The sequence below is a fragment of the Schistocerca gregaria genome, chromosome 1 (genome assembly GCF_023897955.1).
Source record: "Schistocerca gregaria isolate iqSchGreg1 chromosome 1, iqSchGreg1.2, whole genome shotgun sequence".
Lineage (NCBI taxonomy): Eukaryota > Metazoa > Arthropoda > Insecta > Orthoptera > Acrididae > Schistocerca > Schistocerca gregaria.
In genome coordinates, this window is record NC_064920.1 from 732,626,058 (window position 1) to 732,914,415 (window position 288,358).

Genomic DNA, 288,358 nt, shown 5'->3' on the forward strand with positions numbered 1-288,358 from the left:
GAGACGTGTCGTCTTCAGCGATGAGAGTCGCTTCTGCCTTGGTGCCAATGATGGTCGTATGCGTGTTTGACGCCGTGCAGGTGAGCGCCACAATCAGGACTGCATACGACCGAGGCATACAGGGCAAACACCCGGCATCATGGAGTTGGGAGCGATCTCCTACACTGGCCGTACACCTCTGGTGATCGTCGAGGGGACACTGAATAGTGCACGGTACATCCAAACCGTCATCGAACCCATCGTTCTACCATTCCTAGACCGGCAAGGGAACTTGCTGTTCCAACAGGACAATGCACGTCCGCATGTATCCCTTGCCACCCAACGTGCTCTAGAAGGTGTAAGTCAACTACCCTGGCCAGCAAAATCTCCGGATCTGTCCCCCATTGAGCATGTTTGGGACTGGATGAAGCGTCGTCTCACGCGGTCTGCATGTCCAGCACGAACGCTGGTCCAACTGAGGCGGCAGGTGGAAATGGCATGGCAAGCCGTTCCACAGGACTACATCCAGCATCTCTACGATCGTCTCCATGGGAGAATAGCAGCCTGCATTGCTGCGAAAGGTGGATATACACTGTACTAGTGCCCACATTGTGCATGCTCTGTTGCCTTTGTCTATATGCCTGTGGTTCTGTCAGTGTGATCATGTGATGTATCTGACCCCAGGAATGTGTCAATAAAGTTTCCCTTCCTGGGACAATGAATTCACGGTGTTCTTATTTCAATTTCCAGGAGTGTATGTAAGTTAAGCAGTGAATGTTAATAGCTATATCAAATGCCTGTAGTAACTTATCGATTTTAGTTTAATGAACAGAAATCCTAAATTATATTCTCGAAACGGAAGTCGGCTGACATGGTTCCATACGCTGCAGCAATAATCTTTCGATAGGAATTCAATATCGTAAGTTTCATTCCTATTATAAATTGGCGTGTATATTGCACAATAAATTTCAAAGAATCACATTAATTTATATGTTCTTAGTTCTGCACAAGAAAAGTAGCGCTGACTATGTTGACGCAGACGAATTCCGTTGAAACAGAGAAATATCTTAAGTATGTAAATACTTACATAATAATATTACTGTTATTTTATATTTGTACCTGTTTCATGTAAAAATATCGTACGTAAGTGTGTGTGGAATTAAATGATTCGTTAGATGCAAGAGCAGAAGTGAAGCTAACATCACGTAGTTTAGGCGAAAGTATATGTCTAGATCTGAATTATTTGGCGAAACTTTGGCAGGTAAAGAGGTAGCATTTCGTCTAGTGGTATTCAAGCGTTCAGCAGTAGCATCACAGAAGTATTCCAGTGTTATTCTGGTAGTCAATCAGACATATTAAACAATTAAAACCGTTATATGTTTACATTATAAATGGGTTTGTTTCGTCATAGTACTAGTGCTATCCATTGGCTTCTCATGATTAAACTTCTGCAGTAATAATCACGTTTTTGTACCGTCTGCTAGTTAGCCACTACCTTTGCGAATTAGTTCAGGGTAGACGGAAATGGAAAGGCACTCCAAGACAAAAAAAAAAAAAAAAGGCGCACCACGAAGAAATTATCAGAATGGGAAAGAAGTCGTTAGATGTGATGTGTATGTACAGATAGACAAACGGTTACAATTCCAGAAAAATTGGGTGATCTATTCAAGAGCAAGAGTTTCTCAAACTGAGCAAGTCAGTAACACGTTGATCCACATCTGGCCCATATGCAAGCAGTTGTTTGACTTGGTATTGCCTGTCTCCTGAGAGGTATCGTGTCACATATGTCCAACTGGCATGTTAGACCGTCAAAATCCAGAGCTCGTTGGAGAACTCTGCCCATAATACTGAAAACGTTCTCAATTGGGGAGATATCTGGCAACATTGTTGGCTAATAAAAGGTGTGGCAAGCTCGACGGTAAGTCGTAGAAGCTCTCGCGGTTTGTGGGCGGGAATTATCTTGCTTCAATGTAAGCCCAGGACAGCTGGCCACGAATGGGAATCAAACGGGTCGTAGAATACCCTCGACATAGCGCTGTGCCTGCCATACCGTACCTTGGCCAGCAGTGTCGACGGTTCTCTCCCTATGTGGTGGTGGTGGTTAGTGTTTAACGTCCCGTCGACGACGAGGTCATTAGAGACGGAGCGCAAGCTTGGATTAGGGAAGGATTCGGAAGGAAATCGGCCGTGCCCTTTCAAGGGAACCATCCCGGCATTTGCCTGAAACGATTTAGGGAAATCACGGAAAACCGAAATCAGGATGGTCGGAGACGGGATTGAACCGTCGTCCTCCCGAATGCGAGTCCAGTGTGCTAACCACTGCGCCACTTCGCTCGGTTCTCTCCCTAGTTGAGAACGTTTGAATACTTGTGGGAAAGTCCCTCCAATCAGCTCAGGATTTTGGCGATCTAATGCGCCGTTTCGACAGAATTTGGCACGTTATCCCTCAAGAGGGCATCCTACACCTCTACCAATCAAAGCTAAGCCGAATAACTGCTTGCATAAGGGCCAGACGTGGACCAACGCGTTATGGACTTATTCAGTTTGAGAAGTTCTTGCTCTTGAATAAATAATTCAATTTTTTTAGAAATTGTACTCATTTGCTTGTCTCTACATATACATCACATCTATCGCTTTCCGTCCCATTCCAATAATTTCATCGTGGTATGTCTTTTCTTTGGGCTAAGAGTGTATTTAAGAGGGCAGTTATCAGTATATATTGCAAGAAGCAGAGATAAGGTTATGTAGATAAATGAAATTTTCTCACTGGATAGACAAACAATTTTAGTATGAATTTTCTCTGTCTCTATTTGCTTCGATGGACCATTTTTTTCCAAGTTCAGAGTAAATCAATGCTTATAATGTATTTACGCCTCCCGACATGTCTCTGTGTTGGAGATTCGACGTTTTCAATGTGAGTCTGTTAAAGACCCCGTCCTGCCTTAATGTGCTACACTGTTACCGTCTGCATAAAATGGCTGCAGGTGAAGGCATAATTGTGCGTCCTTGCAGGAGACGCTGCTGCGGCGATGACGTCGACAAAAACGCGAGGCAGGCGGGCCGGAGGAGATATCCGCGGAATTCAGCCGATACAGCGCGCCGGGGGGCGCCGGAACATCCATCAGGATATTGGGAGAGCCGCGGCCCCGCCCACTCGATCAATAGACAGCCCCACCCCTGCGTTTTCCGCACAATAAAAGTTTGTCGCGCTAAAATATAGACATCCGGCCGGCCGGCCGGCGACGGGCGCGGGCACTCCCAGACTACTGCGGCCGCGCGGCGCCGGATGTGCAGACCGGGTTCAGAAAACTTGCCAGCTCTGCTGTTGCAAGTAGAGGGGCGGAAACAGCCGTTACATGTGAGAGATAGACATCCAGCGAGTCTACGACGAGTACAGCGGCTTACCATCTACCCTCGTCCGCTCCGGCGCCTAAGTTCCCTTTCGTTTCGCGAACCCATTTGTTCGGACCAATTGATCACCCAAAAGAGCTACAAGGCAGCACAACGCAAAGATGTACAGATGCTTAGAGACGAAGGCGGTCAAGGAGTGTGTATCTGATTTCTCTTTTTTTTTTGGATTATAGGTTTAGGACGCAAAACTGCTACGGTCATAAGCGCCAATTCTGTGGCTTAGTGAGGGGTAAAAAGGCGAAACGTAGATGGAGATTAGCATCAATGGGAGCTATACTCCGGAATCAAGAAGGAGGACACTAAAAACCGGAAGAAATCTTAGAAAACTGCTGTTGAAGGGGGATTCTTTTCCCAGAAAAGAGCTTCAAATAACCAATGTCATCTCACTAACACTGATAAACTCAAGGACGCGATCGGCTGAGTGCGTTGGTTCAAATGGTTCAAATGGTTCTGAGCGCTATGGGAGTTAACTTCTGTGGTCATTAGCCCCTAGAACTTAGAACTACTTAAACCTAACTAACCTAAGAACATCACACACATCCATGCCCAAGGCAGGATTCGAACCTGCGACCGTAGCGATCGCGCGGTTCCAGACTGTAGCGCCTAGAACCGCCCGGCCACACCGGCCGCTGAGCGCGTGTCATCTGCTAAAAGGGAAGATATATCAGGCGACAACTGTAAACGGGCGCGTAGCGGATTAAAATAGGGGCACTGAAGTAAAAGATTTCTCACCGTCCACGATTGAAAGTTGTGAAAACAAAGCGGGGGAGGATCACAACTTAAAAGATGTCAATGGCTGAAAAGACAGTGCCCAAGCCGGACTCTAGTTAAAATTAGCTCCTCCCGACGACGAGGCTGGGAGGAAGGGGTCCAAGCACAGGGAAGAGGTTTTATGTCCCGTAATTTACTACCGGGAAGTGCTGACCAATGTGTGTGCCATAAAAGAGCAACACGACAACATAAAATGCTCTATAGATCGGCAAAGGGAACCATGTGAACAGCGGGCCGAGGAAGAGAGACTGCAGCCTTTTCCTCTATATCGGCTGCCTCGTTTCCGCGGATACTGACATGCCCTGGGATCCAGGGGAATGCCACAGAGGTACCCTCCACACCACCCCATCCAAGTGGAGCATGTGGAGGCAGCGGAGCATGAGGAGGCAGTCCGGTGGACCAGAGGGTGGGCAGGGATAAAGAGCTTGGAGGTTGAGAAGAGAGCTGAGCGAATCCGAGCATATAATATACTTTATCTGTTTATGGCGACCGATGTATTGCACAGCCTGGAGAACAGCGCAAGGCTCCGCAGTAAAAACCGAACACTGGTAGGGAAGCCGAAATCTCATAGGGGTGTCGCCAACAATATAGGCACCAAAGTTGGGCTTTGAGCCATCGCTGTACACGTTCAACTCGAGGTGATTCGACGTTACCAGGGCCGAGCAGGGTTTTACAGTGGCAGCAAAGGACAATGTGTCTGGATGTGGCAAGAGCCACAACTTTTAGCTGCCCAGCATTTGAACTCCGCATCTTGCCCATGGCTGCACTTATCAGTAGTGCACGAACACACCAATGCCCATAGGACTCGAACCTCCGACGGCGGGGGAGGGGGGTGGTGGGAGCCACACTGACTGTGGCAAGGCGCCCTAGACCGCTCGGCTATTTTCGTCTGACCAACACATTAGTAAGCCATGTTGTAAAGTGCAGCAATGGTAACCGTATTAATACTATTATATTTTCCTTACAAATTTACAGAAAATTAAACCGTGATCAGGACGACGAAGAAGTGTTTAAAGGATAGAAATTAAGGATAGAAATTATATAGTAATGAGTTTGAATGGGAAGCACTTTATTTGGAAGATATTTTGTCGCTAACAACAGCATTTAATCTTTGTCCGAAACACACATCAGACACTGCATTCAGTCCATTTTGCCACTCCACAACATACTTGTGGATCAACACTCGTGTTGAACGGTCAGTGCATAACATATAAGCTACCATTTAACCACTCATATTGTGGGCCCACTCATTCACGTTAACCGTTAACATGAAACAGGATTTTGATTTCAACATTCTTGGCAACATTCACAGGGCCGCATGTAAACGTTCCAGGTTTGACCAACGCTTTGGTAACCTACACCACCTCGACTGACCCACTAAATCACTCGACATTAGTCCCAAAGAAAGTGTCTAGGAGTATTCGAAATGTAGCACTCAACATTCCTGCAACTTCGTATCTTTATGGTGTAAGGGTGAATCCAGGCTTTTGGTCTGGAAGGTCGGAGGGGGGCTATAGTAATAAAAATATTGTATTGTTGTATCACAGAGATGGATCAAAATTTTTTCGAGTGAACAACGGTCTTTTCTTAACCCTTAAGCTGTCTGTCATGACATGAGTGCTAAGACGTAATTTTTTTGTACCCTACACGCAGGAATGTCATTAAAGTGCCATAGAGCACACTGTATCCAGTTTTCAGAGCTGGAAAAAAAGATATAGCTTACCCATGAAAGTTTGTAATTTATTATCGTATATGCACATCTTTATTCTTCTTCGCTTGAAATGAGGCACCAAATAATAAGTTTCTCTTAAAGAAATATGAATTTCGGTCAATAAAATTCTTCTGGGTTTGAGATCGCATTGCCATCTGTAAAACACCGACGTTTCGGCGACTGTTGGAAGACGCCTTCCTCAGGGTGTGTTGCGACCTCAAACCAAGAAGTATTTTATTGATAGTGACAACTGCCGCTGGAGCCTACGTTTAGAAATATAAATTTGATTTTTCCGTTATACCTTAACACTATAATTTGTAAAATCCTGCTTGTATAGAAAAGGATTACCCCTATCCAGGAAATTAATTAAGAACTGGACGCACATATAAGGCTAAAGGTGATGTTACTGCGTGCGACGGAAAGCCTAATGTGAAGAATGTATGATTCTAACTGTGGATCCTAAAGTGGAGTGTTGCACACTATTAAATGTGACTTTAAGTGAAGGTGTTAACACAAACAAGTTTTAGATGAACACATTAACTTATTCAGTTAAAACACAAACGTGAAACGCTTCTGACTGACAGAACTGATACTAAGAAGTGATACTACAAATCTACCCTGCATGATTAAAAAAAAAAAAAAGACAAAACAACCTGCACACGCAAGTTGGTTCTAATGGCTCTGAGCACTATGGGACTTAACATCTGAGGTCATCAGTCCCCTAGAGCTTAGAACTACTTAAACCTAACTAACCTAAGGACATCATACACATCCATGCCCGAGGCAGGATTCGAACCTGCGACCGTAGCAGTCGCGCGGTTACGGACTGAAGCGCCTAGAACCGCTCGGCCACCTCGGCCGCCCTGCACGCAAGTGAAATTCAAAAAACTGACTCATGAACATCTAATTAAGGGAATACAGTGATTATCGGTCTGACATTCTGACTGAGAAATCCATCTACTAAATCAGTGATGGACCTGTGACAGATAACTGCAATAATATGACTAAATAAAAACCAAAGATTGTCCTACGATGCTTCGTGCTGTTGGTAATTTTCACTGTAAATAATCTATATGAGACACACAGAACACTGTCGTCATACTTGTGTCTCTGAAGTACTGAATGAGACAAAGTGTGGGTCCCAATTGGCTGCTAAGACGCACACCAGATGTGCCTTGATTTCCACCCTTGAAAAAATTTTCAGATGCACCACCATCTTCATATCCAAACGAACTCTAAATTTTCCAGCTGATTCATACGGCTTACTCTTTCCTTCCCATCAAACGATATGTGACCGCCAATCACTGAGAAAGGACATTCAGGCAGCAAATGGCATGATGGCTTCTTCCACAAATATCCCACCAAGTAAAATATGTCATATTCAAACTCCGAAAACTTCCTGATCGACCCTCCTTTGAAACCTTCGCGTCTAATATTGGATGAACGTTTGCTTGCTGACTGAACGCTGCGTCTCTTAAAATCTTTTAACTGCTGCTCTGTCAAGACTACCTGCTGATTATTACGACGAAACATAAAATGTGTTGTCGCCGTGGCCCTCAGTCGTTACCTAAAATTATTAAGACTGATTCTTACCTTTAATTATTTATACTGGATCGCCATCTGACTGCTACAGCAAACTGTGGAATGAATATACTTACTTCTCTTTAACATAATTATAAGCTGCTGGTGGAGTTTCATAATACTTTGTGACTGGAATTCTTTAAGTTGAAGTTAATTTAGATTTGATAAAAGCTGAAGCTCAGTTTAGACTTTTCTTTTAAGATAACAATAAATTCCGTAAAGCATTTACGTGAATGATTTTGGGATAGAAAATTCTTAATGCATTTAATCTGGTAGAAGTTAACTATATTCTGTGAACGATCTTGACAAACAATTACAAGGGGTATAGTTCTTTACAAAAATTCTTAAAAAGTAGCGTTGCGCTACATACCTAATTTTCCATCAAAATTACATAACTATATTCTGAGAACGATCTTGACAAACAATTACAAGGGGCATAGTTCTTTACAAAAATTCTTAAAAACTAGCATTGCGCTACATATAGCGAGTGGCTGGCGAGCACACCGCTTCTTTCAAAGTGTTAATTCATACCTCGCTTACAGCGACCTCCTCTCATGTCTCGCTAGCTACGACTGCCTCGTCTCACATCTTACTCGCAACTGCTCGCTTCCAACGCTCAATGCTACAAAAGTGCGGTCTCGCCGCCAACAATGGTTTTTGGTGCAGACAATCCCTGCTACCATTACAGATGTATTACTGCGCGCTGTTTCCCGCTCTTTCTCAAAATGTATCTATGCGCGGTTTCCCGCTCTTTCTCAATAATACACAATGCAATTTAATTAACAAAACAATTTAAATAAGAAACAGTTCAGATAATTACATGCTAAAACAGTTTAAATACGCCTATTACATAATTACACCTTCCTCAAAAAACTACTGCGTTTGCACCAACTTAGGAGACACCACAAGCATGTTTAACACCCAATAGTTAGCATCGGTTCAGAGAGTCTCAGAAAGTAGAAAAAACTGTATTCAAGGCTAGACTCTTATATTTTGACATGCTGTGTTTCTTCAGGAATGAGTAAGATTGTCACCTACTGAAGGCACTCTTCAGACTACAGGAGAGTGCTGGCCACTCGCTGAGGAAGCTCCTCTCTCACCACTCGTCTGCTGCCAGGTTTGAGGCGAGTCGTAAGTGCACACTAGCACCAGGCTCCTGGAGCACACCCGGTGAGGCTACTTTCGTGCTGGAGACCACACCTGATGCTGCCTCGCTTTGCGAATGTCAGCGGCCCTTCTGGTTGCTTGCCACCACATTTTTGTTACGACGGAGAGCGTCTCTTTTCTGTCCCAGATGCAATGTATTCATTGTTCCCACGCACTTTCAGAAAGTGGAGAGAAAGGAAGACGATCACCATGATGAAGTTAGAAGTGAATATGTCACTGTAGTCCAATTCATATTTATAAAAAAATGTTATCATATTTTTCAACTTGTTATCCTCTGAGTAGTGTGTGAATCTCATACGGAATGAAAATATACGTACCAAATGGCTTCCTACTTTTCAACTTAAGGAAGGATCACTAATGTCCACAAATTCTACATAAATTTCTGAGTAAAATGACATAAAAATATAATTATTAATAGTATTATTATTATTCTGATGGAACTGCATTTTCCTGGATGGAGACATATGAGTCTGAACTTTACTTTCGATAAGGATAGAAGCTGACGTAATCAATTAAAACTTGTATGAAGGTGGGGTTTTCAACCCAGGTCTCCTGCTAGCTAGGCAGATTGGTTGGTTGGTTAATTTGATGGATGGGACCAAACAGCGAGCTCATCGGTCCCGTATGATCAGGAAGGAAACCGGCTGTGCCCTTTCAAAGGAAACCATCCCAGCGATTGCCTGAAGCGATTAAGGGAAATAACGGAAAAACCTACATCAGGGTGCCCGGACTTGAGGTTGAACCGTCGTCCTCCTGGATGTGCGCTAATGACAGCCACCTCGCTCAACTACGCATATGTGCTAACCGCAGCACTGCGGTGAGCTTGTGGTTCAGACAGCTGCAAGGACTGCCCTGGTCCAGTGCCCTCCCTAACATCAGAATAACGGTTCACCTATTCCTGAGGTACAGGTAGGATTTCTCCATTACGTGCAAAGCTGGGTTGCTATTCAGATATCGGAGTGCTTCGGCAATACTGACGATTTAAGAAGGGGAAAATGAGTTGGAGGCGTGAAATGTGGTTTGCGTTAGGGAGGGAAATGGACTAAGCTAGTCTGCACAAGTGTGTGAGACAAAATGCCGCGTTGGTGCAGTGGTTAGCACATCTTCCTAGGAAGCAGGAGACCTGGGCTCAAAGTTCTGGCCTTGGCGCAAAGATTAATTCATTACTTAACTTGCGTCCTTATCGAAAACAATTATTGTTACTTTTCGGAGAGGTAAAGAACATAATGTCTGGGGAGTACGTTACGGACAGTCCCAAGTATGCACTTCCGTGTACGAATATACACTGAATAGCCAAAGAAACCGGTACGCCTGCCTAATATCGTGTAGAGCCCTCGCGAGCACACAGAAGTGCAGCAACACAACGTGGCATGGACTTGATTAATTTTTCAAGTAGTGCTTTAGGCAACTGACAACACGAGTCCTGCAGGGATGCCCGTAAATCCGTAAGAATACGAGGGGGTGGAGAACTCTGATGAAGAGCACGTTGCAAGACATCCCAGATACACTCAATAATGTTCATGTCTGGGGAATTTGGTGGCCAGCGGAAGTGTTTACACTGAGTAGAGTGTTCCTGGAGCCGCTTTACATCAATTTTGGGGATGTAGGGTGTCGCATTGTCCTGCTGGAATTACCCTGGTCCGTGGAAATGCGCAATGGACTTGAACGGATGCAGGTGATCAGACAGGATGCTCACGTATGCGTCACCTCTCAGAGTCGTATCAACACGTATCAGGCGTCCCATATCATTCCAGTTGCATACTCGCCACACCATTACAGAGCCTCGGCTAATTTCAACAGTCCCCTACTGACGTGCAGGACCCATGAATTCTCAGGTGGTCTCCATACCCGTACGTGCCCATTCGCTTGAAACAATTTGAAACGAGACTCGTGCGACCAGCAAACATGCTCCCAGTCATCAACAGTATAATGTCGGTGTTGACGGGTCCAGGGGAGGCGTGAAGGTTTGAGTCGTGCAGTCATCAAGGGTACACGAGTGCACGTTCGGCTCTGAAAGCCCATATCGACGATGTTTCGTTGAACGGTTCGCTGGCTGACACTTGTTGATGTCCCAGCATTAAAATCTGAAGCAATTTGCTGAAGGTTTGCACTTTTGCCACGTTGAACGATTCTATCGAATCATCGTCGGTCTCGTTTTAGCAGGATCTTTTTCCGGCTGCAGCTATGTGGGAGATTTGAGTTTTACCAGGTTCCTGATATTCACGGTACACTCGTGAAATAGTCGTACCGGAAAATCTCCACTTCATCGCTACCTCGGAGATGTTGTGTCCCATCGCTCGTGCGCCGATTATGACACCACTTTCAAACTCACGTATTTCTTGATAACGAGCCATTGTAGCAACAGTAACCGATCTAAGAACTGCGCCAGGCTCTTGTTGTTTTAGGCAAGCCGTATTCTGGTTGTTTATATATCTCTGCCTGTACCAGTTTCTTTGGCGCTACAGTTCATAACAACAGCATGTACACAGTGAGTGCACATTAATTTTTTTCACCCTTGAGAAATGTATTTCTAGGGGACGGTGTTAGAGTCCTGCCGTCCCCCTCCCCCCTCCTCTCCCCTCCTTCTGAATACGCCACTGCTGCTGCGCGGGATTAGCCGAGCGGTCTCAGGCGCTGCAGCCATGGACTGTGCGGCTGGTTCCGGCGGAGGTTCGAGTCCTCCCTCGCGCATGGGTGTGCGTGTTTTGTAACACTTCTGCTACCAAATGTAACTGGGTTTTCTCTTTTGATGCTAGTCAGTTGTCAGGATAAGCCTTACTGCAATGGGCCTTTAATTCTAAGGCATTATGTCAGGGCGAGAATACTAAATAAATTAATTTTTCTCTCTTAACAACATGTGGGCAGGGTGGGTTCTTCCTTGGCTCGGGTATGAGGTAGAATGAAACAGCATTTTTACATAAGATAAATTTTATTGGAAGTTTTGTACAACTGTTTCCTTACTGGATGTTCTAGCTCGGAGAGCGGCAGCTGTGTCGTTTGCGAAGCCTTCTGCTGCGGCAGCGGCGGCATCTGATTACGAGAGACGGTGTGTATCTCGTGTCGCCGTCTCGCCCAGTTGACTGGAGACGCGCATCGTGCTGTGGCCCGTTTAATTATTGAGAACGAAGTCGTGCATCGGATGGTGATACCTTGGATGTGGCGTCCCAGTGTTTCTCTTCTCTAAGCGGCCGCGTGTGTCAATGTTGTGCGTCGGCCAGCGGATCGGCGCGGCGGGGGAAGGCCAGTGTCCCGGACTCGAACAACGGACTCCCGCTTGCCAGTCTTCGGCTGTCAGATCTTCATCCCAGCTCACAGGTGACTGCTGATGTGAGGCCGTCTCCTCCCCGTCCTCACGAGTCACACGTAAAAATCAGCCTTCAAATACCTTTTAACTTCTGTCTTCTGCCGCCGAGGCTGCTGCTTGCTATTCGATTACAGCGGCGGACTTGGTGCGTCTGTGTATGATGTGGTCTCTTCTTGCATGACGGTCTTCAGCACCGAAACTGACTGAAAACTACTGCTACTCTTGTCAGGCGCACTGCATCTCGTGTATTTATTCGCTTCATTTCACTGGAGGTGAACGACTTCACGGTCATTGCCTCTTCTGTCACGTTGAAAAGCTTCTCGACGAATTTTATTAACGTCGGTCATTGGCTCTTGGAATGTAGGCGAGGGCCTTTGATCACATGTGACAATTGAGAAACACGTGAGCAGGTCGGGCGATGCCCTGACGGCTGAGTCGACAGCTTCCGCTAATGTTCAAATGGCTCTGAGCACTATGGGACTCAACTGCTGTGGTCATTAGTCCCCTAGAACTTAGAACTACTTAAACCTAACTAACCTAAGGACATCACACACATCCATGCCCGAGGCAGGATTCGAACCTGCAACCGCAGCAGTCGCACGGTTCCGGACTGCGCGCCTAGAACCGCGAGACCACGGCGGCCGGCTTCCGCTAATGTGGGGATGGCGATGGCTTCTCCATGGGTTCTCCAGAACGTGCTGACTTCTTGGTAATTGGCCCTTTTGTCAGTGCTGCTCTGCCCGTTGTTTGCCTGTGTGTAACTCTTCTAATCTAAACTAAGTTTTTCATTTATTTTCTTATTTCTACTTCACTTCACATTGATTTCACTAATTTATTCATTTATCTTAAGTACCACACAGCAGTTCGTTCTTAGGAAAATTTAGGTTAAGTAGCGTGTAAGCTTAGGGACTGATGGACTTCGCAGGTAAGTCCCATAAGATTTCAAACACATTTGAACATTTTTGAACGCCACTGCTGCGGGATCTCATCCCGAATGAGCATCTTCAGCTGGACATGGCGTACCTGAAGAAATGTGTGGATTCTCTTCGAGGCCGAATTGGGTCCATATCAAAGTTGGAGGCATTGTTACACGGTATGTTGTTACACGGTATTAGCGTGATGTCTGTTGGATATCAGTAATTTGTTATGCGACGTGCTTGGAGCTGCACTTTATAAGCCTAACACACATGACTGGGTAGCTTGTAGGCAGCAAGAATCAGTCCGTAAGTTACGCTTGTTGACTGGAGGGTTGAGAGTCCAGCGGCGACACGCTGCTACTGGCCGCAGCCGTGCGCCGGCTGCTGCCGGGAGACGCCGTTTCCCGGCGCCGGCGCCCTGAGCGGCGGCGCGCGTGCGTCAGACGCCGGATATTAACGGGCGCGGCTCGGCGGAGGCGTGCCACCGCTCAGGGCGCCTGTGTGGGCGTGCTGCCTGCCTGGCTGCGGCCCCCGGCGGCCCGCGTGCCAAGCGCGGCCGCGCACTTTATCCCGGCCTGCCGCCGACGGCCGCACAATGAATGAAGTTCTGCTCGATTAGCCGCAGCGCCACGCCGCGCCGCGCCGCGCCTCGCCACGCCGGCTGTTTTTCGGCGCCTCCCGTGCTGCAACTGACGCGACCGCTGCTAACGACCCGGGACAGACCGGCCGACCATCCTTCACGATCGCAGCAGGCGTTTCTGTCTACTCCTTTCTTTCAGCAGCAGTAGGCCTGCCTTTGTCGCTGCGAGGCTCTGGTTGTCCATTTGAAATGCTGAAGCACCGCAACATCACAGCTACGACTCAGACAACGATAAAACATTGTATTGCTGACGAAGTAGAAACCAACATCATATCTACATTTACATGACTATTCTGCAATTCACATTTAAGTGCTTGGCAGGGGGTTCATCGAACCACAATCATACTATCTCTCTACTATTCCACTCCCGAACAGCGAGCGGGAAAAACGAACACCTAAACCTTTCTGTTCGAGCTCTGATTTCTCTTATTTTATTTTGATAATCATTCCTACCTATGTAGGTTGGGCTCAACAAAATATTTTCGCATTCGGAAGAGAAAGTTGGTGACTGAAATTTCGTAAAAAGGTCTCGCCGCGACGAAAAACGTCTATGCTTTAATGACTTCCATCCCAACTCGTGTATCATATCTGCCACACTCTCTCCCCTATAACGTGATAATACAAAACGAGCTGCCCTTTTTTGCACCCTTTCGATGTCCTCCGTCAATCCCACCTGGTAAGGATCCCACACCGCGCAGCAATATTCTAACAGAGGACGAACGAGTGTAGTGTAAGCTGTCTCTTTAGTGGACTTGTTGCATCTTCTAAGTGTCCTGCCAATGAAACGCAACCTTTGGCTCGCCTTCCCCACAATATTATCTGTGTGGTCTTTCCAACTGAAGTTGTTCGTAATTTTAACACCCAGGTACTTAGTTGAATTGACAGCCTTGAGAATTGTACTATTTATCGAGTAATCGAATTCCAACGGATTTCTTTTGGAACTCATGTGGATCATCTCACACTTTTCGTTATTTAGCGTCAACTGCCACCTGACACACCATACAGCAATCTTTTCTAAATCGCTTTGCAACTGATACTGGTCTTCGGATGACCTTACTAGACGGTAAATTACAGCATCATCTGCGAACAGTCTAAGAGAACTGCTCAGATTGTCACCCAAGTCATTTATATAGATCAGGAACAGTAGAGGTCCCAGGACGCTTCCCTGGGGAACACCTGATATCACTTCAGTTTTACTCGATGATTTGCTGTCTATTACTACGAACTGCGACCTTCCTGATAGGAAATCACGAATCCAGTCGCACAACTGAGACGATACCCCATAGCTCCGCAGCTTGATTAGAAGTCGCTTATGAGGAACGGTGTCAGAAGCTTTCCGGAAATCTAGAAATACGGAATCAACTTGAGATCCCTTGTCGATAGCGGCCATTACTTCGTGCGAATAAAGAGCTAGCTGCGTTGCACAAGAACGATGTTTTCTGAAGCCATGCTGATTACGTGTCAATAGATCGTTCCCTTCGAGGTGATTCATACTGTTTGAATACAGTATATGCTCCAAAACCCTACTGCAAACCGACGTCAATGATATAGGTCTGTAGTTAAATGGATTACTCCTACTACCCTTCTTGAACACTGGTGCGACCTGCGCAATTTTCCAATCTGTAGGTACAGATCTATCGGTGAGCGAGCGACTGTATATGAGTGCTAAGTAGGGAGCTATAGTTTCAGCGTAATCTGAAAGGAACCTCATCGGTATACAATCTGGACCTGAAGACTTACCCGTATTAAGCGATGTGAGTTGCTTCGCAACCCCTAAGGTATCTACTTCTAAGAAACTAGCAGATGTGCGTGTTTCAAATTCTGGAATATTCCATTCGTCTTCCCAGGTGAAGGAATTTCGGAAAACTGCGTTCAATAACTCCGCTTTAGCGGCACAGTTGTCGATAACAGTACCATCGGCACTGCACAGCGAAGGTATTGACTGCGTCTTGCCGCTTGTGTACTTTACATACGACCAGAATTTCTTCGGATTTTCTACCAAATTTCGAGACAATGTTTCGTTATGGAACCTATTAAAGCATCTCGCATCGAAGTACGTGCCAAATTTCGCGCGTCTGTAAATTTTAGCCCATCTTCGGGATTTCGCGTTCTTCTGAACATCGCATGCTTTTTCCGTTGCCTCTGCAACAGCGTTCGGACCTTTTTTGTGTACCACGGGGGATCCGTTCCATCTCTTATCAATTTATGACGAGTACCTGAACTTCTCTGTATATAAAAATGCAATGTCTTGACTGACTGACTCATCATCGTCAAGGCGAAACCGCTAAGGACAGAAACCTGAAATTTGGAAAGGATGTTGCTCTTTTACTGCAGCCATTCTTTAAGAAAACGGTTTTCCAAAATTCTAACACAGGATGTTTTTTTGAAAATGTGTCGCTATTAAAGCAATTTAAGCTAGAACTACGAAAGTTGCTCTTTGGTTTCTAGGTCAAAAATTAAGAAATCCTTATTTTAGCACTTCTGGAAATTCGACTACTAACGGAGGCAAAATAGTGCGTAAATCCTTTTTGTCAAAATAATTAATTAAAGGAGCTGATAAAGCATTTTAAAGCTACATTTACGAAAACTGGTATTTGACTTCTCGGTTAGAAATAAAAAAAGTATATGTTATAGTGTTTTTTGAAATTCAATCCCCTGAGGGAGTGAATTAGGGGATGAAAAACTCTATCAATTTATTTCATTATGAAAGAATTTTCAAAGGTAAATCTACTAAAAATTGTATTTGGCTTCTCCGTTAGAAATTAAAAAGTTCGGGTTTCACTGAGTTTGTAAATTCAACCCCCCATGTCTGTAGCCTATTATGTTAATTTTAACTGAATGAGAAAGTCTCCTAGGGTACTGAGCACAGGTGATTTTGGTATGAAGAGGAGACGTTGTTGGTTTCGTAGGAAGTGCATAAGAGTGCAGACACTTCAGGATTGAATTTAAGATCAGTTAACTTCCCAGTAGTTCAGCCACATTCGGAGAGGTGCCTTACAGTGCGTTTGTACCTTCACAAGTCACACAAAACACGTTATAACTATATAACTACACTAATGGCCATTAAAATTGCTTCGTCAAGAAGAAATGCAGATGATAAACGGCTATTCATTGGACAAATGTATTATACTAGAACTGACATGTGATTACATTTTCACGAAATTTGGGTTCATAGATACTGAGAAATCAGTACCCAGAACAACCACCTCTGCCCGTAATAAGGGCCTTGATGCACACTTGGATGGCGTGTACAGGTACAGCTGCCCATGCAGCTTCAACACGATACCTCAGTTCATAAGAGTAGTGACTGGTGTACGGTGACGAGCCAGTTGCTCGGCTACATGACGTTTTCAGTTGGTGAGAAATCTGAAGAATGTGCTGGCCAGGGCAGCAGTCGAACATTTTCTGTATCCAGAAAGGCCCGTACAGGACCTGCAACATGCGGCCGCGTGCGTTATCCTGCTAAAATGTAGGGTATCGCATGGATCGAATTGAGGGTAGAGCCACGGGACGTAACACATCTGAAATGTAACGTCCACTGTTCAAAGTGCCGTCAATGCGAACAACAGGTGACCGAGGCGTGTAACCAATGGCACCCAATACCATCACGCCAGGTGATACGCCAGTATGGCAATGACGAATACACGCTTCCAATGTGCGTTCACCACGATGTCGCCAAACACGGATGCGACCATCATGATGCTGTAAACAGAACCTGGATTCATCCGAAAAAATGACATTTTTCCATTCGTGCACCCAGGTTCGTCGTTGAGGAGAGCATCGCAGGCGCTCCTGTTTGTAATGCAGCGTCAAGGGTAACTGCAGCCATGGTCTCCGAGCTGATAGTCCATGCTGCTGCAAACGTCGTCAAACTGTTCGTGCAGATGGTTGTTGTCTTGCAAACGTCCCCATCTGTTGACTCAGGGATCGAGACGTGGCTGCACGATCCGTTACAGCCATGCGGATAAGATGCATGTCATCTCGACTGCTGGTGATACAAGGCCGTTGGGATCCAGCACGGCGTTCCGCATTACCCTCCTGAACCCACCGATTCCATATTCTGCTAACAGTCATTGGATCTCGACCAACGCGAGGAGTAATGGCGCGATACGATAAACCGCAATCGCGATAAGCTAGAATCCTACCTTTATCCAAGTCGGAAACGTGATGGTACGCATATCTCCTCCTTACACGAGGCATCACAACAACGTTTCACCAGGCAACGCCTGTCAACTGCTGTTTGTGTATGAGAAATCGGTTGGAAACTTTCCTCATGTCAGCACGTTGTAGATGTCCAACCTTGTGTGAATGCTCTGAAAAGCTAATCATTTGCATATCACAGTATCTTCTTCCTGTCGGTTAAATTTCGCGTCTGTAGCACGTTATCTTCGTGGTGCACCAATTTTAATGGCCAGTAGTGTATATTAGTAATTTCTAGCAACTCCCTGTTCCTGAGTTCTACTTTTCGCTGTCAGGGGCTGCGCTCTGCCTGCAACTCGTTCTCAAAATATACAGTGACATACTTTAACCACAATTGGAGATAAGTGCGAGACAATGCTTGCTCCTCTTTATATTCTGCCACGCAGAAAATGTCAACCATTATCACCTGCTGCTACTATACTCTAACTGTACCGTGCTTTTTCGTTGCTAACGGGCAGAAAAGTCAAGACAATAACTGTTGTTGTTCACTTATTGGAAACTCAGTTGCCCTTCTTAGAATGTGTACGAACTTTAGTTTTTACTGCATCAGCTTTAATGGGTCACTCTATATTGACTGCTCCCAATGACTCTGTTCCAGTACTGCTCCTAGAAGCTTCCTCGAAACTGCTGTCTTGACCTCCTGCACTGGCCATTTTTTTCACGGACTTTTGTAAGAGTTTCTTCGTAGACATAGTCTATCTGATTCTTCCGATTATTTCAGAACCTTTCAGAAGATTCTCGAATATTCTACATGTGTGCAGCATCTAGTCACGTTGGTGCCCAGAATGTTGCCCTCATCTAGCCATTAGAGCATCGCTGCTTCCTCGGCAAGTTATCATCAAGTCTGACTTCACATAGAGCACTGGCCCACTTTCTGATGCCCGCCTCACACGCCAACTTGTGCGTTGTCTTAAGTATTACTGCTAATAAAGATTGTCTTCTTTCCTCGCAACTATGGCACTTCTTACATCAATAAAATCCAATAGCCATGACAAAGTGGAAAATGGGCAATTCAGAGAGGAAGAGAACAGAAGCTTTTTAAATGTGATCGTATAGAAGAATGTTGAAGATTAGAAGGGTGGGTTAAATAACAAATGAAGAGGTACTGAATCGAACTGGTTCAAAAAGAAATTTATGGCACATGGCTGGATTAGCATGGAGTGCTGCATCAAAGCATTCTTTGGACTGAATACCACAGCAAGAACAGAAACTTTAATACTGGACGAAACAGTCGTCTGATAGGAGGCTACATCAAGAAACTTACGTTAAACCTCTCAATTTGGAATTAGGCTGTCAACTTCTTTTGGGAAAAAGGTCACTGCCGCAATAGAGAAGGAACAGTAGACATGCTAGCCAAAGCCGCCGCTTACGATGAAGAAAGATCCTCTAAACGTTTTCGTTCTATTAATCAGAGGACACCTGCACCCAAGAATGCATTAGTTATCCAAATACAATGACGGAAAATATCGCAACACAAAAACGTAGAGTAATGAAATTTCGGAAATACATTTGTCTTGTCAACGTATTTAAGTGATTAATAGTTATGGAATATTCCGTCGGTTCTTAGAAGAACAGACATATTAATAACTTGAATACACAATAATATTTATTTGATAGTTCGTTATGAACCGGCTTTCGGTACAATAATATTTATTTAATAGTTAGTTACGATCCGGCTTTCGGCTTATTATGCTATCGGCAGGTAAGTTATCTGACGACGACCTGAGAAGCCGAATGCCGCTTCATAACGCACTATTAAATAAATATTATTATCAACTATTAATACTGTGTTTTCAAGTTATCAATAATTAAGAGATTAACATTGCAAGATGACAGGTTAATGAAAGCGCGAGGTAAGCCTTTGCAAATGTGAAATGCCGGTACTTCAATAACCGGTGTAACCGACAAAATTTTGAGTGTAAGCGTACAATCGTGCATGTATTGTGTTGCACAGGTACTGGATGTCAGTTCGTGGGATGGAGTTCCATGCCTGTTGCACTTGGTCAGTCAGTCAATACAATGACTGTTAATGATGTTTTTAGATGACGCTGGAGTTGTCGTTCGATGATATCCCATCTGCGCGTGATTGAAGACAGATCTGGTGATCGAACAGGCCAAGGCAACATGTCGACACTCTGCAGAGCATGTTGGGTTACAACAGCGGTATGTCGGCGAGCGTTATCCTGCTGGAAGACACCCCGTGGAATGCTGTTCATGAATGGCACCACAACAGATCGAGCCACATGACTGAGGTACAAGTTTGTAGTAAGAGTAGGTGAGATAACAACTAGAGTGCTCCTGCTGTCATATGAAATCGCATCCCAGACCACAGTCCCAGGTGTAGGTCGAGTGTATTTAGCACGCAGACACGTTGATTGGTGAATGAGATTTTCACTCTGCAGCGGAGTGTGCGCTGATATGAAACTTCCTGGCAGATTAAAACTGTGTGCCGGACAGAGACTCGAACTCGGGACCTTTGCCTTTCGCGGGCAAGAGCTCTACCAACTGAGCTACCCAGGCACGACTCACGCCCCGTCCTCACAGCTTTACTTCTGCCAATACCTCGCCTGCTACCTTCCAAACTTTACAGAAGCTCTCCTGCGAACCTTGCAGAAGCTGTGAGGACAGGGCGTGAGTCGTGCTTGGGTAGATCTGTTGGTAGAGGACTTGCCCGCGAAAGGCAAAGGTCCCGAGTTCGAGTCTTGGTCCAGCACGCAGTTTTAATTTGCCAGGAAGTTTCACGTTGGTTGGAGGTTGTCAGCTGGCCTCCTTCTAATCAATACACGGTCATCACAGGCACCGAGTCAGAACCAACTTTCATCAGAAAACAAAACAGAGTTCCATCTTGCCCTCCAATGAGCTCTCACTGGACACAGCTGAATTCGCAAATGGCGGTGGTTTTGGGTCAGTGGAATGCATGTTATAGGCCATCTGGCTCGGAGCACTCATTGAAGTAACCCATTTGTAACAGTTCGTTGTGTCACTGTTGTGCCAACTGGCGCTCAGTTTCATGCTGAAGGTGCAGAACGATGCATCAGACCCATACTCCGAACACAATGGTCTTCCCTCTCTGCAGCGCCAGGTGGCCCTCCAGAGTCCAGACATCTTGCTTTGTACATTTTCTTGACCACGGCTGCCAGCAATCATATACAGTGGCTACATTCCTGCCAAGTCTTTCTGCAATATCACAGGAGGAACATTCAACTTTCGTATTCCTATTACAAGATCTCGTTAAAACTTACTTAGGCGTTGATAATGGCGTCCTTGGCATCTTAAAGGTATTCTTGACAAAAATCAACTCACCAAAGGTACGTAATTCTCACGACCGTTACGGCGTATGTTTGAAGCAAATCTAGTAGCGTTACTAGCGCCGTTCTTATACGACTGTACAGACATAATATCTCAGATTTAGAAACACGCCTACCAACGCCTACCAACTTTCGTTTATATCGCACTCCTTCTCGATGTTGAGATTTTTTTTTTATCCGTCAGTGTATAAAGAAAGAGATTACACGAAAATCAAGCCCTAAGCTGGTGACTACCAACTGGCTGTCCGAACAGATAAGGTGCTACAAATCAATTACAACTACGTCAGTTCTACAATAGTTGCCGTTGCAGCCTCTGTAGCAGTACACCACCTATTATGCAGACAAGCTCCGGATTCATCATACTGTAGCGACAAGAGGACAGACAGAAGCGGTCGATGCCGTGAAGTAGGACACTGATGGCCATGACCCATCGTTGCGCCACAGCACTCAACGGGAGTCGTGCCTGGACGATTACAGAAACCAGGGACACTTTGGCACGCGGCATACGTGACTCGTTAGGCCACGACGCAACAAACCAGTTTTGGTGCGAATAAATACTGTCCGTCCCGCAGGCTGGGCATCCGTCGAGGCGGAAAGACACCGAACACTCCAGCGGCTTAGTGCCGCGGTGCGCCGTGAGACCACCGTCACTCTCCCATAGACCTGACGTTAGTGATGGCACAACCGAGTGGGTTTGACAACCGATTGGTCAATCGATTGCTTTTATTGCAGTTTAATGAAACTAGACTCTTCAGGCGCATCAGTTATGTGAATGTTTTCACTCACGCCCCGGGTTTGAATGAGTTCGCTTAATGTGAGACAACCGACTGACACAAGTCGCTGGTGGTTACATCCGTTATATGAGTTTCCACTCTGCCTCCAGGTAGGAGTATTTTCACATATGTACTTTTCAGCGTTTTCCGCTAGGGTAAAGTGGGACGAAACCGGGTACCTTAAATTACTTTCAGTTATCAATATGTTTTCAAATTAAGGTAACTCAGACCTGCTATAGGCTATATTCAACATGATTCTATTCCAGATTCAGTTTAAAATAAACCATCTCACAACAAAAATAATAACCTCATTAACTGTAAAATACCCAGATTTGCTTTACACGTGGGGTAAAATGGGGTACCCACTTAATATAAATGAAAAAACTTGACAAAAGCTTTATTCTACACCAAAAATATATGAAAACATCTAGTAGTCCTTGAAAATACTTCCAAGGGATACCGTGAATTTGTTTTAGGTACCAAAACTGGTTTCTGTCAAAGAACTTTAAATTTTGAAAATATTACAGTAATATGGGCAAAGTACCCAATAAATGGTCCTAATAAAAAAACAGTAACACACAAGATTAAGAACAGGAATCGCATACGATATTTTCCTCAACACTGGGACATTGTTCATAAGCACATGCACGACAAGATAGACACTCGATCCGTCCATCCCTCAATAATGAATCTCAACATAGATATTACAAAATATACATGCTTCGCTGGGTATTACTCCCCTGATGAGATAGAAGAATCTCATTTTTCCACCCTATTGTCGTTTCCCGCTTTTTCGCCTTCTTTACGGCTTAACCGCTCGTCGTTATTCCCTATAAAAAGTTTTCTTTTTGAGTTTTCCTTTTCTTCTTCTCTTTCCTGTTTTTTCTTTAGCTTCCAAATTATTTTTGTATAGAGAGGAGCCCATACTACTGTTTTGCCGCTTTGCTATGGGTGATTTTCGTTGCCCTTGCTGCCAAACAACCTCTGAAGGAGGTATTGGAAACTTCGGTGACTCAGAGAATGACGATAGCGTCGTGGAAGTTCCAAGAACTACAAACAACGTACACGATGTCACTTCCGAAGTCCCATCTTGTGATTCTTAGAATTTTTGAGTTGTAGGAGATTGAGAAACTTTGCCTTGGAGCACTTTGGCTTGAGGGACGTCGTCTCGAAATGTCTCAGCTACTGATACTTTCCATTGTCGAGATTTTGCTTGTGCTTCTCTCCCTTTTTTCTTTAAAGTGTGGCCAGAACCAGGTTGGAGCGGTTATGCCCCACCTGGTGTACCCGGGTTACCCCACAACGCAAAATTGTGAAATTTGATGTTGGAAAGTTTTCGTTAGATTACATTCATTATATAAACTTTGAAATACAAGAAACACGTGCTTAATTGAATTAATTACTCCCCTATTCGTATCAGGTAATGTTTCTATTCAGATTATCGGCAACTCCACTAAATGGTGGCTCCTGGAAGTACCTAGCTTCATCAGCCCACTGGCAGCTCTAGTCACATAGGTCTGGAGATAGCCAGTTTATCCCACATACCCAGTTTTACCCTAGTCTTCTCTACATATGAGTCATTACTAGGGCTGCCTACATTTTTAGAGGCAGATAGCGTGTCTCATTTTAAGGTGAGGTCAATAAAAGATATATTTCCAAAAACAAATTATTTTGAAAATTTAATTATTCATTTACTCAAATATTAATTTTTTGTTGATTTTAAAAGATCAATATCTGGCGCTACACTGTAAATTAACCCTTAAATAAATGAACGATTACTATTTAAATTCATTTAACAACTGTCTGGCTCTTTTCGCAGGTTTGCACCGACCACTGACCATTCTCTTTCGTTAAATGCTGAGGTGACGTGAACAGAGAGCTTTAAGGTTAGCACTGTTTTTACTTGTTTGGCGACTTAATAACTTACTTTGTAAGCATATAGTGCTACATTTTGGAAGTATTTGTTCGCGAGAAATATTTAGGGTTCGTTACTTTTTTTAGGCATTCGTCGAGTGTGATGAAACTGCCTAAAAATGTCACTCAGATTGGTCAGGAAAACCGAAAAAAAGACTTCAGCCTGGTCTCACATGAAAACACAAAAGCCCACTCATACAGACCAGTATCTGTTAGCTACTGGTTGCCACCATCCGGCATAAACGATGGGCGTTCTAAAGACCTTAATCCGCCGATCTCATACCATCTCGGTTGCAGATAATCTTCAAACGGAACTGGACCGACTGCGAACTGTGTTCCGGAACAACGGATATTCGTCCCAGCAGTTACAGAGAACGCTACAGGCGTACAATCGACAAGACAGGTAGGATGATGAAGTCTTCAAAACGACAGAGTATTTACCATATACTGGAAATACTTCATCCAAAATAGCATATTATTCAGAAGACATAAAGTTACAGCAGTTTTACGTCCTCTTTCTAAAATCTCATCACTAGTGGGATCTGTTTAAGACAACTTAGATTTGCACAAGGCAGGTGTTTAAGAATTCCCTACGAATGCGGCAAATCTTACATTGGACACACGACGCACGCAGTGCTGGAACGCATCGTAGAACGTCAGCGGCACACTCGCCTCCTCCAAGCCAATATGTTCGCTATCGCCGAACGTTGTATTTCTGCTGGTCACTTGAGAAATACAACCTTGCGTGAGTCCGTTATTAATGGAGACGGCCGTTTCCATTTAAATTCTACATGGAATCCCGTCATAGAAAAACTTCGTGCTCTACGTAGCCGGCGTCGTTTGGCATGCGAAGATAGGCGATCTGATATCGATGGAGCCAGCTTTCACCACGGAGGGAGCGTGACACAGATCACAGGCTTGCAAAGAGCGCATGCGCAATGCGAACGGTACACACCACAGATGTGCCGGTGGGGTCTTAAATACGTGAGCTGCATGCCTTTCCTGTAAGTATTCACCTGAAGAGGGCCAGAAGATTGTCCGGCGAAGTATCGAGGCAGCAAGTTGCAGACATTCGGCAGTTCGCCCTAAATTTTATGAAATAGTCTGTAGGCCATGTAAGTTGTCAATATCACTACAATGAATAATTCAGTGAACGTACCGTATCGATCATTTCCATTCGGTTCTCCTACAGACGAGTTTCATTCGAAAGAAATCAATGAATAGTAATCCAACCGATTCTCTAAGAAAATTAGTTAAGGAAAGCCAAACCTACGCTTATAGCATTTGTAGATGCAGTGAAACATTTTTATTATGTTGGCTGAAATACACTCTTTGAAACTCTGAAGGTAGCGATGGTAGAATACATAAAAGGTTATTTACAATTTGTACAGTAACCAGACGGCAACTATAAGAGTCGAGGATCAGGAAAGGGAACAAGTGACTGAGACGGAATGAGACTGGGTTGTAACCTACCCCCGATGTTTCTCAATCTGTACATTTGGCAAGCTGTAAAGGAGACAAAAGAGCAATTTTCAGAAGGACAGAAAGTTCTGGAAGAAGGAATAAAACTTTCGGGTTTGTCAATAGCATAGTAATTCCGACAGAGGCAGTAAAGGACTTGGAAGAGCACTTGAACGGAATATCCATTGCCTTGTAAGGAGCATATAAGATGAACTTCAGCAAAAGCAAAGTAATAGAATGTCGACGAATTAGTTTGATTAGGAAAAAAGACATTAATTAGTAAATACGTTTTTACATTGGAGCAGTAAAATAACTGATGACAACCGTACTAGAGAGGATATAAAATTTAGGCACCACAATGGCAAGGAAAGTGTTCCTTAAGAACAGATATTATATGACAATGAATATAACTTTAAGTATCAAGAAGCCTTTATGAAGGCATTCTATAGAATGTAACCTTGTATGGAAGTGAAACATAGACAGTTAACAGTTCAGATTGGAACTGAATAGAAGCTTTTGAAATGTGGTGGTACAGAAATATGCTGTAGGTCATGCAGCTAGTCAGGAGGTACGGTATAGAATTGAGAAGAAAAAAATACTGTAGCACAGCTTGACTAAAAGAAGGGTTCGGTTGATAGGACATATTCACTTCAGATGGTTCAAATGGCTCTGAGCACTATGGGACTCAACTGCTGTGGTCATCAGTCCCCGAGAACTTAGAACTAATTAAACCTAACTAACCTAAGGACATCACACAGATCTATGCCCGAGGCAGGATTCGAACCTGCGACCGTAGCAGCAGCGCGGCTCCGGACTGGAGCGCCTAGAACCGCACGACCACCGCGGCCGGCACATATTCGGTGGCATCAAGGAATCATCAGCTTAGTACTGGAGGGAAGGGTGGTGGTAAAGACTGATGTAAGCTGTAATTGCTATTCAGAGTGAAGAGTAACATGGAAAGCTACGTAAAACCAGTCTTCGGTGGATGAATTCCAATCCCTGTCAGTCTTTACCCAATCTTTTTTTTACCCTGTACAGCTCTCTGTTGTACCATGGAAGTTATTCCCCACTGTCATAGCAGATATTCTATCATCTTGTCCCTTTTTATTATCAGTTCCATATACTCTTTTCCTCACAGATTCTGCGGAGAACCTCCTCATTCCTTACCTTAGCAGTCCACCTAATTTTCAACATTCGTCTGTAGCACCACATCTCAAATGGTTTGATTCTGTTGCGTTTTTCTCACAGTCCATGTTTCACTATCATAGAATACTGTGCTGCAAATGCCCATTCTCGGAAATTTCTTCTTCAATTTGAGGCCTATGTTTCTCACTAGTAGACTTCTATTGGACTGTAGACCACAGAAACAACAACACACTTAAAATACAATGCAGTGAACAGATTGTCATAATGTTGTTCCCACTGGCCGGTTTCATTTAAGGACATGATGAATTAATTACACTTTTAGGCAAAACTACAACCAGATGAATCGAATGTTATCCGTCGATTATTTTCCTTCTGTTGTTCCCATATCACCTGATCTAACCATCTACTAGGGATGTCCAGACGCCCCTCGAGAGGCTGAGTGTCGAACTGAGGCCCTCTAGCCTCTATGGCACTCGCCAGCACCAGCCAACGCCTGCCAGACAGTAGACTTTGGCGGCACCCCTGCACCGCACTGCCGAGCGAGGTGGCGCAGTGGTTAGCACACTGGACTCGCATTCGGGAGGACGACGGTTGAATCCCGTCTCCAGCCATCCTGATTTAGGTTTTCTGTGATTTCCCTAAATCGTTTCAGGCAAATGCCGGGATGGTTCCTTTGAAAGGGCACGGCCGCTCTCCTTCCCAATTCTTCCCTAACCCGAACTTGCGCTCCGTCTCTAATGACCTCGTTGTCGATAGGACGTTGAACCACCACCACCACCACCACCACCTGCACCGCATTGAGCTGTCCTACCACAACACTTCGCTGCCACAGGTTCTATGGGTAAAGCCTCACCTTGCAGCCGCCACCAAATGAGGGCTCGAGCTTGTGTTCAACAAAAGGATTTTGTCACCTTCAAATGACTTCTGACTTACCCCAAACCATCACCCTCCACCAGAGCATACTACTAAACTGGTAATACTGTGTAACAACGGCTCTAGCCTTCATCTTATGGTCTGAGTTTGGCGAGGAAAAGTATCCATAAGTCCTTCAGGTATGCCATATCGAGTTGAAGCCACTCATTGATGACTGAATCCCAAAGAGCTAACAATGTGCTTGGACGTTGATTAGTATCTTCCACGCACCGTTTCAGATAGTCCCTGACCAAAGAAAGGGCATCACGTGGTCGCCAAGAATGTTAAAATAAAGATTCTAGTTCATGTTAGCAGCAACCTATACGAGTGGCTCCAAGTCATGCTACGAAAAAGACTCCCCAAACATCATCGAACCACTTCCAGTCTGAACTACACCCTACACACACTACGGGTTAAATGTCTCATTCGGTCGTCGGTGCACTCTAAGACTTGCATCATCTGAAAAGATGCAGAACTGCAACTTTTCGGACCACGGTACAGGCCTTCAGTGGCGGTGGTATAGTTTTTATGTTGTTTGGTCCAAAACCACGATCCGGTATTTTACCTTTTATGTTGACGCTGATGAACATTGTGTAATGCGCGTTTACGGATGTGTGTGTGTGTGTGTGTGTGTGTGTGAGAGAGAGAGAGAGAGAGAGAGAGAGAGAGAGAGAGAGAGAGACAGAGAGAGAGAGAGAGAGAGAGAGAGAACCCAGATTACTGAGCTCAACATCAACTGTTCAATTGTAGGAAGAAAATTAGCCAAGGCGTTTTGAAGAAACTACTCCGATATTCGTCTGACTTAGGAAAATTGGACAACCTAATCCAAAATGGCCCAACGAAAATATGTACCTATTGTACTTCAATAACGTTGCAGCATCTCCATAGATACTGATGAAGAGCTGAAGTCGTAACTTACTGACTGAATCGACAGTAATATTAAATATTTTTAGTTACTATTTTAGCTTTGCTACGTTTTGTTTTTAGCCCAAAGTGTATAGACAGGAACTTCGGCTGCACGACATGGCTTCCTACCAGTAACGAAGTGTTGTTTTTCTGACAGGAAACCACGAATCAGTTGCACAGATGAGGCAGTGCTCCATATGAATCAATGGTGTGTGACTAGGGCCTCCTGTCGGGTAGACCGTTTGCCGGGTACAAGTCTTTCGATTTGACGCCACTTCGGCGACTTGCGCATCGATGGGGATGAAATGATGATGATTAGGACAACACAACACCCAGTCCCTGAGCGGGGAAAATCTCTTACCCAGCCGAGAATCGAACCTGGGCCCTTAGGAATGACATTCTGTCGCGCTGACCACTCAGCTACCGGGGACGGACGATGCTTCATAGAAAAGTAGTTTCCCCAGACGCCGCTTGTGACGAACGATGCCAAAAGCTTTTTGGAAATCTAGAAATTACAAATCAACTTGAGATCCCCTGTCGATAGACCTCATTACTTGGTGCGAATGAAAAGCTAATTGTGTTTTAAAACAAAGATTTTTTCTACGAGATGTTTCATAGTGTTCTAACATACACTCCTGGAAATGGAAAAAAGAACACATTGACAGCGGTGTGTCAGACCCACCATACTTGCTCCGGACACTGAGAGAGGGCTGTACAAGCAATGATCACACGCACGGCACAGTGGACGCACCAGGAACCGCGGTGTTGGCCGTCGAATGGCGTTAGCTGCGCAGCATTTGTGCACCGCCGCCGTCAGTGTCAGCCAGTTTGCCGTGGCATACGGAGCTCCATCGCACTCTTTAACACTGGTAGCATGCCGCGACAGCGTGGACGTGAACCGTATGTGCAGTTGACGGACTTTGAGCGAGGGCGTATAGTGGGCATGCGGGAGGCCGGGTGGACGTACCGCCGAATTGCTCAACACGTGGGGCGTGAGGTCTCCACAGTACATCGATGTTGTCGCCGGTGGTCGGCGGAAGGTGCACGTGCCCGTCGACCTGGGACCGGACCGTTGCGACCGTAGGATCCTACGCAGTGCCGTAGGGGACCGCACCGCCACTTCCCAGCAAATTAGGTACACTGTTGCTCCTGGGGTATCGGCGAGGACCATTCGCAACCGTCTCCATGAAGCTGGGCTACGGTCCCGCACACCGTTAGGCCGTCTTCCGCTCACGCCCCAACATCGCGCAGCCCGCCTCCAGTGGTGTCGCGACAGGCGTGAATGGAGGGACGAATGGAGACGTGTCGTCTTCAGCGATGAGAGTCGCTTCTGCCTTGGTGCCTATGATGGTCGTATGCGTGTTTGGCGCCGTGCAGGGGAGCGCCACAATCAGGACTGCATACGACCGAGGCACACAGGGCCAACACCCGGCATCATGGTGTGGGCAGTGATCTCCTACACTGGCCGTACACCTCTGGTGATCGTCGAGGGGACACTGAATAGTGCACGGTACATCTAAACCGTCATCAAACCCATCGTTCTACCATTCCTAGACTGGCAAGGGAACTTGCTGTTCCAACAGGACAATGCACGTCCGCATGTATCCCATGCCACCCAACGTGCTTTAGAAGGTGTAAGTGAACTACCCTGGCCAGCAAGATCTCCGGATCTGTCCCCCATTGAGCATGTTTGGGACTGGATGAAGCGTCGTCTCACGCGGTCTGCACGTCCAGCACGAACGCTGGTCCAACTGAGGCGCCAGGTGGAAATGGCATGGGAAGCCGTTCCACAGGACTACATCCAGCATCTCTACGATCGTCTCCATGGGAGAATAGCAGCCTGCATTGCTGCGAAAGGTGGATATACACTGTACTAGTGCCGACATTGTGCATGCTCTGTTGCCTGTGTCTATGTGCCTGTGGTTCTGTCAGTGTGATCATGTGATGTATCTGACCCCAGGAATGTGTCAATAAAGTTTCCCCTTCCTGGGACAATGAATTCACGGTGTTCTTATTTCAATTTCCAGGAGTGTAGTATACGTTCCAAAATACTACTGCAAATCTATGTCAAAGATACGAGTTCATAATTCAGCGGACTGCTTTTATTCCCTTTTTGTGCACTGCTGTAAAGGGATAATCGGACATTGTGGTAGAACTGATAACGTGTAATGGGGTTAGGGCTGGGTGCATGATCACGTTGTAAAGCGTGAAGGGCAAGTCCCGGCACTGTCTGTTGCCGAAGAGTAGGTTGGGGCGGTGCTGACAAGGGAACCTCCCCATCGCACCCCTCTCAGATTTAATTATAAGTTGGCACAGTGGATAGGCCTTGTAAAACTGAACACAGATCAATCGAGAAAACAGGAAGAAGTTGTGTGGAACTATGAAAAAAATAAGCAAAATATACAAACTGAGTATTCCATGTGCAAGATAGGCAACATCAAGGATACCGTGAGATTAGGAGCGTCGTGGTCGCGTGGTTAGCGTGAGCAGCTGCCGAACAAGAGGTTTTTGGTTCAAGTCTTCCCTCGAGTGAAGAGTTTATTTTTTTATTTTCAGACAATTATTATCTGTCCGTCCGTCCGTCCGATGCGAGGTAACTGCGCCGTAGCATGAGGATGCTACACCTAAACAAACATCGAAACACACGACGTCAGTCGACAATAGCGCACGGAAGAGAGAGTATTCCTGCTAACGAGGCTCTCTGGCTGGCAGTTGATTGTTCGCTAGTTTGGACGGGAGTGCATTAAATACGTGAGATGTATTCCGTGGCCAATATGAATCCAGCAAAAATAGCTCGCGACTTCAAGAAGAAGGTCAATGAATATTTTCCGAGCTGTAAGTTTGCGGTGCGGTCTAAAAACATAGACGCTAAACTTATTACAGTGAACAGAGACGTCAACGAACGAACGGACAGATCATAGCTTTGGGAAAATAAAGGAAGAAAATTTTTCACGCGAGGGAACACTTGAACCAAGGACCTCTCGCTCCGCAGTTGCTGGGCGCTGATGCCTACGCTGTTTAGCGCCCGTAAACCTCAAACACACACACCTCCGCAGTTGCTCACGCTAACCACGGGACTACGGCGCTTGTACCTTCATATTATCCTTGATGTTTCCTATCTTGCACATGGACTACTCAGTTTGTATAATTCGCTTATTTTTTTCATAGTTCCACACAAATTCTTCCTGTTTTCTCGAATGATCTGTTTTCAGTTTTTCAAGGCCAATACACTGTGCCAACTTATAACTAAATCTGAGGGGGGGGGGGGGGGGTGAGATGGGGAGGTTCCGCTGTGAGTCAGAGGCGGTGGCCACTGGCGCAGGCGCCGGTGCCGCTGCGCTGACAGCGCGTGAAGCCTTGGGGTGGGCGCCGGGACCGCCCCCGCGGTCTGCTCCCAGTCGTCTCCATCACTCACCGGCGACCCGCGCGCATCCCGACACACACACAACCACTCGATCAACACACATGCAGCACCCCTCGCTTCGCTGCTCACTTCTCGCCGGAGCCTAGCATGAGAGAGCAACGTAAGGCTAGAATCTCTGTGTCTGTGTTTCGTATTCATACTGCATACTTACACATTTTCAGCTAGCACCTCATTAACAACCAAATAACAGATGACATATGTTCTTCGAGAAGGCTACTACTGATGTACGCAGGGAGCAAGGAACAAGACTACATTTATTAATTATATGAACATATGGTGTCTCTTTTTTCGGACATGTATGAAAGAACAGGCCCGACGCATTCATATAACTGATTCGCCTCGATGGGCAATTAATTCACGACCTTCCGTGTGGAAGCACATTTACGTTCGACCTCCAGTTGGACTCTATAAATTATCGAGCATGGAGGACATGGACGGGCCTGCAGATAAGTGGTGCTAGATTGGATTGTGGGTCATCCGGGGAGAGTACTGAGATAGTCCGCACATTTGGGATAAACTCTGTTTCAGGGTAGCTCAGTGATTAACACAACTGCCCAGTAAACAGGAGATCCCGGGTTCGACTCCTGGTCTGACACGCATTTTTACTTGTCGCCGCTGATTCCGTATAAAGTACCGATGCAGCTAATATTATTTGTTCCTTTCCTTTCCTTTGCCCTCCTTCCGCCTTCCGTTGCATAAAAGCTTCCTTAAAGTTGCACAGGGATGTTATTAAACAAACGAAGTCCGTGAAAGAACGATAGGCCGCTTGTATATGGATTGTAGATAGTCCAGCAGAACGGTGAGCTTGTGGACGGTGAAGCTGAAATCAAGTGAAGCAGAGAGCTAGAGGACGGGTTGAGCAGACATCCAGTAAGGCGGTTGCTCGGGGACGGCTGGAGTCCGTGGAAGCTGCTGTGAGCTGCTCCTCGTTGGATAGTCATGGTGAATCCGATAGATGAGTTGCTAGGTGCAGCCGGCATAATCCGGAAGAGTGCACTGTTTGCAAAACTATCGGTTGGCGACCTAAATACTCGCCTGGCGAAATAATACCGGCCGAGGTACGTGACTCGCAGCAGTGAGGCACCGATGGTTACCCCTCTGTTGACGAGGTTGGCTTCGCACGGTACAATGACAGTTGCTGGAGGTTTGGTTCAGAACAGCAGGGCGTCTTTCCGTCGATGGAGACTGTTTCTGTCCGCTCGTCGGAGGAAGTGTTGTTAGCGGGTGACAGCTGTGGAAACCTGCAATACACGGCTGTGTGGCTGGTGGCTGTGTCTCAGGCGGTAGTCTCGGGTACAGCACTTGCCGCGCTGAACTATCGAAATATTCCTTCATCCTGCCCTGAAAAACGGCCTGGAGTCCCCTTTTATTCAATAGCAACCGCCGCTGGAACCCTCGCAAAAGATGTTAACTGAGCAAAAAAATTACAGGACATAATACACCACACATTAACAACGAACAATTTTTTCGATGCAGTCAGATCAGTTTCCTGCACTGCTAAACTTTCAAAGTCGTCGTATTAAGAATTGAAGGCTGATCTCGATTCTGGAATCAAATGGATGCTACTGTTCAGATTGAAAGTTGTCTAAAAGGAAACCTAAATGTTAGATAACCTACCTTAAGTATGTGAAAAGCCTCTTTGAACTTTAATCAAGGCTTTAACTCAATGCCTTTAATTTAGGCCCTACCCTGACATGTACTGAAGATCTTCTGTTCCAGTCACCTTATTCCTAAAAAGGACGCTTAACTTTGACATGAACTTGAGAACTGTGAAGTATATCCTGAAACTGAGACCACTAGCACGCTTCGCATGTGATAATACGTGCAACACAAATTCTCTGTGCGCGTACTCCACGTCTTTCGGACACGTACACCGACGAACGTGTGTTATGTGCTGAAGTAAAAAAAATTCGTGTACCTGCATGTGCACTGTACGCAGCTTAAAACGTTAAAAACACGTGAGACCGTGACCTTCTTCCTGACAGGGAGCCAATTACCAAATTATGCTCTCGTTGTACGGAAACACTACCAGCTTTGAATCTGCATTCTGTAGAACCTTTCCAACATGCTCTAGTACTGATTTTACGTGATCGTCCCATTTCGTATTGCTTTTTAGTATTACCCCTAAATACACTCTGTAACGTGCTCGGGACGTCCACCACTAATCTTGCAACCAGACACTATATCGTTATATCTGTGTTACAGGATTCATAGGTTTTATATTTATCGCGTTTAAGGAAAACTGCCATTTATTGCACTAAAGGGAAATGCTGTCTGAGTCTTACTGCAATTCGTGTAGAGTAGTGCACAGTCAGCGAACAATCCTAAGCTGCTGATCCTGGCAGGTAAATCATTTATTTACAGGATGAACCGAAACTCCACCGACAAACTCTTAGAGGGTGTAGTATGAACCAAAACAAGGAAAAAGTGTCTAGTAAACATGGACTCTAAATGCATACTTTCATAGCTGTGAGCACTTGTTCAGTAGAAGAGACGTGTCTCAAGTGGCGAGGATGAACACTAGCTTGTAGCTCTTGAGGTATGTTCTTACGGGCCATGTTTACTCGGCATTTTTTTTGTTTCAATCTACGCTACCACATGCGAAAGTTAGTTTATGGACTTCTAGTTCACCCTATACAAGCGACGTTCAATAAGTAATGCAACACATTTTTTCCTCTGTCTGTTTTGCTTGAAAAAATGCGGAATTTTTTGTGGAACATAATTCCTGCCCTATATTTTTCTGAAGTTTCTATAGCTGGCGGCGATATATGTAGCCTTGAAAATGGCGTCTGTAAAGAAGACGCGATCCAAGCAGAGAGCTGTCATTGAGTTTCTTTTGGCAAAAACATAGAGCGTCGCAGATATTTATAGGTGTTTGCAGAATGGCTACGGAGACCTGGCAGTGACCAAAAGCACGGTGAGTCGTTGAACGAGGCGTCCGTCATCATCGGAACCATGTCGCATGAACCTGTCCAATCTCCGCCCATCCGAGAGGAGCTCACAAAACTTCGTTGAACTTTTTTTCCTCTTCCACAATAAACCGTAGATCTCGTACCTTTCGACTTCCATCTATTTGGCAGAATGAAGAAAGCACCAGTACGTGGACGATGGGAATGTAACTGATGCAGCAAGATGTTGGCACCGACATCGACCAGTAGAGTGGTACCATGCTGGCATACAGGTCGTCACAGTAAGGTGGTGTAAGGCCATTGCATTGAACGCAGATTATGTTGAAAACTATAGTTTTTTAGCCAAAAGAGTGGGGAATAATATGGTGCTTTGGAACCCTGAATAAAATCAACTTACTTTCAGAGATGAAAGAAACGTGTTGCATTACTTACTGAACGACACGCGTATAGTGTAAACTTTAGAGTTCCTTTTGTTATTTCTTGGAGCTCATCCGATGTTACCTTCGTTTTTGTAGAATATTTGTGGCATTTGTGGCTAGTATAACGTCATGGATTCTGTTGGTCAAATATTTCTCGAGCCTTTCACATAACTGCGAAAGGTCTCCTTATGGTGGTATCTTGGTTAGGCTCGAGACTGTGGTACAGCGTCGAGCGTGTTACGGAAATCTAGGAAGACGCACTCTACCTGCTCCCTGCACACATTGTTTGTAATACGTCGTTACAAATAAAGCAAGTCCAGTTTCACACGAGTGCTTTTTTTCTAAATCCGTGCAGATTCTTTACGCCCACAAGGCATTTGGGAGGTATGGCACTCAGCATCAGGGGCCTACAGTGTCCCGTCCACAGCTCCCAACCAACGACCAGCGCTCCACCCTGCAGGCTGTCGGACAGTGCCGGTAGCCAGCAGCAAGCAACTGGTTTCAGCCGGCGCCGCTCGCCCGTCTAAGCTGCGACTGTTAATCTCCTAATGGATCCCGGCTCCGCCGAGTCCTGGCGCAGCGTTAGCTTTGATTTACTAAGAAATTAGACTGTGTTAAGGAGTTTAAAATTAAAATCCCTTGTATCCCGGCGAAATGCACTTTATATTAAAATAGCCCGCAGCGCAGAAGTAACACGCCGGCAGTCGTAAATAATAAGCTAATAAGGAGATTAAAGCGGGCCGTGTGTCGGCGGCCCTGCGACAGTGCAATAAGCGAGAAATATGCCCGACCCGCCCCCGGGCCGCCGCTGTAGCCGACAATGCCGCCGCCTTTATTGCCACTACAGTTTTTATGGCAATTTCAAATCGCAATTTGTTGCCAAGTGCTCCGCGATTCTGTCCCCCGTTCGCCCGCGAGCGACGTACTCTGGGCACCCAGTACGCTGCGAAATTTTATCGCGACTTCGTCTAGATTTGTCCCACTGAAATCTCGTGTGCCTGTTGCCAGCGTTTCCACCGTTCGTTTCAACATAATTAACAAATTAATTTGGTTCTGCCTTTGCGCAGAAAGGACGGCTGCTTTTATGATTGATTTTAGCAAAGGAAATTCAGACTCTAGACGCCACTTGTCCTTTCTGAGGAAAGTAAAACGGACACGTGTGTGAAACAAGTGCTATTAAATTAAAATCCTGAGAGCGTGTAAGCGACCTGTGTTTTGTTTAAGCTCAGAGTGCATATACCAGGGGCGTTCAATAATTAATGCAAGATAGCGTTTCTCTGAAAGCAGGTTTGTTTTAATCACTATTTCAGTACATCATTTTGTTATTCACTCCTTTGGCTACAAAACCGTATTTTTCAACATAACCTCCGTTCTACATCTACATTCACACTCCGCAAGCCACCCAACGGTGTGTGGCGGAGGGCACTTTACGTGCCACTGTCATTAACTCCCTTTCCTGTTCCAGTCGCATATGGTTCGCGGGAAGAACAACTGCCGGAAAGCCCCCGTGCGCGCTCGAATCTCTTTATTTTACATTCGTGATCTCCTAGGGAGGTATAAGTAAGGGGAAGCAATATATTCGATACCTCATCTAGAAACGCCCCCTCTCGAAACCTGGACAGCAAGCTACACCGCCATGCAGAGCGCCTCTTTTGCAGAGTCTGCCACTTGAATTTGCTTAACATCTCCGTAACGCTATCACGCTTACCAAATAACCCTGTGACGAAACGCGCCGCTCTTCTTTGAATCTTCTCTATTTCCTCTGTCAACCCGCCCTGGTACGGATCCCACACTGATGAGCAATACTCAAGTATAGGTCGAACGAATGTTTTGTAAGCCACCTCCTTTGTTGATAGACTACATTTACTAAGGACTCTCCCAATGAATCTCAACCTGGCACCCGCGTTACCAACAATTAATTTTATATAATCATTCCACTTCAAATCGTTCGTACACATATTCCCAGATATTTTACAGTAGTAACTGCTACCAGGGTTTGTTCCACTATCATATAATCATACAATAAAGGATCCTTTTTTCTATGTATTCGCAATACATTACATTTGACTATGTTAAGGGTCAGTTGCCAGTCCCTGCACCAAGTGCCTATCAGCTGCAGATCTTCCTGCATTTCGCTGCAATTTTCTAATGCTGCAACTTCTCTGTATACTACAGCATCATTCGCGAAAAGCCGCATGGAACTTCCGACACTATCTACTAGGTCATTTATATATATATTGTGAAAATCAATGGTCCCATAACACTCCCGTGTGGCACTTAGTACGTCTGCCTTATACCATCTTAATGGGAGGGCCTACATTCCCCTTGCGGCACAACAGGCGTCGCTGCCTTGTGCGGCCGGCAGGCACGCTGGACATCGGACAGGTTTGCGCGACCTGGTTGTGCGGATGACTGACTCAGCGCCAAACGACTCGGCCGTACATTTTCTCACTGCCAGTTCTCCGTAGACATTCTGCTAGCGCCTGTGAATATCGGTGGTGCTCTGGTTTTCTGCCCAATGAAACTCAATGACAGCTCTCTTCTTCAAACGAACTTCCGTTACAGGCGCCATTTTGAAAGCTGCATTTAGCTCCGCCACATATCGGAATTTTGCGAAACTATAGGGATTGAAGCGCGAATATTCCACAAAGTCCCACTATAAATTCTTAACTGACCAAGAAAAAAGTGTATTGCGTTAGTTATCGATTTCCCGTCGAATTATTGTAATGAGATCTGACCTCTTCACGTAAAAGTTAACACACAAACAGCTTATTTCGCGCAGCGGTTAATTTGAGGGTAAACAATGTGTAATTTAATTATAATAATCGAGTTTCCCACTAGCAAAACTATTTATGAAATATTCAATGTGCTCCGTCTTATAGGCAGAGTATGAGCATGAAGCATAATTAGGTCGTAATTGTAATTTAAACGCTTTTTTACAAGGTTTGAGACCACGGTTGAGCATTTAGCATACCTTCGAGACGCTAACAAGATCTGAACCTGCTGGAGACCTGTACAGTGAACAGACCGCTCCCCATAACGTCCTGCAAAATGTTGTGACAAAGACTCACACCAGAAACTAATGAACGTCGGAATTCGAACAGGGGTGACCCAACTAAACATGATACTTGCGTATCATGACTCACGTAGATATAACAAGAAATTGTTTCAACAAACTTTGGAATGAAACTATGGTCACAATAAAAATGTGCTTATTACTAAGATTTCTCGATTCAAATCATTGAATAGGTAGTATAAGCAATCAGAAAGTGCACAAAGGTTCAAATGAATCACGACACAAGAATAGTACCTTAGCACATATGAGTGGAGCTAGAAATGAAATAATACAATTAGCTAAGTCCACGTAAACTGCCAATGATCTCTGTTATTCACTAGATTAAAGAAATGGCCCAGGAAAGTACAAATAAGCCCATGTTGAGTTCATATAGCTGACTGCCTGAATTAATTTAGAAAAGCAAAACTCTAACCCGAAACAAGGACTTCCCGGTCCCCTCGTCACGGCGTGCGCAAATGCGGATCACGCTTACCATTGCCCTAAAACTCAGCTGCAGAGAGTTACTGCAGTGGTAGATAAGCTCAACCCCGACATCTCCTAATTAATTCTAAGGCGAAGACATCTCTGCCTCTGCTCTCCTTCCCAAAATCTCTCTGGTTCTGGGAAAAACACTCCGATGACAAAAGGAACTGAATCATTGAATAATACAAAGACACTGCATTAAACTTGATTTACGTATATGGAACTGTGCTAGTAAGATCTCGACGAAAACTTACGTTCTGGAACGTGAAAGAATCGTACTAAATACACTTTTAACAGTCTTATGTTAGCTGAATGCGTGCAGCACGTTGAAAGCAGTTGTCACTTAATAATTCTCTGTCGAAGGTAAATAATCACAAATACTTCCTCATTACTCAATAATTTATAAATTCATGACCACAAGGCTCTTTCAAAAGAAGCGTTAGAGAAATTGTCTTTGTTTAATTGTGGAAGGGTGGGTAAATAAATGTACAAAGATTTGGTATCACTTGTTAGTTATTGTAACCCAAAAATGTAATAATTTTACACATTTTAAGGCCGATATGAAGAACATCGTTAAAGTCACACGAACCACGTGGCATCTATACCACAGCAAAACAAAGACTTTCTCAAAAAGTATTCATAAAAGCAACAAAAATAAAAGGAGTGATTAATGAATTCAGAATGGATCTATACAGAATAGAATTGAGGAAAAGAATTCTGGGGCGTATTAACTCAAACTGGATGTCCCAAAGTATCGCCCATAATGACTCAGTACAGACGTAAATACCTTGCGTCAACATGGCACGTCAAATAGCGATTTGCATCACATATTCCCTTATTACTCGTCGCCGGTGAACAGAGATAGCAGATCGCAATTCTCATTATAATATTGCGCATATTAACTCCAGTTTTAATCACCAATCAATTTATTTCTCTGTATGTACGAGATTAGCCAATCTTCCACCTTGCTTCGAACACACCACAGAACAGAGTAGATCAGAACCTTCTTTTGTTCCCTATATAGATTTATGTATCAGGAAGTCGTTTCTGAAAGTATTTGTTTGGAGTGTAGCCATGTATGGAAGTGAAACATGGACGATAACTAGTTTGGACAAGAAGAGAATAGAAGCTTTCGAAACGTGGTGCTACAGAAGAATGCTGAACATTAGATGGATAGATCACGTAACTAATGAGGAGGTATTGAATAGGATTGGGGAGAAGAGAAGTTTGTGGCACAACTTGACTAGAAGAAGGGATCGGTTGGTAGGACATGTTTTGAGGCATCAAGGGATCACAAATTTAGCATTGGAGGGCAGCGTGGAGGGTAAAAATCGTAGAGGGAGACCAAGAGATGAATACACTAAGCAGATTCAGAAGGATGTAGGTTGCAGTAGGTACTGGGAGATGAAGAAGCTTGCACAGGATAGAGTAGCATGGAGAGCTGCATCAAACCAGTCTCAGGACTGAAGACAACAACAACAATAACATTCAAACACAGGTCATACTGCTCCCCCACTGGCTGCGTTGAATACCTACTGGCCACGGCTTGCTACTCACCAAAAAGCATCGTTGAGACCGTAACTGAGCAACAGTTGCTTACACTACTAATATCGTCTAGTCGGCACAGATTATCATTGCAAAACTGCTTGCGAGTTAGAAGCAAACAGAGCCGTAGTAGGAAGGGAGGCCGGATTCCCAGGATATTTATTTATACCAGTGAACGAGACTGAACTATTTGGAGCCACTCAAAGCGAAATTTTGTAATTTATTTTTATACATTTAGAAAGTGTTGCTGATGGAGAAAGAGGAAAGGATCATAATCAAAAAGTTTTACGTTGATGAAAATGTAGTAACTACGGAACAAATTTAAGAAAGAAAGTGTTTTTGACACTAACAATGAGAGCTTTGTAGGTAAAATAGATATGTGTGCGTGTGAAACGCATACTGTTCCATGCTATGAAAATGTGGACGCATGTGCGCAAAGCACACGAGGAGCAGTAAGAGTTGTGTAGTACAGTGCTCGGTATCATTTAGTAGAAAACGATTTTAAAAACAGGATTATCCACTTTGGGTCGATTTAGTTCTTATGAGAATGTGATACTAATTAAGATAATTATAGCTCATGGTTGTGATAACCTGATTGAGTCAGCCCAAGTCATGGTACAGACGAAAATCTCAGAACGTCACAGAACCGGCTCAGGCCTTTCACACCCTGCGGGGTGGACGTCTTATTGGACTATCAGTGCTCTCCATGTCATGCATCACTTGAAAAGAGTCGAAATCGCCTCTCGTGGGAAAACGCACTACATACGAGTACCTCCAGTCAGCTGCTGTCCAGTTTCTGCGTTGTTTGACTTGTTGAAGACGTACAGCGTTACGGTGCTGCTCTAAGCAGATACCTTTTGCGGTGCGATGTACACGACTCGACTCGCCACTGCGTGTGCGTCTCCCTTCCCAATGTGAACCTGGAAACTGGTTGGCATGGAGCTCATTCACTGGCAGTAGTAGCAGCTGTTGGAGCTGAATCTGATTGTCACTTATAAGACGTCACACTCGTCTGTGGTTTTTGTCAGGCTTTTTGCACGATCACGTTCACCGTGCTGTTTGGCCTCGAGTGGTACACGTTATTCAAGGTAGGATCACACATTAGTACGGATTTCTTCTGACCGTGATCGTTGTTACCAGATTCATCTCTGGAATCTCTGAGCTTACAATTCACATTATGTGGAAGATACGTAGATGAATAGTAGTGGCTCTGTCTGTTTTCCCCTATGTACATCAGACTTTATATGTGTCTGTCAAATTCTCTCCAGTTTCCGTTCTACCAGTTAAAAAATGGCCAAAAAATCGTAAATGGGCCATATGCACTTCTTGTCTTTACAAGCTATTAGAAAGGTAAGATTCATCCAATCTACATGATTGTGCTGAGAATTCGTACTAACATAGCAATCTAACAATGCAAGGACGACAGAGGTGACCTTTCGGATGAAATAAACAGCGTACTTAGTACAGAATGTAGATTATGGATAAACAAAGTAAAGACAAAAGTAACGTAGAGCGGTATAAAGGGGAATAACGATTTCCTTATCAGCAAAAGTGGGAACGACACACTAGTAGAACAAGTGGAACAACTCCTCTGACTGCGGAGGGCTATTACTCTGGACTGCCAAAACAAGCAAGATGTCGGGAGTAGACTGGCACAGGTGTAGAAAACTGTTTTCAGTAAAAGAGCTCTGCTGTTGTTAGCCGTTGATACAGGAATGACGAAGAAGTTGAGCGCCTTGAGCATAGCATAGGATGGAAATGAAATGCAGACCGTAGAAAAACCACAGAAGAAGGACCTGGAAGTGCTGTCGAATAATGTTGAAAACGATGTGGAGAGATAAATTAATAAATAAAGAAATGTGCCGTATACAGGGTGAGGAAAAAAGTCTGCACTAATGTTGCTTCAAGATCCGACAACATTAGAATAATTGTTATCAAAGAACATGACCTCATAAAAAACGAACTCATACGTGAGAAGTTGTTAACTGAAATTAATACTGACTGTTAAGTCATTAATATAGAATATGACGGGATGTATCCCATTCCCAGAAATTATTTCATTGTCTGCTGATTACCCTCGAACTAAGATTGCGAGCTGCGTTCAGCCAGCAAAGTTGTTTCATTCAATCATTACATTACCGAACGAACTTGATACAAGGGACACTGAACCTTCTCGCTGTGTACCGTCGCTAGTGACGCTGTCGTCCACCGACTTATTTTCTTTCTCCCTTTTTTGCGACGTCGAGCTACTAAAACGTTTCTCTTCATTCACACTACAAAAGCTTCTTGCTAATCATTTAGACTATATTCACTCGTCACACGCGTCATAGGACTGAACATACACCAAGACTACTGCTCAGCACAGCATAGCATTCACAACTAAAGAGTCGTGCAACAGTTGCATCGTGACAGGTCGTTTTGTGTTTGCAGTTGTTTGGTTATGGAAACCTGTGAAAACTAAATTTTTCGCTTCTTAGCCTATGATGCACAATTTGCGCCAACGAACGCTTTCTGTATATTCCACGAGAAGCAGATGTCACGGACACAGAATACTCGATGGCATTTGTGCTCGACGCACAATTATTCTCTACAATCTTAGCTTAATCATTTATAATTCTCAGTTGTCTGGACGTATTACTACGATTTCAATAAACTACAGATTTCGCACAAGAATGCTCATAAGACAGAATTGCAGCACACCACGACAGTTACTTATTGCTTTCCGTGGCTAGAGTTTAAAGAAATTTAGAACGCACCAGCGTACGTTTTCATGTCCTGTGAAGCATGTGATAATTTCGTCAGGATCGCGAACATTTACTGTTACACAGTTCTGATCCTTTCTTATTTGCTACCCAATAATTTTACACGTGAGTACCTCGGAACAAATTGTTGACGAGGAGAACAGGAGGACTGCCAGAACTCGATTTGCCAGGAAGTTCACTCAGTGGAAGAGAATTCAAAATAAGCGACCACTTGTCTTAGATTTTACACAGATACTCGACCGTTTCTGAGAAAACGACGGTTAAAGTTTCCGATGTACATCATGTGGCTCTTAGGGTGTAAATAATACATTAGAATCGGAGGCAGAATGGCTAGCGTCGTGGCTTCACTGTTCTGCGCCCCATGTTCAAAACCGATTATTGTTTTTATTTTTGTTTTTCATGTATCTACCCATGTCCGTAGAAGATTACTGCATTAATGTTTTACAGTGTATATTGAAATGACGTTGTCCTTATTCATCTAATAATTGTATGTCTGATGAACGAATTAAAAAAAAAGAACGAATGGGAAAATTATTTGAAATTGATTCCTGTAGTGTATCTTCATTGTTATTCATCTGCAAGCGCCAGTTTCGGTAAAGTGCTTGTCAACGACGTTTCTCTCCCGAGTGAGACTCACACGAAGGAATGACGCTGTGGCAAACTTGTCCTCGCGCGATTTTCGTGGTGTTCAGAATTTCTATGTTTCGAATGTTTCTGCATTCGGTATCATCCAAGGGAATGCACCAAAACTTCCTAAAGAATAAACATAAAAATAAAATATAAGATTTAATATAAGAATTGATAGAAGAATGAGATATAAGAATTTAAAATGTTTGGAAACCCTGAAAATACGTACATTTTTAATATTACTAGCCAGTTGTAATATTATAATTAATGTAACCCCATTGTATCCCCTAACCTGATAAGAAACATACTTGCAGTAACATTCTGCGGAAATGGTCAGATAAAAGAAAATAAATAAATAAATGAAATACATAGAAAACAATAATCGGGTTTCGAACATGGAGCGCAAAAGTGAGAGAACGAGACGTCAGTCACTGTGCCACCATTTCGGCTGAGAGTATGACGCGCTGAAATGCATCTAAATCCAGTTCAAAACTTTGGCCGTTGTTTTCTAAGAAACGGTCTAATATCTACGGATAAGCTTATTATGACTCTTCTTCAACGAAGTTTCTTTGAAATCGGGTTATGGCACTTGCTGCATTCTCCGCGTGTGCTGTTTTTTAACTGAGGTGCCACCAAACTGATGGTACATCGGAAAATATTAAGTAAGTGATCCAAAATAAGAAAAAATAAAGAAAATGTTACACTGAATATGCAGACACACGTGGCGATCGGTTACAGCATACAGCGAAGACGTTCCTTTGGTACCTGTGTTCGTAACACCGTCGATAAAGAATCACTCATACCCATCACAAACACAAGTACAATTTTTAGAACTGAAGTAATCCACGTAATTACACTTTTATTATGACAGAAAATTATTTGCTTTTCTCGCTGTTAATTGTATAAATGCATTGTACGGTGAAAAAACAGCGTAATTAAATACTGAACCTAAAAAAGTTTGCTATTTTCAAAATACTGTTACGCGTTACGTGTCGAACATATTTCTTTTGTACTTATCATTACTTCATATATTTTGGGGCATCTTTGTGGATTAATGTATATCAGCATCCGACGGATAAGGAAGACAGTCACGAAAAGAGACGTTTCACTCAGAATAAGGTATTATATACGACATTGTGAAGGAAATTTATGTTTTCTTCCCCTCTTGTGTGTTACATCAAGTTTGGTCACTTATTTATGAACTAATTAGTTATAATGTTGCATCATCGATGATCTCAAATCCAAGTTCACCTGATAGTTTTTTATATTGAGATAGAAATTCTGTTTCTTCTTGAACAAAATTAACACAAACAATGTTGCGGTGCATATATGTAAGTATATACGGAGTACAATTTCTGCTCTTCTGTATCGTGACTGCTGCTCACTGGCTGTGAAGTATAACATGTTTCAAATCTCTGCCGACGCTGTCGTTCCATATATTGTGCAAGCACATGTATAAAATTCAATGTGTCTGTTAAATTGGCCATAAACTTCTAGGATTACAAGTGCTAAGGTGCAACCATTTTCTGCATCAAGTATCGAAGAAATTGACACTGTAGATCGATTACTGACATTTCCTTCCGAAGTGTGAATTACGTTTTTCTTCCTAGAAGTAAATGGAACGTCTGTTTCAACATAGCATTCCCTGTAACAAATTCTTTCAAACTCATGGACAAAATAATGTAACTGTAAACGAGATAAATGGAATCTGAAATACGGGAAAAAATTCATGAGACTGGCGCTGCTTACCAGAAGCACATATATTTTGTTAACAACTAAAAACAGGGATATTTTCTGTTACGTACTGATTTTTTAAAGCGACATTTTACTTATTTATTCGTTCTAGAGAAAAGAGCTGAAGGAATTGTCACAATGGGATTAAATAAAGCCTAGTGTTCCGCATTAAGAAATTATATGAAAACATTTCAAAAATTAGTTTTCCACTCGCAAACTATGTAGGCAGAATATTATTAATCTTATACACTGGGGTTTCATCTACTTTTTATGGGCCTCTTCGTTGGGTCCTCCAGTAACAGCATATATTCGTGAACATTTGTCTGCACATCTTTTACATTCTCTCATGAGGGTATTTATTTAAATACTAGACAGCGTAACATACTCATGGACGATTAATTGATGCCAAAATCACACAGAATTTACAAAGAAATGACTGATATTAACTTTGTGAGTGATAATAATCATTCCGAAAGCTTTTTGTGGCTAAAAAACAGGTATAATCACAGCACTTTTTACGTAAATGCACCACCCTTCTCGGAATGAAATTATCGTACTGTAAAGATACGCTGAAGAATGCGAATTGGATACAATTGCTCAAGGACAGAAAGGAAAAGAAAGCACGGTACAGTAAAGAGAAAATATAATGATAATCAGAGATCGCATCAAAGCAATTCGTTTCACTTGTTTCGAGTTAAATATAAGTCGAGTGAAATATATGATTTTCACACAGTCACGCAACGGGCACTCTTTACGTGGTTGAGGAGTCGTATAACTCTTCCTCCTTTTATGCCAGTAAGAGACTGTTTTCACATGAATGGATCTCCGGCACTTGCTGCTGAAATGTTGCAGCCTGTGTCGTCCTCGCGCGAGCTGATGAAGCGCCCTGCAGCCAGCCGATGCTCGAGGATGCAATAACCGTGGCAGCTGCCTTTTCCACAGTGGCAACGGGGCAGCGGGGCTGGGGGCTTCTCGGAACCGCCGCCAGATAGCGCCGGCGGCGCGTTTTCCGGGCGGCGGGGCGCGCTGCATGCCGGGAGGCGGTGGGAGGGGCCTGTCGCCGGCCACGCCCACACGCCGCGCCTCGCCGGGCCGCGCCGCGCCTTGCCTGGACGGGATTACGTGGCGCGAGCCGCTTGTAGCGCGTCGCCGCGCGCTCTGCTACCACCTGGTATTAACAGCGCGGGAATTAGCGCTATTAGCTGCTGCAGCCCGCCCGCCTGGCTAGCTTATTGCCTGAGCTGGTTCCAGCAAGTGCGCCCAGGCTCTTCTTGTGAGATAGCGCTGCACGATAAAGCTTCTCTACTGTGAATTTCGCACCGTTTACAACAAGCGTCCTCGTAAATGCTTTTTATTTTCTGACTTCGTTGAGCTAATAGAAATATAAAATAAGCAAACCTGTCTTTTTGTAGAAAATAACAGGTAAGATGTTCCAGATACATTAAAACATCGTTCTCCCACAAAACGAACAAAAACATTACACAGAACAGATGAACAACAGAAAAAAAGGAGCGAATAAAATCTGTTTTCCATTACATATTGCCCGACAATCGAATTCGATCTGGTTTTCAGCTCCCTAGCGTTTACACTGCTTGGTATGAGGTCCGCGTTTCCGGATTTGGCAAACTTTCTTCTCTTGGGTTGGTACATAATTTATAGAGTTTTTCCATAACGTTAAAAATGCAGTATACACATAACAGACACTCTAGTTATATTCTCCTTCACTATTTACAACAGTCTGCCAACACTGGCTACTTTTGCGATTCCGCGACTGTAGAAATCACAGTGTTTAGAGGCGAAGATTTTGTCAAGCCAGGTTTGTAGCGCTTTTTTATCCGGAAATGAAGTTACTTGAAGGTTGTTAGATAGAGAGCGGGAAAATCAAAACCTCAGAGTGCAAAATCAGCTGAATAAGGTGGGTGCGGCATGATTTCCGAACCAAACTCCTGTATAGTGTTTTGTGTCAGTCTATCAGAATTCGGGGATTGTGTTATCTTGGAGCAGTGTCACTTCACGCATTCTTTTGGTTATTGCTCCTGGACTGCGTTTGTAGGACGTCTCAGCTATTGATAACTAATGTCAGCATTGATGGTTATACCTCGTCTGTGCAGTTCGTAGTACACCACAACATCGCTTATCCACTAGATGCATAACTTCGTGGAAGCTACCATGTCTTTGTACGGAGCGTTGTTGCTTTCTTTGGGTTCAAAGATTCCTAATTTTTCAATATGTTAATATAAAAACACAATTTGCCGTCACTAACAGCGATACTGGATAGGAATGATCGATGTTGTTCACGAGCCAATTGATGACGAGAAAGCAGAGATACACGTATTGCAACCAGCTGTTTTTTGTGATTTTGGCTTAGAGCATACGGTACCCATGCACCCAATTTTTGAACTCTATGGAAATGTCTCACGATGATGGAACGATCACAGTTCATAAAATTTGGCAGTTCTCGAGAACAATGGCCTGGATCACTGTGGATTAATCGGTAAACGATCTCCATCAAACCTCGAAGGTCTCCTGAACGTGGAAAGTCACTAATGTCAAAATGATCCTCCTTACAACGAAGAAACTATTTCATTGCCGTGCTCTGTCAACTGGCGTTATTGCCATTCATAGTGCAAATGTTTCTGGCTGCCTCTCTTGAGCTCAAACAGAAGAATACAGTTACGTCGGAAATGTTCCGACTTTTCCACTTGTGTGATGGCCTTAGGTCCGTTAGGTTTAAGTAGTTCTAAGTTGTAGGGGACTGATGACCATAGATGTTAAGTCCAATAGTGCTCAGAGCCATTTGAACCATTTTTCCACCTGGCACTCCATTTTCTAGCGTTCACAGCTCCACTCAGTATCTCCAAACGACAAAATGACAATCTGTGAACTCCAATAGAAACAGTGAACTAGAAATAAAAAATGGCAATCGATACATAAACTCGTAGCAGACGGAATATCAACCTGCACAATAAAAACGCTACGAACGTATGCACCAACCTAATATTACTTGAATTTGTGGCCAGATGCTCTTTCTGACGCTACGGTCGCCAGGGTAAGCCAAGAGAGGGAATTCTTGTGCACCATCTATCTGTGAATCAAGTAAACTTTCGATCTGTTGTGAATCATGTAAACTTTTGTTTTGTCTGTGTGGGAAACCGCCTAAAAACCACACTCTCGCTGGCAGGTGTACCACTCTGCGGTCGTTAATCTGCCTCGCGGATTTAACTTGGATCTGGCTCACTCCCCTGTCTCACAAACTAGAGCGCTCCGCATTACGCTATACGAGTAGGTCTGTCATTGGAGAACAGCAAGTAATAGTATTACGTGCAATGACTTTGAATTTATCCATTAACGGATTTTTGTTCGCGTCTGCGCACAACTTTAAATGTAGGTTCAGTCGCATGTAATACAGATCCCTTAACTTAAAGTGTCTCGGGAAGCACATACCTCTAGCTTTAGGTATATGTACACACAAGATTGTTCATTGCATCTTTCACATTCAGAGACCTTCACCCAGCAAAGTCCTCAAGGTATTATCAATGACGTATAGTGCAAAAAAGACAGAAAAACGTGGAAGTGGATAAAGCAAATTTCATGATCACTTTCCTGGTAATCGCGCCCAATACTTGTAAAGTGGGCCGTCGACATCTGCAATTGACCAAAAATAACCCAGTATAGGCGGAGCATGTGTGTTGGTAGTGACGTAGTGACGCATTCGTGTGGATGGCCGCTCCTTTACCAAGAAAACAAGTCCGAACGTCTACACATAAGTCTCACGACTGAGTAACTCCAGTACGTTATCGAGGAAGCAAAGACATTCTCATCAGGCATCACAAGTGCCACACATCCACTATGGAAATGACCTCACGCGACAGGTACTTAGGGCACCCACGTCACTAACATAACAAACATTTAATATCGCTAGACACATGAAGTTAAAATTATAACATTCGACAGAATTTTTAAAAGTGCTGTTCGCGTAACCTAAGACATGTTCGTTTAAAAATTCCATTTTTCGCGCTATGCTCGTTAATTTAGAATTGTCTCAGCAGGTCCAATTCTCCACGTTTATTTTGCACGTGCAAGATTTGATACATTTAAAAAAAAAAAAACTTCTGAACATAGGGTGGTGCCCCTTCTGCTACATTTGTTCCTTGTCTTGTGGGTCTCTTCTCTCTCCCTCCCTCCCCCCTCTCTCTCTCACCATTTCTCTCTCTCCCTCTAGATGCATCTCTAGAGAGAGAGGGAGAGAGAGAGAGAGAGAGAGAGAGAGAGAGAGAGAGAGAGAGCAGGAGAGCAATAGGTATCGAGTAACTGCATTTAACTGTTGTAGAAGAGTGTCCCAATTTAACCATTTATTGTTAATATCAGCGCTCTCTTCTGTAATTAAACGTCACAAAAACGTATACGCCACTCCACGGGAATGCAGGCTTTCTCGCAGAATTTCGATGATGAAGTTTTCTCGGGCTATCAGCCGAATCAAGGTGGCGTTCTGCGGTACGTTTCGACAAATTTCCAACTCGCCATCTTCCGGCAAAGTGCTGATTAGCCGAAAAGACTTCGTCATAGTATGTACCTCTCGACCATTTCGCACGACCAACGAACTTAAACTTACTGTTTCAAAAAACTTTATCACCCACAAGGCCGAAGTCTCACGAACGATTCGTACAATCACCGAAATGCACCCTTGTGTTTGCTATATCTCGTTTTGAGCAACTTCCCAATTTGATAGATATAATTCGCACCATAATTTTTACGCTGAATTTTGTCATAGTTGTCCACGTAATGTTTTAAAGTTGTGCCTCAATTTAAAACGTTAGCTATTTTCGCGATAAATTACCAAAATATCGATTCACGACTTTGGGTATGGCATTCCGATGTAGTTTCGAGTGCTTTTTCTTTCGTATTAATTTTATGACCGTATTTTCTTGGTATGAATTAAGGCACAACTTGAAACATTTTTTTCGTTACTGTTTTGTGTGTTACATTGTTGAAAAACGAAATGTTAAATAAAGCCGCATGTATCTCACATACTGCAGGTATTCGAATAAACACGGTGCGAATATGTGTTCTACTGTACAACCAACGATGCCTGTTCCATCGACTTCTCTGTTGCATGCTGCTCAGTACTTCGTATCAGAGATCAATCCCTGTTACTTAAATCGCTACACAGAAACTCACTTCTCTGGTATCCTAACTGTGGCCACCCAGAAAACAAAAACATTCGCAAGTTACTCCTCTGTCGCTACTGTCCGCTTCTTGAGCAAGCTACCCTACACTCTGCGCTCAATCCAATGCCAGCTGCGCTTAGGAAAAACATTGAAGCACTTCGTTCTGTCAGTCTCGTAATTTTGCCTAAAAAAGCTAGAGAATGTAGTCAGTTACTCTCTGTCAAACACTAGAGCAAATTCTTCCATCTTGTCTCAATTATGGTTCTTTTCTATCAGGTCACGCCACGCTCTTTCCCATCTCTTCATCACCTTCGCTCCATCGCCTTCCTCTTTCTCATGTTATTGCTATTTCTGAGTCTTGTATCCCACATTAAATGTAAGTCTTCTTGCTACATAAATGTCGTTATGAATATTATGTAAAAATGGGAGAATGCCTGCTTAGATGTAAGAAAACCCGATGACAGCAATGTGACAGAATAAATAATCAATAAATAAAATAAAAATAAATAAAAATTTTGATTCCTCGCTCAAAGTCATACGCAACTCCACTTCTTTATAATTGCATTGTGAAAATATGACAAGTTAAAAAATTGTGTGGTGGCTAGAACTTAAACTGAGGCACTTGCGAATCGTTGATAGTGGTTAACATATTTTCTACAGCGTTACATTTTTGCATTTCAGTCTCTAAGGCTTACATAGTTCTTTGTGGATGCTATGCTAGCACAAAAATGCAATTGGAGCTAAATAACGAGGCAAACTTTTATAGGAGAATGTAGTTTATTTACCATAAAAATTTATTATGAAACATTTGTACGGTCTGTAATGAAGTGTGGATCAAGCGCGTGAAATCCATACCATGTTAAAAATCAAACGTATACGAAGAATGAATGCACGAGTGGTCAATATGATTCGGCGGAGAGAGAGAGAGAGAGAGAGAGAGAGAGAGAGAGAGAAAGAGAGAGATAGAGAGAGAGAGAGAGAGAGAGAAAGAAATGATAGATAGACTGATTTAGCTGCCCCCGTCGTTTAACGCAAACTGCAACGTACGAGTAATAGTTGGTCTCCGTAAAACACGTACGAGACTTTCATATTCTCTCTCTCGCTACGCGCAGATATTAGTACTTTATAAAAGAAACGAACCAGACCTTTGTGGGAAATCTAATGTAAAATTTTGCACTGGACTACTTTTTCGTTGGAAAGCAGGGCTTCGGAGTTAGACAAGGGAAACGTACAAAAGTGACCTAGAAACGCTCCCCCAACCCACTGTTATTGCTAACCACTCAGGATTCCTAGTATGTTGTTTGTGATACGCTACCCCGCCACTGCACAAAAATTTCCTACTACACCAACTATTCCCGATATTCGACCTTTCTCTGCCTCTATTAATAGGGCTGTTACGCCATCATCATAGTCAGCTACTTCGTTAACATAATCACGAGCGAAAAACGACTTTTGTAAATGTTACGCTAAAACTAATGACGTTAACAATTCGATCCAAACTTAACCGTTACAAGCACAGTCGTTTCGTAGTCAAAAGGTCGGCCGAATACAACGATATAATATTTATTTTATGTTGCTATAAGTCACAAAATTGGAAGCTAAAATTTACACAGACATCAGTTTCACAGTTTTTAAGTGTTCGACTAAGCCGACGGCGTAATAAGGCCAGTCAATGAAGACAAAGAATGTGGAAAACAATTCGTGCTGTCACAAATATTTGTACGGTGTTAGGAGGGAGTGCCATGAATAACATACTAGAAATCCTGACCAGTGAGGACTGAGTGTGGGAGTCGGGCTGCATTTGAAGGTCATTTTTGTACGTTTTACTTGAAGAACTCAAAAACTACTACCTCTAGTGGAATCGTATACCAGTATAAAATTAAACTACATTGAATTCCCTATAAAAAGCTCCGTTTCATTTTTTTTCTGTAAGGCCAATATGAAAATTACGCGCGTATTTTATGAAGGCTAGTTAAAACATTGCGGACTGTATAAAACGACAGCGATAGGGGCAGCTGAATAACCCTGTGTAATCTGAATTGGCAAACATGTTATGAACTTCATTACTCTCACGCTCTCTACGTGTTAGACCGTTTAGCATATCGCACAACGTAACTGCCTGTGGAAAGTGCGATACAACGGCAACAATCGAATCAGGAAGGGGTATACTTTACGTTAACTTTAAAAGTAAAGTTGTAAGTCGAAAGAAAAAAAAAAGTTATGGTAGTCGTCAAACGAGAGAGTACGGAAATCTTCAGGAATGACTAATTGCTAACCATGACGAAAGTCCGAGCATTCCGACCACGAATCAAAATAGGTTATTAGTTTCAGGCTATCAGCTCTTCCATATTACGTACTGTTTGAAGTAGTCTGTGACTCGAGCTCAGACGCTTGCAATGAAAACTTTTTGGGTGAGCAGTCGAGTAACAGAGTCATCGCATATAAAAGGAGTTTTGGTGGACCCAAAATTTAACCTTTTGAGAGTTTACTCATGGTTACTCCTCACACGCTAAAAGTTTCCTTCCTTCCAAAATTGTCTGAATTATTATGTACCACATCCTGCTTTCTTTTAATAGGATGCAAACCAGTTGCTTGTAACAGTATTAATTTCAGAAAATGCAAACTTTTCTAAAAGAGTACCTTACTTAAACACAGTCAAATTCTTTGGATAGATCGCGAGAACATTTTGGAAAAAATGAAGATAAAGCGACGGTCATTATTTAAATCTTTCCTGTCACCCTTGAAGTAAGTACAGCTTAGATAGTCATATTTATTATATTTCTGTAAAAAGAATTTCCCTGCCTTAGTGATATCTTACATAGATCACTAAGACATGACTTGTTAATTTGGAACAACTCTTAAGGAGTCTGTTTGTAAACTCATCAACACCATGTGAGATTTTAGTTTTGAGCACTTCAAGAAATTTATCAATTTCAGTAACCGGTGCCAGTGGTACATCGAGTTTGTTTAATTTTAAGAGAATGAAATTTTCGACCCAATAGCCTTGTTTCTTCGGCCGTTCGCTGTGGTCGAACGGTCGTAGGTGCTTCAGTCCGGAACTGCGCTGCTGCTACGGTCGCAGGTTCCAATCCAGCCTAGGGCATGAATTTGTGTGATGTCCTTTGGTTAGTTGGGTTTAAGTAGTTCTAAGTCTAGGGGACTGATGACCTCAGATGTTAAGTCCCATAGTGCTTTGAGCCATTTGAACCTTTTGAACGTTGCTTCCTCAACGCAACAATTCGATCCTATTTCTATTGCGGTGTGCATATTTATACCTTTTAATAATTCTTCTAAGCCTACTGCAATAATTATTCAAGAATACAATTCAAAATGTTCAAATGTGTGTGGAATCATATGGGACTTAAATGCTAAGGTCATCAGTCCCTAAGCTTACACACTACGTAACCTAAATTATCCTAAGGACAAACACACACACCCATGCCCGAGGGATGACTCGAACCTCCGCCGGGACCGAATACAATTAATGCATGATTTTTACTCACTCTTGCAATTATGAGTGTCCTTCTGTTACACCTACAAAACATATTAATTTTAATATTTGTATGTGATTTTTGTTTATATACAGCATCTCCCTTCTGATAGTTGTCACACACATTTATCTGCCGTTTCAGTGGGTATTTACAATTTTCCTTTTACAACATGTAGCTCGAGTCAGCCCAGACAAGTACTGACCATGGTGGCTTTCATGCGACGACCAGTGCCTACGGAAAGCGTCGGTTTTTGTACTGTTACAAACAAAATGGATTTTAAAAACGGAATTTATGTGCCCATTCGATAAAGGGGCCCGAAATTAGTCTACTACGATATCTGCTTTATCGTTATGTATTAAAAGGGAGAGTTAAACAAGAAGAATAACCCGCACTGCAGCAGCGGCGCTAACGCCATGCAGCAGCGCTGCTCAGTCGCTGCTGGACTACCGGCTGTGACACAAAATTCGATTCTACAATCAGTTAGCTTAACAATGAGTCGCATTTATCAAATCACAATACAGAACTCCAGATACCGATTACAAGAAGTTAATTATAACGGAAACACTTCACCAGCACATGGAATAATGTAATTCTCGGTACAGAGATACGTCTTCAATGTATTTTCACATCGCGTTCGTAACGAGAGAAGACTTAATAGAACTGGAAAAAAAAATGCTACGTGTGTCCTGATCAATATTTCGAGGTCAGTTCTGGAAGCTATATCTGTCACTCATCACTTCTTTCACCTCTGGCAATTTTTTGTTGATGTGAAAACACCGAATTGGAGCGTGGTTCGGAGTGCACGTCACCCTGTGACTGGCTGGCTCAGTCAGTTCACAGATCGGAGGACGGCCACTTCCAACAGGACAGTGCCTAGTGAAGCACCTTAGAGTTGATGACGGCTTTATCTTGTGAATAGATGTACCACTGAGATCTTGTTTTATGCTGTGCTTTCCATGTCGGTACGAAGGGAATACTTCCCACATGATCGACAGAGCAGCAGGATTCATCACAGCAAGACAACTTCAAGGACTATTAAAAGCTGGAGAATTTCAGTTGTTATTTGCTCTGCTACGACGTGCTTTAGTTACAGTATTGGTCCTACTTATTTTACATTTTCTAGGAAAGACGTACGATAATAAGGTTCACTGCAGCACAGACAGACTGCAATACTTCCTCATTAATGTTTGAGGCAGTTTCAATGCAGTCACTCCCTTAAAACAGATTTGCTGGACGTTCAGTTTTCTTCGTTGCTACAGATCCAATACTTAAACCACACAAAACTGAGTTCAGCAGTTGATATCTGGAAGGACAGAACCGGCTGTAAGATCGCCCAAACTCAAATAAACATGCCGAATCCTCAGAGCAAGAAGAAACGCAAAGGAAGAAGAAGAACTGAGTTCAGCAGTTATGTGACACAAATAATCGGTTTCCCTTTTTCTTGTAATGCCTCATCCGTTCCGAGTGATGGCACTCATCATGACAACGTGGTCCTTGTGTGTTGTTGCCTCGAAAACATCATGAAAGTGGCAAGATTGGGCTGAGCAAATGTTGTGCGCTTATAACCGCGCAGTTGAGCGCCCCGCAAACCAAACATCAGCATCATCGAAAACATCAGACGGTATTTACACATTCAGTTTAGGCCTACTCAGACTGGTTGAAAGAACACTATTCTTCTTTCACGGCTTTCGTCCTTTCACTTTTATTGGATCTTTATCAGGAGAAGGTTCAAAAAATGGCTCTGAGCACTATGGGACTTCACTGCTGAGGTCATCAGTCCCCTAGAACTTAGAACTACTTAAATCAAACGAACCTAAGGACATCACAAACATCCATGCCCGAGGCAGGATTCGAACCTGCGACCGTAGCGGTCGCGCGGTTCCAGACTTGTGCGCCTAGAACCGCACGGCCACCACGGACGGCTCAGGAGGGGGAAATAATCGGCGTGCAGTTTCATAGCATTGTCAGAATATTTAAGTTTCTTGGATAGAATAAACCTATGTTACCACTTGATCGCTTTCATAGCCTCTCTGTTTCACACACAACCGATCCATGCCATAAACAGCTTCGTAGTCTTGGCTTTTCTTTTCCCAGATAAGTGTCAAGCCCGCCTCTTCTGCTCCATATACAGGGCCGGTTTAAGAGCTGAGCGACACAAGCTGCTGCCTGGAGCGCCAAGTCCAGAGGAGTGCCAGACGCGACACAGCTGTAAGATTTCTGTGCAGAGCGTATCATAATTACTAGCGGCAGCTTGGGGCGGCAAGCTTAGAGAGGCGCCAGCGGCTGCTTACTGCAACACTTGTACAAAGCACGAGAGAAGATGGAGGGAGGATAATTTGATTGTTTAGAAAAAAAGATCTAAAACCGGCCCTGTCCATATGGAAGGACTGCAACGGATTTAGAATCCAAATCCATCTCGCCATTTGCGGCACGCGCCCCACAAGTCTGCTGGTTTCATTCTGCCATAAATGACTGTGGTACAGTGGACACGAAGCTAAATATCTTGCGAGTAATGCAATCAACATGCTGGGATGTCCCCGTGTTTTTTTAAGGGATGGTCGTTGCGTTGATGGAGTAAAGATGCTTAGCACGTCGCCGTGAACGTGTTGTCTCTTTGGTGTTTAGAACCAGCCCATGGCTCTTATTTGGGCTGGAGAGACGCTTAATACGCTTCCGTAGGCCTTGTAGTGTGCCTGTCAACAGAATAGTGCTACCTGATTGCGGGATACTGCCATCGCGGTTTCGCCGGCCGTAATACCTTACCTCACTGAAGGCAGTCAGCGTAGGGTACTTCCAAAAGGATATTTTGAATACAGATCGAAGAGTGTTGCTGTGTGTACAGTCGTGCTTCAAGTTTTGTTCGGAATGAAGTCATTCAGATGGATCCCCTACAATCCACACTACTACTTTCTTTTCTCAGAAACGATTTTGTGAAAGAAGTATTTCTTCCAACGAAGCATGTTGTTTGTGATATTAACATCGTTTCGTCACCCTTTAAAAATTTTATTGTAGCCCCTGAAGCGATACGTCTTCTACACTCTTAGACTATAAGTGAAGCGAATGGTGGTTCTTAGGTCCCAAGCTTGTTTCAGAAGCCGTATGATGCTTCGTGAAATAACTTTTAGGTATAGTATCTAAATATCTCCTGTGGTTCACCTCTCGTTTATTGTATTTTACTTGTGGTTACACGTTCGATAGTTGTTAACAGCGCACTGAACGAACTAGTGTAGTAACAGAAACTGTAAATAACCGATCAAAATTAGTGATATTAATACTGATATTGCAGTATTTTCCTCTACTAGATGTACAGACAACAGTTACCGATAGAGAAATTCTTATCATAATTTACGCTACTATATACTCGTTAGAGAGACGGGTTCAAAAGGACTCAGTAGCCAATGGACATTATTGTCGTAATTCATCTGCGTTTTTATGGTACGTTTTTCTCGGGATATTGATATTGGTATTGAAACTGATAGACGTGTTGCGCTATTGTATATTCAAAGTTATGATACTGTCTGCGCATAAACTACAGTATAATGAACTAGTGAATCGTACTTGCACATTCATTTATGAGTTTAGTCAATTCACCAAACCAAAGCAAAGGAAGGATTGTAAAGCTAACTTGAAACATAGGAAATCAGTGAATCTCAATTTTTCTTCTTTCATGCACATAGAGAAACAACCGTTTGGCTGAATTTGTTTTTAAGTAAAGTTCCGGGTTAACTGCAGTAAATTGATGAAAACTGTTGCATATGATAGAAACGTACCATGTGGGAGGACAGTAAATATAATCCATGGCCTCTGGAAAGTGAGCTTGGTCAAAGTAAATAACGCAGCCTTAAACTTAGAAACATCGGTTGACGATCGAAAACGTGATGACCGACTTTTTTGTTTTAGCTTGTAATTGTGTATAAATACACATTGTTATTTCAATTATCGACTTGCTGTATTAGGAACATTGAAATTTTCTTTACGTGAAGTAACACGTTGCCGTGTTGCACAGGTCGGTTGTTTTATGCGCAAATGTCCGAAAACCTTTATGCCCTTGACAAAGTCGCTTACGAATAACAGCAAGAGTGACAGGTGACGCGGACAAAAAACAATTATCATGTTAGAAACTCGGTCCCAACCGTATAATTCAATTTTTTTCCCAAATAATTGCAGAAAAAGTCATGACTGATCCTTATAACAGATTGGTCCACTGACTATGCTGTTTTTTTTAACCCCCTTTAAGTGCAACTTAAAAAATTTGTTTATGGCTGTACGTTATTGAAAGCACGTGAAAACCAAAACATTTATTGCGCCCTGTACGTGTATTCCGTTTTAAAGGCAGCACAGTGTTGTACGGGAACCCACAATAGTGTGGAGAGCGCAGTCTTGGGACCGAGCACCACAACAGCCCAGAAGATATCCAACGTGGTAGGAGCTATAGACTGTAGACTGGTGAGTAATACTCAAGACTCGATGGAAGGAAATTTGGTAAGCTATCTCTTTCGTGGGTGCATTTAAGTTCCTTTCAAGGAATCTAAGTCTGGCATGTCAGTTTCGTACATTTTTCATTTTACTGATTTATTTTTTGGTCTTCCAATTTCAAGTCGCACTGCCACATTTCCCTCGATATTTTACAACTAAATTGTAGGGAAAGGAATAGGAAGCAAAGCTACAGGAGAATACATACTCTGTAGCATGAATTAGTGAGTTCCGAAATAAATTTCAGCTAGTAATATAAAATAGAAAGTTCAAAGCGCAAATGAAAAAGGTAGACTTGGAAATGACCAGGGTACACCAATTGGATGACATCATCGTGAGACGCGGTTTATTGAGGATTAGCCAGGACCAGATATAGACTCAAATCTAATTTAGCAATAATGATGTAACGAAAAAAATGGTTCAAATGGCTCTGAGCACTGTGGGACTTAACTTCTGAGGTCATCAGTCCCATAGAACGTAGAACTACTTAAACCTAACTAACCTAAGGACATCACACCCATCCATGTCCGACGCAGGATTCGAACCTGCGACCGTAGCGGTCGCGCGGTTCTAGACTGAAGCTCGGCCACAGCGGCCGGCCGATGTAACGAAGAGCGGGTTGAACATAAAGGGGTAACACCATTGTAAAGGCCTAAGAAAAGTGTTTCTTGACGCTTTTTTTCTACAGGGGAAAGGTGGTAGAGAAATAATACTTAGGTTAGTTGTTGAGCGTATATTAAAATAAATTACAAAAAAAGTCGGGAAATTTAAAATGGCGACTGAGCAGCAATTCTCCCGAGGCACGCTGAATTTGACACGATCTTTGGCACCCACTATATCTGCAAATCTGAATCTTAAAAAAAAAAGATCTATGTAATCTATATGTGGGTAGCTAGTGAACCACATAGGAATTTTAGAAATATTGATTTTTTATCGAATGTTTGAATGAAGTCGTTAAGTTTTCACAAAAAGGGGCACTCATTTGTTAATGAGTATAGCTTAAATTAACAAATCAAAAATCCCCTAGGTGGCTCACTTTGAAATATTATTTCAAAATTGTGGTTAAATTTTCAAATGCAAAGATTGAAAGTTGTTGGAGTTACGCTGCTTGCCGTTTTGGTAAATCGTATTCCGAGAAAAACGCATTTGAAATTTAGAAATGAGCTACAGCCGGGAACAAATGAAACAATTCTACTTTTGGAAAACTCTTACCATTAATCTACTAACCCAGGACAGCCATTTCGTACTGTTGCTGTTGTGAATGAAATTATATCCACTAGTTTATCACAAAACGACTGAAATGTCGGTCCTGGCAGTGCAACGAACGCACAAAACTTTACAATTCCGATTCGCTCTGCTCCAAGAAGGCGATTTCTAGGACGATTGGACGGTTGACTTCATACACGTTTCATATAAACCTACTGTTCGGTATAACAACTTCTGGTCAGCTTGAACAAGCAGTAATTATTCTGAAGCCTAAGCGTCGACGACTTCATTCTTGCAGCGTTGTGTCTGCATTACACGTACTACTTTTCACGTTTTGAGAAATAACAGAGAAAACGACAAGAAACTTATAATCCTACGGCTCAATCCGTAATTTCCGTGAAAATACTGGTCATAGTCTTTCAATTTCTTACCAGAGGCACTGACTCCTTCCGAACTGCTGTCAGCCTCATATCTATTCTTTGGACGTTTTGATGACATACTGCCGCGATGCGGCGTTGAATACAATGTTTTCGTACATTTTCAGTCCTGAGTACACTTTCTTACCACTCATTCTTACTTGAAAGACAAAACTGTATACTATAAGATTACAAATAAAGTGTCAAATGTCACTACTGCACACAAAAATGAAGATTCGAAGCGAAAGAATTGTCTTTTTCGTACGCTTGCTGACGCCAAACTAACGTATTATTGTTTTGAAATGCTTCTAACTATACCCAGACGCTACAGTTTGAGGCGAAGCAAGCACTGTACCATTGTAAGAGGTGCAGAGGCGAGCGTGTGCCGAGACTTACCCCAATTCATTACTACTAGCTTCACGTCACCATAACGTACCTGTGCTTAACATGCAAAAGATTGCACCGTAATTTAAGAGTGAAATTAAAGATTAAAATAATTTTTCCAAATTTCGTCAGTGTATGCAGAAGTTGTTGTTGTTGTTGTCTTCAGTCCTGAGACTGGTTTGATGCAGCTCTCCATGCTACTCTATCCTGTGCAAGCTGCCTCATCTCCCAGTACCTACTGCAACCTACATCCTTCTGAATCTGCTTAGTGTACTCATCTCTCGGTCTCCCTCTACGATTTTTACCCTCCACGCTGCCCTCCAATGCTAAATTTGTGATCCCTTGATGCCTCAAAACATGTAATACCAACCGATCCCTTCCCTTTGTGCCACAAACTTCTCTTCTCCCCAATCCTATTCAATACCTCCTCATTAGTTACGTGCTCTATCCACCTTATCTTCAGTATTCTTCTGTAGCACCACATTTCGAAAGCTTCTATTCTCTTCTTGTCCAAACTAGTTATCGTCCATGTTTCACTTCCATACATGGCTACACTCCAAACAAATACTTTCAGAAACGACTTCCTGATGCATAAATCTATATTCGATGTTAACAAATTTCTCTTCTTCAGAAACGCTTTCCTTGCCATTGCCAGTCTACATTTTATATCCTCTCTACTTCGACCATCATCAGTTATTTTACTTCCTAAATAGCAAAACTCCTTTACTACTTTAAGTGTCTCATTTCCTAGTCTAATTCCTTCAGCATCACCCGATTTAATTTGACTACATTCCATTATCCTCGTTTTGCTTTTGTTAATGTTCATCTTATATCCTCCTTTCAAGACACTGTCCATTCCGTTCGACTGCTCTTCCAAGTTCTTTGCCGTCTCTGACAGAATTACAATGTCATCGGCGAACCTCAAAGTTTTTACTTCGTTTCCATGAATTTTAATACCTACTCCAAATTTTTCTTTTGTTTCCTTTACTGCTTGCTCAATATACAGATTGAATAACATCGGGGAGAGGCTACAACCCTGTCTCACTCCTTTCCCAACCACTGCTTCCCTTTCATGCCCCTCGACTCTTATGACTGCCATCTGGTTTCTGTACAAATTATAAATAGCCTTTCGCTCCCTGTATTTTACCCCTGCCACCTTTAGAAATTGAAAAAGAGTATTCCAGTCAACATTGTCAAAAGCTTTCTCTAAGTCTACAAATGCTAGAAACGTAGGTTTGCCTTTTCTTAATCTTTCTTCTAAGATAAGTCGTAAGGTCAGTATTGCCTCACGTGTTCCAACATTTCGACGGAATCCAAACTGATCCTCCCCGAGGTCTGCATCTACCAGTTTTTCCATTCGTCTGTAAAGAATTCGCGTCAGTATTTTGCAGCCGTGGCTTATTAAACTGATAGTTCGGTAATTTTCACATTTGTCAGCACCTGCTTTCTTTGGGATTGGAATTATTATATTCTTCTTGAAGTCTGAGGGTATTTCACCTGTCTCATACATCTTGCTCACCAGCTGGTAGAATTTTGTCAGGACTGGTTGTCCTAAGGCCGTCAGTAGTTCTAATGGAATGTTGTCTACTCCGGGGGCCTTGTTTCGACTCAGGTCTTTCAGTGCTCTGTCAAACTCTTCACGCAGTATCGTATCTCCCATTTCGTCTTCATCTACATCCTCTTCCATTTCCATAATATTGTCCTCAAGTACATCGCCCTTGTATAAACCTTCTATATACTCCTTCCACCTTTCTGCCTTCCCTTCTTTTCTTAGAACTGGGCTGCCATCTGAGCTCTTGATATTCATACACGTGGTTCTCCTTTCTCCAAAGGTCTCTTTAATTTTCCTGTAGGCAGTATCTATCTTACCCCTAGTGAGATAAGCTTCTACATCCTTACATTTGTCCTCTAGCCATCCCTGTTTAGCCATTTTGCACTTCCTGTCGATCTCATTTTTGAGACGTTTGTATTCCTTTTTGCCTGCTTCATTTACTGCATTTTTATATTTTCTCCTTTCATCAATTAAATTCAATATTTCTTCTGTTACCCAAGGATTTCTAGCAGCCCTCGTCTTTGTACCTACTTTATCCTCTGCTGCCTTCACTACTACATCCCTCAGAGCTACCCATTCTTCTTCTACTGTATTTCTTTCCCCTATTCCTGTCAATTGTTCCCTTATGCTCTCCCTGAAACTCTGTACAACCTCTGGTTCTTTCAGTTTATCCAGGTCCCATCTCCTTAATTTCCCACATTTTTGCAGTTTCTTCAGTTTTAATCTACAGGTCATAACCAATAGATTGTGGTCAGAGTCCACATCTGCCCCTGGAAATGTCTTACAATTTAAAACCTGGTTCCTAAATCTCTGTCTTACCATTATATAATCTATCTGATACCTTTTAGTATCTCCAGGGTTCTTCCACGTATACAACCTTCTTTCATGATTCTTAAACCAAGTGTTAGCTATGATTAAGTTGTGCTCTGTGCAAAATTCTACTAGGCGGCTTCCTCTTTCATTTCTTAGCCCCAATCCATATTCACCTATTTTGTTTCCTTCTCTCCCTTTTCCTACACTCGAATTCCAGTCACCCATTACTATTAAATTTTCGTCTCCCTTCACTATCTGAATAATTTCTTTTATTTCATCGTACATTTCTTCAATTTCTTCATCATCTGCAGAGCTAGTTGGCATATAAACTTGTACTACTGTAGTAGGTGTGGGCTTCGTATCTATCTTGGCCACAATAATGCGTTCACTATGCTGTTTGTAGTAGCTTACACGCATTCCTATTTTCCTATTCATTATTAAACCTACTCCTGCATTACCCCTATTTGATTTTGTGTTTATAACCCTGTAGTCACCTGACCAGAAGTCTTGTTCCTCCTGCCACCGAACTTCACTAATTCCCACTATATCTAACTTTAACCTATCCATTTCCCTTTTTAAATTTTCTAACCTACCTGCCCGATTATGGGATCTGACATTCCACGCTCCGATCCGTAGAATGCCAGTTTTCTTTCTCCTGATGACGACATCCTCCTGAGTAGTCCCCGCCCGGAGATCCGAATGGGGGACTATTTTACCTCCGGAATATTTTACCCAAGAGGATGCCATCATCATTTAATCATACAGTAAAGCTGCATGTCCTCGGGAAAAATTACGGCTGTAGTTTCCCCTTGCTTTCAGCCGTTCGCAGTACCAGCACAGCAAGGCCGTTTTGGTTAATGTTGCAAGGCCAGATCAGTCAATCATCCAGACTGTTGCCCCTGCAACTACTGAAAAGGCTGCTGCCCCTCTTCAGGAACCACACGTTTGTCTGGCCTCTCAACAGATACCCCTCCGTTGTGGTTACACCTACGGTACGGCCATCTGTATCGCTGAGGCACGCAAGCCTCCCCACCAACGGCAAGGTCCATGGTGCATGGGGGGAGGATGCAGAAGTGTATTAATGTTAATATTGTAAAGTCTCAGAATCTTCGCATATGTTAGGTCAAATATACCATCTTAAGAAAGAAAAAAATGTCACTGAATAATAAAACTAGAAAGCTAAAACTGGTCAAAATATGTAAATGTTTATCACAATTAAAAGTTACAAGTCTCATGTTTGATCAGAGCAATATTTTTTTAAAGTTAAAATCGGAGTTTTTAAAAAAACTGAAGTCACAAAATCTTAGCCTAAGAAGGCTGAAAACTTGTACGTAGCCTCAATTTTACGTAAAAACATTAAATGTGTGACACCAATAACCTAATTCTATAGTTATTAACTAAAATCTAAATCTGGAACCAAAATGTCCTTAGATTAAGTACCATTTGTATTTGTATTAGAAATTTCAAATTAGAGCACCCGATTACATTCATGAGATAGTAAAGTTCTGCCAAGTTTCAAGAATGTATTGCAAATAACAATGGTTACAAGGAATCTGAAAGAAGCAGTTCAGAGGTCATGTTCTAATGTCAGTTCGTTCTAAAAATTTTAACCAGCAATGTTTAAACGCAGTTGTCCTAAGACTTTTTCAGCAACTGAAGCAAACTTAACTCTATTTATATAAAAATTAAGAAGAGAGTTAATCGTTAAATGACAGAGTTATTAATTAATATGTGTTCGAGAAAGAGGCCATTTGCCTGTGCCTATGGCGGTTTATGGCAGATGTTCCGTTTGGCGTCCCGCTGTTTCCCTTTATAAATACAGCCAAAGAGGCAGTGGAAGGGCACACTTCGCACCTTGATATCAAACTGTCCACATTAGTCAAACGCCTGCGTGCGTTGTGCCTCGGACGACGTCAGAGCTGGGCAGACTAAAATGCGTTTTTGGTAAAAGTGGAAAGTGAACTCGTGAAGACTCTACATCGCTCTGGATCACTTAGATTTCACGGAAGTAACTGTTTGTGTGCCGCCCGTAATGTTGACAAAACCGCGTGACAAATGGCAGGATTATTTTCCACTTTTCAGGCGTGGAATTAACTTTTGGTGACGAGAAGTCAGGGCGATAGACGATTTTACTTGGAACTTGCCGTAGAGTGGCCTCTGAAATGTTAACAGCGCTGTTTCCGATAAGAATATTAGTTACAATACTAGGACTTATGTTTTGAGCATGTGAACTTTTGCAGACTATATCGATCAGTTAAAACACAAAACTTTTATTTATAGTCATAGTTCCTGATACCGCTGAGTAAATAGCAAGTAGGAACATTTACTTTCAGTGAACATGAATTGTAATATGGACTTTCAGACTGGAAATTATCGTCAATATGTTCTCCATCGTTTTCAGGCTCTTATATACGGCGAAGGTCGGTGGAAAGCGCGCACAGACAATTTAAGTGTCTGTTCATAACGACAGAATAAAGTAATGGCCATTTGATCATTACCCGTCTCCTCACAAAGGAATATAGAGTTGGCGCTTGTAGGTCGCTTCGGGTCATCTGAGGCGCTGAAGGAGGAGATCTATAACTCTATAGCACAAATTCTGTTTCTGGGATTAGACTTTTTGCATGTTTCCGAAGGTTCAAAGCATCTTTTAAGCAAGTAAAGAAAAACCGACTTTTTGTTTATTGATCTTACCCATCAAGAAGATCATTAGGAAACATCAACGTAGGAGATAGAGGGATACCTACGTACAGAGGAACAATAACGTGTGCTCGATGTTCTCTGAATTTACAGAGGCCACAATAACGAAAACCACAGTACATAGTTCAATTAAATAGGAATGCGAAATGCGAATGCGAAGAGTTTCTGCGAAACAGAAGAAATACTTAAACTGACCGACGAAAGAAGAAATAAAAACATCTTCAGGGAAAGAAACACACACTACAGCTACGTAAGTCACTTAGGAATTAAATCAGTAAGATACGCAAGCAAGCTAAGGTCGAGTAGCTGCAAGGGAAACGTGAAACTTCGAAAAAGAAGTAGTCGTTAGAAGCACCACTTCAGTATAAAGAAAAGTTAATATTGCTTCCAGAGAATTTTGAAACAGAGATATCAACACAAGGAGTGCAAGAGGAATTCCACTGTCAATGCAGAGGAGTGTGCTGGTAAGAGAAAAGAGTTGTCTGAGGACCTCTTCAAGGGGGATGAAATGTCCACTGACGTGATACGAGGGTAAAATGGTCTCTGTTAGGACATGAAAGATCCGGCATTTCAGTCAGAATTTGATGGAGCTCTATAAGACTTGCGTATCTAAATTCCTAAGGGACCAAACTGCTGTGGTCATCGGTACCTAGGCTTACATACTACTTAAACTGACTTATTCTAAGAACAATACACACACCCATGCCCGAGTGAGGTCTCAAACCGCAATCCGTGACATGGCACCTCTAACCTCGCGGCCACTCCGAGCGGCTATAAGACTTGCCTTCAGAACAGGCAGAAAGGAGAAATTACGAAAAACACTGGGGTAATGGCAATCAACCTATTATCCGAGCTTTGAGGAGTTTTCGAAAAGCAAGTTGCACATTATTAATGCAGGCCAGGTAACTTTTATTGAATGCACTTCAAAGCGTCATAGATACATGACACTGTTTTTCAGTATTGTTAACAAGTCTCTGGAAAAATGGTTTTAACATTCTAAAATTGTTCAATTCCTCTTGGGTCACGAAGCCATTACATAACTGCTGTCTGTTAGTCGTTATCGATGGAAAATCTGTTTTCCCTCAGAGATCCTTTCAGCTTAGCGAAAATATGGCAATCTCATAATGCAACATCTGGACTTCGGATCGGATGATCCACTTTTGTGCAGCATTTATCAAATTATTTGCACCATTTTAGTACCGCTAGACGTGACAATGCATCTGGTCCATACACCATCAGAATTTCACGGTGAATCTGTATGGAATTTAGAGGTTTTGCCCACATGAATCCTTCTGCACCACGTACATATCTCTGGAGTATGTTTAAAGTTGCCGCTCCATTTCAGTCAAATATAGTGATACGCCTGTTGTCTGTACCGCAACAGAATTCTGTCAGCAGAAAACCCGACAAATATAGTCGGTTCTGACAATGTGCCATTCTTTTGCACTGTGATCTTAGCGTGGGAGACATGTAAATTACTTCTGAAGTCTCTGCTGCGTCTACAAAATCTGTGAGATTATAGACACATACCTTCTGTTGAGTGGTACTTAAGATAGGTAAATAAATTAGTGAAACCAATGTGAAGTGAAGTAGAAATTAGAATATAAATGGAAAACTTAGTTTAGTTGAGAAGAATTACACACTGGCAAACAGCGGGCAGAGCAGCAGTGACAGAAGAGCCAATGACTATGAAGTCAGCACATTCTGCAGAAGCCATCACCCTCCCCACATAAGCGGAAGCTGTCGATTCAGCCGTCAGGGCATCGCCCGACCGACTCACGTGATTCTCAATTGTCACATGTGATCAAAGGCCCCCGCCTACATTCCAAGAGCCAATGACCGACGTTAAGAAGATTCTTCGAGAAGTTTTCAACGTGACGGAAGAGGCAATGGCCGTGAAGCCGTTCACCTCCAGTGAACTGAAGTGAATAAATACACGAGATGCAGTGGGCCCGACTAGAGTTGCAGTAGTTTTCAGTCAGTTTCGGTGCTTAAGACCGTCATGCAAGAAGGGACTACATCATACACAGACGCACCAAGTCCGTCGCTGTAATGGAATAGCAAGCAGCGGCCTCGGCACCAGAAGACAGAAGTTAAAAGGTATTTGAAGGCTAATTTTTACGTGTGACTCGTGAGGACGGTAGGGAGACGGCCTCTCACATCAGCTGTCACCTGTGAGCTGGGATGAGAATCTGACAGCCGAATACTGGCAAGCGGGAGTTCGTTGTTCGAGTCCGGCACTGGCCTTGCCCCGCCGCGCTATCCGCTGGCCGACGCACAACACACGCGGCCGCGTAGAGAAGAGAAACACTGGGACGCCACATCCAAGGTATCACCATCCGATGCACGACTTCGTTCTCAATAATTAAACGGGCCACAGCACGATGCGCGTCTCCAGTCAACTGGGCGAGACGGCGACACGAGATACACACCGTCTCTCGTAATCAGATGCCGCCGCTGCCGCAGCAGAAGGCTTCGCAAACGACACAGCTGCCGCTCTCCGAGCTAGAACATCCAGTAAGGAAACAGTTGTACAAAACTTCCAATAAAATTTATCTTATGTAAAAATGCTGTTTCATTCTACCTCATACCTGAGCGAAGGAAGAACCCACCCTGCCCATATGTTGTTAAGAGAGAAAAAATTAAATTATTTAATATTTTCACCCTGACATAATGCTTTAGAATCAAATGCCCATTGCAGTAATGCTCATCCTGACAATTAAGTAGCATCAAAAGAGAAAACCCTGTTACATTTAGTGTCAGAAGTGTTACACTTCAGACTTTCGGAATTCACACAATCCCGAATATAGCAAGGGCAGCCGAATGCGGGGACCATCATACAATTAATTGACAGCTCGTGTATTCAAGTTGCTAACCAGAGTGGCATATGAAAGAATGACAAGCCAGCCGGGCGACGTAAGCGGTTCTAGGCGCTACAGTGTGGAACCGCTCGACCGCTACGGTCGCAGGTTCGAATCCTACCTCGGGCATGGATGTGTGTGATGTCCTTAGGTTAGTTAGGTTTCAGTAGTTCTAAGTTCTAGGGGACTGATGACCTTAGAAGTTAAGTCCCATATTGCTCAGAGCCATTTGAACCAAAGAATGAAAAATAAATTTTTTTACTTTACGACCAGTTTGGCATTAGGAGAGGTAAAAGTGCGAGAGTGTTGGTTCTGATGTTTATAACGGAAGCAAAACTTAAGCAAAACCTGTAGTACACTTACACAGAATTTGTAGACCGAGAAAAAGAGTTCAACAATGTAACTCGTGCAAACTGACCGAAATCCCCTCAGAAACAGGTATACTATGTAAGGATGGACTGATAATGTACAATATGCACAAGAACCAAGAGGAAATGATAAAGATGGAAGAAGCCTTTTCTATGTTTCAACTCATAGAAGGAAGAGCCAAAGAAGAAAATAAAGAAAACTTCAGATGTGTGTTAAAGTTCACGGGGGGAAGGATATGAATGGTACGATTCGTTGACGACATTAGTGCCCTTTGTAGAAGTGAGGAAGATTTACAATACCAACTGAACGGAATTTCACCGACCACAGAGTACGAACTGAGGGATTGAGAGTAAACGGAAGAAAGACGAAAACACTGAGCAGGATCAGAACTAAGATTAAGGAAGAACATCACTAATATGGATATGAAGGTAGTCTAAATGAAGGATTTTCACTACCTTGGAAGAAAACTAACCAGGGCAATCTCCGTCAAATGAAGTCCTCTACTATCACACACTGCCTCCATTTTGGAGTCTGGGAATGCACGTCTGGAGCACAGAATAGTAAAGAAGTAAATCGTGGAATGTAGGAATACCGGAAAAAAGAAAATGGAATAATTTGACACAAAGCATTACAAAAGGATGTGACGTTAGTGGACTGATAAGATAAGGAACAAGGAGATTCTTCGCTGAATTGCCGAGGAAAGTAATATGCGGAAAACACCGAACAGGGGAAGGGACAAATGACAGAACATCGCGGAATAACTTTCATTGTACTATAGGTGACAAAAAATGTAGTGGATGACGAAGATTGGGACATAATATCCAACTGTCTTGTCACGGACGTCAAGGAACATGAAGTCTTCTTCGACACGGTTATTTACTATCTTCTGGATCTTAAGTACGGTGACAACGAGTTTTCAAGAGGGCAATTTTCGTTAAATGCTTGTCGATCCCTGCGGAGCAATTTTTATGACTTTAAACCTGTTTCAGCTCATTACTTAACTCACTTCCAGATGTTTTCACCATAATAGGAACAATTATTTAAACTAAGAATCCGTAGTGGAGCAGAGTACCAAATGTTAAAATATCCATGCATCAGGTAGACGAAGAAGAGCTTATCATTTGGACCAAATTTTAAATAAAATGCCGAGAAGTTGATTCTCAGTGGTTCCTGCACATTTCTACAATTTGTGTAAAAAATTTAATACATATTTCCTCGTATTTCATATTTTGTTACGAGTAATGTGACGTATTAAAAGACTCTCGAGTAGTGGTGGCCTCAGGCTGCGATTTACTGCGAACACTGGCGCCAGATTTGTGAGTGGCGCCAGCCCGGCGGCAACGTACCCGTAAAAAGCCAGCTCCGGCCCGTACGCCCCGCTTCATCCTGTCGGCTCGCATGTTTGCCTCGCACTCGAGTTTGATTCAGAATATTTACTCACGCACGTATATAGCCCCCAAGTGCACTTACATCCCGTGCTCCGCGCCTGCCAAAGCTCACCCCTGCGCTCGAATCGAACCTGTCTGGCGCAAGTAAACCAGAGTTCAGAGACCTGTTTATCGAGAGAGCTCCGAGGCGGGGTAGTTTTATCGGGGAAGCCCTCGCTTTTCCTGTTTCCTGTCGTTGCATACTTATTCCGCAAAACATAAAAAATCAGGTTAAGACTTCCGAGTTGATATGCCGTGATTGATATATAAAACTATTCACTGACGTTCCGTCTCCATCTGCGGGAGACATCGTCAGAGATAAACCGACAACATCGCATTTGGACCCACGCAGCAAGTTAGCGATTTATCACACACTGAAGTATTTTCAAAGACGAAACACTTCCATTTTTACTTTCTGGTGTAATACATTTAATATTCTTTCTCTAAAATACTTATCGCAAATAGCCATTCTCCACGTCAGAGGTATTAGCACAACAGTTTGCTGTATTTCGAAACTCTCAAAATGTGTTTACTGACAGCACACGCCCACATAGCGAATTTATCTAGTACTTGTCTAAAAAAAAATATGACCACAATGTCACATATGATAATAACTCTTTGTTACACTGTAGCTCAATATTTCTTAACATGTAAGGGGCCTCTTGTAAAGTCATCAGATGATCCAAACGAATTACAAAATGATTTAGATAAGATATCTGTATGGTGCGAAAAGTGGCAATTGGCTCCGAATAAAGAAAAGTGTGAAGTTATTCACGTTTGTACTTAAAGGAATCCGCTAAATTTCGATTACGCAGCAAGTCATACAAATCTGAAGGCTGTAATTTCAATTAAACACTTAGGGATTATAATTGCAAATAACCTAAATTGTAACGATCACATAGATAACAGAGCAAACCAAAGACTACGATTCATTGGCAGAACACTTAGAAGGAGCAACAGGTCTACTGAAGAGACTGCTTACACCACGTTTTTCCGCCTTATTCTGGAGTATTGCTGTGCGGTTTGGGATCCGTATGAGGTGGTACTGACGGATGACATCGAAAAATCACAAAGAAGGGCAGCTCGTTTTGTATTATCGCGATATAGGGAAGATAGTGCCACAGACATCATACGTGAATTGGAGTGGCAATCATTAAAACAAAGGCGTTTTTCGTTGTGACGGGATCTTCTCATGAAATTTCAGTCACCAGTTTTGTCCTCCGATTGCGAAAACATTCTGTTGGCGCCCAGTTACATAGGAAGAAATGATCATCACGATTAAATAAGAGAAATCAGGGCTCACAAAGAAAAATTTAAGTGCTCGTTTTCCCGAACGCCGTTAACAGTGGAACTGTAGAGAGACAGGTTGAAGGTGGTTCACTGAAACCTTGGCTATAACTAGGCCTTTGTATTACCTATCTATGAAAAGTAACTTTTCTCCTTTGCCATGCTTCGATTCGCGTCCTAAAAATCAACAATTATTTACCATCGATGTTATTAACAAACGAATGCTAATAAACGAGGCATATTAGTGCCGTATTAGCTTTTCATCTTCAGCGCAAATTGTAAGTAACCGGCGCTACAGAGAAGTGAGATGATGATTCAGGTTTGATATTCGTGACATCTGCAGATATTCCCAAAATATGGTTCACGTTAGGGAGGTCAACAAGAGATGGAGACATGTTAAAAAGTAAACAGCAACCCTATTGGTGTCCTACAATCCAGCATAATCATTTCATCAAGCAATAGATGAGAAAAGTACGAGACGGTGTGTTCTTTGTAGAAGAAATTAGTGTTGAATCAAAAACACAAGTGTCATGAAACGAATAGAAGATAATTTCTTTTGGTTATTAACAAGCGGGTGAGTACAAATTATTGTAAATCGAATGTGAGAGTGAGTGTTTGTAATTCAGATTGACTTTCTTGCTCTAAAGAAGTACACAGAAAAAGTTATAAAATTTCAGGTTGATTGTACTTCAGTATGTGAGTTTCTTTAAAATAGGCAGAAAAATTGCTACTCACATCGTGAAGTTGAACTATTTTTTGATTTACAAGACAGCAAAATTCATTGTCTGAAGAAGATTTAAGCACAGCAGAGGTACATTTCTGCTAATGGAACAGGCTGCCGATTTACATTGTTGGACAGCACTATGACAATCAAACAGGCAACATTTGTGCGAGGAAGGCGCTGATCAGAGAAGATAAGAACGTTGATCTTCTGTTGTCTACGCAAAATCATCACACTTACTGTAAATCAAAAACAACGAACAGAGAAGTAAAAATAGAGAACTGAGTTGTCTTTAATGATTCAGAAGCTTACTGAAGGCTTGCGATAGAGCTTAACTTAAACTATGGGGAGTATTTGCTGTGCAGATACGTATATAAAATAAGTTAATTTCTTCATTTTTGGATCCACAGTCTCGACGTAATATCTGAATACTATTTAAAACTATTCTGAATATTCACTGTAGGCAGTCAAATTCCTTATGCAGAAGAACATTGTAGCATCATGTATTACTTTAATATCTGCGCAAACTAAGTTGACACTCGGCGCGTTGTCTGATGAGAACGACTGTATATGGGAAATGCGTTTGCAGTCGCGTCCAGCTGCCAAGCTTAACAGGTGTCCTGACATCCTGTCCCTTCTTATTGTCAGTGTTTTCCATACACTCTTTTCCTCGCAATTCTCCGGAGAACCTCCTCAGTTATTACCGTATCAGTCAACTTAATTTTTAACATTCTTCTGCAGCACGACATCTCAGTTGCTTCGATTCTATGCTTTTAACATTTTAGCACACCCCATATATCACTACCATAGACTGCTGCGTTCCAAACATACATTCTTCCTCATATTAAAGCAAGTATTTGGTATTAGGAGACTTCTGTTGGCCAGTAATGCCCTTTCTGCCAGCGGTAGTCTGCATTTTATGTTCTTCTTGTTAAGTCCATCATGAGTTATTTTGCTGCACGGGCATCAGCACTTTTTAACTTCATCTACTTCATCATCACCAAATCTAATATCAAGTTTATCGTTGTTCTCATTTCTTTTATTACTCATTACTTTCGGCTTTCTTCGATTTAGTCTCAGTACGTATTCTGTACTCATTAGACTCTTCATTCCATTCAGAAAATCCTATAATTCTGTTTCACTTCCACTGAGGATAGGAATTTCATTAGCGAACCTTATCACTAATATCCTTTCACCTTGAATTTTAGTTCCAAACTTGATCCATTCTTTTGCTTCCGTCATCGTTTCTTCGACGTGTATATTGAACGGTAGGGGCGAAAGACTACATCCTTGTCTTACACCCTTTTTAATCGGAGCACTTCATTCTTGGTCTTCCACCCTTATTGTTCCCTCTTGGCTCTCTTGTACATATTGCATATCACCCATCTTTCCCTATAGTTTACATCTATTTTTCTCTTGCACCATCTCATAATTTCGCTTTTTCCGTAGATTACTCCTCTCAAAAAGCACGCAGTGGTAGTCGAACGTTCCTGTGCGACGGACAAATCACTATCACCAGTGTCACATTCACTCACACCATGAGAGTCCGTGGAGAGGTTTGGAATTTATTCTAGGACATTGGCGCTAAGTCTGTTGTTCAGGAAGTTAACGCTATCACATTTCCTCCTTTTTTTTCAGCCAAATACTGTTTCTTTCAGCATCGGCTACCTCCAAATCGAGCGCCACTGCCCAGGAATATGTTGCGAGAACAGGTTTTTTACCTGACTAATCAGACCGATAAAGTTACGTACACAGATCATTCCTCAGGAGTCAGTGCTGATTAAGTTATGCAACGGAACTGAATAACGTGATCAGTTATGGGACCATAAGCACTACATCCTGATTAGGTTTCAGCTGACTCTCTGTTACTCCTCCCCATGGACATGAGATTCATTAAGTACGAAAGGAAAATGAGTGACTCAAACACATTTACAATTCATTCCACAATGTCGTATGAAATCTTGAGCGGATTAAACTTTCACTACCAGTGGCTTCGATGTAAGTAGCACAGATGTTCACATTAATGACAGTAACTAATTGTTGGTAGGGCTCACTATCACTGTTATTATTTCGTGAAGTTAGATTACAAGTATCCAGTGATTCTAAGGCGTGAGGATGACAGCAAGTGAAGACAGTCATATTACTAGGGCAGAGTGACCAATAGACTGTTCGCCGCTACCCTAAAAGTTGACAATTTAGCGCGCCTATTTGTCCCTGTCATGCGGTTGCTGCAACCTCTTCTTACCGTAAGCAGCACTGGTCGGCTTCGAACCGTAGCGGCATAACTCGAGGGGGCCCTCCGTCTCCGCCAATCTGGTGTGTGCTCCACTGAGCCCGTCCGCCTACTAATCTAGTTCACGGATCTCCACTCCAAATGTCCGTCTACGAAGCTCTGTACCTCATTGTCCCCAGTGTGTACCCAACGTTTGCCTTCCACTTATTTTAACCTCTTCCAGTCCTAGCGACGGTTTTGTGTGTGCCTCAAATTTCCAAACAATCACCAGATTTTTCGCCAACAGTGGCCAATAATATACTTTTATAATATCTTTTACGGTCCTTTCAGCAGGTCTGTAATATCCTTCTCTCAATCAACCTACGTGCCACTTCTCCCAGTCTAAAAGATAATGCCCAGGACCAACGTCACAGGCCGTCTAGCAATGCTGGAGCGTGCTTTTCCTGCCAGGGCGTTTTCACCATCATGGGAAAACAAAAAAGGAAAAAACGGCCATGCTCTCCTTACATCAGCTGGACGAGTCACCAGTCATGCAATAAAGTCACAGTCGATGGTATTTTGGTGTGTGTGTGTGTGTGTGTGTGTGTGTGTGTGTGTGTGTGTGTGTGGTCTTCAGTCCAGAGACTGATTTGATGCAGCTCTCCATGCTACTCTATCCTGCGCAAGCTTCTTCATCTCCCAGTACCTACTGCAACCTACATCCTTCTGAATCTGTTTAGTGTATTCATCTCTTGGTCTCCCTCTACGATTTTTACCCTCCACGCTGCCCTCCAATACTAAATTGGTGATCCCTTGATGCCTCAGAACATGTCCTACCAACTGATCCCTTCCCCTCTAGTCAATTGTGCCACAAAATTTTCTTCTCTCCAATTCTATTCAGTACCTCCTCATTAGTTATGTGATCTACCCATCTAATCTTCAGCATTCTTCTGTAGCACCACATTTCGAAAGCTTCTGTCTCTTCTTGTCTAAACTATTTAGCGTCCACGTTTCACTTCCATATGTGGCTACACTCCATACAAATACTTTCAGAAACGACTTCCTGACACTTAAATCTATACTCGAAATTAACAAATTTTTCTTCTTCAGAAACGCTTTTCTACCCACTGTCAGCCTACATTTTATATCCTCTCTACTTTGACCATCACCAGTTATTTTGCTCCCCAAATAGGAAAACTTCTTTACTACTTGAAGTGTCTCATTTCCTAATCTAATTCCCTTAGCATCGCCCGACTTAATTCGACTACATTCCATTATCCTCGTTTTGCGTTTGTTGATGTTCATCTTATATCCTTCTTTCAAGACACTGTCCATTCCGTTCAGCTGTTCTCCCAGGTCCTTTGCTGTCTCTGACAGAATTACAATGTCATCAGCGAACCTCAAAGTTTTTATTTCTTCTCCATGGATTTTAATTCTTACTCCGAATTTTTCTCATTTTTCCTTTACTGCTTGCTCAATATACAGATTGAATAACATCGGGGAGAGGCTACCACCCTGTCTCACTCCCTTCCCAACTATTGGTTGCCTTTCATGCCCCTCCACTCTTATAACTGCCATCTGGTTTCTGTACAAATTGTAAATAGCCTTTCGCTCCCTGTATTTTACCCCTGCCACCTTCAGAATTTGAAAGAGAGTCTTCCAGTCAACATTGTCAGAAGCTTTCTCTAAGTCTACAAATGCTAGAAACGTAGGTTTCCCTTTGCTTAATTTATTTTCTAAGATAGGTCGTAGGGTAAGTATTGCCACACGTGTTCCAACATTTCTACGGAATCCAAACTGATCTTCCCCGAGGTTGAGTTCTAACAGTTTTTCCATTCGTCTGTATAGAATTCGTGTTAGTATTTTGTAGCCGTGTCTTATTAAACTGATAGTTCGGTAATTTTCACATCTGCCAACATCTGTTTTTTTTGGGATTTGAATTATTATATTTTTCTTGAAGTCTGAGGGTATTTCGCCTGTCTCATACATCTTTCTCACTAGATGGTAGAGTTTTGTTAGGCCTGGCTCTCCCAAGGCGGTCAGGAGTTGTAATGGAATGTTGTCTTCTCCCGGGGCCTTGTTTCGACTAAGGTCTTTCAGTGCTCTGTCAAACTATTCACACAGTGTCATATCTCCTATTTCATCTTCATCTACATTATCTTCCATTTCTATGATATTGTCCTCAAGAACATCGCTCTTGTATAGACCCTCCATATACTCCTTCCACCTTTCTGCTTTCCCTTCTTTGCTTAGTACTGGGTTTCCATCTGAGCTCTTGATATTCATGCAAGTGGTTCTCTTTTCTCCAAAGGTCTCTTTAATTCTCCTGTAGGCAGTATCTATCTTACCCTTAATGATATGCGCCTCTAGAACCTTACATTTGTCCTCTAGCCATCCCTGCTTAGCCATTTTGCACTTCCTGTCGATCTCATTTTTGAGACGTTTGTATTCCTTTTTGCCTGCTTCACTTCCTGCATTTTCATATATTCTCCTTTCATCAATTAAATTCAATATCTCTTTTGTTACCCAAGGATTTCTATTAGCCCTCGCCTTTTTATCTACTTGATCCTCTGCTACCTTCATTCTCAAAGCTACCTATTCATCTTCTACTGTATTTCTTTTCCCCATTCTTGTCAATCGTTCCCTAATGCTCTCCCTGAAGCGGTGTACAACCTCTGGTTCTTTCAATTTTTCCCTGTCCCATCTCCTCAAATTCCCACCTTTTTGCAGTTTTTTCGGTTTTAATATACAGTTAATAACCAATAGATTGTGGTCATAGTCCACATCTGCCCCTGGGAATGTCTTACTATTTAAAACCTGGTTCCTGAATCTGTGTCTTACCATTATATAATCTATCTGAGGCCTTCCAGCATCTCCAGGCTTCTTCATTTGTATATAACCTTTTTTATGATTCTTGAACCAAGTGTTAGCTATGATTAAGTTATGCTATGTGCGAAATTCTACCAGGCGGCTTCCTCTTTCATTCCTTAACCCAATTGCATATTCACCTACTACCTTTCCTTCTCTTCATTTTCCTACTATCGAGTTCCAGTCACCCATGACTATTAAATTTTCGTCTCCCTTCACTATATGAGTAATTTCTTTTATCTCGTCATACATTTCATCAATCTCTTCGTCATCTGCGGAGCTAGTTGGGATATAAATTTGTTCTACTGAGGTAAGAGTGGGCTTCGTATCTATCTTGGCGACAATAATGCGTTCACTATGCTGTTTGTAGTAGCTTACCCGCACTCCTATTTTTTTTATTCATTATTAATATTACTCCTGCATTACTCCTATTTGGTTTTGTATTTATAACCCTGTATTCACCTGACCAGAAATCTTGTTCCTCCTGCCACCGAACGTCACTAATTCCCACTATATCTAAATTTAACCTATCCATTTCCCTTTTTAAATTTTCTAACCTACCTGCCCGATTAAGGGATCTGACATTTCACGCTCCGATCTGTAGGACGCCGGTTTTCTTTCTCGTGATAACAACATCCTCCTGAGTAGTCCCCTCCCGGAGATCCGAATGGGGGACTATTTTACCTCCGGAAATTTTACCCAAGAGGACGTCACCATTATTAAACCATACAATAAAGCTGCATGCCCTCGGGAAAAATACGGCCTTAGTTTCCCCTTGCTTTCAGCCGTTCACAGTACCAGCACAGCAAGGCCGTTTTTGTTAGCGTTACAAGGCCAGATCAGTCAATCATCCAGACTGTTGCCCCTGCAACTACTGAAAAGGCTGAAGCCCCTCTTCAGCAACCACACGTTTGTCTGGCCTCTCAAGAGATACCTCTCCATTGTGGTTGTACCTACGGTGCGGCTATCTGTATCGCTGGGGCACGCTAGCCTCCCCACCAACGGCAAGGTCCATGGTTCATGGGGGAAGGGTATTTTGGTACGCTTTCTAAAGGTGTTATTTGCGGTCAGAGCCTATGCTTTTGCACAACCAGAGAAGCCGATAGCGTTGTTTTTTAAATCCCCCACAGCGCCGTGAAATTTTTTTTCGATGCCTCAAGGGTTAGACGGTTGGAGGAGAGAGGGGTTACGCTTTTAGCTCAGCGAATGGATCTCATTGTATTTTCACTGGCTCTGGAAGTCCACGGATCGGTGCCAGCACGGCGACTGCCGGCCAATGATGCACTGTCCAGCTTTTGAAGGACACCGCTTCTTACGTCCCAGTGGAACGACCCATGTTGTGGCTTCCCCTAGAGTTCTCTCATCCTTGACGGTTCATGCCTGCTTCTACACACCATTATACAGCTATGAATAAATCCCATCAAAATATAAAAGCACAGAGAGTTTGTACTGTTTCTGCAACGACTGTTTTCCCTCCTTAAAGTTCTGAGTGAGACTGACCCATTTAGTTGCTATTAACAAAGTAACCCATCCCATTATCGCTTACATGGATGAGATGTGGCTAGCTAGCCTAAACGGTTAGCCGCCTCTCAGTGTTACCGGATAAATGGGTAGTTTCAGGAAAACTGTCACGTACAGAGATTTGTTATTATGGTAAGGACTCCTATGACCTGTACAGTCTATAATCAGTAGTCGCACTAACCTCGTCATTCATGTCTTTCAGGATTTTTTCTTTCTATGACATTGCTTTAGGTTTTGTTTCGGTCCTTTTGAGTCATGACAAATGTGAGTGGAGTTTGTAAGTGGAGAATGACGACGCTGTGACACTAAGTCAGCGAAAATTAATCCATTAACAATAATGAACGCATCGTGTCTATCCGTATTTCAAATTTTCTTTACTTAATTACATGAATTATAAGCCGTTTACTAAAAAATTACTGTGCCGTATTGGATGGTATGGATACCACTCCTTACACTAGCATATCCATATACCAATTCTCTTGCAGTTTATGCAACACGTATGCTGAACAAAGCTTAAATATGCATGAAATTTTGTTGTGCTCGATAATGCTATAAAGTAATAATCAACAAATAATTAATGCATGTATACACAAACTAAGTCAGGTGCTATTATACAGTTACTTTCTCTGAAATTGTAAGTTCGTATCGCTTCGGAACATGAATAATGGAACATGGAACTAACTAGCGGAAGACATGAAATTGACATACAACTGACATAACTCGCAGCATCCAAACACAAAATAAGCTTTGTGACGAGGCCCTGAAGATTACGCCATGATGACTGGCCGACAAGTCATCCTGTGCCGTAGTGTCACTTGGATGAAGTACTGATAGGGGAGGGGTGGGGAGTATGGCGACTGGGCGGGGGGGGGGGGGGGAGGGTTGGCGGCGTGCGCCGATGGCATTAGGATTTCACACCTCTCGCACAAGCCACTGTCAGCTTTCCAGAACTTGGAGCCAGTACTCCACATTCATGTCTCCCAGTCGCTTCTTAATCGGCTCCACGAAACTAAGTGCAGCTTTAGCAGTCTTCTGACCAAGGAAAAGAACGCAAAACCCGCAATACTGGCAAAGTTTTACAGAAGCTTAAAATGTAGCGCGAACTTCACTGCTTTTAATACTTTCCACAACGATACCCTGTCTCTAAACCTGGTAGAAAATCCAAAGTATACCAGCAGGGAGACACAATCAGTACCGCAACTGCTAGTTAACAATGTTGACGTTACTAACGACAATGCCGTCACAGTAGGGTTACTAAACATAGTTTTCCGGAATTCCTTCACCAAAGAAGACGAAGAAAATATGTCAGAATTCGAACCAAGAACAACTGCCAACATGGATAACTTAGAAGTAGATATCTTCGATGTAAGAAAACAGCTTAAATACACTCCTGGAAATTGAAATAAGAACACTGTGAATTCATTGTCCCAAGAAGGGGAAACTTTATTGACACATTCCTGGGGTCAGATACATCACATGATCACACTGACAGAACCACAGGCACATAGACACAGGCAACAGAGCATGCACAATGTCGGCACTAGTACAGTGTATATCCACCTTTCGCAGCAATGCAGGCTGCTATTCTCCCATGGAGACGATCGTAGAGATGCTGGATGTAGTAATGTGGAACGGCTTGCCATGCCATTTCCACCTGGCGCCTCAGTTGGACCAGCGTTCGTGCTGGACGTGCAGACCGCGTGAGACGATGCTTCATCCAGTCCCAAACATGCTCAATGGGGGACAGATCCGGAGATCTTGCTGGCCAGGGTAGTTGACTTACACCTTCTAGAGCACGTTGGGTGGCACGGGATACATGCGGACGTGCATTGTCCTGTTGGAACAGCAAGTTCCCTTGCCGGTCTAGAAATGGTAGAACGATGGGTTCGATGACGGTTTGGATGTACCGTGCACTATTCAGTGTCCCCTCGACGATCACCAGAGGTGTACGGCCAGTGTAGGAGATTGCTCCCCACACCATGATGCCGGGTGTTGGCCCTGTGTGGCTCGGTCGTATGCAGTCCTGATTGTGGCGCTCACCTGTACGGCGCCAAACACGCATACGACCATCATTGGCACCAAGGCAGAAGCGACTCTCATCGCTGAAGACGACACGTCTCCATTCGTCCCTCCATTCACGCCTGTCGCGACACCACTGGAGGCGGGCTGCACGATGTTGGGGCGTGAGCGGAAGACGGCCTAACAGTGTGCGGGACCGTAGCCCAGCTTCATGGAGACGGTTGCGAGTGGTCATCGCCGATACCCCAGGAGCAACAGTGTCCCTAATTTGCTGGGAAGTGGTGGTGCGGTCCCCTACGGCACTGCGTAGGATCCTACGGTCTTGGCGTGCATCCGTGCGTCGCTGCGGTCCGGTCCCAGGTCGACGGGCACGTGCACCTTCCGCCGACCACTGGCGATAACATCGATGTACTGTGGAGGCGGTACGTCCACCCGGCCTCCCGCATGCCCACTATACGCCCTCGCTCAAAGTCCGTCAACTGCACATACGGTTCACGTCCACGCTGTCGCGGAATGCTACCAGTGTTAAAGACTGCGATGGAGCTCCGTATGCCACGGCAAACTGGCTGACACTGACGGCGGCGGTGCACAAATGCTGCGCAGCTAGCGCCATTCGACGGCCAACACCGCGGTTCCTGGTGTGTCCGCTGTGCCGTGCGTGTGATCATTGCTTGTACAGCCCTCTCGCAGTGTCCGGAGCAAGTATGGTGGGTCTGACACACCGGTGTCAATGTGTTCTTTTTTCCATTTCCAGGAGTGTAACTTAATAAAGACAAAGCCTACGGACCTGACTGTATACCAGTCAGGTCCTTCTCAGAGTATGCTTATACGATAGCTCTATACTTAGCGTTCATATACGTACAATCGTTCTTTCGAAGAAAGATCGATGCTCAAAGACTTGAAAGTTGCACAAGCCACAACAATACCCAAGAAAGAAAATTCAAGTAATCCACTTAATTATAGACACTTATCACTAACTTCGATATCCAGCTGTCCTCGAACATTGTGGTTCACTCGAAGAAAACGATTTATTGACAAATAGCCTACACTGATTCAGAAAATACTGTTATTGTGAAACACAATTATGTTCTTTCTCCTCACGAAGTAATGAGTGCTGCTGACAGGGGCTGTCAAATTGATTCCACATTTTTATATTTCCACATTTACCGTACCTCACATGTGGCTTGCGTGCCTATGGATTATCGTCTGAGTTGTGCAACTGTATTCGTGGTTTCCTGTCGGAATGGTAACAGTTCGTAGGACCTGACACAAAGTCATCGAGTAAAACTTCCCCAAGTAAGTGTTATGGGCCTTTTGCTTTTCCTCATCTACATAAACGATTTATGAGATAATCTGAATAGCACTTTTAGATTGTTTACAGATGATGCTGTCACTTATCACCTTGTAAAGTCATCAGATAATTAAAAAAATTGCAAAACGATTTCGACAAGATACTCGTATAGTGCAAAAGTGGCAATCGACTCTCAATAATGGAAGTTGTAAAGTCGTCCACGTGAGCACCACAAGGAATCCGCCAGATTTTGAATACACGACAAAACACACAAATATAAAGGCTGTAAATTCAATTAAATACTTTAAATACTTAGGAACTACAACTACGAATAACATAAGTTGGAACCATCACCTAGGTAATGTTGTGCGTAAACCGGACCAAAGAGTACAATTTTGTGCCAGAACACAGAGAAAATACAACAGGTCTGCTAAAGAGACTGCTTACATTACACTTGTAGGTCCTCTTCGGGAGTATTACTGTGCGGTGTGCGGTGTGCGATCCGCATGACAGGATCGACGGAGGATATCGAAAAAGTTCAAAGAAGGGCAGCTCGTTTTGTACTATGGGGAACTAAGGGAGAGAGAGTCACGAATGTTGTTGTTGTTGTTGTTGCGGTATTCAGTCGAGAGACTGATTTGATGCAGCTCTCCACACTACTCTATTCTGTGCAAGCTTCTTCATTTCTGAGTAACTACTGCGACCTACATCCTTCTGAAACTGCTTAGTGTATTCATCTCTTGGTCTATCTCTACGATTTTTACCCTCCATGATACCCTCGGATATACTAAATTGGTGATCACTTGATGCCTTAGAACGTGTCCTACCAGCCGGTCCCTTCTTTTAGTCAGGTTGTGCCACTATTTCCTCTTCTCCCCAATTCTGTTCAGCACCTCCTCGTTACTTACGTGATCTGCCCATCTAATCTTCAGCATTCTTCTGTAACACCACATTTCGAAAGCTTCAATTATTTTCTTGTCTAAACCATTTATCGTCCATGTTTCCTTCCATATATGGCTACACTCCATACAAATACTTGCAGAAAACACTTCCTGACACTTAAATCTATACTCGACGTTAACAAATGTCTCTTCTTCAGAAACGCTTTCCTTGCCATAGCCAGTCTAAGTTTTATATCCTCTCTACTTCGACTATCATCAGTTATTTTTCTCCCCAAATAGCAAAACTCATCTACTACTTTAAGTGTCTCATTTCCTAATCTAATCCCCTCAGAATCACCTGGCTTCATTCTACTACATTCCATTATCCTCATTTCGCTTTTGTTGATGTTCATCCTATACCCTCCTTTCAAGGCACCGTCCATTATGTTCAACTGCTCTTCCATGTCCTTTGCTGTCACTGATGGAATTACAATGTCATCGTCAAACCTCATGAATATGATACGTGAATCGGGGCGGCATTGATTGAAACAAAGGCGTTTTTCGTTGTGACATGGTCTCCTCATGAAATTTCAATCATCATATTGTGAAAATATTTTGTTGGTGCCCACATATACATATCGAGGAATGATCATGATAATAAAATGAGAGCAATCACAGCTCGCACAGAAAAATTTAAGTGTTCGTTTTTGCTGCATGCTGTTCGTTAATGGAACTGTAGAGAAATTATTTGAAGGTGCCAGAATGAGATTTTTCACTCTGCAGCGGAGTGTGCGCTGATATGAAACTTCCTGGCAGATTAAAACCGTGTGCTCGACCGAGACTCGAACTCGGGACCTTTGCCTATCGCGGGCAAGTGCTCTACCATCTGAGCTACCGAAGCACGACTCACGGCCGGTACTCACAGTTCTACTTCTGCCAGTATCTCGTCTCCTACCTTCCAAAATTTACAGAAGCTCTCCTGCGAAACCTTGCAGAACCAGCACTCCTGAAAGAATTCTTTCAACTTGAAGGTGGTTCTATGAAATCTCTGCTAGGCATTTAACTATGAACTTCAGAGTAATATGTGGATGTAGATGGACTCTATGGCAGTACTAGGAATCGAACCCATGTCTTCTTTAGCACTTAGACAAGTTGACCAGTCAGATACGGCCGTTAGTGTTCAAGAGTATTCCTCAAGTTGCTTTAAACAATGTCATTGTCAACCGCAGTTTGTTTGACTATTTTTCTGACGTTTTGTCAGGAGGGGTGGCATTGTCAAAGCTTTACCCTCCAGTCTGCCATTAGCAACAGAGTGTGAAGCTTTGACAATGAAAGCATCTCTTACAGGCGAAAAGTAAAAAATAAATAAATAAATAAATCGTCATACAAACGTCGCCCGAAGAACCAGAGACAGTAGGCAACCTCACTAACTGAATCATTATAAATTGCTTTCTCTAATTTACTGAATGCTATACAGATATTAGCATTGACACTAAGTGTGTGCGGACTTATTTCGTAATTTTAATGCAGGTTATGGGCTTAGCGTTGCAACGGTCTTGCCGCAGTGGATGCATCGGTTCCAATAAGATCACCGAAGTTAAGCCCTGTCGGGCATGGCAGGCACTTGGATGGGTGACCATTTTTGCCGCCATGCGCTGTTGCCATTTTTGGGGTGCACTCAGCCTCGTGATGCCAATTGAGGAGCTACTTAACCGAAGAGTAGCGGCTCCAGTCACAGAAAACCGTCGTAACGGCCGGGAGAGCGGTGTGCTGACCACACGCCCCTCCTATCCTCATCCTCAGCTGAGGACGACACGGAGGTCGGACGGTCCCGATGGACCACTTGTGGCCTGAAGAGGAAGTGCTATAGGATTACTGCTGCTTTGCAAAAGCATATTGTCGCAATTACAAAAGAAAACAAAACTGATCTTAGTGTAACCTATCCTCCGAAAAATAATTCATGCATTTATAGATATGTATTACAAATTACATGTCGAGAACATCTAGCACATACCATATTTCTTTGGTTTCAATTATATTTTCAGTTATGAATGCACGGCCACCCAATGAAGACAATAGATTCATCAGAGGTACGCGGGCGGGTTTCATGATTGAATTGATAGTATCGTTGCAGACAGACATATCATGATTTTTATAGACAGTGAATGCAGATAATCCTGAAGCAGATTTACTTTGGTTTCCATAAATCGTTTCAGGTGGATGCTATTTCCCTCCTCCTTTGTATATCTACTCGGTGAACATAAAACCATCAACATTTTCGAGGTAGTTTAGGGCTATTTTCTGAGCTTTCTGTAAGAGGGACGGGTAGTCTCCGGTGTATCGTTACAGAGAAATAGTATTTAGCATTTTTTCTTATCCACATTTAACTTTTTATCTATACTGAAATAAAAATATTTGTTCAATAATGAAACTGTCGACAATATGCGGCATGTGTCTCGTTTGGAAACAAACTTTTTCTATTCACACACAGTTCTTACTGTTGATACCAGTAACACCGACTTTACTCTTCACATTAAATAGTGCTCTGTTCTGTGTCGGGTTTGATTTTCCGGTTGTACTACTTTTACGTTAATAGAGATACACACCTTCTATATGAGCTCACTGATTGCGATGGCGCTATGCTGAACTGCTCTAGCAGCGGCGGGAGCCACACCGCAGTACATTCACATCGGAGAACTATGGCGTTTCTCTGGGCGATGCCATACTGCAGGATTCTTCACTGTTGCGAAGGTATCTTCAGAAACACAAAAGTAACTAGATAACAAAACTAAGAAGTTATTATATTATTACTCAGCTATGAGCACCAGAGACAACGGTTTCGTTTTACCAAAATACCCAGGAAATTGAATAACTTTCAAAATTCCTTCGATGGTGTTGGGTTGGCAGAAGTGCCAACACCGTGTTACTAGAGGAGGCCGAAATGCACGTGATTTAGCTCACGCAGGCTGGCGTGAGAAGGGAAGGACTATACTGACGTGAGGTCTGGAACATGAAAAGGAATTAGAATTTAGAAAGGGGACGTAGCTAGTGTGATGCTTAACTTTAATCCATTAATGATAAACGTCGCTCTTGACGGTACATGATTCACAATAGTATCTGTTCAGAATACATTCTCATACATAGTAACTGAATATGGCGCCTTGCTAGGTCGTAGCAAATGACGTAGCTGAAGGCTATGCTAAACTGTCGTCTCGACAAATGAGAGCGTATGTAGACAGTGAACCATCGCTAGGAAAGCAGCTGTACAACTGGGGCGAGTGCTAGGGAGTCTCTGTAGACCTGCCGTGTGGCGGCGCTCGGTCTGCAATCACTGATAGCGGCGACACGCGGGTCCGACGTATACTAACGGGCCGATTTAAAGGCTACCACCTAGCAAGTGTGGATTTGTGGATTGTTTCGTATACTGCGGGAGCTACTTCGAGTTATTAGGGTGATAGAGAGCAACTGCGGTACCATCAGCATTTTCTCCTTTCTCTCTCACCCATTTCCAGTTCTGTTCGCGAATGGTGCATGGGCTGATCTACTGTGTACTTGTCCCCGTATGAACTGAAATTGAATTTTTGAAATTGCGGTCGTGATCACGACGGGAGGTGTAAAAAACAAATAAGTACCAGCGTTCTGGTCACAGACTGATCAATAGGGACCGATGGACCTGCGTGTCATCATCTGTCAATGTCGGCATTAGGATGCGGTATGGAGTAGTGGGTAACAGCACACCACGCTTCCGGCCGTTGTCGGGTTAGCAAACCTGGTGCCACTATTATTCGGTTAAGCTGCTCATCAAGTGACATTCCTAGGAAGTATTCCTGGCAGTGGCGGCAATCGAATCTGGGTTCCCCACTGACCGCTCAGAAACTGAGGCTGAACGGGTTCTCGCTTGACTGTTCTCGGAACACACGCTCTCGGAGTTTTAACAACGAATCTGCATATGACGCACAACTCGTCTACTGTTGAGCAAGCCACGAAGTATTATGGACACTCTAGTGCCTTAGTGAACGCTTGAGTTTCCGTGACGCCCTTAATTGGGATGTCATTCTATATATTGGAATTGGGAAGTTAATTCCATTTTTTTAGATTTCCAGAAGGCTTTCGACACTGTTCCTTACAAGCGTCTTCTTACCAAACTGCGTGCCAACGGAGTATCGCCTCACTTGTGGGACTGCAGTTGTGATTTCCTGTCAGAAAAGTCACAGTTTTTAGTAATAGACGGAAAGCTATTGAGTAAAACAGAAGTAATATCTGGCGTTCCCCAAGGAAGAGTTATAGGCCCTCGATTGTTCCTGATCTACAGGGTGTTGCAAAAAGGTACGGCCAAACTTTCAGGAAACATACCTCAAAAACAAATAAAGAAAAGATCTAATGTGGACATGTGACCGGAAACGCTTAATTTCCATGTCAGAGCTCGTTTTAGTTTCGTCGGTATGTACTGTACTTCGTCGATTAACCGCAAGTTGACCCAAATGAAGGCAGGTAATGTTGACTTCGGTGCTTGTGTTTACATGCGACTCATTGCTCTACAGTACTAGCATCAAGCACATCAGTACGTAGCAACAACAGGTTAGTGTTCATCACGAACGTGGTTTTGCAGCCAGTGCAATGTTTACAAATGAAGAGTTGGCAGATGCCCATTTGATGTATGGATTAGAACGGGGCAATAGCCGTGGCGCGGTACGTTTGTATCGAGACAGACTTCCAGAACGAAGATGTCCCGACAGGAGAACGTTCGAAGCAATTGATCGGCGTCTCAGGGAGCACGGAACATTCCAGCCTATGACTCGCGACTGGGGAAGACCTAGAACGACGAGGACACCTGCAATGGACGAGGCAATTCTTCCTGCATTTGACGATAACCCTAGTGTCAGCGTCAGAGAAGTTGCTGCTGTACAAGGTAACGTTGACCACGTCACTGTATGGAGAGTGCTACGGGAGAACCAGTTGTTTCCGTACCATATACAGCGTGTGCAGCCACTATCAGCAGCTGATTGGCCTCGACGGGTACACTTCTGCGAATGGTTCATCCAACAATGTGTCAATCCTCATTTCAGTGCAAATGTTCTCTTTACGGATGAGGCTTCATTCCAACGTGATCAAATTGTAAATTTTCACAATCAACATGTGTGGGCTGACGAGATCCGCACGCAATTGTGCAATCACGTCATCAACACAGATTTTATGTGAACGTTTGGGCAGGCACTGTTGGTGATGTCTCGAATGGGCCCCATGTTCTTCCACCTACGCTCAGTGGAGCACGTTATTATGATTTCATACGGGATACTCTACCTGTGCTGCTAGAACATGAGCCTTTACAAGTACGACACGACATGTGGTTCATGTACGATGGAGCTCCTGCACATTTCAGTCGAAGTGTTCGTACTCATCTCAACAACAGATTCGGTGACCGATGGATTGGTAGAGGCGGACCAATTGCATGGCCTCCACACTCTCCTGACCTCAACCCTCTTGACTTTCATTTATGGGGGCATTTGAAAGCTCTTGTCTACGCAACCCCGGTACCAAATGTAGAGACTCTTCGTGCTCGTATTGTGGACGGCTGTGGTACAATACGCCATTCTCCAGGGCTGCATCAGTCCATCAGGGATTCCATGCGACGGAGGATGGATGCATGTATCCTCGCTAACGGAGGACATTTTGAATATTTCCTGTAACAAAGTGTTTGAAGTCACTCTGGTACGTTCTGTTGCTGTGTGTTTCCATTCCATGATTAATGTGATTTGAAGAGAAGTAATAAAATGAGCTCTAACATGGAAAGTAAGCGTTTCCGGACACATGTCCACATAACATATTTTCTTTCTTTGTGTGTGAGGAATGTTTCCTGAAAGTTTGGCAGTACCTTTTTGTAACACCATGTATATTAACGACGTAGGAGACAGTCTGAATAGCCGTCTTAGATTGTTTGCAGATGATGCTGTCATTTACCGTCTTTAAAGACGTCAGATGGCCAAAGCGACTTGCAAATTGGTTTAGGTAAGAAACCTGTATGGTGCGAAAGGTGGTAATTGACTCTGAATAAAGGAAAGTGTGAAGTTATTCACATGAGTACTAAAAGAAATGAGCTAAATTTCGATTACGCGATAAGTCACACAAATCTGAATGGTGGAAATTCAACTAATTACGTACGGATTACAATTACAAATAACCTAAATTGGAACGATCACATAGATAATATAGTGGGTGGAGGAAACCAAAGACTGCGATTCATTGGTAGAACGCTTAGAAAGTGCAACAGGTCTACTAAAGAGACTGCTTACACCCCGCTTGTCCGCCCTATTTTGGAGCGTTGCTGTGCGGTGTGGGATCCGCATCAGGTGGGACTGACGATGACATCGAAAAAGTACAAAGAAGGGCAGCTCATTTTGTATTATCGCGAAGTAGGGGGGATGGTGTCATAGACATGATACATGAATTAGAGTGGTAATCATTAAAACAAACCCGTTTTTTGTTGCAACGGGATCTTGTCATAAAATTTCAGTCACCAGTTTTTTCTTCCGATTGTGAAAAATTCTGTTGTCACACAGCTATATAGGGGGGAATGATCATCACGATAAAATAAGAGAAATCAGGGCTCGCACAGAAAAATTTAAGTACTCGTTTTTCTCGTGTGCCGTTCGAGAGTGGAACGGTAGAGAGATAGCTTGAAGTTGGTTCATTGAAGAGTCTGCCAGGCACTTTATTGTGAATAGCAGAGTAATCATGTAGATGTAGATGTAGATGGGTCGCTTCGGCCTTCTCTATTAATCGTAAGGTTTGTGCCCTGTCAGCGATATTCTATAACTGAGCTAATGCTTCGTCACGAATGAACTGGAAGTCAAGCTTTCTTCTTTCTGTCCTGAGAGATAGCAACACCGAGCACACCTGAAACAAACGTCGTGAAATTGTCTGCTGTGCTGCTGGAAGCGAGTGAAATATCGAGTCCTGTCTGCGCCGTTACGACGGGGGAAGAAACCGAAGGGCAAAGGTGCGGCGGATCTCACAGATGGAGCCGTCTCGGTTGGCGGCGCGCACACGCGGCCAACAGGAGGCAGACGGAAGGCGGCGGGCGGCGACAGGAGGCCGGGGTTATCGCCAGCACGCCGGGGCAGCAGAGCAGGAGCAGGCGCGGCGCGCAGCTGCCGCCGCCAGTAACGAGGGACGCTCCGGCTAAGTGGCTGCGGCTGATACGGCGCTGCCGTAAATCCGTCAGCGCGCGCCGCGGCGCCCGCACTTGAGGTGGCGCCTCGCTCACCACCAGGATCTGCACACCCGGAAGTCGCCGGTCGCGGAAGGCCTCGCGAGTTTACGATCCTCTCAGCACAAAACTGCCGTGTCCACACAATATTCTCATACTCTACGAGAACAAACAGTTAAATACCAGCCAAAAAATGCCTCTATCGAAGCGCAAAAAAAAACGACTATGTTCCTCTTTATTTAAAAAGCAAATGGTCCCCAACCCAAGGGCTGTCAAAAAAACTTAATTTCACCTGTTCATCACCAATGGAATACAAGATATCAGCACATGAAAATTCCGTTTTTATAAGCGGGTTTTTGAAACATAGGTACGCATAGTATCATGTGCATGCCGATACAAGTGTGTCATTACTAATGGTGAAAATTGGCCCACTTTTATTCACAAATATCTTGATCACATTTGATGTGTTCATTGCAACCGGTTTCGACTATGAGTCATCAACAGAACCAATATCTTGTTACGAAAGTCAGAAGTTGATTGTACTGACCACGACGAGCATTAGATTACGACTTCAGTAACAAGACACTGGTGACTCAGCTGAGGCAAATCCAGTTAACTGTCGTAAATCTATCAAGAAGTTTGTGTATTTCAAGTAGATCATGTGCTGCAGTTTACAAATGTCGTATTTAATGAAACTGACGTGAGTGAAAGTACAGATAATAGAGGAAAAACATTATAGTGCATATGATTCTGCAAATGAGCAGTTCGCAAGGTAATTGAGGAAATGTGGCTACGAGCCATCACTGATTTCAGTTTGAGCTCCTTCGTACCAGAGTTGAGCTCCTTCGTACCAGAGTATTTGAAATGTAAGCTTTTCGACTCCGTCCGTCTAGTTGGGCTCGTATTTCACCAGGGGACATTGTTGTGGGATGTTGTGGATACACCAAGGAACATGGCACATTTTGCTGCTAATGTAAGACGACATCTACAACACCATTATGGCACAAAGCGGATACCTCAAGTAGGACCTTGCCCCCAAGACCGCCTGATGTCAACCTTCTCATCTTCCTGTCTGTGATCATTTCAAAAATAAGACACACTGCACTCTCGTTGACAGAATTAAAAAACTGAAGTAGCAAATTCTACAGATTTAAATTCCTGGAAGTAATACCGTGCAACGAATAGGAATAACCGTTCGGTACGTCGTCAAGTGTAGTAGCCACATAGAAGTAGTTCTAGAAAAAACAGCTGCCATACTGACATTCAGTCGAAGAATCGTAAGGCAATTTGACATTGAGTCACCTCTAGGATTGTTACCACTTATAGTTAATAAAAGAAAATGTAACGAAAAGCAACGAAATAGTTTAAGAAGTACGAAAGCTCTTAAAACCCCAGTCACTCACGTTACAAGGGAGACGCTGTACATCACGGAGAAAATTACAGCGAAAACTCTGGGAGTACAGCTTGGAAGAAGACTCAGGCAACATATTAGTTCCTCAGATACATATCTCGGGAAAGTAACATGACGAGAAAATCAGAGAAATTCGAGCCCATGTGAGAGTTTATCAACAGACGAGCTTCTGAAGCTATATATCTAGAGTGTAGCCTTTACTGAAGTGAGTAGAAGCTTTTGAAATGTAGAATTAGAGAAAAATGCTGCAGATTAGATGGGTACATCGATAAATTAATGATGGCGTCCTGAATCGATCTGGAGAAAAAAAGATATTTATAGCAAAGCTTTACTACTCCATTAAGGACCGGATATGTTGTGAACTTAGTCAATTTTTCGGCTACGTTGTTGAGCACTTCCCTGTATGATAGTAAAACAGCTGCGATAACATCAGATGGTACTTCAAAGGGAAGCCCGAAGACGCGCAGGGAGTGCAGTTCGAGCCCCACATGATCGGAGCTAACCACTCTTATGTGTCCGTTGGTGTGTTTGAACTTGAGACCACTGCAGAATCTGGACGTTATGTCGTGACAGAAAGCGTCTGCTTGTCATTTGGACGTATACGACGCTACTGCTGATAGATGGACGCGTACTACGTCCTCAGGATCGGGATGAACTTCGTTTAGAAGGAAACATTCAAATTCAAAGGCTCTGCGTCGTGCATAGTCCGACTGAAAACTGAACTTGATCGTAGAATTCCAATAAGCGTGAGCCGTGGCGCGTCTAACAATGGTTGTAGCACTAAACGGCGACGAAGATGTAAACAGATTGCGTGCGCTCCTGTACGCTGCCGACGGGATGCAAACAAGACGTACTCGTCGCTACCTTGCCGAAGGGAGACTGTTAACTTGTATATGCATTGCGGCAGGATAGTTGATGAAGCTCTGCTAAAAAAAAAAGCGATCGGTTACTGGGACGTATCCTGAGGTATCAAGTCAGCTTGCTAAAGAAGATACTGAGAACTATGGATGATAAAATTTGTAGAGAGGCCAAGCGTTGACTGTAACTGACAGGTTCAAATTTATGTGCACTGACTAGGAAGAAATCGCAACACATAAAAGGTTAATGCAGAGGAATGAAATTAAAGGAATACGTTTGTGTAGATAACATATTTCAATGATAAACATTGCAAGATCACAGATTAATGTCGGCGCGAGGCAAGCCACTGCAAATGTGAGACGGTGGTACATTAATAACCGGTGTAACCACCAGAACGTTGACTATTGGAAGCATGATAACTTCCGTGCATTCTGTTGTAGAAGTGGCAGATGTCAAGTTCTTAGATGGAGTTCCATACACGTCGTCCAACACAGGGACCGTTACTGCTGTTTGTGGATGGAGTTATTGTCCGATGATGTCCCCATATGTGCTCGACTGGAGACATACCTGGTGAATGAGGAGGCCAAGGCAACATGTCGATACTCAGAGAATGTTGGGTTACAATAGCTATGGGACGATCGTTATCCTGTTGGAAACCGCCTCCTGGCATACTGTTCATGAATGGCAGTACGAGAAGCCGAATAAGCAGACTGACATACAAATTTGCAATCAAGGGGCGTGGGATGACAATGAGAGTGCTCCCGCTGTGAAATCACAACCCGGACCATAGCTGCTGATGTAGGTCCAGTGTGTCTAACAGACATGTTGCTGCAGACCTGCAACTGGCGTCTTCCTAACCAACATACTGCCATCACTGCCATCGAGGCAGAACCAGATTTCATGATAAAATGCAACAGACCCTGTCTGCCCTTCAATGAACTCACGCTTGACACCACTGAGCCGCGCGGAGTGGGCGCGTGGTCTGGTTCAAATTGTTCAAATGGCTCTGAGCGCTATGGGACTTAACATCTGAGGTCTGTCCCTGGACTGAGAACTACGTAAACCTAACTGACCTAAGGACATCACACACATCCATGCCCGAGGCAGGATTCGAACCTGCGACCGTAACAGTGGTGCGGTTCCAGGCTGAAAGGCGTAGAACCGCTCGGCCACAGCGGCCGGCGCGTGGTCTGAGGCGCCATTTCACGGACTGCGCGGCCCCTCCCGCAGGAGGTTCGAGTCCTCCCTCGGGCATGGGTGTGTGTGTTGTTCTTAGTATAAGTTAGTTTACGTAGTGTGTAAGTCTAAGGACCGATGACCTCAGTAGTTTGGTCCCTTAGGAATTCACAGACACACACACACGCACACACACACACACACACACACACACACACACACACGACTGAAGTAGCAAACGGCTGTGGCTTGGGGAACGTACGCTGCTTGACGTCTGTCTCGGAGCTGTCCTTGAAGTATCCGATTTGTAACAGTTCATTACGTCACAGTGGTGCCAGCTGGTGCTCAGACTGCTGCAGCAGATGCAATATGATACGCCAAAGCCATACCTCGAACGTGACGGTCTTCCCTCTCGGTAATATCACGTGACTGTCCGGAATCTGGTCTCCCTTGTTCCGTACATTCTCGTACCACCGTTGCCAGCAGTCATGTACAGTGGCTAAATTCGTACCAAGACTTTCAGCAATATCGCAGAAGGAACTTCCGGCTTCTTGTAGCCCCTTTACAAGATCTCGTTCAAACTCAGTAACGTGTTTCCCGCCTTAAGGACATTCTTGACTAACATCAACTCACCACACGCAGTCTCAGAAGTAAGTAAGCCTCACGACCGTTACAGCGAGTATTTACGACTAACTTAATTTGCATCCTCATAGTGGCGTTACTAGCACCATTCATATGCGACTGGTGTGAAAACTGAGTACATATCATTTTTTGGATATAGAAACATGCCTACCAACTTCCTTTTATGTTTCACAATTCCTTTTTGGTACTGAGATTCTTTTGCGTCATTGTTCAAAAATGTTCAAACGTCTGTGAAATCTTATGGAACTTAGCTGCTAAGGTCATCAACCACTAAGCTTGCACACTACTTATTCTAAATTATTCTAAGGACAAACACACACACCCATCATGCCCGAGTGAGGACTCGAATCTCCGCCGGAACTAGCCGCACTGTCCATGACTGCAGCGCCTAAGACCACTCGGCTAATCCCGCGCGGCTGCGTCATTGTACGCGACAGTGGTTACGCATAAGTGAAGGGGCTTGCACAGGATAGAGTAGCAATGGTGAGCTGCATGCAAGCAGTCTTCAGACTGAAGGAAACTTTAATATTTTTTGTTGGATCTGAAATTTAAAAACCTCTCTCTCACACCGGCCTGGTTTAGCTCACTGATTAGGATACTAAAAAAACATGCGTATATTAAGGGAATTTTCATTGACAAAGCAGGCCTATCACATTCACATAGTTCAATACTGTTCTATCCTGATTAAATTGAGCTTAACTTAAATTCCATAAGGCAGTGAAGTAATTTCGAAGTCTCGGTGCGACGAAAATTGTCAGTCGATCTCCTGAAAACATTTTTAATAATTATAACTTTCGGTGATCACATGGGCAAAACCGGAGATCCGCTGATAAGACCGTGTAAGCCCATTTATTGAAAGTAATGAAATGGATATCTTGAGCGTACAAAACGGCAGGTTCGTCCAGTGTAAATCGGACGTTCCCCACTGATCCCGTGCAACACAGCGTAGTAAGCAGACAATGTCAATAACAGTCAGTTAAATAATACGCGAACACACTTACTTTAGTTTAGTTCATATATTAAATTCCTTCTCATACAGAATCTCATCAAGATGGCGACTAGCTCAACAATACATACATATACATCTTCGTTCTTTCACGGCTAATCGGCAAGATCTCAATCATTCTTTTCATAAGAGAAGATCCACAGGGTTATTTGGTAACCGTGATAGCGTTACGGAGATGTTTAGCAAACTCAAGTGGCAGACTCTGCAAGAGAGGCGCTCTGCATCGCGGTGTAGCTTGCTCGCCAGGTTTCAAGAGGGTGCGTTTCTGGATGAGGTATCGAATATATTGCTTCTCCCCTACTTATACCTCCCAAGGAGATCACGAATGTAAAATTAGAGAGATTAGATCACACACGGGGGCTTTCAGACAGTCGTTCTTCCCACGAACCATACGCGACTGGAACAGGAAAGGGAGGTAATGACGGTGGCACGTAAAGTGCCCTCCGCCACACACCGCTGGGTGGCTTGCGGAGTATAAATGTAGATGTAGATGAAGATGTAGAAAACGTAGATAGGAGAGAAGCTATTCCATGGAGTAAATGCACGCTCCAAGGAATAATAGGGCTTGAAACTATTTTGCATTGATAATCATCGTATATTAAAGTTTAGGAATCGGTAAGAGAAGAAGAGATATTTCGAGATATGTACTGAGTTATATAATGTATAAAATTTTGTGAAAATATCGCGGAGAGACCGCTGCAAGAGACATTACACAACAACACGTAGGCTTCCGCTTTGTTTCCTCGAGCCCTTTGAATCACAGTCCAAACACATTCGCGGATGTGCAGATGGTGCAAAACGTTTTTCGAGGAGTTTGTCTAGTAGTGCTACGGTGAGCGAAGTAGGGGTTTTTCGACGGAGAGTTCGTCAGGCCGTGTAGCGGTCGGCTGGCCCGCGCGACCCGGTGATCGCGGTCCGTGTAGGACAGGGGCGCGCATCGATCGCCTGCCGCTCTCCGCTCTGCGCCTTCTTCTGGACGCCGTCTGCAAACAGCGGCCGCGGCCGCTGCCGCGGCGCCCGCGCTCTGAATTATGCAGCAGGCGGGACGCCGCCCCCGGGCTGTCGGCACACGCACGGACACTCAGCGCGCCGGCCAGCCCTGGCGCCCAACTTCGCACTACACTTTCTCACACGTCCCCCGCCTCAGGCACACGCGCTGCTACATTAACCGCGCTCGTAGGAACACGTCAGAGGCGGATTTCGCGACCAGTCCTTTGACACCGTACTGGTCTGTGATCGGAGTCGCAGTGGGTGCGTGTCTTATTCTGGGGAGTGCAGCTCGCGGTATCGGACGCCATCCGGTCGGCCGCACTTTTAAAACAGGCGCGCCGCCGGTCACGCCGCCGCGTTTCGCACAGTCGCCGACGTGGCATGAGGGCGCTGCGGCGAACGCTTACACCACTTTCATTGATATGCAAGCAGCTCCTCTTTTCCGCCATTTTCATCTCTCGTGCCGCTGTACCAGAGGGGGGGATTTTGCATTTATGTCAGCTGTTATGACCAGTTTTCGTCCCCTCAACGCCGTGGCTACTCTTGTCAAATGATCTAGGTGTTGTTCAGTATTGTCTCCGTACTGAAAGTACATATTTATGAAAGTTGTAATTCCAACGGGAGACTGTATCTCCACGACGTTGCAGTGACTGGTGGAATATTGTGAAAGTGTTGTGACTTGTAGAGGTTGGTTTGTGATAACCATTGCCGCTTTGCAGGCATCCCCACTGCTAGCTATCTGCCATGTAGCGGCTACAAATGATAGTTTCCCAGCTTGAGAGTACTGGTCCTGTAGGCTGAGTACATCAAGCTTCCACTCCTCCAATTCACTTCGAAGCTCCTGCAAGTCTGCTGTTACGTGTATTTAGTTGTCCGACAGTTAGCATCTCGTCTTCAGAGGTAATGTCGCTTCGGAGGAGAAGGCTCGAAGAACTTTTATTCCGTTGCTCCTCCTCCCCAGTGGCATCCTGCATAGTGTTTAAAGTACCGGGTGATCAAAAAGTCAATATTAATTTGAAAACGTAATAAACCACGGAACAATGTAGATAGAGGGGTAAAAATTGACCCACATGCTTGGAATGACATGGCGTTTTATTTGAACAAAAAAAAGTTCACAAAATGTCCGACAGATGGCGCTGGACAGCAAAACGTCAGTGATTGCGCATGACAATAGTGTATAAAAGGAACTGTAATGAGAGAGAAAATCAGATGCGACAGTAGTCGCAGCATGTTTACTTTACCTGAAAAGGCGCTTTTAGTGAAGTTGTATTATCAGATTTGTGAAAGACCTCTTGTGCGCGGCGTTTGGTGATGATCGTGTGCTCAGCCGCCACTTTCGTCATGCTTGGCCTCCCAGATCCCCAGACCTCAGTCCGTGCGATTATTGGCTTTGGGGTTACCTGAAGTCGCAAGTGCATCGTGATCGACCGACATCTCTAGGGATGCTAGGCAACATCCGACACCAATGCCTCATCATAACTCCGGACATGCTTTACAGTGCTGTTCACAACATTATTCCTCGACTACAGCTATTGTTGAGGAATGATGGTGGACATACTGAGCATTTCGTGTAAAGAACATCATCTTTGCTTTGTCTTACTTCCTTACGCTAATTATTGCTATTCTGATCAGATGAAGCGCCATCTGTCGGACATTTTTTTAACTTTTGTATTTTTTGGTTCTAATAAAACCCCATGTCATTCCAAGCATGTGTGTCAATTTGTACCTCTCTATCTACATTATTCCGTGATTTATTCAGTTTTCAAATTTATACTGACTTTTTGATCATCCGGTATTCTGCACACAAGTAGCAATGTATTACTCGTCTTATTGTATGCAGACAGAAGTATTTTCTCTTCTCTATTCAGAGCTATAATCAATGAATTTCATATATCAGAAATGTGTTAAGTTATTTAAGGAATAATGCATTCAAGTAGCAATGAACTATATTCTACTTCAACTAGTAAGCTACAAACATAAGTGTATTTTTCATGTGAAGCTAAAATTCATGTATTCCGTGTATGAAGTGCTCAGTCACCTTTTAATCTGTATAATCTGTGTAAACGTTCATTAGCGCAAACACTTTCAGATGAGAATAGCTCGAAGTTGCACCGAGAACTCATTTGATATAGATAGAAATAGGCCATTAGTAACCAACATGCAACTTAGACTGTATTACTCATCCAAATACAGCACGTAACTTCCCTCTATGTATTACAAATTATTCCTAACCACGCTCATTGTATTATTTATTTTTTATTTTTCTTTGTCAATTACATTGTATAAATTATATTCTCATAAACTAGGTTGTAACAAATTATATGGAACCATTTTAACAGTTGTTACGCATTCAATTCGCTGTAACCTCAGAGAAATCTTTAAGTATTATGTTCTTTATATTATTTAAAAAAAGCATTAACAAATATATACCAACAAGACTGTAACAATGAGAAGTCTTTGCTATCAGATTCAGAAGCATCCGACCCACCTTACATTTCAAGGCGGTGCGTTACTCTGTGCCGTCAATGAAATAAATAAATAAAGAAAGAAAAATCTCTGTAGGTCCAGCAGCGGTGTTTTTCTCTTCAAACATCGATGCAGAGAGCCCATTTTGTGTGTTTGCCATTTTATAACTTTTACAGACTTTAACAGAGGTCAGGGCTCGTCATCTACGGAATAAAGTATGTATTGAAGGCTGACTCAACTGTAAACCTTTGTATCTGTGTATATTTCAACATTCAAATCTACACTCCTGGAAATTGAAATAAGAACACCGTGAATTCATTGTCCCAGGAAGGGGAAACTTTATTGACACATTCCTGGGGTCAGATACATCACATGATCACACTGACAGAACCACAGGCACATAAATACAGGCAACAGAGCATGCACAATGTCGGCACTAGTACAGTGTATATCCACCTTTCGCAGCAATGCAGGCTGCTATTCTCCCATGGAGACGATCGTAGAGATGCTGGATGTAGTCCTGTGGAACGGCTTGCCATGCCATTTCCACCTGGCGCCTCAATTGGACCAGCGTTCGTGCTGGAAGTGCAGACCGCGTGAGACGACGTTTCATCCAGTCCCAAACATGCTCAATGGGGGACAGATCTGGAGATCTTGCTGGCCAGGGTAGTTGACTTACACCTTCTAGAGCACGTTGGGTAGCACGGGATACATGCGGACGTGCATTGTCCTGTTGTGGCGCTCACCTGCACAGAGCCAAACACGCATACGACCATCATTGGCAGCAAGGCAGAAGCGACTCCCATCGCTGAAGACGACACGTCTCCATTCGTCCCTCCATTCACGCCTGTCGCGACACCACTGGAGGCGGGCTGCACGATGTTGGGGCGTGAGCGGAAGACGACCTAACGGTGTGCGGGACCGTAGCCCAGCTTCATGGAGACGGTTGCGAATGGTCCTCGCCGATACCCCAGGAGCAACAGTGTCCCTAATTTGCTGGGAAGTGGCGGTGCGGTCCCCTACGGCACTGCGTAGGATCCTACGGTCGCTGCGGTCCGGTCCCAGGTCGACGGGCACGTGCACCTTCCGCCGACCACTGGCGACAACATCGATGTACTGTGGAGACCTCACGCCCCACGTGTTGAGCAATTCGGCGGTACGTCCACCCGGCCTCCCGCATGCCCACTATACGCCCTCGCTCAAAGTCCGTCAACTGCACATACGGTTCACGTCCATGCTGTCGGGGCATGTTACCAGTGTTAAAGACTGCGATGGAGCTCCGTATGCCACGGCAAACTGGCTGACACTGACGGCGGCGGTGCACAAATGCTGCGCAGCTAGCGCCATTCGACGGCCAACACCGCGGTTCCTGGTGTGTCCGCTGTGCCGTGCGTGTGATCATTGCTTGTACAGCCCTCTCGCAGTGTCCGGAGCAAGTATGGTGGGTCTGACACACCGGTGTCAATGTGTTCTTTTTTCCATTTCCAGGAGTATACATTTGTAAATTGACGCTACCGCTACAGCAAACGAAGTTATGTATTACTTTTACTATTTGGTACTAGATGTAGAATAAACTACTATCTGAGTTCTCTTTGTGCGAATCGCATCTTTTCCTCGCTCTTATAGACACTAAATAATCACAGAGCGTGCAAGGGAATGTACAACAGGTGTGACATTCCGCAACTCCTTTATGGTTTATGCCAGTACGATTAGTTTGAAGAGATCGCAGCCGATTTCCTTATTCACCTTAATTTAATTAATTATTGAAACTTCATAGTCAACTGTGTCAAAGGCTTTACTAAAATCTTAATAAAGCACATGATAGTTGCCTCTTGTGCATCCATGGCAAGCTTCAGACCATCTGTTACCTTTATTAAGGCAGATGTTTTACTGCGATGTTTACGACAGCGTGATTGGTATTCTTCCATTGGGTTGTTTGTTGTTAGGCAGTTTGTTAGGTGGTCGTGGATAGCATATTCAGAGGCCATGGACAGAGCAGGAAGAATGCAGATAGGTCGGTAATCGGAAGGTATTGTGGCAGCGTTCGTTTTAGAAAATGGCTTAACTCGTTCCTCTTCCCAGGTCTCAGGGAAAACACCTGTGGTTAAGGAATGGTAGAAGATATCTGTTATTGTGTGCAGTAATGGTTCAGCAATAAGCTGCATCATTAGAACTGTGATGGCACTGTGTCCAGTAGCAGCTGACATGAGCCGATATCGGACTGTGTGGAACATAACGACATTGGACAAAAATCTCCCAGGAAACATCACGCTAAGACCGCGAACAAAGCTCGTAACTTTATAATGCCCTGAGTTCAATGAGTAAGGAGGTTTCTTGAGGTACACCATGTCTAGTTGAAGCCACACGCTGATTAGAACTATCAAATTGCGGAGATGTTGATTACTAAGTTTCACGCACTGATCCAAAACATTCCAGAAATTTTATGTGTGATTAACATCACATGATTTAGCGGGCACTCGAGATGCGATAGAATGCTTGAGAGTTCACCAAACCAAGAACGTACTGCAGCTTTGTCATCTTGGAAGACAGGCGTACACAAAACGTACTCATCATGTGGAAATTGAAGGAAAGACAAATTTCTTCGCCAAGAATCTTGAAGTAATTTCCCTGGTTCATGTTCGTGGCAATGAATGTTAGTGAACCCAAACCATGCTACGAAAAACAGTCCCAAAACATCATGAAGGTGTCTGTGTATTGGACTACATTCTCTAAACACCGTGAGTTAAATGCCTCATTGGACTGTCGGTTCGATCGACACCGTGCATCTTTTGAAAAGAGACAAACTGGTCAGGACCTCCCAAACGCCTCCAGTAAGCCACTGAACAATTACTGTGTTCTATAGCCCACTGCTGAACAGTTTATGATCAGTCATACAGGCGGTAACGCAGAGACAGGTCGAGCAAACAAGGGGTTCCTGAGGTCGATGACAGCGGAGTTCACGAAGTGAACTGATAACCAAAAACAAGTCCAGAGAGCAGCAGTTACGTCTTAAGCGTATACTCTCATAGCAGGGAGCAACCAGAAACGAAAAACGTACTACAGTCAAGGACAAAATTGTACTGATCAATTGTGAGTACTTAATTCTTCAGTGAACTATTGAGACTGAGAAGTGTCAGGCTTGGTCTTTGCAGGCAGTTTCCACGTGAAGTGAAAGCTTATAGCAGCCAAGAAAATCGGAGATTGTTGAACACTGCCTTGCTAATGACAGCCACATGGAGTACAACATAAAGTTACCGATTTCAGCTTCGCAACATTCGGGTAGTGTTACAAGGCATCCACCCAATTTCAGATCAACAGGAATAGAGAGTTATGTTTTACTTCTGCACGGAGTAATGCTTTTTCTCAAGTGAAACTGCCTATGGATAAAATGAGTATCACTCCTTGGTCCGTTCCCTAACCCGGTGCTGTGATACATCTATGCGGTACTTGTCTCTGGGAGACAGCGACCCTAGTTTCGTCGTGTGTGGTATACCTACATGGCCTCCTATGTGTGTCCACGCCTTACCACTCGACTACAGCTCTAGTTCGTGCCTTGAAAATGAGGATGGGTCGATGTATTTTCTTTTTACGAGCTGTTTCATCCGTGTTATTGAGAAGTCTTCAAACTTCCTTTGTGGAGCTCACTGATCTCTCTTTGTGCCACAAAGTAAATAAGTGGCTTATGCAGTGGATTAAACACCAGTTACGTCGTGCAATAGGGGCGTTTAAAATTAATAGCCCTAACAAATGAGTCCGGGGGATATGGTCCTTACAAAAATCAATAGTAGTAAGGGGTTACGAGTTTCAGCTAGCTACCGAAATGAAAGGTTAGTGTAAACTGACCCGAATTTATTATAACTACAAATGTGAACAAGAACAAACATGTTTTGATAATAGCACAGTATTAATTCCGAACGATCAGAGATAAAAGATAATTAAAATGTAAAATTCGTAAACAGATTCATTTACAAGCGACTGTACTGTGACTAAGGCCGTAAGGTCTGGGGAAGGAAATGATGATAAAGAGTTCACAATTAATTGAAAAATAAAACAGATACAGTATTAAGCTGAGGACATTGCTTTCAATTGCGGCCGGGTGAATGATATCACATGCAAAAACCTCAATGTGCCGAATCTTTACTGAGCCACCAATTATTTAGTGGAATACTTTAACAAAATTCCAATAAGCTATACACGTTCCAGTCTCATTAATGTGATCACCGCCTATGTCCGACGCCAACGTTCAATAACCACTCAGACGGTAGTTAGCAGCTCTAGCAGTGGAGTTAACACTAAGCAAGTCGGGTGGACGTGGACAGTAGTGCAGTCGTTGTCGTAATGCGGAAACGGAGCGGTTTTCCTGACGACTAAAAGGTCACGATTATTGGCTTTCGGCCCTTGGGTGGAAGCATTATCGATATTGCTAAGTTTGTAATCTGTTCGCGTGCCGACGTGGTTAAAATACAACCTGCATGGTAAAATGGCACCATCCGAAACCGACGCCGAGGCAAGTGTGGTGATCCACAGGCCACGGATGACAAGGGGCGAATAGACATGCAATTGTTGAGCAACTGACCGCCCAGATGAACTAAGGAGCTACCAAAAGTATCTCCTCATCGACCGTTCAGGGAACGTTGTCAGGTATAGTATATGTGGTAGATGCCTGGTTCATGTGCACTTGCTAATTGCTGTCCATCAGTGATGAAGGCTGGAATTTGCACACCAATACGCAACTAGACATCCGCTGTGTGATCTTTTCAGGTGTATCACGTTCTATGGTCCGTCAGACAGATGGCGTCACAGTGTGAAACATGTGACAGCACACATCCTACAACAACTGTTAGACGAGTCCAGGTTGGAGGAGGGAGCGTTGTGGTGTGGGAAATGCTTCCATGGTACTTCTCGTTATTCTGGAAGGTGGAATGGATGAACACAGGTATTTATATATCCTTGGGCGTCATGTGTACCCCTACATGTGGTTTGTTTTTCCTCGGCATGATGACATCCTTCAACAGGACTATGCAACGGGTCACCATCTCACAGTGTACGTGCTTGAATCGAATAGCACCAGGATGAATTTACCGTACTCCCCTAGCCATCGAACTTCCCAGATTTAAACCCACTCAAGAATATGTGGGACCACCTAGATAGGGTTGTTTGCACAATGGGTCCTCAACCAAGAAACGTAGCACAGCAGGCCAAGGTAATGGGCACAGTATGGCTCCACATCCCTGTCAGTACCTTCCACAACCTCACTGACACTCGTTCTCGACATCTCTCACCAGTCTGCACTGCAAAAAGTGGATATTCCAGCTTTTGACAGGTGGTCACATTCTAGGCACTTCAGTCCAGAACCACGCGACTGCTACGGTCGCAGGTTCGCATCCTGCGTTGGGCATGGATGTGTGTGATGTCCTTAGGTTAGTTAGGTTTAAGTAGTTCTGAATTCTAGGCGACTGATGACATCAGATGTTAAGTCCCCTAGTGCTCAGAGCCATTTGGTCACATTAGTGTGACTGGACAACATAGAAAAGCGCCTACATTCTCCTAATCCTTAACATATTGTTCTGCTAAAAGGATCCTTATTTTGGATAGACAGGCACATAATCTATTGTTCCACAACCCACTCCCCTCCACCCCTCAGAAAACCACACCTCTCGCTGCTACAGACACACTTTCAGATCTGGAATAGCCCATCTCAGTCTTATCGATTTGATTGACTACTTAATTAAATTGATCAACTAATTAACCAAACGGTGGGAAGTTCAAATGACATCAGGACAATACTACACTTCATGACTACCACCGCTAACCATCGAAAATGTGGGAAAATAGGTCACTTGGACTACCTCTGCTAACCTATGTCATCCAACCGCCACTTCTTCCTAGGAATTGGCTGGTAAAGGACTCAGCCTGTGCTGGATGGGATGGACATAAGTCTTGATTTCCAGTCTTAATTTAAAAAATGAGAGGCAGTACCGCCATCAGATGTGCTCACCATGAGTTCCAGAGTCCAACTGACCTAGTACACAGTTCTGCCACCAGAGGGCGCTATTGCCCCTCCAGTGACATAATCCATTATGGTGGTCTTGAGGGGAAAAAATGCAGGGATAGGAACCAGCCTCTTCTGGGCTGCTGGAGAGGGAAAGGAGTGTACTTTATTTATTTTGGAACAATATATTTAGGACCGGATTTGACATAGCATATTTATTACACTGATACAAAAAACTCGCTCTGATGTACTTGGGGTCAAAATACACAGTTTACAGACCTGCAAACTACTCATAAATAATGCACTACACTGACATACAGACACGCAAACAGCTCGTAAATTACCGAAATAATGCAGTACACAGCATACAGACCTGAAAACTACTCGTAAATCATCGTAATAATGCAGTACACTGATCTATGGACAAGCAAACAACTCGCAAATTACCGAATAGTGCAGTACACAGGATACAGACATGTAAGCAACTCGTAAATTGTCAAAAAACATTTTATGTGTAATGATTTGCAAACATGCTCACAACACTTAAACAATCGAATATACTGCAGTTGACAAACACTCATTGCACATAAAAAAGCTTATGAACTATCATCATCCGCTATGTATCAGAGTCTCCAACTCACGCATGCCTCACCGCTGCCGCAAGCCACCAGCACTGCCATGGCAGCCATCAGGTAAAAGTCGCGTCTGCAGTTAAGAGCTCTCCTAGTGTAATAGTGATGTCATAGAACTCCAACGCTTACACACACTGCCCATCATCCTCTGTCCACTACACCACACAGGATGCTACCACACATGGTCCTAGGAGTAGGGATGCACCTCGGCACCTGTGAAGTGATTATGTGGCCATCAGCAGCCGAGTCATGCACAGGTGTCTGCCGCATCATGCTTGCATTACTTGTATGGACACCTGCATGTGGCTTGGCTGCTGACAGCCACATCGTAACTTTGCGGATGCCGCCAGTGCATCCCGACTCCTGGGAGCATGTGTAGTAGCATCCTGTGTGGTCCAGTGGACAGTGGACGGCAGGTGGTGTATGCCCACATTGGAGTTCTGTGGCACAGTGTAACACTCGATAAGCTCTAACTGTCAACATAACATTCACCTGCGTGCTGCTGTCAGCAGCAGTGGTGGCTCGTGGCTGCGTCCATGAGTGAACGCATTTGAGACTCTGATACATTGTGGTTGATGATAGTTAGAAAGGTTTTTATGTGCAATGAGTGTGTGCACTGAATTAATTTTGGTTGTTTAAGCATTATGTGCATGTTTGCATAGCATTACACATGCGTTATTAGTTGACAATTTAAGAGTTGCTTGCATGTCTATATATGCTGTGTACTGCATTATGTCAGTAATTTACGAGTTGTTTGCCTGTCTGTACATCAGTGTACTGCATTATTTATGAGTAGGTCTGTAAACTGTGTATTATGACCCCAAGCAAATCCGAGTATAATAAATATACTATGTCAAATCTGTCCCTCGATAAATTGTTCCAAAATAAATAAAGTACATCCCTTCCTCTCTGCAGCAGGCCAGAACAGGCTGAGTCCTTTTCCCACCATTTTTCCCCTTCCAACCGCCATATTAGATTATGTCATGGGAGGGGGGATGGCGCCCTCTGGTGACTGTACTGTGTACCAGGTCAGACCTAATGATGAACACACCTGATGGTGGTACTGCCTCTAATTGTTTAAATAAAGACTGAATATGAAGACTTATGTCCATCCTATCCAGCACAGGCTGAGGCCTTTCCAGCTAATTCTTAGGAAGAGGTTATGCTCAGATGTCTTAGGTTAGTGCAGGTAGCTCAATTGAACTATTTTCCCACCATTTTCTTAGTTCAGTGAAGGTAGCCGAGGTGTGTTGCATTATCCTGATAGAATTTGAACTTCCTGCCATTTTCTGGGGGAAGGGAGAGGAGGGGGTTTATTTAATTGATCAATTTAATTAAGTAGTCAATCAAATTGGTAAGAGTGAGAGGGGCTATTCCAATAACTCATACATGAAAGTTTACCTGTAGCACTGAGGGGTGAGGTTTCCTGAGGGGTGGGGAGGGGGAGAGGGGTATGGGAACACAATAGGTTATGTGCCTGTCAATCAAAAGGAATGATACTTTTAGCAGAACTATATGTTAAGGACCTGCCAGTCAAAGTAAAACAATAGGTTAAGTACCTGTCAATCAAAGAAGATCAATAGGTTAATTTACTGTCAATCAAAGGAGAACAATACGTTAAGTACCTGTCAATCAAAAGAGAATAATAGGTTTGCCCCTGAGTGCATATCTGCCACTTATGTAGGCAACCCACACTAACAAAATGTTCCAGAACGCTCTTTGTTCTACTACTCAAGTGTCCTTTTCAAATCCACTCCACTCTCAGTTCTTCACGGAACTCTCACCAAAACACGATTTTCTTGCAATAAAAAAATTTGCTTCCCTCATTGAATGGCGTCTGATCCCACAGTCAAGCTCCTCTTTTTAGGCACTGTCCCAATCATTCTTCTTCCCACAATTTCCTGATGTGTCCAAGTCAATAACTTTGTAGCCTGGTGACAGAGTGTTGGTACACTGGCTTTTACAGAACACTGTCGACATTTCATTTCCAAACATGAGCTATGTACTCTCATGGGTCAAATAAAATCTTATCTACCTTTCTGGCTATCCTCACTTCATTATTTTACGATCAACTTCTGGTCTGCGGCCACCAAACACCAAGCGATACCATTTTAGCTGAATAGTACAGTACGTGAAGAAATGCAGAAGCCTCACACAGTCCCAGCTTTCTCTTTAATGCTCATTGCTAAGGTCTATTGGGCGCCACTCAACTGCTAGATGCATGCCCAGTTTCTCCGTAAAGCCTGCAGGCATCACCACTTTGCAGTGCACACGACAGCACTGCTTACGTGACTAGTCACTCACCAGAGTATTTTCTTGCACCGAGAGGCGAGGCCCTTTAGATCTCACCTTAAATTATCTCCTGGATGCACTTCCCTTGTCTGTGGCCGGCCGTGGTGGCCGTGCGGTTCTAGGCGCTGCAGTCTTGAATCGCGGGACTGTTACGGTCGCAGGTTCGAATCCTGCCTCAGGCATGAATGAGTGTGATGTCCTTAGGTTAGTTAGGTTTAAGTAGTTCTAAGTTCTAGTGGACTGATGACCTAAGATGTTAAGTCCCATAGTGCTCAGAGCCATTTGATTTTGAACCTTGTCTGTGGCTAGCAAGTTGACGTCATGCAGATGGCTCCCAAGATGTGGCCAAATTTTCCTACACAGTACTGTATGCAGTCTAAATTCTCAGAGTTAATCACACTTACTTTATGGAAGGGTGACTTGACTTCTGCAATCATCTGTATCACCATTTTGAAACCAAAATTTGAATTAATCGAGAAAAAGGGAAAATATAACTTTCGCATGATCGATGATTAATTATTGATCATCATAATGAAACAACAGTCCAGCTACAAAGTGGGGCGTTTGTGCACTACTATAGACAAATTATTGAACATAAATCCTTTTATGTCAGCCCTTGTTCGACTGTTCATAGTTGGTTCTCCATTACCTTCTGTAGCGTAGCAATGCTTTAGTATTACTCAAACAAGAGAAAGTAAGGAACAAAATATACTGAATACACTATTTACCGAAGCACTAAAGACCGTAAAGGTACACAGCAACAAAGAATTCTATGCTTCCTTTCAGTGGAGAGCACTGTCAACAGATTTTGTCGGATACAGACTGCAGTCTGAAGATCTGTTTTATGATACAGAGACTTTATGCTGAGAAATCTAAACCGATACAAAGGAACAGTATTCAAGCCATTAAATACGCGCTCTCTTTGACTTTTGGAATTCTTGTGGAATGAGTAAGACAGGCTGCTGAAGAAACGTTTCATACATTGGTGATAGCTAAGTATAAATTTCTTAAACAAATCGAACTGATTATTTAATCAAAATGGATACATATGTAAAAATCGTTACCTACAGCATTATGCAGAGCACTAACAAATAAATCAAACGATGAAATAGCAGGGTTGTCGCCTTCAGTAGTTCTGGAAACAAAAGAGTGGGAAGTCCATTCGCCACCTACTTTAACATTTATACCTGCACTTAGGTAAGCACCGTATGGTGGCATTACAAGGGATATATCTTTAATATACGCAGATGCCTCTCTGAAAAATGCTAATTTTTCGTTTAAACCCATATATCTTTAATTTTATCATAATTGACATTGTATGTGGGACAAAATAAGTTAACCTGTTTTGAGGTATCCAGCATCAGTAGACGCGATACTCGAACCTTTTTGTGGAGCATCTCTAATTCTGTGGCGCTCTCTTGCTCCCTAAAACTCCCGTGATGAAACAGGAAGCTGTTCATTAAATATTTTCAAATATTTTGATAACACAGCTCTCTAACGGTCTTAAATGGTAGCCAATGTTCAAGCGCCAGTAGGAAGAAAGTAGTATACGAATTCTCCTTTGTGAATAACAAAGATAGATTTAGGGTTCTTCCAAATAATTCTATTTAATATTAAGTACAAGACGCAATCAAAGTGAACCAGTTATTAACCCTAAGATTTGTCTGAACACCACAGAGTATTACTGGTTCTGACGTGAGAACTAGCTTGTCTGCCCAGTTATGAGGTATTGTTTGAACATGTTGTTAAATATGCAGCAGTAGCAATACATGACATACAGACAAGATAGGCTATAGTGAACCTCTCGCTCTGATTTTCTGTTAGCGCCATAATGTGAGCTCCAGATTTCATACTGTCAAAGGTAGTTTAGAACTTAAAATAATAATGGAAGATGTTCCCAAGCTGTGATTACGCTTCAGAATTGTACGCCACGCTCATAGAAGGGGTGTTAAAGTAGTACTCAAAGTGAGAGAAATTAATATGCCTGCATTTACACAATATAATTATTATGACTTCTATTATTTTCATATGCCTATAACACTGTACATAAAAATCTTGTAAATGGAAATAGGCAACAGTGTTCAAACTGTGTCTTTTTCTATAGATTCCCCACAATAGTAATAGCTTTTAGCATTCTTTATTTAGCACATGTACAAACATGGATGTTGCTGACACCTTGCGAGTTTTCTCCGAAGAGTTAATCAGACGATTGTAACGAGAACTTCGGTACCAAAACTTACTGACCTCGAAAACGAAATTTAAAACAATGGTACTTCCAGCTTTATAGTTTTGTTGTGAACGTAACTGATAACATTTTAGAGAGCCATTGATCTACATTTATGAGATATTTTTGAAATTTAATTTATCTGTTAAGGAATATAGTAGCCATAATTTCGATTTGTGACCGGTAACGTGACAGATCGTTACTGGAACACTTTTATAATTAAGTACTCTGCAGTGTCTGTACAAACTGTTATAGTTTGCCACTGATTCGTGTTTACATACAAGAGGAAGAAAAAAAGTTCTCGAGACCCCGTCTGACCTCGGACAGAGATCCTTCCCTGTCACATCTCCCAGTTATCATGATATTGCGCCAACAGCCGTTTCTGATGGAACTAGTTAATCGTTTCTCTCAATACATTCCGCGCTCTGTTTATTAGTTATAGTTGAGTAACTGGCTTCCGTATAACAAAAATTAGATTTTATTTCAAAATGACGAGTTCCCTTTTCACGTTACAGTGTTCTCCACTGCAAAGATAAACCGATAGTATGTGTGTCTACTATGAAGTCAAACATCTGTGCTCTGCCTTAATATCCAAGTGTTTGGTTGCTAGTTTTGTAGTCCTTTCGGATTGTTGAAGCTATTCCTCAACTTCACTAGTTCTTGATTCAGATTGAGTATATTTTATTCTTTCCTGATATCTTCAATTATATTCCTATGAACTAACGTGTAAATATTCAGTCTTGTCAGAAAGTAATGAAAGAAAGCAGAACACAAAAGTTACTGCTGAACTACCGGTTGGTTAAAGTTAAACTAACAGTGTTCAGAGTGCTGCGGTGTGGGCTGTATACATTGCAGGAACTAGAAACATCATATGTTATGTTCATTAATGAGTGCTCTCGCGGAGTTCGCTAAAAAAAGTAATACTTCCAATTTCCTGCCACCAGATGAAAATATGGTTCTGTAAGCAGTGACAACTTGGTGTGGTTGAGGGAAAGGGGAGAAACGATCAAACACATGATAATGGTGATTATGGCACGTTTATTGACGTATGGTCACAAGGTACAACATGTATTCAGTGTGGTACCCCGACTCAGAAGCGTGATGTCATGGTCCACAGTTGTTCGCAGCACATCTGGTGCAATCAGAACGATATATGGTAGCATGCTATCCTTCAGATCATGAAGAGTCCAAATAGATCCTTGATAGCACATGGATTTGTGTCGATGGACCAGGAAGGCCAGACATCTTGAATTTGTCAAGAGATGATGTAGTTATTAGCTAGGGTTTCTCGAAGAAAATCTTTCACCTGGCAAGAGACGTGTGGTGTCACTCCTTTCCTGAAAATGGTGCTTTGGAGACAGTTGCGTTCTTGCAAAGCTGGAATCACGTGTTGCTCAACTAAGTTTTTACATCGTGCAGACATCACTGTACAACTAACAGGCCCACGAGGTGTCATGACTTCGAAGAAAAACGGATCGAGAATGAAGAAGCTTGTGACACTACTCCACACAGTGACGTAAGTTGAGTTCAATGGGTATTCTTGCACAAAATGTGGCAGAGCAGAGCTCCATATGCGACAGTTTCGTGCATTCTCGGCACCATGCCGAGTAAAATGTGCCCCCTCTGTCCAAAGAGATTTCCCCGGCCCGATGTTACCAACTTCCATGCGTGACAAATGACGAAGGGCAAAGTCAGAGTTCATTTGGTGCACATTCTGAATTTTGTAGGGATACCGCGTAAAATGTCCTGCAAAATCTTTTGAACTGTTGACCAGGGGAGAGAATTTGAGGCATGTGCTGCATGGTCATCTATAGTTATGTAGCATCAACAACTGCCACGGGGTGGCCACCTTCTTCTCCCGACTGAACAACTTAAATCACCAGCTTTTTTTAATTTTTTGGCCACATTTTTTAGCCCATCTACTGACAATGCGCCCTCTTCGCAGCTGTTTCTGTCGACAATATCCCCGCAATGCAGGGATACTATTGCTGTCGTCCTTGGGAGGGGGGGGGGAGAGGGGGGGAATTAGTAGCAGTGTATGGTCTTTCTTCTCAAGAGCCATTACATTTGAAACGTCCCCTTAGATCAATTATACAAGACTGTGCTTAAACTGACACACAATATTTTTAGCGCAACGGAATCTGACTTTCAAAAATCCCTGCGAAAGAATGGCCCTGACTAACAATAACCTATACGTTTCACAAATCACTTACCTCACAAAAATCTTCGTTACTCAAGCTACTGCAATACAGCGAGCGCCACTACTGCCAGCTAAATAAAAGATTCAAACTACTGAAGGCACTAACTACTGATAGGCATAGTTAGCAAATGAAAGATTTTAATACAGAACAAACAATGTATTTACCTTAATAGTCATAATATACACTCCTGGAAATGGAAAAAGAACACATTGACACCGGTGTGTCAGACCCACCATAGTTGCTCCGGACACTGCGAGAGGGCTGTACAAGCAATGATCACACGCATGGCACAGCGGACACACCAGGAACCGCGGTGTTGGCCGTCGAATGGTGCTAGCTGCGCAGCATTTGTGCACCGCCGCCGTCAGTGTCAGCCAGTTTGCCGTGGCATACGGAGCTCCATCGCAGTCTTTAACACTGGTAGCATGCCGCGACAGCGTGGACGTGAACCGTATGTGCAGCTGACGGACTTTGAGCGAGGGCGTATAGTGGGCATGCGGGAGGCCGGGTGGACGTACCGCCGAATTGCTCAACACGTGGGGCGTGAGGTCTCCACAGTACATCGATGTTGTCGCCAGTGGTCGGCGGAAGGTGCACGTGCCCGTCGACCTGGGACCGGACCGCAGCGACGCATGGATGCACGCCAAGACCGTAGGATCCTACGCAGTGCCGTGGGGGACTGCTCCGCCACTTCCCAGCAAATTAGGGACACTTGCTCCTGGGGTATCGGCGAGGACCATTCGCAACCGTCTCCATGAAGCTGGGCTACGGTCCCGCACACCGTTAGGCCGTCTTCCGCTCACGCCCCAACATCGTGCAGCCCGCCTCCAGTGGTGTCGCGACAGGCGTGAATGGAGGAACGAATGGAGACGTGTCGTCTTCAGCGACGAGAGTCGCTTCTGCCTTGGTGCCAATGATGGTCGTATGCGTGTTTGGCGCCGTGCAGGTGAGCGCCACAATCAGGACTGCATACGACCGAGGCACACAGGGCCAACACCCGGCATCATGGTGTGGGGAGCGATCTCCTACACTGGCCGTACACCTCTGGTGATCGTCGAGGGGACACTGAATAGTGCACGGTACATCCAAACCGTCATCGAACCCATCGTTCTACCATTCCTAGACCGGCAAGGGAACTTGCTGTTCCAACAGGACAATGCACGTCCGCATGTATCCTGTGCCACCCAACGTGCTCTAGAAGGTGTAAGTCAACTACCCTGGCCAGCAAGATCTCCGGATCTGTCCCCCATTGAGCATGTTTGGGGCTGGATGAAGCGTCGTCTCACGCGGTCTGCACGTCCAGCACGAACGCTGGTCCAACTGAGGCGCCAGGTGGAAATGGCATGGCAAGCCGTTCCACAGGACTACATCCAGCGTCTCTACGATCGTCTCCATGGGAGAATAGCAGCCTGCATTGCTGCGAAAGGTGGATATACACTGTACTAGTGCCGACATTGTGCATGCTCTGTTGCCTGTGTGTATGTGCCTGTGGTTCTGTCAGTGTGATCATGTGATGTATCTGACCCCAGGAATGTGTCAATAAAGTTTCCCTTTCCTGAGACAATGAATTTACGGTGTTCTTATTTCAATTTCCAGGAGTGTATATGGTAGTTCATGACATCCAGTCTTACAAATTACAAAACTCCACCATCTCTCTCCCCACGTCCACCACTGCTGGCGGCTCACCTCCAACTGCGCAACGCTTCGCGCTGCTAGCATCCAGCTGCCCAACACTACAATGGCAGACAACAAACCAGCCACAGACTGCACATGGCACAGGCAGTGATTTTGATACAGAGCACTACGTGGCGGCGGCGTTACCAATAAAATAACCTAAACAGCCTACTTACACATTTCATACGAAAAACGTAAATCTTTCTATCCCTTAACACCAACAGTCACTTCACAAAAGAAATCGACTTGCGTCGTCAAGTGAGAAACACCATACTGGCGTCAAAATGGGAAAACAGCTCGCATTCTGACTACCTACAGCGCCATATTTTCACCTGGTAGCAGAAACTGGAACTATGTTTTCAGCATACTTCGTGGACGCACCGATTAATGAGCATACCTGTGGTTTTTCAGCATGCTGCAATGTATATAGCCCGCACTACAGCACTTGGAACACGATTTGTATAATTGTAGCCACGTGGTAGACACCAAAATGAGGAAGGAGGTAGTTCGCTTGGCCAAAGAGAAGTATTTATTTATTGTACCCTTTCAGGAAATTGGATGAAAATAATCAACTTACTGAATTAACAGCAATGAATGCAGCCGCCCCCGACCTCCACTCCCCGCCTTCGCACCCCCCTCCCCCCCCCCCCTCATCCTAGACAACGAAAAGCGGAAAGGTTAGTGTGATTGCATTACTGATCATACGGCTATCTCAGAGCCATACTTTATGAAATTTTAGTGTCCCCAGTTAAGGGTTACATTACGGTGTTCACCATCAATTCGCAGTTTCTCTATCCGACGAGATACATCATGCCCCTGTCTCAAGGAAAGACGATGTCAGACATAAGTGAACGACATGTTCGAAGATGAATTTGCAGCCAAATCGATCAAGAGTGTCTCGATCAAGAGTGGCTCGATGGTTGTAGAGAGTGTCACGCAACCATTCCATTCCTCAGAAAGTTAATCTGCCTCCTCTGGAAGCTGCCAACTGCTGAAAAGCAGAGAAGGCTATCTGTCGACAGTCAGCAGCAGACTCTATAGAGGGATTCCGATACTTCGAAGCAAATATACGTAGCCAGCAGCTATTTTAGTAAATACAAACCTTGTCATGCCTAGACATTCAGCCCGTAACCACGCACATCAGCTACGTGCTCTCCAGTTATTCACAATGACGCCATTATTCCAGTCATGGCAAATTAAAAAAAAAGTAGAAAATGTAATGCCGACTCCCTCCTGGGCGGAAGAGATGCGGCATCAGTTGCAGCTACATTTAGTAGAAAGCCCTAATTAAATGATATTCTGTTCAAATCTGCTTTAAGTTCCACAAGTTTGAAGGAGGTAGTAGCGGTGGATTCATGCGGGAGACATGACACGCATCCCCTCAATCTCACGAGGCCAGACACTTTCCTATTGAACTAGGGTTCAATTTCGGGAAACTTGCAGCCCTATGCAGAAGCTTGTACCAAGTTGAGATTTTCTTTGTTTTCATTAGCAACTGTTAAAACACTTATTATTTTATTTATTGTTGTTTTTATTTTCTGTGCGGTGCTGAACAATGTCAGGATCAGGCATTATTATGAGGAAAATCAGTTCGACGCCACTTTCTTGGCAACGGGAAAGCCGTCCGATCTCAACTTTGACAAAGAAAAATTTAATTTTTGGCCTATTTGTCTTCGTTTACAAGACATCCAAAAACTGCTGCAGCTTTCACTGTAAATAAAAACGTGTTGTGAAGATTGGCAGGGAAGTGTTTGAGAATGATTACAATCTGGAACCACGCGACGGCTACGGTCGCAAGGTCGAATCCTGCGTCCGGCATGGATGTGTGTGATGTCCTTAGGTTAGTTAGGTTTACAAGTTCTAAGTTCTAGGGACTGATGACATCAGAAGTTAAGTCCCATTGTGCTCAGAGCCATTTGAACGATTTGTGAATGTGATACGTCGACATGTTTATGATTATTATCGTAAGAAGTAACATTCACCAAATTGCGGAGCCGTGTGGCCGAGCGGTGAGAGGCAGCCCCTCCCGCCGGAGGTTCGAGTCCTCCCTCGGGCATAGGTGTGTGTGTTGTACTTAGTGTAAGTTAGTTCAAGTAGCGTGTAAGTCTAGGAACCGATGACCTCAGAAGTTTGGTCCCTTAAGAATTCACACACATTTGAACATTCTCACCAAATTATTGGTCACCATGAAGAAGAGAAATCTTTTTGATTGCTCTCACGCATCGTTATTTACGGTTCCACACGGCAGAAGCATTCAGTATGGACATAACCATGGCCGCAAGCTATTGTTAGGTAAGATACAGATGCGTGTCGGCTCAGAATACATGGTAATAGATTAATTACAGTGCTAGCGATCTCCTTCTCGCAGTGAAACCAAACGGCTGACCCCTTAGTTCTTGACGCTCAAGCGAAGCGTTATGCTTCATATTTAACTCAAATTGTATTGTCAGAAATCTCTGACAGATTTCCAGTCTATAGCAACTGAGAACACAATTGAGTGTTAAGCTTTTGTTTACATAAAATGTTGAGTTACCTACAGAAACAAAAACGTTCCCCACCAGTTGAAAACTCATCCTTCATTAGGAAACGCATGGCAACCTATCACTTAAAAAATTTGTTGGCGCAAATGAAATTAAAATGAAAAGATTATGCGAATTGAAGGAGTACGCGCGTGTTTCGTGAAGAATGTTACGTGTCTGCTTCGTGCCACCACGTGCTGCTGTCAAAGTGCCAGTCTTAAAGTAACTTTGAACAGAGTATAGCTAACACGAAGGTGAGTCAAATGAAAACCCTAAAATTTTTTAAAAAATATTGTTTATTGTGCAGAAGTGATACAAAGCTGTATCGATTTTCAACATTATCTCCCCCACGCTCAATGCAAGTCCTCCAGCGCTTTCAAAGTGCATAAATTCCTTTAGAAAAAAACGCAACCACTCATGCACCGTGTGGCGTACCTCTTCATTAGAAGGAAACGTCCTTTCTCCCAGTGCGTCTTTGTGTGGTCCAGACATATGGGAATCACTTGGGGAAAGGTCTGGTGAATATGGTGGATGAAGAAGACACTCAAAATACAGGTAAATGATTATTGCAACTGTTGTACGAGCAGTGTGAGGCCATGCACTGCCATGTTGCAAAAGGACACCTGCTGACAGAAATCCACGTCGCTTTGATTTGATTACAGGCCTTAGATGATTTTTTAAGAGATCTGTGTATGATGCACTGATGACAGTTGTCCCTCTAGGCATGTAATGCTCCATAATGACGCCTTTTTTGTCCCAAAAGAGAGTCAGCATAACCTTCCCTGCTGATGGTTCTGTTCGAAGCTTCTTTGGTTTTGGTGATGAGGAATGGTGCCATTCCTTGTTCGCTCCCTTCGTTACCAATTGGTGGAAGTGAACCCAGGCTTCGTCCCCAGTAATGATTCTTGCAAGGAAGCTGTAACCTTCTCGTTCAAAGCGCCAGGGTAGTTTTTCACAAGCATCAACACGTCGTTCTCTCATTTCAGGAGTCAGCAGCCGTGGCACCCATCTTGAAGACACTTTGTGAAACTGGAGCACATCATGCACAGTGTGGTGTGCTGACTCATGCCTTTTCTGTAAACATGCTGCAATGCCATTCAGTGTCACTTGGCGGTTTTCCTTCACTACGGCTTCAACTGCTGCAATGTTCTGTGGAGTCAGAACTCGTTGTCCATGACCTGGATGAGGAACATCTTCCACTGAAGTTGTAAGTAGGCTGTTAAGGTTTTTTTATTGGTAACGCCACATAGCGCTCTGTATAAAAATCACTGGCTGTGCTGTGTGCAGTCTGTGGCTGGTTTGCATTGTTGTCTGCCATTGTAGTGTTGGGCAGCGGCAGCTGGATGCTAACAGCGCGTAGCGTTGCGCAGTTGGAGGTGAGCCGCCACCAGTGGTGGACGTGGGGAGAGAGATGGCGGAGTTTTGAAATTTGTAAGAATTGGTGTCATGAACTGATATATATATTATGACTATTAAGGTAAATACAATGTTTGTTCTCTATTAAAATCTTTCATTTGCTAACTGTGCCTATCAGTAGTTAGTGACTCCCGTAGTTTGAATCTTTTAGTTAGCTGGCAGTAGTGGCGCTCGCTGTATTGCAGTAGTTCGAGTAACGAAGATTTTTGGTGAGTTAAGTGATTTGTGAAAGGTATAGGTTAATGTTAGTCAGGGCCATTCTTTTGTAGGGATTATTGAAAGTCAGATTGCGTTGCGCTAAAAAGATTGTGTGTCAGTTTAAGCACAGTCTTGTATAATTTTTCTAAGGGGACGTTTCATAAAGTCACACCATTTGCGAACTTCCTACTCCATTAGACATTCTGCTGTGACAAACATGCGTCACCATACTTGAACCTTCATTCGTCGATGAATTTCAGTAGGTTTCACACCTTCACTACTAAGAACGCTGTTCTTCCCTGGTGCAAGTCGCAAGTGGGGCAGCCATCTTTATACTGATACTGCGACGGTATGTGTGCATCTGCACTATGCTGCCACCACCTACAGGCCATTCTGCACGCTGTTTGTAGCACGCTTACCAACTTACAGGATAACGACGGGAAATTCCGATTTGTTATTACAAATTTAAGGTTTTCATTTGACTCACCCTCGTAGTATTTTCTCAAAAGCTTTATTCGCTCGCGTTCTGTTCGGTCAGCTACTAAAATCATGCAATGGGTTAATTTAAAAATACGGGTGATGTACGCAGAGTTCTGTACAGTATTAAGATTTGGTGCTATAAATTCAGTATTGCGTGATGCTAGAGACGCGGTCCACAGCGAGGTGAACTCTTAGCCCTCCGCTGGCTCCCCCGCCGCTCTCGGGCTTATCGGCAGGCTGGCCAGCTAACATGCCGTCCACGATACAAGCGCGCGTTCACTCGGAGAATGAGGAACTAGCCGCGGGAAGAGCGACGCCCGTGGCCGATCCCAGGCTCGTGTACCAGATAAAGCGCAAAGTGAGACATAATTAACACGCGCGGTTCCCAGCGGGACAAACATTTCTGGCCGCTCCTCTTTTTGTCACTGACACCTCAGATTCTAGGGCTTCCTATCCAGCCTCTCAGGACTGGCCGTCGTTTTACGGACATACATTGTCTGATGAAGAGTATCCGGACACCTTTTAGTAGACATGAATACAGACCGAGCGTGGTGGCGCAGTGTCTAGCACATTGACCTCGAATTCGGGATGACGCTGGTGCTAACCCGCGTCCGGCCATTCTGATGTATGTTTTCTGTGATTTTCCTGAATCGCTTCAGGCAAATTCCGGTATGGTTCTTTTGAAAGGGCCCGGCCGACTTCCTTCCCCATCTTTCCCCAATCCGATGAGACCAATGACCCAACTGTTTGGTCCCCTCCCTTAAATCATCCAACCGACCTTGAATATGGAGTGTGTCCAATTTTCGCCTTGATGACAGCTTGAAGTCTGCTCAGGACACTTTCCGTGGAGTGTCTGAATGTCTGTGGAGGAACGGCAGACCATTTTTCCTCGAGAGTCAAAACTAGAGAAGATAGTGATGGTGCACGCCGGGCTCTGGAGCGAATTCAACGTCCTAACTCATCCCATATGTGTTCCATTGGATTGAAGTGGGGCTCTGAACAGGCAGGTCCATTTTAGAAACGTTATTGTCCACAAGCCGCTGCCTGATAGGTGGTGTTTCTTGGCAGGATGCATTGTCGTGCTGATAAAGTCATCGCCTCCAAACTGCTCCTTTACTGGAATGAGATTTTCACTCTACAGCGGAGTGTGCGCTGATATGAAACTTCCTGGCAGATTAAAACTGTGTGCCAGACCGAGACTCCAACTCGGGACCTTTGCCTTTCGCGAGCAAGTTCTCTACCATCTGAGCTATCCAAGCACGACTCTCACGTTCTCACAGCCTCTCTTCTGCCAGTACCTCGTCTCCTACCTTTCAAACTTTTCAGAAGCTCTCTTGCAAACCTAGCAGGACTAGCACTCCTGAAAGAAAGGATATTGCAGAGACATGGCTTAGCCATAGCCTGGGTGATGTTTGCAGAATGAAATTTTCATTCTGCAGCGGAGTGTGCGCTGATATGAAACTTTCTGGCAGATTAAACTTATGCCGGACCGAGACTTGAAGTCGGGACCTTTGCCGTTTGCAAGTAAGTGCTATACCATCTGAGCCACCCAAGCACGACTCACGCCCCCTCCACACAGCCTCACGCCTGCCATTACCTTGTCTCCTACCTTCCAAACTTTACAGAAGCTCTCCTGCGAAACTAGCAGGACTAGCGCTCCTAAAAGAAAGGATATTGCGGAGAAGTTTCATATCAGCGCACACTCCACTGCAGAGTGAAATTCTCATTCTGGGAACATCCCCCAGGCTGTGGCTAAGCCATGTCTCCGCAATATCCTTTCTTACAGGAGTGCTAGTTCTACTACGTTTGCAAGAGAGCTTCTGTAAAGTTTGGGAGGTAGGTGACGAGGTATTGGCAGAAGTGAGACTGTGAGGACGGGGCGTGAGTCGTGCTTGGGTGGCTCAGATGGTACAGCGCTTGCCAGCGAAAGGCAAGGGTCCGGAGTTGGAGTCTCGGCCTGGCACACAGTTTTAATTTGCCAAGGTGTTCCTCTACTGTGCGCAGCACACTGCAGAAAAATGTCTTCAAATCATTCCGCATTTAGCGTTTTCTTAAGCGCAATAAGGGGAGCACATTTTAAACACGACTGAATCCGCAAAATGGCTAAATCAATTCCTTCGTACTTCACTGCTGTACATGGTCCAGGCACTCGCTAAAGCCAAACCCTTTCAGCAGGTTTACCGTATTTCTCCACTACAGAGCAGTATTTTACAGTCTCCTCCCGCCCAGTGGGGCCGCTGTTTATGTAGCCTCAAGATTTGCTTAGCGTTAATTACAGAAATGTTGGCTTGTGAGCATCTGTCTTGCTACGCACAGTCACTGTGCTAGCTGGTCTGCTGGTAGCACTGTGGAAGTGACGGCTGAGTCTTTCCACTGATTTCATGCTATGTTTAACAACCGCACTCCGCAACGGTCGACAGTACCAGTCCGTCAGCACAAGAGGTCTGCCAGGTCTTGGTTTATCTGCAGTTATTTGTTCGCATCTCCATGTCACAATCACGTCGCCAACAGCGGAATTGGGCTGCTGTAAACGGTGGCTCAAACCTTCTGGATCAAACTGAAACAGTGGATATTGGGTCCACAACCGATTGTTTTGCTATAGGGGACTACCGATCGAACATGCGAATTTATTGTGTTATGGACATACTTAACAGCAACGTAGTTCATAGTAATTCTCTGTATGTCCATCTTTTCAGAGATAGTTGCGCGACTCGGCTGTTCAATACAAGATGTCAAATCAAACGCCTCACACCCGTCTAGATTCCGAACTTATTTTGTTTGACTACCAGTTTCGGCGATTTACTATGCCATCTTCAGTCCTCTGACCGACGCGTAGGAAAATTCCTTCGGTTCTGGTCAATACAGGGGCCACCAATACTGGTATTGGCAGATTTCTGCTTGCTATAGCTATCTATGGCGATCGCTATAGCAAGCAATCTGCTAATACCAGTATTGCTGGCCACTGTTTTGACCAGGTGGAATCTTCCTACACGTCGGTCAGGGGCCTGAATATGGTGTACTAACTCGACGAAAGTGGTAGCCAAATAAAATAGATTTGGAAACTAGTCGGCTGAAAGGTCATACTAACTGTTCAAAGTGACGAGCGCTGTTCTCAGTGCATGCGTGGTAACAGCGCATGAAGTTCCGCCGCACTTCTCAAGGTAGCTGGTGTCCGTTGGCCAAGGAGACAGGCAGTAACACACCTAACCGTGGACACATCACAGGCTATCTCATGAAATGGCACTGACATCAGGGATCGTGGGGCATGGCACAGGTTAATGCACCAGTGCGATGCATGTGGTCATCACACGACACACGTGCTATGCACTAAGTTGTGTACTGTATGCCTGTATAGTGGTCAGGGGTGAACGCTGTTTGTCACTCGCTGCCTCTTCTAGTGTACGACAGACACCTGGGATCTTAGCAAGAATGCGGCAGAATTGCATGCGCCGTTGCAATACTTGCGTTGATACTGGGGGTCATCGTTTTGAACAACTGCTACGAGCTACGTTGTTTTTATGCGATTTATAATGTGAACTCAATAACAAAGTAAGTAATAATAATACACTACTGGCCATTAAAGTTACTACACCAAGAAGACGTGGAGATGATAAACGGGTATTCATAGGACAACTATATTACACTAGAACTGTCATCTGATTACATTTTCACGCTACGTTGTGCGGTTTATAATGTGTATTCAATAACAAAGTAAGTAATAATAACACACTACTGGCCATTAAAGTTACTAAAACAAGAAGAAATGCAGATGATAAATGGGTATTCATTGAACAAATATATGGCACTAGAACTGACATCTAATTACATTTTCACGCAATTTGGGTGCATAGATCCTGAGAAATCGGTACCCAGAACATCCACCTCTGGCAGTAATAACGGCCTTGATACGCCTGGGCATTGAGTCAAACAGAGCTTGGATGGCGTGTACAGGTACAGCTGCCCATGCAGCTTCAACACGATACCAGAATTCATCAAGAGTAGTGACTGGCCAGTTGCTCGGCCACCATTGACCAGACGTTTTCATTTGGTGAGACATCTGGAGAATGTGCTAGCCAGGGCAAAAGTCGAACATTTTCTGTATTCAGAAAGGCCCGTACAGGATCTGTCGTGCATTATCCTGCTGACATGTAGGGTTTCGCAGGGATCGAATGAAGGGTAGAGACACGGGTCTTAACACATCTGAAATGTAAAGTCCACTGTTCAAAGTGCCGTCAATGCGAACAAGAGGTGACCGAGACGTGTAACCAGTACCATCCCATACCATCACGCCTGGTGATACGTCAGTATGACGATGAAGAATACACGCTCCCAATCTGCGTTCATCGCGATGTCGCAAAACACGGATGCTACCATCACGATACTGTAAACAGAACCTGGATTCATCCGAAAAAATGACATTTTGCCATTCGTGCACCCAGGTTTGTCGTTGAGTACACCATCGCAGGCTCTCCTGTCTCTGATGAGCGTCAAGGGTAACCGCAGCCATGGTGTCCGAGCTAATAGTCCATGCTGCTGCAAACGTCGTCCAACTGTTCGTGCAGATGGTTGCTGTCTTGTAAAAGTCCCATCTGTTGACTCAGAGATCGAGACGTTACTGCACAATCCGTTACAGCTATGCGGATAAGGTGCCTGTCATCTCGACTGCTAGTGATACGAGGTCGCTGGGATCGAGCACGGCGTTCCGTATTACCCTCCTGAACCCACCGATTCCATATTCTGCTAAGAGTCATCGGATCTCGACCAATGCGAGCAGCAATGTCGCGATATGATAAACCACAATCGTGATAGGCTACGATCCGACCTTTATCAAAGTTGGAAACGTGATGGTACGCATTTCTCCTCCTTACACGAAAATTCACAACAACGTTTCACCAGGCAACGCCGGTCAAGTGTTGTTTGTGTTTGAGAAATCGGTTGGAAACATTTCTCATGTCAGCACGTTGTAGGTGTCGCCACCGGCGCCAACCTAGTGTGAATACTCTGGAAAGCTAATCATTTGCATATCGCAGCATCTTCTTTCTGTCGGTTAAATTTCGCGGTTGTAGAACATTTTCGTGGTGTAGCAATTTTAATGTCCAGTAGTGCAATAATAATGAATACGAACATTCGTTTCCTATCGAATATAATCGTGGATCCACTATCACCTGTTTCAGTTTGGATCAAAAGGTTTGAGACACCTGAAGAGGTGTTAAAACGTTGCTGATCGATTTGTTACACAGGTAACTAGTCAGGATTTGAAGTCTCTCAGCTCTCTTGAACAGCGCTTTCTGCTGTTACTGTCTACTGGGAGCACAATACTCCCTGCCTCCTTTTATACTGGCAGGTCCACCTCTAGTGTCGTCTGGTGGTCAGCCCGCATACTGCTGATCAGATAATGTAACAGCGTTTACTGAGAGATTTATGGACCCGCGGCTCATTTGCGCTGCGTCCCGTAGCTGCCGTGATACCTACGGTGGAGAGACCGGGCATTGCAATAAATACGGACGCTCCCCCGGGGAGAGGCGGGCGCCGGTGTTATGAGCGGGTTGACACGGCGTCACGGCGCGCCGCACGGCACCCCAGGGCCGGTGCCGGCGCCGCCGCCGACAACTGATTCGACACCGGGACAGGTGTTCGCGCGGCCCACGGCGGCAGTCGATACCGGCCCAGAGGCGCGGTAGCGCGCCGCCGCTGCTTGTACACGCCAACGCGCTCTGTGTAGGCAGAGCCGCCCATTGCTGGGTAATGTGCCGCTGTGACGCCTCGTGCACTGCGACCAGAACTCTAGGCTCTAGAGGACTACATGCCTATACATGTGTATCTACACCGTTTCAGTCTATACCAGTATTTCCACGCCGGTGGAATGTGCTGATTAAAATTTTATCCTCATACTATTTCATCCCTACACTATCTTCAGTATCATCAGCTCAGAGAACGCCCGATCCTAGAGGTGAATAATACGAGTAGGGTGAGCACATGATAGCCACTGAATGTGTTTAACGTTGCTGGAAGGTTTGAGGTGGTTATCGCTGCACAGCATGCGCACGTCCAGCTTGTCAACAACTTGCGAGTTTTGTGAAACGGCCAATCAGTGTCATGGCGGACGTCGAAATATCATACCGACCAATCACACATACAGTAACCTGCTGTGCAGGGACTGCAGAACTAGTGACATATAAACGGACTTTGGACAACAGCGAGGTAAGGAGAGTGGAATCGGGCTCCTCCAGAAAGAGTTCTCCGCTAGATGATCGTAGAATTGTCCGACTGGCTCTGACGGATAGACGGATGGTAACAGGTTAGATATAGAACAGATGTTATAGATAGTGGGTCACCACGAACTGTCGGAGACAGATTCGTGAAAGCTAAATTGAGATCCCCAACTACAAGGGCATGCTGAAAACTAACGCTTCCGATTTTTTTTACTGTAGAAACTATTAAAGTTTTCCAAATAAAACAATCTTAATTAACGTTTTTCATCTTTACTTTTCATGTGTACATATTTGTTTCTCAACATAGTCACTCTGGCGACGAACAGATTTCTCCTAACGAGGTCCGCAGCTCCTGCTCTAGTGGCTAGTGTTGCTGTCGCTGGATCAAGAGGTCCCGGGTTCGATTCCCGGCCGAGTTGGGTGTTTGCTCTGCCCAGGGTCTGTGTGTTTGTGTTATCCTCATCATTTCATGATCGTGATCCTTCGTGACAGTGGCTAGATTGGACCGTGTCAAAACTGCACCTGTAAAAAATTGGGACTCTGTAACGATGCTGATGACCGCGCAGTTGAGAGCCCCACAAACCAAACATCATCACCATCATATCCCAATGAGAGGCCAAGTAATTGATGCCGTCACTGTAGAATCTTTGACTTTGTGGACGGAGCCACAACCGCGGCTACCCATACCGTTTCATCACTATCAAAGTGAAGTCCTCGAAAGTGTTCCTTAAGTTTTGGAAACAGCTGAAAATCGGATGGGTCCAAATGTGGACTGTATGGAGGATGAACGACGACAGCGAGCAGATGTCGCAACGCTCGTGTATGGTCTAGCATTTTGTCATCCTGAAGAAGAGAGTGCTAAGTCTGTGGATGAACTCTTCGAATTTCTGCTTTCAGTTTTCTGGCGGATTACAGCATGCTGTTTTCGGGCACCGACATAGTTACATTACACACCTCCTTGTTACACTGTACGATTCGGAGCCGTCCAGTGGCAGAGGGTTGCACCTTGAGTCAGCAAAGTGGGTAAGTCGATCGATTAACATGCGAGACCTGTAGTGCCTCAACCGATATTGAGAACAGAATAAAAAATTTGGAGATATTACTTTTCTGTACGCCCTCGTCACCATGCGCCTTTTACTGCCGACACCACAACACAGACAACATAGACATACATGATGTAGACCCAGAGCCAAGTGGTACATTAAGTGGCGTTCTAGGACGAGTCTCGCTCCACTTTCTAACAGTTAGATCGACACCAACGTGTCTATAGAAGGCCTGCTGAACTGCCATAGGAAGCAGCGATTTTCTAGAACTATACCTCTCTCCACCAATTCCTGCAATCATGGTGTGGGAAGCCGTTGGCAATAGGGCCGTTTTTGCGTTTATTGAAAGTATGCTAAATGTTAGCCTGTACGTGGCAAGAATGATAAACCGTGTGGTCATACCATTCACGACCATTGAACCAATTGGCATATTCCAGCAGAATCATGCAAGAGTCAACTCCGCAATTCAGGTCTCTTGAGGAATGTACGGAGCCTTGACTGAATTAGCTAGTTCCCTGATTTTTCACCCAAAGAGCATGTATGGGAAGCGATGGGAAGACGCTCACTTTCAAATTAGCTTCCAGCCAACAATTTTCATGCACAGATGCAAAATCTGTTTCACGCCTGACATGAAATCCCTCAAGATGATTTTCGGAGGTTGTCTTCATGCTGCAAAGGATACAAGAGAGTAACCGTGTCCCCGTTATACGATAAATATCTCCACAACATTTGATAAATGTCGGACTGTTGCTGTAACGGTAAACACTTGCAGTTTCCGCCCGGTGTAAGAGGAACTGTCCAGAGTGACTGACTCATCATCGTCCATCCCAAACCATTAAGGATAGAAACTTGAAATTTGGGGAAGGTGTTGATCTTCTACTGTTGGCGTCGATTAAGAAGGAATTTTTCGAAACTACACTCTTAAGGGAGTGAAATAGGGGAGGAAAAGTTTTTTGAATACATATCGCTATTAAGCTTATTCTGAAGCTAGGACTACAAAAATTGATGTTTGGTTTCTCGTTCAGAAATAAAGAAATACTTGTTTCAGCATTTTTGGAACTTTAACCCCTACGGTGGTGAAATGGTGGAAGCTTTTTTAAAAATAAATAATTAAAAAGAACTACTAAAGCATTTTTCAAGCTGTATTGTGACAACTGGTATTGAACTTGTGCTTCAGTGTTTCCGAAAATTTAAATTGGAAAAATTTTATGGAAATATTGTATTACAATACCATTTTTGAAACTAAATCTCTGAAAAGTTGTATTTGGCTTCTTCGTTAGAAATAATACATGTTTCAGCGTCTTTTGGAAATTTAACCCTTAAGGATGTGAAATAGGGGATGCAAATTTATTATGAAAATATTTCATTACATCATAAAAAATTTACAGCTAAATCTTTGATAACTAGTATTTGACTTCTAAAGAAATATATCTTAAGGCATAAAAGTTTTTATAGAAATGTCGCCAAAAGAGCTCAAAATGCAGGATTAACAAAGACCACCGACTCCAGCTACAAGAATCACTTTTTGGTGAAAAGTCCATTCACAAAAGACAACGTTCTATAGTCTTTGCGCAAAAAGTAAAGAAAGATGTGGACATTTATTGAAGAAAAAGAAACATCTGTCATACAGTCTACGCGAGCGAAACAGCAGGCGCTAAGCTAGTAAAGCCGACATTCCTTCAATATATCCGCACCACATTTCCTTCACCATGATAGACAGCAGTCTGCTTATTATTATTGTCCATCGAAATTTCTCAGGTTTGAGATTCTTTCACTCGTGTAATGAGCAGTTAGAGTCTAACGTATTTACCAAGCAAAGTTGGTTCGTCTGCTGAGACAGCAGAGTCACACTCGTTACATCGAGTTCGTACTTTCGTCCGCCGATTCCGAGCTCAAAGCAGATTCTCTCAGCATGGCGATGGCTCGCTTACTGACAACTTCAATGCTGCAACCAGACATGACTAATGAGTTCATTCCCTCAGCCGAAGCCAATGATGATGATGCTTTCACTACCAGTTGCCACATCGACGACAATTCATTCATCCCAGCATGGTCTGTCACGTCCTCGAACACACAGACATCATCAGTCTGTACCTAGCAGTAGCAGCACTCCGCTGTGTTATAGATCTCCAGGTAAATCAGGCAGCCACACAGGACTCTTCTGTGGCTGCCAGCACTTTTTGGATGGGATCTTCGAAGCTCACATTGCTGAAAGCAATGTGCGCTACCAGTATTCAGCCACAGAAAAGTATTGTCAAAATGTCGGAAATGAATCAATTGCAGAATGATTCCTGTACGAACTGCCCAAAAATTGTAGCAATGTGCTTTGTTTTTGTATCAACACCAGTACGTCCAACAGCTCAACATGGTAATGCGGACGCACTTTCACGTCTTCCGATTGGTCGTGACACAGACTTTGACGCTTCTGCTGTCTTGTTGTCACATCGATGCTTAGTCTTCTGAATTGCTTCAGTCTTTTGCGCTGAACTATAAGAAAATTGCACAGGCCACGGAAGCTGATCCAGATGTAGTGCCCCCATACTTCACACGTCAGCATAGCCTTGCTGTACAGAAAAGTGTGATTCTTGTTCAAAATGACAGTAGACAGTCACGTGCTTTGATCTCAAAATTTTTGCAAAAATATATGTTGCAGTTACTTCACCAAGGACACTGTGGGATTGTTCGTACGAAACAGTTAGCGCATCGACACTGTACTTGGCAGGGTATGGACACCCAAATAGAACAGATGTCGCACTGTCGCACCTGTCTGGAAAAACAGTCCGCTTAGCCACAAACATTCCCTCCTTGGCCTAAGTCGAAACCACCAGGGCAACTTGTGCACATAGACTTTGCAGGATCTTTTTTGAACACTCATTGGTTGATTGTGGTTGATTTGTATAGCAAGTTTCCTTTTGCTGAGTTAATGAACTCGAAAACGTCACGAGCATAATTCAGGTGTTGCCATCGATTTTTTTTCAGGTTTACCTGAAGTAATAGTGTCAGACATTCTGTGAAAGCAATGGCATGTAGCACCTAAGTAGTGTACCGTTCCATCCACAGACAAACAGCGAAGCGGAACGTTTTGTCAGAACCTTCAAACAGCAGATGGCCAAACGTCGCTCTGCAGACACCAGAGATCAAGCACTGCAACTGTTTCTCACGTCATGTCGTTCGCACCCATAAGATGGACCATCGCCGACGGAATTGCTTCACGGTCGCCGCCATCGGACGCTGCTCCACCTGTTCCAAGCTTCTCAGGAAGGCGGCAAGTAGCGCTTCGCGCCGCATGATATTGTCTTTTACAAGGTTTTTAGCGGCAGCAAAGGGCGGGCGCGAGGCGAGTTCGTCCGTCGACTTGGCTTCTTATTTCAGGTCCTGGTGGCTTAGAGCGCCTCTTTCATGTCCACGATGATCTATCAATGACTCTTGCCCCAGATTCACGGGTCCAGAGGGCAGTGCGCCCACAACAGACGCCAGAGGGTGTCCTCACAGCTCTGTGGGACGACCAATGGAGCCTTCGCCTACTTCACCTCCTCTCGTCCTACCGATGCAGCTGGACCTGCCCATACCGCAGCAGTCGCCACCTTCTTCATCTGGTTCTTGGTATCAGGAGGTGGTCGCTTTTCTGGGACGTTTCCACCAGAGTGCAGGCCGGATGGCGGGGAACAGCCGGAAGCTTGACGTCCCCTGCAACCATAGCTTCCGGCCTGATATTGTCCCCACACTCCTGCCTCGCCCGGCGCCCGGCATTGTCGCACTCTCTAGACGACGACGATCCGTCGCTTTTGAGGAGGCGGGAGTGTGGGGGGAGGGGTGGGGGGGGGGGGGGAGGAATGTTCCGGCGTATCGACAAGCGCCGGCACGAAGACGAAGATCGCAAGAGCAAAGAAGGCGGTGAGACGTCAGCCAATAGCCCGCTGACAAGGACCGCACCACGAAAGGAGAATGCCCTAGATGAAGAGAATATAAGCACTGCTCGTGCCAGCTTCGGCCGGACAATGTTCGGACAGTACTAGGAGGGCACTACGACAGCAGTCACGTGTGATCCATACCAATTGCTTGTATGGTCGTTGTGTACAGCATAGGACTTTGATTGTTTGCATGTCACCCATCGCTTCAAAGTTAAGTATCTCTGTCTTCTTTATTGTAATAAAAACTATTAATGTGATTTGCTTGAATTGTTGTATAGCATTCCGAGAACGCAGAATCCCTTAGCCACCCTATACGAAATGAGAAGGCAAGCACCTTACAGGTTTCCACTGCCTTCTACAGCCTCATGCTGATCACTGTTGATTCTTCCGCCTTTAGGGGCAGTTTCCTATCCCAAGGACAAGAGAGTGCCCTGAACCTCTGTCCGTTCGTCCGCCCTCTTTAACAAGGCTGTTAGGAGAATGAGCCTGACTTCTTATGCTGGAAGTCTTCATGCGCCAACGCCGACTGTTAATAAAAATGGAAGCAGCGGCGGGTTTCGACCCGGAACCCACGACGTTTTCATTAGTAATCAAAGACGCCGGCCCTTTTTTCCCATTTTGTTCCTTGTTGATCGTTGTGTTTGGTCGTTGCGGACGTCACATGTCATCCGTTAAAGTTCGTTTGTTGGTCCTTCCACTCAGTTTTTTTTTTTACAGAGGCCAACCAGCTCCCTGACCGAACACGCTGTAGACCACGTGTGCACGTTTTATGTGCTGCTACACGACAGTTTTGCAGTAGTGTCTCATCATTTATACGAAGCTCAAGTATCTATAAAGGCATGTGAGTGACCTTGGTAAGAACTGGTAAATGTAGAAATATCTATCGAGAATGAATTTTTTTTAAATTTAAGAACAACCGCCATTAGGAACGCTGTTCTTTCGACGTGTACACTGACTGAGTACTTACTAGCTCCTGTGGTGCATTGTGAAAGTTATCCCATCGTCCCTCACACCACCTTCACTGTATGGAAAGTACCAAATGCAGCGGCGTATCAAGTTGTGTGCTTGTATAACTTTAATCTCAGTCCATTCTAATCATACATCTGGGATAATCCTGCGATCTGGTTGCTCTCTTAGGTCGAAAAACGTGCACGGCGTGTTGATACTACTTACAGTAAAAAAAATTCCCATGACCAAATCGCAAGCGGACAGTTTACCGTCATATTTGCGGGAAGTTACTGGATAGAAAAGTAGAAACTTCACATAGAGACTATTATCATCTAATACGGAAGTTTTGCGGTGCAGATCACAATACATGCAACTTGAAATATCAGCTGCCACGACACATCCGTTTTCTTTCATAATTTGAGCGGGTGTGATGCACACTTCCTTGTAGAGCACTTGGGAGGTTTCGGCTTGCAAGATGATAAGTTTGTGTCATAGCTGACAATGTAAGAAGTTACATCACATGTTTCAAACGTATCACGCCAAAAATAGTGCCCGACTTCGACGTTTCATGCGAACTCTTCTTCAGAAACTTACCGAACAGTGCATCAGCAGGATTTGCATATCACCACAGCCGCATATCCTGATGTCGCAAAGTTTCAGCTTTGGACGAAGAAGGAGTCTTCCTCTTCGAAAACCTGGATCCGAAGGAGAGTCTCGACGGTATCACATTTCCCTACATAACTGGATTTGAAACTTCCTGGCAGATTAAAACTGTGTGCCCGACCGAGACTCGAACTCGGGACCTTTGCCTTTCGCGGGCAAGTGCTCTACCAACTGAGCTACCGAAGCACCCGGTAGCTCAGTTGGTAGAGCACATGCCCGCGAAAGGCAAAGGTCCCGAGTTCGAGTCTAGGTCGGGCACACAGTTTTAATCTGCCAGGAGGTTTCATATCAGTGCACACTCCGCTGCAGAGTGAAAATCTCATTATGGATAACTGGATTTACTAAACTCACATTCACTGCCATAACAGATGCAGGCTATAAACAGGCAGCAATTGCTGGGGAGGAATTTAGCATCCCCGATTTCGAGGAATATTCTACACTGTACATAAACACTGATATACAGCAGCTCGCAGACTTTCATGGAAATATCTGGAGTGTATGCTTGGACACATGTACTCTGGATTCTGCCTTCTATTACGCCGTGCCAGGGCTTTCGTGAGACGCAATGTATAAAAGAGACACGTATTGACATCAAACTGTTGACCAATGTTGGCATGTTTCTCTTTCTCGAATGCGGAGTTCATGGGGGAATTTTTAAGTGTGTTCGCAGGGATACCAAGATGAATAACACGCGAGTGAAGAGGAAAATAGGTCATCTGACAATTTACGTCCTTTACTTGGGCGTCAACAATTTCTTCGGGCACACTATACAACAATCTCTGCTGTTCAGAGAGTTCCGGTGACTGACCAAAAAGGAAACATCCAAGATATGGTTGCGGGTTCTGGTAAAATATATGTCTTTGAAGCAGACCTGGCATATCCTACACATTTGCATGACACCCACAGCGACTTACTGTTACATCCAAAGCGCTTGTCTCGTGCAATGGTTCCATCCTAAAGCTGATTACGACGCTGGGGAAACAGAGGTACATCCCACTCTGCAGAAATCCCCAGAAATATCTCAGTTTGCGGGTGAAACTAATTACAATCACCTGCAGCATCTCCTTCAGGCAGCGTCGCTGGTTGAAGGAGTATATTGGTGTAAATACTGAAAAGAGGACTCTCACAACTTGTTGTTTTAAAAAGGACTTTCATAAATTAGTGAATAATCCTGCTTTCAGTAAAACCATAGAAAAGTTGGAAATAGCCGCAAAATTAATTTACTTTACCACTGGAAGGAGCAAATTTTAAATGGACCGCAATTTTCAATGAAGAACTAGTCTCTGTGAAGATGGCTAAGGTTTCTGCGCAATTAGAGAAGTCTATTTTGTTATGTGTGCTCTGGAGCTCACAAAACATTCCGCTTTCAGTTTGTGGAGCCAAACATCACTTATCTCAAGATATTTTATATGGATAAAGACAGTTTCATCTAGTGGATGAACGCTTGTGACCCATGTGAAGTAATTAGGTACAAATTAGACACATTTGACATGTTTGGATATGTGGCTTATAATCCTGCGCCATAAAGCCTCAGAACAAGAAGATTACAGGCGTGGTGAAAGACGAGGTGAATGGTTCGCAGATTGTGAAGTTTGTGGCTCATATCTAAACGTAAGTGTACTGTATTCATTGAGACGTGGCGGCTCGGCTTGCTCGTCTAACTATACTTGTTGTGACTTACGTTTCGTTTTCCTGGTTGAGGTGTGGAGGCTCAGCATGGGGTCAGTGAGTGGTGAATAGCACATGACAGAAAGTAAAGGACTAGAGCTGTAGTGGCTGGCTGTGGGGTTTCGTTGGGCCGACTTGGCTCTGACAACGCATGTAACCAGCCGGATCGCAGAGCGACTTGTCAAATGTTGGGCAGCCGCTACAGAAGGTGACGAAGGTCGTGCTCTAGAGCTCTGGTGACGGGGACGTCCTTCTGTTACTTGAAAAGGAGTTAAAAGGATAATTGACGGCGGGGAGAGTGCACGGTAACATAGTGCCTATTGATACTCTGGCCCTGTTGTTTTATTGTTTGAAGGAAAATGTGCGCAATGTTATTGCATTTTGTTCAGTGAATAAAATGTATTTGTTTGTTTTGCAGTGTGCCTTGGCTTGAGAGTGGGCAATGATTGTCAGTGCGTCTTCTTTGAAACCACTTGATTCTGTTAACTGGTAAACCGTTTGTGTGCACCCGCTTGCGTTGCGATGTTATGAATTGAAGTGATAACACCGGTCAGTGGCACTGTACCCGGTTGCAATGTCATGATACTGTATCATACATGAAACTGCCGTACAAAGGTGGTTTAAGAATGTGCACCGTGCTTCCTCAACGGCTTTCATTATCGAAGATTAAAAAAAGTCTCTGCTTGACCATATTGGTGGTACTCTACAATCGTTTGTCAAGTAGTCTTTCGCCTGTGACGTCCTAAAGTACGTAGTGCAGTCCAGCTGAGTTTCCTCATTGCATCATGGGGAAAAATGGCTCAGCTGTGCAGATGGGACAGGAACCCTCCCATTCAGACAAAATTCACTTCATGACTGGTTGTCTGGATGTGTATTTGCTTGTATACAGTCGATACGTCCATGTGTGTATATGGAATAGCTGGATGAACCATTTTTCACAGGTGTGTTTAGGTATATGTGTGAATGGTTTCTCGATATGTGCGTATATATATTGCGTGCACTATACACACAAGTACACAACATATGTGCATGAAAAAGTGTGTGTGTGTGTGTGTGTGTGTGTGTGTGTGTGTGTGTGTGTGTGTGTGTGCATGAGTACGTCTATGTGTAGTTTTCCTTCACCTGCTACTGCTGCAATACACGTTTACCAAACATTGTAGATACTACATAAAGAATGAAAAAAAATTGTATATACAAAGAGAAAGAAAAAATGTTGTATAATCATTCAATGAGATATGTTATGTAGATATATTATTAGTTTTAGTGTAAATAAATTATATATAGGTATCTTTGTACCTGAAAATATTTATATATTCATCTATAAAGTGCAAAATGAACTGTATTTACAGAAAAACTGTCATCGGTAGTACATCATACAACAGTATCTCCCCGTGAGGTGCAGAACCAATAATAGAGTATTAAAAGATTACGCGTTTTAAGTGTTTGTGTAGCGTGATATTCTCGATGACTCTCTCGGAATCCAATCATGATGCAGCAGTACCATTTCGTGAAATAAAAAAGCTTTATTGACTCGCAACCTCATTTGCCAGTATCACAAAAGAAAAATCAGTTTCATAGCATCTACCACAGGAATCGCACTGACTAAACGAAAATGTGCACTGAATGTTCTGTTAATATAACCTAGTAAGGGTCCCAGTACGACGATTAATACCTAAAAATTCAGCCAAACAAGCGTTTTACGACCATGGTCTTTCGAGTATCAATTAAACTTCCTCACTTGGTCACTATGGGTCGGACAAGATTGTTACTCTTAGCTAGCTCTTGATTTGTGTTCATAGAGACCAGTTCCCCATATCGACGGGTGAAAAAAAAAGTCAGATTTTAAGATGCAGTATCTTATAGTTAAAATTTACGTTTGTTCACCTTACTGTAATTTTCGTTTTACAACGGATAGTAAATTGGGAAATAATATTTACTTAATTAATAAAACATGTAACAAAAGCTTTTGGTGAAGCTAACTTTTTTACCAGTACAGGTGCTGTATTCACACTTTTAAAATTCCCAGAAAAGCATTAAAATAACGTTTACGGAAGTTCTAATTTCAGAAAGTCTTCTCGGAAGGTCACAGTACAGAAGTACCTTTTTTTTTACGTATCGGATACTGCTCTTAGGTATGATATGATTTTTACTGTTTGCGCAAGTAGTGCAACAGAGAAGTAATGGATTTTTTCCCTTACCTGCATCAATGTCACTGTAGCAATCACCTGCAGATCACTATCTTCTTATAGACAGCCACGTCATCCACGACCTTGTGCAGTAAAGTGATGCACGCTGCAGAACCCCAAACTATCTACAATGTTTGCGTGATCATGATTCCACAGAAGAATAATTGACTGACTAGCAAAGTGTTCCAGCGGCCGATTAGAGAAGCGTTCATCTACCTAACCCACACTTGTACTCCCTTATGTGTGCCATCTTCTTCCTATATTGCTGCGTAAGCGACAGCATTTGCTTACATAATTTACTCGAGCAATGCAATGTGTAATTTGATGTATAACTTACTATGTGTCATAGTCTTCCCTCCATTAAACTACATATGTGATGCTGTCTTCCCCTTATATATATCTGCCACTACTGTATATTAAAGCTCCGAGCTTTCGTTGCAAATTCCAATTATTTATATATATATATATATATATATATATATATATATATATATATATATATATATATATATATATATATATATATCACTTTTCCCACTGTAATAACATTAAAGACATGTGACACATGGTTGTAGGCAGCGAACTGTTACTTACAAATAATAATGGAAACGAATTTTTGATCACGCAATATGCCCTCAACTCAGCAAAGGGTCCACACTAACCAAAAATGGTTGAAACGGTTCTGAGCACTACGGCTTGTCTCTGAGCACTATGGGACTTAACTTCTGACGTCATCAGTCCCCTAGAACATAGAACTACTTAAACCTAACTAACCTAAGGACATCACACACATCCATGCCCGAGGCAGGATTCGAACCTGCAACCGTAGCGGTCTCGCGGTTCCAGACTGAAGCGCCTAGAACCGCTCGGCCACAACGGCCGGCCAACACTAATTAACAGAGTGCACACGTTGCCTTTGACATGCAATTCCCAACATCCTAAGACACGCACGTTAATGAATGGTACAGAAATGTATAATACAGGTCAGTGTTTTCGAAGGAAGAGTTAAAATCATGCCGTAATCATAGTCATCATATTAACTAATGATAACGATGTTTCGTTTGTGGAGCGCTCAACTGCTTGGTCATAGCGTCCGTACGAAGCCCCAATTTTTACACAGTCAAATGTTTAACTCAATCCAGTCTAGCAATTGTCACGAATGATGATGATGAAATGATAAGACAACACAAACACTCAGAGCCCGGGCAGAGAAAATCCCCAACTCGGCAGGGAATAGACCGGCAGCAGTGGCCGAGCGGTTCTAGGCGCTTCTGTCTGGAACCGTGTGACCGCTACGGTCGCAGGTTCGAATCATGCCTTGGGCATGAATGTGTGTGATGTACACTCATGGAAATTGAAATAAGAACACCGTGAATTCATTGTCCCAGGAAGGGGAAACTTTATTGACACATTCCTGAGGTCAGATACATCACATGATCACACTGACAGAACCACAGGCACATAGACACAGGCAACAGAGCATGCACAATGTCGGCACTAGTACAGTGTATATCCACCTTTCGCAGCAATGCAGGCTGCTATTCTCCCATGGAGACGATCGTAGAGATGCTGGATGTAGTCCTGTGGAACGGCTTGCCATGCCATTTCCACCTGGCGCCTCAGTTGGACCAGCGTTCGTGCTGGACGTGCAGACCGCGTGAGACGACGCTTCATCCAGTCCCAAACATGCTCAATGGGGGACAGATCCGGAGATCTTGCTGGCCAGGGTAGTTGACTTACACCTTCTAGAGCACGTTGGGTGGCACGGGATACATGCGGACGTGCATTGTCCTGTTGGAACAGCAAGTTCCCTTGCCGGTCTAGGAATGGTAGAACGATGGGTTCGATGACGGTTTGGATGTACCGTGCACTATTCAGTGTCCCCTCAACGATCACCAGAGGTGTACGGCCAGTGTAGGACATCGCTCCCCACACCATGATGCTGGGTGTTGGCCCTGTGTGCCTCGGTCGTATGCCGTCCTGATTGTGGCGCTCACCTGCACGGCGCCAAACACGCATACGACCATCATTGGCACCAAGGCAGAAGCGAATCTCATCGCTGAAGACGACACGTCTCCATTCGTCCCTCCATTCACGCCTGTCGCGACACCACTGGAGGCGGGCTGCACGATGTTGGGGCGTGAGCGGAAGACGGCCTAACGGTGTGCGGGACCGTAGCCCAGCTTCATGGAGACGGTTGCGAATGGTCCTCGCCGATGCCCTAGGAGCAACAGTGTCCCTAATTTGCTGGGAAGTGGCGGTGCGGTCCCCTACGGCACTGCGTAGGATCCTACGGCCTTGGCGTGCATCCGTGCGTCGCTGCGGTCCGGTCCCAGGTCGACGGGCACGTGCACCTTCCGCCGACCACTGGCGACAACATCGATGTACTGTGGAGACCTCACGCCCCACGTGTTGAGCAATTCGGCGGTACGTCCACCCGGCCTCCCGCATGCCCACTATACGCCCTCGCTCAAAGTCCGTCAACTGCACATACGGTTCACGTCCACGCTGTCGCGGCATGCTACCAGTGTTAAAGACTGCGATGGAGCTCCGTATGCCACGGCAAACTGGCTGACACTGACGGCGGCGGTGCACAAATGCTGCGCAGCTAGCGCCATTCGACGGCCAACACCGCGGTTCGTGGTGTGTCCGCTGTGCCGTGCGTGTGATCATTGCTTGTACAGCCCTCTCGCAGTGTCCGGAGCAAGTATGGTGGGTCTGACACACCGGTGCCAATGTGTTCTTTTTTCCATTTCCAGGAGTGTATTTACGTTAGTTAGGTTTAATTCGTTCAAAGTTCTAGGGGACTGATGACCTCAGATTTTAAGTCCCACAGTGCTCAGAGCCATACTATCATGACATTTTATTATAATAACACTTAGAATAAGGTGTAGGGAATCAACTAAAGATACTACATACACTAAGCTTAACATTGTGCACATACTGATACCGACTACCACCACTGTGGCAATATGAGAGCCATGTGTATTTGTCTACTGCTACAGAAAAATTGAGTTAAAACAGTAGTGATTCATATATGTTCTATACTCGATATTTTTAAACCTCACAAACTGTTACATGGTCGCGAATCGAACAGCGATCTAGAAAGTACAGAATAATTTTTTTTATTTCCGTCTATTCCCAAAATGTTAGTCCTCAGATTACAGGTCTGAGTCGCAGTGACCATCTTCAGATCTGCTTCAGAAACATATCCTAATATAATGGAATCATAGTGCCGTCGTCAAAAGATAAACGAAAATTCAGCTCAGTATCGTTACACGTAAATGAAATACTTATGTAATACTCTCATATTTTGAAGATTGCTATTGGTTTAAACCTGCTCGACACGTGGGTTCTATTTCTTAATACCTGTGGAATAAAGCTGTTCGAAGGAACCAGCCCTAATACGGTAAGAACTCTATATTTGACGGTTATGTGGCAAAAAAAAAATAATTCTGAAGTGAGAAAAAAAGATATTTCTTCTGCTTTGATATAACCCTTACGTATTGATAGCTTTTAACACATTTTGACAGTCCTCCACGGATTCCAACACGAACAATCGACTCTATAATTGGAAATCGTGAAGTGAAAGTATACTACTAGAAATGCTCTTCAATGCCCCCTTGCCAATTTTTGTTTATACTTTTTGCGGCTACAGTATTGCTCCTGTGTAGGAGAGCTTCATCTTGACATCATGGTGCCAGAATCTAATATTTTTCCAATACAATACGTCCCTAATGAGGCATCGAGTTGCTACTAGCTTAGTGGAGTGTAGATATTGCCTCTTGAGTGCTATTTCCACATTGGAAAGCACTTGTTAGCAGATGATGAAGTACCTAGCGATACAGACATTATGGGTGCAGACATCAAATTGTATTTGATACGTAACATCATATTTCTCAGTACAACCTCATGTCGTTAGTATCCGCCTGGATAGCTGCACATGTTAAAGCGACCACTTGCAGGATGGGGAAGTATGCCTGTCCAGGTTCAAAGCAGTTCGGCAGACTAACGAAGAGGGGGTGATATGCAGGCCTGCCTGGTTCGGTTTTTAGGCAGTTTCTCACATGGGCCGTGTACCTCCCCAGATATACCCTGTGCAAACATTTACAACACTTAATCACACCTGACCTTTTCTGTTTGGTCTCCTTGAACACTTCCTTCACATCAGCGTTGAGTCGTTACTAGGTCACTGGTTTAGTGGAACGTACACTCCTGGAAATGGAAAAAAGAACACATTGACACCGGTGTGTCAGACCCACCATACGTGCTCCGGACACTGCGAGAGGGCTGTACAAGCAATGATCACACGCACGGCACAGCGGATACACCAGGAACCGCGGTGTTGGCCGTCGAATGGCGCTAGCTGCGCAGCATTTGTGTACCGCCGCCGTCAGTGTCAGCCAGTTTGCCGTGGCATACGGAGCTCCATCGCAGTCTTTAACACTGGTAGCATGCCGCGACAGCGTGGACATGAACCGTATGTGCAGTTGACGGACTTTGAGCGAGTGCGTATAGTGGGCATGCGGGAGGCCGGGCTACGGTCCCGCACACACCGTTAGGCCGTCTTCCGCTCACGCCCCAACATCGTGCAGCCCGCCTCCAGTGGTGTCGCGACAGGCGTGAATGGAGGGACGAATGGAGACGTGTCGTCTTCAGCGATGAGAGTCGTTTCTGCCTTGGTGCCAATGATGGTCGTATGCGTGTTTGGCGCCGTGCAGGTGAGCGCCACAATCAGGAATGCATACGACCGAGGCACACAGGGCCAACTCCCGACATCATGGTGTGGGGGGTGATCTCCTACACTGGCCGTACACCTCTGGTGATCGTCGAGGGGACACTGAATAGTGCATGGTACATCCAAGCCGTCATCGAACCCATCGTTCTACCATTCCTAGACCGGCAAGGGAACTTGCTGTTCCAACAGGACAATGCACGTCCGCATGTATCCCGTGCCACCCAACGTGCTCTAGAAGGTGTAAGTCAACTACCCTGGCCAGCAAGATCTCCGGATCTGTCCCCCATTGAGCATGTTTGGGACTGGATGAAGCGTCGTCTCATGCGGTCTGCACGTCCAGCACGGACGCTGGCCCAACTGAGGCGCCAGGTGGAAATGGCATGGCAAGCCGTTCCACAGGACTACATACAGCATCTCTACGATCGTCTCCATGGGAGAATAGCAGCCTGCATTGCTGCGAAAGGTGGATATACACTGTACTAGTGCCGACATTGTGCATGCTCTGTTGCCTGTGTCTATGTGCCTGTGGTTCTGTCAGTGTGATCATGTGATGTATCTGACCCCAGGAATGTGTCAATAAAGTTTCCCCTTCCTGGGACAATGAATTCACGGTGTTCTTATTTCAATTTCCAGGAGTGTATAAGCTGCACCCGAAATACACAAGGGAGTGAGAAGTCGGCAGACTCGGTAAGACTATCAACACACAGTTTTTCAGAGAAGACCATTTAGATAATCAGAAAATAACCAGTTCTAAGAGTGGAAAAGGCGTGGATCAGTTCTTCATTGCGGTAATACCCCAACTATGGAGTGGGTTACGAAACACACTACAAAGGAGATTAGAGAAGAACTGTCTGTATTAGGGATTGTGGAGAACTTGAAGAGATATCTGATGAGGATTTGTACAGGTAATTAAGGCCAGAATCTGTCACACCAAGAAGCAGACACCTATCGCCGATCTGCACGTCAGTCGATGCTCGTCCGTGTCCAGAACATTACAGACGACAGACAACGGTGGGTCCGCAAGCTGAAACCCGTGAACGGGTGACCGACATACTTGCTTCCCATTGATTGTAAGGTGCCACGTAGACTGGACGTCAGTGGCAGGATGGGGAGCGCACACTGGCTGTGCTGCTGAAGAAAGCCACTGATCGCCTTCGTGAATCTCAAGCGCATTGGCAATACCACAGTACAGACATAGCTCAGTTTAAGGAAAAATGACGGAAGTAATAGAAGGGCTGTGGGACGTCCGAAAGATGGATGAGGGCTGAGAGAGAATGTGGTGTAAGAGCCTCCAGCAACAGGCTGGTAAGATGCGCTTTGCACAGAGGACCAACCATGACAGGACAGTGATATGCATCACATTGTCGACGACAAACTGTGCATGTGGTCTTGATGAGCTGCTGGCAGGTTAAGTAAGATGGACGGTGTTCAGTTTCCATGGTCCGTGGCCGCGCTACACTCCTAGTGCTGCGGATACTAATGGCACAGATATATCTTTCATGGTGAAAGGAAGCAATAAGACAGACTTCAGAAGCTTGCAGCTTACTCACAAAATCACGGGAGATATAAACACCATCGAGGCGACTAGGAGACTGGATAGTGAAATGTGTAAACCCCAGACGCCCCTGACGACTGCCATCGAGATGTTCCCAAGAGTCGACAAACTTGAGGTGATGGAGAACTGCCCCTAGCGTTGCGCATTGAGAGTGGCACGGTAGATGCTCTTTGGGTGCCTGGATGAAGTTGAAGAGAACAGTAGGGAGATGGGACCATGAGTGCAATTTTGATATCAAATTGATGTGAAAATTAATTAAACTGATCAATTAATTACCCCCAAACCGCGCCAAACCCCATGTGTTTTTGTCAACCAGCATGTGTGTCTCAGGCACATCGCCCTTCCCCACCCTTCCCCCTCCCCTTTTCCCACCTGCCCTGTTGTTTGGAATTTCGAATTTTGGCGGGTATTTCTTTGTCCCAGAGCCGTGCTGACGTCCTGTCCCACCCCCCACCTAGGAACTGACGGGAAATTGAAAGTGGCAGTACCCTTTATAGGACTCAAACTCTGGTTCTCCTGGACGGAAAGCACAAGTGCACGGCTCCCCCTCTCCCTCCCAATACAATTATACCACCACAGACGCTTGTAATTGGCAGGAAATTAAAAATGGAGGTACCCTTTCTTTGACTCGACCCCTCGTCCTTATGGATGGAAAGCCCAAGTGCACTTCCCCCAACACATGAAAACTGCACTGACGCAGGAGAGGATTGTTAGGTTAGCGTATTTTATTTTCGATGGGAATCTGAAGTAAACATCGGCCGTAATTATATAGTTAATCATAAGGATCGGTCCTAATCACGAAACTATATGCTAATCGCCATAAAAGGACTACCTATATAGCTCAAAAATTGACGATTCCATACAAGTGATGGGAAAAAATTTCACAATGCAACTCGAAACTAGTGGCAGGCTACTCCACAGTCCTTCTATAAGCTGGCGGGGAAAGGGTTGCGGTGTAAGGTACTATATTTATTCTTCTTGGTGGGAAATATAATCAAGTTACTAGAAGCTGGTGTTGGACACACAGGAGTTTAATAAGTGTATTACCTCTAAGGATACAGCTAAGGACTGTGTCTATCGTTGTTTGACGTCAAAGTTTGCTGCAGATGACTGCTCGACAATCAAACTGAAGCCCAGGTAATCGAAGACAGTACATTCTACCACAACTGATGGAAAAATGCATCACTGTTATAATTACACATCGAAATCGTCATGCAAACAAAAAAAAAAAAAAACTAGCACTCATTGCACAGAGGGCAGCAGTGGAACGTGCGTTCCCATCGATGTACAATCACAAACTGGAGAAATTCGAGGCCCTCTTACCTCCTCTCATCCTCCCCTCCCTCCCTCCTTCCCTCCCTCCCTCCATCCACCTACGGGGAGAGGCACAGGCTTTTTCAAAAGGTCAACATCTACTTGTAAGCGTCTTTCGGTTTTTCTGCGGCCAACAGCCATCCCCTTACGGTCACTGGCCAGACCCGGCCTTCTGCCATACCCCCACAGTCGCTGGCCGCATCCAGTCTGCCTTGAGGCGATGGTCCTCCGCCAAAGCAAAAGGGAAATTTAGCAGCACCATCTCAGCCCCACAGCTGTGTCGGAAGATCCGACACACACTGGACTGTCCCACACACCGCCGTTCTGCGATGGATAAGAATTGTATTTAACGTCAATACAGCTCTTATAATTGAGCACCTATGAAAAAGGAGAACACAAGCGTGAAGATAATAAATGTCTCCTTTCCACGAAAGTAGACACAGTCCATTTTCTTGTAGTTTTATGAGCAAAATCGGTATAGTTTTTACGCGATACAATTCGACCTACACATGTCCACCTCGCATAAAATAGGGGAGAAACTTAAACTATTGTGCTGCGAAAACTACCGACCACTGCAGAATGTCCTCGTTATTTCGAAACCGTCATCGGAGTAAAGAAAAAACAAGAATGTACACTCCGAAAAAAAACATTTATGTTAAGCAATTTCTTTACGGTTGATGGACAAATTATGCGACCCGAGAGCGTCTCTCTCGCTTTCAAATAAGCGTCTGCAAATAAACTCTCATGCACATGCGTATTACAAACATTTCAGACACGTGAAGTAACATTAGATTATACAATCAATCTTCCAAATGTTTTTTATTCCCGTCTTTGACCACAATATCAGTTCTTTAGACGATGACCGGTTTCAGTCCGTAATGACCATCCTCAGATCTTTTTTACACCAAGTCCTAAAGTGATAAGGCCATAATGGCATCGTCAAAACATATAGATATAATCAGCACAGCATCGTCATATAGATCTAAAGTAAGGTGTAGAATAGGCCACATCGTCCACACAGTGATTATTGCAACTCAATCTTTCACACCATTGGCTAACATGTCGGAAAAAACACAATCATTTTACACTAGACAGCAATATGCTATAATTAAAGAGGTTATTGGTGTTCTTTACACTATGGCAAGTCGCCTTTTACTAATGGAACTCTATATCACACCTCCGTCTACGAAACAAATGGTGAGAGCCTGTCTTGTAATAGAACCTCCTATAAAGATTTTACCGCGTCTCTCTTTCTCTTTCACTACATTGAAACCAATTAGCGTCTGGGTGCTTACATTTGACATTTTCGCTTCACAACTCCCCTCTACCGACATGTCTGTAAAGCTTCTAACCATACAGCAGGTTCTCGCGTTCTAGTTTTGTAAGCAATTTGATCATCACACCCTGACTCATACAGTTAAGAAATGTGGGTCGCTACGCTTTCAGCTAACTAGTTTCAACTACTTTTCAATGTCATCCTGCCACCCAGTTCCCACATTCGAAACACATGCACATAAATCGTTGTATATAGGAAATGTGGAACACTTTAACAATAGCGTCATGGAGAAGATGCTGGGGCCATGGTTTCGCGAGCTCTGCACCACTCTCGAACCCTTGCGTCAGGTCTTACCAACTGCAATTGGAGCTCATCTGACTAGGCTACAGTCTTCCAGCAGTCTATTGTCCAACCGTTATGGTCACGAGTAGAGATGGGCAAACTCGTTAATCCTTGGGAACTAGTTCACTTGTGATCGCTCTTTCTTACTCGTTGACCGTTCATTTGTGCTTGGTATATGGTTCTTATGAGAAATAGAAAATTAGTAGCATAGATGACTAAAGATGGAAGGCGCCAAGAGGGGGCACGTGTCTCCCGCCTGAAGTACAGAGTTTTTATTCATAACGGAAATCTCGCATACTTATAATTTTCGTATTTCTGCAAAACTTCTCGTTTAGCCAACTGTAGCGTTATGTGGCTGATGGCAGTGAAATAATACAAGATGGCGCACGAAAAAACCGGTCCCGAGTACAGACTGCTCGCCAATTACGCACGATTTGTTGATCGCTACGAGCAGAATAATAATTAGGCAGTGAAGAAATAACAAATAAGCAAATGCAAACAACTACTTCGAAACAATAGATGACGATTGGTGGGCGACTGTGAGCAGTCTAGTACTCGGGGCCGATGTTTCGTGCGCCACCCTATACCATTGAAAAAATATTGTAGAAGTTATCACCTTCTCTTCGCAAAATGTGACACCAGACACTCGATTATGCAGCGCGGGCTTCATTCGGTTGTGAAGTCAGTCTGCCTTTCATAACAATGAGCATGCTCTTTAACTTGGATAAAAAAAAAGACGGCAAATGGCCACTCGTGTATGCCGTGCTGACTTCCTTTGCATGTGTAATAAAAAAAAAAATCTTTCTTTTTTACAAGTATTTATTCTGCAGTTTATCGAAATAGTGAAGTAAGCTGATATGCCGTTTTGTTACCTGAAAAGATGTATGTATTACATACAACGTAATTTTTATGTAATTTACGAAATTATAAAATACATTTTAATTACCGGTTATGTACGCTGAATAGAATACGAAAAGAACCAGAAGTTTAGAACTGAAAAAAGGTTTGAGACAGATCTAGAATGGGCGTGGGCAGCGAACGAAACGAACAACTCGATACTGAACTAAACTATGAGCAATTGGCGGTGGAACTGCGACGGGTGGCCACGTGAAGGACGAGTCCACCCAAGCGAGACCGAGACCGAGACAGACGGCAACGGGACCGAGGCTGGAACGAGACCGGCCGACGTGCCATTCGGGGATCGAGACCGACCGTTTCCCGTTCCCGGGAACTGTAAGTAGAAAGCCGCGACCGAAGTGAACTATGGAAGACTGTTCCTTAGAATTCGTTCCTCGGTCGTTCCGTTCACCTTGATGAACCGTTCCTTTGCACCCGTTAGTTCGCGAACGACCCATCTCTAGTCAGAGCTCAGAAGAGGTGCTGCAGATGATGTCGTGCCGTTAGCAAAGGCACTCGCATCGGTCGTCTGCTGCCATAGCCCATTAACGCCAAATTTAGCTGCACTTTCCTGATGGGTAGATTCTTCATACATCGTTGGTTTCTGCGGTTACTTCATGCAGTTTTACTTGTATATAAGCACTGACAACTCTATCCAAACGCCGCTGCTCTCAGTCGTTAAGTGAAGGCCGTTGCTCACTGCGTTTTCCGTGGTGAGAGGTAATGCCTGAAATTTGGTGTTCTCGGCATACTGCTGACACTTTGCATCTAGGAATATTGAATTATCTAAGGATCTCTGAAATAGAATGTACCATGCGTCTAACTCTAATGCACCATTCTGCGTTATAAGTCGGTTAATACCCGTCGTCGGACACCTTTTTACGTGAATCGCATGAGTACAAATGACAGCTCCGCCAATGCACTGCCTTTTATACCCTGTAAACGCGATACTACCACCATATGTATACGTGCATGTCGCTATGCCATGTCTCTTAGCACTTCAGTGAAGATTGTGATAAAAAATGACTGGTTCGAATTTATCGCTTTTTCCCATATAAGTCCGCCCCCGGTAGCTGAGTGGTCAGCGTGACAGACTGTCAATGCTAAGGGCCCGGGTTCGATCCCCGGCTGGGTCGGAGATTTTCTCCGCTCAGGGACTGGGTGTTGTGTTATCCTAATCATCATCATTTCATCCCCATCGACGCGCAGGTCGCCGAAGTGGCGCCAAATCGAAAGACCTGCACCAGGCGAACGGTGTAACCGACGGGAGGTCCTAGCCACACGACATTTCATTTATATATATAGAGGGTGTTTCAAAAATGACCGGTATATTTGAAACGGCAATACAAACTAAACGAGCAGCGATAGAAATACACCGTTTGTTGCAATATGCTTGGGACAACAGTACATTTTCAGGCAGATAAACTTTCGAAATTACAGTAATTACAATTGTCAACAACAGATGGCGCTGCGGTCTGGGAAACTCTATAGTACGATATTTTCCACATATCCACCATGCGTAGCAATAATACGGCGTAGTCTCTGAATGAAATTACCCGAAACCTTTGACAACGTGTCTGGTGGAATGGCTTCACATGCAGATGAGATGTACTGCTTCAGCTGTTCATTTGTTTCTGGATTCTGGCGGTACACCTGGTCTTTCAAGTGTCCCCACAGAAAGAAGTCACAGGTGTTCATGTTTGGCGAATAGGGAGGCCAATCCACGCCACCTCCTGTATGTTTCGGATAGCCCAAAGCAATCACACGATCATCGAAATATTCATTCAGGAAATTAAAGACGTCGGCCGTGCGATGTGGCCGGGCACCATCTTGCATAAACCACGAGGTGTTCGCAGTGTCGTCTAAGGCAGTTTGTACCGCCATAAATTCACGAAGAATGTCCAGATAGCGTGATGCAGTAATTGTTTCGGATCTGAAAAATGGGCCAATGATTCCTTTGGAAGAAATGGCGGCCCAGACCAGTACTTTTTGAGGATGCAGGGACGATGGGACTGCAACATGGGGCTTTTCGGTTCCCCATATGCGCCAGTTCTGTTTATTGACGAAGCCGTCCAGGTAAAGATAAGCTTCGTCAGTAAACCAAATGCTGCCCACATGCATATCGCCGTCATCAATCCTGTGCACTATATCGTTAGCGAATGTCTCTCGTGCAGCAATGGTAGCGGCGCTGAGGGGTTGCCGCGTTTGAATTTCGTATGGATAGAGGTGTAAACTCTGGCGCATGAGACGATATGTGCACGTTGGCGTCATTTGGACCGAAGCTGCAACACAGCGAACGGAAACCTCAGGCCGCTGTTGGATCACCTGCTGCACTAGCTGCGCGTTGCCCTCTGTGGTTGCCGTACGCGGTCGCCCTACCTTTCCAGCACGTTCGTCCGTCACGTTCCCACTCCGTTGAAATTTTTCAAACAGATCCTTTATTGTATCGCTTTTCGGTCCTTTGGTTACATTAAACCTGCGTTGAAAACTTCGTCTTGTTGCAACAACACTGTGTTCTAGGCGGTGGAATTCCAACACCAGAAAAATCCTCTGTTCTAAGGAATAAACCATGTTGTCCACAGCACACTTGCACGTTGTGAACAGCACACGCTTACAGCAGAAAGACGACGTACAGAATGGCGCCCCCACAGACTGCGTTGTCTTCTATATCTTTCACATCACTTGCAGCGCCATCTGTTGTTGAAAATTGTAACTACTGTAATTTCGAAAGTTTGTCCGCCTGAAAATGTACTGTTGTCCCAAGCATCTTGCAACAAACCGTGTATTTCTATCGCTGCTCGTTTAGTTTTTATTGCCGTTTCTAAGATACCGGTCATTTTTGAAACACCCTATATATATATATATATATATATATATATATATATATATATATATATATATATATATATATACTATTTCCTAGTAAAACATGTTGTACACTAAAGCCCACTGTGCTACACCGCTACACAAGTAACAAATTCTTAATGTGTCTGTCTGCCTGCAAAAAGCCGCTAACTCCACAAAAAACTCCACTGTCTGCAGAGACGTCTCCCCGCAGAAGCGTAGCACCGTATAAGTGATATTTCTTTATTTCAAAATTAAAGAACTGTTACCCGATGTTTAAAAACAGGTCGTATACCATAGAGATATCATTTGTCACCTTCCTGTAGTTTTTTGTTTTGTTTTTATCTACTAGATTTGACAAAGGATATTTTCTTAAAATATTGTCTTAAATATTTGCCTTTACCGACTGTGACTGGTGGTGAACACCTCAAAATGGTTTCTTCGACCTGTGACCACCAGTCAAAACAAAAATGTTTAGTTAGCAGTGTAGGAATATTATTTCTAATATTGTGCGTTAACATTAGGTGCTCATCCATATATAACATTAGGTTAGATCGCCAGGACCTTACAGCTGTTTGCTGTTGCATCTCGTCTTCCTCCTCCTCGTCCCCATCCTGCTTCTGTGTAGTGTCACTGTGAGTGTCGCTTTTCACCCTTCGGAGAAGGTTGTTACGTTGCATATAGGCATGTCTGTTACGTTGCGTCCGCAGATGCTCTTCATGTGTTGTTTTTGAAATACTGTTTGTTAAAGCACAGAGTTGTGCCCACTGTTCTTCGTCTCTTATTGCTGTTTAAGTATGTATGTTTCTGTGTAGTCTAAGTACAGTGTATGTCTATTGTTCGCGTACTGCCTGCAGAAGAAGACAGTGTGTTCTGGGGAACTTTCTTTCCCGCTTGTGCATGTAGGTGTCTGCCTCAGACTCATACGGTTTAACTGCGTGAGATAAGGTCCGTGTCCAGTTAATAAATGTACCATATTGCACCTGAGATCGATATGTTCATTCTCTCCGTCTCCATGATCTCACGGAGGAAGTCGTGCAGCCTACATCCCTTATCACTTACATCCTACTCACCTTGCTATGTATCCAAACGCCAACTTCTAAGATGACGTGTCATGTGTATCGGTACAGCAGTTATTGTCTGTACCTTATCTAGTCTCCCAATCTGTGACTAGTATCTTGCAACCTTGTATACGACCGTGATATCTATGGGGCGTGTTCCGGCTACCACACTCAGAACAACCACTGAGGTGGTGCCGACGGCTCCAGATAGCCTAAGTAGGACACTTCTCTGCCCTCGTCTGACTCATGCTTTGTTGGTGACCAGGTTAAACCTGCGTGCCCACGTGCTAGCTGTGAAGCTGAGTACTGCTTCAAAGAGCGCACAGTGGTATGGCTGTATGATTGGTGGAGGTAGTCTGTATTGTTTTGAATTTAACCTAACCAGTTTACGTTCTATTTTTTCTGTTTTGTTTGTTGTTATCTTTCTGTGCTCGTAGAAATTCAATTTCTCATCTATGTGTAGCTCAAGATAGTACATAACATGTGCTCGTTTGATGTTTGTGTCCGCTGCTTTAAGTTAAGGGTTCCTGTGGAGAGAACCTTTCAGTTATGTGTGTGTTGTTTTGTTTTTGTCTATCCTACGTTTGTTGTTGTGGCACAATAGTGCAATTGTTTGAATTTCCACTGGCTTTCTCTTTCAGCTGGGCTCTGTTGTTTGTAGTAACTATAACTAATAGGTCATCTGCATAACCGACAATTACGTCTGACCTGTCATCCCCATCTACAAGTTGCAGAAGGGGTTCGTTTGTTATGTTCCCTGAAGATGAGACCGCAGATAGAATTTTGAGAACAGACTTTCGTAATTAATTTAATTACTTTCCGGCTGTCCATCTGAAATTTAACTACTCGGTCTTTACAGTAGTCTAGAGAACTGTTGTACAGTGACTGCGATACCTCCAGATGTCTTAGCCTTGGAAACATTGTGGGCCACCTGAGGTTGTCAAATGCCCCAGCAGGTCAATCATTGTTGCCATGGCGTATGTCTGAGTTGTAATACTGAATATGTGTAGGGCATGGTTGATGGAACCATCAATGGTTTTGCCGGTTCTGAAGTCGAACTGATGTTGGCTCTTGCCACTGAGAGCTCTGTGGGTTGGCAAGCGCTTACACAACAGCTTCTCCTTTACCTTCGCTAAAGTGTTAATTAGGCGTATTAGCCTGTACGTTGTTGGATCTGAAGGAACCGTCTGCTGATTTCTTAATGACTGCTTTGGAGGATTTTCCATGTTGTAAGTACCCTGCCCAGCCGTAAGGCATCGTTCAGTAATGTTTTTAGGAACGGTGCGATTGCGCTGCTAGTTTTTTCAGTGTTTCCAAGTGGATATCATCTGTTCCAGGTACTTTTGTTTTTTAGTTCTGGGGTTGTTAGCGCAACCTTTTCGTGCGTAAAAGGACAGGTGATAGTTACACTGTTGTGTGGTGTGTGTAGGTCTTCTCTTAGTGGTGTATCATATTGTGTGTCTGTATCGATGACGTCGTCAGGAAGCAGTCATTTGTTCTTGTCTGCTTTGTAGGTGTCTGATGTATGATTTGGTAGTTGTGTTCTGATGTGATAGTGTGTATGTATGTTATGACATTGTGGTCACTATCAGTTATATTGTCGTGTGTGGTCCAGTTTGTTACGTATTTCATTACTGCATTACTTGCTAGCGTAAAGCTGATATTACTAGTCGAAACCTGCGTATGTTGGTATAGTCCCTCAGTCTTCATCACATGGAATTGTGTTTCTCGTATTAGGTCGGTGATTTTGCGCCCTCTGTCATTTTTTCTGTCTGAGTTCCAGAGGGCGGATCTTGAATTAATGTCAGTACTTACCACTAATTTTTTACTTCTACCGTCTTTTGATAGGTCTCTGATGTGGTCTGCGTAAGGTTGTATTTGATTCCTGTAGCGGGTGTACATGGACGCAATCACCCACTTAACGTTCCCATTGGTTATCTCCAGGATAACTACATGTTGACTGAATAACTGTGTTACGTTAGTTACGTTGAAAGTTCTATTTAAAATTGCTATTGCAGCCTTCCAGTCACTGCTGCCTTTTTTTATGGTAGCATATTTTGGTTGACATATTACTTGCCAATTTCTGTTATAAGTTAGTTGTAAGCTCATGGTGTCTGTCTGCAGGTCTTGTGCTATTTTCGGGATCTCCTCGGTAAACGTAGCACTGTTTATTATATTACGTTGTAATGTATTCATTTTTGTGTCTGTGTGTTCTGGGTACTTAAGGTGTACAAAACATGTACTGTCTGTCTGTGAGTAATCAAAATATATTCGTTCATTTGCTTTTACATGACCTGTATGTGTTTTGTCCAAGTCGAATGATTTTCACTTGCGCAAGCAGACTCGGAGCATGAAGTTGAGCAGCGGCTCTACTGATGTAGGGATATTCTCTGTCCTTAAGATGATTCTTTCTTACTGCTCACATACTGGGAAATAGAGAGAACCACCCTCTGGATGGCACAAACTAAGTAGTATCCGCTGCACTCTCTGCAGTATATCTTTTTTTTTTCTAGTCTACTTAAAGGTAGGTTAAATTCGAAATTATCATAATTAAGTGTAGCTGGCTTGTTGTTGGCGGTACTGGATGGTATTAGATGGACTGTAGTTTGTTGTTGGCCGCTGATTGGGAGACATTGGTTGTTTCTAGATGCACAATGACAACGTTGCAAATGTCATATGCGTCTCCCTCCAATTTGTCTTTGTCTAATTTGTCTACTTGTATAAGTCTGGGTTCGGTAGTTTTGTGGCCTCATTGTCTCGGCGTATTTTGATTCAGACTCTATGTAGCTGTCTATTCCTTGTTTCTGTTGTCCTGAGTAGAGAATTCCTCCCGAGACAAAACTGACTATTTTGATGTATTGTTCACATGTACGTGTTTAGTAGGGTTTTCCATGTGACGGTGATTCCGTTTTTTGTGCCTCTTGTGTACGCGTGATGTGATGTTCTCTGGTTCGGAGAAATTGTATGAGTGTCGGTTTTGTTTGTACATTTTTATTGTTTAAAGTGTATGCAAGTTCATTTTCGAACTCATGTATCCTCTGATTTAATGTTATGTGGTAATTTATGTAGTGGGGTAATTGTCTTTTGATTTACTTTGCCATCTCGTAGTGGCTGGGGATTTTCATGTCATTTAGATATCCCATCGTCTTTCGTGATGTCACCACTCAGATTCTGCTCATAAAAGGCTTTCTAGAAATTCCTGACTGGTATGTGTAACGGGCAAGTGATGTACTGCTAGGAGAGGCTTGCGTTTCTGCGGCCCTTCGAAGAATGGCTAAATGGCTAAATGGTTCAAATGGCACTGAGCACTATGGGACTTAATTTCTGAGGCCATTAGTCCCCTAGACTTAGAACTACTTAAACCTAACTAACCTAAGGACATCACACACATCCATGCCCGAGGCAGGATTCGAACCTGCGATCGTAGCGGTCGCGCGGTTCCAGACTGTAGCGCCTAGAACCGCTCGGCCACAAGGGCCTGGCCCTTCGAAGACATTGGTACGCATGTCTTTCGATTTTTCTATTATTTTTTGACAATCATCCTGTGTTGCCGCTTCTACTATAACTGCAGTCTGGCTGGTTCTAATTGACTTGATGTGTACATTCCCTTTCCTGTGATTTATGTTCTTGGTGATAGTCTGTCATGCAGCTTTGGCATCTTGATTCGCTGTCGACCGTTTCGTTTTAATCTATGTACCACCTCCATTCCTTTGGGCTTAAGCGAGACAGTTATTGTGAATGGGGTCGAGAGAGTATGGCATGATTATCCTCGCACGATCAGCTGCGTATTGCCGACAAGAGCCGCGTGGTTGCCTGTCCTGAGATCTGTGTGCGCCTGCCCGTTCCAGTCAGAGCCTGCTTCCTAAAATCATTCCTGCAACCAAGAACTCTGTCGTAAATTACGGACTAAACCGTTGGCCAAATAAAAGAATGCAAGAAGTATTGCAGTCTGCAGATTATCTCTGCTTTCTATAAGTGACGTTTCTGCACTCATCGAAAGGTCACACTCATATCTATGTCGCCAGTATACATAATGTGACCCGCCTCATGAACTACGGACTTAGTTTGTTACACATAGCAAGTAATCGTGACATTGTGACACAGCAGCTGGGAGTTCGATTTCTGTCTGCTACGAGCACCAGAGCGCGATTCTTCGATAATGCTGGCCGCTTTAGTTTGGGCATTGACGGTTAAACTGCGCCCGTAACAGAACCAGACTAACAAGGGATCTTCCTGACTGGATGTCGCCGTGTCCACTGCTGTCGGAGACAAACGACGTCGAAACCGTCGGGGCGAGGCGGGGCGCGGCGCGGCGCGGCGGCTGCAGAGCGGATACCTGCGGCGGCGTGGGGGTGGCTGTCGGCCGGCGGCTAGTGTTCCCGGCGGATAATGTCTGGGGCTAATCAGGCGGGCTGGCTCTCCCAGGCAATTAGAGGATCCCTGGTCCCCGGCCCCCTGGCCGCTAAGTAGAAAGCCGTGTAGCGGCTCCCCGGCTGAGTGATGGGGGCCGCCCCCGCCACCCCCACCGCCCCCGTGTGACCGCGCCCGCCGTCGCCGCCGCCGCCCGTTGCTCGCCACCCCGGCCCCGCGCCGCCCCGCCGACATCAAAAAATAAACCCCCGCTGCTCAATTAAAAATAGCCGACGAAAAAAGAGCGGAACCGAGGAAGAAATAACGCTATTGAACACGACCCGCGTCCGTGGTCCGACCACCCCGCCGCTTTTAGAACGGCCCGCAAGGGGTGGAGAGTGGCACAGGGGTGCGACACGCCCAACCGCCCGCTGGCTTTTCTTCTGCTCGCCGGTCCTCGGCGGCTTTCCGGAGCCCCGTCTGTTCACACTTGCTCTCCCGTGTGTCACGACTTGCGAACTTCACGAATCCGGTGTTTTCCGTGTACACTGACGTGACAGAAGTCATGGCGTATCTCTTAATATCGTCTCGGACCTTCTTTTATCCTGCAAGTGCAGCAACTAGACTTGGTATGGACTCATCAAGTTGATGAAACTCCGCTACAGAAATACTGACCCATGCTGCTCCAATAGCCGTCCATAACTGCAGAATTTTGTGCGCGAACTGACCTCTCGATTTTGTCCCATAAATGATTAATTTATGTTGGGCAATCTGAATGGCCAAATCGTTCGCTCGGAATTCCCAGAAGTTCTTCAAACCAATCGCGTATTGTCATCCATAAAAATTCCATCGCTGTCTGAGAACATGAAATCCAAAAATCACGAAACATAACCATTTTCAGTCAAAGATCGTCTCAGTTGGACCAGAGAACTCAGTCCATTCCTCGTAAACACAGTCCACAGAATTATGGAGCCACCACCTGCTTGCACAGTGACTTTTAAACACAGCCAACAAAATTATGGAGCCAACACCAGTTCGCACAGTGACTTGCTGACAACTTGGGTGCATGACTTAGTGGCCCTGCGCCACACTCGAACGCTACCATCAGCTCTTACCAACTTAAATCTGGACTCATCCGACCAAGCCAGCCATAGACCACTAACGCCAAACTTCGGATCACTGTCCTAACGGATATGTTCATCACACGTCTCATATTGATTTCTGCGGTTATTCCACGAAGTGTTGCATGTCTTTTAGCACAGACAGCTTTGTGCAAACGGGACTGCTCTCGGTCGTTATGTGGAGGTTCAAAAAAGGCTCTGAGCACTATGGGACTTAACATCTGAGGTCATCAGTCCCTTAGAACTTAAAACTTCTTAAACCAAACTAACCTAAGGACATCACACACATCCATGCCCGAGGCAGGATTCGAACCTGCGACCGTAGCGGTCGCGCAGTTCCAGACTGAAGCGCCTAGAACCGCTCGGCCACACCGGCCGTCGTTAAGTGGAGGTAATGCATGAAATTTGATATTCTCGGGACATTCTTGACACTGGGTCTTGGAATATTGATTTCTCTAACGACTTCCAAAATGAAATGCCCCATGCGCCTAGCTTCAAGTACCATTCCACTTTCAAAGTCTGTTAATTCCCGTCGTGTGGCCATAGTCACGACGGAAGCCCATTCGCATGAATCACCTGATTACAAATGACAGCTGCTGATGTTTTCTACACAGTCGTGAACACACTATTAAGTGGATTACATTAGTCAGTATAGACTAACCGTTATGCGTCCAAGTGTCCACGCTTCAACATTTCAGCCGGCCAAGGTGGCCGTGCCGTTCTACGCGCTACAGTCTGGAACCGGGCGCCCACTACAGTCGCAGGTTCGAATCCTGCCTCGGGCATGGATGTGTGTGATGTCCTTAGATTGGTTAGGTTTAAGTAGTTCTAAGTTCTAGGGGACTGATGACCTCGTAAGTTAAGTCTCGTCATGCTAAGAGCCATTTGAACCATTTTTTTCAACATTTTATTCGCTGCCAGAGGAAAATAAGCTCTTAGTCTGTAAGTGACGTAAATACTGATGTAATGCTGTCCAGTACACCGTCCAAGCCACCAATAGAAATATCTGCACTTACAGTTTTTACACCGAGTATTAAGGTACCATGTATCACAATATTTGTAACTATACCCCTAACACTATGTATTATAAAAAGCGTATTTCCACCGCTCGGTGCCTGACATCTATTTGAATATCAAGTATTCATTTACAGTTTACTGTGATGTGCGGCGTGACGGAGCGGTTCTAGGCGCTTCAGTCCCGAACCACGCTGCTGCTACGGTCGCAGGTTCGAATCCTGCCTCGGGCATGGATGCGATGTTTCTGAGGGCAAACACCCGCAACAATCGTCGGAAGGGTCTAAGGCGGAAGGCTTTCCCTGGGTGATCTCGTCATGCTGGAAGGCACACTGGATCAACACAAATATGCATCCGTCCTTGGGGACCATGTCCACCCTTACATTCAGTTTGTTTTTCCTGCGTACTGTGACATCCGCCAGCAGGAAAATGCAACGTGTAACATAGCTTGCAGTTTACGTGCAGTGTTTGAAGAGCACCAGGCTGAGTTTCCTGTCCTCCCCTGCCCAGAAGACTTCCCAGATTTAAACCTAATCGAGAATCTGCGGAACCAGCTCGATCGCGCTGTTTACCATATTGATCCTCAACCGAGAGACTTAATGCTGCTGGCTACGGCTCCACAACCCTGTCGGCACCTTCCAAAACATCACTGACTCTCTTCCTGCACGCAGTCCGAAAAAATGTGTTTATTCATGCTTTTGACAGTTGTTCACAGTATTGTGACTGGACAGTGTACATATTAATTATTTTAGTTTGTATGACATGTTCTACGTGAAAATCTGTGTCATGTAAATTTGCGTTCCGTATTATTTTCGTATGTCATCTACTCACCCGAGAGCCTCTTCAAGTTGAAATCGTAGAGTTATTAGCACATCTATTGGCCTACATAAGCATTTCACTAACTGTAAGTGATCGTGCACGCCACTGTACCTGATGATACACGTAAACGGAGTACTATGGTAGTAAACTCGTTATCATCAAGTATTTCGCGTCGGGAAATTTGTTATAAATCTGAATATTTTGATACAGCCAGGGATGAAGAAGAATGTTAATCAGTAATATGTCTATCGGCTGTTTTTTTATATTGCATATGGGCCTCTAATTTTCTAAATTTTAATCAGAAACTGCATTGCCACAGCCCCAAATAATGATTTATTATCCACTAATTATGCATTCCCTACCATTATGGTACCTAAAGCCAAATAACTGACTTTCATGCTATATTTTCAAGAATACTGAACATTCATATGTGATTATATTATCAATGGTTCAGACAGTGTTCGAAGTTTCAACTGTCGTGTTTGACTGCATCCTCCCCTTTTCTGTTCTAATACCAATACGGATTACAATTACAATTTTTCACCTATAGGGTGATTGAAGAGGTTGTGCACAGATTAAAGGAGTTGATAGAGGAGTCGAAATACAACAACTATGGAACAGACACGTACAGTCTTGGGAGTAGCGCCGAACTAGTGAAAGCTCTGCAATGTCAGCAACAGCAAGGACAATCAACGCACACGGCCGTGAGTTCAGCAATGATAATGTACTGTTTCAGTGTACGTCCAACTGCTCGTCGTGTAAGTACTTTACGTCTGTTATTATGCCGTTAAATTCTTGCGTATCAGTCCCTGAGTAGGTTCATTTCCTTCTCATTCGTGCGTTCTGTGATCTGAAGTGAGGTCCAGTTACTTGGCCACCCGACCACACACACACACCTGATGACGTCTCCTGCTTTTTTTTGGGGGGGGGGGGGGATGGGGAGGGGGGGAGGTTATATCAAGAGCCTATCGTACGTGACACCAGTTCCCTACGAAGAAACGCTTGTCGTCATAATACGTACAGCGTCTCATAAGGCTTGTGCGCTGCCTGGTGTGCTTAGAGTGCGCACAATTTTCCACGAAGATGTTATGTCTGTATTAAATGTGGTGGTTGCCGTCCTGAACATCTTGTGCAATGTACAGGTGTGTTCACTATCTAGTACATTTTTCTTGCTAAACTTGGGACGCGTGTGCGCTTATTGTCCTTGTTGCTCCCGACATTACAGTGTTTCCAAGACCATAAGTCCCTATTTCAAAGTTGTACTTCGATTCCTCTCGGAGCTTCTTCAGTTTGTGAGCAACATTTTGGGTCATTCTTAGAAATCACCTCAACTTGCAAGCTGCTGGAATACATTTTAAGGATACAATCTTAATAAACATGACAGTGATGCTGACAGTATGGGGTACGTCCTTGCAGTCGCTGTGAGAAGAGGTATTCTTTTTTTTTTTTAGTATTAAGTGCACTTTAATGGAACTTGTTCCTCACATACGACGCCAGCGTCAAGGTGCTACGAAGATTTTCAGGTCAGAGAATGCATCTGCTACCTTAGCAAAAGTACAGATTGCAAGCTAACTCCATATAAAGAAACTTCTCATAAATGCGCACAAATTTTGTGTTGAACGTACAGGGCCTACGCTGTCGGTAATAGCGATTGTAAGAATGCGAAGTAAGCGTGCGTACAGTCATGTCTTGACTCAGCTAACCAGTCTTGTTGGACCATTGGTGGGTAGCGAAATTCCTAGCTGTACTGTTGGTCTATTGGTGGGTAGCAATATTATCTGAGTGATGTGCTGCGAAGGTGTGTTTGATATTCAGTGAGCACTAACTAACACTTGCAGTTGATAATCGTAGCAACTTGCATACTGCATTTAGTGTCAGCAGTGTTGGGTCGTTGCCTGTCACCTTCATCAACACCACTGAAACAGAGAATGAATTTGCAAGATGGTAGGCCCTCTGGCCTCTTCACATTCTTATTAAGGGCCATCAAATTGGACTGTTTTGCATGTCTAAAATCTGAAATTGTATACATGCAAATTAACGTCATTTTGCAATCATATTACGCTGTCATGCAAAGTAGGTAATCGGGTACTATGTACCGGCATTTACCTGATCGGAGGCAGGATGCTTGCATGTCGTAATTCTGTCCGTTTCACATAGGAGACGAGCAGGAACTTTTGAGCTCTAAGGAGACCAACTACTCACAATCGCAGGGGTTGGAGTTGGGGGGGGGGGGGGGGGGGGGGAACACGCGGTCCCTGGGAATTTCGGACAGATTCCCGATCCCTCGCTGGCTGGTTTCTCTTTTCACGTTAAAGGTCCCACGATAGCACACACGCAGCTAGTTCCCAAATTCACTGAGCAACGAATATGGAAATTGACCTCGTCATTCCGATTCTTTTAAAGGACAAAAATATGTCTTTCGAAACTGAACTCCTGAACCTAACCATAACACTTACTAGTGTGTTATAGTGGGTATGTTCTACGATGATATGTAACTTTCAGGAATGATGGAGAAGATCAAATGTAACAATTTTAAACCTATATCCGTGGTCTCGAAACGAATAAAAGAAATGCTATAAAAATAGCAATTTGGCCAGTTATGGGGCTATGTAGATACAGTTTGCAGTCTGCTTTGTTGCCACATTTTTGAGGACATCAATGATTATGTTATGCATTGTTGCCAGATTGCTCCACACACTCCTCTACATCTCTCCGATCTTACAGCGGACACTGGCCAATTGCCTTACACATAAAATGGCAGAAACTCAAAAGTTGATAGGAAATTCAGAAATTCAAGTTGTCAGACCTAGCCCAATTGTTCTAAGCACAAATTGTCCTGTTGGTAGGAAAACCAAGGTGGCTGAACTAGGCCTTTCATGATAATTATAGAACACAAATGACAGACCTGTGTTCTTTGGTTTCGAATACAAGACGGCCACTTGCACAAATACTAGACAGCCACTGGATTTTTCCCAGCACTATAATGTCAGAATCCAAGATGATCTAAGATGGCATACTGTAGAATGGGTGTGCATCGTGCATGATTGCCAGGTCACTTTAGCTAAGTACAGAATCCGAGATGGTGCATCTGGGGACAAGGGTACATCCTGCAGCTTGCATGGTTGCCAGATTTTGTGTGTCCTCAGATTATAATCCTGTATTATGTATAAAATGGTGAAAAATTTAAAAAAATTCAAAGATGGAGCATTTGCCCTCAGTTCAGAATTGTGTGGCACAGCTTGTGTGATTAAGCAATATCCTCCATCAAGGTTATCCTAAGTTTAAACGATGTTGATCACTTGTACTTTTTAAACATTTACAATTTGTTTGTTTGTTTGTGTGTGTGTCGTAGGATAGGGTAGGAACACCGACCTCCTTATTTAAAATGCAGGACGCAGCAGAAATGCTCCCCCCCCCCCCCCCCCCCCTTGCTGTCTTTGCTGTCTCCACACTGATGCAGGCTGTGGGCAATAAGACTCAGATTTTGAATTGACGAGACCACTAGTCATAAGTTAAAAATTGTGAGAAATTCAAAATCCAAGATGGTGGAACTAGTGGAGTTGTCCTCCTGATGTTTGTCACTCACTGTATAGGCTCCACCACCCTCGCAGACTGGGCGTCAAGGCTTGCAATCGATCAGTTCCTCTGTGTGTGTTGTAGTATAGGTATGGTTTATTTATTTTTTTAAAAAAGATGAAGACCTTTGCAGGACATGGCAACTTATGCTGAGTGTCACATGGGGTCACAGTGAGTAATGCAAGGCACACAAGCTTTTAACAGCTGAGGCCCAACGCAGGACCTAGTGACATCTGTACGAGTTGGCTTCCCAGACGAGTCTGAGCAGGTCCACACAAGTTTCGGCAGATCTCGCTGATACAGGTTCTATTACTAGCGTTACTCTAGCCGCCACTCGTTCTCGGAGCCAGCAGGGTTGTCTGACTTACTTGACCCATGCAGATTTCTCAGATTTGCTCTTACGACAATCCAAATGCAAGATGATGGAACGGGCAACTTGTCTGAAGTTAAAAATTACGGTCAATTCAAACATCCAAGACAGTAATTTGGATTCCTGCTACTAGATTGCAGTCATCCACTCACTCTTCTGTGGATCACATCCCACTAGCCCCCATTCAGAAGAATGGGAAATTAAAAAGTCTCAGGGGCACATTTTTCCTCAGGGGAGAAACTACGTTATGTCCCTGGAGCTGGAAGGCTAGGGTGCTATGTTTTTAAAAAGGCACCTCAGAAATTTAATATGTGGAAGGCCGACAAACATGCAGTAATCGGCGCAGGTGCATGAAAACTCGAGCTGGCAGCTCTAACACTAGCGATAACTGGCCTCATCAATATCATGCCTCACAGATCCATGGAAACAGTATGTTATATGTATCATGCATGTACCCTCTGCATTTGATAGCTGAATACGTCTATATGAAACGACCAGATGGATTTGCGACCACCAAAAACGATACAAATACAGATGAAGAAACGAACAACCTGCTTGTGCGATGTATACTAACGGAAAAAATCGCTAGAAGGAGATGTAGCAAATTAACAAAAGTTGGTTGGTATGTTTCTAGATCTGAAACATGAAGTCTAGTTAGATTTCACCTAAGAGTGGCGTTAGAAGCGCCGCTATGAGGCCGCGGTGGTCTCGCGGTTCTAGGCGCGCAGTCCGGAACCGTGCGACTGCTACGGTCGCAGGTTCGAATCCTGCCTCGGGCATGGATGTGTGTGATGTCGTTAGGTTAGTTAGGTTTAAGTAGTTCTAAGTTCTAGGGACTGATGATCACAGCAGTTGAGTCCCATAGTGCTCAGAGCCATTTGAACAATTTTTTATCCACTATGAGGATGCAAGTCAGCTTTGCTTTAAATACATGATAAAATGGTTGTGAGCGTTATTTAGCTTTGATACTGGACGCCGTTAGTTGATGTTAGTCAAGAATTCCTTTAAAGCGACAAACTCAGTGAGTTTCAACAAAGTCGTGTAATAGGGCTATGAGAAGCTGGACGTTCCTTCTACGATATTGCAGAAGTATGTGGCCGGAATGTAGCCGTTGTACTCTGCATGACTGCTGGCAGCAGTGGTCGCTAGAATGTGCGGTGCAAGAAGACCAGGCACCAGACGACCATGTGGAACTACTGACAGGGAAGACAATCGTGTTCGGCGTATGGCTCTGGTGCATCGTACTGCATCTGCAGCAGCAATTTGAGCAGCGTTCGGCACCACAGTCAGACAACGAACTGTCACAAACCCTTCATTTTAAGGCGGCTCCGAGCCAGACGCTCTGCAGCGAGCAGTCCACTGATCCTAAACCACCGCCATTTGCGACTTCAGTGGTATCAAGCGAGAGCTCATTTCAGGGCATGGTGGAGCGCTGTTGTGCTTTCTGATGAAATCTGGTTCTGCCGCTGTGCCGGTTAAGGCCGTGTGTTAGAATGGGGCCACCTGAAGGCCTGCGTCCAACCTGTCTGGGTGCTAGACGTACTAGATCCACACGTGGAGTTAGGGTCTGGATGACATCAGGAGCACTCTGACTGGAAATTTGTATGCCAATCTTATGATTCGACCTGATGTGCCGCCACTTATGATCAGCATTCCAGGAGTTGTCTTCCAGCAGGATAACGTTCGCCAGCATACCGCTGTTGTAGCCCAACATGCTCTGCATAGTGCCTGACTCTTTCGCCTTTTGTGACGTTGCGACTTTTGTTTTCGTCAGTGGATTTCGAGAAGGAAAACAGTGAGCAACGGTAGGTGCAACACTTCAACACTCATAGTGGGCGACAGCCACATTATAATGGCTGGCATGGTAGAGTCGCTGTGCGTCTTCTCACACGACAGCGAGTGGCTCGTTCCATAGAACAGCATGCGTGAGCCTTCCCACATAGTGGAGTCTCCATTCTTCACCACACACCGGTCTGATAGGAGGTGCAGCCAGCAGACCCTACCAGGGCCTCCGACCTAACAGCAGCACCTCCATCACACATGGAGGCCGAAAGCATCAAGCCGCGCGGCTGTTGTTTTGGGCCCCATTTCACCGAGGCCGACTGCTGGTGCTGGACTCAATGCGTAGGTCGTTCAGCCCTACCGCAAGGTCTAGCCACAAGCCATGCAATCCCGTAACTATTGTATCCAGCCTAAAACAGTCGCTGAATTGATCCATACAGTTGTTTTTCTAAGAGCACAGTTTGTAACTTGGCAGAAGTCGCTATGCACAGGAAAAATTGAAAAGGAATGTAGTGTTAAAATCGTTTTTTACTGTTTTTCCAATGAAAGTTCTTTGAGAAAAGGACGTAAAGCCACAAAATTTGATTTTGAAGTCAACAGTTTCTACGTCTACTGGCACACACATATAACGCAATGCCAACTGTATTGTATCACCAGACTGGATCAAGAAATGTAACGCAGCTTCCACCTCATACAGTGGAATATTTCCCATGGACGGAGGGTACAAAATCTATGATACACACTGTCTGAATTAGCGAGGTAATGAGACTGAAAACCTGCAGGACGCTTGCAAAGAAAGCTTACCTCGTACACAGTTGCGCGATTTTGGAAGCAGTCGAGGAACCTGGTAAACGTGATCCAAGTGTAAACGTCGAGAGTAGCAGTGCTAATGAATCGAAACATCATAACCACGTGCTCAACATCGTGTTGATGCACCTACTGCTTCCAATACGACAGTGGTTCCGCATGACTCAGATTGGACAAACCCTCGGTAGGTTTCCAGGGATTTGTGGCACCAATGTTTACGAAATTAGCGTAAATTTCGGGTACAGTGTTGACGCTCCATCTGGTACATGTCACGTGAATTTGGCGGGAAAGAAGTCACAGATCTAGAAAGCATAGCTAATGCGAAACTTAACTTTTCATTTTCTCCCATGATATCTTGCGAACATGGATAAACAGGCAGGTTCCATACGGCTAAATATCCGGAAGGCATTAAATGTATTCGCAATTGCGAGTAAAGACAACCGTCAGCTATAGAATTGAATCATGACAATGAAAATTTGTGCCGACCGGGACTCGAACCCGGATTTCAAGCTTATCGCTTGCGGTCGCCTGACCATTTGGCTATCCGTGCAGGACTCAAGGCCAGACCCAAACTTCATATGTTGTCAATCATGCGTCTACGACCTGAACTCGTAAGGGAATATACATGATGGATGTACATGTCAGATGAACTTGAAAGTTGCTTGCCCACTATCGGGAGATAAGTAAGAATTTGCAATGTCTGTGTTATTCTGATGCAAAATTCCTTTGGGCATATATGCATGCTGAAGATTAAATTCAGTTCGTACGTCTATAGGTCCAGACTTAATAATCCCCTTCTGTTTCTAGCAGTCTATTGTGATGATCGTTGGTAGCTCCTTGAATTTCCGTGGGCTGACTAGACACTCTCCCTCTTCTTCTTCAGCACTTTCATAGTAAGAAGCACGAAACTTCGCATACGTGTCATACGTTAGACTTTATATATTTCCATCCCACTGCAGGTGCAAATTGTCAGATGGGTAGAATTCTGAATTCAGGTAGTCACTGGCATTAGTTATCTTGCAGTTGTCGAACACAGTGAAATAATTTGGTATATCCCACACCGTCAACAAAGGTCCGGGCAAGCGGAGTAGGGGACCCAGATATGTGAGTGGCTCACAGACATTTAAAGCAACAGAACCCAGTACGTTGTCCTCGACGGCGAATGTTCATCAGAGACAGGTGTATCGTAAGGAGCGCTCCAGGGAAGTGCAATATGACTAGTCTTCTGCTCTATACAGGGTGATTCTTATTAACGTTTAAAAATCCCCGAAGCGACGTAGATGGGGGTGAGATAAGTAATTTATTACGAGACACATGGGCTGCAGATGTCGGTAAATACCCCAAAAGTGGATGAAAAGTGTAGAAAATACTAGGATACCAGATGACGTATCTTGTCGTACGAGCATGGTTGAACATACCGATCTGTCGCACCTGATCATCGCAACACTAGTCAAGTGTTCAGGCCACGACTTCAGCGCAGGCTCCGAGTTCGGGTCTCGGGGCTGGCAAGCAGAATTTATTTTCATTTCGCCAGACAATTGTGAGTTTACACAGAGGTAATAAAATGGAGATGTCGTGTGGCTAGGGCCTCCCGTCGGGTAGACCGTTCGCCTGGTGCAAGTCTTTCTAGTTGACGCCACTTCGGCGACTTGCTTGTCGATAGGGATGAAAGGATGGTGATAAGGACAACACAACACACAGTCCCTGAGCGGAGAAAATCTCCGATCCAGCGGGGAATCGAACCCGGCCCGTTAGGTATGACATTCCGTCACTCTGACCACTCAGTTACCAGGGGAGGACTGCACTGAGGCAAGATTTATTATTTTATCTGCCGATCTCGCTGTCTTTACTGGTTTATTGCAAAGTACGGTACAACAAAAACCTACCGTATTGCGTCCAAGTAAACAAACGGTGTTAGAAATTTGCACCATTTACTCGAATGCAGGTTTTGGATCGCCTAATCATTGCATCACGCCCAAGCTCAACTGCTGTACTTGCAGCGAGGCGCATCGTCCTGTGGCATCACGTGTTCAATATTTCTCATCCCGTTTTGGCTATCTTCAAATTTGCGGTATTGTGTGCCTTGTATTGAATTAGTGGTCTGAGCGTCATCTACGTCGCTTTTCTGCGCGGGATTAGCCGAGCGTTCTTGGGCGCTGCAGTCATGGACTGTGCGGCTGATCCCGGTGGAGGTTCTAGTCCTCCCTCGGGCATGTTTGTGTGTGTTTGTCCTTAGGTTAATTAAGGTTAAGTAGTGTGTAAGCTTAGGGGCTGATGACCTTAGCAGTTAAGGCCCATAAGATTTCACACACATTTGAACATTTTTTTGAACGTCGCTTCGGAGATTTTTAAACACTGATAAAAATTACTGTGTGCACATAAATGATCTGAGGAACAGGGTAAGTAGCAGTCTGCGGCTGTCTGCTGATAACGCTATGATGTACGGGAAGATATCGTCGCCTAGTCATTGCAGAAGGATTTTGTGTGACAAAAGCAAAAAAAAAAAAAAAAAAAAAAAAAAAAAAAAAAAAAAAAATGTAGGTAACTGCAGATGAGTAGGTAAAACAATTGGAAAGTAGTGTTAGTTTGACACATCACATATTAAATATCTAGTCTTAACGTCGCAAAGCAATGTGAAATGGAAGGATCACGTAAGAATGGTATTAGCAAAGGTGAATGTTCGAAGTCGATTTATTGGGAGAATTTTAGTAAAGTGTAGCTCGTCTATAAGGGCGACCGCTTATAGAATACTAGTGCGACCCATTTTTGAGTGCTGCTCGAGTGTTTGACACCGCATCGAAACAATTCAGAGGCGTACTACTATGTTGATGGTAGGTTCGAAAAACACACGAGAATTACAGAGATGCTTTGTGAAGTCAAATGTGAATTCCCGGTGGGATTTAATGTATTCTGTTGGTAGAAAATGATCCAGTTTGTATCTCTGAACAACTGACTATACGACACGTTTGTTATGGTGGTGTACAGTCATTGATGCCGTTCAGTAGACTAGCACGGAAAATGGTTTCCCCCGCTCGGCCGCAGGAGAGCAGAATTACCGTTTGCTCATCTCCCCCTTATCGCGCGGCCCGTATCGGCCGACAGCCGTGTGTAATTAAGGGAGGCTGCGTCGGCGGTGTCGGCGTCGGCGCCTGTCGTCACCTCCGCCCCCACCCTCGCCCCCACCCGCGTCGTGGCGGCGCTACGTGCGTCCCCGGCGGCCGGCTGGCTTCCGGCGAGTCCTCGTAATGACACCACCGCCAGGATTGGGTTGCCCGCCCGCCAGACCTAATCCCGCGCAATTGCTTTTATTTGCCCTCGAGAATTAAAGTCGGCCGGGTGTCGAAATCGCCAACTTAGCGCTGCAGTCACGTCCGCGTGCCTCCGCGGCTGCGGCGCCGCCGTCGGCATCGGCATCGGGTTTTGCCCGGTCCGCCGCCCCCGCATCCGCCGCCAGACACGCAGGTACCGCCCGCGACACTTGCTGGCGCTGCCTCTCCACTCCTCTGCGTCTCGTGTTTCCCTCCGCGCTCGTTATTTGGCCTGAAATACGACGCGTATCTGGATCCGTGCCTAATGGCTGCGGGCGACTTACTACGCGGGCACCGCTGTGTACACGACTGTTAGTTTTCCGAGGCGAGCTTCGTACTCGAGTCGGAAAGAGACACGTAAGAGCCAGCAAAACTCGAAAGGCGAGAGTCTTCACAATTTCACTAAACTCTTTCTCTGTCTGGAGCCCCTCTTCCACCAGCAAAGCAGCCTACCAAGCTGCTGCACACACGAGCAACTTCGTGTACTTCCGTCAGTTCCCCGTTCCTACTCTGGTAGTGAATGGTGCAAGGGAAAGATCATTTCTGGTAAACGTCTATTCACAAGTTATACATAGGAGGAAGCCAAATGTTATTTGATCTGTGCGCTGCCACTGGCCGTGTCGCAATGGTAACACACGTGAGTTTACCGAAGTGAAGTGTTGTCGTAATTGGGCTGTGCACTGCTTTGTTTAAATTGAATAGCTCGATAATGTCATATCTGCTTTCATGATCAGCACCTAACTCACTGCAAATACATTACTGGCCATTAAAATTGCTACACCAAGAACAAATGCAAAGAATAAACGGGTATTCATTGGTCACATATATTACACTAGAACTAACATGTGATTACATTTTCACGCAATTTGGGTGCATAGATCCTGATAAATCAGTACCCAGAACAACCACCTCTGGCCGTAATAATGGACTTGATACCCCTGGACATTGAGTCAAACAGAGCTTGGATAGAGTGTACAGGTACAGCTGCAAATGCATATTCAACGCGATACCACAGTTCATCAACAGTAGTGACGGGCGCATTTTGACAAGCCAGTTGCTCAGCCACCATTGACCAGACGTTTTCAATTCGTGAAACAATGTGCTACCCAGGGCAGCAGTCGAACATTTTCTGTTTCCAGAAATCCTGAGAAATCAGTACCCTGAACAACCACCTCTGGCCGTAATAATGGACTTGATACCCCTGGACGTTGAGTCAAACAGAGCTTGGATGGAGTATACAGGTACAGCTGCCCATGCAGCTTCAACACGATACCACAGTTCATCAAGAGTAGTGACTGGCGTATTGTAACGAGCCAGTTACTCGGCCACCATTGGCCAGAGATTTCAGTTGCTGACAGACTTGGAGAGTGTACTGGCCAGGGCAGCAGTCGAGCATTTTCTGTATCCAGAAAAGCCCGTACAGGACCTGCAACATGCGGTACTGCATTATCCTGCTGAAATGTAGGATTTCGCAGGGATCGAATGAAGTGTAAATCCACGGGTCGTAACACATCTGTAATGAAACGTCCACTGTTCAAAGTGCCGTCAATGTGAACAAGAGGTGACCGAGACGTGCAACAAATGGCACCCCATACCATGACACCGGGTGATACGGCAGTATGGCGATGACGAATACAAGCTTCCAACGTGCGTTCACCGCGATGTCGCCAAACATGGATGCGGCCATTATGATGCTGTAAACAGAACCTGTATTCATCCGAAAAAATGACGTTTTACCATTCGTGCACCCAAGTTCGTCGTTGAGTACACCATCGCAGGCATCACAACAAAGTTTCACCAGGCAACGCCGGTCAACTGCTGTTTATGTATGAGAAATCGGTTGGAAAATTTCCTCATGCCAGCACGTTGTAGGTTTAGCCACCGGCGGCAACCTTGTGTGAATTCTCTGTAAAGCTAATCATTTGCATATCATAGCATCTTCTTCGTGTCGGTTAAATTTCGCGTCTGTATAACATCATCTTCGTGGTGTAGCAATTTTAATGGCCAGTAGTGTAATACTGTCACCCTGCATCCAAATAGTCTATCCACTGGCTAGAATGCGAATTAAGGAGATGACATTTGTGATTTATGTTGATTGATTTAGTTGACACCAGGGAATTACGTTTGCGATGTTGGCCTGTGATGGCACGTCCAAGTGCGACGTCCATCGTGATTTCTCAACTTGTTGTCCTATCATTCACTGCAGCTATGTTGAACAGAGTTATTTTACTCCCATTTATGGAAGTGGGTAATTCTGCGATTTACAGAATCCGAGGCAATGTGTACCGGTTTTCTGAGTTCAGGCTAGGGGAACGAAGTGGCACAATGGCCTGTCTTTCCATCAGATCCAGGAAATTTGGTACTCATAGCAAGAAATATGTAGCAGGGTATTGCCAATACCAGAATTTGATCTGCAAGCACAAGGAACTTCATGAAAACTTTTATGAAATCGAAGTAATTCGAATCTAATTTCACTTTCCTGCTGGATCAGTTTAAAGAATTTAGTACCTACGCCTATTGTCTATCTTGGTCATTACAGGTATGGGGCCCCCTCAGCACAATTAGCCACAAGGATTATTCAGAATCTAAGAGTTGATTTGAGTTTACGTGGCTAATTATACTCGTGTAGCATAAATTTTTGAATTTCGCCACTAATTTCGTGATAGTCTCATTGACGTATGATAGCAGTAGCAAGAGAACGTTGAACAGCGACCTCTCACATAATGTATATTGAAAAACATGTGTCATTGAAATTGTCCGTCCCCAGCAAAGTGCACCAATTGAAATCAGTGGTGAAGGTATGTGGGGACGTTACAGGAAACGTGAGTAATGACAGGCAATGGTACAGCATCTTAATGAACAGCTTTTCGACAAACTCATTCGTGGAGATCAGCGGACTACGACCAAGCAACTGTGTGCACATGTGAATGTCAGCTATTATGTCTTGGACAAGATGTTACGCAACCTTTGTTACAGGCTTATAGCAAAGCGTGTGCAAAATGGATCCCGTGGGTGCTTTCACGACACAAAAAGTCATCGGATGGAAATTTGTGGGGACTTCTTGGACCAGTACAACACACATCGGATCTGGTGGTCTAGCAGTCAGCCCGGCTTTAGCAGTCGAGCGAAGCAGGTGAACTGTGTGTTTTCGCTTGATACAGGGCCACGCTCGACTTGTTTACTTCTTCTGGCTGGTACCAATGTGACGCCGTAGCGCGACAAGATGACGACGAAAAAAATGGTTCAAATGGCTCTGAGCACTATGGGACTTAACATATGAGGTCATCAGTCCCCTAGAACTTAGAACTACTTAAAACTAACTAACCTAAGGACATCACAGACATCCATGCCCGAGGCAGGATTTGAACCTGCGACCGTAGCGGTCGTGCGAATGACGGCAAATCAATACAGAAAATCAATTTAGAAATTCGCTTTTCGAAACAACTTTGCTAGCACTCAGTGTCGAGCACTTTTTATAGGAGGCGGCCAAGATACCGGCTGCTGACTTCGTCCGCATCCGCTTTTCGATCGTAGATAATACTGTTTGTCTGAAACTTACTAACGATGCTACATGTGACAAGGTTCTTTCAGAGATGAAGCAAGGATTCCTCTTCTGCCACACAAACAGAAATGTTAGCAATGTCGAGACTGATCGTGCTGGACTGGGACTGCAGACTGCATGATTGCATCACTATCCAGATGGTAAAACTTATTATTAACCAACTACTGCCCTCTATAACAGACATTTTCAACGATTCATTAATCACAAGTGTTTTCCCTGAGGCCTGGAAACTGGGACAAATTAAGCCACTGCCTAAAAAGGACATCGTCACAGCACCAATCTGGTTTCCGTAAACATTGAAGCACAACATCCGCACTGATAAGGGTGACAGATGACCTGAAACTTGCCATGGACAGACAAGAAGCGACTATAATTTGCTTCTTAGATTTCAGCAAAGCATTTGATACTGTCGACTTCGACATCTTACTAGCCAAACTTTGCGGTCTAAATTTCTCACCAAGTGCAGTACAATGGTTTCCCTCATACATGACGTCTCGTCAGCAACGCGTCCTATCTGGGGATATAAAATCACAATGGCGGCAGGTAGTGTCAGGCGTTCCCCAAGGCTCAGTATTAGGTCCTATACTCTTCTCCCTGTATGTCAATGATGAGTCATCTGTTCTGACCTATTGCAAATATCATATGTATGCTGATGACCTTCAGTTGTATCTAAGTACGAAACCAAGCAATCTCAAGAAAGCTATTGAAAATTTCAATGCTGACCTCGATGCACTGTCAAAATTGGCACAGGACATAGGTCTAAAACTAAACCCATCTAAAACCCAAGCGGTACTTGTTGGTCACTCTAAGCTCATTAGCCCAAAACATGGGGAATCCGTACCATCTCTTATCCTAAATGGAACAAATATTAACTTCTCTCCCTCTGCAAAGAGTTTGGGGGTAATAATAGATGAAAATCTAAAATGGACAGAGCACGTAACTGCAGTGTGCAAAAAAGCATCAGCACCCCTTCATGTCCTACAAAAATATAAAAAAAACTCTTCCCTTTCGATCTGAAAAAGAAATTAGTACAAACGCTTATACTCCCAATCATTGACTACAGTGATATTATCCTACAAGGCCTCTCTCAGGAAAATTCGCGACTTGTAGAACTGGTCATGAATGTCTGCGTCCGATATATCTGTGACGTTCGAGTTTTTGATCACATTTCACCAGCATATGCAAAATTGTCCTGGCTGCGTGCAGACAAACGCAGAGATTTCCATACACTCTGTGTCATCCACTGCCTTATAAATGTATACTGTCCCTCATATCTCTCCTCGTCCCTAACGCTCATGTCGGAACAACATGACAGAAACACACGTTCCCATTATAATAAAATCCTCTCTGTTCCACTGCATCGCTCACTCACCTTCTCCAAGTCCTTTACAGTAGCAGGGACCCGACTATGGAATAACCTCCCTCGTTATCTTGGAGAACTTAAAAACATGTCCGGCTCCAGAAAACAGTTAATGACGTATCTACTTAAGCAACAGTAATGCCTTCCTCTGTACATGAATGCACTTAACCTCATTACTTCCCACTTTCCCCCTCCTTAAATCTCCCTTCCCCAAAACTCGCTACACTAGTAAACAAATACTTTACACACCAAGATATTAATGTACATCTGCACAAATCTTCATTGCTACTGCCCATTTTTCTAATGTTTATCATTATTATTTGATTTTTTACTGTTCTTATTATTGCTTTTATCATAACCTGTATGTATAGTACCTGTTGTAAAATACAGCCAGGATTCACTTTATTAGGTCTTAGTCATGTTTATCATAATATTTTTTTTTACTGTTATTATTATTGCTATAATCATAGTCTGTATGTATAGCACCTGTTGTAAAAATACTGCCGCATTTACTGTATTATGTCTTTGTCACTACTTTTTATTCATATTGTCACTAGAGTAATCTAATTTTCTCATTTAAACTATTGTCATGATGTTACTTTTATGTATGAAGTGCTGAATGTGTGGAACACTGGTACGATGTAAGAGAGGGCCTGATGGCCCTAATCTGATCAGGTTAAATAAATAAATAAATATACGTATATTCGAACTGTCTTTTAAATTCCCAGCATCAGATGTCGTGGCAGCACTCCGCCTCTATGACGCAGTACAAGAACACGTGGGAGAAAAATGGACCCAATTTCAGAAGTGTACAGTCCTAAATGAAGCACGCTACGAGCACCTCGAACTCCGACGATATGTAGCTTCACACTTCCAGATAATAATAGACTACCAGGCCACAGTTATTTATGACTGTACGCCTAAAATGGGTAACAGATGTGGCAAGGAAGGCCACGTACGATCCGAGTGCCTCCAGCGTCAGATCACATAACTTCTACACCGATGCCGATGATCCTCCCAGTGACTTACATGGTGGCCGTAACAACGTGTGCACCTGTCTAGACAAAATACACTGACATTGCATTAGCGAAGCAACAGTCTCGATGCCTGGCCAACCAATCAGCCTGGCCAGTGGCAGAACCTCATAGAACACCATCGATACCACAAAACACTACAGGCACCACTGACAGCAGGGTGGCAATCGATTTATTTGTCGTACCAAATGGAGCCATTGTGCTGGTCAGTGCCATAATCCGACACAGGAGGCCACACACGAAAACAGCGTTCACCGAAACGTCGAAAGCGATGCCAGAGGACCACGTCGGAACATAGAAAGTTCCACTACTGGAGAAAGAAGAACTGTTCTTGCAGTACGCTGAGGCTGTTACCAGTGCCACTGATTACACCCCCACGGAACCGATGACGGGGTTGGTGGTGTTCTTCTGCCAGCCCTCTGCAGTGAACAACGATCAGCAGGAAGGATCCAGTGTAGGTCGCGAAGCCGCTCGCTCCCTTCCTATCAGCCACTACGAATTTGTCTCTCCACTTGGCTATGATGAATATCAACATGGTTAGATCACTGCCAAAATACCACTCCTGAGAGGAACAAGGGGGGTCTACTTCACATTCCTGCAAGAAGTGCTAATTTTTTTGGTTAAGCAATGTACATGACAGCTGCTGCACCGGCAGGCACCAGCGTGGCTTTTTTAGTGCATGGTGGTATCTCCCCTCCACTCAAGGAGTCATGGTCACAGAACTCGACACCTGATTCATTAATACTTATGCTCTGTCAGGCACTACCAAACGTTGTGACTGGGCCAGGTTCAACTTTGTGGACTTCGACCTCCTTTTTCTAGGGCGGTATGAACACAGCATCCTGGCTGGAAGTTTCAGTTGTGAACTTCATCCCAAGGACCCTACCCTGCACTACATGCCTTGTCCAGAACTGGGTATGTTGCTTCACAATCTTCACATGCGTTACTCATGGGAAAGGTACAGGACGACAACTCTGGACACTCACATCTTACCAGTCATTAGGAAAGCCGAATGGATCTCGTATGTGTGTCACAAGGTCTTACACAGCGAGTCCTGGCCACTGAACTACAGCCTCTGGCCTTCTGCGGTCACAGCTCCTATATCTGCATGATGCACCTTCACCTCCAACAAGTCTGGCATAATAACAGTTTTTGCAAGATGAATGTAAGTCACCTCCAGGACCCAGACTGCCATCAACCACAACATGGGGCAATTATAAATGATGTCACCCCCCATACCCCTCTACTTTGATGTTGTGGTTCCTCTGCGCCAATCCAGCAGTGTGCAAGACACATATACAATTTGGCAAGTATACAGCTGTGTGGCACTGGAAGGCTCTGGACTTTAACTATGCAACTCTCAGGGACCTCGACACTCTAACCTCATTGCTGGACAGACCATAAGAGTGACACTGAATCAAGGCTCACATCCCATGGTGGACAAGCGCCTATTCCGCTTGCGATTGCACGACCGAACAGCCACAGAGATACTTACCACGCACCACGATGTGGCGGATATGTGCCGACATCGCCGACGGTTAATCACACTACTGTACAACCTTCGCAACCATAGTCAGAGCCATGGAGGATCATTTTCGTCACGTTTACCAGGATACAACAGCAGACGATGAGACCACTCTAGAAGCGTTACAACAGGTGATGCGCACTATCGACACAGCAACAGTGATGGCATTAAAGAAGGAAGTATCTCCTAAAGAGGTGGGAGACACCTTGGATGAGGATGTGGTAAAAAATGTCCAGGATCCGATCGATTACCAATCGAGTTTCACTGTACCTTCCATGACTTCACAATGCCCTTTTGGGTTGCAATGTTTCAGAAATTCATGTCTGCAGACTGCGTTGAACAATCTACTTTAGTTGAAGGATTTCTTATACCAGTACATGAGCCAGTGGCAGGGTAACCAGTCAAACTATTGGCCACTTACAAGATTGAACGCTGACTACAAAGTCTTCACCAGGCTTTTGGCAGGCCACATGAAGACAACATTGCCGACAATTCTCACACATGAATACATGTCGCAGTTAGGAGATGTCAACACAAAGAGGCACTGGCGACTGTAGGGACTTAATAGCGAATGTCTCAGTGTGTCTCATGAGAGCGGCAGTGGTCTCCATCGCCTTCGATAGACTGGACAATAACTTCCTCCTACATGTGATAGACCATATGTGACTTCCTCTGAGCCTCACTAATACTCTGTGGCTCTCGTGTCCAGGTTAATGCGTGTAGTGTGCTTCATACCCATTAAGAGGTCTCTATGATTAAGATGTCTCTGAGACAAGATTGCCCTGCCTTTCTCGAGCTACTCTTCAGAGTTCTCGACCAATGGCTATCTAGCATCTTCTCACCAAAGGCTGTCTGGCATCATCCTACAGGACATCACCTCCCACTATAGGGCATGTGCTGATGACCTGCTACTTCCACCGATGAAGTTCTCAGCTGGATTGAGCAGGCATCTTCTGAGCATCAACAAGTCAGTGGAGTTGGATATTTCGAGCGGTCTAAAGCTTAGCACTGATGGCCCCCTCCTACCATTTACGGAAATGAGCTGCTCTGGGACGTGAAACAGGGCAGTGTGTGGAATACCTGAACCTCTACATGGCGCCAAAACTCCATTGCGTGCACAGGTCCTTTCGCTACCGGCAGTACAGATGGCAGAATTCAGGCAACCTTCGGTTATTTCCCGTCCACAGCATACGTGTATAAGGACGTTACGGCACCTGCACCTGCTTGTCTTTGGGCTAGGACTGGTTAACGTCTGGGCTAGGGCAGCTGCGCTCTACATAGGTAATATGTGGAAACCAAAGTCCAGTCAACACACCTCCTTCACGGGTCGTCTACTGGAGGTTCTGATGGCGCTCTCTTACTTCCTGCTGGTGCCGGTGGCACATGTCGTGATACAGCTCTCCAGTGTATTGACACTGATTCTCGAACACAGCTATGTGATCTTGTAACTCCTTGAAACACCCCTCGCCGAAGTCAAAAGATTACTCCACATTCTGACGGTGGTACTGCGTAATGTGGTAGAAACCAAGTACCCAACTGTCCATTGGTCACAAGTGTCGAAAACACGAGCACTTGCTGTCCACCACCGTGCTTACGGCATGGTATCAAGTGACCTACAACAAATATGCGATAAGACGCCGGCTCCACGCTATCGGATGAATGGACCTCCCGACTTTGCTCTGACTTTCGCCCCCCTGGACACTGAAGAATATCCCTCCACGTTCATGTCATCTTTCGGCATTAGGCTAAAGGCACCGAAGATCTTTGCTTGTTATCTCCGCTTAGCACCTGATCTGTCTGAACCTCGGACTCCCTCTGTCCGGATGATTATTACTTTCCCACCGCAAAATATTATGCGCTTACATGGTAGTTAAGTGGAATGACCGTCGACTACGTCTTCCGTGAAAGGGAGAAAGAGAAGCTTTATTACTGTTGGTACCTGCAGAGCGCCTCACAATTGCTAGATACCGTAAGATCTTCACAAATTATTTACGCAGTGTTTTCGTTAACTTCCACCATAGGTGGGGAGTGCCAGGTTCAGTTTGGCGTTCCGCACAGCATCACATTGAAGACAGAATGTCCTGAATTATAAGCAGTGAGAAAGGAAAGAGACTGGCCGATTCATGGAAAGTTGCATTCATTGAGACATACGCAAAGGAGAGTGAGTCTTCTAAATACTTTTACGCGGCACTGTTGGAGATAAGAAACGCCAATGGCGATGGACAAGAAAATTCCAGTTGCGCTATTTCTTGAAGGGAGATTCTTTTAGCTGAAGTAGGAAAAGTAATACACAAATGTTACTATGTTTTATCCATTAGATAACTTTTGTTTGCAACATTATGTTTCACATGATTTTCATTTGTAGACATTTACTGATTATAATCATGTAATAAAATACACTCCTGGAAATTGAAATAATAACACCGTGAATTCATTGTCCCAGGAAGGGGAAACTTTATTGACACATTCCTGGGGTCAGATACATCACATGATCACACTGACAGAGCATGCACAATGTCGGCACTAGTACAGTGTATATCCACCTTTCGCAGCAATGCAGGCTGCTATTCTCCCATGGAGACTATCGTAGAGATGCTGGATGTAGTCCTGTGGAACGGCTTGCCATGCCATTTCCACCTGGCACCTCAATTGTACCAGCGTTCGTGCTGGACGTGCAGACCGCGTGAGACGACGCTTCATCCAGTCCCAAACATGCTCAATGGGGGACAGATCCGGAGATCTTGCTGGCCAAGGTAGTTGACTTACACCTTCTAGAGCACGTTGGGTGGCACGGGATACATGCGGACGTGCATTGTCCTGTTGGAACAGCAAGTTCCCTTGCCGGTCTAGGAATGGTAGAACGATGGGTTCGATGACGGTTTGGATGTACCATGCACTATTCAGTGTCCCCTCGACGATCACCAGAGGTGTACGGCCAGTGTAGGAGATCGCTCCCCACACCATGATGCCGGGTGTTGGCCCTGTGTGCCTCGGTCGTATGCAGCCCTGATTGTGGCGTTCACCTGCTCTTCGCCAAACACGCATACGACCATCATTGGCACCAAAGCAGAAGCGACTCGCATCGCTGAAGACGACACGTCTCCATTCGTCCCTCCATTCACGCCTGTCGCGACACCACTGGAGGCGGGCTGCACGATGTTGGGGCGTGAGCGGAAGACGGCCTAACGGTGTGCGGGACCGTAGCCCAGCTTCATGGAGACGGTTGCGAATGGTCCTCGCCGATACCCCAGGAGCAACAGTGTCCCTAATTTGCTGGGAAGTGGCGGTGCGGTCCCCCACGGCACTACGTAGGATCCTACGGTCTTGGCGTGCATCCGTGCGTCGCTGCGGTCCGGTCCCAGGTCGACAGGCACGTGCACCTTCCGCCGACCACTGGCGACAACATCGATGTACTGTGGAGACCTCACGCCCCACGTGTTGAGCAATTCGGCGGTACGTCCACCCGGCCTCCCGCATGCCCACTATACGCCCTCGCTCAAAGTCCGTCAACTGCACATACAGTTGACGTCCACGCTGTCGCGGCATGCTACCAGTGTTAAAGACTGCGATGGAGCTCCGTATGCCACGGCAAACTGGCTGACACTGACGGCGGCGGTGCACAAACGCTGCGGAGCTAGCGCCATTCGACGGCCAACACCGCGGTTCCTGGTGTGTCAGCTGTGCCGTGCGTGTGATCATTGATTGTACAGCCCTCTCGCAGTGTCCGGAGCAAGTATGGTGCGTCTGACACACCGGTGTCAATGTGTTCTTTTTTCCATTTCCAGGAGTGTATATTCGGACGGCTTTAGCTCAGACAGCTAGGTTTTGTGACGCCGGCGCTACTGGGCTGTATTCTGTCCGAGTCGCTGGTCCCCCCGTAGGAGACAAAAGTTGAGTATTCTCTCTTGCAATTATTTGGAGATTCCCCTCGTTAATGTGTTCGGGCTGTGACAAGGTGCGTCCCCTGTTCCTAGCACTTTGGTCTCTCTTCTGTTAGGGTGGGTCATCCGTTGGGCTGTGCCCGATGTTGCATGGAGCTTCAACTAACTATTAACATAAGTGTCTTTTCTGCCTAAATATTGTTGTTATGCTTGAAAGGGATTTCACGAATGAGTTCAGTGGAATAAGTCACTATACAGGGTGAATCACTAACTATTGACATCTAGAATAACTCTGAAAGTATGATAGGATCTGAAAAGTTTGTGGGACAAATGTTGCATTGGACAATGGGGACCATAATATCACGTTGGTTTTATTTTGTTGCAAGGTGGGGTCGCATCAGAATATGAGAGTCAACTTTGTTTTTTTTTTTTAAATGGGATGCTATAGTTTGGCACTTATTTTCTGATAGTGGCTATCGAGACGAATCCAATGATGTGTAACAGTAAGGTCTTTGAAGGTCAATGAAGGTCAAAAATGTTGCATGGACGTCCATTTACAGAAGGTGTTCCAAGTGATGACCATTGGTATCAATACAGAATTGCAATCTTCTGTCATGGATTGAGTGGTATTCCTTATCACTTCAGCACTTATTAAAGCACATGCTCTGACAATTCTCTCTCGTATATCGCGCAAACAGTAAATATTCGCCGAATACGGAGTATCCATCTAAATTGCCATGGACAAGCAAACACCATTTAACGGTTTCGCAATACAAAAATAATAGGAACAGTAAGACTAGTATCGCCGAATCAAGCGAATGTGAATGATGTAATGCCGGCCGTTGTGGCCGAGTGGTTCGAGGCGCCTCAGTCTGGAACCGCGCTGCTGCTACGGTCGCAGGTTCGAATCCTACCTCGGACGTGGATGTGTGTGATGTCCTTAGGTTAGTTAGGTTTACGTAGTTCTAAGTCTAGGGCACTAATGACCTCAGATGTTAAGTCCCATAGTGCGTAGAGCCATTTGAACCTTTTTTGAATGATTTAACCCTTCGAAGGACAAGACGATATGCTTCTCATTTACGGAGAATGCCAACGAAATTTAGTGAGAGCTAGAGACTTATACACAGAAAGATATCCTCAACGTACTCACCCTACACGTCGTACATTTAAATATGTGTATAATGAATTGAGAACAACTGTATCTTTAACACATCGGAAACATATCCAGCAAAGGAGAGTTACTAGCGAGGAAACGGAAACTGGTACTCTTGCCACTGTGGTTCGAGATCCTAGTTTTAGTTCGCCTCAAATCGCAAGGGAATCTGGTATGAGGCTGGGGTAGTGTTGTTCGTTTTCTACATCGCCGTAAATATCATCCTTACCATATCAGTCTCCACCAAGAATTAATTGGTACGGATTGTACGTATCGCACTGGGTTCTGCCGATGGGTTCAACTTCAGATTCAGTGGGATAACACATTTATTAATTTGATTTTAATTACTGACGAGGCTACATTCACTAAACATCGAAATTTTAATTTGCATAACATGCGTTATTGGCGAACTGAAAATCCATGTTGGCTGTTGCAAATTGCACACCAAAAACCGTGGTCGATGAATGTATGGTGTGGGATTCTGTAGGACAGAATTATAGACCACTACTTCATCGAAGGAAACCTTAATGGTAGGAAGTACACCACATTGCTGCAAGAAATATTAGTTCTGTTATTGTTAGAAATAACTTTAGGAACAAGGAACAGAATGTGGTATCAACACGATGAGTGTCCGACACATTTTCCGCTGATGGCTAGAAATGAATTGCAGAGACAATTCCCAAATCCTTGGATTGGACGCTGTGGAGATGTGTCGTGGGCGGCTCGTTCGCCAGACTTGACGCCTCTGGATTTTTTTCTTGTGGGCATTCTTAAAAGACATTGTTTATAAAAGACGTTCCAACTACACCTGACGACATGCGAGAGAGAACTGTTAGAGCATGTGCTTTGATATGTGCCGACGTGATAAGGAATACCACTCAATCCATGTTAAGAATATTTCAGCATTGCATTGATACCAATGGTCATCACTTCAAACACCTTCTGTAAATTGACGTTCATGCCACATTTGTGACGTTTTGACTTTCAACAAAGTTGACCTTCATATTTCTGAAGCGACCCCACGCACCAACAAAAAACCAACGTCATATTACTGCACCCGTTGTCCCATGCTACTTTTGTCCCACAAACTTTTAGATCTTATCTTACTTTCGGGGTTATTGTTGGTGGCAATAGTTTGTGACTCACCCTGTGTAACTGGTGGAATTTCGTTGGTCTACGATCTGTTTAATGGTTTAAGATCCCATTGGGGATTCTGCTCTTTTATTTAAAAATTTTTATTTGAAATTCTGTAATGTTGCTTGTTTTACCAATGGGGATTTAGTCCCGGTAAATTCCTGCAAAATTTGTGCAAAATTATGCTTGTCCATCTATATTTATCTAGGACTATTTGCTATTTAGTTAAAATGAAAGATCTTTACTTAACTTGTTTCATTCCATGTAATCTTATAAAGACTGTACAAGGTTTTTAATTATATTTGTTACTGGTGGCTATTGTAAGACAGATTTGTAACAGATTTTATAATACTGTTTTTCTTGATATGTGTAATAAATTTCTGTGAACTAAAACCCTGTGTTCGCGTTTTCTTGTGACTCACGTCCCACTGATCACTGTTCGTTCTTCTCTGAACAAAATACAGCCTTCCAATTCCTTGGTATGTCTTTGCTACCCATACCATTACCAATGTAGCACTTTCATGGTTAGCACAAAGCAATAACGACCCATCCTTTCATTGGTTTCGCACCTGATGAGCTGTTGTCTGTCACTCATAATGGAAAATCGGCTTTCATCTGAAATCATCGCAGTACCCTACAACTCTTTTATCCAGTTTACGTGCAGTCTGCCCAATTCGAGCCTCTTTTTCCTCACTGCAGCAGTTAAGAATGGCTTCTTCTTGGGAACTTCAAGATCCATTCGCATTGCACAGAGTCTTTTCCTAACAAATGATGCACCGGAAGGAACAACCGGCGCCTTTTGTCATGGTTTTTCGGTTCAACTGAAGTAACAACTGAGGTTTTCCTGCTTAGTCGAGGAGTATTGTGTCCTACCGGGCGAAGAAGTCCATGTTCGTCCACTTCGTAGTAAAGTTTCCATTTATCTTTTGGCCATCTGGTTCAGCAGCTTTCGACTCACTGATGACCTCAAATACACTATTGGCCAATGGAATTGCTACACCAAGAAGAAATGCAGATGATAAATGGGTATTTATTGGACAAATGTATTATACTAGAACTAACATGTGATTACATTTTCACGCAATTTTGGTGCATAGATCCCGAGAAATCAGTACCCAGAACAACCACCTCTGGCCGTAATAACGGTATTGATACGCCTGGGCATTGAGTCAAACAGAGCTTGGATGGCGTGTACACATACAGCTGCCCATGCAGCTTCAACACGATACCACAGTTCATCAAGAGTAGTGACTGGCGTATTGTGACGAGCCAGCTGCTCGGCCACCATTGACCAGACGTTTTCAATTGGTGAGAGATCTGGAGAATGTACTGGCCAGGGCAGCATTCGAACATTTTCTGTATCTAGAAAAGCCCGTACAGGATCTGTAACATGCAATCGTGCATTCTCCTGCTGAAATGTAGGGTTCCGCAGGGATCGAATGAAGGGTAGAGCCACGGGTCGTAACACATCTGAAATGTAACGTCCACTGTTCAAAGTGCCGTCAATGTGAACAAGAGGTGACCGACACGTGTAACCAATGGCACGACATGCCATCACGCCGGGTGATACGCCAGTATGGAGATGACGAATACACGCTTTCAATATGCGTTTAGCGCGATGTCGCCAAACACGGATGCGACCCTCATACTGCTGTAAACAGAACTTGCATTCATCCGAAAAAATGACATTTTTCCTTCGTGCACCCAGGTTCGTCGTTGAGTACACCATCACAGGCGCTCCTGTCTGTGATGCAGCGTCAAGCGTAACTATGGTCTCCGAGCTGATAGTCCATGCTGTTGCAAACGTTGTCGAACTGTTCGTGCTAACAGTCATTGGATCTCGACCAATGCGAGCAGCAGTGTCGCGATACGATAAACCGCAATTGTCATAGGCTTCAATCCGACCTTCTACATCTACGTCCATACTCCACAAGCCACCTGACGGTGTTTGGCGGAGGGTACCCTAAGTACCTCTATCGGCTTTCCCTTCTATTCCAGTCTCGTATTGTTCGTGGAAAGAAGGATTGTCGGTATGCTTCTGTGTGGGCTCTTATCTCTCTGATTTTATCATCATGGTCTCTTCGCGAGATATACGTAGCAGGGGGTAATATACTGCTTGACTCTTCGGTGAAGGTATGTTCTAGAAACTTTAACAAAAGCCCGAGCTACTAGCGTATCTCCTGCAGAGTCTTCCACTGGAGTTTATCTATCATCTCCGAAACGCTTTCGCGATTACTAAGAGATCCTGTAACGAAGCGCGCTGCTCTCCGTTGGATCTTCTCTATATCTTCTATCAACCCTATCGGGTACGGATCCCACACTGCTCAGCAATATTCAAGCAGTGGGCGAACAAGCGTACTGTAACCTACTTCCTTTGTTTTCGGATTGCATTTCCTTAGAATTCTTCCAATGAATGTCAGTCTGGCATCTGCTTTACCGACGATCAACTTTATATGATCATTCCATTTTAAATCACTCCTAATGCGTACTCCCAGATAATTTATGGAGTTAACTGCTTCTAGTAGCTGACCTGCTATTTTGTAGCTAAATGATAAGGGATCTATATTTCTATGTATTCGCAGCACATTACACTTGTCTACATTAAGATCCAATTGCCATTCCCTGCACCATGCGTCAATTCGCTGCAGATCCTCCTGCATTTCAGTACAATTTTCCATTGTTACAACCTCTCGATATACCACAGCATCATCCACAAAAAGCCTCAGTGAACTTGCGATTTTATCCACAAGGACATTTATGTATATTGTGAATAGCAACGGTGCAACGGCACACCTGAAATCACTCTTACTTCGGAAGACTTCTCTCCATTGAGAACGACATGCTTGAATCGAATCACACAATTGGTCTAATAGTCCATACGCCCTTACTTTGTTCATTAAACGACTGTGGGGAAGTGTATCGAACGCCTTGCGGATGTCAAGAAACACGGCATCTACCTGGAAACCTGTCTCTATGGCCCCCTGAGTCTCGTGGACGAATAGCGTGAGCTGGGTTTCACACGATTGTCTTTTTCGAAACCCATGCTGATTCCTACAGAGTAGATTTCTAGTCACCAGAAAAGTCATTATAATCGAACATAATACGAGTTTCAAAATTCTACAACTGATCGACGTTAGAGATATAGGTCTACGGTCCTGCACATCTGTTCGACGTCCTTTCTTGAAAACGGGGATGGAACTTCTCTATCTCTTCTATCAACCCTATCTAGTAAGGATGCCACACCGGTGAACACTATTCAAGCAGTGGGCGAACAAGTGTACTGTAACCTATTCCCTTTGTTTTTGGATTGCACTTCCTTAGGATTCTTCCAATGAATCTCAGTCTGGCATCTGCTTTACCAGTGATCAACTTTATATGATCATTCCATTTTAAATCACTTCTAATGTCTACTCCCAGATAATTTATGGAATTAACTGTTTCCAGTTGCTGAGCTGCTATACTGTAGCTAAATGATAACAGATCTTTTTTTCTATGTTTTCTCAGTACATTACACTTGTCTACATTGAGATTCAGTTGCCATTCCCTGCACCATGCGTCAATTCACTGCAGATCCTCCTGCATTTCAGTACAATTTTCCATTGTTGCAACCTCTCGATACACCACAGCATCATCTGCAAAAAGCCTCAGTGAAGTTCCGATGTCATCCACCAGGTCATTTATGTATATTGTGAATAGCAACGGTCCTATGACACTCCCCTGCGGCACACCTGACATCACTCTTACTTCGGAAGACTTCTCTCCATTGAGAATGACATGCTGCGTTCTGTTATCTAGGAACTCCTCAATCCAATCACACAATTGATCTGATAGTCCGTATGCTCTTACTTTGTTCATTAAACGACTGTGGGGAACTGTGTCAAACGCCTTGCCGAAGTCAAGAAACACGGCATCTACCTGTGAACCCGTGTCAAAGGCCCTCTGAGTCTCGTGGACGAATAGCGCGAGCTGGGTTTCACACGACCGTCTTTTTCGAAACCCATGCTGATTCCTACAGAGTAGATTTCTAGTCTCCAGAAAAGTCATTATACTCGAACATAAAACGCGTTCCAAAATTCTACAACTGATCGACGTTAGAGATATAGGTCTATAGTTCTGCACATCTGTTCGACGTCCCTTCTTGAAAACGGGGATGACCTGTGCCCTTTTCCAATATCTTGGAACGCTTCGCTCTTCTAGAGACCTACGGTACACCGCTGCAAGAAGGGGGGCAAGTTCCTTCGCGTACTCTGTGTAAAATCGAACTGGTATCGCATCAGGTCCAGTGGCCTTTCCTATTTTGAGCGATTTTGTTTCTTTATCCCTCTGTCGTCTATTTCGATATCTACCATTTTGTCATCTGTGCGACAATCTAGAGAAGGAACTACAGTGCAGTCTTCCTCTGTGAAACAGCTTTGGAAAAAGACATTTAGTATTTCGCCTCTCGCATAGCCCTCCTCACACTACATTTCGCTTCGCGTAATTTTTGTTTGTCTGCAAGGCTTTGGCTATGTTTATGTTTGCTGTGAAGTTCCCTTTGCTTCCGTAGCAGTTTTCTAACTCGGTTGTTGTACCACGGTCGCTCTTTTCCATCTCTTACGATCTTGCTTGGCACATACTCATCTAACGCATATTGTGCGATGGTTTTGAACTTTGTCCACTGATCCTCAACACTATCTGTACTTGAGACAAAACTTTTGTGTTGAGCCGTCAGGTACTCTGTAATCTGCTTTTTGTCACTTTTTCTAAACAGAAAAATCTTCCTACCTTTTTTAATATTGCTATTTACGGCTGAAATCATCGATGCAGTAACCGCTTTATGATCGCTGATTCCCTGTTCTGCATTAACTATTTCAAATAGTTCGGGTCTGTTTGTCACCAGAAGGTCTAATATGTTATCGCCACGAGTCGATTCTTTGTTTAATTGCTCGAGGTAGTTTTCAGATAAAGCACTTTAAAAAATTTCACTGGATTCTTTGTCCCTGCCACCCGTTATTAACGTTTGAGTCTCCCAGTGTATATCCGGCAAATTAAAATCTCCACCTAGATTTATAACATGGTGGGGAAATCTTCTTGTAATATTTGCCAAATTATCCTTCAGGTGCACAGCCACAACAGCTGCTGAGCCCGGGGGCCTATGCAGACATCCAATTACCATGTCTGAGCTTGCTTTAACCGTGACTTTCACCCAAATCATTTCACATTTCTGATCTCCGTCAATTTCCTTCGATACTATTGCACTTCTTATCGCTATAAACACGCCTCCCCCTTCACTGTCCAGCCTGTCTCTGCGGTATACTTTCCAATCTCAGTTTAGGATTTCATTACTGTTTACGTCTGGTTTCAGGCAACTTTCTGTCCCTAGTATTATATGGGCGTTGTGACCGTTTATTAATGAGAGCGGTTCAGGGACCTTTCTATAGAAGCTCCTGCAGTTTACTATTAGCACATTAATACTGTTATTCCCTGTTGCATGATGGTATACATTTCTCCTCTTTACACGAGGGATCACAAGGACGTGTCATCGGGCAACGCCGGTCAACTGCTGTTTGTGTATGAGAAATCGGTTGGAAACTTTCCTCATGCTAGGAAGTTGTAGCTGTCGCTACCGGCGCCAACCTTGTGTGAATGCTCTGAGAAGCTATTCATTTGCATAATACAGCATCTTCTTCCTGTCGGTTAAATGTCGCGTCTGTAGCACGTCATCTTCGTGGTGTAGCAATTTTAATGGCCACTAGTGTAGTTTCATCTCTTCTCAAATTCAGTGTTGTTTAGGCCTCAGCTGTGTAAAACCTCGATGAACTTTTATTTTCTAGGGGTTAATTGTGAATTTTCATCTTGTCGGTATTGCATATATGCACAGTAGGAAGAAAATTAAAAACTTCAATTGTACTTTCAAGCAGAGGTAGTGAACACCAAGCCTCACTTAAACATAGTACGTTGTGAGGGAATAATCGGCATTGTTGCTAGGCATACCCATTTTTGTGTGAAGATGTACAGCTATTAAAAGAGCATCACTGTAATCAAGGGAGTGGAATACTTTAGAAGAAGAATGTGTAAGTGTTCCTTATTACCGATTACAGTACAGAATCCTTTAAAAAAACCACATGTGTAATACGATGTGGATAGCGAGACTTACCGCATGTTACTTGCGGCGAGACTTTCACAGAGTGGTTCTTTTACGCCGGGCGGTTGTGGGTGAATGCGCCGGCTTTTTGCGGCGGCACTTGTTAGCTGGGCTGTGCTCGGCTGGGCGCAGCGCGGCGGCGGTGGAGTGTGGTGCGGTGGAGAGCGGCAGGGCCATGTCAGGCGAGCCAAGGGGAAATTTCCCTTGATTTGCGAGGAAAGAGTAACAACATTTCCCTATACAGCGCGCTGCGCCGCGGCCCCCGGGGCACCGCTGTAAACTCGAACGAACAACGGCGCGCCGCCTGCCGCCTGCCGCCTGCCGCCTCCAACCCGCCCTGCTGGCTGGGGACCGTGTTCCTCGTCCGTATCGACCCCCGAGGCACGGCGACGCGCCGGGCCGCGCCGAAAGTCGCCGCTCAAGATACTCTCGCTGCCCCGCCACGGCCGGCGCTCCAGCACTTTGACAGGACGACGTCCGCGTCTCCGTAGCCATACTCCCCAGTGACTCGTTATCACGTCGAGGATACCAGACTTCAGTGCCTCCACTGCATAATAACGATACATTAAAGGGGCTAGAGGCATCTGCGTACGCCACATAACAAACAAATTACAGGGTGTGTTCCGAGACGACATGGGACAAGTGTCAATCACTTAATAACACGTAACACAAAGGAAAACGTTTACTATGAGTGATATCTTTGTAATAATTTATAACTGTAAGATCTTTAGACTTCACTAAAAAAAAACCTCGTATGTAAAGACATAAAATTGAAACAGTCACTTTTTTGAATTGTTATTTATTATTCCATGAACCGGTTATTGAACCTCTCCAGGTTCACCTTCAGGTGGTTTTCTGGAAGTTACATCACTATTTCTAGCGTAATGCTGGTCGCTGGCTGTGTGACAAGAAGATGGAACACGCTTTAATGTGTCGCCATGACAATTAAACGTTTGTCTGTCGATATGGAAGAAAAATTTGGTTTTTTACTTATTGCGACAGTATGGGCAGCTTTTTTTCGTTAGTGTTCAACTGTCTGCTTTTATTTTTGTAGCCAGTTCGTATATCACTTCACACGCTTTCACACAGCCTATATTCATTTACACTGTGGTATCGAAACTTTGCCAGCATCCGGAGTGTGCTATACAACTGATGAGCGACACAAAGCCTTGATCATTCAAAACGTGTCACCTGGACGGATGAATCACGTTCTTGTTACACCATGTCGACGGTCTATCCTGATACCCGCCATTCAGGCGGACGGCCGCTCGAGACTCGAAGTACTTGGTCTCTTGATAGATAAAACACAGAAGGTAGCTCGCTTCCACCAACATCTGACAACAACTCTGTTTCGACCACATTCTGCGACCTGTAGGCTTCTCGAATGCTTCAGCCTTGTCACGACACTGACTTTCGTAAGGTGTTCCTTGCTGCAGGCAGAACGGGTCACTAACTTTCGCCTAGTCTCTGCGGTTCATCTTGGCGCCGTCCTAGCTGGAGCACAAACGCTGCTGTGCGAACTCTGTGGCAAACGTCTGTCTTCGAAATATTGTATATTCAGCCAGCAAGTAGTATGCGCAAAATATAAAATGTCGCCGGCCGGAGTGGCCATGCGCGCTAAGTGCTTTTTGATTGAAAATGTTTTATTTCTGACAAACTTTTGTGAAATGTACTGCATTTTATCCCATGATAAAACAACTTGGCTGGACGTTCCAACTCACAATGAATGCGTTTTGTAAAAAAAGAAAAATTGAAAGTCTGTCGAAACCGGTTGCCGACAGAGAAATATATTTGAGATCTTGGTAGCAGATTTGTTTTTAACGAAGTAAAACAGATAGCTCCTTCTCATTTCTCAACAAGAGAAAATTCAATTAATCTCAGAAAGCGATAATTTCTGGTTCATCGCGTTCTGCTGTGGGGAGTATCTACAAGAAAGTGGTTGAAAGATGGTAATACCAAGAGTAAGCGACAAGTTGCTGGACGTCGGCCCCTCGTCACAAAACGCTGAAGTCGAAATCCTGTCTGCTCTTATAAAGCAGAGCAGGAGGCCGTCTGTGGCAGACATGACGGCAGAGAACAACGATGACGCGGGACAGCATTCAGTGCGTACTGTTGAACTCGGAGCTCAACATCCGACGACATCGTCCTTTACTATCTAAGTAGACACAAGATAATCGAGACTAAGCCCTGATCATTCGGAACGTGTCACCTGGACGGATGAACCACATTCTTGTTACACCAGGTCGACGGTCTATCCCGATACCCGTCATTCAGGCGGACGGCCGCCCGAGACATTCAGCACGCCACGGACAGAAGCCGGTGGCTGATATACACTCCTGGAAATGGAAAAAAGAACACATTGACACCGGTGTGTCAGACACACCATACTTGCTCCGGACACTGCGAGAGGGCTGTACAAGCAATGATCACACGCACGGCACAGCGGACACACCAGGAACCGCGGTGTTGGCCGTCGAATGGCGCTAGCTGCGCAGCATTTGTGCACCGCCGCCGTCAGTGTCAGCCAGTTTGCCGTGGCATACGGAGCTCCATCGCAGTCTTTAACACTGGTACCATGCCGCGACAGCGTGGACGTGAACCGTATGTGCAGTTGACGGACTTTGAGCGAGGGCGTATAGTGGGCATGCGGGAGGCCGGGTGGACGTACCGCCGAATTGCTCAACACGTGGGGCGTGAGGTCTCACAGTACATCGATGTTGTCGCCAGTGGTCGGCGGAAGGTGCACGTGCCCGTCGACCTGGGACCGGACCGCAGCGACGCACGGATGCACGCCAAGACCGTAGGAGCCTACGCAGTGCCGTAGGGGACCGCACCGCCACTTCCCAGCAAATTAGGGACACTGTGGCTCCTGGGGTATCGGCGAGGACCATTCGCAACCGTCTCCATAAAGCTGGGCTACGGTCCCGCACACCGTTAGGCCGTCTTCCGCTCACGCCCGAACATCGTGCAGCCCGCCTCCGGTGGTGTCGCGACAGGCGTGAATGAAGGGACGAATGGAGACGTGTCGTCTTCAGCGATGAGATTCGCTTCTGCCTTGGTGCCAATGATGGTCGTATGCGTGTTTGGCGCCGTGCAGGTGAGCGCCATAATCAGGACTGCATACGACCGAGGCACACAGGGCCAACACCCGGCATCATGGTGTGGGGAGCGATCTCCTACACTGGCCGTGCACCTCTGGTGATCGTCGAGGGGACACTGAATAGTGCACGGTACATCCAAACCGTCATCGAACCCACCGTTCTACCATTCCTAGACCGGCAAGGGAACTTGCTGTTCCAACAGGACAATGCACGTCCGCATGTATCCCGTGCCACCCCACGTGCTCTAGAAGGTGTAAGTCAACTACCCTGGCCAGCAAGATCTCCGGATCTGTCCCCCATTGAGCATGTTTGGGACTGGATGAAGCGTTGTCTCACGCGGCCTGCACGTCCAGCACGAACGCTGGTCCAACTGAGGCGCCAGGTGGAAATGGCATGGCAAGCCGTTCCACAGGACTACATCCAGCATCTCTACGATCGTCTCCATGGGAGAATAGCAGCCTGCATTGCTGCGAAAGGTGGATATACACTGTACTAGTGCCGACATTGTGCATGCTCTGTTGCCTGTGTCTATGTGCCTGTGGTTCTGTCAGTGTGATCATGTGATGTATCTGACCCCAGGAATGTGTCAATAAAGTTTCCCCTTCCTGGGACAATGAATTCACGGTGTTCTTATTTCAATTTCCAGGAGTGTATTATGCTAAGCGAGACTCTCACCTGCGCATCTGCAGTTCCACTGGACCTGTGGTAGCATTCAAAGGCACCATGACAGTTGTGGATCACCTGATCATTACCGCAGACTACCTGAATCCCCGAGCGGTTCTAGGCGCTTCAGTCGGGAACCGCGCGATGATGTCGTTAGGTTACTTAGCTTTAAGTAATTCTAAGTTCTAGGGGACTGATGACCTCAGAAGTTAAATCCCATAGTGCTCAGAGCCATTTGAACCATTTTGAACCTGAATCCCTTCATGCTTGATGTCTTGCACAACGGTGACAGCATTTTACAGCATGATAACTATAGGTGTCGCAAGGCCAGAATCGTGCTACAGTGGTTTGAGGACCTCGATAGTGAACTGTTGTCAATGTCTTGTCCACCAAATTCACATGATCTGAACTCGATGGCACATATCTGAGATGCTATCCGGGCGCCTGCTTCGTGCTCATTGAATGCACCTTTAATTTACGGAATCTGTGCGTCCACTTGGGGTGCCACATACCTCTGGTAACATACCAATGAACCGTGCCACTCACTACCGCTACTGCATTGCGTTCCAAAGGTGAACTAAGACGCTATTGAGCTTTACACTTGGGAACATCAGTGTATTTTTCTTCCTTGCTCCGTGCATATTTGTGTGCAGACAACTGTACTGCGTGTGATGTGGCGGTAACAAAGCACTTCGCGACTAAACACGTATCGAAGATGTCTAAATAAACTCCTAATTTAAGAGAAAAATACCTTCCTATAGTAACAGCACTGGAAATTTGTTAAAGTGTGCTTGTGATTTAATAGCGCACACAGGGGTCAAAGTGAGTGAACAAAAGAAACTGATGCAACTGTCAAAAAGAAACTTATTCTCATAACAAAATTGTCATTCTGGCGAACAACAAAACATTTCAGAAAATGAGTTTTCTCGTTGGAATTCAGTGTTACAAAGCTTTGTATGCAACTGTTGTAAGTACACTACTAGATATTAAAATTTGCTACACCACGAAGATGATGTGCTACAAAAGCGAAATTTAACCGACAGGAAGAAGATGCCGTGATGTGCAAATAATTAGCTTTTTAGAGCATTCACACAAGGTTGGCGCCGGTGGCGACAACTATAACGTGCTGACACGAGGAAAGTTTCCAACCGATTTCTCATACACAAATAGCAGTTGACTGGCATTGCCTGGTGAAACGTTGTTGTGATGCCTCGTGTAAGGAGGAGAAATGCGTATTATCACGTTTCCGACTTTGATAAAAGTCGAATAGTAGCCTATCGCGATTGCGGTTTATCGTATCACGACATTGCTGCTCGCATTTGTCAAGATCCAATGACTGTTAGCAGAATATGGAATCGGTGGGTTCAGGAGGGTAATACGGGACGACGTGCTGGATCCCAACGGCCTCGTATCACTAGCAGTCGAGATGACAGGCATCTTATCCGCATGGCTGTAACGGATCGTGCAGCCACGTCTCGATCCCTGAGGCAAGAGACGGGGACGTTTGCAAGACAACAACCATTTGCACGAACAGTTCGACGATGTTTGCAGCAGCATGGACTATCAGCTCGGAGACCATGGCTGCGGTTACCGTTGACGCTGCATCACAGACAGGAGCACCTGCGATGGTGTACTCAACGACGAACCTGGGTGTACGAATGGGAAAACGTCATTTTTTCGGATGAACGCAGGTTCTGCTTACAGCATCATGATGGTCGCATCCTTGTTTGGCGACATCGCAGTGAACGCACATTGGAAGCGTGTATGCGTCATCTCCATACTGGCGTATCACCCGGCGTGATGGTATGTGGTGCCATTGGTTACACGTCTCGGTCACCTCTTGTTCGCATTGACGGCACTTTGAACAGTGGACGTTACATTTCAGATGTGTTACGACCCGTGGATTTACACTTCATTCGATCCCTGCGAAACCCTACATTTCAGCAGGATAATGCAATACCGCATGTTGCAGGTCCTGTACGGGTCTTTCTGAATACAGAAAATGTTAGAATGCTGCCCTGGCCAGTACATTCTCCAGATCTCTCACCAATTGAAAACGTCTGGTGAATGGTGGCCGAGCAACTGGCTCGTCACAATACGCCAGTCACTACTCTTGATGAGCTGTGGTATCGTGTTGAGGCTGCATGGGCAACTGTACCTGTACACACCATCCAAGCTCTGTTTGACTCAATGCCCAGGCGTATCAAGGCCGTTATTACGGCCAGAGGTGGTTGTTCTGGGTACTGATTTCTCAGAAACTATGCACGCAAATTGTGTGAAAATGTAGTCACATGTCAGTTCTCGTATAATATACTTGTCCAATAAATACCCGTTTATCATCTGCATTACTTCCTGATGTAGCAATTTTAATGGTGAGTAATGTACTTTTTCTGACTGTGAAAGCATTATCCCGCGACGTCCAATAAAAATTTATAAAATATAACGAATTGACTGTAATGGCAGCATGACTGCCTACAGCTTCTTTGTGCCGTCAAAAAGTACAGATTTTGGAATAGCCTGAACCAATGAACGTTTGAGGGATTCCGGAAAGCGTATGTGAGCCTTGCGTGGCTCGTGTTCGTGCCATTTCTTACTTAACACCCTGTTTTTACCGTACTGCCACCTAGTTATGTTAATTTTCAATTACTAGTGTCACTGAGATGCTGCCTTGCCTGCGCGTGAGCGACAGCAGCAGCGCTTGTGGATATAGGCCCTGCTGCATTATCTTTACTGGATTGGTATTACTTCTCGTTCGTCGTGTGGGGAGTTAGTTCGGACCGGGCAATGAACTCAGTTGGATCGTGCTAGCAGTTAGTTCGGACCTGGCAGTGTTTGAGTTGGCACGCGGGACAAGTTCAGTCGGAGCGCGGCAGCAGTGAGGTCCGGACCGTCATGAGTCGCCCGACGGTTGCCGTCACACATGATTGGAGTGGCGACGACTTTGGTTGGTCGTCGGTCGGTCGTCTTGCCGGACGACGTGTATTTGGCCGGCGATCACTAATGGGTTGGCTATGTGTGCCGATTCGTGATTCGTCCGTGTTATTGTACAATCACTGCCGTTAGCATTGTCTAGTTCTTCGTGCAAGTGTTCGTGAAACTGCGTGTAGCCTGTATGATTTTAATTGAGAAGTTATTTTAAATGTTTTTGGCTGATTGGTTCTGAGGAGTCGATCGATTGGGGAGGAGCAATGAGGAATTCTCGGTGGGGCGTAGTTTGGCCGGAGCCCGCTGGCGGTCTCTACGCGGTGTCGGAGAGTGTGGCGCTGTTCCCACATCTACGAAGTCCGTGGCTCACCGACCCTGGACACGAAAGTTAAGTTTTCATTTAACCTACCAGCAAGTCAAGACTGTTAACATTGTGTCGTTTGGAGTTCGTTGTCAGCTGTTGGGATATTCCCGCGAGCAACAACGTGGTTTTCAAGTTGGAAAATTCTAGCCACCCTCCGGTGGAGGTTCACTGTATTTTGTCATTTGAATTGAAATGCACCATCGGAATCTTCTGTCTTGTAGCCGTCGACTTTCCGGTCACCTGCCATGGGCGTTGACGTAAATTTCAGGTAGTGTAGTTTCCTCATCGTGTTGTTGCTGTACAACACAGTGTGTAGTTTGACAGCTCCATGTATGATTGGTTGTGGGCGCCAATATCTTCTACGTTGTTCGATTGAACTCCCTGTTGTGCCCTGGTCGAGTGAAGTGGAAGTTATCTTGTCGGTGCTTCCGCTGACTGTCGGTCGGTTGGGTTGTCGTCGGATTGTGAATGGTTTGCCTGATTGCCTGTCTCACCTAAGCGAGCGTTTGAATAATAGGCCGACCCTCCAACATCTGGGAGCCCTTGTGTGTACTTCCTTATTTTTTAAAATTAATCTTCGTTGTTGGTACTTATATGGCTTCTAGCCGGTTTGGTGTTTTAAATTCGAGTTGTTTTACTCTTCAGGCATTCAGCCAAGTTTAAAGTAATGTTTCACGTAAGTCTCTTGGCATTTAATTTTTTTTTTTTTGAATTTTTAAGTCTTCGGCCTTCAGCCGATTTCAATTTAAATTGTTTACTTTAACCTACTGAATTTATAAGTCTTCGCCCTTAAGCTGGTTTGAGTTTCAGTTGTTTGTTCTTAACGCTTTCAGCCTAAATTAAAGAACTGTTTCACGTAAGGACTTTGGTATTTAAAAAAAAAATAATGTTTTGGAGTTTTTCAGTGGTCGGCCTTCAGCCGATTTGAATTTCACTTGTTACTTCAGCCTAAGTAATGAACTGTTTTAAGATACGGCTTGCCTCTTAAATTTATGATTATGCTTGCGTTTTAAGTATTGGTCTTCAGACATTTATACATTAAAGTGGCTTTCAGCCGGTAATTAAGTCCCAAAGATTAAGGCTGTGTATTTAAAAAAGTTTTTTGGCTCTTGTAATGTTTGATCAAATAATGAAGTTGTATGTTCCAGTGTAAATGACAGCCCCTTATTTTGGCCCCTTTCCACAATTTATTCTATCTGTGCTGTCCTGCGGGTTAAGCAGGGCGTATCAATATGCATGTATTAAAAATAATGACGAAAGCATTTTATTGTGTCATCACATTAAGTTGTACTCAGAGGTGTTTCGCAGCAGTCGAAACAGTCTTTTAGGTGTTGATACGTGTGTGACAGCTATAGTTGAAACTTGGATAAAATGTCCTAATCTCCGCAAAAGCTCTATGCAAAGGTATTTAAATTGCCACTATTCCCAACAACAATCTATATATCTGTTTTTCATTCAAAGAACAGCTAGCGCTAAAATCTTTGCTACACTTGAAACCTTCCCGTCTCCTCTATATCTCTCTTGTTCCCTTCTACAATAACCTATGAAACTTTCCCTTAGGATTTCTATCTGTTGCTTAATAATAATAAATGAAATCTTCCCTTTGAAATTTATTCTCTTTGTCATTCTTCGCATACAAATTTAATTGCTGCTTATTAAAAGTGATTTTCTGATTATTTCGACGAAAGATGGAATGTGTCGTCGTCGTGGCCCTCAGTCGTTATCAGCAATAACCCAAAACTGTTCCTTACCCTTTTTACTGTTACTGGATCGCCATCTGACTGCTACATCGAACTGCGACATGAATATACTTACTCTGGTTTACAATACTCTATTAACTGCTGGTGGGCTGTCATAATAAGTGGCTGTATTTATTACCAAAGATGACGTTATTCTTTAATAGGAAAGCTGACGTTATTCTTTAATTTATTTGACTGAAGTTGCGTAATTCATAGTTACACTTTTTTTTGACAACAATAAAATTTTTGCGAAGTTTTACGTTGATGGTTTTTGGGATGGTTTATAATCAGTAATGCAATATTGCTGGCAAAAATTAATTATATTCTGAATGAAATGATTTTGCAAACGTTCAAATGGGACTTACTTTCTACAGTAATATTACAACTGGAAAATGCGCAAACATGCCTTCAGTAGTCTTGAGTTTCTCAAAAAATTAATTCAATAATATTAGTTCCTCTTATGATAATAGTTAGCTGATGTCTCTGTACATCCGTTTATAATCCCTTGTAAATCATAGCTGGTGGCTGGCAGGCACACTGCTCCTCTCAACTTCCCTCTTCAGACCTGCTACAAACTCGCTCACATCTCGTTTACTACTGACTTCCTAAGTGCGGCCTCTCTAGCCAACAATGCTTTCTGGTGCAGGCAGTCCCTGCTACCATTACAAAATGTATCAATGCGCGGTCCTTCCCGCTTTTTTCTTAAAATGTATGCATACGCGGTCTCTCCCGCCCTTTTTAAAATTACATCAATGTGCGGTCTCTTGCCAACAATACTTTGGTGCAGACATTCCCTGCTACGACAATTATTTCCAACATGACAAATATTAATTATTATACTTAATCCTATTAATAAAATACAGGGTGTTACAAATAGGTACGGTCAAACTTTGAGGAAACATTCATTACACACAATGAAAGAAAATATGTTATGTGGGCATGTTTCCAGAAACGCCTACTAACCATGTTAGAGCTTATTTTATTACTTCTCTTCAAATCACATTAATCATGGAATGGAAACACGCAGCAACAGAACGTACCAGCGTGACTTCAAACACTTTGTTACAGCAAATGCTCAAAATGTCCTCCGTTAGCGAGGATACATGCATCCACCCTCCGTCTCATGGAATCCCTGATGCGCTCATGCAGCCCTGGAGAATGGCGTATTCTATCACAGCCGTCCACAATACGAGCACGAAGAGACTCTACATTTGGTACCGGGGTTGAATAGACAAGAGCTTTCAAATGCCCCCATAAATGAAAGTCAAGAGAGTTGAGGTCAGGAGAGCGTGGAGGCCATGGAATTTGTTCGCCTCTACCAAACCATCGGTCACCGAATCTGTTGTTGAGAAGCGTACGAACACTTCGACTGAAATGTCCAGGAGCTCCATCGTGCATGAACAACATGTTCTAGCAGCACAGGTAGAGTATGCCGTATGAAATCATGATTATGTGCTCCACTGAGCGTAGGTGGAAGAACATGGGGCCCATTCGAGACATCACCAACAATGCCTGCCCAAACGTTCACAGAAAATCTGTGTTGATGACGTGATTGCACAATTGCGTGCGGATTCTCGTCAGCCCACACATGTTGATTGTCAAAAATTAACAATTTGAACACGTTGGAATGAAGCCGCATCCGTAAAGAGAACATTTGCACTGAAATGAGGATTGACACATTGTTGGATGAACCATTCGCAGAAGTGCACCCGTGAAGGCCGATCAGCTGCTGATAGTGCCTGCACACGCTGTACATGGTACGGAAACAACCGGTTCTCCCGTAACACTCTCCATACAGTGACGTGGTCAACGTTACCTTGTACAGCAGCAACTTCTCTGGAGCTGACATTAGGGTTATCGCCAACTGCACGAAGAATTGCCTCGTCCATTGCAGGTGTCCTCGCCGTTCTAGGTCTTCCCCAGTCGCGAGTCATAGGCTGGAATGTCCCGTGCTCCCAAAGGCGCCGATCAATTGCTTCGAACGTCTTCCTGTCGGGACACGTTCGTTCTGGAAATCTGTCTCGATACAACGTACCGCGCCACGGCTATTGCCCCGTGCTAATCCATAAATCTAATGGGCATCTGCCAACTCAGCATTTCGCCCGCATCTCGTCGTCATGCAGTAGCGTTCTCGCTTCCCACGCCCGGGTTCCCGGGTTCGATTCCCGGCGGGGTCAGGGATTTTCTCTGCCTCGTGATGGCAGGGTGTTGTGTGCTGTCCTTAGGTTAGTTAGGTTTAAGTAGTTCTAAGTTCTAGGGGACTGATGACCATAGATGTTAAGTCCCATAGTGCTCAGAGCCATTTGAACCAACTCCGCATTTGTAAACATTGCACTGACTGCAAAACCAAGTTCGTGATGAACACTAACCTGTTGATGACGCTACGTACTGATGTGGTTGATGCTAGCACTGTAGAGCAATGAGTGGCATGTCAACACAAGCACCGAAGTCAACATTAACTTCCTTCAATTGGGCCAACTAGCGGTGAATCGAGGAAGTACAGTACATACTGACGAAACTAAAATGAGCTCTAACATGGAAATTAAGCGTTTCCGGACATATGTCGACATAACATCTTTTCTTTATTTGTGTGTGAGGAATGTTTCCTGAAAGTTTGGCAACACCTTTTCGTAACCCCCTGTACAAACATAATTTGTGGTTTGACAATAGACAAACAAAATACACACGTGTTACACACTTGCCGGGTCAAATGGAGTGTATTTCTGATATCTGCACTAAATGAGGACCGCAGAGGTGTCGGCCGATGTATTACGGACCGTGCCCGTCGTCGCTGGTGTGTTATTTGCGTAGGCGGCAAAACTCGCGCCCGTAATGAAGTCCGCGGCGCCGGCGGAACAAGCGCGGCCGCGGCAGTGTTTCCGGTGTTGCGGACGGGGCTCGAACCTCGGCGCTGTCGGCTGACCGCAGGCCCCCTGGACTCTGGCTGCGGCCTGCGGTCGCCGCACTACGTCAGCCGCGTCGAATCCTAGATTTGCGGCCGCACTGAGTCCGGCAGGCGGGGCCGCAGCCGCAGCCGCAGCGCCGCCATCTGGCAGCCCCGTAATGCGCCGCCTCGCCGCTCCTAGCTTCTCCGGTGCCAACTGGTCGATATGTTCCCACACCGAAGCAGGAAAGAGATGCCTTTCAGTTCATCATGCACGTTACATATTAGACTGAATGTTCAAAACATCGCTGTGCCGAAGCTTCGTTTGGACGTCACAGTGTTTCAATTGCTGTTGCTCTACTGGAGGCGTATGTCCTTGCTTCCCTTCCCATTGGATGCATCATTACCTAAAAACATACGCCTATGTGATGACCTTGTGGATAATATCGGAGGTTCACACTTCTCAACCTCCACAGTTTCTTCCCGCTCCATCCGTCTTTAGCGATTAATATCCCTCGGCGGTAGTCGATATTTTTTCTCTTCCTTCTTTCCCAAAGTTTGATGCATATACAGGGCGATTCAGCAGCTCTTAAGTAGTTTCGTGCAACCCCATTGCGTCTGTATAGGAACGGTATCGAGACAGGCGGAAAGCATGTAATCGGTATATCTTCCTTCTCAAAACTTTGGGCAACTCAAAGCAAACGGAATTAGTCTGTAAAAAACAGAAATGATGATTGACCATGAGTAACACCGTGCTTTTGGACTGAGATACACTTTACTTCTGCCATAATTATCCCAGTGTCTCCTATCTTTCTTTCTTTTTGTAATTAGCTGTGTAATCACAGAGCTTTTGGACATCTCTTAAGTTTATTCTGTATGTAGTACTTAATATTTCGTAAAAGGTTCTCAAAAGTTATTTTCGCTCATAATGGCTATGGTTGTAAACCGTAACTGTATGGGAAAATTATTTATTTCAAGTTTCTGTTACCAGTCACTTTTTATTTTATGCTTAATCTAACACAATGTAACGCGTTTCGAATATGTTTTGTTCATCTTCAAGCGTTTGTACATACATACATGCATGCATACATACATACATTGAGAAATTTTACTTAAAAATAAACAGTCTTAAACTAGATTAATCTAGAACACTTTGTTTTTTACTGTAGCTGCTGGTGTACCATTTTTAAGTAACATTTCTCGATGTATGTATGTATGTACAAACGCTTGAAGATAAACAAAACATGTTCGAAACGCGTTGCATTGTTAGATTAAGCGTAAAATAAAAAGAGACTGGTAACAGAAACTTGAAATAAATAATTCTCAAAGGATGCCTTATAAAGTTTCTGTCACCGCCAGAAACAACGAAATTTACAGGAGAAATCAAAATGGGAATTGTGGAAGTAATAAGTTTTCGTTATATAACCCAGGGAAAAGATTGATATATGCCGCGCTGCGTTAATCTGATGAAGTAATTTCATAAACAAAATTTGTACAATACGTCTAAATTGTCTTCGTATATTCCACCAGTTATTCTGCGACACTTTGACAATTAACTTCACATTCCCAGACCGAACTGTCCAACATTCTTCTGTCATGATGAGCTGCATAAAAAGATATCGATTGTGGCAGACGAATCCACCTGTGTATAGACGCTATTGTTTTGTTTATAATTTTTTAGCTTTGTTTGTGAGCTTCGTTCCAAATGGACATTTTCAGGTGACACTGAAGCTCAGCAACGGTTTCCGTAAATAATTTGTAATTAGTTTTCGCAAGTAATTTCTCGCAGATATATGTGAGCCGTGATGCGGCTCTCGTTGCTGCTGTTTGTAGGTTTCTGCCCTGTGTTGGAGGCCAGGCGGTATTGTTCGGTTGGCATGGTTGCGGTTGTTTGTCTTCTTCTCGTGTTGACTCGCGCCACTCGGTTTTGCAAGCGTTGCTGTCCGCTATTCGCAGTTGCTGCTCGTAATGTAGCCGAGGCGAAGAGCAGCGAGTGGAGTGCTTGGGGAATTCGGATCTGATAAGCTTTCCTCTTCTACTGCGTTCACTTGTTGAAATTTGTTAAGTTCAACGAGCGGTAATTCTTCCTGCCTCGTGGCCGCTAACGCCCCAGTTACCTGTCCTTGTGGTTAGTGTATGTAATGGCAATGTACATTTGCTCGCCTTGCCGCTGCTGTCCGGTAAGGCGTGTAGTTTTGACAGCTTTCTTGATTGTAGGCCGGTTGGTAATTCTTCTACTCTGGTGATAGTGGTTCCTTTCCCGTTCCGGGCAGCTCTAAACACAGTATTCTGGGCACGTAGTGCATACCGCTGGTTCCAGCTTTGGTGTATTGTTCCATCTTTGCATTTGGTTTGTCGGACGTCAGGTAGCTTAAGCAATATTATCATTAGTCATTCGATAGACTGCCACTAGTCTAAGTTACCATCTTGTGAAGACAATGCAACTCTTGCCTGACTATTTCATCGCTCGCGAAAGTTTTGATTAACGGACGTTCTCAGATGTCGATTCCTGGAGCACCGTCTGGATTAGTTGCTTGTTTTTTTAATTAACATTTGCTGTTGTATTTGCTGTTTTACAGCAGGTTACAATTTTTTTAATATTATTGCCGTTCCTGTCGTGTAAGGCCATCAGCCGTGATAGTGGTTATTTGCATTAAAATTCTATTTGGTATTTGTACACTCCTGGAAATAGAAAAAAAAACACATTGACACCGGTGTGTCAGACCCACCATAGTTGCTCCGGAAACTGCGAGAGGGCTATACAAGCAATGATCACACGCACGGCACAGCGGACACACCAGGAACCGTGGTGTTGGCCGTCGAATGGCGCTAGCTGCGCAGCATTTGTGCACCGCCGCCGTCAGTGTCAGCCAGTTTGCCGTGGCATACGGAGCTCCATCGCAATCTTTAACACTGGTAGCATGCCGCGACAGCGTGGACGTGAACCGTATGTGCAGTTGACGGACTTTGAGAGAGGGCATATAGTGGGCATGTGGGAGGCTGGGTGGACGTACCGCCGAATTGCTCAACACGTGGGGCGTGAGGTCTCCACAGTACATCGATGTTGTCGCCAGTGGTCGGCGGAAGGTGCACGTGCCCGTCGACCTGGGACCGGACCGCAGCGACGCACGGATGCACGCCAAGACCGTAGGATCCTACGCAGTGCCGTAGGGGACCGCACCGCCACTTCCCAGCAAATTAGGGACACTGTTGCTCCTGGGGTATCGGCGAGGACCATTCGCAACCGTCTCCATGAAGCTGGGCTACTGTCCCGCACACCGTTAGGCCGTCTTCCGCTCACGCCCCAACATCGTGCAGCCCGCCTCCAGTGGTGTCGCGACAGGCGTGAATGGAGGGACGAATGGAGACGTGTCGTCTTCAGCGATGAGAGTCGCCTCTGCGTTGGTGCCAATGATGGTCGTATGCGTGTTTGGCGCCGTGCAGGTGAGCGCCACAATCAGGACTGCATACGACCGAGGCACACAGGGCCAACACCCGGCATCATGGTGTGGGGAGCGATCTCCTACACTGTCCGTACACCTCTGGTGATCGTCGAGGGGACACTGAATAGTGCACGGTACATCCAAACCGTCATCGAACCCATCGTTCTACCATTCCTAGACCGGCAAGGGAACTTGCTGTTCCAACAGGACAATGCACGTCTGCATGTATCCCGTGCCACCCAACGTGCTCTAGAAGGTGTAAGTCAACTACCTTGGCCAGCAAGATCTCCGGATCTGTCCCACATTGAGCATGTTTGGGACTGGATGAAGCGTCGTCTCACGCGGTCTGCACGTCCAGCACGAACGCTGGTCCAACTGAGGCGCCAGGTGGAAATGGCATGGCAAGCTGTTCCACAGGACTACATCCAGCATCTCTACGATCGTCTCCATGGGAGAATAGCAGCCTGCACTGCTGCGAAAGGTGGATATAACTGTACTAGTGCCGACATTGTGCATGGTCTGTTGCCTGTGTCTATGTGCCTGTGGTTCTGTCAGTGTGATCATGTGATGTATCTGACCCCAGGAATGTGTCAATAAAGTTTCCCCTTCCTGGGGCAATGAATTCACGGCGTTCTTATTTCAATTTCCAGGAGTGTATTTTAGCAGTAACCCTCAGAACCTCATTTACTGCCATTCCTGGCGTCAGATGACTTCTGCTGTGTTTGTGGCGACTTACCTTAATATTTCAATACCAATAAGTTGTAAATTGCAGTGAGTTCTTAAACAATTCTTAATTTATTGCCATTCCTGGTATGTAAGGCCTCCTGCCCACATCACAGTGGCTTACTTTTAAAACATTTGTAAGGTGTCAGGCAAATCCAACACATTTCATGAAAACCCTGACATGATAAGCAAATCCAGTAGTATGTCACATACTCCGAATAAATCGTGACATTAAATTAACCAAAGTAATACGAGTAACGAGTGAACAAATTGAATATCACAGACTAGCACAAGAATGCCTAAATGCATGTCATACCTTCCCACCGTGAGACAGACGCAATTCTGAGGGGAGAAACGAGAACAGAAGCCGAAAGCAGAACCGTGTTAAGTTACAAGGCCCTACGATAAGGGGCGGACACCCACGTCGCCAGCTAACCGTTAGGACCACCCCCAGCCCATGTTAAAAGCTAGAGCCCTCCAGAAGAGCAGTATGATCTTACGATAACTCAAAAAGGGCCACACCACCCACACGTTTTAGCGTGAGACTTTTTCGCGTCTCTCTTACGTTAGGACCAAACCCCCGCCCATGTTAAAAGATAGAGCCCTCTAGAAGAACAGTATAGATCTTACGATAACGCTAAAAGGACCACACCAGATGCAAGTTTTAGCGTGGGAGTTTTTCGCGTCACTGTTACGTTGCAAACTTTAAAAACATTGCCCCACCACGAAAAGTATAACGTTTATCAATGGTTAGACTGAATTTTTGTAGGCGGAGCATAAAGTTATCATTGACACCCTGATGCGTCAGATGAAAACACAGCCAGATAGTATTTATTTAAACCAACTTCAGTAAATTGTAGTAAGGAGAAGTTAGGAGGAGAGTTGTTTTCGAGACAACTAGGTGACGGAGCTGTGCTGTCCGCCGCCCCCTGACGAACACCGTCAAGGTAATGAACGCACGCGATGCTGTATAACAGCGCATAAAGCTTCACTCAGAAAAGCAGAAATCTCATTTGTTACACCCCCTTTTTGCGTAATACTAGTGTCGATCGTCAATTAAAGCTCATGGTATTCACATTTGCTACGTAAGTTAAAATCTGAAATGCGATGATTTTTCTGTTGTATAATTACTGAGAAGCCACATCAGCCACTGTAATTTACGACAAGTTAAATAAGTAATTAAAGATAATTGAGGGTCACTGTAGACCATTTTGATAGTTTTCTCTTTTGTGAAACTTAATTTAAACCTAGATAATAGATGTGATATGGCATAGGCCATCCTTCGATCCATTATAGAACTTGGAAACCCATTCAGGGAATATTCGTTCACATTTTTGTTGAACGCAGTTGGTTTTTACCATCCTGTATAAAAACATTTCCTTTTACCAATAGTTCAATTTAATGTTTTGTGAGTAGAATAAAATTTCCAATGGTAAACTTAACAGCTTTTCCGATGTTATTTTACCAGTTAACTAAAAATAGGAAAGCCTTGAACCCCTTCCACTAAATTTAGTTAGTATTAAGATTCTTTTACAGGGAGTGCAGTGGAGCTGACGCTGAAATCATTAAGTATTTGGTTATATAATCGCTAGTCTCACTGAACTCTTCTGAATTATGTGTCATGTGTGGTATAGCGTCTCCTTACCAGCAACAGGACCCATGTTCAAACTAGTGAATTCCCTAAAAACACTCAGAGCGTCATTGCGCGAAAGTGGTAGGGAGAGTCTGGCAGAGACAATAGCATAAGTAAGTTATGAATTTTAATATTGTTAGACTTAAGGTTTCTCTCCAATGCAAGCGCGCAGGTGGCGGATACATCGCTGACAAGTTGGTTCTGACCCAACAAGTAAGTGAATGGTTTGTCTAGTCGTGTGAACAAAAAGTTTATGAAACGCGTGAGATCGTATGAGCGCATGTTGACGCGAAGTAGGGCGCGTGAATTGGTTTTAAACTGAAAATAAGGGATTCGGAAAGATTAGCAATGGCAGATCGAGACCTTGACCGAATTGAGGTAGACACCCAGCATGAAAATGAACAGAAAATCGAGGTCAGTACAACAGAGGATGCAGTATCGCAAAAAATGGGACAAATAACGCACCATAACGAGGATAATGTACGTTAAGGCATATAAAACGTAAGTCAGCATACGACAGAGGAGCAGGAAAGTAGAGAGACAGTCGATGAGGATTCTAACTTGCGTCTTGAATACGTAGAACCCATAGTACAAGTAATCAGAGCTCCCTCACCACAGAGTACAAGGAATGCGAGCAGAAACGTGTCAGTTCAATGCAATCGGTTGCGAACCAACACTTGGGCGAAAACACAGAGTGTAGGACGTCGGAAGAAAACGCAATAGGGCCCACCAATCTGGCAGAATTATTACGACAAATTACGGAAACCATGACAAGGCAAAATAAAGACATAGCGAACCAAATTCAAATTCAGAATGCAGAAACCACGAGACAAATGCGTGAGATTAAAGAACAAAAGAAAAAAAAAATCAGTTACACCTACGTTATACTGAAGACAAGACAAAAGAATCTCGAGAAGTGATAGGAAACTTAATAACAGATCACAATCAATTGAGAACAGACATTGACAAGGTACAAACGGACGTAAAAACAATGCGTAATGACATTCAGGACGAGATCAAAACATTACGTAACAACACCCACGGAGAAGTCAAGAAACTAGAGAAACAGATAAACGTAATTACTGGACAAGCAGCAGGTACAGCGCATGAAGTTGTTGAAAACGGTGTGTTACACAAATGTATCACAAAAGCAGCGCTGAAAAGATATGTAAACCGCATAGTCAAAATAGAAGCGCAAACGAAGCGACAATTTCAGAAATTGCGAACAGAGTTGTTGCAAACCATTGAAGAGCGTAGTGAACAGGATCGAACGAGCGCAGCGTCTGCAACCACATCCGTATCTGTAACAGCACCGGAAAAACAAGCAATTAACAAAGATATTACGCATTTGCGATTCCAATAACAGGCGTAAAGTAACATACGTGACAATGGAAAGCCAGGTCACGAAGAGCACAGTGCAATGCATTCAGCTACACGTTCACAACCGATGGAAGAAAATTATTGCGTACCACTCCAACGATGCTACGCAAGTGTAGTCAAAAGTTACAGTGGACAATATCCAATGGATCTACCACAACCAGAAGAAACGACTGGAGAAATGATCAGAAATAAAAGTGGCGAAGAATGGCGAATTTCATATGGAATTATGATGAAGTTTTCTCACAGTCAGAAAATTTCAACACTTTCGAGAAGGAAACTCATTACATCCACGAACTTTTATTGATCAATTCCGAGTAGGATTACCAGAACAGTGGACTCTAGCACACAAATTATACTTTATATGTGCAGACATGTTAGGAACAGTCGCAGAAATCATGCAAAATGTTGCAGCGACATGCCGATCGTACGAAGATTTCAGAGAGAAGTTTCTCTCACGATATTGGTCCAGTGAAGCACAGAACAGAATGAAGTACGAATTATTACAGAACCCATATTTTGAAAATTCAGTAGAGAAGAGTCCCGTGAAAATTTTCGAAATAATGGCAAAGAAAAATCAATGCTTAGATGTACCATACAGTGACGGAGAGTTGATTAAACTATGCGCGATGAAGCTACCATTGAAATACCAGCAATCATTAGTAGGTCGCGGGGCAATGACGTCGAAGTATTTAAAGGTATTCTAAGGCAACTAGAGTTCATATTTTCGGAAGATGACGCAAGAAAAAGACGAAGCGCACGTGAACACAAAAGCAAAAAGCAGTGGAATCCACAAGACACAGTACGATGAAACAATAATTACGAACCATGTGATAACTTCGCACCAAGAAACGACAATAGATTTCAACAAAAAAGAAGAGAATATGGCAAAGAAGAGAATATGGCAATAACTATAATGTTGATGATGTGATTATAGCAGAACCCTCTTGGGAACATCACAACGACACATTAAATCAGTTCTTACAGATCATGAAAGAGCAAGGGGTCACAGTAAATATAACAAAATCCAAATTTGGAAGGCGAGAGGAAAAATTTCTAGGACACACAATTTCAGAGAAAGGGGTAATGCCCGACCCAGAAAAACGAACGGCAATCAAAGAATTCTGTACTCCATATAATAAGAAAACTCTCAGAGGATTTCTAGGTCTCACCGGATTCTATAAAAAATTTATTTGGATCGACTCTCTCGCACCACCAATCTTATGTGCATTGACTGGAAAAACACGCCATGGGTATTGGATCAACAAGCCAAAGAAGAATTTTTAAAAGTGAAAAACGCACTAACAACAGCACCGATTTTAGCACATCCTGATCTAACACAAAATTTTTGTATGGCCACTGATAGCGCGAAAACAGGTTTAGGAGTTGTGTTATTCCAAGAATACGAACAGGCAGGGCTAAGATCATACAGAAAAATTGCATTTGCCAGTCGGGTACTCACAAATAGGGAGAAAAACTATTCAGTCACGGAGCTGGAAGCATTGGCCATTGTATAGGGCTTCCAACGTTTTCGATACTTACTATTCGGAAGAAAAACAAAAGTATACACTGACCACAAAGCATTAGAATTTGAATTTCTGTTATCCGCCAAACTAACTCATGGGAGGTTAGCTAGATGGATGTTAATACTACAAGAATTTGACTTCACTATTACACACATACCAGGACCAGCGAATGTATTAGCAGATGCTTTATAACGATGTCCACAGGGTACATCCAATAACATAGGTCTGGAAGCAGCAGAAGACCAGTTTACAATATACTATATGAAACAAGTACCTTTCGAAAACTACACTACGACAGCATTGAAAAACATAGGCAAAGAAGAGGACAAGGATCCAGAAATACTAGGAATCAAACACAAGTGGAGAAGTAAGGATTTTCCAGAGATTCGACAGCACTATCTCGTAAAAAACAATGTTTTATTTCTTAGACGAAATATTGCAACGAATGAATGGTTCATTTATATCCCAGATGAACTAATTAATAAGTACATATGGTGTACACATTTAAGTGATGGCCACTTTGGACCGAAGAAATGCTTTTTAAAAATAAAACAAACAAGTCATTTTCCTAATGTGGAAAGACGAATTAGAACAGTATTAGTCAAATGCAAAAAATGTATGAGGGCTAAACACGTCACTTTCCAAACCAAACCACCTATGTTTCCAATATCCCTAAAGGATTAAAACAAATAGCTGAAACAGATTTGATGGGGCCCATCCCATGCAAAAAAATGGATATATTTTCATATTTGTCGTTTTGGAACTTACTTCTAAGTATGTTACCTTGACACCATTAAAACAGGCAACAGGTCTTACTATAAGTAAAGCATTTAGACAAGATTTTCTCAGACAAGTAACTCGAGTAGAACGAATAATTTCGGATAATGGCCCATAATACAAATCAGTGCAATGGCAGAACACGTTAAAACAACACAAAATAAAACCCATCTACATGTCTAATTACAAACCTAGCGTAAATCCAGCAGAACGATCTATGAAGGACATAGGCACTTTATGCTGATTATATGCAGGCAAAAGACACACCACTTGGGATATATATCTTAAAGATTTTCAAAAAGTAATAAATGAAATGCCACCTAGCACTATACTACTACCTCCAGTTACTGTACTTAAAAATATTGAACCCCCAAACATAACCAGAGAAAATGTTAGATTTCCTATTGTACCACGTAGACAGCACAAACAAGTCATAGCAACAGCACTCTCCAACATCAGAAAGGCAGCCATTAAAAGAAAAGAAAGAGGAGATGGAACAGCAATTAAAAGAACATTCTCAGTAGGCCAGAAAGTATTTCTAAAAACACACCATCTCTCCAGCAAACAGAAACACAAAATACATAAGTTTTACACTGCATACAAAGGACCTTTCATAATTAGCCGAATTGCTCATGATAATGCTGTGGAACTAATTAACCCAAAAACAGGCAAAACCTTAGGACTTCACCATGTGAGCCATATCAAAAAGTCTGAAGATTAATTTTATTACTGGTAAATAATCAGCACAATATTTCAAGATTATGCTGCAGATAAGGTCGTCAGGAGAAGGAAGAATGAAGAGAGAGGAAGGTGGGAAAAAGAAAGTAGTTTCAATAAAAACAAAAACAAAAATAACACCAATAGTACCATAGACTAAGGTGAAGAGATAAAGCGTAGACAGTCTAACAGCATGAAATACTAAATTGCTACACACGATGACACTACACAAAAATAAAAAACGAATTTGAGGTTTCTTGTATAAGTTAAGACTCAAAATATCTTAGAATTGTAACATGGAAAGGGCGCCGAAATTTGTAAGCTTCTTAAAAAGTCGTAAAACAATGTAGGTACTACACATATGTTAGATGATTATAAGGAAAACTTTTTGTAAGAACCATTGTAAAAACTCCAGCAAGGACGAGATGCAACGACCCACAAGTTGCAACACGAGAAGTATCAAGAAAGAAAAGGATGTAATTAGCAAGACACAATTCCAACAAGGCAGAAGCATCGAGAGAAAGGAAAGGACAGCGAGACCAACAGAAAGCCCTTGTATCGAAAGTGAGCAATAAATTTGCCTGCTACGCGGAACCCTGCTGGGAAGGAATACAAACCGCACAGTGGCAGAGCCCCGCAGACACACGATGGGACGCCGAATGCCGGAAGGGTCTCCGAGTGCCCCGAATGAATGGAGTAAGCAAATAATGGCCCAATGAGAAGACCACTTGGGCAATCCATCACTGCCAAAAAATATGTGTAAAAGTCACACTACTACTATTAAACAGCACGCTGATGCACGAAACTGAAGAAAACTTCCACAAAGTAAAAATGACATGCCCAAACAATTTATCAAACTGTTACTAGGAGGAGAACTTGAAAGCGACTAGTTATCAATAAATATTTCCATACCCTGCCCAGAAAAGAACCAAGAAGAAAGTAAGAAGCAGAGAAAAAGCAGGAAGAACAGAAGTTGAAGATTCGCAAGATTGAGACCAAGAAAGAAGATGGGTGAAGAATAGACGACATACCTTTCCAAATCCCTATCCTATTGTAAACTAGTCGTCTGTGAAGTATTACAACGAAAAACGACCGCTTTCAGTGACACATAACGATGACTTTCACGCATACAAACCCAGTGAACCACGAGATTCTGTACTCACAGCTCCATTCCATTATGGGACCTCCACAACAAAAACATACACTTGCACAGCCAACAAGGAACAACGAACGAAGCTGTACATCAAATACTTTCCCACATCCATCTCACTCAAGTCCATCACCTTTGTGTAAAAACATTCACCAACCTCATGCTTAAACATTCATAGGATTGTGTGAATGTGTGAAATCAAATTATGTAATGTAGGAATTGTGCAAAAGAAACGTGTGAAAAACTGAATAAGTTAAGCACACCAGGCAGCTAATAAACCACGAAATAACAGTCATTGACTATGGACTTAAGAAAAAAATAGACGATCGATAAAAATAAGTCATTAGTTCTGGAATGGACAGTATATAAAGAACAAAAGTAAGGCATAAGAAACACTAAAACTATATGCCACTTATTTTCTCCGCATAAAAATAAAAGAATAACTATATTTTACTTATTTTCTCATTATAAAAACAAAGAATAAAAAATTATTTTGTTGGATGTTTTCTATTTTTTAACATTTGTACCATTTGTTACGATAATATCTCAATACATGTGTATGTGTATTTCTTTGTCAAAGCAATTCTTGGAAATAATTTTTATTTGTTAGTGTAACAATGTTGAAATGAGTGTCTAGAAACACAAACATCTTACTTGTATATGATATTTAGAAAATGTGTTAGGAATAGATTTTACTTAATTACTACATTGATAAAAACAATATTTCTAAGAAAATCGATGTGAAAGACTCCTCACTTTCGATAACAAACTTATTAAAAAACGAACTTCACACTTAAATAAAGAAAGAAAGTAATTAAAAATTAATATTAGCATAAAAATATTCTTCTGTTGTCATTTTTAATTATAATATGGAAGAACATAAAAATATAAATTAGTAATACAATCTAGCACAGAACAGAACAACGTGGCTGAACAGTAGGCAACAAAATTTAGACAACAGAATAATTTTTGACTGACTTAGACAACGATTCAATCATTGCCAAACTTCAGTGCAAAAATTAAGTTCGAAGGGTGGTGGGTGATATGTAAGGTGTCAGGCAAATCCAACATCTTCCATGAAAACCCTGACATGATACGCAAATCCAGTATTATGTCACATAGCTCCGAATAAATCATGACATTAAATTAGTAAATACGAGTAACGAGTAAACAAATGGAATACCACAGACTAGTACAAGAATGCCTAAATGCATGTCATACCTTCCCACCGGGAGACAGACGCAGTTCCGAGAGGAGAAACGAGAACAGAAGCCGTGAGCAGAACCGTGTTAAGTTACATGGCCCTACGATAAAGGATGGACACCCACATCGTCAGCTAACCGTTAGGACCACCCCCAGCCCATGTTAAAAGCTAGAGCCCTCCACAAGAACAGTATGATCTTACGATAACACAAAAAGGGCCACACCACCCACAAGTTTGAGCGTGAGACTTTTTCGCGTCTCTCTTACGTTAGGACCAACCCCCAGCCCATGTTAAAAGATAGAGCCCTCCAGAAGAACAGTATAGATCTTACGATAACGCTAAAAGGACCACACCAAATGCAAGTTCTAACGTGAGACTTTTTTGCGTCTCTGTTACGTTGCAAACTTTAAAAACATTGCCCCACCACGAAAAGTATAACGTTTCTCATTGGATAGACATAATTATTGTAGGCGGAGCTTAAGGTTAACATTGAGACCCTGACTGGTCAGACGAAAGCACAGCCAGATAGTTTTTTTTAAACCGACTTTGGTAAACTGTAGTAAGGAGAAGTTAGGAGGAGAGTTGCTTCCGAGACAGCGAGGTGAGCGGAGCTGTGCTGTCCGCCGCCCCCTGACGAACACCGACAAGGTAATGAACGCACGTGATGTCGCATAACAGCGCATAAAGCTTCACTCAGAAATGCAGAAATCTCATTTGTTACACCCCATTTTTGAGTAATACTAGTGTCGATCGTCAAATAAAGCTCATGGTGTTCACATTTGCCACTTGTAGCAAAAATCTGAAACGCGATGATTTTTCTATTATATAGTTATTGAGAAACCATATCAGCCACTGTAATTTACGACAAGTTAAATAAGTAATTAAAGATAATTGAGCGTCACTGTAGACCATTTTGATAGTTTTCTGCTTTGTGAAACTTAATTTAAACCTAGATTATAGATGTGATATGGCATAGGTCATCCTTCGATCCATTGTAGAACTTGGAAACCCATTCAGGGAATATTCGTTCACATTTTTGTTGAACGCAGTTGGTTTTTACCATCTTGTATCAAAACATTTCCTTTTATCAATAGTGCAATTTATAAACAATGTTTTGTGAGTAGAATAAAATTTCCAATGGTATAATTAACTGCTTTTTCGACGTTATTTTACCAGCTGACTAAAAATAGGAAAGCCTTGAACCCCTTCCACTAAATTTAGTTAGCATTAAGATTCTTTCACAGGGAGTGCAGTGGAGCTGACGCTGAAATCATTAAGTATTTGATTATATAATCGCTAGTCTCACTGAACTCTTCTGAATTCTACATGTCATGTGTGGTATGGCGTCTACTTACCGGCAACAGGACCCATGTTCAAACTAGTCAATTCCCTAAAAAACACGCTCAGAGCGTCGTTGCGCGAAAGTGGTAGGGAAACACGATATAGAACAAACAGACATCACGCAGAATGTTAGACATTATCTGTTGTATCTGAACTTAATAGTGATTTGCTAAATTGTAACTCACTGAAAACACTATCATTTACACAGCTGTTTATTCCTTTATTAATGACGTGTGGTATTTTTTAATTTATTGTTGAGTCTGGAATCATTGGTTTAAAATGAATTGTGTGTAGCTGTAAAAGGAAACCAATAGTAACTGATTATGGCCCCGTCCACAATCGTCAACGAATTCTGCCTTCCCTTGACTACAAGGTGGCCGGCCGCTGTGGCGGAGAGGTTCTAGGTGCTTCAGTCCAGAATCCAGCTGCTGCTAAGGTCCCAGGTTCGAATCCTGTTTCGGGCATTGATGTGTGTGATGTTCTTAGGTTAGTTAGGTTTAAGCAGTACTAAGTCAAGGGGACTGATGACCTCAGATGTTAAGTCCCATAGTGCTAACAGCCATTTTTGATTACCAGGTCACATTATGCTGGTGTCACAACCCAAAAATGTCTAAGTGCCATACATAACACTGAGGCACGTTCTGGAACACGACGAGGACAGTGAAACACTTCTCTGCCACCTGGCACAGCCAAGTGAAGCGTTCCATTGTGCTCAGAATGTGCCTGTTAGTGTTATGTACGGCGATTAGACGTTTTTGAGTCATAATACTGGCACGTTTCCAGCACTTTTGAAATGCTCCTTTCGTGCGTATCTCGGAGCTTTCGACGTGTCACCGCCGCGACGGTAGCATGGATTCGCGTACTCTTCGCTGTGTGCTGCACGAATGATAAATTATGCGGCGAACTTCTCAGTGCTTCTGCGCAACGCGGCTAAAGGGTCACTTTTTCGAAACGCTAAAATTGCCTCCCATTGTGAAACATAAGTCTGACATTTGGATCAGAGGTGCTTACGATCTTCCTCTGTAACGGTGCGAAAGCGTGGCACCGTGCAATGTCACCCTCGGACCCAGCGACGCTTAAAATTTCAAGGAGGGCATGAAAAAGGAAGGTTGAAACGCATAAATATCTTTTACAACTTATGGGTCGCGTTCGAATTTTGCCGAATGGTTTTGAAGGTCCCTATTGGTTCGGCTCTGTATAACAGAACAAAAATTGTGGTTCAGGTACACTTCAAAGCGCTCATGTCGCGTTTAATCGGGCTGCAGGCACAATGTTTTTAGAAACGGATTGAATCGTTTGGGGGTGTCAGCAGCATCAGAGGTTGTCAAGAGCGTCGTCCTGTTGTACATCGCAATGGAAGAGTCGTTTTTGATCGCGGAATCTGTGTAAGAGAATGCCCCAGCGAAAGTGTGCACTGACGCTCTTTATAAACCTTTTCGTGTCAGTTCTGAGCGCAAGGTGTGTCTGATATGTTTCTCTCGGCCAACTATAGGGCGCTTCACTTCAGTGCTGGGAATTGCGGTTCTGAAACCCATTGCAGAGACGTCAAGAGAAGAGGTGAAATGTGGATAAGAGGAAATATGACTACTTTCCCATCATGTAGAGATGAGGGAATGTGACGACCTTCCCATCATGTGACACGTCCACTGCAGTATTGGCCAGCACTGAATTAAAATATGGTGGAAGTGTGCAATCATTAACCCATCTTTGACCTCATGCGAACTTTTTTTCCGAATGTGTCGACACCTTCTTATTTAAAGAGTCGCCAAGACCGATAGTGATATCGCAGGAGTCTCGTTTCTGCAGCATTACAGGAGAAGACTGCAGGCAGCCCTGAGCCAAATTTGAAACGTATGCTTTGCAATGAGATTAGAAAAATTGACCCTTCACTTGTGTTGTGCAGTGTAGTTAGGACCGTTTATTTGCGGACCTGAATTTATTCTCTTTTCTAGTACTCTATAAATTGACTCCAAGTAACAATTGACAACCACACTTTGACACTCGTACAGGGTTGAACTTCACAACTCCAAAGCCAATAAGTAAATGTCTTGTCGCTACCTGAATAATTTCAAGAAAGATGCCGATATCCGACCACTGGACTGGAACAACTCACCGCTAACGTTTCAGGGCGCGCCTCCAGATGGACACGCCCCTCGCCGATAACCTCGATAACAAAGGACACAAATTGGAATTAACAGGGAAATGCCATTCACACACCACTCTCAAATTTTCGCGGAAGCAAATGAAATTTACTGGCATCAATTGATCCTAGGCATAGCGCCACTTTTGTCCAACAACTCTTCCATCTAACTAAGGTCTCCATGCCTTGCTCTAACGCCCTTTTATTTTTACCGAACAAGTCCGCACTCATTATTTTGCAAGACTCTTACATACAGGCAGGGAAGTGGTTTAAGCGGAATTCAGCGCCCATGTGTGCTGTATATTTTCGAATAGACTGCAGGCTTTCCGTAGCGAAAAAGTAAATCCTTTGATCATAATTAATCACTAACTCTAAACTTACAAAATTATGACCACTTTGTAACACCATCTCCAGGCCAGGTCGCCAAAGAATTACCATCTTATCCCCCCCCTCCCCTTCACACCCTCCCTCCCCTCCCCCCTCCCCCCTCCCCCCCTCCCCCCCTCCCTGCGCCACGAGGTACAACGACCGACTCCCTATGTAGATTGCGCTCAAAACTGCTCCACGAGATTATTCAAATAATGAACAGAATGTAGGAATTCTCATTCGCCACTTAATTCTGCTGCTCAATGCTCTTCTGATAGGTGGTAATTACTGCCAGCATTCTTTGTACACTGTGTTCAAAAGTATCCGGACGCCTGGCTGAACACGACTTACAAGTTCGTGGCGCCCACCATCGGGTAAAGCTGTAATTCAATATGGTGTTGGCCCACTCTTAGACTTGATGACAGCTTCTACTCTCGCGCCCATACGTTGAGCAGGGTGCTGGAAGGCTTCGTGGAGAATTGCAGCCCATTCTTCGCGGAGTACTGCACTGAGGAGAGGTATCGATGTCGGTCGGTGAGGCCTGGCACGAGGTCGGTGTTCCAAAACAATCCAAACATGTTGCACAGGATTCAGGTCAGGACTCTGTGCAGGCCAGTCAATTACAGACACCGCAGGCCGTGCATTATGAACAGGTGCTCGATCGTGTTGAAAGATGAAAGATTGCCCTTCAACAGTGGAAAGCAAGAATATGCTTAAAACATAATAGTAGGCCTGTGCTATGATAGTGCCACGTACAACAAGTGGTGCAGGCACCCTCCATGAAAAATGCAACCACACCATAACACCACCGCCTCCGAATTTTACTGTTGGCACTACACACACTGGCAGATGACGTTCACCGGGCATTCGCCATACCCACACCCTGCCATCGCATCGCCGCATTGTGTATCTTCATTTTTCAGTCCACGCAACGTTTTTACACAGTTAAATCGTCCAATGTTTACGTTCCTTACACCAAGCGAGCCGTCGTTTCGCATTACCGGTGTACTATGTAGCTTATGAGCAGCCGCTCGACCACGAAATCCAAGTTTTCTCGCCTCCCGCTTAATAGTCATAGTACATGCAGTACATCGTGTTGCAGTTTGGAGTTCCTGTGTAATGGTCTGGATAGATGTCTGCCAGTTACGCATTACGGTCTCTATCTATCTCTGTTGGCGGTCTGTCAGTCAACAGACGAAGTCAGCCTGTACGCTTTTGTGCTGTACATGTCCGTTCACGTTTCCACTTCACTATCACATTGTAAACAGTGGACTCACTATGTTTAGGAGTGTAGAAATCTCGGGTACAGACTATGACAAAAGCGACACCCAATCACCTAACCACGTTTAAGTAGGTGGCAATCAAAATGCACCTAATATGAAAAACGTATGTTTCGGGGGTGTAGTGTAGTTTTCATGCGACGCTAGAAAGTACCGACCGTCACTGGGGAATCACTAGACCTAGAAAGATTGAATAGGGCGCCTACTGGGTTACACAAAAGGACAGGGTTTGGAGAAGGATACAAGTAAATTTTACAAGTCAGACCAGACTGTGGACACACTTCCCGTCGGCGCAGTCCGGGTCGAGTGTAACATTGCAACGAACTCCTATCTCAACGACAGTCTGATTGATACTATTTACGGATCCTTGCCTTCAGGTGCAACGGAGTGTAAGATTGTTGAGACCCCTGCCAATGTAATATACCTTCCAGTGACAGGTCAGACATTAGACTATTTGGAGCTGCATATTGTTGACCAGAATAATCAACTTGTCGACTTTCGTGGTGAGGAAATCATTGTACGATTAAACCTAAGGCAGAATGGGTGAACGGTATAAAACAAGTGCACGCAATCCACAGCACATCACTTCGCTACCGAACTGCGAACTACGAGTTTCTTAAATCAATTGGCTTGAAACCTCGCAATGACGTCTTTGTCGTGTCACCGCCAGACACCACACTTGCTAGGTGGTAGCCTTTAAATCGGCCTCGGTCCGTTAGTACACGTCGGACCCGCGTGTCGCCACTATCAGTGATTGCAGACCGAGCGCCGCCACACGGCAGGTCTAGAGAGACTTCCTAGCACTCGCCCCAGTTGTACAGCCGACTTTGCTAGCGATGATTCACTGACAAATTACGCTCTCATTTGCCGAGACGATAGTTAGCATAGCCTTCAGCTACGTTATTTGCTACGACCTAGCAAGGCGCCATCATCAGTTTCTATTGATATTGTAAATCATGTAATGTCAAGAGCGACGTTCGTCATTAATGGATTAAAGTTAGGTATTCCACCAGCTACGTCCGTTTTTCGCAATTCTAATTCTCTTGTCATGTTCCAGACCTCACGCCAGCCTGCGTGAGCTGAGAAGCGTGCATTTCGGCCTCCTTTAGTTATACGGTTGGCTCTCCTGCCAACCAAAACAGTCCTCACTCAATATAACCGTCCCAGTACAGTATGATGAGAGAATTATACGTCAGGAATACTTCCCTCATAAACCTTAAGCTTCGACCACATTTAACAAGAACGATGAAATTAGGATTGTTATCCAGCACCAAGACGCACTGACGCTTTTATGCAAGAGTTTCATATATCTAGAGGGGTCATGCAAGAAAACCGACGGCAGCGATACAGTGGGATCCACGCTTACACCTAACGCTTTAGCATTCCTCTTCCAAGAGATACGCTATGAACTCAGTGGGTCTGAGATCGACCATCCACGCAAGTTCGGCACAAAATCAACCCTGAAATCATGTCTCTGCATCAATCGCGGATTTGCATACTTAAGAAATTGCGGGGTGGTTCATAGATGGTATGGAGGATAGAACAGTTGCAGAGTACAAACGATTTACTGTATGCATACCTCAAAGAATACTTATGCGTTGCTTTCAGGACATGAGACTGATTATTATGAGCGCCAAACAAGATCTCATTCTGGTATAGGGTGCGACGGATAATGACCCATACATTCAAGGAGCTCAAGAAGAGAATGTTATCACAATCAGCAAGATAATATGGAAGATGCCTGACATCAGTGTATCAGACGAGGGGCATTTGAAACTTTTAAAAGTCCTTAATTCCGGACATTTCTGTCAGTGACATTTCGCTCGTGGGAGTTTTTCGAGTACCCAGTGTTACCGACTGCGAGCAGACAAACATGGGTTATTAAAAACCCCTCTCATCTAGAGACACCTAGATTCATCATATTTGCGTTTCAGACTGACAGAACGGGTAATATAGCAAATGATTCCGCCGTGTTCGACAACTGCAAGTTCATTAATGCCAAAGTCTACCTTAATTCAGAACTGTGCCCATATGACAATTTACACCTGCAGCGGAATGAAAATGTGTACAGTCTAGCATATGACATGTAAGCAAGGTTTTGTGCTTCTTACTATGAGGAGGGTATCTACTCAGTCCACGGAAGTTCAAGGAGCTTTCACCGATCATCGTAATAGACTGCTCGAAACAGATCGAGATAATTAAGTCTAGACCTGTAGACGTGAGAATTGAATTTGAATCTTCGACAAATTTCTCAGAACATACTCCCGGGTATGCTCTTCATTACCGTGTGATCAAGTACTGCCTGCTCAGGTATGTGGTGTGAAACGTGTTGTATAAATGAACAGGTGCTGCACCATACCTAGAGCATTTCACAATGGCATCTCAAGGCTTGAACATCGTTGCCGACGCTCAGGTATTCTATAATGGTGAACATCGACAGTTCATATTTAAAGATGTTGCATTCGTACTGTACACACACGATGCAGGAATAATAGAGGCATTCTCAGCAAACAATGCATCATCAAAGTCTCTCAAGTATGTGAAGTGTGCTAAGACATGGAAGAGTGCAAACTGGTTAATACATTTCTACCATAGGCGTCACTGGGATGATTCTGGCATACCCTATGAAGATATGGTGACTGCACTTAAATTATTTGATCATATGGACACCATCATCAAAGTGAAGGGGAAGGAGAAGATCTCATGGATACGTTAAATCTTTAATTTTGCTACTATAGATGGCCTGGAATTCTGTGGGTGTCCTTCTCTCCATCGACATAAGAAGAAGAGGATGTGTGAAAATAGTGTTGCTGTGTCTGCTTATGAAAATGTAAAATTACTTTTAAGTTGGATGAGAAATAAATGAATTTTTAACTCACAACCTGTGTTTTTTTTTCAGTGTACAGTTTTAATCACATGCTATGTCTGTGATTTTCTTCTAGCACATTAGATGTAATTTTAGACAAGTCTGCTATATATCTTTGGAAGCGGACACAGACACGTGCCTCTTGCTCCCATAACCCAATTCGTGCTGCATCATAGGCGCAATTTTATGCAACCATTCTATATATTTTGTTATCTTCCATCTTAAACTTCACCTCCTTAATAGCAGTCACCTTCAGCACAACTAATGCCATTTGAGACATGGACAGCCTTTACATAGATGTACATACATATTCAATAATAACAAAGGTGTATGGTGACTAATTTTTTTCTTGGTTTCTTTAGTTCACACAAATACGATATAGTTCTTGAGGTACAATGTAGTTTTTGAGGTACAATACAGTATTCTTGAGTTATAAATTGACTCTGCTTTTCCAATGCAGAAATACTTTTAACTTACTTGCTAAAACAGTAACACTGGTAGGAGTTTTTTTATAAATCTACACTAAAAACTAATGTGAAGATTCTTTACTATTACTAAATTCCACAGTCCCAGTAACAAAGCTTTTAAAATAATTCTGATGGACTATGCATGCTTAGAATCTAATTTCAACAGTCTCCAATAGCACAGGTTTTTACAATAACAATTCTGATTGACTGTGATATATATATATATATATATATATATATATATATATATATATATAGTTGAAAACTATTTTGACTTGGTTGGCTAGTGGCAGGTGAAAATCTTACAAGCTACTCTATTTACATGACGCACATGGTGCATATATATATATATATATATATATATATATATATATATATATATATATATATATATATATATATATATTTGTAGGCTACATATAGATTGCGTATGAACAAATAAATCAGTTTTTTTGTTTATGCTTCATTTAAAATTTTTCTTTCTTTCACGAGCATGATGTGCATATATAAATATATTTTTTTATCCTTTCTTTTTCAGACATTCTCTCTATGTATGTATTACATGTGTACATAATACACAAAAATATTTACACAAAACACACACACACACACACACACAAAATGATAAAAGGGTCATACTACTACTCTGCAGACACTCTCTCTCTCTCTCTCTCTCTCTCTCTCAATCAGAGTCCCCCACCACTTCTGTCACTACAAGTGAGTAGTGTGAGTACGGGAGAGTTTCAATCCCATCGTCACAAATGACCCTTTTATCATCGTGAGGTGACAGATCGATTTTAGACTGTGGCATAGTGTACACCTTGTGTCCTCTCGATCAAATACTGGTCTGCCGTACCATACGCGGTGGCTGCAGTGCAGCACCGCGAACACCTCTGCACAGGCACTGGAAATAGTCTTCCATAGAGAGGGCTCTCGATGCCATATGGCGCACACCCTTAGCCCACCTCTGGGTGGCACCTTCTAATGTGCGATACACATACAATTTTGAGCATAGACGTGCAAACCCCACTATCGGCAATCCATTCGCCTCGTCCTTCATAAGACCGATAACCTTCTTTTCTGTGGAATAATACCATTAGGATTATTGGCTGTGTATGGGATTTCATTAACGAATTCAATACCATGGCACCTCATTACTTCATATGGATTGCAATTCTTCACCAAACAGATGAAGCTACCTGTATCCATATAAAGTAATTTAGGGTCTGCAAATTGAATTTTCATGAACTCATGGTGAAAGCGGTACATGTGGAGTTTGGACAGGTCTAGTATGCACATCCCCACATAAATAGGTTTCGTAAACTCTACTGCAGTCTTCGCCATCTCCACAGCAACAAAGTTCTTATTGAATATGGTGAGCCACTTAAAATTTGGTCTGTCAGTGCATTTTCTTACACCATAACGCCCATCCCATTCGGTTCTAATAAAAAGTTCACGCCGTTCCCTCAAATTATCCATTGTTTTACGGTAAATTTAATTATTGATTAATTTATAAAAATCTTTCTCAAAGTCAAATGTCAAGGAAGCTCTCGGTCTCCTATTCAAATAAATATGCTACTTCAACTGGGGGACTGCTTGAAGGAGATAGCTCGAGTGATTCTAACTAGCTCCATACCCAAGCTGAGACACTGATGGAGATTACGATAATGAATAATGTATATCCGCTTATCCCCCAGCGTTGTTATCAGTTTTGGCGTGGAGCCTCCTCACGGAACTAGTTGCTCTGGACACATCGGCAAATTGGCGTGAGCATCATGCAAACTAGTACGGTATATTTCTGCCTCCACCACAAACCCTACATCAGAATCGTCTGCCATACCCCCCATGATTTTTCCACCTAATCCATTGTATTCTTCTTTGGACACCCATCGAAACCCACCAGTGATTGCTGCATGGCATACCTATATAAGTTATTTATGTCCAGGTACATTATGTAACTCGAATCAAGGGATGTGTTGAACCTGTCACCCATCCATGAGTTATTTGCCTTTGCATGCCTATGGACACATTGGCAAAGTTCCCCACGGATCCCTCACTGAAAGAGAAGAAGCATGTCAACATCGGTTCAATGCTGCACTTCATTTCCTTTTGCCATTGCATCCCAAGACAACACAGGTGCCGTGTAACAAAAGGTAATATCCAGAGAATATGTGGTCATGCATAGACTCCAGAATTTCTCGGAAATGTCTGAAAGGAAGCTCACATCTGTGTCCATGTAAAGCCGTGTGTGCTCTCCTAAAGTTGAAACACTGCGTTCCTGCTAGACATTCACGGCATGCTGATACTCTGCATCTGCTATGGCATCGCGTATAAGGTTGATGGAGAATACACGTATGTCGGGTAGCCTGGTTTAGTTTAGTTTCGCCATACTATCGACATACTCATATGGGAAAACCCCTTCCTAGTCACAAGTCGAAATTTTTCCTCAAGTGACATGCACATCGCCCCCCCCCCCCCCCCCGAGGTAGATTTTCAACGGGTTTCTGGAGTGGCGACTACATAAATAGTAGCACACTAAGGAAGTGGAGCGTAATTCTTGGCATCATTCGTTTGGAGAATGAAATGTATTTCTCAACACTCTCAGGTAGGACACTGACCTGATTGTTCTCCAAGCCGAAATGAGCTAAGTGCTCAACTAGAAAGTGTGCATCATACCCTCTTAAATTATGAAAGAAAACAGGTATGTGTCTTGGTAGCTGGTACTTCAAATTGAATGCATTGTGAGCTGCACCACAGAACTTTCCCATAAGATGACAGTGGTCCCTACAAGGAGTTTCCACTTTTCTGTCAAATGGCAGCCCACAAATATAACAATCAACCACATTATTATACAAATCTTCATTCTCCTACGATTTGGTCGCTGTAAAGCTTATCAACCTCCTGTGAAAATTTTTCGAGCTCAGTGAGCAGCCAAACTGCATAATTATCCGCGACATAAAATTTCTAGCAGTGAAGACTGGAATCATATGACAATACAATTTGTTACACTACCGCATATGGTAAGTGTTTTATTGCAAAGGTTGTACGTGAGGCTGTAGGGTCACCTTCACAGCGGGCCACAGGAGTGAGGAGGCATTCAATGTCGGTGTACACTACAAACGGGCATTGCTCCTGGTGGTGAGCATTATTGAGCTTTATGAATTTGTTTTCCTCAGTAGGCATAATAAAACGTACTGGGTCCTTGGCATCAAGTCTACTAGATGCGCCACTAATAACTTGTCTGAGGACAAATAATTCAGCACCTTAACCAAATACGTTTTACACAACAGTCTGTTGATAGTTGGGAGGAAAGGAGTTGAGACATGTATTTAACCCAAACAAGGTGGTAATTACCACCTTCAGAGAAGAGCAGCATGTTTACATGCAGCTCATGCTCACCGGAAAATTCTGAGAAATGGAGGGGGCTGATATCAGTATGCTTATCTTGCTCATCTGACTTGCTTTTCTTCTTCAGCTTGTAAACATGTACCGACATGCCGGTATTCTGCACCTTAAATTTAGATATGTCCTGGATCTTGACAGCGAACTCTATACTATGAAAGTTATAACACGAACGAATATTATCACCTACATGCTATGTACTGGGACACTCAGGATGGTCCCTACGATCGTAATTCCTTTCGCAAGCCAGGATTGATCACACAAAACAAGCCTGATCCTTTCTATTTTCTACATTAGTGCATGCCTTCTTGTTAGCTACATCTTTAGGGAGCTTGATATAGCTTGAGCGTCCATTTACCGGATCATAGACATGTGTATGGATGTCCAGGTGTAGTATTCAGCTGAGTGCCTTACCTGATCCTCTGACTTCCATCTTAGGAAACTGGCTCAATATATCACTCAAGGTGGATTTACGAAACCACTCGGCGATTGACATTCTCTGCCATTTTCCTCCAAAGATAATGAACAGTTGTCTTTTCAGCACCAGACTCAAACTCAACTTTGGAGGAGGGGGGGGGGGGGGGTGCGACAATTCGATGCAAAGGACAGCACTGCGTTTACTGGCGGGATACCGGGGATCATTGAATACCATGACGAGCTGCGTTTCCTCTGAAAAACAGTAGGGTCGCAGTAGCCTCCTGCCGGGTTCTCAATCCTTGTGAACGAGGTTCACTCCTCAAAAGCATCTGCAATCACCGAGTATTCTAACTGCAGTATGGTATCATTGACCTGATGACCTTCACTAAAAGGATATGAGCCACATCTGTATTAGCATTAATAATATTTTGAGTCCACCCTGTTGATGATGATGTTCGGGTGGGGGGGAGTTGGTATGCAGTGAGGCACACATACCTTACGCTTAAGTCAATTCTGACAAGGCTCATACGATGATGATGATGATGATGATGACAGAGGAGGATGTTGCGGTCTTACTGGGTCAGAGCAATGGGAACATCCAGGCTGCGGCGATTGCTCCCAATGCTGTTGTAGACCCGACCCGGTAACTTGAGGGGTGGTGGTTCATTGCTCGGCCCATGGACACCAGAGCGGCGGTGCTGGGGCCGCGCCAGCTTCCTGCGCAGTGAGTAGCAGCGCCCTTATAGGCGATCTGTGCCTTAACGGGCGCCGCTTTGGTGACGAAGACGGTTTAGCTGCCACCGGTATGCAAGCCACACTGTGTTGAGGTTGCTGAGACGTGATCGTTGTAGAAGAAGAGATAAAATAAATAATAGTTATGGACAATGTTTACTGCTGGTGGTGCTGTGACAGAAAGAATTATGACGATCACATGGCTATAAGCGGAGTGAGTAACTACCTTTTTCACTCTGGCTCCAGGGCATTGACTGGGTGACTCCACTGCACCCTTAAAAAACTCATCATCATCATCACCTAATGGGACCAGTGAGAGCGCCTTTGCTTGTCCTCATCGGAATCTGGCAATTCGTCTGCGTCGCCTACAACAACAACAAGAAAGAAGATGTATAAACCAATTAGTTGCTACTACCACTAGTACTAGAGGCACGTACAAATGTAATCTTCTTTAAACTTACAAGTATGCTGCATGGGCATCTCATTATTTGCTGGAGGCTGTTCCTGCATTTGCTGAACAACCTCTGGCGCCTGTCCAACAAATCTAACTCCTCTAGAGCTGTTTCTGTAACGGAACATAATTTTATTTATTTTGAATATCAAGTTACACAAAAAGATCGCACATAAATTTAGTGAGTGTTGTCGTTGGTTATCCACAGGTGGAGGCTGTTAAATGTAGCGTTGCTGCTGCTGCAGTAGTTAGTTGTTTTCAGCCCCCACCTCTGCCTCCAGCTCAATTTGCATTTACTTTAAGTGACATACAGGAACAAAAAAAAGTATGAGATCATAAAATTTTGAATCGCTATTATACAGGAACAAATTACAATGGCAATTATACTCAAAAGGCAATTGTGACTGTGAACCGAACACAGGAGGCTGGACTTCAAGAGTCTGTCGCAGTCCAGCTCCCTCCTACCTCTCCTCACACTCCAAGACAAAATCCTGTAGTTGTACTATATCAAGAAGACAGAATTAATGAGGCGAATTTAACATACACAAGAAAATTTACACTAAAAATAGAAGTTATTTACTCATGTGGTAATCCTTTCTCCAGAACTCTAAGCTTCTTGCCACTACACTCAAGAGTTGCTGCAGCATCTCTTCATCTTGTGGAGAGAAAAGAATAAGTACACACACACACACAGACGATGAAACGTACTAGGCGGACAGCAGCGGACTGAGGACAACGGAGGTTGGTTGTGGATTTATATATAGACCGAAGCAACCAATGAGAGAGCTTCATTTGAATGTTCAGCGAATAAGAAGCTTATATGGAACGTCACTATATCTGGAAGGACTTGATGCGACCATAGTCTCTCTCTCCCCAAGCAACAGGAATGCTTTTGTGATTGAGGGTGTTTTCTTAAGCATGCACATACATGATGAAGCGTGTTAGTGGTGAGCAGTTGACGGTTTCTGAGGCATATGTTGAAAGCAAGATGTTACGATTTCCGGGAAGGGTAACATGTGATGCCTCGTTAGGACCATCAGGAAGAATGCAGTCGGGTTTTTCTGATCTATTTTCTTTAACAGGTACTGTTAAGGACAGTAATTTCCATTCAGTCAAGCTGAGACGTCACGAAAGCTACAACAGAAGCGACGGCTAACTACTTCTATGACAGTTTAACTCTGAGAAGCGGCTAGTAAGTAATGGACAGGCTGTCGCATTACCATCGCGAGGGAGAAAGCAGTCCATGTTATTCTGGACTATTTTCGTGAACAGGTCCTGTTAGGACAAGAATTTCTATTCAGAGGAGCTGAGATGTCACGAAGCTACAAAAAAAGCTACAGTTTTATGTGCTATGAGTGTTTGTGCAGTGCACTATTTTCGGCTGTTTAAGCATTGTGTGAATGTTTGCATAGTGTTACACATGCATTATTTCATTGATGTACAAGTAGTTCGCACTTCTGTATGCTGTGTACTACATTATTTCTCTAATTTATGAGTTGTTTGCGTGTTTGTGCATCAGTGTACTGCATTATTTACGAGTAGTTCGCAGGTCTATAGACTATTTACTGTGACCCCAAGCATGTCTGGGTGAGTGTTTTGAATAAATGTAATAAATATTCTATCACAAACCCATCCCTAAATAAATTGTTTCAAAACAAATAAAGTGCACTCCTTCCTCTCTCCATCAGCCCACAACAGGCTGAGTCCTTTTCCCACCATTTTTTCCCCTCCAGACATTCGTCTTGTTATGTCATTGGAGGGACAACAGCACCCTCTGGTGGGAGTACTGTGTACTAGGTCAGTTGGATTCCAGACCTCATCGTGAACACACTGGATGGCGCTACTGCCTCAAATTACTTAAAGACTGCCTGCAAAATACTTAAGGCCATTCTGTCCAGCGCCAGTCATGTCCTATTCCCACAAATTCTTAGGAAGAGGTGGCGCTCAGATGACTTAGGTTAGTGGAGTTAGCCCAAGTAGCCTATTATCCTGCTATTTTCAACGTGGAGGCAGCTGTGGTGTGTTGCATTGTCCTGCTGGAATTTGAACTTCCCACCATTTTCTGGGGGAGAGGAGAGGAGGGGTTTAGGTTAGTGGAGGTAGCCCATTTGACCTTTCTTCCCGTCAAAATTTGAATTTCCTGCCATGACAGCATTGCGACGTTGCCATATCTATCCCTGTCATCTTGGATCCGCCATCTCGAATAAATTTGGCAACAATGGAGAGTTTGTCAGAATATAGTTTGTTCTACTACTTGCGTAGCGTTGTTCGCCATTGAAACAGTGATTTCATCAACCATCCATAGAGCAACATATCGTCAGCCTCTTCCCAGAGCGATACCCATTTTTACAGTTGATTCGAACTACTTCATCATGCTCTGCACAGCAGGTGGAGAAAGAGGTCCCTTAGTTAATCTTTTCAGCTGGCGATATTCTCAAAGCGCAGCTTCAGCATTCGTGTTGTTTTGGTACTAGAGATTGAACAATAATGCCCTGCTCCTTTTGTCCAAGCCGCACCACAGCAAGTACACATCGACTAGTCGGGTGTGTGAGACTTTGAGTCACGATGACTGATCACGGCACCTGGTAGCCATAATTCGAACTGGACGGTGGCGTTGTGACACATGGAAATAATGCAACCCACACTCTGAACATTAGTGCTACCAAGTTTAGTACTCGTGTGGCGATTAGTATCCGTGTTAAAATGTGTTAAATAGGGAAAGTTTAATTACAACCGCCCGATACTAGGTTATAATGCGACAAGTAATGTTCGTATACCGCTGTCCTGGGGAACACCTAAAGTTATTTGTACGGCTGAAGACTTCTATCCGTTGAAAATGACATGCTGTGTTATGGTTGCTGGAAAATTTTCAGTCATAAAACTAAGCTGGTCTGATATTCCGTACCCTAGGCGGAAGTCAAGGAACAAGACAGCCACCTGACCGTGACATTTACTACCTTCTGGATTTCGTGGACGAACAGAGCTCGTAGGGTTTCCCACGATCGTTGTTTACGGACCTCATTGGTTCCTACAGAGGAGATTTCCGGTTTCCACAAAAGTCATATTATTTGAGCATATAACAAGTTCCAATATTCTATAGCAGACGGACGTCATATAGGCCTATAGTTTTTGCAGATGTTCGACGACCGTTCTCGGAAAAGGGAATGACCTATGATTTTTTCCCATCATTAGGAATGTGTCGCTCCTCAAGAGAACTACAGTGCAGTGTTGTGCATATATTTTCACTTCAATATATATTCAAAGATAGATGGAGCTAAGAAATCAAACGAAATGCCATTTGTAACGTACCACCTGAGACCATGCGCCACTTACACCAAAACACGAGAGTCATTTCAAAAGCCCTACACACTGCGCGTGTGCTCCTGTTATGGTGGCGTGATCAAGTTCAAATTCACATCAGCTGTGAGGGAAACCTTAGACGTGACGGTCGTATATGCGTTTGTTAGTTATTGTTGAGAACGTTTTGAGAGAGGATCGATGAGAAACGTTTGAAGAAGCTGCATATGAGTCTAGACTGCCTGTCACTTCAGTTTACAGAATCATAGTAGGAAAGTTAAGACGAGAAAAGTTGCTGCCAAATGGGTTCCTCAGTGAAGGGCAGAAAGCAGATCGCAAAAGAATTGCACGAAAATTACTACAACGCTATCTAACAGAAGGAGAGCAGTTTCTGTAAAGGAATACTGCACCTGGTGAAGCCTGGCTACCATATTTTGAGGCAGAACTGGAGTCTCAGTCGTCAGAACGGAAAATTTCCGACTCCTGACGCTCGAAAGCAATTCACCGCCAACAATCAAATGTGAAACTTATGATGATCTTTGCGTATGATATGAATGAAGTCGTAGCTAAAAGCAGAATATCACAGGGGATCTCTGAACGGGCGCGTACTACAAGCTGTTTTTGCAAAATGTTGTACGTCCGAGATCTGACATGCTTGCAGCTAGTGTCTTCATTGTGCACGATAATGCAAGACTGCATATTGCCCTAACATCGACAAATATGGATTGGAAATAGTTGCCCATCCACAGTTCTGGCATGAGCCAATCAAACTTTGATTTATTTCCCACTTTTAGGAAAAAATCCGTGGAAAACCTTTTGATGCAACTGATGAAGCTTCTACTGACGTGACCGGAGTAATGGGACAGCTCAACATCGAAGGTGACACATCCGGAGTACGGAAGTTGCCAAAACTATCATAAGCAAGAATGGAGATTATATTGAAAACCTCTAAAGGTATCTTGTAAAAAAATTATTATCTTCAGTTCTATCTTACAGAGTGCAGAACTTTTTAAATGGCCCTCGTACGTAACAATATCCCTAATAATCTCCGAAATTTTGTGAAGTTCGGATCCACCCTGCAAAAGGAAGCCAAACAATCATACAATAAATACCATTGCCACATATATCTGCAATGTTTTCAGCTGTTAACACCTAACCGTATTCCACTCCTTTTAAGTGTTTCGTGAAAATTATTACATTTCGTTAACGGTCAATATGAAAAGGCACTCAGAGCGCCTACTGTGACATAAAACAGGCGTAGATAAGCAGTGCTGGTCGACGAAACTGCAGATGAGCAGCTGCCACAGCGGTAGGTGCCGGCGGCGTCCACGCAGACGGCAAATGGGAGAAGAGCAGGGGACGCAGGCCGCGCCGTTTCCGGCGGTCGTTACGGCACCAGGCCGGCGCTCCGCTCAGGTGCAGCCAGGCCGTGAGCCGCGGGCGGCCTAATCCCAGGCGCTACATCTGGCTGATCCGGTAGCTGATGCCCGCGGGCCATAAAGCGCGTGTTATCGGCGCGCGCAGGCGCGGCAGCAGCAGCAGCCACTGGCGGATATCGCCAGATAGGCGGCGCACCTGCCGCCTAATGCCCTCGCCTGCTCACACGTGGACGCAGCCCAGCCGCGCCGAGCCGAGCCCAGCACAGGCTCATTACCCGGCACCCGCCTTTACGCACTCTCGTATGTTGCAGCCTACTCGAAACTTGCCTCTTTGAACCGAGAGGGGGAACACGTTGTTTGGTTTTTCAAAATAAATAAACAACGTAATAACTTCAGAAACTACGACGATTAAAATACAACATATTATTCGCCAATCTTTGGGCTATTTTTCCACTTAATCTCTTTTCGGGCCTCACCGCAAGAGTCGCAAACGGGTTCAAGTAAGTGCAAGTCAGTAGCAATGTTCAACCTTGCAACATATCCTTCAGTAGCTAACCTGATCACGCCTTTCACAGGTAAAACAACAGAGGATGTCACAGCGTTCATTAACGATGTGCTGGCAACAGCTACAATGAGCAATTGGTCGGAAGTAACTACGTTACGTATGGCAAATTTGCGACTTGCAGGGACAGCCAAAATGTTCGTGATGTACCATGAGGAGCTTAGTAAGGCGAGCACGTTTGAAGAATTGTCAGGTGTGTTGTGAGTTACGACAAAGATATCGTAAGGAGAATAATGCAAGATTTTTTAGAGAGAAGTTAGCTAATTTGACACAGAAGATCAATGAGACAGTGGAGTCTTATTCAGATAGGATACGGAAAATTAATTCGCACACCTATGAATTATCGGGTAATCCTGAAGCGGATCGTGTGTTACTACGAGAGGCAGAAAACAGAGCCCTCGATGTATTCCTCAGACGAATTTCTGCACAATTTTCTCGTAGGGTTAGGATGAAGAATCCTGGGGATTGAGCTGCAGCACTTCGTATTGCAACGCATCTGCAGAAGACTGACATTGCAACAAGGGTTCGCAATGATAAACGCATCTTTGCGTCGGAGAGGAATTGTTACCGTTGTGGGAGGAAAGGTCACGTGAAGGCTCAATGCAGACAGCCGCAGTGTTATGCTTGTAAACGCTACTGTCACAAGGCGTAGAAGTGGCGTAGTAAGCAGAATGGTAACGGCAATAAACAGAAAAAAGCGTTAAACGGGAACGGGAGTATTTCGTCCGTCGGAAGACATCCCCGGTAAGCAGAAGTACAGTGAAAACTAGTACAGAGACGGATTGTTGCTTGATGGGTGTTGTAAGGAATAACAGATGTAAGTTTTTGATTGATACAGGGGCACATGTATCTGTTTCTAGTCTAGACCTCGTGGGTAAGAGAAGACTAGGTACTACTAGGTATAGATTACGTGGAGTAGGGAATAATGAGTAGCAATCATTGGGTACAACACAGCTCGTTTTTAAGATTGGAACTGAAGAGTTCGGAGAGCAAATGGAAGTGTTGGCAACTGTGGAACAAGGGTATTCTGTGATTCTCGGACTGGACTTCCTCGATAAACACCATGCCAAAATTAATCTTTCACAGCGTACAGTTGAACGTAGTGGAAACTTGTTTTCAACGGGTACAACAGCTGTAAATGTTTCTACGTCGCGAGGTGCATCCGTTACTAAGATGTCACCAATTGAACGGCGTACAAGGGCATTAAAGATGATTACGCATGTCAAGAGTTTGCGACTCTTGCTGGCAAGCCTATATGCCTTCATGGTACCACTCTACTGGTTGACATCGGAGCTAAAGTCTTGCTGCGTCAGTTACCTCCCCATCACCCACATACTGCTTGCTATGAAATGCACCCTTCAAAGGGGTCAAACAATGGAAGTCAGAAACTGCGAGATCTGGGTTGTAGGGTTGTTGAGAGAAAACAGTCCCATGAAGCTTTTTGAGTTACTCTCTGATGTGCAGACTTGTGTGAGGCCTTACTTTGTCATAGAAAAGGAGAAGTTCGTTTGCGTTTTTATGGCGACGAACACGCTTAAGTGACCGAGCGGTTCTAGGCGGTTCTGTCTGGAACCGCGCGCCGCTACGGTTGCAGGTTCGAATCCTGCCTCGGGCATGGATGTGTGTGATGTCCTTAGTTTAGTTAGGTTTAAGTAGTTCTAAGTTCTAGGGGACTGATGGCCTCCACTGTAAAGTCCCATAGTGCTCAGAACCATTTGAACAATATTCAGAGTTGCACCATGAGAAAGGAACTCAAACTGAATAACCCCTTCAGCGTCACAGAAAACGCCACCATGACCTTACTGGCTGCGGGAGCGGCTTTGAAGTTTTTCTTCGGAGGAGAGGTGATGTGGTGCCACTCTACAGATTTCCGTTTTGTTTCCGGTCCGAAGTCATGAACACATGCTTCATCGCCTTTTACGACGCTCCATAAAAAAAATCTGCACGAATAGCCTTGTAACGTGCGAGCAGTTCCGCACAGATGGTCCTCCGTTGCTCTTTATGGACTACCGTTAGGAGACGAGGAATCCACTGGGCACACATCTTTGAATATCGCAACTGTTGGACTTGTGTGTCAGCAGTACCAACAGATATGCCTAGTTTTGCAGGTAGCTGTTTGATTTTGATCCGTCGGTTACCTCGAATGAGAGTGTTTGCACGTTCCAACACTGCAGGAATCGGACAGGTTTGCCTAATTTTGTTGTGATGATGATACATGCCTCATCCAACGACTCACCTTGCTTTTGTTCATTCCTAGTCTCCATAGACATTCTGCAAGCACTTATGGGAATATACGGTGCTCTCGTTTTCGGACAAAAGGAATTCTACAAAGGAGACAGGTTACAAAGAAGTGGTGTGAATCATCCTACAATACAGGCGAAGACCATGAAACCAATACCGTGTAGTACTGACAGGTGGTGTCAAAGTAGGCCTGTATAACGAAAATGAATACGAATTGACAGACATTTGGTTGACTCGTGGAAGAGAGTAACGTAGATGCTGAAAAATATGAGGTGTTAGATGCCTTAAGATCTACTACTACATCATACTCCGCAAGCCACCTAATGGTGTGAGGTGGAGAGTACTTTTGGTACCACTATCTGATCCCTTCAACCATGTTCCACTCGCGAACAATGCGTTGGAAGAATGATTGTCGGTAAGCATCTGTAGTGGCTCTAATTTCTCGAATTTTCTCCTCGTGGTCAATACGCGAGATTTATGTGGTGGAAGTAATAAATTGTCCGACTCCTCCTGAAAAATGCTGTCATCAAATTTCAGTATTAAGTCTTTCTTGTAACGTCTACCATTGGAGTTCGTTTAGCATCTCTGTAACGCTCTCTCGTCAGCTAAACGATCAGTGACGAAACGCGCCGCTCTTCGTTGGATCATCTCTATATCCTCTATCAGTCCTACCAGATACGGATCCCAGATAGATAAACAATACTCAACAATTGGGCGAACAAGCGCCTTATAAGCCATTTCTTTCGTGGGTGAGTTACAATTCCTTGAGATTCTTCCGATGAATCTGAGTCTGGTGTCTGTTTTTCCCACTATCTGTGTTATGCTCATTCCACTTAAGTTCGCTCTGGATAGTTACGCCGGATATTTCACGACAGACGCTGTCTCCAGCTCTTTGTCAACAATAGTGTAGCTATACAGTATTGAATTTCTTTTCCTATGTATGCGCAATGTTACATTTATTTACGTTCAGGGCCAGAGTCTGGACCATTTATAAATTTTCTGCAGGTCGTACTTGAAATTCTTACTACCTTCTGGCGTTGCTACTTTGGTGTAGACAACTCCATCATCTGCGAATAACCTTAAAGAACTTGTGACGCTTTCTCCCAGATCAGTTATGTATATTGTAAACAGCAACGGTCCTATCACACTTCCCTCTGGCTCTCCGGATATTACCTTTACATCTGTCGATTTAGTTCCGTTAAGAGCGACGTGTTGAGTTCTATTTGCAAGGAAGTTTTGAATCTAATTTCAGGTCTCCTCAATACTCCGGAAACTTGTACTTTTTTCATTAAACGGCAACACGAGACGGTGTCAAACGCCTTACTGAAATCAAGGAACACGGCGTCAACCTGAGCGCCGTTGCCCACTGCGCTGTGGGTCTCATGGAGGAACAGAGCGATCTGAGTTTCGTAGTATCACTGTTTGCGGAATCCATGTTGACTTTTTTAGAGGAGACGTTCATTTTCCAAAACATCATAATTCTTGAGCATAAAATATGTTCCATAATTCTACAACAGACTGACGTCAACGATGTAGATCTAAAATTGTGTGGATCTGTCCTACGGTCTTTCTTAAAAACAGGAATGACCTGCGCTTTTTTCCAGTCGTTAGGTACCTTTCGTTGCTCAAGCCCACTTTGGAGTGAGGACGGACCAGTCAGATGTTTCGTATCAGAAGCCGTCTGGGTCACCAGGGGAATACAGTGGCACAAAAGGTGTCGTAGGTCTCGTCGCTGGCGCCCCGACGTCACCGCAACTTTGAACATTAGCTAGAAGCTTGTCGACGGTAGCCAATGCAGCTTCCAGCTGTTTACGGAAAACAGGCAGCTCTCCTTGTATCCGCTCACACAATAGATGCCAACTACCCCCAAAAGCTTTCGTGTTAAGTTTAGAGCAGCGTTATCTGGGAATATACTACAGTCTCCTATGTATCGCTCTCGAAGGGACCGCGAAGGCTAGGTTAGTTTAATTACAGTGCGCACAGAGGCATTTAAACAATAATTCATCCAGAGCGAATGCAGAGCGAAGAAACTAATGTTTGGTACCATGGGAAGCACCTTCTGTCATCTGCCTCACAGTGGTTTAAAGAGCACCTATGTAGATGAATATATCTTTCGAAGCTCGCAAATCAAAATAAAGCCTGCTTCACATCAGCGACTTACTTGTCTAAATGGACAAATGGTGATGAACATTCGTCAAATCGTAGCGTCTAAACCGGCTGCCAACCGCTCTGCGAGTGTCTTTGTTGATCCATTGTGGCCGTGGGACAGCGTCTGGCCAAATATTTAAGAAATAAAATCGCCAAACAATCGAGCAAATTGAGAAGTTATTTTATTTTATTTTCGCTACCAGTTTCGGCAATTTAGTATGCCATCTTCAGACATTATATGCACCTCTAAAAAATTATAGATATTGGCATGCTGGGGCCAACTGTTTATGGGTGCCGTGAATCCTCGTATCCCAAGTATGCTAATATCAATAATTTTTGAGAAGTGCGTATAGGGCCTGAAGATGGCATACCGAATTGCCGGAACTGCTACCTGAAATAAAATAAAATAACTACTCAATTGCACGGTTGCTTGGCGAATTTCTTTGTTAAACACTGCGAGTGGGTAGGTGAAGTCATTGATGAGCTGCGTGTGCCGAATTTAGAATTTTAAAATCCGGGATATGTTGAGTACAGCGCATGCTCATTTGCAGAAGCAAAGAACGGTGTCGCCGTTATTAACATGGTGAGTTAATCAATTCTCGCCTCTAGCACTCATGTTACAGTACTTCATTTTGTGATTTATTATCATCTTAAACTTCATTTTAATGTTTGATTTCCTTTAGTGACACATTGTGCAGGTTTCACGAGGAACTGAAATTTTTCCTACGTATATTCGCCTAAAGAAAAACCAAATATCTGGAAGCAGAAGTTGTACTAGTTTTACAGTAAAAACAAAGCCTGCTCGGTACGTCAATAAGACTATAAAAAATGAAAATCGTTTGTTTAATTAAAACTGCTTCAACAGTGAAAATGTCAGTTGCAATGGAAGAGAAATATGATTGTGGAAGTTATTTGGCATTTATAAAGGAAACAAGGCACAATGGATAGAGTAAAAAGGTGCGAAATATTACTTTTTAAATATTGGTTCATGCGTTCGATTCCATACATTTTCTATAGCCTACACATGTTGAATGTGTTAATTCCTCTACGCAGAAATAAATGTGTTAATTCCTCTACACAGAAATAAATGTGTTAATTCCTCTACACAGAAATGAAACTCTTTTAATAGGCATCGACAAACGAAAATAGTGACAGTTCCTCTCATTTGTTACTGCTTCTAAAAGTGGTTGATTTTTTTTAGCACTAATGAAGGATGTAGGCTCTGTTTTTGTAGCGGAGTTTAGCCAGGAGGTGGGGGTGGGCGTGGGGGAGGGATGGGAGAAGCGATAATGCGTGAAGCTGGAATGAGTGACTGAATGTGAGAGTTGAAACTATAAGGGACAGTCAAATGAAAACGAAAGAGATGAAATAAAAAGTAAGTAAACTGTGTATTATTTCAAAACATTGCTATGACTGTGTCGAGAATGCTGCAGAAGTTTCACTGCGACTTACATATTTTTTGATCCCTGAAGAAAGACGTTCGTTGCTGTCCTTTTTGTTCCGAACAAGGAGGTGCACATCTGAATACAGTCATGGTTCAGTAGGCAATTCCAAACATTTTTCCCATGAAGGCATTGACCATTGACCATTTTGTGTCACAGTGGGATAAGTGTATTAACAGTTATGACGAGTTCTTTTGAAATAATAAACATTTTACTTACGTTTTTCCCATGTGCCTCGTTTTCATTTTACTGCACCTTATGAATGATGAAGAGAAAATCATTGATGAAGTTCAAAAACAATGACAACTTGAAGCTTTGTGTCAAACAGGATGTGTGAATGGGGAAGTACTCAGTCGATGCAAAGCCGAAGAACCCTTCATCCACATCCTGTTTAAGAAACGGGCTGACAGCTTGTAATGCCACTTCCCCGGACGAGAAATAAAAATCAGAAATTAGCTCCCAATACCCCAAAGATTTCCCCCAAGTCCCAAATTCCCAGTGAAGTGAATAAGCGAACGAAGTTCCATTTATCACTATTATTAGGACAATAACAAGTAATTAAATCAGGAATCTGAGACTAGACCATTTAGCAATCTACGAAAGAAAGATTAAATTTCAGTAAAATTAAAATCAAAATCATAATAAATTGCAAAATTAACATAAATTATTATTCGCAAAGTAGAACCAACGATCCCAAAGAATACTCCGTGTGAGTACTCTTTGGGAATCGTGAGTAATGACTAAGTATAATTCAATGCATTGCCACTACGTCACGAGAGTTAGCCGAAGCAGGTCATATATTTGAATACTCGTACATGTAGGCGCGATTAGATTGTTTTTGAGATTGAATAATTACGATCTATTATGACGCAGTAATACGATCTTCTGACTTCAAATATCACGGCATTAGAATTTGAACGGAGGACTTTACCTACTAGAATAAAGTGACCTTTTAACTAGATAATTGAACTAAACATTACTTAGACAGTGATTTAGGCAACGAACACTGATAGCCAGTGGTTTAGGGAACTTCAGTGATAGATCCGAATTTGAATCCCCCCAACACCGAAAGTTTTCTTCTCAAGGCTCGGTTAGGAAGTGACTGATATTGTGCAATAAAACACCCTCTCGTGCCAAGTCGTGCATTTGTGATTTAAAATTCTATCAAATTATTAACGTGAAACTCCCGAGTAATAATTTAATAATTACGCGCAGCGATAATATTTGACTGTAGCGCTTGTGTAGAATCATTGACTCAACTAATAAGCCCACTGTTACCATTTCTTAGATACTTGAAATTGTAAATTGTTGGGAATTTGTTGTGGATGTGACTCTATTGGTTTTATCATTAATATTTCATCATTAATCACTTATACATCGATTACGAACGATTAATTACGATTCTTGGTGAAGTAAATATCTCACGCACGTCGACATTTCGGTTCAGCACTGTTATTTTGTGTAACGTCGTCTTCGTAATTTTATAACGATCTCAGCACTCTAACGACTGTCGCCGAGTTTTAGCCGAGGTCAAGTACCAATCAAACCAAATTATCAAGAAGAAGAGGCGTTATAAGCTTCAAGTACTTAGTGAGTAATTATAGGAGGGGCGTCCAATAAGCAATGCAACACAAGGTTTTCTGAAGGCAGGTTGGCTTTACTCAGAATTCAATACACCATATCACTTCCCACTCCTTTAGCTACAAAACGCTATCTTTCAATACAACCTCCGTTCAATGTGTCGGCCTTACGCCATCATACTTGGAGACCCTGTGTATACGCATGGTACCACTCTAATGGTTGGGGCCAACGTTTTACTAAAGCAATAGCGTCCTTATCACCCACTTACTGCTTCATCCTTCATTAGACCAAACTGATGGAAGTCGAAAGGTGCAAGATCCGTACTGTAGAGTGGAAGAAGAAGAACAACCCGATGAAGTTTTGTGCGCTCCTTTGAGATGCGCAGAAGACTTTGTATTGTCATGAAACAGGAGAAGATAGTTTGCATTTTTGTGGTGACGAATGAGAGTGTCCGCACGTTTTAACATTGCAGAAGTCACATCTGTGTGCGAATGGCTGGCAATCCGGACATCGGTCAGGTTTGCGCGACCTTGTTGCGATGATGATAGACGCCTCGCGTAACGGCTTAGCGTGCTTTTATCCACTGCCAGGTCTCCGTAGACATTGTGCAACGCGTAATAATATCTGCAATGCTCTGGTTTTCCGCCAAAAGAAATTTATTGTCAGCTCTGTGCTTGGGACACACCTCCGTTACAGACACCATTTTCAAGGCTACGTATAGCGCCGCTACATATCCGAACTTCATGAAAGTGTAGGGGGTGAAGCAGGAATATTCCTCGAGTCCCACAACAAATTCCCTACCTTTTCAACGTAAATTGGCATAAAAAATGTTTTGCAGTACTTATTGAACGCCCCTCTTTACAGCAGAAAGCATACAGTCGTAGAGACTTGCGAAACAACGGCTAGCAAAACATTTTTCAGATTTATCAAAATTCTAAAGAAAAATTACCTAGTAAGTAATTAAAAACCCCTTGTACTAATACCGTTATACCAGTAAACGTTCACAGATGTGAAGCATTAAGATTTGGAAAGAAAGATGAAGAAAAACAGCTTATTTTCGAAAGTAAAATAGCAAGAATTTTTTTTTGCCTTGTACATGAAGAAAATAACGTGGAATGGAGAATAAGAAAAAACGGAGAGTTAAGACAGCTGTCCGTATACCGAAACAGCGAAGAAGTGCAAAAAAAGAGAACGTCGAACTGGGCAGGCCAGAGTATAGCAAGAATGACGGGATACATACTATCTGCAATAGCATTCTGCTGAACAATAGAAAGAACGAGAGTAAAAGGTAAACCCAGAATTAAGTGGCGAGATAACAACCGGAAGGACACAGCTAGGATGACCGTAGAAACCAATTGCACAAAACGGCGCACTCGACAAAAGGAAACGGAAGAGGCTCGTAGAGCAGGCGTTTGGTCGATAAGGCCCAAACCACCCGTAAAATAAAAGTAAGCTGAAAACTGCTGTTTACGTAAGTGCAAATGACAATTCAGAGACGCTATCTTCGACGAGGCGGCTACTCAGATACGGGAAGAGGCATGCTCTAGACTTCTCCAACTGTCGCCGCCAAGTCTCTTAGCTTACAGGATTTATCCCAGCAGCTGGGGAGCAGTGCTTCAGGAAGCTTGTTGGTAATGCCAATTATTATTCATAAAGCGGCTACGGCGAGGACTTTCAGTGAATGCGGCGAGCAGCAGCGGCCAGCAGGAAACTGGAAACTGCCCTGCAGATCTATCCGTGAGTGTGCGTCTGGTACTCCAGCACTGCATCAAGGCCCTGTGTCTGCACTGCCTACTCAAGCAACGGCGAAAAATGATGTCGTGCTTGCAATCCAGTCGGAAAAAAGTACTGCGTGTAGACCGAACTGAACGTTGTTAAAAACACAGCATTAATAACGATTACAATCCAGAGGTCTTAAAAAAATTGTTGCGTAAGTATAATAATAAATGAAAGAAGGAAGGAACTGAAGAAAACTTGTAGGTGGTTACTATGCCATATTACGTAACAGTCTCACAAAACACAGCTAATATTTGTAATCCTCACTGCGACAAAGCAGCGTTTCAGACAAATAAATTGTAAAAGAAAGAAGAACTTTTTCGGCCAGATACCAAGAACATGAAGACACTTTTAGGCCGAGGACGTAACAACAAGTCAGCAGCAGGTAACTTTGTGTGTGAAGCACGCCGTCCCTTAAACAGTATAGAAGACGACTTGGAAGTTTTGTTCACGGGAAAAAAACTGATTTGCTAGAAGAATTAGAAATAACCACTGACGATAATAAATTCCACAATGTTTTTAATCTGCTAATGGATGAAAACAGAACGATATTTTCTGGATCTATTTTATGGAGGTGAGTAATTACTAGTATTTAATATTACGTGGAAGTAATGGATAGAGGCTGGCCAAATAACATATTTCAAAATACAAACACAAGCAATCTGTGACTACACTGTGGTACATCGGGATAAGCATCTCACAGATACTTCCGAACACCAGGAGCGTCGATTGGAAGGAAGGAAGGAAGGAAGGAGGATTAGGGATTAAATTAACGTCCCGTCGACATAGAGGACATCAGAGACGGAGCACAAGATCGGATGTTTTTCAGGGACAGGGAAGGAAATCGGCCGTGGTTGGTACACACAGCAGAAGAAGATACTGACAGCTACTCGGTTGCGGTCTGCGAACTGGGCGATTTTATATAAGACGAGGACCCTTAGTTCAAAGTATTTAATTATCTTTTACTTTACGAAAGCAGCAAATTGAGTGCCAACAACCTGATGTTGAGAGCTCTGCCTCTCAAAACGCGTAGTTAAATTGCACCAAGTATTATTAAAGTGGCTGAGTGCCAATAAATATTATTAATCATCATTCAGTTTCACAAGGTGAAATCCTATGTCATATACTTATCATTGTAGCTATGTATTGGAAAAGTTCTTTCGTGTTCAGTTCCCGGTGACATCAGATATTTTTGAGAGGCGAAGGTCTATAACAAGTTTAACAGACAGTTCATAGACCAACTGCAGGTGGTTTGAAATACTAATGTATCCTTTCGGTTTGCTTCGTCGCACAGATGGACTGGAATTATTAAGAGCGAGGGAAATATAAATGCATTTTCACCTGTTCTCAAGGCAATAAGTAAGCCATCTTAGATTTCATGAGGTCAGCTTCGAGTTTTGAGGTTGCACTAAGCACGTCGCTAACGTAGGCCTGATGGACAGGCCAGTTATGGAGAAGCAAGTTTTCTAACAAACTTGTGCTCAGCCTAGGGAAACACCAGGTGTGTAGGACCTGAGTAGGACTTTAACATGTGTAAAGAGGAAGATGCAACTCTCAAGCGTTTCTGAGAAAAATGAGTTGGAAAATTTTATTCGTGATGATGCTGCATGCTTTGTATGGCCGCTGCTGTTCAGCGCGTCAGCAGCCGAACCAGTAAACGCGTACACCGATGAACTGGAGACCTGTGGATCGAATCTCGCTATTTTTTAGTTTCATTTCTGTGTAATTCCAGCCCAAAAACAGATTTATTATGATCGTATAATGAATGAATATTTAATAATTTATTTCCTATTTTACTAATCTTTTATCATGGAAAAAGGAGAATTTTTTTAAAGAGATTGGAAACGAAGATAGGATACTCGAAAACCTACAGTTAAATCAGTGTAGCCATTTTATGTATAATTCTGTATCTGTATCTGTGACAAGTATTACGTGTAACCTGTGCAGTACTGCACGTGTAAGGATGACACTGACCGTACAAACATGGAACACAATAGTTACCGCGACATACAGCAGTTGTAATGAACGCCGAATGTTTGGGTGTCCATTGATTTTTTTCATTATGTCTGCTATAAAACAAACTTTCGTTATAATAATAACTGGTTATCGGTCATCGCTCAGTGTCGAAGCAAGGCACCAAATAATGGCTGCAGGTAACTCACAAAAAGAAATAATGCAAGTAGCGATATTCGATCGAGAGAGCTCGTGTTTATGAAACTAAGCGCTTCCTCACTTCCCTCCTGACTCGATAAACGCTAGCGGCTCTACAAAGCATACACCATAAGCACGCCTACAATTTTCAAACTCAATTTTCTCCAAAACGGTTGAGAGTTGCATCTTCCTGTTTGAACATACACTCCTGGAAATGTAAAAAAGAACACATTGACACCGGTGTGTCAGACCCACCATACTTGCTCTGGACACTGCGAGAGGGCTGTACAAGCAATGATCACACGCACGGCACAGCGAACACACCAGGAACCGCGGTGTTGGCCGTCGAATGGCGCTAGCTGCGCAGCATTTGTGCACAGCAGCCGTCAGTGTCAGCCAGTTTGCCGTGGCATACGGAGCTCCATCGCAGTCTTTAACACTGGTAGCATGCCGCGACAGCGTGGACGTGAACCGTATGTGCAGTTGACGGACTTTGAGCGAGGGCGTATAGTGGGCATGCGGGAGGCCGGGTGGACGTACCGCCGAATTGCTCAACACGTGGGGCGTGAGGTCTCCAGAGTACATCGATGTTGTCGCCAGTGGTCGGCAGAAGATGCACGTGCCCGTCGACCTGGGACCGGACCGCAGCGACGCACGGATGCACGCCAAGACCGTAGGATCCTACGCAGTGCCGTAGGGGACCGCACCGCCACTTCCCAGCAAATTAGGGACACTGTTGCTCCTGAGGTATCGGCGAGGACCATTCGCAACCGTCTCCATGAAGCTGGGCTACGGTCCCGCACACCGTTAGGCCGTCTTCCGCTCACGCCCCAACATCGTGCAGCCCGCCTCCAGTGGTGTCGCGACAGGCGTGAATGGAGGGACGAATGGAGACGTGTCGTCTTCAACGATGAGAGTCGCTTCTGCCTTGGTGCCAACGATGGTCGTATGCGTGTTTGGCGCCGTGCAGGTGAGCGCCACAATCAGGACTGCATACGACCGAGGCACACAGGGCCAACACCCGGCATCATGGTGTGGGGAGCGATCTCCTACACTGGCCGTACACCTCTGGTGATCGTCGAGGGGACACTGAATAGTGCACGGTACATCCAAACCGTCATCGAACCCATCGTTCTACCATTCCTAGACCGGCAAGGGAACTTGCTGTTCCAACAGGACAATGCACGTCCGCATGTATCCCGTGCCACCCAACGTGTTCTAGAAGGTGTAAGTCAACTACCCTGACCAGCAAGATCTCCGGATCTGTCCCCCATTGAGCATGTTTGGGACTGGATGAAGCGTCGTCTCACGCGGTCTGCACGTCCAGCACGAACGCTGGTCCAACTGAGGTGCCAGGTGGAAATGGCATGGCAAGCCGTTCCACAGGACTACATCCAGCATCTCTACGATCGTCTCCATGGGAGAATAGCAGCCTGCATTGCTGCGAAAGGTGGATATACACTGTACTAGTGCCGACATTGTGCATGCTCTGTTGCCTGTGTCTATGTGCCTGTGGTTCTGTCAGTGTGATCATGTGAAGTATCTGACCCCAGGAATGTGTCAATAAAGTTTCGCCTTCCTGGGACAATGAATTCACGGTGTTCTTATTTCAAATTCCAGGAGTGTATTATTGTTCTCGTTGTGCCCCACACACCCTCTCAATACTAACCAAATGAGCGAGGGGTAGTTCGTACAGCCCCTTTTGAGCATTTCTCTTCAGCAGTCCTATTACATGAAGCCCCATTAGCAACGCCAGTGCCACTGTGGACAACAGCGCACTGTAGCCAGAGAGAGGAGTCGAAAGGCGCATTTCACAGTAGAGCTACGCTATCCCACAAGCTGTGCTTGGTGGCTTGACGCTCGTCGTCGATCGTAAGGGCGATACAGTCAAGAGAATTGGAAAACGGTAATGTGGACACCCCCAGCAGCAACCGTGTGCCGAATCCGATATCTGGTCGAGGGCTGTAAGATTCAGTATGATGAAGTAACAATTCGGGGATAGCTCACAGATGCAAAGCCTGCCTGTGGGTCTCCCTTCCCACCTTCTGTAGGTACGGTGCACATTGCTGTTTACCTGACTGCGACGATACGTGTCCCTGTGTTTTCTGCTACCCAGATGTTCACTGTAGGCGCCAGTGCAAGACGCTACACGTAGCTCACTCTGCCTGGGTATAACAAACTACGATATTTCCCTGCTAACACTGACCCCGTGATGTTTTTGTCCTCTATATCTTTCACGAACAATTCTCACTTCAGATTCGATTAATTTCCATGTGACGCTGTGCTAGTTCAAGGGATATACTTTGAACTGCAGTAGTTAAGAACAATGCTCGACCACTGAATTTATACATCGGAGGAACAGGGTTCAGTTCGTGTTTTGTACATCCAATTGGCTTCCGTATATCATTTGAACCGACTAGCGAGATGGTCTACTTAAAACGTCAGTTGGCAGTTAGATGTCGTGGCGGTCTGTTGCATTCTATTAGATAAATATAGATGTCGCTATTGGTTAGTCAATGTGGAAGAAATATGTTAGAAACGTTCGTTTGTGTTTCACTGCAGCCACTGTAGAAGGGAAGCTAGTAAGTTATCAGATGAGACTCTCCCGTGTAGTTGTACATTACAGTCAAGACAAGAGCAAAGTGAAAAAGGGAAGAAATATTTGTGCCTTCAGGCAGAAACAGAAATAGTTTATTTTGAATAAGTAGGGGACTGATGACCACAGCAGTTGGGTCCCATAGTGCTCAGAGCCATTTGTACCATTTTGAATAAGTAGGAAAGAGACTTTGGGAATCGGGGAAAGGCAACAAGTAACAAGCAAAAGGAGAGAACCTCAGCAACTTAAAATTCGGATTAGTAATCAGTTCGACATGTTACCTCAATAGGACAGCCTCAACCAGTGTTTGAGCAAAGTAGAGTGAAGCAGAGTCTTAGAAACAACTTTATGACTACTTGGGTAGAAAAGTCGTGTAGATACAAAAGAGTTTTCTTGCTAGGTAGCAGTCACAGGAGGGGTGCAGGCCAACTGCTACAGCAAAACCTAAGTGTATAATACAAGGTTAAAAAAATTATGAACCAAACTGCAAGCTTAACCAGATGACAGATATCACAGCTGCTCTGTACAGAAATGCTGATTAAAATGAGATGCATACAGTCGAACGACCATGGAACAGCGTGGTGGTATAAAGGTGACGGATGAAACGGGAGTAGCAACAGCACACACACATGTGGAGTTTGTGAGGGTTTTGCAGCGCTATGACCAGCCATGGGTTAACATGATTGTCAGTCATGTAACAAAAATCTGAGTCAATTGCCTTCGACTAAAACAAATTACCATGTCGGTGCTGTACATGTTGCTACAATGGAAATGCACAAATCATGGTATGCACCTGAATAGGAGGTGGAAGAACAGATTAACCCAGCACTTTGCAGGTAGTGTATGGGGGAGCGCTGGCGCACAAGGCGCAGTCCCTGCGATAACTGCAGTCGAAGGAACACATTTTTAAGGATAGGGTCAGGTTACAGAGACATGGTCTTGACAGAAATTAAAACGAAACAGGACCATAGCACATGTAACAGTTTCCAGAAAAGCTAAATTTGTTTCATCAGAACATTAGAAAACTGAAAAAAAGTTAGAAAACTCCATGTGTATGATGTGAAAAAGATGTGAAAAATTCTTAAATGTTCTGTGCCTCTCCGAACACAGTGTAACCAATATAGAGACGTGAATTATTAGGGGTTGTAGACTAGCATCACTTTCTTTTGGAGTCAACGTGGAAAATGGAGGAACTGCAGCACACGTATAAACTGGATAAAAAATCAAAGATGTTAAAAAACAGGTATTATGGTATTATTTAGACCAGAACCTGTGAGTTGTTACTGCAGAATACAGAATACTTCTTCTGTAATTGTAATAAACCACGGCTCCACTAAGGTAACTTGAAGCTAATTACGAGAAATTTAATCCATTTTTGAGCTACCTGTCAGACAAGAAGGGCAGATAACATTTTAGGAAAGTTACTTTCAAATTTTGAGTCAAATTTACTATGAAATACATTGAATTTCACATTACCACATCTTTATATGTATACCTCATTCCATACCACCTATTTTAACTTACTCTGAAAATATTTTATCCTGATATCATTAGGAAGCCTCATGGCTTCGTATGAACGTAGCCCATAGCTATAAAATGATACAGTGTTTATTTCCATTAATTGTGCAGCATCGGTTTGTAGAGATTTCGATATAGAGTTCTTAAGAGATTCAGACAGTAGACAATGAAGTGGAATCATTATTTGCCTGTTTGAATCTGATTTCAGTAATTAATTTTCCTACTTCTGTACAATAAGATATCAGGACCATGATTGGAAATATTTTTGTGGACAGTGTTCAGGCTGAAACAATTACTGTCTATCCAACTATAAATCGGCTGTCTCATAATAATGCACAATTAATGGAAATAAACAATGTATCATTTTTCAAATTTGACGCATGTTCGAACAAAGCATTCAGACTTATTAATTATTTCAGGACTTAATATTTCAAAAATAAGTTAGAATAAACTGGGCAACGGCCTTGCCGCAGTGGATACACCAGTTCCCGTGAGATCACCGAAGTTAAGCGCTGTCGGGCATGGTCGGCACTTGGATGGTTGACCATACAGCCGCCATGCGCTGTTGCCATTTTGCTGAGTGCACTTAGCCTCGTGATGCCAATTGAGGAGTTACTCGACCGAATACTAGCGGCTCCGGGCAAAGAAACCCATCATAACGACCGGGAGAGAAGTGTGCTCACCATACTCCCCTCCTATACGCATCTCAACTGAGGATGATATGGCCGCCGGACGGTACCGATGGGCCACTTGTAGCCTGAAGACGGAGTGCTTTAAAATAAGCGGCAAGGGATGAAGTATGTTTAGAAAGATATGCTAATGTGTAATTCAGTGTATTTCTTACTGAATTTGTTTAAAAATTTCAAATTAATTTTCCTGATCGTTACCTGGAAAATGCATTAAAAAACACGTAAGCCACTGATAACAGAAATTAATTCTGCAAATGGTCTACTCCCAATAATGCGACAACCGCTATGTTCGACGTTAAGTGCAATAATCACTCACCGACAGCAGCTGGCAGCACCAGCAGTGAAAGGTAGATAAAGTGTGACCGGTGGAACGTGGAAAGCAATGCAGTCGTTGTCGCAATGTGCAAACGAAGAAGTTTATCTTGCGTCGAGACGAGCATGATCATTGGCTTTCGCGCTAAGGTTGGAAGCATTTTCGAAGTGGCTATGTTTGTAAGCTGTTTGGGTACCGCCATGGTTAAAGTATGCTGTGCATGGCGAAATGGCGCTATCCAAAACTGGCATTGAGGCATCTGTGGTACATCATGGGCAATGGATTGTGACGCCGGAAATGCATATCCTCCTATTTAAATGTATTGTACTATATATTTTTTCCTTATTTTATTACTTGAAAGTATGACATTTCTGTGTCTTTATACACTCCTGGAAATGTAAAAAAGAACACATTGACACCGGTGTGTCAGACCCACCATACTTGCTCCGGACACTGCGAGAGGGCTGTACAAGCAATGATCACACGCACGGCACAGCGGACACACCAGGAACCGCGGTGTTGGCCGTCGAATGGCGCTAGCTGCGCAGCATTTGTGCACCGCCGCCGTCAGTGTCAGCCAGTTTGCCGTGGCATACGGAGCTCCATCGCAGTCTTTAACACTGCTAGCATGCCGCGACAGCGTGGACGTGAACCGTATGTGCAGTTGACGGACTTTGAGCGAGGGCGTATAGTGGCCGGGTGGGCGTACCGCCGAATTGCTCAACACGTGGGGCGTGAGGTCTCCACAGTACATCGATGTTGTCGCCAGTGGTCGGCGGAAGGTGCACGTGCCCGTCGACCTGGGACCGGACCGCAGCGACGCACGGATGCACGCCAAGACCGTAGGATCCTACGCAGTGCCGTAGGGGACCGCACCGCCACTTCCCAGCAAATTAGGGACACTGTTGCTCCTGGGGTATCGGCGAGGACCATTCGCAACCGTCTCCATGAAGCTGGGCTACGGTCCCGCACACCGTTAGGCCGTCTTCCGCTCACGCTTCAACATCATGCAGCCCGCCTCCTGTGGTGTCGCGACAGGCGTGAATGGAGGGACGAATGGAGACGTGTCGTCTTCAGCGATGAGAGTCTCTTCTGCCTTGGTGCCAATGATGGTCGTATGCGTGTTTGGCGCCGTGCAGGTGAGCGCCACAATCAGGACTGCATACGACCGAGGCACACAGGGCCAACACCCGGCATCATGGTGTGGGGAGCGATCTCCTACACTGGCCGTACACCTCTGGTGATCGTCGAGGGGACACTGAATAGTGCACGGTACATCCAAACCGTCATCGAACCCATCGTTCTATCATTCCTAGACCGGCAAGGGAACTTGCTTTTCCAACAGGACAATGCACGTCCGCATGTATCCCGTACCACCCAACGTGCTCTAGAAGGTGTAAGTCAACTACCCTGGCCAGCAAGATCTCCGGATCTGTCCCCCATTGAGCATGTTTGGGACTGGATGAAGCGTCGTCTCACGCGGTCTGCAGGTCCAGCACGAACGCTGGTCCAACTGAGGCGCCAGGTGGAAATGGCATGGCAAGCCGTTCCACAGGACTACATCCAGCATCTCTACGATCGTCTCCATGGGAGAATAGCAGCCTGCATTGCTGCGAAAGGTGGATATACACTGTACTAGTGCCGACATTGTGCATGCTCTGTTGCCTGTGTCTATGTGCCTGTGGTTCTGTCAGTGTGATCATGTGATGTATCTGACCCCAGGAATGTGTCAATAAAGTTTCCTCTTCTTGGGACAATGAATTCACGGTGTTCTTATTTCAATTTCCAGGAGTGTATATTGTAATTGTTTTACAATATATATATATATATATATATATATATATATATATATATATATATATATATATGTCGATGTATAATTGGTTTGTTTTGTTAATATTATTCGTGTTTTTACGCTGGGTCTTGCCTAGGGAAAACTGTGCCATCGAACGATTACGTCGATAGGTCGTGTGGAGAACCAAAGTGTTTACGATCTTGGGTAGGGTGAACACTGACGCGTGGAGCGCGGGCAGAGCGGAGTCTGGCTGGAGCAGGGCGGTGGAGCAGGCGTGTTGAGTGACGCTCCCGCGAGTTGCCGCGCTTTCGGGGTTTGGCAGCATGTAATTGCGCTCGACTTGCTATGATAGTTTCTGGCACGGTGTCGCGGACGGGAACCATCAGCTGGCACACGTAAAGAGCCCGTTTCGCCTGGTGACCGTGTAGAAGATGGTGCGCCAACATCCAGCTTCTGTAACAGCGACGGCCGACAATAAGTGATTTTCGCCACCTCCTCGATCGACGATTTCAAACCTTCAATCAACCAACAAGGAAGATTGAAAGCACATAAAGTTTTAGAGCTGTATGGCAGACCTCAGCTTTTCAAGCTGTTCCATTTGCATAACTAAAACACAGCAACTTAGCATGAACCTTTGTTGCTTGTTATCCCAATTGCATTACCAAACAGGGTCCCTTCCTTTTACTAAATGAACCCGAGTGTCGTTGAAATTCAAACGCCAGCATTAAAGTAATATCATTCCATTTCACTGGTTTAATGTTAAAGTTCAGTTAAAGTATTCCTAGCTGTCTACAATAACAAAACAGAACTATATTTAGATTACACAAGCAGAAATTACCATAGTTACCATACTTAAGCTTATCTGTGACTGCAGCTCAGCTTGGTACGTACTAAATTTTAGTATTGTTAATTGTTCAAAATCATTTAATTCAAGTTCAAAGTTAAATCTCTTATTTCGGAATTACGTATATTCAAGTTGCTTTTGAGACGATTGTTGAGTTAGCCCAAGACTAACCTTATTTTATTGAATTTCGTAGTGCTTCGGAAACAAAGTTCACTATTAATTTCAGTCACTAAATTAACTTTCAATTTTCCGGTTTCATTAATTCTTTTGTCAAATTAAGTCAGAGTGTAGCGAAACTTATTACTTCTGACAAACATTCAGTTTTCACACAACACGTGTCTACCTTCAGTTGCCACGCTTTTAGTGCTAATTATATGTGCAATAACCTTTCTTTTTCAGTTATTATAGTAGTTGTCCATAGGACTGGCGACCGTAATTTCCCCCAAATCTCAAATATCTAACTAAAGCCAGTTAATTGTTAACGTAACGACCTCACGTTTACTTTCTTTGTTAACTTTTCCCTTTTTCAAAATTAATTTCCACCAATTTCATTTGCATTTTTCCTTTCATTTAGATGTAACCCTTCCTCCATCTTTACCGACAGATTAACTTCGGTGACGACTACTTTTCCAAAATTTCCGTTTGGTACACGCGGTTTAATTTTTTCGTGTCATTAAGGTCGATAAGTGAGGGTGAGATTACAGGATGACAGGGGAAAGCGACGGCTGCTCAGCTGTTTACAGGCGAATAGACACGAAACTGCCGAGCACCTGACCGGCCAGGTGAACCCAGGTTCTATCGACAGTGTATCCTCAACGATCGTCCAGCCAACGTTGTTGTGTACCGGTCTTCAAACCAGGTGCCTGGTTCATGCAGCCATATTGATTGCTGTTCATCATCGACCAAGACTGGAATTTGCACGCCAATAACGCATCTGGACGTCCCCTGAGTAGCGACAGACTGTCTTCCGAGACGAATCACGTTTTAAGTTCCATCAGCGTGGAAGCAAACACTGCAACAATCGTCGGAAGAATACAGGCCGGAAGAGGGAGCGTTGTGGTCAGGGGAATGTTTCCTTGGTAATCCCTGGGTGTTCTCGTCGTTCTGGAAGGCACAATGCATCAATACAGGTATGCATTTATCTTTGGGGACCATGTCCACCTCTACATGCACTTTGTTTCTCCTTGGCTCGATGGCATCTACCAGCAGGACAATTCGAAAGTCACACAGTTCGCATCGTACGAGCGTGGTTCGAAGAGCACAAGGATGAGTTTACCGTTCTCCTCTGGCCACCCGACTCCCAGGATTTAAACCCAGTTGAGAATGTGTGGAGCCATCTCGATAGGGCTGTTGGCCCCATTTACCCTCAACCGAGAAATTTTTGCGCAGCTTGCCACAGCACTGGAGTCGGCATGGCTCCACACCCCTGTCTGTACCTTCCAGAACCTCACTGGCGCTCTATTTCTGCTCGTCTCGCAGCGATCCGCACTTCAAAAGTTGGATTTCAGGAATTTGACAGCAGGTCACATTAATGTGACTGGACGATATACGATTATAGCTACATGGGATACAGTGAAACAGTGCACAAGATACTGTCGTAATTAAACTGAGTACTAACTGAGTAAATAACTCAGACAATGTGGTGGTTGTTATGTTGGTAATCTGGCTTCTTCTTTGTCCACGCTGTGTACAAGATGTGGAATATATCCTGTTCGTGCGAGTACCATGTAACACCTTCTCTGTGGCTTCAAGTACCACATTTGAACAGTAAAAATTTACTTTCAAAATCTTTTCTTAAAGAATTTACTTTATTTACTAGCGAATCATCAAGAACATAAACAAATTTAATCATACTAGGTGAACGTGGAAGTAGTTGCCAGAAAGTAACTGATGGAAAATGAAATTATTTTAGCAAATGTGAATTTTATTCCTAAAAGCTTTTTCAAAAAACAGATTTAAAATTATAAGCAGAAAAGCACTCTCGAAATATCAAGTTACAATTTTATTTGGACCCAGAAAGAACAATAATAACAGTAGGAGCCTTCAGGCAGAGAAGCTTGCCTGCTCCCTTTCAACGCGCCCGTAGTCACTACCACTAACAACAACCTCTGAAAGAGTACACTGGTGCAAACCTGCAACACAGGAGATTACTTTAAACTAAAAAGTTTTTAACAACTCACACAAACACGTAAACTATGCACCCCGTAAGAGGGATGGAAATGGTACAACACTCAAATTATTTGTCACTGAAAGTTAGTTTTTTTTTAAGGGCTCTTACGGTGGAAGGCTGGCAACCTTATAACCTAAAATGACTATTTAAATAAAGCCCATGAAATGCATACTTATATAAAATGTACAACATGCTCTACATTACACATATAGCACCTCGCAAGATGACAGGCAAGATAAAAAACATATTTCAAGAATTCGGCCTTTAAGCAATAAACTCGTTAATACCGAATCCGAGAAACACGACAGAGGCAGCTATTAACGTACGACAGACCGACAGACAGACCGACAGGCACTAACTGTCTAACAAATGCGGACGAGAGATAGGCCCAGACTAACTTGGCTGACCAACTGATCAGACTCGCCCCAGACTTACAGGCTGACTGCCCCCCCCCCCCCTCCCCTGACGAGCTCATAGCGCCCCTTAAATGCGCGTGAACAAGCAACCTTTCCCCTTTCACATCAGAGGGGACACGAAAGCTGCGATTGCCACAGCAGCGCCACCGCCAGAAACGGAAGGCGACTGCTTTACACTACGAGCTGCGGCGCGCTCTTCAAAACAGCAAATTTTACCACGGCTCAATATTATGAACAAGTATTATGAACAGTGTAACAGTTATTTATCTTTACCTCTACAAAAGTCACTCTGCCAACACGTTATGGGCCAAGAACGGCATATCTGTTCAGTGAACTATAAATGTTATGCGGGTACGAGGAAAAATAACAGGACAAGCAGTTAAAATTCTTTGACCCTATTGTGAGTGGTGTGTGTGTGTGTGTGTGTGTGTGTGTGTGTGTGTGTGTGTGTGTGTGTGTGTGTGTATGTGTGTGTGTGAGTGTATTGAACCGGGGACTTAGACACAACAGAGAGGCTACGTCCTGCAGTAGCCCTCAGTGGTTCACAACCTCTCAACAGGCCACAAGAGTCCACCCACCAACCGCCACCCCACACCGAACCCAGGGTTATTGTGTGAATTAGTAAGGGAATGAAAAGGTAATGTTATTGACAATTTATCAGATGTGGAGGCTGTTGGCTTTATGTCTACCACGGCTGCGATAATGAGGTCAGTATTCTGTTTACAGTAGCATACCCACATTTCTACTGCCTTACTCATCATTCGGCTTACTCCTGCATTATTCCTATTTGATATTATGTTGAGAAATACGTACTGACCTGAGTAGAATTCCTCCTCTTCCTAGCACTGCACTTGACACTGTTTGAAACTTCAACCTATCCATTTCCCTTTTTAAATTCACTGACCTGTCCACCGGTTTAAGGGATCTAATATTTCACTAACCGATCTGTAGAACGCCAGTTTTGTTCTTCATGATGGCGGCATTCTCCTCGGTAGTTCCCACCCGGAGACCCGAATGGGGGACTATTTTACCTCCGGAATACGTATTTTAGCCGAGAGGATTCACTCACTGTTGGGCCATACAGTAGAGCTACATGCCATCGGGAAAAAAATAACGACTGTGTTTTCTCCTTCCTTTCAGACAGTACTAGGACAGTAGTTCCGTATTGGCTAATGTTACAAGTCACTGTACCCGTGGCACTACCGAGAGGGAAAACCATCGTATTTGGCGTGCGGCTCTGGGCCATCGTACTGCATATGCAGAGGCAGCGGTTGGAACCACAGTGACACGCGGAACAGCTACAAATCGATTAGTTCAAGGACAGCTCAGAGCCAGACCTCCTGTAGCTTGCATTCGTCTGACGCAAAATCACCGTCGTTTACGTCTTCAATGATACAAAGCGAGAGTTGATTGAAGGGCAAGGTGGAGGTCTGTTGTGTTTTCCCGTGAAAACTGGTTCTGTCCCGACGCCAGTGATGATCTTGCATTGGTTACATGGAGGCCAGATGAGGGCCTACAACCAACCTGTCTACGTGCTGAACGCACTGGTCCTACACCTGTAGCTATGATCAGGCGTGCGATCTCGTTTGACTGCAGGAGTAACTGCGGGGTTATTCCACGCATCCAGGGACAGCACTCTGGTGATTCGACCTATTTCACTGTCGCTCAAAAGCCGGCCGGAGTGGCGGTGAGGTTCTTGGCGCTACAGTGTGGAACCGTGCCAGTGCTACGGTCGCAGGTTCGAATCCTGCCTCGCGCATGGATGTGTCCTTAGGTTAGTTAGGTTTAAGTAGTTCTAAGTTCTAGGGGCTGATGACCTCAGATGTTAAGTCCCATAGTGCTCAGAGCCATTTGAACCATTTTTCGTCCTGTTTCCAACAGGAAAACGATCGTTGCATACCGTTGTTGTAACTCCAATATTCTCTTCAGGGTTTCGACATGTTGCCATCGCCTGCTTGATCACCAGATCTGTCTCCATGCGAATACATGGGACATCATTGGACAACAGTTCCAGTGTCATCCACGAAACAACATTAACCGTCACTGTATTGACCGATCAACTACAACAGGAGTGCAACTCCACTCCAAATACTGAAACCCAGCACTTGAACAACACATTGCATGCACCACTGGATGCTTGCACTCAACATTCTGGCGGCTACACTGGTTGTTAATGTACGAGCATTTCACGTTTGTAGTGGCTTACCCGGTGCTGGCATTAACTTGTAATCTTCATTGTTAATCACTTAGATATGTTACCTAGACAAGTGTATTCACGAAATTTCATTACTCTACTTTAATTATTTTTTGATGTTGGGAATTTTCCCGCGAGTGTATTTTTACAGAGTCAAAGTAACGTTCCCTTGAAGTACACTCAGAGGATTCTCTGGTTCAAGCTAAAACGTTGGCTACCGAACCGTTTATAAAAAGATAGTCTCTTATTATAAACTGTGCTATTTGCTTGTGACAACTGACTTACTTCTGGGGCTGCGCAGGGTTATCAGTTGTTCTAAGGAGACCGTATTTCAAACGGAGAAGACGAGTAGATAGGGTCTCCAGGTTTGACATAACTTCAAACATTTTTAACGGGGCATTTACACGGTGTTTTTTACGGGGCACACCTACGGTCTTGAGCCGTCATTAGGGGGTTATATATAGCGTCGGCGCGACACTTATAGCGGCGGATGAATGGCCGCGATCCATCTGGGCGGTGGCGCGCGGCCACCCACGGCCAGTCCCCAGCAATTAGTATTTTTAGCGCCGTGTTTGACACGGGCGAGGACTAGAGGCGCGCTGCCGCTGCCTAATTCCCGACCAGCTGCTCGCCAGGCTCTCGCCCGGCCGCGCTGGCGTCAGTCCGGCACCTGTCCCCACAGCACTCTGTAAGGCCTTCGTGGCATTGGCTCCTTTATAGTCATACAGGTAAATGCTGAGATGATTCTTGAACCAAGAATGCGGACCATCCTTGCGCGGTGCTCCCCTATCAACGAGCTCCTCCTTTACTAATTGCTTTGCTTGCAACGGTGTTCCCGGGTTCGATTCCCGGCGGGGTCAGAGATTTTCTCTGCCTCGTGATGACTGGGTGTTGTGTGTTGTCCTTAGGTTAGTTTGGTTTAAGCAGTTCTAAGTTCTAGGGGACTAATGAAGATAGCTGTTAAGTCCCATAGTGCTCAAAGCCATTTGAACCATTTTTTTGCAACGGTATTGTAAATCTGATAATCAGTCCTTTAGTACTTCGTATTATTTGACACTGTTGTTACAGTAAGAGAACAATCGTTGCATTGTAAAATCTGGGTTTTCAATACACGTATAAGAATTAACACCCCCTGCACCTACATCTACATCTACATCCATATTCCGCTAGCTACCTGACGGTGTGTGGCGGAGGGTACCTTGAGTACGTCTATCGGATCTTCCTTCTATTCCAGTCTCGTATTGCTCGTGAAAAGAAAGACTGTCGCTTTGCCTCTGTGTGGGCTCTAATCTCTCTGATTTTATCCTCATGGTCTCTTCGCGAGATATACGTAGGGGGGAGCAATATACTGCTTGACTCCTCGGTGAAGGTACGTTCTCGAAACTTCAACAAAAGCCCGTACTGAGCTACTGAGCGTCTCTCCTGCGGAGTCTTCCATTGGAGTTTATCTATCATCATGCAACGAAGCGTGCTGCTCTCCGTTGGATCTTCTCTATCTCTTCTATCACCCCTATCTAGTAAGGACCCCACACTGGTGAGCAGTATTCAAGCAGTGGGCGAACAAGTGTACTGTAACCTATTTCCTTTGTTTTCGGACAGCATTTCCTTATGATTCTTCCAATGAATCTCAGTCTGGCATCTGGTTTACCGACGATCAGCTTTATATGATCATTCCATTTTAAATCACTCCTAATGCCTACTCCCAGATAATTTATGGAATTAACTGCTTCTAGTTGCTGACCTGCTATTTTGTAGCTAAATGATAAGGGACCTATCTTTCTGTGTATTCGCATCACATTACACTTGTCTACATTGAGATTCAATTGCCATTCCGTGCACCATGCGTCAATTCGCTGCAGATCCTCCTGCATTTCAGTACAATTTTCCGTTGTTGCAACCTCTCTATATACTACAGCATCATCCACAAAAAGCCTCAGTGAACTTGCGATTTTATCCACAAGGACATTTATGTATATTGTGAATAGCAACGGTGCTACGGCACACCTGAAATCACTCTTACTTCGGAAGACTTCTCTCCATTGAGAATGACATGCTTGAATCGAATCACACAATTGGTCTAATAGTCCATACGCCCTTACTTTGTTCATTAAACGACTGTGGGTAACTGTATCGAACGCCTTGCGGATGTCAAGAAACACGGCATCTACCTGGAAACCTGTCTCTATGGCCCCCTGAGTCTCGTGGACGAATAGCGTGAGCTGGGTTTCACACGATCGTCTTTTTCGAAACCCATGCTGATTCCTACAGAGTAGATTTCTAGTCACCAGAAAAGTCATTATAATCGAACATAATACGAGTTTCAAAATTCTACAACTGATCGACGTTAGAGATATAGGTCTATGGTCCTGCACATCTGTTCGACGTCCCTTCTTGAAAACGGGGATGACCTGTGTCCTTTTCCAATCCTTTGGAACGCTACGCTACTCTACAGATCTGCGGTACATCGCTGCAAGAAAGAGGGGGGGGGGGGGGGGGGGCAAGTTTCTTCGCGTACTCTGTGTAAAAGCGAACTGGTATCCCTTCAGGACCAGCGGCCTTTCCTATTTTGAGCTATTTTAATTGTTTTTCTATCCCTATGTCATCTATTTCGATATCTACCATTTTGTCATCTATGCGTCACTCTAGAGAAGGAACTACAGTGCAGTCTTCCTCTGTGAAACAATTATGGAAAAAGACATTTAGTATTTCGGCCTTTAGTCTGTCATCCTCTGCTTCAGTACCATTTTGGTCACAGAGTGTCTGGATCCAGCTACCGCTTTGACATAAGACCAAAATTGCTTAGGATTTTCTGCCAAGTCAGTACATAGAACCTATGTCTGCTACATGTAAAATTACTAACTAAACTCTTTCCGAAAAGGCCTGATAATGCCCAACAGTACTGTCCAACCGCCGTGTCGTCTCGGGCGAAAAGGCATCACTGGATGAGGATATGGAGGGGCATGTGATCAGCCCACCACACTCCCAGACGTTGTCAGTATTTGTTTCTGGAGTCGTTACTTCCCAGTCAGGTATCTCCTCAGTTGGCCTCACAATGTCTGAGTGCACACCACTTGCCAACAGTGCTCGGCCGACCCGAACGGTCACCCGTCCAAGAGCTAGGCAAGCCCAACAGTGCCAGTCTTTCGTGATATGATGGAAGGCCATTGGCGTCTACCACATTTAATTTCTATAATAACATGTCTCAGAAATTTCGTGGATTTATTCTCGACATCAAAACATTAATAAAATTTCATACAAACATCTAACCAACGCATTTACTTGTATGAAAGAATTCAGGCACATAACTCACACATTTAGCAACCATAGTTACACTTAACAAAAATTGCTCAAAGTGACCACCTCATGCTGCTCTGCATCCTCTGAGCCTAATGTTACGCCACAGATTATTGCTAAACTACGCCATAACTTATTTTATAACTTAATATGCGGACCTCGATAGTCGTTCAAGTCAAATCCCTGATTATGTATTTATGCAAACCAAAGATATGAATGAAAATGTGTACCGTGGTGTGGTATGAAGCCAGGTCTCCTGCTCAGTAGGGAGATGCACGAACCACTGCGCCGCACTGCCACCGTGGCTTTGCTCAGCGTCACGGACCACGCCAGCACATCTCCCTCGTCAATCCAAATTCCCGTTCACGCATTAGCCCACTTGGTATCCACCACAAACTTGAGAGGCTCTCCCACTGTGTTGGAATAAGGGATACTGCCTGAAACGCAGGCATAGGTGTTTTCATAAAATGAAACTACATGGGGCCATTTTCAGGTCTCAAACATCTATCTGTGTATAAGCAGACTGAAGCAATGAACGAAAATTTGTACTAAGGCCGTGATTTCAACCCAGTTCTCATACTCACTAGGCACATACGCAGCCCACTACACTACACTGGCACAGTGGCTGGAAGGAATACCAAGTGGACTGAAGTGTGAACGGGGAAATTGAATGGAGGCGGGAGATATGCTAAGGGAGTCCCTGCAGTTGTGAAAACCCACAGTGCCAGGGAGGTGCAAAAGTTAATACAAATTGCATACATCGCTTCAGTTTGCATATATACACTAATGGCCATTAAAATTGCTACACCACGAAAATGACGTGCTACAGACGCGGAATTTAACCGACAGGAAAAAGAATGCTGTGATACGCAAATGATTAGCTTTTCAGACCATTCACACAACGCTGGCGCCCGTGGCGACACCTACAACGTGCTGACATTAAGAAACGTTCCAACCGATTTCTCATACACAAACAACAGTTCACCGACGTTGCCTGGTGAAATGTTGTTGTGACGCCTCGTGTAAGGAGGAGAGATGCGTACCATCACCTTTCCGACTTTGATAAAGTTCGGATTGTAGCCTATCGCGATTGCGGTTTATCGTATCGCGACATTGCTGCTCGGGTTGGCCGAGATCCAATAACTGTTAGTAGAATATGGAATCGGTTGGTTCAGGAGGGTAGTACCGAACGCCGTGCTGGATCTCAACGGCCACGTATCACTAGCATTCGAAATGACAGGCATCTTATCCGTATGGCTGTAACGGATCGTGCAGCCACGTCTCGATCCCTGAGTCAACAGATTGGTACGTTTGCAAGACAACAACCATCTACACGAACAGTTAGACGACGTTTGCAGCAGCATGGGGTAACAGCTAGGAGACCATGGCTGCCGTTACCCTTGACGCTGCAACTCAGATAGGAGCGCCTGCGATGGTGTACCCAACGACGAATCTGGGTGTACGAATGGCAAAACGTCATGTATTGGGATGAATCCAGGTTCTATGTACAACATCAAGATGGTCGCATCCGTGTTTGGCGACATCGCGGTGAACGCACATTGGAAGCGTGTATTCGTCATTGCCATACTGGCGTATCACCCGGCGTGATGGTGTGGGGTGCCATTGGTTACACGTATCTTCCACCACTTGTTCGCACTGACGGCACTTTGAACAGTGGACGTTACATTTCAGATGTGTTACGACGCGTGGCTCTGCCCTTCAGTCGATCCCTGCGAAACCCTACATTTCAGCAGGATAATGCAAGACAGCATGCTGTAGGTCCTTCACGGGCCTTTCTGGATACAGAAAATGTTCGACTGCTGCGCTGGGTAGCACATTCTCCAGATCTCTCACCAATTGAAAACGTCTGGTCAATGGTTGCCGGGCAACTGGCTCGTCACAATACCCCAGTTACTACTCTTGATGAACTGTGGTATCGTGTTGAAGCTGCCTGGGCAGCTGTACCTGTACACGCCATCCAAACTCTGTTTGACTCAATGCCCAGGCGTATTAAGGCCGTTATTACGGCCAGAGGTGGCTGTTCTGGGTACTGATTTCTCAGGATCTATGTAACCAAATTGCATGAAAATGTAATGAAATGACAGTTCTAGTATAATAAATTTCTTCAATGAATACCCTTTCATCATCTGCATGTCTTCTTGGTGTAGCAATTGTAATGGCACGCAGTGTACATTTGTCTACATTAACATATTTAAGTGATTAACATTGCAAGAGAAGCCATTGAAAATGCCAATAGCTGGTACATTACTAACCAGTGTGACCGACAGAAAACTGAACACAAAAATGCATGCACTGTTTAGTACAAGTGCCAGATGTCAGTTTGTGGGATGGAGTGCCATGTCTGTCTCAGTTGGTCAGTCAACATGTAACCTCCCCCTCACTTATCGACCTTAATGACAGTTAAAATCAAACCGCGTGTACCTAATGGAAATATGAAAAGTGGAATCGTCACCGAAGTTAACCAGTCGGTAAAGAGGGAGGAAGGGTTACATCTAAATGAGAGGAAAAATGCAAATGAAATTGGTAGAAATTAATTTTGAAGAGGGGTAAAGTTAATGAAGAAAGTAAATTTGCGGTCGTTACGTTAACAATTAACTGGCGGTAATTAGAAATTCGAGATTTGGGAGAAATTACGGTCGCCAGTCCTATGGACAACTACTATAATAACTGAAAAAGAAAGGTTAATGCACATATAATTAGCACTTAAAGCGTGGTAACTCAATGGTGACACATGTTGCGTGAACACTGAATGTTTGTCAGAAGTAATAAATTTCGCTGCTCTCTGCACTTAATTTAGCAAAAGAATTAATTAAACCGGAAAATTGAAAGTTAATTTAGTGACTGAAATTAGTAGTGAACTTTGTTTCTGTAGCACTACGAAATTCAATAACATAAGGTTAGTCTTGGGCTACCTTAACAATCATTTCAAGAGCTACCTGAATCTACGCAATTTAGAAATAAGAGACTTAACTTTGAACTTGAATTAAATGATTCTGAACAATTAACAATAGTAAACTTTAGTACGTGCCAAGCTGAGCTGCAGTCACAGGCAAGCTAAAATATGGTAACAAAACTTGTGTAATCTAAATATTGTAGCTAGCTATGAATACCTCAACTGAATTAAAGCAGTGAAATCGAATGATATTACGTGACTGCTGGCGTTTGAATTACAACGTCACTAGAGTTCATTTTGGAAAAGGAAGGGACCCTAATCGGTAATGCAATTGGGACAATGAGCAACAAAGGTTCATGCCAAGTTGCTGTATTTTAGTGATGCTAATGGATTAGGTTGAAAAGCTGAGGTCTGCCATACAGTTCTAAAACTTTACGTGCTTTCAGCCTTCCTTGTTGGTTGATTGAAGGTTTGAAGTCGTCGATCGAGAATGTGACGACAATCACTCATTGTCGGGCCTTCTTCTCAACTTGGACACCAGGCCAAACGGGCTCTTGACGTGCACCAGCTAATGCCTCCGTCCGCGACACCGTGTGAGAAACTATCACAGCAAGTCGAGCGCAATAACATGATGCCAAAACCCTGAAAGCGCGGCAACTCGCGGGAGCGTCACACAACACACCTGCTCCACCACCCTACTCCAGCCAGACTGTTCTGCCCGCGCTCCACGCGACAGAGTTAACCCTACTAAAGATCCTAAACACTTTAGTTCTCCACACGACCTATCGATGTAATCTTTCGATACCATAGTTTTCCCTAGGCAAGACCGAGCGCAGAAATACAAATAATATTTACAAAACAAACCAATATATATATATATGTTACAAAAAGGTACCGCCAAACTTTCAGGAAACATTCCTCACGCACAAAGAAAGAAAATATATTATGTGGACGTGTGTCCGGAAACGCTTACTTTCCATGTTAGAGCTCATATTATTACTTCTCTTCAAATCGTATTAATAATGGAATGGAAACACACAGCAACAGAACGTACCAGCGTGACTTCAAACACTTTATTACAGGAAATATTCAAAATGTCCTCCGTATTGAGGATACATGCATCCACCCTCCGTCGCATGGAATCCCTGATGTGCTGATGCAGCTCTGGAGAATGGCGTATTGTATCACAGCCGTCCACAATACGAGCACGAAGAGTCTCCACATTTGGTACCGGGCTTGAGTGGACAAGAGCTTTCAAATGCCCCCATAAATGAAAGTCAAGAGGGTTGAGGTCAGGGGAGCGTCGCGGCCATGGAATTGGTCCGCCTCTACTAATCCATCGATCACCGAATCTGTTGTTGAGAAGCGTACGAACACTTCAAATGAAATGTGCAGGAGCTCCATCGTGCATGAACCACATGTCGTGTCGTACTTGTAAAGGCACATGTTCTAAAAGCACAGGTAGAGTATCCCGTAAGCAATCATGATAACGTGCTCCATTGAGCGTAGGTGGAAGAACATGGGGTCCAATAAAGACATCACCAATATTGCCTGCCCAAACGTTCACACAAAATCTGTGTTGATTATTTGAGCACCGAAGTCAACATTATCTTCCTTCAATTGGGCAAATGGCCATGAATCGAGGAAGTATAGTACATACTGACGAAACTAAAATGAGCTCAAACATGGAAATTAAGCGTTTTCGGACACATATCCACATATCATCTTTTCTTTATTTGTGTGTGAGGAATGTTTCCTGAAAGTCTGGTCAAACAACTATAATATATAAAGACACAGAAATTTCATATTTTCAGGCAACCAGGCAACAAAATAAGGAAAACATTTATAGTACCATGGATGGAAATAGGAGGATATGCATTTCCGGCGTTACAGAGACATGGTTAATACTGTTAGTGCATGAAGCTGGAGTTGTCGCCTGATGATGTCCCACACATGCTCGACTGGGGGCAAATCTGGTGATGAGGCAGGCCAAGGAAACTTGTCGACACTCTGTGAAAAATGTTGGGTTACAACAGTGGTATGTGGGCGAGCACTGTCCTGCTATAAAACACTCCATGGAATGCTTTTCATGAATGATAGCACAACTGGTGGAATCGCCAGATTGATGTACAAATTTTCAGTCAGGGTGTGTGCGATAACCACGAGGGTACTCCTGCTGTCATACGAAATCGCACCCCGGATGATAAACCCAGGTGTAGGTCCAGTGTGTCTAACAGGGACACAGGTCAGCTGCACGCCAACACTATCACCGAGGTGGGACCCGCTTTCATCAGAATACTCAACAGACCTCCACTCCACCTCTCAATGAGCTCTTGCAAACGGACGGCGGTAGTTTGGAGTCAGTGGAATGCACGCTGCAGGGCGTCTTGTTTAGAGCTGTCCTTAAAGTGACCGGCTTTAACAGTTCGTTGTGTCACTGTGGATCCATCTGCTTCTCCAATTGCTGCTGCAGACGCACTGTAACGCGCTACAACCATACACCAAATACGGCCGTCTTGCCTCTCCTCTCGTTGGCACCACGTGGCCGTCCGGAGCCCAGCCTTCTCGCGACCGTACCGTCCCGTGACCACAGGTGCCAGCAATCATGTACAATGGGTACATTCCTGCCAACTCTTTCTACAGTATCGCAGAAGAAACAAACAGTTTCTCGTAGCCCTATTACATAGCTTCGTTCAGACTCTGTGAGCTGTTAATACTGGCGTCTTCGTCATTATTGACAAAAATCAATTCATCACGTCCGATCTCAAAGAAATCTAACGCACACGACCGTTACAGTGTGTATGTAAATTAAACCTGACGTGCATTGTCACAGTGACGCTGCTGTCGCCACTCTTATGCAGCTGCCGCGAAATTTGAGTAGACGTCATCATCCAGATGTAGAAAAATGTCAACCAACTTTCGTTTATCACGCACAACTCCTTCTAGGTGTTGGAATTTTTTCCACCAATATGTAGTTCCGAACGGCTACTCATCAGTACAAGATAACACGAAAGTTTTCTAGGAATATATTGCAAATAACCACCACTGATGAAACATACATTTCAGCCACGGTTGCAGTGGCTTCTTCTGCGTCTATTGGTGGACTCAGAAACCCAGAAGAAGGCCGCTGTAACCGTTGCTGTAAAGGTGGTTTCTTTAGCGATACTTATTTATAATATGTCACGGTACCATAGCCAGAAAACTTTTATGTTAACCCTGTATGCTGTTCCATTCCTATCCTTCTGGTGAAAACCTTTGTTGCTCTGAATGATTTGCCTGCGCGCTTTTTATTCCATCGCTAACTTCATTGACACTACTGTTGCCAGTCAGCATGACCTACTCATCCCTAGCTAACCCCTTCGGAGCAAATGACAGGAATGTAACACTTGTCGAATATCTCGAGTTCTTTAATCTGCGGAACAACGTAATTAACTTCGTAGACGTATTCTGCGCCATATACATTACTGGCCATTAAAATTGCTACACCACGAAGATGACGTGCTACAGACGCGAAAATTAACCGTCAGGAAAAAGAATGCTCTGATATGCAAGTAATTAGCTTTCCAGAGCATTCACACAACGTTGGCGCCCGTGGCGACACCTACAACGTGCTGACATTCTCATACAGAAACAGCAGTTGACCGGCGTTGACTGGTGAAACGTTGTTGTGATACTTCGTGTAAGGAGGAGAAATGCGTGCCATCACGTTTCCAACTTTGATAAAGGTCGGATTGTAACCTATCGCGATAACGGTTTATCGTACCGCGATATTGCTTCCAGCGTTGGTGGAGATCCAATGAGTGTTAGCAGAATATGGAATCGGTGGGTTCAGGAGGGTAATATAGAACGCCGTGCTGGATCCCAACGGCCTCGTATCACTAGCAGTCGAGTTGACAGGCTTCTTATCCGCATGGATGTAACGGACCGTGCAGCCACGTCTCGGTACCTAAGTCAACAGATGGGGACGTTTGCAAGACAACAACAATCTGCACGAATAATTCGACGACGTTTGCAGCGGCATGGACTATCAGCTCGGAGACCATGGCTGCGGTTACCCTTGACGCTGCATCACAGACAGGAGCGCCTGCGATGGTGTACTCAACGACGAACCTGGGTGTACGAATGGCCAAACGTCATTTTTTCGGATGAATCCAGGTTCTATTTACGGTATCATGATCGTCGCATCCGTGTTTGGCGACATCGCGGTGAACACACATTGGAAGCGTGTATTCGTCATGGGGTGCCATTTGTTACACTTCTCGGCCACCTCTTGTTCCCATTGACGGCACTTTGAACAGTGGACGTTACATTTCAAATGTGTTACGACCCGTGGCTCTGCCCTTCATTCGCTCCCTGCGAAACCCTACATTTCAGCAGGATAATGCACGACAGCATGTTGCAGGTCCTTCTCGGGCCTTTCTGGATACAGAAAATGTTCGACTGCCACCCTCGCCAGCACATTCTCCAGATCTCTCACCAATTAAAAACGTCTGGTCAATGGTTGGCGAACAACTGGCTCGTCACAATAAGCCAGTCACTACTCTTGATGAACTGTGGCATCGTATTGAAGCTGCATGGGCAGCTGTACCTGTACATGCTGTACAAGCTCTGTTTGACTCAATGCTCAGGCGCATCAAGGCCGTTTTACGGCCAGAGGTAGTTGTTCTGGGTACTGATTTCTCAGGATCTATGCACCCAAATTGCGTGTAAATGTAAGACCATATCATTCTAGTATATTTGTCCAATGAATACCCGTTTATCATCTGAATTTCTTCTTGGTGTAGCAATTTTAATGGCCAGTAGTGTAGACAATCTGCTTTACATCTGCGTGTAGTCTTACGGTTTAAGAGTTAGACAAATGGGTGGGGATAAAATGACTTGGCTGAAGTTTCATAGACTACACGTAGAATTTTTTCCTGAATTCGCAGTAAATTTGAAATACCTCAATTGTTTTCGCCAAATCCGGGTAATTGTACTATAATTTAACTCATCTCAAACCAGGTCCATTGCCTTAATGGTTCCCCACTTGTTTCTAGCTCGAAACGCGAATTTGGATCAGTTCTTCATTATCAGTGATTTAGGCGCTTAGATGGCAATTATACTACTTTCGATACCGTTAAACTTCCCTTGGCTTGTACCGCGTGCTTCCAGCGAAAGAGCAGGCGATGGATGAAGGCAGCAGATGGTGAGAAGCTGGTGGTGGGGTCTCCACAACGTGGTATTGTGTACTCATCACATCCAATCTTAGTGGACTGACGCCCTGCCACTTACTTTCCCACTCTTCTTTCTTTAAGCATCGATATCTTTCGCTTCAGTAGGACGACTTCGAATCTACGAAATGGAAGGCAGTGTTTTTTGTATGTCTATCTGTGTATTTACTCCTGCTTGTACTGTCTAATATGTGTCAAGAGTCTTCTGATCGTTTTTACTCCATTCTATATCAACTTTACTGGTAGGTTTTCTCCTGATACGCACACTACCTGATGTTTGTTAATTTCCACTGCTTAAACCACTTGAGGATTTATTTATTAAATTTTTACTAATCTAAAAATCTACTTATGTAAAATGTACTTTGAGGGATAAATTCCTTCAGTATGTAGTTATTCGTCAGCATACATATATTAACATAAGAGGGCACTGATTTTATTAATACATGTGTTGAGAGGAATGGCCCGCCCTGATAGCCTCGCCCGTTAGAACGCTTTCTCTAGGATTGGGGAAGGCTCGCCGGCGCTTACGAGGACAGTGTGCTGGCTAGACTGGAGGTGGTTTTCTGATGGTTCCCAATATCCGAATAGGTCAAGACCGGTCTGGTACGCACGTTACACGTTACTGGTACGCAGTTACACAATTCGCAAATACTTCGAAAACGTTTACTCTCTTTCACATAACACTAGACGCAGTCAGATGGGCTACAAAAATTCTGTCATGGGGAAGGGAGGTGGAGAGAGCGTGAAGAGTGGGTTGGGGGTACGTGGGTGGCTCCTGGAAGGACGCGCTCTACCACTAACATTGTGAAATCTACGTCAACATGCCGACTATGTGAATGACATAGAAAAAGGTCAGGAAAAAGAACAGGAGGTGGATATGGTGAAAAAAGCGTGAAACATCTACCTGGAGGGAAAAAATGGAAAAAGACGGTCCTCAGAATATAGGGCGGTCCATTGATCGTGACCGGGGCAAATGTCTCTCGAAATAAGCGTCAAACGAAAAAACTACAATAAACGAAACTTGTCTAGCTTGAAGGGGTAAATCAGATGGCGCTATGGTTGGCCCGCTAGATGGCGCTGCCATAATTCAAACGGATATAAACTGCGTTTTTTTTTAAAATAGGAACCCCCATTTTTATTACATATTCGTGTAGTACGTAAAGTAATATGAATGTTTTAGTTGGACCACATTTTTCGCTTTGTAATAGATTGCGCTGTAATAGTTACAAACATGTAGTTTTCAATTTTGAACGAATAGTTGGTAGCAAGTAGGTTTTTTAAATTGAAATACAGAATGTAGGTACGTTTGAACATTTTATTTCGGTTGTTCCAATGTGATAAATGTACCATTGTGAACTTATCGTTTCTGAGAACGCATGCTGTTACAGCGTGATTACCTGTAAATCCCACATTAATGCAATAAATGTTCAAAATGATATCCATCAACATAAATGCATTTGGCAATACGTGTAACGACATTCCTCTCAACAGCGAGTACTTCGCCTTCCGAAATGTTCGCACATGCATTGACAGTGCGATGACGCATGTTGTCAGGCGTTGTCGGTGGATCACGATAGCAAATATCCTTTAACTATCCCCACAGAATGAAATCCGTGGATATCAGATCCGGTGTACGTGCAGGCCGTGCTTCGACGACCAATCCACCTGTCATGAAATATGCTATTCAGTACCGCTTCAACCGCACGCGAGCTATGTGCCGGACATCCTTCATGTTGGAAGTACATCGCCATTCTGTCATGCTGTGAAAATCTTGTAGTAATATCGGTAGAACATTACGTAGGCAGTCAGCATACATTGCACCACTTAGACTGCCATCGATAAAATGGGGGCCAGTTATCCTTCCTCCCATAACGCCGCACCATACATGAACCCGCCAAGGTCGTTGATGTTCCACTTGTCGCAGCCATCGTGGATTTTCCGTTGCCCAATAGAGCATATTATGCCGGTTTATGTTACCGCTGTTGGTGAATGATGCTTCGTCGTTAGATAGAACACGTACAAAATATCTGTCATCGTCCCGTAATTTCTCTTGTGCCCAGTGGCAGAACTGTACATGACGTTCAAAGTCGTCGCCGTGCAATTCCTGGTGCATAGAAATATGGTACGGGTGCAGTCGATGTTGATGTAGCATTCTCAACACCGACGTTTTTGAGATTCCCGATTCTAGCGCAGTTTGTCTGCTACTGATGTACGGATTTGCCGCGACAGCAGCTAAAACGCCTTCTTTGGCATCATCATCTGTTGCAGATCGTGGTTGACATTTCACATGTGGCTGAACACTTCTTGTTTTCTTAAATAACGTGACTATCCGGCGAACGGTCCGGACACTTGGATGATGTCGTCCAGTCGTCCAGGATACGGAGCAGCATACACAGCACAAGCCATACATCAACACGATATCGACATTTTCCGTAATTGGTGAACGGTTTATTTTAACACGAGTAATGTATCACGAAGCAAATACCGTCCGCACTGGTGGTGTGTTACGTGATACCATGTACTTATACGTTTGTGACTATTACAGCGCCATCTATCACAAAGCGAAAAAAGTGGTCCAACTAAAACATTCATGTTTCTTTACGTACTACACGAATACCTAACAAAAATGGGGGTTCCTATTTTTAAAAAAACGCAGTTGATTTCCGTTTGACCTATGGCAGCGCCATCTAGCAGGCCAACCATAGCGCCATCTGGTATCCCCCTTCAAACTAGATGAGTTTCGTTCTTTGTAGTTTTTTCGTTTGATGCTTATTTCGTGAGATATTTGGCCCGCTCGCTATCAATGGACCACCCTGTTTAGTCAAAAGGCATTGATAGCTACGCCATTTCGCTAAATGATCTCATATGTTCCTTTCGTTGATGAATCTGCAGGTGGTGTAGGAGCTGTTACCCGTGATTACGGAGAAATCGGCGGTAGAAGGACTAGGCGGAGAGGCGTTGTTCTACAGCGAGCTGCTGCCCTCTCGTGGGACGGTGTGAAACCGGAGCGTGCGGCGGGGCGGCCGACTTTGTGCAGCCGTCGCTCGTCGTTAGCATCGCACGATGAAACCGAGCCGGCAGGCAGTGGCCCCCTCCCTCGCAGCCGGCAGCCCGCCCCCACCTTGCCGACGAGCCACTTTGCAAGAAACCACGGAGCCGAGGCGGCGCCGCCCGTTCCCAAAATTACGTTCCTTGTAAAACCACACGGCTGGCGAACCCCATTTGCATAACTTTCAGTTTTCAAGATGAACAGCGCCTCGCGCGCTGTAGAAGCGGAGGAGGCGGTTTGCGGGAGAGAAGGCAGGGCGGAGGCGGAGGTGGAGGCGGCGTCAGGTTTTTGCGGCTCGCGGTCGCTTCTAATGAAAGCGCGAGGCGCCGCTCCGCGCCGCCACTGTGTAATTTACAGGTCGGGCTGCTCAGCCACGTCACGTCGCCCCGTCGGATGTGCTCCTAGCGACGAGCGGCTTCTCGTGTTGGACCAAGCTGCACAACACACCTTAAATAACACTTGAGCAGATTACGCAACCTACTAGCAAAAGCTAGATGAAATCCACCCACGCATCCACTGTTGCTGCTGTTGTAGTCATCACCCTGAAGACTTTTGGTTGTACGAGGAGTTTCAATAAGTAATACATTTTTTTCTGAAAGCCGGTGGGCCTTACTCAGGATTCCAATACAACATATTATTCCTCACCCTTCTAGCTACAAAACCTAATTTTTCTACATAATCTCCGTACAGTATGATGGCCTTAGAACACTTTACTGGGACGTCCTGTATGCCCGTATGGTACAACTCTACTGGTCGACTTCGCAGCCAACGTCTCGCTGCACCAATAACCTCCCACCATTCACGTATTGCTTTGCTCGGTTTGCTTCATTTTTTGGGTCAGAGGGAAACCGGAAGGTGCGAGATCGGGGCTGTAGGGTGGATGACGAACAACAGTTAAATGAAGTTTTGTGAATTCTCTCGGGTGCGCAGGCTTGTCTCAGGTCTCACGTTGTCATTGAGAAGGAGAAGTTAGTCTGCATTTTTGTGGCGACGAACACTGGATTCTTGTTGCGATGACAGACGCCTCACCTAACGACTCCTCGTGTTTTCACTCACTGTCAGATTTCTGTAGGTATTCTACAAGCTCCTATGAATATTTGTAATGCTCTGATTCGCAATGACCGCTGTCAGCCTGGAATAAACCTCCGTTACAGACGCCGTTTTGAAGGTTATGAAGAACGCCGCCAGCAATCAGAATTTCATGACACTACAAGGGCTGAAGCGGGAATAGTCCACGATGTCCCTGATGTCCCACAGCAAATTTCGCATTTTTCAACCCCAACTGGCGGAGAAAAAATTATTGCATTACAATTTGAACGCCCTTCGTAGCTCTTCGTGCTAGTCTATTCTGTGCAAGTCCCTTCATCTTTGCACACCTACAGCAGCTTACATCCATTTGAACCCGTTTCTGTGTTCATACGTAGGTCCCCCTCCGCCATTTTTGCTCCATACACTTCCTTCCATTACCAAATCGACGACTCCTTGATGCCTCAGGAAGAGTCTTATCAACCGACCCCATCTTTTAGTCAAGTTCTACCACAAATTTCGTTTCTCGCAATTCCAGTCATTCCCTCTTTGCTAGTTATTTAATCTACGCAATAGATCTTCAGCGTTCATCTGTTTTTATTTCTTTTTTATTTCTTTGACTGATTAGCCTTCTCTCTGATATGATGCCACTTGCCACGAATTACTCTCCTGCACTAACCTATTACTCTCAGTCATCTCAGAGTACCACATGTATCCTACCTCCTCGATTACTTGTTAGATGCACTCATATCTCTGTCTTTCACTACATTTTTACCTCCTACAGCTGCTTCTAGTTCCATGGTAGTTATTCCCTGATATCTTAAATACATATCCTATCACCCTGTCCCTTCTTCTTGTCAGTAATTTCCACTTGTTCCTTTCTTCGCCGATTCTGCGGTGGACGTACTCATTTCTCATCTTATCAGTCCACCTAATTTTCAATGTTCTTCTGTACCTCAACATATCCAACTCTTCGATTCTCCTCTGTTTCGGTTTTCCAACTGCCGCATCCACCACCATACAACTCTGTGTTTCAAACGTACATTTTCACAAGTTTCACCTTCGAATTAAAGTCTATGTTTGATACTAGTAAACTTCTCTTGGACAGAAATGTCCTTCTTGCCTGTGCTAGTCTGCTTTTTTATGTTCACCTTGCTTCGTCTGTCATGTGTTGTTTTGTTTCCACCAATGCAACAGAATACCATACCATCGTCTACTTTGTTATCACTTGTTTTGATGTTAAGCTTCTCACTGTTCTCATTTCTGCTACTTTCGTTACTTTTGTCTTTTGTGGTTTAGTCTCAATCCATATTCTTTAAACATTAGACTGTTTATTCCATTCTATAGATCCTGTAATTATTCTTCGCTTTGAATGAGGATAAAAATGTCATCCGCGAATCTTATGATTACATCCTTTCGCCATGAATTTTAATCCCAAACTTAAATCTTACTTTTACTTCTCCCATTTCTTGTTCGATTTATAGGTTGAACGGTAGCGTCGAAAGACTGCATCCCTATCTTACACCCTTTTTATTCCGAGCACTGTATTCTTCTTGGTCTTCCAACCTTATTATTCCATCTTGGTTCTTGTACATATTGTATATTATCCGTCTTTCCCTGTAGCTTACTTCCATTTTTCCCAGAATTATTCAGTAGCACTACATTTCTAAAGTTTTTTCTTTTCTGCTCTGTTTACAGTCCGCGTTTCACTTGCACTACACTCTGTATAAATATCTTCAGAACAGACTTTCTAAACCTTAAACTTACTTTCTTTATTAAAAAAAGTTTCTTTTTTCCAAATATATTTTTCTTCTGTTATATTTTATGTACTCTCAACTTCGGGCATCATCAGCTGTTTGCTGCTCAAATAGTAAGCCACCGACTACTTTTAGCTTCCTGTTCCCTAATTTAATTCATCTGCATTTCATTGTGCTTGTTATACTTTTGTTGATGTTCGCTTTGTAATCTCTTCTAAACGCACTATCCATCCCGTTCAACAGATCTTCCGAGTCTTTCTCTGTATGTGACAATATTAGATTGTTATCAGCAAACTTAAACTTTTTCATTTCGTCTCTTTCAACTTTAGCCTGCCAGGGTGGCCGAGCGGTTCTAGGCGCTTCAGTCCGGAACCGCGCGACTGCTACGGTCGCAGGTTCGAATCCTGCCCGGGCATGGATGTGTATGATGTCCTTAGGTTACTTAGGTTTAATTAGTTCTAAGTTCTAGGGGACTGATGACCTTAGAACTTAAGTCCCATAGTGCTCAGAGCCATTCAACTTTTCTTAAATTTCTCCTCTTTTTTTTTTTAACTGCTACAATGTTTTGTTACTCCCCTCTCAACTACTTCTTCCCATTCGTGTCCTCCGACTCATAACTGCAATCTTGGATATGTGAAGGGTATACACAGCCTTTCGCTCCCTGTATTTTATCCCTGCTACATTCAGAATTTCAAATAGTCTATTCCAATCAACATTATCAAAAGCTTTCTCTAAATTTACATACGTTATAAATGCAGATTTGCCTTTCTTCACTCCTCTTTTAAGGTACGTTTCATAGTCAGTAATATATCGCGTGCTCCTAGATTTCACCGGTACCCAAATTGATCTTCCCCGAGGTCAAGAGTTTTTCTATTCTTTTTTAAGTTGTTCTCGACAGTATTTGGCATCCATGGGTTATGTAATTGATGGTTCTGTAATATTCACAAATGTAACCACACACTTTCTTTGGAAGAGGAAATATAAATTTCGCGTGAAGTCTGAGGGTACTTCACCCGTCTCGTGTATCCCACATATCAGGTGAAATTGTTTTGTTATGGCTGCCTCTACCAAGGATCTCAATAATTCTGAGGAAATGTCGTCCACTCCAGAGCAACTACTTAAAAACGATTGTTTACTGCACATACACGTTTTGTTTTGTTCACTTAAAACATATCCAGTGGTCGAATTTTTGTCTGATTTCCTATTACATCAGAAGTGCCGTCCATATGTACATCATTCAGGAGTTCCTGTGTTAAGCACTGCTGTTTTTGTGTTAATTTCAAGTTGCCCTGTGGTGCAACACATTTATTGACATAATACACGACGAGAAATTTTGCCAATACTACCAGTAAAATTTAGAAAAATATTTATATTTTACTTCTTGATTTATGAATTATGAATTAAATAAATCAACATAATTTTGAAACTGTGTTGGAAAATCAAGTTATTTATTTGCAACCGTGGCTGCCGCAAAACGGAGAAAAAAATTAAATAAGTCTGGTGAATTAAATTGTACGTTAGTGAAGACGTGTCAGTGTCGGTAAGTCTCATGGTCTAGTCACTGATTCATTGACTGGTATGTTCGAATGTTTGGACTACTATTCTACGTGGCACTCATCAGAATGGCTATTAGTACTACGAGGTGTTTCAAAGCAATGGCCATGCCACAAAACAAGGGTAAATACAAAATACAAAACTGGATTATTTCCTATGTGTTGTTTTAGTGTGCCATTACAATATTGCTCCAAAACTCGATTATAAAACAATGTAAGGAACGACACAACGGGCGCTTCTGAAAGAAATGTTTTGTTGACAGAATCGATGCCGCCTTGGCTTTTGGAGAAAGGCAGCTACAGTCCATACATAGACCGCGTTCCTAACGTCAGTCTCAAATACGATGGTGACCGCTCAACAGGAGGACTTTTGCGTACTCCATCTGAACGAATATGAGTCAGTGATCTCGATCCAGTGAGCTTTCCTCAGCCATTTGGGTTTGTTCCGCCTGCAAAAAACATTTAACTTCTATATTGTCAATTTGAAGAGCTAGGATGTGTATGCAAAGGTGAAAGTTTACGGCAACCTCTCACCCACTGCAATTAGTAGAAGTTCATTTTGTTGGTGATAAAAGCCGTTGACATATATAACACTATATTATAAGCCAAAAGACGAGAGGTTTCTACAATGGTTATTTTTCAGTGATGAAGTAACATTTCATATTATTAATGAAGTTAACCTACATAACGTACGAATGTGTAGAGACCCTAGAACCCTCAGGGAATAGTTGAGCATGAAAGTGATTCGCCTAAAGTGAACGTGCTTTGTGGCACTTCTGGTGAAAAAGTTGGCGGTTATTACTTTTTCGAGGACATTGCAGTGTCTGGAATGAGCTACATTAAAATTCCACAGACATGGTTTCTCTCACAACTTCAGGAATACTCCATGGTTGTAGAAGTCATTCTGAAGACGGGACTGATGGAATTGCCCACGCTAATCTGTCTTGTGCAAGACTGTGTGTAACTACTGCAAGCTACATCCACATGCACCTGCCGACTACATTCAAGTGTAGGTCGCCCTCTACAGTTTTACTTATCTTATTCCCTCTCCTTCTAACTTCCCCTGTACCCATCCCACCTCCACACTTTCCTCCATTATCAAATTTCCCATGACGCCTGAGACGGTGTATTAGCAACCTATCCATTCTCTTAGTCTCTCTGTGTCCTACATTTATTTTCATCCCGTGTCATTTCAGTACATTAGTTACTCTACCTACGTATCTGACCTTCAGCATTCTTCTGTAGCTCCACGTTTCAAAAGTTTCTATTCTTTTCTTCTCTATGCTGCATATCATTCACGTTCAATTCCTTAAAAAAACACTCCATTCAAATAGTACCAGAAAAAGCTACTTAGCATATATAACGGTATAAACAATTTACTTTTTTTCAGAGAACTTTTTCCTGCTATTGCCAGTTTGCATTTTACATCCTCTTTACTTCAGGCATTGTCCCTTATTTTGATGGTCATATACCAAAACTTATATATAGCTTTTCGTGTCTTCTTTCATAATCTAACCCCTTGTCATCGCATACTTTCACCGGGTTCAGTTCTTTTAAATTTTATATATGTGAATGGCCTTCCGCATAACTTTCAAGAAGCACAACTAGTGCTTTTTTCAGACAATACTAGTGTTATAATAAACCTTATGAAAGAGAAAATAACGGAAGAAATAGTAAATGATATTTTACAAATAATTATAAAATGAATCTCAGAAAACGGGCTCTCCCTAATTTATGAAAAAGCGCACTATAGGCAGTTCTGTATGACAACTAATCATAGCAGAAACTGATGTAGTACGTGAGCAGGGGTCAGTAAATAGACTAGAATGCTGCAAGCTTTTGGGTGTTCATATTGATGAAAACTAAATCTGGGAGAAGCATATTACTGAGCTTCACAAACAACTAAGTTCAGCTGCTTTTGCTCTTCGTATAATTGCTAATCTTGGAAAAGTACGAATCAACCTCTTGACATATTTTGAATATTTCCACTCAATAACGTCTTATGGAATAATTTTCTGTGGTAACTCTTCACTTAGAAAGTAAGTATTGACTATACAGAACATAGCCTTCACCCAACGAAGTCCGTGCAGTGTCCATAAAAACATAAAATGTTTGACAGGTAGCAAAGAAAGTTTTAAATCTAACTCAAAATCATATCTCCTGGACTACTCTTACTACTCCATTGACGAATTTCTACTTAAAAACGGATAACTGATAAAAAACGGAAAACAAGTTAAGTTTCATGAGTGTTACTAAAATAATAACGTGTTCATTAATGTTAACAATCATGTAAATTCACTAATTCCACATCATTTCGATAAAAGAATCGTTCAAATGATCTCTGGAACGTGAAACTAACAAACTTCGGAGACAAGGCATTTTCCCCATTTTTCAATTTTTATTTTCGTATTATAATCCCTTTTTAACAGCCTGCCCATTCAACTGATTTTCCGAGTCCTTTGCGGTCTCTGGTAGAATTAAAATATCATTACGAACGTCACCGTCGGTATGTATTCTCCTTGAACATTAACTCCTTTCGAAAAATCTCTTCTTATTTTATTTACTGCTTTGCTTTGTGTCCAGACTCATTACGATCGGGTCTCAACTACTGCTCTCCTCTCACGTCCTTCCCTCTAATACTTCTATCATACTGACGACTTAGTTGCTGCGATTCAGCGGCGCGGTTGGATCGCTATAATGAGCGACTATCGTGCGATTAAGTCGCTGCAGCCTGCACCACTTTGTTCGCAAAAGAGGTTGATTAAAGTTGGACGAAACTTTGGAAACAGTTGGTTTAGAAGATGTATGCGGCACTAGGCATATAAGAAGCCGCTATGTAGCGAGTGTACGAGACAAATGCGCAGAGATTGTTAGCAGATAAGGCTCTGTTATTTGCCAAATGAACAACATATAAAATGTATCTAAGAGTAATTAACAAAAAGATACTTATGAGATTTGGTTTTTTTATACAGTTTTAGTTTCAAAGTAAAAAATAAATTTTTCTCCATCCAAGCGTCACGTTTTTCAGCCTTATTGCTCCAATCTTTATTTACTGAATCTCAGATTATGGACAATGTTCTGATTCATTGACCTAAAGTTCGACGCCGAAAGTACCTTTTACAGCACGAAAGGAGAACAAAAATCTGTAAGGGGATAGCGCTCTCTAAATGCATGAAAAATATCTGACTTTCATGATATTTTTCCATATAAAGTAAAAGTTAATGGTAAATCTTATGATATATCGTTATTCCTTACATTTTAGTAACATCATTTTTATGTCCACATGGGACGCTCTCTGTAACCACTGCACCGGGTGGAAGAATCCTTTGCAGCCGGATCATTGGTCATCGGCGGCAATTCTATGTTTATTCCCTGGTGCTCTCCTATTGGACCTGTAACAAAATAATTTTGTATGAGTCATTTTCAGTATATTTTTATAATCATACTAAGATAATATTGAAAAATATTAAGCTCTAATAAAATGGTGACATGCTGAAGCAAATGTCATTTCCTTCGCCCACCAAATCGGAACAAAACCATGTAACGAGAATAGACTTTTTAAGACGGAGCAAAACGGCTACGTCCGCTGATAGAGAATTCAATTTAGAATGCGGGCATCAAATTCCGCTCAAATCATATTTACTTTTCTTAAGTTATGTTTCCCGCCAATTTGAAAAATGCTATTTCGAGAAAAACGCATTTAAAGTTTTGTGTTAAATATTTTGCAGTTAAATTAAACATACCTCTAGTCAGCGATCGATGGACCATACAGAAATCCTTCTGGAACCAGAATGAGATCATCGTACATCTTCTTCGTGGTTATTGTGACCCTGTGGGCCTCTTTGACAGTTTCTGCCACCCGTTGCTTTACCATGCTTTTCGCCTGCCTTTGTCCAGAAGAGAACCGTTCCAGACCCTCTTCGCATTGTGAATGCTCTTAGTTCATCTGTGCCTATATGTATGCCTACTCTCAGCGGTATATTAATAAACATTACAAATTTCCTGCATGAGTCCACGATCAGTTTGAATGTATTGCGAATAAAAGTGTCGATCGCTCAATATACATTCCTGGAAATTGAAATAAGAACACCGTGAATTCATTGTCCCAGGAAGGGGAAACTTTATTGACACATTCCTGGGGTCAGATACATCACATGATCACACTGACAGAACCACAGGTACATAGACACAGGCAACAGAGCATGCACAATGTCGGCACTAGTACAGTGTATATCCACCTTTCGCAGCAATGCAGGCTGCTATTCTGCGTAGGATCCTACGGTCTTGGCGTGTATCCGTGCGTCGCTGCGGTCCGGTCCCAGGTCGACGGGCACGTGCACCTTCCGCCGACCACTGGCGACAACATCGATGTACTGTGGAGACCTCACGCCCCACGTGTTGAGCAATTCGGCGGTACGTCCACCCGGCCTCCCACATGCCCACTATACGCCCTCGCTCAAAATCCGTCAACTGCACATACGGTTCACGTCCACGCTGTCGCGGCATGCTACCAGTGTTAAAGACTGCGATGGAGCTCCGTATGACACGGCAAACTGGCTGACACTGACGGCGGCGGTGCGCAAATGCTGCGCAGCTAGCGCCATTCGACGGCCAACACCGCGGTTCCTGGTGTGTCCGCTGTGCCGTGCGTGTGATCATTTCTTGTACAGCCCTCTCGCAGTGTCCGGAGCAAGTATGGTGGGTCTGACACACCGGTGTCAATGTGTTCTTTTTTCCATTTCCAGGAGTGTATATCTTCAGTTATCACGCCGTTTCGCCTACTGACATCATCAAATCAAGTTTTAACTTTTAACGTAAGATTCAGAGTTAGTAAAAATGAAAAGATTTTATTGATACTGACAATGAACCTCATTTTACAAGTTCTAAATTCTGGTCTAATGACAGCAGTAGGTGAAAATATGTAATAAATAAAGACATACTTTAAGCGATCTAGACTGTTTTATCCGTAACGCACAATCATCAAGAGCCTCATGGAGTCTATTTCATATAAGTAATCTGTATCTACCTTTATAAATAACTTCGTCAATAATCTGAAATTACTCTCTTTCTTATTCATAATCATGTGGAGAGAATGCACCTGCTACATTTTTATCGTATGCAGATATAAGTTGAGGCTACAGAATTATTCCATAGCTTATCTCAAATACCAGATATTTACAGGTTACTTTTTCTGGAGAACATAGCCTTTTTTTAAAAAAAATTAGCATTTGTTTTCCCCTGAGCTATTCTGTTACAGATGGGTTTGAGAATATCAAGTTGACTTTTGATGTCTGAAGTCGGGCCGAGTTGAAAAGTACTCCAGACACTGTTACGGTACTCTGTAGTAGGTCACACTAGCGGTTTGTACATGCTTTGTTTAACAAACAATCTCCACTTTCCCAGAAAAGTTATCCGTTAGTTTGTTTTTCCCTATTAACAATTTCACGTGTACGCTTCACTTTATATTGCCTCGTTCCGTTACTCCGAAAGTGTCACATGGGGCGATCAAAAAGTTTTCGTTTGAGGGCGTTACTGCAGCGTATATGCAACGAATAGCGACTCCGATGCGGGTAAAAAAGTGCCGACATGTAGGCAAAGAATCAGTGTGACATTGGTGTCTTTACGAAGTGCGTGCGGTAAATATGGGAACTTGAACTATGACGACGTTATTACCAAATGTTTCCAAACACGACAAACATGCTGTTGTTCTTTTCTTCGTTGCAGAAGGACTAAAATCGTCAGACGTCCATCGCAGAATGAAGAGTGTTTATGTATCAGAGTTTCTGTCGGAAACCACCGTTGTGGAATGGTGCTCCGAGGCGTGCAGCTGCATCATGATAACGCGCGTCCCCATATAGCAAATGTCGTAACGCAGAAGTTACGCGCACTCAAGAAGGGGACACTGGAGCACCCGACCTGTAGTCCTGATCTCTCCCTACGCCGTTACCACGCTTTCGCTCCCTTAAAAAAAAGTCTTGAAGGATCGACGATTCCTGTCGGATGATACTGTGCAGCAGGCAGTTTCGGACTTCTTCACGCAGCAGGACACAGCTTTTTATCAAATGAGTATCTTCAATTTGGTCCGTCGGTGAGATGATTGCCCTAATGCTGGCGGCGATTTTGCCTGATTGGCATGCCGATTCTGGAATGTACGGCCTTCTAAAGGAAAATTGTTGAACGACGCCTTGGAGAATGGCACAGTCATACAACCGTTTTGTCATTAAACTACTCGTAACATATATTGATGTGGAACTGCGGAAGAAGTTCCAGTGTATTTATGAAGTACATAATTCAATAGAAATGAGATTCGGACCACCGGAAATCCAGAGGAGAGCAAATTCTTATTCTTGGAAGTTAGTGTTATGGAAGAATGTTAATTACCAAGTGGACAGATTAAGTACGAAATGTAGTACAAAAAAAAAGTAATCAGGGAAGTATGCCTATGGGAGACCTATAGTGGAAGAAGGGACAGGTTAGTAGAATTTGTGTTTCGGCATTGAGGTGTAGTTAGCTTGGCAGCAGAAGGGTCAGTAGAGGTGAAAATTAGTAGTGGCTGGCTAAGGACGCAAAATACGAAAACGCACGAAAGAGGCTTCTAGAGGGCGTTGGGTGAAGCAGTTGCGTAGAGGTGAAAACATTACCACGAGATAGGAAATGGTTAGTTTAACATTAAAGTTCTCGAAAGACTGATACCTAAAAGAAAAAAAAATTACTTGCAGATATTTCTATGATGTGTCAGGCTCCAGAAGTTTACTGTTGGCTGCTTAATCGAAAATTGCGAGGTTCTTTCTCTTGTTCAAGAACATTCTCCTCCATTTATTCACGTTTTATTTTTTATTGGCTTAAAATACTCCTTAGAGAGTCTGTTTTTAAGATTCACTCATATGAAGTGTGCAATAAATGTTAAAATACATTGAAACCGCAATTTACTGCATGGGGTCTGCACATCCGAGCCCTCGAATGCAAGTAATGTAATAATGTTGCAGTTACCAACGGAATAGGGAACCTGTTACTTTCGGTTGGTATCACAGAGGGCATTAGTTCCAACTAAACATGTTATAGATAGAATATGGCTCCCGTTGATTTCGGATAGTATTGAAAAGGGCATTAGTATCAACTAAAATACTGTTCTCAAGACGATTTCTCATCGTAGCATGATTCATTTATAGTAAACAGACGAAAAGACGGTGCTTGTCTTTCGTCTGCTTAACTTGTCGTTTTTCTTGTTTTTATACGAAGTAAAACGTGAGTGCTTGAAAACGACAACCATACGTATTTTATACGGATAGGAAAGGTTCGATAAGTAATCGCACTCGTGCAAAAAACGCTTCGATTAGTAAGTGAAAGCCAGTTAATCGACATAATTTCGTCAAAATGAGAGGTTTTTGACATCGGCGGAAAAAAGTCAATTTTACGGTCAATTTGCTGATTTAAGGTATGTATATTTTTCATATTAAAAAAGCGCAAATTAAAAGTTTAAAACTCGTTTTTTTCCGAAACAGTATTCTGCAAGTTGGTGGGAGTTGTGACTCATGAAATATTATGTGATTACATTACACCTTTTTGTAACTTGTGAGTCGGTGTTTTTTCTACTGTAGTACATAGGATTTTTGCGATAGATTTTAATTTATATGTTTGGAGCACGTTTTTGTAACGACTTCTTTTGTAAAAAAAATGACTTTAATTTGAGAGTGGCACCATTTTCTTACAAACCATTTTTTTTAGAAATATCCTTACGTAATACTTTACAAAGTATCAACGTTTTCAAAGCAATTTTTGAAATTTTGTTCTATGTTGAAAATAGTGTCGTTCAGAGCTCACACCAGCCGCCCTCGCACTCTCTGAAGGCCTTTAATTGATGTCGTGTAGCGTCCTCTGGGCGCAAGTCCTTTATTTTAAAAAATGCATGATATAATAATCTAAAGAGGTTACGATGAAGGTCTATTTGTTCCAAAAAATTCACCCGATTACACATTTTCTACGTTAATGATGGTAAAAAATTGAGATGAATATTAACTTTGTCATATCACCACAAGTTTTTATTTTCAGAAGAACTTTTTATAAGCACATTTAATGCAAAAATTTACATTTTTATATCACATGAAACTCTCCTCGTACCTTTGCTGCGGGCATGTCAGGAGTTACCACAATCACTGCTATTGCTACTCGGTTCGCAGTTCATCCAAAGAGGTAGTAAGGTTAGGCGCGTAGACATAAGAGCTTGGAGGCCAGTGATGCAGTGCGAGATCTCCTTGCCTCACAGGCTGCATGAGCTGCAGTACTGCACTCTTGACGAAAACTATGTCGCGCGGTTGTAACTGTATTGCTCCAGTTGAAACCAAGAGCGCAAACCACTTTTGTTGGTGTGTTACCGCCATCTCTCTTCAGTGCCGACTGAATAGCGAACGAGAGACCAAGGGAGCTAGCTGCACGAAGCGGACCACTACCAATTCAACCGTGTGGAACGGCAACATCCGTCGCCGAGGTCTAGTTTCAGTTTCGATGGCTCATTACAACCCAACGGTGTATCTTCAACATGAATGAAGATACACTGACCAGCCAAAACGTCATCAACACTTATTTAACAGCGTGTCGGTACTCCTTTGGAACGCAATGCAATAACGATTCTGCATCCTTGTTTGATATCTGTAGCCATGTAGGCGAGATTACAAATGTTTACTCACTTCCCGTAAATTACGGGGCGGAAGTTTGTGGGCGCTAAGCTGGCGGTAAATGGCGTCCCAGACGCGTTCCATCGTTTTCAGATTAGCAGATTAGGGGAATTTGGTGGCCAACAAACCAACGAGAAATCACTATCATGCACTCCAAATCACTTCGGCATGATTCCGACTTTGTGACACAGCCGGTTAGCCTATTGGAAGATTCCATCGCCGTCAGGGAAGACATCAATCATAATGGGATGCAGGTGGTCCGCTTTAAGTTCCATAACTGTCATGTGCTTTCGATTACTTCCGCACGTCCCATGGAATAGCAAATGAAATATCACCCATAACCCAACACTGCTGTCATTGGTTGCTCCGGTGACTGGATGTATGTTTCGAACAAGCGATCACGTGGTTGCTGGGGTATCCGATTCATCCGACCGAGCGACACGTTTTCGTTGATTGACAGTCCAATCTGGATGACCACGCGTTGAACAGTGCGCCCAGAAACAATAGTGCCTGCATTAGCGTTTTAGTCTATCGCTAGAACTGCCAGAGATTGCTTCGCCACCTGTTCTGCGTTACAGGACCTCCATGTTCTGTGATGAGACGTCACCTATTCATTTGTTACTGTCTTTCGGCCACTTTCCATAGATTGCTGCAATAACAGCACGCGACCAGCGTACCACCTTTGCCATTTCCGAGATGCTCGGTCCCAGTTGCTGGACTATGTACACCTACCCTTCGACAAAGTGACTTTAGTCGTTGTCACAGGGACCGTGGCATTCAACATGCAATGCTCTGACTTGATCTTCGCCATGCTGCTGAACGCTCAAAAACGACACGGCTTGTGGATACTGCACGTGTGCCTCTGAGTGGTATGTGCGACCACAGCGCACTCCATCGGCACTTGTCGGCTGCATGTAGCTCGCAAATCACACAGTTTCCTTACCAAACGGACGGGAGTAAAATTATGTATTAAAACACGCATTCCCTTCCTTGTCCTTAGGCTAGTCATGTTGTTCTGGCGGTAGTCTACATAAATTACAGTTTAGATGAACTTGTTACAATGCCGAAAGGAAACTTCCATGTCCAATCAGTAAGAACATCGACTTATAAAAATTCAGTTTAAACATACAAATTTACAATGGTCCTCCATATAAGATAAAAATTATTTCACCATTTTCACTTTTCAGTTAAGCCCTTACGTCACTCTTACTTGATCGCTGTTTATATTCAGTCGAATAATCTGCAGGGCATATGAAATACAAGACTTGAAACAAGATATTGCGAAATGTCTCACAAGAAGTAGTGCAAGTTCTCTTGTTGATAAAGCCACTCGAACAAAATCACTCCTCAGAGGGAGCGCATGTATGTTTACGCAACATCGAATATTAGAGAAGATGAATAAAAATATGTCACGATGCAGTGAAACACGAACTGGCTACACATCGTATCACATTACTTTATAACTTCGCGTCTCCATTATTTCTTTTTTTAAGTCATCAATCTTCTGACTGGTTTGATGCGGCCCGCCACGAATTCCTCTGCTGCGCCAACCTCATCATCTCAGAGTAGCACTTGCGACTTACGTCCCGAACTATTTCCTGGATGTATTCCAATCACTCTATCTTCCTCTACCACTTTTGCCCTCTGTAGCTCCTTGTAGTGCCATGGAAGTCATTCCCTGATGTCTTAATAGATGTCCTATCAGCCCGTTCCTTTTCCTTGCCCGTGTTTCCCACATTCTCCTTTCCTCTCCGATTCTTCGCAGAACTTCCTCATTCCTTACCTTGTCAGTTCACGTGATTTTCAACATCTGTCTGTAGCACCGTATCTTAAATACTTCGATTCTCTTGTGTTCTGGTTTTCCCACAGTCCATATTTCAGTATCATACAATTTTCTGCTTCAAACGTACATTCACAGACATTTCTTCAACGAATTAATGCGAAAGTTTGGCACTAGCAGGCTTCTCATGGCCAGAAATGCCCCTTCTGCCAGTGCTAGTGTGCTTTTGCTGTCCTCTATGCTCCGTCATTGGATATTTTGCTGTCTATGGAGCAGAACTCCTTAACTTCGTCTACTTGGTGGCCATTAATCATGTTGTTAAGTTTCTCGCTGTTCCCATTTCTGCTACTTCTCATTACTTCCATCATTCTACGATTTACTTTCAGTACATATTCTGTACTCTTTAGACTGTAAATTCCATTCAGGAGATCATGTAATTCTTCTTCACTTTCACTCAGGATAGCAATCTCATTACAATACACGAAAGTTCGGTAATAGAGAACAATGTTTTGCAAGTAACAATCTTCTGTAGGATTTAATGGCATATATTTTATTAACTGACTTATAGAAAGTCCTACCAGGAACAAAGCGTTTTTGAAGCGTCTTCAATGCGCCGCTATCTTGAAACGAAATTCTTTCATAACACGCAAGTTACAATTGGAAAACTCCTTAACCACCAATGTGATGTTTTCCATCATCACATTACAACAGACAGCACCAATAAGCACAGGGTTTTCGAGAGATCCTCAAGTGGCTGGTTTTTGAAAACACCATATATTCATAGGACGTAAGTTGTAACATAAAATTCATGAAGTATGGGCTTTAACTGAAAGTCAATACGGCGTTTCCGGCTCTGTACTGAAAAGACACAGCCTGCATGGGAGGTGGGTGGCGTTCTTCCATCTCATTGGTCTACATTCAAACGGAAATCTGGAATATCTGTCACTCTTGATACTGCCCTGCACGTTCTTTGTGGCCGAGCGGTTCTAGGCGCTTCAGTCTGGAACCGCGCTGCTGCTACTGTCGTAGGTTCGAATCCTGCCTCGGGCATCGATGTGTGTGATGCCCTTATGTTAGCTAGGTTTAAATAGTTGTAAGTCTAGGGGACTGATGACCTCAGATGTTAAGTTTCATAGTGTTTAGAGCTATTTGAACCATCTGAACGTTCGGAAAGGCTCCGCAACGTGCTTGTCCCACGCTATGACGTCAGAAACTCGGCATGCTCCACGTTGACATTCGAATGCTTGGTCTACGTGACGACGGCTTTATGGCAGTGGATTTCCCCGTTTGAGGCCCGTAACGTCGCTAGAACGATTCCACATTCGTCTCCGCCCCCCTTAAATCTCTCTCTCTCCCCACAGGTGCCCATAACGCCACGAGGCGCCGTTCAATTTTGCGGTGAGCAGTGTTTCTGGCCCTTTGCTCATCAGTGAATATTCAAGTGAAATCGGATGAATCTTTTTGAACGTGCTTTCTATAGGTCGTTATGCATTCCCTTTGAATTAGTAAGCTTTATTCTGAGACAAGGATATTTACTATAGTTGGAGTCAGAAGCGATGGCGTTCGAATTTAGCCTTCTTCGCCAGCAGGTGTGGCCGAGCGGTTCTAGGCGCTACAGTCTGGAACCGCGTGACCACTACGGTCGCAGGTTCGAATCGTGCCTAGGGCATGGGTGTGTGTGATGTCCTTATTTAGGTTTAAGTAGTTCCAAGTTCTAGGGGACTGATGACCTCAGATGTTAAGTACCATAGTGCTCAGAGCCATTTGAACCATTTTTGTCACTTGGAACCCGCAACAAAGCAACCCCACTTCATGCTTCGAACTGCTTGAATCGTCATTGTTCGTGAATCAAGCTGTAGTGCAGTCAAGCAACCTAGTTCGTTGTGCCTGTGTATCGTCCCCTCATCTGGCATCTTTCTCGATGCCACCTCGAGTGTGAAGTCGTGGTTAGAGTGTCGGGCCGCAGAAGTGGCCAGCAAGCAGGACGTCTGCTGGGCCCGCCGCCCCTCCCTTTGTTGCGCGTCGGGCCGGCGGCGGTGGCGACATCAATCACTCTTTAATTCCCATTTGTCAGCTGCGCTCAAACACGGGGAGGGCGCCGGGCGCTCGCTGGAGGCGCGGCGCTGCCGGCTAGCTGGGGTCGGCCGCACAGTGCCGGCGCGGCATTACCGCTCCATTAGCGGCTCCCGGCGGCTCGGCCCGGCTCCACCGTATCGCGTCGTATCGTATCGTATTGCAGCGGCTCGAGGGCGCCGGCCGGGAAAAAGTGCAGGCCGGGCCCGGGGCGCTTACCGCTGCCGTAACGAGCCATTAAAACGGAATCAGCCAGCTGCTATCCATCAGGCAGCACCTACTGCGGCTGTCCCTCCTTGCTCGCACTTGTGGCTGTGAGCGCCTAACACTGTCCTCACTTGCCAAGTATTAGATGGCCTGCTTCCTTACACGTGCAACGTGCGCACCGTACTGTAACAGTATTCGAGTATCCATACAAATTATACAAATGGACGTATGTGTATATGTATGTTCCACATCTTCTTCTAAACCACTGGACCGATTTCAACCAAATTTGGTACACATATCACTTACTGTCTGGAAAGAATCACTGTGGATGTAAAAACAACGTGACTGTCAAAGGTGAGGGTTTTGTTGAAAAACAGCGAAGCGCATGAGGCGCGAATGTCTACACTTAAGTCATCCAGCATTTGAGAATGAGAGCACTCAGAGACTTGTAACTAATTGTTCACATAATTTCAAATCTTCACGAAACTTTTTCTAGCTGACGACCCCCACAAAAGGATATAAAGAAAAGACTTTGACCTTCAGATCGTTTTCACGCAGTAAAACTGCAGCATGAAGCATGAGAGTTTAATTTATTACCTCTTGACTACTAACTATGTTTGTGACACAATTTTCAGACAATATTCACGTATGCTAATGAATGTACCAGACAATTACACCAATGTACAAAATTTAGTTCAGGAAATATGACGTAATAAACATGGAGGAGCTCGAAAAATTACAGCGTCATCCAAGACGTTTAAATTGTTTACTTCGTTGCTACTATCTCTATTCGCAACAATTTTCGTTGCCAGCATCCCCATCTTCCACTAAACATAGCTACAAAACTATATCATTGTACGACACATAGTTTAGCAGATATAAGGGCAAATAATGGGGCACGTGATAAACTGTGGCATTAAGTATGAAATTTTCACTATGCAGCGGAGTGTGAAATGATATGAAACTTCCTGGAACATTAAAACCTTGTGCCGGACCGAGAGGGGAATTCCAACCTTTGCCTTTCTCGGGCAAGTGCTCCTGAGATCGACTCTCGGTCCGGCACACAGAATTAATCTTCGAGGAAGTTTCAGTTACTACTTTGCTACTATATGCGAAGACATTTCGCATCGAGTATCCATACATATTGTTGAATGTACGTAGAAAGATATATCATTGTACGACACATAGTACTGGAGACATGACGTCATAAACACAGGGTGCATTTCCATCAGATATTGAGCACCACAGTGACACAATGAACTGATACCACTAACGTCACCACTGCAGCCGTGAATGGCGATGAGTCGGGGACAGTGGGATGCACGCTACAGGGTGTCTGGCCCGGAGCTATCCGTGAAGTGACGGTCACTGTGGTGCCAACCGCTGCTCAAATTGTTGCTGCAGATGCAATACCATGCGCGAGAGCCAGATGCAGAACACGATGGTCCTCCCTCTCGGTAGTTCTACGTGACAATGCGGAGCCTGGTCTTCTTGTGACGGCACATTCTCGTGACCATCGCTGCCAGCTGCTTATACAGTGGCTACATTCCTGCCAAATCTTTCAACAGTATCCTAGAGGGAACATGCAACTTCACGTAGCTCTATTACACGACCTCGTTCAAATACAGTGAGGCGTTCCTAAGGGCGTCATTGTCGCCTCAAAGGCATTCATTACTTACATAAAAAAATGGCTCTGAGCACTGTGCGACTTAACTTCTGAGGTCATCAGTCCCCTAGAACTCAGAACTACTTAAACCTCACTAATCTAACAACATCACACACATCCATTCCCGAGGCAGGATTCGAACCTGCGACCGTAGCGGTCGCGCAGTTCCAGACTGTAGCGCCTAGAACCGCTCGGCCACTCCGGCCGGCTTACTTACATCAACTGCCACGTTAAACCCCAGAGGTAACTCAAGCTCACGACCGTGACAGCGTATATTTAAAGTAAACCTCACTTAAATCCTTGCGGTGGCGCTACTAGCGTCACGCTTATGGGGCTGACGCGAAAGTTGAACAGACGTCGTCTTTCAGATGTGGAAATACGTCTACCGACTTTCGTTTGTGTCGCACAAATCCACCTTCGTGTTGCTATGTTTTCCGTCACTGTATAAAGTTAATAACTTAGCTAATGAATATGACACAAAAGTATAGATAATTTTATAGGAATCTTCTCTTTACTGTGAATTCAAGTTTGTCCTCATATATTCTGTAGCCATTCTTCAGGCGATTTAAGAGTTTTTGATGAATAAATATATTTTAGTTTTAGACGCAGTCAGAGTCTCGCCATGCTACTAGCGTCTAATAGCGACATGGTGGCCTAATTCCACTCTTATCATGCTTGGGGAGATCCAAAGTACAGCCGCCTACTGGCCGAACACATTATTATCTCCATCTCGCTCCACTCACCACTTGATGTTTCCTACTTCTCCAGACTGGCCAGCACACTATGGTGCAGCTTTACAGGAACATATCGCTCAGTTAAACCTCTCATACCATGTCCTATATGTACATATAACATACTGCTCGTAACGTCACGCACCGATATGCCTCTTGGTACCACAATATTACAATACTTTCGTAGATGACCTCACGGAATTAATTAACGTTGTTTGAGATAACAACTGAACGTTTATGTTAATATCTTACTGCGGCTCACTAGCATAATGAGGGAAATATGGATTCCATAAAACGACACAGAGGTATGATTCATCGAAAGTAATTTATACAAAGACAATAATAAACAGAAAGGACGGTTGGCAGGTTACTGTTCACGAGCAGGGGAACATATGTGATGCAGCTTATAGAAAGTTTAAAAGTAGCGAGAACCTATAGATTGTAGAATATAACTATGGCCCACTGGGACAAATATTCTAACACATCCGCAGCAACGACGACATCCTTTTGCAGACTGGTCTTTGTAAACACTATCTGACCAAACATATCCCGACACTTATTACTGTCCACCCGTAGCCTTTATGACGGTTTAAACTCTCCTTGGTCACTATCAGTGATGTGTATGAATGTCCGCGGAGGATCGGCAGATCATTCTTCCTCAAGAGCCGGAACCGGAACCGGAGAAGATATTGATGTTTGACTCTGGGGTCCAGAGCGAAGTCGACGTTCTAACTCAACCGATGGGTGTTTTACTGGGCTCAAGCCAGTTCATTTCAGGAGTGTTATTGTCCGTAAACCATTGCCTCAAAGATGATGCTTTATGACAGGGTTGCATTGTCATGCTAATAAAATATGGACTCCAAACTGTTCTTCCACTGGAAGCAGTACACACTGCCGGAAAACGTGTTCATATCCTTCTGCATTTAGCGCTTTCTTAGCCGCAGTGTGGGGACCACACCATCACCACGCAGAATATCGGCTACAGTAACACCACCTTCTCCGCACTTCATTGTTGGGACTGCGCATTCTATAGGCATTCGGTAAATCCTCACTCTATCGGATTGCCATGGGATACATCATGATTCGTCAAATCGCTTCCACTCATCTATTGTCCGGTGGCGGCGCTTGGCATTATCTGCAGAAACGTGTGGCTTATGGGGAGCAGATCGACCACTGAAACCCATTCTGTTTAACTCCCTACGCACAGACATTGTGCCAGCCATAAAACACAATTGGTTCCTTCTGTTGATGTTATACAACTTTTTACAGCCATGCTTCGGAATACTCGACAGTCGCTGCCAGTCAGAACATGAGGTCTGCTCGGTCTTGGTTTAGCTGATGTTGTTCCTACGCACTTCCACTTCACAATCACAACAGTTAATTTGGGCAGCTTTAGAAGCACTGAAATATCCCTAATGATTCTGCTACTTGAGTGAGGTCCAATGACGAATCCACGTTCGAAGTTACTGAGGTCTCTAGGCCGACTCGTTCTGCTGTTACTGCTTCTCTACTGACAACTCCTCGCCTCCTTTCTCACTGGCTCCTGTGTCTCTCGTGACATTTAGTGGACAGTCCCCGGTGCATAGGGATTCTCCGATGACTCTGACCAGTCGCCGTATAATATTTTCTATGTTGTTGTCTGTTGTTGATGATCATGTCACATTTATGAAATTCATAGTCCTTTAGTTTGCCCACTTACATTTTTCCTTAGACACGAAACAATTAAACTGCTCGCACATGCACGCACCAACTTTTCAACTCAACTAAAATATTATTTTACCGCTGAGGTCAGTGTGAGAAAGAGGAAGCTAGGCTGAGAGCGAAAGGGACTTTTATTTTTTTTTTTTTTTTTTTTTTTTTTTTGAGTCAACAGTCTTCTCATTAGTTTGATGCGGCCCGCCACGCATCTCTCTCCTGCGCCAGCCTCTTCATCTCAGAGTAGCACTTA

The 288,358-nt window shown here is 44.0% G+C and overlaps 1 protein-coding gene across 1 annotated transcript; it reads right to left on the minus strand.

Moving 5' to 3' along the window:
- Positions 1–45,846: 45,846 nt before the first annotated feature.
- LOC126271270 (uncharacterized) lies at positions 45,847–185,695 on the minus strand. Its single transcript, XM_049974141.1, has 4 exons — positions 185,691–185,695; positions 95,918–96,075; positions 89,730–89,989; positions 45,847–46,227 (listed from the first exon to the last, which is right to left on the minus strand). The coding sequence occupies exons 1-4, from the start codon at positions 185,693–185,695 to the stop codon at positions 45,847–45,849; spliced, it is 804 nt and encodes a 267-aa protein (XP_049830098.1).
- Positions 185,696–288,358: the final 102,663 nt, after the last annotated feature.

Coding starts and splice junctions, on each gene's coding strand:
- LOC126271270 (XM_049974141.1), bottom strand. Junction 89,990..95,917: donor ACACGGACCGCGATCACCGG/GTCGCGCGGGCC, acceptor CCGGGTGTGCAG/ATCCTGGTGGTGAGCGAGGC. Junction 46,228..89,729: donor CAACCGAGACGGCTCCATCT/GTGAGATCCGCC, acceptor TGTTAATACCAG/GTGGTAGCAGAGCGCGCGGC.